Here is a 288,358-nt window from a genome sequence, read left to right on the forward strand (position 1 = left end):
ATTTGCAACAAAACATTTTGAAAAAGGACATTTTTTTGTACATTTAATAATTATATAGCAAGTAGCCGATGAATATACCCTTAGGGGCAGATTTTAAAAGCCCTGCGCGCGTAAATCCAGCCAGATTTACACGTGCAGGGGACTTGCGCGCCAGCGCGCCTATGTTGCATAGGCCACCGGCACGCACAAGTTCCGGGGCTTTGCTTGGGGGACGTATCGGGGGCGGCACGGCAGTCGCGGGCATTCCGGGGGTGGAGCCGAGGCCTCCGAACCAGCACCAGGGCCGGGGAATGGCGTGCCTGCAGTCCGCCGGCGTAACTTTCTTAACAAAGGTGGCGGGGATTTAGTTAGGGCTGGGGAAGGTGGTGGGGGGGGGGGGTCCGGAAAAAAAGTTCCCTCCGAGGCCGCTCCGATTTCGGAGCGGCCTCGGAGGGAATGGAGGCAGGCTCCTCGGCTCGGCGCATGCAGGTTGCACAATTGAGCACCCCCCTGCGTGCGCTGACCCTGGATTTTATAACATGTGCGCGCATGTTATAAAATTGGGTGTAGATTTGTTCGCGCCGGGTTGAGCGAACAAATCTACGCCCACGCATAACTTTAAAAATCTACCCCTTAGAATTTACTACATTAAGGAATAACAATGTATTTCTAATGTGGTATAGGTTACCATTTTACATCTTATTTTCTTAATTTCCATGTATTAATTAATATCAGAGTCAATCTAATACCATGAGTAAGGGTTACAAAAAGTGTTTAAAAAAAGATAACTAACAATATTGTTCCATAACTTGAACTCAAATGTAAGGCCCCATTGATTGAACAAAAGTAAAAAATGAAAAAGTAAATAATCACAGTGGAAAACCTCAGGCAGCAGAGGACAAATACAAATATAAACCTTTCATGGCTCAAAGAGCAATTGCCTACAGAATACATCAAGTGCTTTTCGTAGTGAACCGATACTAAACTAGTACTTACAAATGCTGGAAGTACTAAGTATTCTAGAAACAGGAAAGTCTACTTTTACTTCACTAAACTATTTCACAAAAGCTACAAGTTGATCAACATGAAAAGTCTTTAATTTTTTATTCTTGTATCTGCATGGGTACTTGAGCAATAATTCTACCACTGACTACATCAGCTACTGTCTAAGATTAAAAAACTGTCTTCGGTTGAATGAGAAACATCCAGATATAATCTCACTCTTAGGCCCAGAAATGTAACATTCTTTTTCAGAAATTTTAAAATCCAGTTTCGATGAGGCTCCAATGAAAATTTAATCAACATGGTTCCTATTTCCAGCAATGTTTCTAGTTCTTGGGTCAAATTTAAAGGCACTTCTAGTGACCTACATTGATTAAGTAAATTAGAGGGTAAACAATGCACATTTGACAAAGAAACTCTTTAGGAATCTAAAGAATCTCTTCAAGAAATAATGATAGATTTCCATCTCAAAGATATAAGACATCTTAGAGAACTTCATAACTTTTACATTCTTAAATCAGAGCTGGTTTTCCATATTCTTCATTCTTTTCTTAAAGAATCTTTATCCTAATAAGGGAGTCACTCAGTCTTTATATTCTTCAGTTGTTTAGAAGAATTATCCACCTTCTTCACAGCTTCACTGAGAGCTGTGTCTTGCGTTGCAGCCTTCCCCTCTACTTCTATAAACCTCTATTTAGAGGCATCAAGGCCTGCTCCGAGTAATTGCTGTTCAGACTAGATCCAGCATTATAACAGGAGAATACAAAGAGCAGATGACAATGAAAATCTACTTTTCTCCCAGAGGAGTACTCACTCACCTCTTCTGTTCCATGTAGTATCAGCCCCAGCATGCACAAGTGATAAACATAAGAAATTGCCATACTGGGTCAGACCAAGGGCCCATCAAGCCCAACATCCTGTTTCCAACAATGGCCAATCCAGGCTACAAGTACCTGGTAAGTACCCAAACACTAAGTACATCCCTTGCTTCTGCTGCCAGTAATAGCAGAGCTATTCCCTAAGTCAACTTGATTAATAGCAGTTAATAGACTTCTCCTCCAAGAAAGTATCCAAACCATTTTTAAACCCAGCTTCACTAACTGACATCTAAGGAGTGCAAGAGGCGATACTCCTCCCTATTCCTGACCTTATCCAGGATTGACAAGGAGATTGGCTGATTCAAATGAAAACCCAAGACTACCTTGGGCAAGACGGATGGACCAGTACACAGCTGTAATGCGCCTGGAGTCACCCGAAGGGCCTGCAGCTCAGAAATTCAATGCGCAGAACATATAGCTACCATATTAAAGATTTGTCTGCGAGCCAGATGCAGCCATCAAAAGAGCCACATCTGGCTCACGACCCATAGGTTCCCGACCCCTGCTCTAGGGCATCCCATTCCAGATCAATCAATTCCTGAGTGGCATCCATCACAGTGAATTTGGAATTTCAAATGTCTCCTTCCAAAAAGCTCAAAACAATCCCCAAAGGGAGATGCACATCCACAATCTGCTGGAGATGGAGAATACTGCAGGCTGGGGTCCCTGCAGTGCTATGTATACTGTGACATCAGCTTGCTCTGTCTCCATCTGCTGACAGGAGAGTAAAAACCCACTGGCCCCGAGTCCATCTGTCTACATGCTATGAAAATAGGTATTTTCCTCTTACAGGACAGACCCCTTCACTTTCTCCAAGGGAGAGCTAAAAGGGAAATCCTTTTTCCTTTGGAGCAGTAGCAGAATCCTTTCCTTCTTCCCTTCTCACTCAGGATAGCTCTCGCTTCATCCTCCCTTGTCAGAGTCAATGGAGGGGCTTACATGAATAACTATTTCTCAGCTGTATGATTTTGAATAGGTATGTGGAACATGCCAACACAACTAAAGTTCCTCTCAGGGAGGAGTAGAAGCTGTGCATTCATTTTACCCAATAATTTTCAGGTGTTTTCATTTCTGTATGTGTGTATTTAAAAAAAAATAAGGCCTCACGGAGATCCTTTGACCCCCCTCTCCCACCCCAACAAAAACCCTGAGAACTGCCAGCCCCTCCTACCTTCCACCCAATACATCTGGGCCCAAAATAGGTCCAAAGCACCAGGAAGGGAGATTCTGGCTGCCAACCCAAACTTCATTTTTTTTTTTTTTTTTTAAATCTATCAGCACATCTGGCTTTATTCTTTGAATACAGCCACATAAGCTTAAAGTTATCCGGGAACAAGTTCTTGGATAACCTTACCCTACTCCACTGGGCCTCTGGAGTGTATACAGGAGGTAGGCAAATAATTTGTTTACCTAATTCCAAATATTAGGGTTAGCCGAATAAGTTACCTGACTTACGGATCCCTGTCCTGGAAAGAACATCCCTGCGTTATTTGGCTAAAGTTTACCCAGATAATGACTTCAAGGCCAAGACCGATCCAGGTAAAATTTAGCCAGATAACTGGCCCCAATATTTATCCCGCCATTTTTATCTGGATAAACGCATAAGATCCAGGATAAATCCCTTTGAATATCAGCCTCACTGTGTCTAAGAACCAGACTAGTATATGCAAATAAATCATGCCTATTCATTAAGAATATCTTGAAAAGCACACTGTGTTAGGGGAGCACCTAAGGATCAGGTTCAGAACAGCTGCGCCACTAATAGGTACTCCACTCTTCTGCCCATCCCAACCGACCACATATTAAATCAGAAAACCAGTATTTGGAAAGTTCATTTATTGGTGTAGTGCTTGGGGATTTTTCACGTTAGATAAAGTGCCAGATTCCAGAATAATATTTCCCAGTATTTCCTCCTTCCATGCAGCCTTCGGAAGCTAGAGGGCTGCTGCATCTTTCCCCTGGTACCAGCCTACATGTATTCTTATCTCCCAGAGATAACCCTCCTTTTTCTGATTATACACTAATCTCTCTTCACAAGCGTTGCTAGGAAATGATCTGTGCAGGCAAGCAGGTCCTCCTCACTGCCACTCTCATCCAAACAGCAACCAGACAAATTTTAGTTAGGAGAAAAAAATACCCAATGAGACCAATATTCAAAAAAAATATAGAAAGGATAATGCATCCAGCTAAATTTATCCAGATAAGTTACTCTGGATATTCAGCAGGATAAATCATCCTGCTGAATATCCTTGAATAAAGTTATCTGGCTACCTTTAGCCAGATGACTTTAATCCTCCCGGATCTCTTTTGAATAGCGACAGTTAGGTTTAAATTATCTGGCCTTGTGCAACCAGCTTACACTCAGAAACGCTGAAAGCACCAGCTGAATCAGTGTGGGCGTACCGCGATCCTGGCAAAAGACAAAGCTTGCCAAAGGTACTAGGAAGCTGGGAGGGTTAGGGTGAGGGAAGCAGAGGAGTGGGGCTCAGTCTTGGATAATTATGTGAAACCAGGGAGCAGGCAGGGGGAAGGGCCAGCCCCACCATTATTTTCTAAATGCTTCCAGAGGGCTTAGAGGAAGTGGGGGAGGCTATGCCTGGCAGAGCCCATGGCTCACAGTTTTGGGGGAAAGGGGGGCCGGCAGTCAATCAGGCTGTTAGACTTGATAATTTTTTAAATTTTGGAACTTTGTATCACCACTTAACAGACTATATTATTTTGAATATAGCTGGTTAAATCTAAAGTTGTCTGAGAACATTCTCCCAGATAGCTTGAAATCTGTTTATTGGATTGACTAGGATAAGTTGATCGGCTTACTTGTTCCTGTTTCACAATACCCATTACTTATTTGGCTATTTTTTAGCCGGATGACGACTTATCTGGCTAAAAGTTAGCTGGATATGTACTGGCAATTTTTACAACTTAATTTGTGAATTATCTGGCTAAATGCTTTTGCATATTGGCCTCCATGTGTTTCTCAAAAGTCTAAGTGGACCCCTAGCTGCCAGAGGCTGAATGGAAGGAGAAAATACTGGGTGATGTTATTCCTGTTTACGATTTAAGTATTTTAAGGTGTTTCATAATACTATAAGAGCCACCATACTGTGTCAGACCAAGGGCTTATCAAGCCTAGTATCCCCTTTCCAAAAGTGGCCGATTCAGGTCACAAGTACCTTTAAGGATCCCAAATAGTAGAGAGTTTTCATGTTGCCAATGCAGAGGGATAAGCAACTTGTTCCCCAGGGCTACTTGGTTAATAACAGTTTACGGACACTTCAACATAGAGCACTTCTTTAGGTGCAGTGCTGAGAGCGCCCACTCTACAGTCCTGTCCATTTAATACTTTCAGTAATCGGCTGTTGGCCTATTAATTTTCCTGGGGTTGTCCTGGCAACCTTCAGTGGCTTGAAATCCATGGGTTACTGCAAATTAGCAGATGTACTGAATGGCCAGCACTACCAGCCTGGCAGGGGCTGGTCAAGATTCCCTCATAATGTTCTAACCACTGGACTCAAATTATGCTGGATTGGGTGCTGGTTCTGCACTTGGCTTGGGGTTGCATGTCCACAAGTTGACGATGGAGCTTGTTTCATTTGGAGGACAGCAGTAGCTGATCCGAAGTCTTTACCTTCAGAATACTTAGGAACCATCATTTTCAGTTTTTAATTTTATTTTTCCCAGGAATTTATTACAAGAACAAATATATTTACCCAGAAATAAGTGGAGTCCTTTTTCCCCCCCCAGGGGACGACTGAGGGGGGATATGATAGAGGTGTTTAAAATCATGAGAGGTCTAGAACGGGTAGATGTGAATCGGTTATTTACTCTTTCGGATAGTAGAAAGACCAGGGGGCATTCCATGAAGTTAGCATGGGGCACATTTAAAACTAATCGGAGAAAGTTCTTTTTTACTCAACGCACAATTAAACTCTGGAATTTGTTGCCAGAGAATGTGGTTCGTGCAGTTAGTATAGCTGTGTTTAAAAAAGGATTGGATAAGTTCTTGGAGGAGAAGTCCATTACCTGCTATTAAGTTCACTTAGAGAATAGCCATTGCCATTAGCAATGGTTATATGGAATAGACTTAGTTTTTGGGTACTTGCCAGGTTCTTATGGCCTGGATTGGCCACTGTTGGAAACAGGATGCTGGGCTTGATGGACCCTTGGTCTGACCCAGTATGGCATTTTCTTATGTTCTTATTACTTTCATTTTTGTTGTAATAAACACTGATAAATTACCAAGAAAAATAAAATAAACTGAAAATGACGGTCCCTAAGTTTATACTGCAGAAGCACTGCAACAGCTGGTGACCAAGTCCAGAACTTCTTCCACTCATCTGTAATATCCCACCACGCCCAAAGTAAAAAAATAACTAACAGAAAGGTAGTCAAGAGAATATTACACTTTATATATTTTATACAAATTGAGCAGTGCTAGTATACAGGATGCATTATAAATGAACCCAGATGCAGGCTAAGCTATCCCAAACCCAGTGAGGTGGGCCTGGCAAAAGCAGCCATCTGAGGCTCCTAGAAGTCGAGAACAGTCTTTTGTGGTAACTGGGGAGTGAAAAAAACCCAAAAACCTTTCCTCAACTTGGCGAGGATGGGCAGGGTGCCATTTCCTTAGGTAACATGCACAGTGGATAGAAGTGTGCTGGGAATTTACTGCTTCAGAAAGCAGGATAGAAATGGTAGAGAAATACAATTGGAAGGAGAACAGTTTTTGCACAAGCTAGCATCCTAAGTTAATGTCAGTTTGTGAAATGCTTCTAGAATCGGAAAGCAAGGCCAATGGCCTGGTGCCATAAAGAGCCAGGCCATTGGAGCTGGAGATAGTACTGATGCAAGTTAAACACTGGAGAGGAAGGAAGGGAGGGATGGAGTGCACGTGTGCTTGGAGGAGGAAGTTAGGAAAGCAGTACTCCTCAGAAATGCAGCCAGGCTTTGCGCCCCCCTCAGAACTGGAGCTGGATCAGGAAGCGGATGCGGCACTGACTTTCCTTGTACACCAGGTATTCGCTTTGGCTGAAATTTGAACCCTTGTATTTGGGCATCGAAGTGGGTTTCCCCTGGGATATTACCACGGTCTTCCCATCCAAGACCATGTCCTTATCCTTCTTGGGATCTGTGGGGAATATTAGTAAAGACAAACAGATTGGATTTACTAAATACAATTCAAATACATGCACTCACACTCAGGTTAGTACAAAGCTTTTTTACCCCTGTAAATTGGACGTTTGCATACTGCTCTCCCTCAGTGTACAGTATTTCAAGCAGCCCAGAGTTGTATTCACATTTACAGAAGGCATTATTCCTGGGGGCATGTTTAGGATGGGGGGAGGAAAGGTACACGCCGAGATGGCATTTTCAAGTTTTCATGTGTACTTTTCTCAGCAAAAAATATATCTGCAGAAAAAGCAAGTGCAAGTGACCGCACGTACTTTGTATGCCCAGCAAATTTCAAAATGAAAGTGCACATGTACTTTTGATTTGAAAATTGGTGCGAAGCCTACAATTTAAAAAATATGCATGGCTTTTGTCCCAGTTAGGACTGCTTGAAAATCCCCCCCCCAGCCTCTTAATGTTACTGCTCTGAGACATCCTCTCTCCGACACAGCCCTAACTCCCATCCGGAAACAGACCCAGCCTTTCCCGGGCCCCAGATTGGGTGCCTATGGCCAAGTGGGAAAGTGTACTCTCACCCTGCACACAACAGATTTAAAACATGATAAATACCTGCAACTGAGAAATTACAGGCCTGCATGGTGGTGGTGGTGTACGAGGAATTGTGGAGGAACAGGAGCCATAGGCCACACTACACAAGCATCCTCCACACGGAGGTGGGTAGACTGGGCATATTCAAGGGAACAGACAACTGTTCTCTTAACCCCACCCTAACTTAAAGAGATACCTTTGTAATATCTATAGCATTATTATTTCATGTATATTATGTATCAGAAATACATTAAATTTATATTAATATGGAATTCAGATGCACCAACCAACTATGAATGCTTTAAACTTTGATCGATCTATAAAACGTGTACCATAGCAGAAATACACAATTATATCTTCAGTCACCCCAATAACAAAAAAAGTCTCCACTTTTTGTTATTGATATTTATTTCAAATATGTATAGGCTGCCTATAGCTGCAAATATGTATAGGCTGCTCTAGGTGGCTTACAGGGTTAACATACATATTAAAAACCCAAAGTGATAAATCATCTGCAAGAAAACACAGCACATAGACCCAGTTTCCTTTCTAAGACTCAGTAATTCCAGCTTACTCATTAAATGACCACTGAAATAGAAATGTTTTTAGTAACTTCTTAAAAGTCTTAGTGCAATCTGTGAGACATAAAGCCACAGGTAAGGTGTTCCACAAAACAAGGCCAGCCACTGAGAACATCATCTCATGATTCAGCCAGGTATCTTGGAAATCACACAAAACCTTATCCTATCCAGACTCCCCAGCCTCAAACAGCAACAATCCAATCTATGAAAGGGCAGCACTACAGACACCAATAGACCTTCAATTGGGAAAACAGAATAAGTTACACTGTAACAGTTCCCATACAGAAAAAACACCACTAGCAGAACACAGACCTTAAAGACAGAATAAGGCGCCACAAATTACATATAGAAATATACAGGTATAAACTGAACTGGAAACCCCAAGAAGCCTAACTCTGCATGTAGTGCGCACTGGAGAAAGAGGAACATATGCATTTCGTCCTGTACTGTGCAAAATACAAAGATATTAGAGATGCGCCTTCCCAAAGCTGATATAGTTTAGTCACTAAACACATAAAATGAGCCAAATATTTGCAACGGGCTTAGCTGGATAAGTCAGACTTATCTGGCTATGGTCAGCGGTTGCCACTTAGCCAGATAAGTCACTTATCAGGCTAAGTATTTAGATAGATAACTCAGATGCGGGGAATGGGCAGTTCGGGAAGGAGTTAAGTTAGTCAGATAACTTATCCGGCTAACACTGATCAGCCCATACACCTGCCCTAAATTTAGCCAGATAAACTTACCCGGCTAACTTTAGGATATCTGGGTATATTCAGTGGAGTGGCTGCACTGCTGAATATACAACACTAATTAGCCAGATAAGTTTATTCAGCTAACTAGAAGAACAGCACAACAGTTGAATATGGAATCCAATGTTTCTATTTTTGCTGCCTGGGTATTGGAGAAATTACTTACCTGATAATTTAATTTTCCTTAGTGTACATAGATGGACTCAAGGACCAATGGGTTATGCTCCCTTACCAGCAGATGGAGTCAGAGCCAGATTTCAAAGCTGACGTCACCCTAGATACACCCTTGCAGTGACCTCAGCCCTTCAGTATTCTCTTCAAAAGCCACTGTGGACATACTATAGAAAAAACTTGATTTAAAATGGATAACCGGAACTGTACTCAAACACTGAACTCCAATAAGAATATAGATGCCCCGATCTAAGGACTGGATGACAGTTTAGCCGTAATCTCTTGGAATTGATATCCACTCTGCAGGTGAATCCTTGGCACTGTTCTTGGGCAGCCGTGGGAAGGATGCTGAGTCCATCTGGCTACACTAAGGAAAACAAAATTATCAGGTAAGTACTTTCTCCATTTCCTAGCGTGTAGCCAGATGGACTCAGGACCAATGGGATGTATTAAAAGCTACTCCTGATTGGGGTAGGAGGCTGCCCGCAGTCCGGTTAATACTGCCCTTGCAAAGGCTGAATCCTCTCAAACCTGTACATGCAGGCGATAGAACCTGGAGAAGGTGTGCAAAGAGAACCACGTTACTGCTTGGCAGATAGACAAGAGAGAGCAATCTAGCTTCCGCCCATGAGACCGCCTGAGCCCTAGTGGAATGAGCTTTAACCTGAGAAGGTAATGGTTTTCCTGTCTCCACAGAGGCTCTGGTGACCACTTCCTTAATCCAGCAAGCTATGGTGGACTGCGAAGCTGGTTCCCTCCACTTCCTTCCACCGTGAAGGACAAACAGGCGGTCCCGTCTTTGGGACTGGTTCTGAAACTTTCAGATACCACACCAAAAGTCTACTGACATTCAAATGATGGTGCAGGCAATATTTTTCTATATGTCCTTGTGCTTATCTAGAGAAGGCAACAAAATGGACATTCAAATGAAACTCCGAGACTACCTTAGGCAAGAAGGATAGAATGGTACAAAGCCGTAACACTCCTGGAGTTATCTGGAGGAACGGTTCCCAACATGACAATGCCTGTAGTTCAGAGATGCAATATGCCGAGCATATAGCCATGACAAATACCGTTTTCAAGGTGAATAAAAGCAAGGAAAGACTGTGCAGTGGCCAAAAGGAGGGCCCTGCCAAAAATTCTAATACTAGATTAAGATTCTACAAGGGAACTGGCCACTGTAGGGGTGGCTGGAGGTGCTTCACCCCTTTCAGAAAAATGGGCCACATCCATATGAGCAGACAGGCGGGTTCTGTTCATCTTGCCCCTGAAACAGGAGAGCCGCTACCTGCATCTTCAAGGAGTTAAGGGTCAAACTTTTATTCAAGCTGTCCTGCAAAAATTCCAGAATTAGTGGAATTTTGACTGCCCACAAGTGGGATGACCACGTTTCTTGCACCAGCCCTCAAATACTCTCCAGACCCGCACGTATGCTAGGGATGTAGAGAACTTTTTCACGTGCATACGATGGCAATTACAGCTGCAGAATATCTTTGCTTCAATCAGGCAAGCCCTCTCAAGGGCCAGACCATAAGAGAGATTCAAGTCGGATCCTCGTGAAGGACTTGTCCCTCCTGTAGGAGTTCTGCATGTCCACATACCAGACACCTGGGCCAATCTGGAGCTACTAGTAGGACTAATCTCCCATGGTGCTCGATTCTGCGAATGATCCTGCCCCGTAAGGGCCAAGGAGGAAAGCATATAGCAACTCTTCTTCCGGCCAGGTCTGACTGAGAATATTGATCCCCAGGGACCACTGATCTCTTCTGCGACTGAAGAAATATCGGGGAACCTATGCATTGTGAGATACGACCAGCAGGTTGATGGATGGTAGACCCCAGCAATCTATCATCAGCTGAAAGGCTTTGGCCAACAATGCCCACTCTCCTGGATCCAGACTCTCCCTGCTTAGAAAGTCTACTCTGACATTGTCTTTTCCTGTGATGTGGGAGGCAGAGATCATCTGTAGATGCATTTCCACCCATTCCATAAGGAGATCTATCTCCTGTAACACTTGCTGGCTCTTGGTTCCACCCTAGCAGTTGATGAAGGCTACCGTCATTGCGTTGTCAGACATTACAGGGACCGCGTGCCCTGGAGTCTGTGGCTGAATTGTAGACACGCCAATCTAACTGCCCGGGATTCCAGGCGGTTGATGTTCCAGAGGGCTTCTTCCTCAGTCCAACGTCCCTGGGCTGTCAGTTCCTGACAGTGAGCTCCCCAGGCCCGGAGGCTCGTGTCTGTTGTGAGGACCAGCCAGTTCGGAGAGGACAGGGGTACACCCCTGCTCAGATAAGCTTCCTATAGCCACCACTGGAGCCGAGAGCATACTCCCATCAGTAAGTGGATGCGAATCAAATAGTTTTGAGACTGCGGGTTCCAATGTGACGTGAGCACTGAGGTGGAAGAATACATGCCCTCACCCACGGCACTACCTCCAGAATTGCCACTATCAAAACTGAGAACTTGGAGATAGTGCCACACTGTCGGGCATATCATGCGCATCAACTGACTCACTTGGAACATCAACTTCCTTATCTGCGTGGTCAGAAGGAAGACCTTGCCCTACTTGATGTTGAACCGGACTCCCAGACATTCCAAGGACTGGGAGGGCTTGAGACTGCTTCTGTCCAGGTTTACGACCCAACCAAGTTCCTGAAACAAGGTGGTCACTCGGAGACTCTTCTCCCACAGACTTGGCCCAGATCAACCAGTTGTCCAAGTACAGGTATACCAGGATTCCCTCTTTTCTCAATGCTGCCACTACGACTACCATAATCTTGGAAAATGTTCTGGGGGCGGTGGCTAGGCTGAAGGGTAGTGCCTGTAACTGATAATGGCAACCCAGTACCACAAAGCGTAGGAAACTGTGTTCTTGAAAGATTGGAATATGTAGGTAGGCCTCGGATAGGTCATTATCATGGAGCAAAGGGTTTCCATGCAGAAATGATTCACTCAGATGTTGCTTGATGTTCTTGATGTCCAGGATGGGGCAAAAGGAACCTTCCCTTCTTGGGTATGATGAAATAGATGGAATAACGCCCCATATTTTCCTGGGGCACAGGTACTGGGATTATAGCCCTCATCTTGAGGAGCCTTAAAAGAGGAATCTCCACTGCCTGCTTCTTGTGCTGGAGTGACAAGGAGACATCATGAATATGTCCCGAGGAGTGCTGTGAAATTCCAGCGCATATCCTTCTCGTATGACCTCCAGTACTCATTTGTCCGAAGTGATTTCAACCCACCTCTGGTAAAGAGGGACAGTCGACCCCCTATCTCCTCATTCCGAGGGTGGGTCAGCAAAATTTCATTCGGGGTTTGGAACGAACCTGAACCCGAGCCTGCCCCTCTCTTGGGCTGTCGACTACGAAAGAACTGAGATCTCCCAAAGGGGCGAAACCTCTGAAATGTCAAGTTTCTGTAGGGGTGAAAGCACTGGGAGCCCCTGGATCAACCCCTCATAGGCAAGGGGCGTTGTAACTGCTTTCTCTTATCTTCTGGTAGCCGGGGGAACCAGAGATTCGCCCATTTACTGGCCAGCTTTTCCAATTCGCTTCCGAAAAGAAGTGATCCTTTAAAGGGCATCTTTGTAAGATTTGCCTTGGAGGTTTCATCTGCTGACATATTCCGCAGTCATAACTGTCTTCTGGCTGCCACCACTGAGGCCTCTCCTCTGGCCGAAGAAAGAACTAGATCTGAGCCCACATCAGCTAAAAAGGCGGCAGTGGGTTCCATAACCGCTTTGGAATTAACCCCGAGTCATCCACCTTTCATCTCATTTCTCTGCATCTCTATTCACTCAAAGCTAGATTCCCCCCTTCCTCTCTCGCTTCAATTCTCCATGCCCCTTCAATTCACTTCCCAATTCTATCCTCATTGTCCCATCTCAGCCCTCTATCACTGATCTCGAGCTTTCTGACTCCCTTATCCTTACCACCTACTTTCTGGCTGTCTACTTCCTGCCATCCAAAAGCTAACTCTCTCTTGCCAAACATCTGCTCTCATTTTCCCCAACTATGGAGCAAATTTTAAAAAGCCTGCACGTGCAAAAACCAGTGGATACTTGATGGCCAGGCTGTGTGTGCACCGCACGCATTTTACAAACAGCCCTGTCACACGCATATCCCCTGATATGCATCAAAGTGCTGGGCTTTGTGAAAGGGGTGGGCCGGGGCTGACTGGGACAGAGGCCATTAGGCCCTATTCCAGGGAAGCGTGTGCTGGCAGCTGGCTGGCGTGTGTAACTTACTTCTGCTCGTCAGAGCAGGTAAGTTTAAAAACAAACAAAAAAAGCTAGGTAGGTAAGGGTTAGGTGTTAGGGGTCAGGGAGTAGAAGGGAAAAGGTAGAAGGATAGTTAGAGGGATAAAAAAAGTTCCCTCCCAGTCCACTTCTTAATTGGAGAGGACTGGGAGGCAACTGGGAAAAAGTGGATTGCGTCGCCGCATATATTATTAAAAAAAAAAAAAAAATCCCCCCCCTCCTAGTGCACGCTGATACAAAACCGGCACGCATTTCCATGCTGACATAGGATTTTATAACATGCTCATGTTATAAATCATTATAACGAAAAAAACCCACGTGGTAGCATGTATGAACTAATATCAAATAAATCTAGACTTGCTACATAAAGAGACTCGTTGAATAAATAAGTGACCTTCACACGTAGCCACTATAAATTATATGGCTATTGTGAAGATAAACCCAAAAAACTTGCGGGTTTTTTAATCATTAGGTCGCTTATTGTTTATGAGTGATTCTTGTAAGAGCTTTCGTCATAAAAATTGCACTTATCCGTAAATGTCCACTATTCTTCTGAATATCAAGCCAACATCGCAACGTTTCGGAGCTCTGTGGCTCCTTCTTCAGGGTGAGTCTCTTTATGTAGCATGTTATAAATCGGCATGTCCATGTGCGCATGCCAGGAACCGCACGTGGGTTTAAAAATCTACCCGAATGCCCCTTTAAAAAAACTCAATTTCCATTTCTTTATCTCTCCCTCCTTGCTATTTCCATACATTATTTTGTCTTACACCTTTCCTCACTCCTACTCTAGGGACATCTCTACCTCTCTTATTCTCATTCTTCCTCCCAGTCTGCAATCTCCCTATTTTCATCTCTCACCTAATCAGCAGCTATCTCCCATTTTCATCCCCTTTCCCACTCTATAACCCCTTCCCCAGGCCTCCCATGCCACATCTTCTCACTCCTTTCCCAGCTTCCTGTTTCTTTCTCACTCTTTCACTCCCTCCCTAGTCCCCATTTTCACCCTCTGTACTCAAACCCACCACAGCCCTCATTCTTTCTTCTGCATCTTATCCTCTCACTTGCTCAAACTCCTTGCCTGTTATATCCCCTCTCTACTTGCTCTAGTCCCTTTCATCTGTCTCTTACCCCCTATCCAGCTTCCCATTCCACCTCTTTCAGCCCCTCAGCCCATTTCCACTCTCTCTAACCCCTCACCAGGTCCTTTCACATGTTCTTAGCCCCCATCACTCACAGTTCTCACAACCTACCGCTACTACCACTTAGCTGCATATCATATCCCCTACTCACACTACCTGCTCCTCACTCATAATCCCAGTTCAAAGTCTCACAATCTTCAGAGTCAAACTCCAGTTCCACCAACCTCAGATCACTCCAATCCCCAATTCCCCAACTAATACCAACTTCCCAATTGCTGCTCTCCCTACACACCCAATCCAATCTTCTAGTCTCCACAAATAAGAAAATTATTCCTTACCTGCTCATTTTCGTTCCTGTATCACGGATCAGTCCAGACCGTGGGTTATGCCTCCCTTCCAGCAGATGGAGACAGAGAAAACCTTGTAGGGCACCCTCTATGTCCCTTCAGTATTAAGAATATCAAAGCAGAAAAGAGTACCAACTGGTAAATGGATCAAGCAAAACCAAACTTCATATGTAACTTTATACATGCTATCTTAGGAAACAAATTTTCTTGAGGAAAAACTTGCAAATGGAAAACCCGAGCATTCAAGAATCTTTGAATTTTCTTAGTAGTGTCTTCGAGCTGGCTATCTGTGTCGAAAAAGAAATTACTGCTCAAGACAAAACCATAAGAACCAGCGGGTGGGCATCTGGACTGATCCGTGGTACTACAGGAACGAAAATTAGCAGGTAAGGAATAATTCTCTTTTCCCTGTACGTACCCGGATCAATCCAGACCGTGGGATGTACCAAAGCTTCCTTAGATAGGGTGGGCCCAGATAGCCCTGCTCGAATGACCTAGTTGCCAAACAAGCCTAACACTGGTGGTTGTAAATTTAAACGATAGTGACGCGCAAAAGCGTGCAACGATTTCCAATTAGCCGCTCTACATATTTCCTGAGGAGAGACCGCTTGGCTTTCTGCCCAGGAAGTCGCTTTTGAATGGAGTGAATGCGCTTTAATACCCTCCGAAGGACGCTTACCAGTGCTGACATATACTGCAGAGATTGCTTCTTTCAACCAACGAGCTATAGTGGTCTTAGAGGCCTTGTTTCCTCTCTTGGGTCCGCTCCAGAAGACAAACAGATGATCTGACAAATGGAAATCATTGGTGACTTCCAGGTAGCAAATGAGAACGCGCTTAACATCGAGCCACCAAAGCTCTCTGGAGTCCTCTTCCTGAAATGCTGGTAGCTCTACAGACTGATTTAGATGGAAGGCTGACACCACCTTCAGGAGAAAAGATGGCACTGTGGTCAGAGAGACTCCTGAATCTGTGAAACAAAGGTAGGGTTCCCTACAAGACAAGGCTTGAAGTTCCGAGATTCTGCGGGCCGAACAAATAGACACCAGGAAGACGGTCTTTAGAGTTAAATTCTTGAGGGTAGCTCTCTTCAGCGGCTCAAAAGGTGGCTTGCACAGAACACGAAGAACCAAGTTGAGACTCCACGAGGGACACAGGGCACGGACTGGCTGTCTCAAGTGTTTTACTCCCTTTAAGAACCAGATGACGTCGGGATGTGATGCCAGAGGAGTTCCTTCCAGACAACCTACGAGGTAACAGAGGGCCGCCACCTGAACCCAAAGAGAATTGTACTCCAAGCCCTTACCTAGACCTTTGTGCAGGAATGAGAGGATCAGAACCACTGAAGCGTGACGAGGAGTAACCCCTATTTCTTCACACCAAGATTCAAAGACTTTCCACACCCGAACGTAAGAGATGGAGGTGGAAGTTTTCCTGGCTCTTAGGAGGGTAGAGATGACTTCTTCCAGGTAACCTCTTCTCCTCAGTCACCGCCTCTCAAAAGCCAGGCTGCAAGACAGAAGCGATCTGCCTGGTCTAAAAATACTGGATCCTGGCGAAGGAGATGTGGAAGGTGGCCCAGATGAAGCGGACTGTCCACTGCGAGGTTGACTAGATCCACAAACCATGGCCTTCGTAGCCACTCCGGCGCCACTAGAATCACTGCTCCGTGGTGGACCTTTCCCACTAGAGGCCATGGTGGAAATACAAAGCAGAATGTTGTGAGGCCAGGGAAGAACCAGAGTATCCACCCCATCCGCTCCGTGTTCTCTTCTGCGACTGAAGAAGTGTGGAGCTTTCGCATTCCTTTGAGTGGCCATCAAGTCGAGATGGGGAGCCCCCCCACCAGCGGACCAGGAGTGCTACTGCTTCCTTGGATAGTTCCCACTCTCCAGGATCTATGCACTGCCGGATTAAGAAATCCGCTTGTACATTGTCCACTCCTGCGATGTGGGATGCTGCCAGGCGGATTAGATGTTGTTCCGCCCATATCATTAGCTTGTCAGTTTCCAGAGAGATGTGCAGACTCTTCGCCCCCCCTTGCCACCATGGTCGTGTTTTCAGACAGTATCCTTACCACCTTGTCCCGCACTAGGGGGTAAAAACGTTTCAGCGCAAGACGAACTGCCCTGGTTTCCAGGCAATTGATTCTCCATTTCGCTTGTTCCGTAGTCCATTGCTCCTGAGCTGAGTTTGACACACAGCCCCCCAGCCGGAGAGACTGGCATCCGTGGTCACGATCACCCACTGCGGCATTTCCAAGTCTACTCCTTGTAGCAAGTGATCCAGACCGAGCCACCAGTCCAGGCTGTCCTTGGCAAGTTCCGAAAGCGGTAAGGGAGCTTGAAACTCCAGCGACTGGTTTCCATCGGGAAAGTAACGCTCTCTGCAAAGGTCGCATATGCATAAAAGCCCAGGGTACTAAGTCTATAGTTGATGCCATCGAGCCCAGGACTTGGAGATAATCCCACAGCGTGGGATTTGCAAGACAACGGAAATGTTGTACCTGGAAAAGGAGGCAGAGCTTGGTCCTGATGCAGGAACACCTTGCCCACTCTGGTATCGAAACGTGCTCCCAAGAAATCCAGCGTCTGTGAGGGAGCAAGGCTACTCTTGGCAAAATTGACCACCCATACAAGAGAGCTTAGGAGGTTCAACACCTTTTCGACCGACTGCCTGCAAAGATCCCGGGACTTCGCCTGAATGAGCCAGTCGTCCAGGTAGGGATGGACCAGGACTCCCTCCTTCCGCAGGACCACCGCCACCACTACCATTACCTTAGTGAAGGTGTGGGGAGCAGTCACCAGATTGAAAGGCAGGGCCTGAAACTGAAAACGCTGGCCCAAAATCTTGAACCGGAGAAATCGCTGATGATCCATGTGGATGGGGATGTGGAGATAAGCCTCTGTGAGATCTAAGGACGCCAGGAATTCCCCGTCGTGCACCGCAGCATTTCCATTCTGAAGTGTGGGACTCTGAGGGCTCTGTTGACTGTTTTGAGGTCCAAGATCGGACAGAATGCATTTTCCTTTTTGGGAACCATGAAGTAAACTGAATAGTGGCCTAATCCTTCGGTGGTACCGGGAGGATGGCTCCAAGGTCGAGAAGCCTGCTGAGGGTCTGACACATGATTTGCTGCTTCTTCAACGGACTGCAGGGAGAGAAGAGGAACCTGTCTCTTAGGGGCTGAGCAAATTCTAAAGCATAACCGTGCTGTAGAATATCCAGAACCCAACGAGATCTGATGCAATTTTGACCCACTCCTACCCTGGGAAGCGAGGAGTGGGCCAGCGACTCTACATTGTGTTGATTTTGAAGCGGAGCTTTGTGGCAAGCCATCCCGAGAGGGTCTATGGCCACGAAAGGAATGGGACCAGGATTGAGATCTTTATGACGGAGGCCTTTGGGAGACAGGTCTCAACTGATGAAAACGACGCTGGCCCTGGAAACGGTTCCTAGAAGAGCTGAACATCCTGAAGTTCCTTGGACGGTCTTCTGGAAGCTTTTGCACCTTGTTCTCCTCCAGGGATTTGATGATCTGCTCCAAATTCTCACCAAACAATAATTTGCCCTTAAAGGGGAGAGATCTCAGCTGCGTCTTGGAAGAAGAGTCTGCTGACCAGTTAGAGCCAGAGGAGGCGTCTAGCAGAAACCGTTGACACCATAGACCTAGTCAGAACTCGCAGGAGATCATAGAGCGCATCTGCCCCATAAGCTATCACTGCCTCCAGGTGTTCTGCTTGTTGAGCTTCCCCCGGTGGTAGCTCTTGGGCACTGAGCAACTGTTGCACCCAACTCAGACCTGCTTTCTGCATGAGGGAGCTATATACCGCAGCTCTGACTCCCAAGGCTGACACTTCAAAGATTCTCTTGAGATGTACTTCCAGCTTGCGGTCCTGTAGGTCCTGCAGGGCTGCTCCTCCCGTCACAGGAATAGTAGTCCTCTTTGTGATCGCCGTCACAGACGCATCCACCTTGGGTACCTTGAGGAGCTCCAGGTACTCCTCCGGAAGAGGATAGAGCTTATCCATAGCTCTTCCTACCCGCAGGCTAGCCTCCGGAGAATCCCATTCTCTGGACAACAACTGTAGTAGCATTGGGTGAAAAGGAAAAGTTTTTGCTGGGGGGCGTAGCCCCGCTAGGCCGGGATCTCCCTTAGTGGCCCCTGTACTTGCGCCTGGTGGGTCCTGAGGTGCATCAATATCCAATTCCGCTAGGACATGGGGAATAAGGGGGGGGGGGGGGGGTCTAGCTCATCTCTCTGAAAAAGACGCAAGACCCTGGGATCATCCCCTTCCACTTGCATGTAAGAAGCAGCATCATCCTGGTCCAGACCAGGATCAATAGGAGAAGGGTCAGGCAAAACAGGATTGTGGACTACCCGAACCTGAGATGACCCCTGAGAAACCCCTGAAACGTTTTGGGAGACATCCAATCTGCTCACCTTAGGGGGAGGGGGGCTGAAAGTTGAACCAACCTGCTGATCAATGCTGGCTAGGTAAGCTTTATGCAGTAAAAGAACGAAATCCGTTGAAAAAGCAGGTGGGGGATTAGGCCCAGGAGGAGGATCAGCTGAATTGTGCCCTGGGTCTGCCCCCAAGGTTGGAGGGTCCACTGGAATTCAAATGGGTGGGGGGAGGGGGGAGGGAGAAATTAGCGTCCGGGCTGCCATTTGGCTGCATTGCAGCAGCCGCACCGGAAATCAAAATGGCTGCCTTTCCCACGCTCGGCGGGAATGGGGCCGACCCCCCCAAATGGAAGCCGTGCCTGCCAGCGCAAGCTGGGCCGATCTGCTGCCCTCGAGGAGCCCTCCCCACTGGGGAGGCACCTTGTGCAAATGCCTTCGCGGGACAGCCGTGTCCCGGGCTCCTTGCAGGCTGAACATTGCGATGAACGCGGCTTGGGGGAAGGTGAGAGGCTGAGAAGCCGGCTGAAAAACACTCCCGGAACCTGGCAGGAGCAGGTAAAAGCTGTGCTAACCTCCGCTCCAAAAAAAAAAAAAAAAAAGAGACAACCGAACAGATTATTGCATTGCATTTATTTATTTTTTCAACAAACACGCTGAGGAATGTCGCCTCCCAGCTAGGGCTGCCCCAAGGAATGAAGCCTCTCAAGGCAGCCAGTCGTATTGCAGGGGGAGAGGTTGACCACCAACTTGCACCCCTGCGAGACAGGCAAAACTACTTAACAGCAAATGTACCTGGACTTACCTGAGATTTAAAGACCTTTAATCTTAATGCCAGGTCAAAATGAAAGTTTTAAAGTAGCCAAATGAGAAAGTATCAAAAAACTTTCCTTTTTTTTTTTTTTTTTTTAAACTTGATCCATTCAAGAGACTAAATTAGTTTGGTAGGAAGAAGGAAAATTGTTTTCCTAACTTTCCTATCCTAAATTTAAAATTTAAATGGGAACCGCAGGTTCTGCAACCTTCATCTGCTGGAGACAGAGAAATACTGAAGGGATGCAGAGGGCGCACCAGGTTAATAGAAGGCACCTTATAACTTTTTCTCTGTCTCCATCTGCTGGAAGGGAGACATAACCCACGGTCTGGACTGATCCGGGTACGTACAGGGAACCCCCTCTCACCCAATCTGTCTCCACTCTCCCCATCAATGCCCCAAGTACTATTTTCCTCATTAAATCCCCTCGTCCTTATTTGCTGCACATCCCCCTCCCAATTCCCAGTCACTTCTCTGCCCCTACTGCCCCAGGAGTTCTTCTGCCTTCCAACCCAAAGTCTATGCTCTCCCCCTCTATACCAATCTGCCCAAGCTGGACATGCAAAGCTGTTATCTTTCTCTTCCTCCAGCATGATTCACAGTCTAAGATGCAGGTGAAATCATAAAGTGTATTTTTAAATTTATAGGGAGCATCACATGGTTCAAATGATATCTTAGACTCTGAACCACGAGGGAAAGGTTCCAGCTCTAGTCTTCTTTTGTTTGGCTTGTGGTGGGCCATGGGGAGGAGAGCGCGCCAGCAGCTGACTCACATTTTTGGCTCCGATGACAGCTGTACTTTGTTTCATCCCACATGAGCTGGATCAGCTAGGCAGTTGCTCAGCGTTTTATTTATGGCCCCATGGGCTGCATCAGAGTTAGGGTTGGGGCAGCACTCAGATGATGCCCACAGATTCTCCTCTCTCCTGCCCTACCTTTCCCTCATGCTGACAATTTCTGGGCCCATGAGATGGCACAGCTTCATGGCCACCCTTAGGGCAACAGCACCCATGATCATAGGCTGGCTACAGCTCTATCCCCAGTCGAGTCCCCCACTTATATTCACACATTCTGATTCTGATCTGGGCCCCCCCAAGTTAGAGGAGCCAAACAAAAGTGTTGGGGTGGTACAGAGGCAGCCTGGCAGGGACCCACATCTGGTAAGGAGAGAGTTGGTGACAGCTGGGCCTTGCCAGACTGAGGGCCCCTGTCGGTCACAGCAGGACCTTGCCAGGCTCAGGGTCCCTGTCGGTCACAGCAGGACCTTGCCAGGCTCAGGGTCCCTGTCGGTCACAGCAGGACCTTGCCAGGCTCAGGGCCCCTGTCGGTCACAGCAGGACCTTGCCAGGCTCATGGTCCCTGTTGGTTGTGGCACGGCTGCAGATTGTTTTCTTCTAGCCTCTAATACAGAGAGATCGCATACCTGAAGCAGAGGAACTACTGTGCCAAACTGTACAAATGGCAGCTGGATCTCCCTCAATCTCCTAGTCTCTCTCCTTCCTCTCCGTTTTCTCACCTTGCAATTGATATGCCCTGGTTTATTTGTTAAAATATAAAAAGTAAATAGAAACCCATAGAGGTCCATATTCAGTAAACCAAGGAGCGGACAAATTATCCAGCTAAGAAGTTAAGCCAGATAACTTGCCACAGATATTTTAGCAGGACAAATCCCCCATTAATACAAGAGGCTGGAGTTATTCAGATGTATCCAGCCTAAAGTTATCCAGGTAAGTTTACCCCAGTAACTTAGAATTTAACTGGCTAAATTACCCAGCGAAGTTTAAGTCCCACCCAGAACGTACCTGCAAAATGTCTGGCTAAAACAGCTGGTCAAAAGGGGGGAAATATTCAATCTTCATGTGTGTCCGGCTAAGTCCCAAATCCTTTTGAATGTGTTTCTCATAATATAAATATAATAAATCAATCAATCCACTATACTGAATACTCTTATACTGCCTATATTATATCTAGAGAAAGGGCAGTAGGGGGTGGCGAATGGAGATGCATCCGTATGTGTAAGCAGCTCACCTGGCTCTGTGAGTCCACGTGCGACCACACTGTCATACCCTGCTGGTGCTGCAAGCAGGGAACAGTCATCCACGGTGATGTGATGCTCCTTACCCAGGGCCACCTCATTCAGGAACATGATCCCAATTTGCTTGGAGGTGCGACAGACTGAAAACAAGAGAGCAGGAGACCGAAAAGGAGAGGAATAAAGGGGGAGAAGGGGAGATTAAGAGAGGATGGAGGAGGAAAGGAGAGAGAGAGAGAGAAGGGGAAGATGCAAACGTACAAGGGAAGGAGAAGATAGGAATTAGAAGGAAGGGGAAAAATGTGGCATATACACAAGAAGCAAGAGAGAAATATTAACCTTCTGAGTAGTATCTGACTTCATGAGTGCATACTAGGTAATCAGGCTCGTCCCAGCTCTTAGAGTTTCTTTAAGACCAGACTAGAAAATAAATCCTCCCATTCAGGTACAAGTGATGACACCATGCCCTCTGAGTGACCACCTCTGTGGGAGAAACTTCATACTCCATGTGCAACCAGTTCAGGACACTTCTGCTGAGATTGCCCTCCATTCTCCCAACCCTGTGCACGCTCAGCTTGTGGTACTTCTGCCAAGACTGCAACCTTCATCTTATGCACATTCTGCTTTGGATGTTGCTGATGAGACTGCACTTCTTCCCAACCCCTGATCCCAAACATGATGAAATTACTTCTTACCTGATAACTTCCTTTCCTCTAGGATAGGCAGGCCAGTCTATGCAAGTGGGTTATGCTCTCCAACCAAAGCATATGAAGTCACTCTCATATAGCCCTGCACATCCTAAAGGAAAGGAAATTATCAGTAAGAAGTAAATTTCACCCTCCGCTTCATACAGGCAGGCCAGTCCACACAAGTAGGATGTACCAAAGCTACTCCCCAGAATGGTGGGAGGTTGCCTGTGTTCCCATCAGAACCATCCTGGCAAAGGACACTCCTCCCCTCGATGAGACATCTTATTGATGATGCTGGGCAAAGGTATGCAAAGACGACTATGTTGCTGCTCGACAGATATCTACTGGAGAGACCAACCTCAATTCTGCCCAAGACACAGCCTGTGCTCAGGTAGAATGAGCCTTACCTGCTTCAGTAAAGGCTTCCCCGCGTACACATAGGCCATGGGCACCACATCCTTAATCCAACGAGCCAGTGTAATGTGAGAAGCCGCTTCACCTTTAAAGCCGTCATGAAGGAGGGAAAGCCGATCCGATTTGTGAAAATCGTTAACCTTAAGATACCGCAATAGATGCCACACATCCAAAAGGACGCAGAACCTGAAATTCCTGCATATCCAAATTCTTATCTAAATATGGAAAGGAAACAGATTGATTCAAGTGAAAATCTGAAACCACCTTTGGCAAGGAAGGAAGGCACGGTTCTAATCTGCACCCTATCCAGGGTAATGACCAAGAAGGGCTCCCTACATGACACAGCCTGCAGTTCTGAAATCTACCACATCAAATAAATTGTGAGCAGAGACACTGTTTTCATGATCAGTAATCATAAGGAAAAGCAGCAAAGTGGGTAAAAGGTGGGACCAGTCAAAAAAAGACGGTACCAGAAGACGAAACAATGCTAAAAAACTTAAACCCAGCCCCACATAAAATTGATACAATTCCTACCATTGACATAAAAAAAATTGCTGACACCACGTCCCATACAATCGCCAAAATAATCAATCTATCCCTTAATGAAGGATCAATCCCAGACATACTTAAAGGTGCAATAATCAAACCTGTATTAAAGAAAAAAAACAGTGATCCAAATGTACTAAGTAACCTCAGACCAGTCTCAAACTTATCCCTACTTGCTAAATTGATAGAAAAAACAGTTCAAAAACAATTAACCGAACATTTTGACAATAATAGCATACTGTACCCCTCGCAACATGGCTTTAGAAAGCACTATAGTACCGAAACATTACTAACCTCCCTAACTGATAATGTTCTATGAGGATTTGATAATGGAAAACACTACATCATGATACTATTAGATCTTTCGGCAGCATTTGATACAGTAAACCATAACATACTGCTAAAACGATTAGAAGAAATAGGTCTACAGAACAAAACACTGAAATGGTTCAGATCATACCTAAACAATAGATTTTTCCAAGTACAGATTAAAAACAAATTATCAGACAGAATTGAGCTAAAAACAGGAGTTCCACAAGGATCCACACTTTCGGCTACACTATTTAACATCTATATGCTGCCTCTATGCCACCTCCTAGCTGGAATAGGCATCATACACTACATATACGCTGACGACATTCAACTAATATTACCCGTAGAAGAAACAATTGAGAAGACATTAAACCTAGCAATGATGTACCTAGATATAAATTAAGCAATTACTAAACCAAATGGAACTGGTAATTAACATTGAAAAAACTGAATTTATTCACCTAGAACGAAAAAAAATCTGAAACAATTCAAAACCCCATCAAACTTAAAAACAATCAAGAAATAGACTCACCGAGAAAGCTCGCAATCTAGGAGTAATTATAGACACTGAACTCAGCCTTAAGCAACACATATCTCAAAAAGTGAGGGAAGGCTACGCTAAACTTATGATCCTTAGGAGGCTTAAACTCCTACTAACCCAAGCACACTTCCGGACAGTTCTACAGGCACTTATATTCTCTAGCACCGACTACTGCAACACACTATTTCTGGGACTACCGTATGTAACAATAAGGCCTCTACAAATCTTACAAAACTCTGCTGCCAGAATACTTACTGGAAAAAACAAGAGAGACCATATCACCCAAACACTTGCCGAACTGCACTGGCTGCCAATAGAACAAAGAGTGCAATATAAAACACTATGCACAATTCACAAACTGATAAATGAAGAAAAAGCAGACTAGTTAAACACAGCATTACGCCTACACATTCCACAGAGAAATCTCAGATCAGCTAATAAAGCTCTACTAACCATCCCATCAATCAAGACAGCAAAATTGACCCAAGTCAGAGAACGAGCACTATCACTAGCCGGGCCTGCACTATGGAATTCACTGCCACTGGAAACAAGATTACAGAGAGACCTAAAACTCTTTAAAAAAAAGTTTGAAAACATGGCTTTTCAAGAAAGCATTTAACATTGAGAGTGGAAATTCTGAAATCTAATTGAACAAGCTAAGTCACCATATACCACACCTATAAGTATACATTATCATGTAATAGCTTAAGAGATCTGTAGTAAGTAAATAGAGCAACAGTTGTATGGTTTTCATGAACCAGTAAAAGGACAAGATCCAGACCACACAACACACACCTTATATTATGAATACTTGTTACCGATAAACATCCTGGCACATTGTTAGTAAGAATTTTACCAAATATATATTTACGTGCCTCATTGTAAACCGTTGTGACGGTGCAATACTAAACGACGGTATAGAAAAGGTTTTAAAATAAATAAAATAAAAATAAATAAATCCCAAAGGGGCACCAGAATACGTAATGGTGGCTGAATATGCTTCACGCCCCTCAAAAATTGAAACACATCTGGATGAGAAGAAAGGTCTCCTCTGCACACGGCCCCGATAATGCCAATGCTGCCCCTTGCACTTTTAGCGTATTCAGGGTCAATCCCTTAACCAGACCTTCCTGTACAAATTTCAAAATTAATGGATGCTTTTGAGATAAGACAGGACTGCTCTTGGCACCAATTTTCAAAAATCCACCAAAGTAGGCCAAAGTAGTAGAAAATGTACACACTTGCAACGAAGTGCTTACTATAACCAACAAATAACCTTGTTTCAAGAGATGAGTCCTCTCAAGGACCAAACCGTAAGACAAAACCGAGCTGGGTTTTCGTGAAGGATCAGCTTCTTCTGAAGTAGATCCCTACACATTGGCAGCCTCTACAGTTTGCCCTCCAGAAGACACTGAAGATTGGCATACTATAGCCTTCTTGCCCAATCCGGGAGCACCATCAGCACCAAGCCTGGATGCCATGCTGCCTTCTGCAGCAACCTGCCTATCATGGGCCATGGAAGGAACACAGAGCAACAAATCCCGTGGCCGTGACTAAACTAGTACATCAATCCGGAGTGCCTGAGTGTCCTTCCCACAACTGTAAAAACGATCACCTTTGTATTCATGCAGTTCGCCATCAGATCCAGGCAGGGCCAGCCCCAACGATCAGCCATAAGCCGAAATGCCTCATGCACCAGCTCTCATTCTCCTGGGTCCAATGTGTGTCAGCTGAGATAGTCTGCCCAAACATTTTCAACCTCTGCAATATGGGAGGCCACCAGTGCCCAAAGATGCTGCTCTGCCCAAGACAGCAGCACATCCATTTCCAGAGAGACGTGTTGACTTTGCATCCTTCCTTGATGATTATATAGGCTACCACCATGGCATTGTCAGACAGACATCTTTCGTACTGCTTTCCCAGTCAGCCAGTCTACAAACCAAGAATTCCAGTCAAATTGTCCAAACCTCCAGTGTCCCTGAGCCACTAACGACTGGCAGTGAGCTCCCCAGCCTTAAAGGATCGCATCTGTCATGACCCACTATCCAATCGGGAACTTCCAAATCCACCCCTTTGCTGAGATGAACCTCTGCATCCACCAGAGCAACTTCTGTTTCACCTCTGGCAGCAAAGACAGCCGTACACCAGACTTCTCGAACTGAGGACTCCACCTACCAAACAAGGCCATCTGAAGCAAGCACATATGCACCTTCGCTCATGGGACTACTTCCAGCATCACTACTGAGCCCAACATCTGTATGTATGTCCACACCAGACAGTGCATTGCCTACACAGCCTGGACTTGCTCCCAGATATGCTGTTCTGGAATAAATACTTTACCCTGAGCTGTACTTAGATACTCCAGAACCTGGGAGGGTTGCAGCCTGCTCTTGGCTAAATTTACCACCCATCCCAGCTCCTGCAACAGCTGGACTATTCTATGAGACACAGCATGGCTCTCTGCTTTTGACTTGGCCCTGATTGGTCAGTTGTCTGGATATGGGTGAACTAAGATGCTTTCCTTGTGAAGAGCTGTGGTCATCACCACCATCACCTTGGAAAAGGTCTGGGTGCTGTGGCCAATCCAAATGGTGATACATGGAACTGATAATGGCGTCCTAGTATTGCAAAGCACAAAAAGTGCTGATGCTCTTTTCAGATTGGGATACGAAAGTAGGCCTCTGTCAGATTGAGCGAAGTGAGAAATTCTCCCTTCTGAGCCAACATAATTACAGACTGCAAGGTCTCCATCCTGAAATGGGTCAGATCACAATGGAATGAAATGACCCCTTCTTTTTGGGAACCACAAAGTAAATGCAATAACGGCTTGTACCTTTCTGTTCCTTTAGAACTAGAACCACAATGCAATCAGTTCCTGCAAGGTGGAATATATGGCAGCTCTCTTTGAGGGAGTTACATGGGGAAACCATAAAAGTGTTGATAAGTAGTCTGATTAAGCTCCAACATGCTTTTGTCTCTCACTACTTCCCCAACACCTATTGGTCGAAAGTGAGATGGTGCCCATCTTCGATAAAATTGAGACAGAGAGCCACCTAGCTCCAGCACCAAAGGATGAACCCCCAAAACGTCATTGTGAAGAAAGAGACACCCCGGAACCAGAGCTTCCATCCTTATCAGGCTTCTTTGACCGAAAGAACTGGGTCCTTCTGAAATAGAGATTTCTGGCTTCCAGAACCTCTGGATGGTCAAAACCAGCATGAGTCACAAAACCACCTCCTTGAATAGGAGAAGCAGGGAGCCCACTTTTTATCCTCTGGCAACAGAGGAAACTTGGAATCTCCCCACCGAGTCGCCATCTTTTGTAACTCTGCCCAAAACAATAGGCAACCCTTGAAGGATAACTTAGTCAGATTTGACTTAGAAATGGTATCAGCCAACTAATTTCGCAGCCAAAGTAGGCATCTAGCTGCTATCACTAAATCAACTCTCCGAGCCACTGTATGTGCCAAATTATAACCAGCATCCACCAGGAACACAGCCCTTGGCTCCAAGTAAGAGCCACCATCTCCCAACACTTCTTCAGTCAAACTGGCTTGTGCTACCATACAACAGCAAGCTTAAATCTGCAAATTCATGGCCACTGCCACATAGGCCTGCTTCAGAGTAGCCTCAGTCTTCCAATCTTGGGCGTCCTTCAGGACTGCTCAACTTTCCACTAGTATGGTGGTCCGTTTTGTCACTCAGCACACCAATGCATCCACCTTTGGAAACACAACTGGTCCTACACCTTAGGGTTCAGGGGATAAATACCCGCCAATGATCATCCCCCTTTAAAATCTGCCTCTGTGCATGGCACTCCCAGTCTATCAGTTCTTGTACTGCTTCATGGAGAGGGAAAAAAAACCCAAAAACCCTTCTCATCGTCTCCCCCCCCCCCCCCAGCTCTCTCTCTCTGTCCCTTCTGCTGCTTAGTACAATTGGGTGGAGAAGAAGCCAGGGCCGCTCATTTGCCTCTGCGTGAAGAGGGCGACTTAGGATGAAATCACCCATGGGCACCTGAGCGTGAATCGTGCTGCCACTTACAAAAAGACTGTAAGCCCTTAAAAACAACTCAAGACAGGGATGATAGGTCCAGCCCTGTAGCAGGGAGACTGGCAAAACCACCTTCGAAGCCCCCCTCCCCTCTGTGGATAGAGGAGAAATAGGCTGTAGTGGAGGAGGGACGAGTTCCTCTCCCACCAAGGAAGGAGCAGCTAAATTCCCCCCCCCCCCCCCCCCCGTGACTGTCTCCCTCGGCTTTTGCTCTTGCATTTGGGACACCCCTCCCCCCCGCAGGGGTAAACTCCCCCAGAGGCACTTTTCCTTATGTCTCCAAACACCTCTGGCACAAGCTGATGTACTCTTTAGGACTAATTGCCCTCATGTGAAAAGCAGCACTTATTGGGAGCCAATTTCCCCGCTGGCTGCCTGATGCAATGTTGAGAGCTGTACTGCATAGTCTGCCTGCACGTGGTTAGCCTGCATTCCTATAATAGTGCCTGAATGCCTGCTACGCTGCTCTTCAGTGCTTTCTCCTTCAATTGCTGCCAAATAAATGCTCGTTGTCCAGGCCAGCAACTGCCCCTGTTGTCGGGAACTGCCTGGCTCCAAATGCGAGAGAGAAAGAAAAAAAGCTGAGCCCAAGCATTCCTTACCCCTATCCAAGTGCAGCCATCAAAAGGTGAGGGAGAGGGCCACTAGCCTTCACCTCCCAATGTTCCCCCAGTTTAATTTTCTCTTTTTTTTTTTTTTTTTTCAGAACTGGGCTTCCTCTGGCCACTCAATTGAGGGAAGGAGACCTTGCTATCACCTCAGGAGCACCTTCTCCAAACCTGCCCAATGCCTAGCAGGCCCCTATTCACATGGGAATGCATGCCCACCATCTGCTGGAGATGGAGAATACTGGCAGGCTTATGTCTGTGCAGGGCTATATGCGGGTGATGTTAGCGAGTCAGTGTTCTCTGCTGGTTGGAGTGCATAACCCTCTTGTGTGGACTGGCTTGTCAGTATGAAGAGGAAGCTAAAGTTCTGGATGTTTCTGCTGAGATTTCCCTCCTTGTGAACGCTCAGTTTGGGGTGCTTCTCTTGAGACTGTCCTCTCCATGGGATGCTCAGCTCTAAGTGCTTCTGCAGAAACTACTAACCAAGATACCCTTAGTACTGGTGCTTTTACTGACAGAGAGCTAATGTCCAAAGGGCCATTAAGTACAGCACAGATGAAGCACTTCTATCGCCCTCTATGGCCAAGACAGCAGGATGCAGCTTGCTCAGTTGCACTCAAAGCCTTGAATCTGGATGGTCACAGTGAAACCAGTGATCCTGCTCAGTCTGGACAGGCACAGGACAGCAGAGACTGCCTTGTTGTCCAAGTTCAGAAAAAACAAGACTGGAATTCTAAACTTGGAAGGACCAACCATGAAGGCTTTCCCTGCAATAAGGACCTGAGCACCTCGCAGATATTCTCCATGAAGCCTCTTTCTCTTCTTCCTCACAGCATTTCTTTTCCCTCACCCTCCCTGCTAGCTCCCACAATCTCCTGCTCTGGCTGCTATCCCTTTCCTTGCCATTAAGGAGGAGCTCAAGGTGAAAATAAAAAGTTTTTCTTTGTTAGCACGTTTTATTGTGATCCTATATATTATGTATGTTTTCTGTTCCCTGCTTTGCAATAAGTGGGCTCTAAATTTTTTTTTTTTTATATATAAAAATGAGACTGCTTACCATATCCTGCTGATTTGCTATTCTCAGATGCAAAATAAATCCCCCTGCCCACACGGCCACCAGAGTGTGGCATAATACGCAGCCCGCTCTTCAGGATGGCGGCCACCACAGCGACATTGGTCCCATGCCACAGCAGGCGCCGGTTAGCCAGGTCCTCGTGAGCTTTGAAGCGTTTGTCCTGGAGAAGGAAAGCAGTGAGTGGGGTCAGAGAGAGGGCAAATGGGATCAGACAGGACAGGAGTGGGATTATTATGGTGGTGGGGGGGGGGAGGAGAGGAAAATTGGTTCTTACCTGCTAATTTTCATTCCTGTAGTACCACGGATCAATCCAGACTGTAGGTTGAACCTCCTGTCCAGCAGATGGAGACAGACCAAAAACTGTAAGGGTATTCCATATCAGGACAGAGCTTACCCTACACCCCTTCAGTATAAACACTTTCAAAGCAGATATAACTTCCCAAGGATCAAGCAACAAGAAAAAACTGACAAATTGAACAAGTGAATGATTGAAAGAATTCCGTATGAACAAACGCTCTTGCATAAAATTGTATTTTCATCTGTACGATGCTTCCGGTGCCTTAAGTAATAATAGGAAACTCAGGTAATTGAAAACCCTGTAAAGAAAAAAAGAACCTTCGAGCTGATGTAATAGATCTAGCATGGGAGGGTATCTGGACTGATCCGTGGTACTACAGGAATGAAAAATTAGCAGGTAAGAACCAAATTTTCCTTTCCCTGTACGTGTCTGGATCAGTCCAGACATGGGATGTACCAAAGCTTCCCTAAACAGGGTGGGACCGAGACAGTCCCGCTCGAAGAACCTGCCGCCCAAAGGAGCCAAAAACTGGAGCCTGCACATCAAGGCGGTAACGACGAGCAAAAGTATGCAGGGACCTCCAAGTAGCTGCCCTACATATTTCCTGCGGAGAAACCAATTGACTCTCTGCCCAAGAAGTGGCCTGAGAACGTAAGGAATGAGCCTTTAAGCTTTCCGGAACCGATCGACCCTTACAGATGTAAGCCGACGCAATGGCCTCCTTTAGCCAATGTGCAATAGTGGCCTTTGAAGCCTTATTACCTTTATTTGGCCCACTCCACAGAACAAACAAGTGATCAGAGACCCGGAACTCGTTTGTAACCTGGAGGAAACACAGCAAAAACTGTTTCACATCTAGGCGCCGCAGATCATCCCCAGACGTGTTTGCTACATCTGTAGAAGAAAAAGCCGGAAGTTCCACTGACTGATTGATGTGAAAGGAAGACACGACCTTTGGCAAGAAAGAGGGTACCGTCTTGAGGGATACCCCTGAATCAGAAAAACGCAGAAAAGGTTCCCTGCACGACAACGCTTGGAGCTCTGAGACCCTCCTGACAGAATAAATGGACACCAAGAAGACTGTTTTGAGAGTCAAATCCTTAAGCGTAGCCCGTCGTAGAGGTTCAAAAGGAGCTTCGCAGAGAACAAGGAGAACCCAGTTAAGACTCCATGAGGGACAAGTAACCCGGACCGTAGGATTCAAGTGCTTGGCTCCCTTGAGGAAACGGACGACATCTGGATGAGCCGCCACTGTGTAACCATCAATGTTACGTAAGAGAACCGAGAGTGGAGACCTGCACTCACAAGGAACTGAAAGACAAACCCTTGGAGAGACTGTTCTGGAGAAAAGAGAGGACCTGGGAAACCGAAGCCTTACGAGCAGATACTCCTGAGGCGACACACACTTTCGAAAACCTTCCATACTCTGACATAAGCAAGAGAGGTAGCTGGCTTCCTGGTCCGCAACAGAGTGGATATAACTTCTTCCTTATATCCTTTCTTTCTCAATCTCCGCCGTTCAAAAGCCAGGCTGCTAGACAGAAGCGATCCACCTGATCGAAAAATACGGGACCCTGCTGAAGAAGATGGGGAAGATGACAGAGGTGAAGAGGACCGTCCGTGGCGAGATTCACGAGGTCCGCAAACCACGGTCTGCGGGGCCATTCTGGAGTCACTAGAATGAAGGGACCGCGATGAAGCTCGATTCTTTGGAGCACTTTGCCCACTAACAGCCAAGGAGGGAACACATACAGTAGAACGTCGTGGGGCCAGGGGAGGACCAGGGTATCCACCCCTTCCACGCAGTGTTTCCGTCTGCGGCTGAAGAACCGGTGAGCTTTTGCATTGCTCATGGTGGCCATCAAATCCAAGTGTGGGGGACCCCACCTGCGGACAATCAAATTCATCGCTGTGTCTGACAACTCTCACTATCCAGGGTCTAACCGCTGGCGACTGAGGAAAACTGCCTGAACATTCTCCTTCCCCGTAATATGGGATGCAGCTAATCGCTCTAGGTAATGATCCGCCCAGGCGAAGAGCTTGCTGGCTTCCAGAGCCACCAGGCGACTTCTGGTACCTCCCTGTCGATTGATGTAGGCTACCGTGGTGGAGTTGTCCGATAGAACCCGCACCACCATGTGAAGGAGTAAAGGAAGGAAGGCCTTGAGGGCCAGGCGTACCGCTCGAGCTTCCAATTGATTGATGTGCCAGCGAGATTGGACCGGGGACCAATACCCCCGAGTAGACTGGGTCTGGCACACCGCTCCCCAGCTGGAGAGGCTGTCATCTGTTGTTACAACAATCCACTGCGGCGTCTGAAGGGACACACCCTTCTGAAGATGGGCAGGCGAGAGCTACCACTGCAGTTTGACAATGATAGACTGAGAGCGGGAGGGGCGTCCGAAACTGTTCTGGTAGCAGCTTCCAAAAGGATAGCAAGGCTTTCTGTAACTGATACATATGCGCAAACGCCCAAGGAACCAGATCGCTAGTGGAAGCCATGGAACCCAGAACCTGAAGATAGTCCCAGGCCGTTGGCAGAGCAAGGGAGAGAAAGATGCGCACTTGGTCCCTGAGTTTGAGCGATTGTGCCTCTGGAAGAAACACCTTGCCGACTCGAATGTCGAAGCGCGCCCCCAGAAATTCTAATGTCTGGGGATGGCTGAAGTTTGCTCTTGGGAAATTTGATGACCCACCCCAGAGAGGTCAGACAAGACAGGACCTTGCTGACCGCCAGCTTGCAGAGAGACTCTGATTTGGCTCGAATGAGCCAATCGTCCAGATAAAGGTGGACTAGCACTCCGTCTCGACGCAAAGAAGCCGCCACTACCTCCATTACCTTTGTGAACGTCGCGGCGCCATGGCGAGACCAAAAGGAAGCGCTCAAAACTGAAAATGTTGGCCAAGGATCTCGAACCGGAGATACCGCTGATCATCGCAGAGAATTGGGATGTGTAAGTAGGCCTCAGTCAGATCGAGTGACGTCAGGAATTCTCCAGAGCGAACCGCCGCCATCACCGCCCTCAAGGTATCCAAACGAAAATGGGGAACAATGAGAGCCCAGTTTACTCGTTTGAGATCCAAAATTGGATGGAAGGAGCCCTCCTTTTTGGGGATGACAAAGTAGATGGAATATTGGCCAGACCCTTGTTCCTCCACTGGGACTGGGACTATGGCACCCAGTTCCATCAGCCTGCTTAGGGTCTGGTTGACCGCAGGTCTCTTGACTTCTGCAGGGGGAAATTAGGTGACGATCCGGTAGGTCTCGAGCAAATTCTAACACGTAGCCTTTTTCTATCATCTCTAGAACCCACTGATCAGTCGTCATCTTGGCCCATTCCTTGAGAAATAGGGACAGCCGTCCACCTAAGTTTAGAACGGAGGAATGGGCCAGCCTTGTTTCATTAGGAGGAGGACTTTGTGGCTGAGTGTTGCTGGCTACTATCCCTGAAGGGTTGATGTCCTCAAAAGGAATGAGACCAGGATTGGGATCTGGAAGCACTGCCTCTCGGGAAGGAACCCCATGCTCTGGTGTTAAAGCAACGTTGCCCCCTGAATCGAGTGTAGGAGGGTAAGAAGGGCTTAGACTGTTTTGGGTGGTCCTCCGGCAGCTTATGAACCTTATTTTCCCCCCAGAGATTTAATAAGCTGCTCTAGGTCCTCACCAAAAAGCAACTAACCCTTGAAAGGGAGAGTTCCCAACTGCGCTTTAGAAGAGGTGTCTGCAGACCAATTTCTCAGCCAGAGGAGGTGCCTGGCTGAGACAGTGAAGACCATGGCTTTGGCTTGCACTCGTAGAAGATCATAAAGGGCATCTGCCCCATACGCAATCGCTTCTTCTAGTCGATCTGCTTGCTCTGCCTCTGCAGACGGGAGGTCTTGGGTGCTGAGTAATTGCTGAACCCACCTAAGGCTTGCCTGCTGCATGAGACTGCTGCAGATTGTCGCCCGAACTCCCAAGGACAAAACCTCAAAGATGCGTTTGAGGTAAAATTCCAACTTGCGGTCCTGACATCCTTTAGAGCCGTAGCTCCCACCACCAGGATTGTAGTGTGCTTGGTAACCGCCGAAACAGAGGAATCCACCTTGGTCATCTTAAGCATATTCAAACAGTCCTCAGGGAGAGGATAGAGTTTGTCCATAGCCCTACCCACTCAGAGTACCGCCTCTGGGAACTCCCATTTCCGAAGAAGCATCAGCTTGTGCATAGGGCGAAATGGGAAAGTACATGAAAGAGCCCTAAATCCTGCCAGGACTGGGTCCATGTTGGCAGGCATTGCGGCCGTAACTGTATCCGCAGGGGGCACCTCAATTCCCAGTTCCTGCAATACGAAGGGAGTGAGCAGTTCCAGTTCCTCCTTTTGAAATAAACTGAGAACCCGTGGATCATCCCCCTCAAGGAGGGTTTAGGAAGCAGAGGATCGGCATCCAGATCCAGAGTCTGGGCAGACAGCGGCGGGACCCCTGGGACCACCCTGACCCTAACATAGCCCTGTCCCTCCAGTGCCTTTGGAGGTTGGGGAGGAGAAATTCACGGGATTTTAGGGGGGGGGGGGGTGTCCAGGGATGAATCCTCCTCCTCCTGTAGGCTAGCTAGATAGAGTTTGTAGTGCTTATGCACAAATCCTGTGGAGAAACAAAACGTAGACTTCCCGGGGGGGGGGGGGGGGAAAAAAAGTCAGGCACCCCCTCTGGGGAATGAGGGGAACTCAAATCCGGTGGGGAAACTAAAGAATCGGGCTCACCTTCTTCCTGTAGCTCCGATTCTGCATTAGAGTCTACTTCCAAAATGGCTGCCGTTCCCACGGTTTTTCGGGCCGGGAACGGCCTGACCACACGGCGTGTAACTCACCCCCGGGTCGCCGTAGTCAAAGGTACCGAGGAGGGACCCTCCCCACCTGGTAGGCACCCGGAACAGAAGCCACCACGGGAGAGCCGCGTTGCAGGCTCTCCACAGGCCTTACAGGCGCTGGGACGCAGCATCAGCGCTAGAGAAAAAAAAAATGCTGAAGAAGAAAAACAAACAGCTGAGCTGTGCAGGGCTGAAGCCCTTGGGTCAGCAGAGGCAGTGACTGAACTCTGCACGCTGCCGGAGCTGTCCACAGTACTTAAGAGGCACTAAATTCAAGTAGAATAAAAACCGGCCATGCCTTTACTTTTTTTTCTCAGCTCAGCAAATACAGGGGAAAATCGCTCCCTCACAGGCCAAAAGGCACATTTCAACAGTGGACAGCTAGCCAAGGGGAGAGTGATTGGACCACCAGTATCACCCCAACATGGTTATCGGGAACGAGGAGCCTAGGCTGAAAAAAGTGGAGGGCAAGCCCCCCCTAGGCTCCCAGCAGAGCGGAGAGACAGAACTGTCTCTCAGAAAGAAAGGAGAAATCTTTCAAAGTTCTTTTTTTTTTTTTTTATTGAATATAACCAAGAATTAAATACTTGCTTGATCCAGACCAGAAAAAGAGAAGATACCCACAGGGAAAAACTAAGGGAAGAAGAAGAAGGGGAACCGTAGGTTCAGCTGCCTGCATCTGCTGGAGACAGACGAATACTGAAGGGCTGTAGGGTAGGCTCTGTCCTGATATGGGATACTCTTACAGTTTTGGTCTGTCGCCATCTGCTGGACAGGAGGCTCAACCTACAGTCTGGACTGATTTGGGTACTTACAGGGAAAGTGAGATCTAGGAAGGGGTAGGGGTTGAGTGTGGATCGGAGAAAAGAATGGGATCAGATCAAAGGAGTGGAAAGTGGAATTAGGGAGAGGTGTGTGAGAGTTCAGACTCGGGACGGGGGGGGGGGGGATGAATGAGGGGTGTGAGGAATGAGTGGGATCAGAGGAAGAGCAACAAATTCAGTCAGGGAGAGGCATGGGATTAGAAAGGGGTATAGATTCAGGATGATGGTAAGTGGGATCAGAGAGTAGAATGGAAGCAATGCTCAGGAATGGGGGTGGGAGGGTAGCTGAATCTAGAGGCAGTTGTGAATGGGATTCAGAAGTGGAGTTTGGGTTCAGGGAGATGAGTGGAATCAGAGGGGCAGGATAAGCATGTTAAGAGATATGGACCCTAATCTCAGTTCACGTGAAATCCTGTAGGGAATCAGAAAGCACTGCATCACCTGAAGAGTCATGTCTTTGCAGGTGTTTTCCTTAACCCAATCCCTGGCTCCACAGCAATGGCTGAGCCCTTTGGCTTATCTATACATAGCTGCTCTAGGACTACAGTTTATTTCATCTCAGTTTTCTAGTTACAGTCACTCTCACATGTTCCTTCTGCACAGAGAAAGTGGAATATGAAGCTCGGGTTGTGATACGAGCTTCAGAATGAAACAGACAGCTATAGTTCATGGTCTGACTCTAGTTACAGCATTTCCAGTCACTGGCCTCCCAGCGCAGGATCCTGCTAGAAACCTGGAGCTTATGGGCTAATTCCCCTACCTTGCACTCACCATGTGACCTGGAGTAAGCAGTAATCACCATACTGTGAGAATTATCCTACACCATATTGCTGTGTACACTAATGCAACAAAAAAAAAAAAAAGGATTATTTAATATAGGAGATTGATTGCAGGCTTTATCACCCAGTAACAAGATGTTGCCATTTGGGGGAGGGGGGGGGGGGCATTTCCTTTTCCCTCAGGAATATGCTGATTATAGAAGGCCATGTCAAAAGAGTCAGACTCATCCATTCCAAGCCTGGAGATAGTCCTGTCTTTCTTAGGGATATCAGAACTACATCTTCAGATATGCACTGGGATAAAACCAGAACAGGATTAGTCTGTGTCTCAATTGTATGGGCACCCTACGCAGGAAATGGAGACCTAAAGTCTGAGAGGCCTTGGTGAGGCATTTCATCAAGGGGGTGGAGATTAGAAACTGCTCTCTGAAGACATCTCCCCACTGCCAGCTCATATCCACAGTATTATTTGGGTTAAATATCACCAGCACCACAACCAGCTGCCAGAGAAGTATACTGCGTGGCCAGGAGGACAGCACACTGCCTGCAATGAAGGACATTACCAGAGATCTCAGAAGCCAGTCCTACTCACATACTTGGTGCTGCCACCTTACCTCATGCTCTCGGTTCACCTTCCAGATATGTAAGATTTCCAATTTCTTGTAGGATGGGCCCGTCATTTCTACATAGGTATCAATGAGCTAATGAGGAAGAAGAAGTGAGAATAACAAACAAATGGACCATTAGAGGGTTGCTGATGAAAAAGATGTATGAATCAAACATGTGACAAAGGTCTCCATGCTTCCATCACAGATAAAAAGAACATAGAGGGTACAAGTTTATTTATCTGGGAAAAAATGGGTCACAGTGCAGTGGTTTGGGGTTCAGAATGGTCCTCAGTTGTTAAGGGGATCATGGGTCATGATGCAGGGTTTGGGGCGCAAATCATTCTTTAGGTGAGAAAGCTCTACATCACACTTTAGTAAGGAGTTCCTGCAGCAGTCTTTGCCTCCATCCCATACCTTGTATTCATCAGACTCTGGGTCCAGCAAGGAGAGCTCACACTTCAGAATCTCATAGTCTTTATCCAGAGGGTGAGGCACTTCCTCAAGCACTTCCTTTTTCTCCTCCTTCACCTTCTCTGCCTGCAGATTCTGAGCCAGCTCAATATCTGCCAGCACCTACCAAGAAAGACACCATCGTTAGGCTGGAGAGAATGCAGGTATGACGCAAGAACAACCAAGCCCCAAGAACCTGTGAAGGGCTCCTTGGATATACAATGGCCACTATTCAGACATAGCCACTGAATATACCTGGATAAGATAACCAGCTGAATTCAGACCTGCTCAATAGCAGGTCTAAAGTTAGACAGAAACCTTAGCTGGATGAGTTTGAATATCATAACTTACCTGGTTAAGTTAGCCAGGTAAGTAGCTCCTCTCAGTTACGCCCCCAGAATGCTCCTTTATCTCGCTATCATCTAGCCAGATAAGAGGCTGAATATACCGAAACTTGCCATTTAGACGGGTAACTTAAGTTATCCGTCTAAATGGCAGATGTACATTGCTTGTGATGCAAAGGGCCCCCGACAAATATCGTGTACTGTACTTGGACATGGGGAGGGCAATAATTGAGACCATTTCCATGGGTAAAACAGTAGTGTCCCTGAGAGCAAGATTAGGTCAGGAGAGGCAGCAACACATGTAGTTTTGGATTTTCAATGGTTTTATTTTTGCCCAGAAAAACTACCTGCCGATAAAGATGTGAATCTCTGCAGGCATTTTTTCCTCAGAGCAATAATCAAAATAAAAATGGTTATTTATCATTTTCACTAGTATTGGACTGGGGGGGGGGGGGGGGGGGGGTCACTCGATGAAACTAATAGGTAGAATTTTTACAACATCAGAGAAAGTATGTTTTTACTTAATGAACAATTAAACTGTGGAATATGTTGCTAGAGGACATCTATTTAAAAATTTATAGACTGCTTATACTTCCCCAAGCAGTTTACATAAAAACATACATAAAAGCATAAAATACATAAGGTCATAGAACAATTACATAAAACCAATACATAAAAATGTGACCTTAGACTCTGCCATGTAATATACTCAATCATTCAAGACCTTAATGCACCTAGCTGACCTCCAGGAGACTAGGAAATAAAAATATAAAATATAGAACCTGCCTCTTTCTAGTTAAAAGCTTGTTTAAAAAAAAGAAGAAGAAAAGCTTTACTAATTTCCTTGACATTTTGTGGCAACAGATTCCATAACTCTGGGCCTTGCACACAGAAAAGACGCTTGTGTTTCATCCAATCTGAAAATGTGAAAAGAGGGACAATCAAGAAGACTGTGTGGCTGATCTCAAATATCTAAATGGTCGGATGTATTTAAGTGCAGCATTAAAACAAGGTGGGGCAAGCCTATTTAATCCCTTAAAAACAATCCCAGAACCATGAATTTGGAATGCCAACAAACTGGCAACCAATGAAGTTTTGTCAAAACTAGGGTTATATGCTGTCAAACTGAAGTACCAGACACAATGTGAGCTGCGGAGTTGTCTGCGGAAGACCAAGGTACAGTAAGTTACATTAATTTAGTGACAAGAGAATGCACAACAGTCTTTAGATAGGTTTCACTGAGAAAAGGGCATAATCTGCATTACAAGTGAAGTTTATGACTACTTTATTGATAAGAGGTTTCATGGACAATCTGGAGTCCATGATGACCCCTAGACTGCAGGCCTGGGAAATGAAAGGTATGGAGGCCCCATCAACTAATAATGAATTGGGAATTTCTTGAGAGGGATATCTGGCGAGACACAGTATCTTAGTTTTACTCATGTTAGACAAAAGTTTGTTTGCGCTTAACCATGCCTGTAGAGTTCTTAGGCATGAAGAAATCTTACCTAGCAATTCCTTAACCGAATCCTTAATGGTAATGAAAAAATGGATGTCGTCAGCATGGTGAAAGCTGTTAGCATAGTTGGGTTTAAAAAAGGTCTGGAGAAGTTCTTGGAGGAAAAATCCATAAACCACTACTAGCCATGTATTAATTTATTTTATAAGCATTTGATATGCCACCTTTTTCCAAATAAATGTCTTACAGCAGAGTACAGACAAGATTAATTACAGCTAAAGTTGCATCACAATTTATAGTCATCACAGGAGTAATTGAGCACAAAAGGTACGTAATCAGAATAAGAGTAAAGAAATGAGGTAGAATGTCATTATGAAAGTCATTGTAAGGAAGGGAATCTGTGCAAGGTGAAATGTATACGTACCTGATCATTTCCATTCTTCGAGCCCAGCCAGATCAGTCCAGACATATGGGTTATGCCCACTAACCAGCAGATGAAGACAGAGAATAAACAACAAGCTTGCTGTCGTCACCTTTTATAGGTTCCCTTGCTGACCTCAGCTTGACAGTATTTTGTAACAAGATAAACTCAACCAACCCACTCTACCAGGGGGCTTGCCTGATGCTGAGAAATCCCTGTTGTCCTTTAGGAAACATCTGAAAGTTTACCTTTTTATACAAGCATCTACTGATCATATTGGATTGATACACTGCTATTTCAGGGCTCTTAATCTGTTTTTAGGCCTTTTTTGGAGCATAGTGTTACTCAGGTGCGTGTTTGTGTAGTTTTAGATCTCACTCTGTCCAGCTATTCCTGTTCAGGCTTTTAATGGTGCCATTGTTTTTTTGGTGATGTCATTCTTATTTAAAGATACAGCCTTTTCACTGGAACAATCTATACATGACTTTATTCATTTTAACAGCCTCTGCTGTTATCTGAATTTCAGTGTGCTCCTGTAAAAGCTAATTCAAATGAAGACACTAATTTCATTAGGTATGTGTTACGCCCGTCGGCTGCGGGAGCCGCGACAGACACACTTACTTCACCGCTCACAGCTGTTTCACCCCGCTACGGATCGCCGGGCCCGTCCGCAGCGTGCCACACCGCTTCCCCTGCCTGCTCGGGCCAGTAGGCTTTGCCTCACGGCAGGAATGCCGCCAACTTCAGGCTCTGCCCCCTAGCGTGCACCACACGGGGATATTTAGAGGGGATGGAAAACCTCAGGAATCTCTGGTGGTCGGCCTGGATCCAGATGTGCAAGTACGCTTCGGTCAGATCCAATGACACTCCCTTGTGCACTGAAGCAATTACAGACCGTAGGGTCTCCATTCGGAACCGAGGAATTCGTAAACACCTGTTGACCCTCTTTAAATAGAGGGTGGGCTGGAACGTGCCCTTTTTCTTGGGCACCACGAAGTAAATGGTACAAAGGCTTCGAGCTCGAGAAGGCGCTGTAATGTGTCCTGCACCACCCGACACTTCTCTTCGTACGAGCACAGGGAAACAAGGAAGCGGTCTTGAAGGCGCCAAGCAAAATCTAAAGTGTAGTCATGTTTTATGACATTGAGGACCTCACTGTGGCTGACTGGCAGAGAGAGTTGCCCCCCTGATCGCATCCTAGCCGTCTTCCTGGCTTTGAATGCCTTATGAAGCAGCAGGACAAATTCTGAGAATGCGGAGGAGGAGTCTGAAGCCTCTCCTGGGGCTTTCCTCTGCCAAAATAGCTACCTCTTCAGTTGGCCCACCTTGGCGGCAACCTGCTGCAAGGATAAAAGTGGAGGGGAGATCTCATCAGCCTGTGCTGATCGCACTGCAGTGGCAGAGGCTGACAAAATGGCGCCCATTCCTGCACTGAACGGGAACAGATCAGAAGAAGCGTGCCGCGTCCGACTCAGCCTTCCACGCTCTGGCGCTTCTTTAAAATGTCACCCCCAGTGGTTCCCAGTGCCTCCCCCTACCTCCCCCCCCCCCCCCGGGGAGGCAAAGAGACCATCTTGGGAAATGCGCACACACAGCATTTAGCAAACCCCAGTGGGACCAGCTGAGGAGAAAATCCGCCTGTGACTGGCCGCGGTCACTCCAGGGGAAGGGGAGAATGGAGAATCAGGCCCGGGCAGAAAAGGAAAAAAACAAAAAAACCCAAACAAACAAGCGTCTGACTCCCCCCCCAACCTGAACAAATTACCACATCGGGTCCTGTTCCCGGCAGGGTGAGTGAACCAGGCTCCCAGGTATCACCCCAAGCGCTGTCAGCAGGGAGGGTAGAAGGGTCCTTGACCCCAGCCTCGAGTACCAGGGGGGATGGTCCCATCAGGACCTGCCAACCCTCAGGAGGCTCAGAAAACCTCTTCTGTCCTTGAGAGAGCTATTTACTTTCTAAGCTTAAAAAAAAAAAAAAAATTAAGTTAACGATCTAGACACTGTAGGTATTTTGCACCTCCATCATCTCTGCTGGAGACAGAGAAATAATGACGGACTATAGGTGGAACCTCAGGGTATACGGCAGAGTCTATCAAAACTTCTCTGTCTCCAACTGCTGGAGGGGAGGCAAAACCCCAGGAGTCTGGACTGATCCAGGTATGTATAAGGAAAGCTGAGTTACTGGCAGAATTTTGGGTGCCATTTTGAAAATAATGATAAAGGGAGTGGAATCAGGTACAACAAGTGACTTTTTTCAACTTGGGGGATTGGCTGCTACAGCCCCACAACATCTTATGTAGTTGTAATTTGACAGGGGGGGAGGGACTCTGGACACTTCAGCATGTACAGCTTCTTGTTTTTTTATTTTAACTTAGTGGGGAGGGGGGACTTGGGGTGCTACAGCTCTGTGACTTTTTTTTTTTTTCCCCCATCTTGGCGAGATGGTGGGGGGCTTGGTCCACTGTTGGCTTTTTGTTTTTTTGTTCCTTAATTTAACCAGTTACATATGGAACATAGCCAGTTATGTCTAAAGTTAGCAGGTAAATGTACCCGACTAACTTTAGACCTGCTCTGGACTACAGACTTACCGGGATAACACTGAATATCAGCAGTACTCGGCTAACTTTACACCCTGCCCCCAAAACACCCCCCAACACAGCCTCTAGTTTTATCTGGGTAATGATTTACCCAGCTAAATGCATCCGATCGGCAGAGGGGAATACTACCCCAGGTTTGTCCAGGCTAATCCCAAATTTAACCAGAAACGTTTTAGACCCCCAATGTTCCCAACCCCCCCCCCCACACACACACACACACACCTAACCACACCCAAGGGAAAGGAAAATTGGTTCTTACCTGCTAATTTTCGTTTCTGTAGTACCACGGATCAGTCCAGACTCCTGGGTTTTGCCTCCCCTCCAGCAGATGGAGACAGAGAAGTTTTGATAGACTCTGCCGTATACCCTGAGGTGCCACCTACAGTCCGTCAGTATTAATCAGTATCAAAGCAGAATGGTTCAAGACCAAATTAACTATATACAAATAACACATTTCCTGAACTGGCTCACTAATCCCAAGTGGGAACAGAACCCGTTGAACACTGATCAAAACTGATCTGCAGACCCAAATTAAACAAATGCTGAACAAGAAGACTCTCCGTTACCTGAATGCATAAAGCAGGTGAGACTCTGGACTGATCCGTGGTACTACAGGAACGAAAATTAGCAGGTAAGAACCAAACTTTTCCTTTCCCTGTATGTACCTGGATCAATCCAGACACCTGGGATGTACCAGAGCTTTCTTATCTGGGTTGGGAGCCAGAGAGGCCCGCTCGAAGTACACATTCTCCAAACCCCCCAGAACCCGGAACCTGGACATCCAGCCTGTAATGCCTCACGAAGGTGTGTAAAGACTTCAAAGTAGCTGCCCTGCAAATCTCCTGCGGCGATACTTGTTGGTACTCCGCCCAGGATGCTGCCTGCGAACGGGTGGAATGGGCACGAATCCCAAAATGGGTAGAGGTCTGCTCCGCAGTAAATATACTGAACTTATAGCCTCTTTCAGCCAGCGGGCTATCGTAGACTTAAGATGCCACATTACCTCGTTTTGGACCACTCCACAGCACAAAAAGATGGTCAGACATAAGAAAGCTGTTTCTAACTTCCAGATAACACAGCAAAGCCCTGCGAACGTCTAGATTCCTTAAGTCCCTAGAAAGGGGGTTCAGACCAGTCTACTTCTGGAAAGGATGGGAGCTCCACCGATTGATTCAAATGAAAGGAGGACACAACCTTTGGAAGAAAGGAAGGAACCGTTCGTAAGGAGACTCCAGAATCAGAAATTCTCAAGAAGGGTTCTCTGCAGGATAACAGCTGAAGCTCTGACACCCTATGAGCAGATATGATAGCTACCAGAAAAATCACTTTTAAACATTAGATCTTTCAGTGTCGCCCTTTTCAGAGGCTCAAAGGGCACAGCACACAGAGCTGTGAGAACCAAGTTTAGGCTCCAGGAAGGACAAGGGTGTCTGACCGGGGGACGTGAGTGCTTTGCACCTCGAAGAAAAACGAGCCACATCTGGATGTGCAGCTAACGCCAACCCCTGCAATCTACTGCGTAAACAGAGAGCTGCTACCTGCACTCTTAGGGAGCTACATGACAAACCCTTGGATAGTCCGGCCTGTAGAAAATACAAAATATCTGAAATTGACACCCGGGTAGGAACTGTCGTAGTCGTCCATGCACCAAGATTGGAAAAAAAAAAACCAAACTCTCCACACCTGGACATAAGCCAGGCAAGTGGACGTTTTACGGGATCTCAAAAGTGTAGCCACAACTGTGTCAGAATAACCTTTTTGTTCTTCAAAACGCCGCCTCTAAAAAGCCATGCCGCTAGACAAAAGCGATCCGCCTGTTCTAAACAGTCGGGTCCTTGGTGCAGAAGGTCCGTGAGATCCTGAAACCACAGGGGCCCTGCCACCGTAAGATTGACTAGATCCGCAAACCATGGACGTCTCGGCCACTCTGGAGCTACGAGGATCACTTCTGCCGGATGGAGCTCTATTCGCCTTAACACTTTGCCGATCAGAGGCCAAGATGGGAAGACGTATGTTTTTCGGCCAGGGCATCCACTCCTTCCGCTCCTGTCTCCCGATTCTTGAATGTTGCCATCAGGTCCATGCTGGGTGTGCCCCACGTATCGCATATGAGCTGAAAAGCCTTGTCGACCAACTCCCACTCCCCAGGATTGAGACAGTGACTACTGAGAAAGTCTGCGTGAACATTGTTGACGCCGGCTATGTGAAACACCGCAATGCTGACCAGATGCTGCTCCGCCCAGCTGATCAACTGTTGAGCTTCTACCGCCACTAACTGGCTTTTGGTCCCTCCTTGGCAATTGATATAAGCCACCGTGGTCGCATTGACGGACAGAACCCTGAAAGACTTCCCCTGGTCTCCACAGACAATTGATCGATCACTGAGATTCTTCCTGGGACCATTGTCCCTGCACGGATTTCTCCAGACAAACTGCTCCCCAGCCGGAGAGGCTGGTATCTGTAATAACCACTGTCCACTCGGGCACTACCAAGGGAACTCTGCAGCTCAAGTTGTCCGAGAGGAGCCACCAATCGAGACTGGACCTTGCAGAATCCGTAAGAGGAAGGGGCAGATGAAATTGCTCAGAGACTGTGATCCACCGGGAAAGCAATGCTGATTGCAAAGGACACATATGAGCAAAGGCCCATGGAACTAACTCTAGAGTGGAAGTCGTCAATCCTAGGAACTGCAAGTAATCTCATACTCTTGGAGGATGCTTGGACAATAAGTTTTGAATCTGTCCCTGCAGCTTGACAATGCGGTTTGTGGTAAGGAACACTCTCCCCTGTTGTGTGTCGAACAGGGCTCCCAGGAATTCCAAGGACTGGGAGGGTACCAGATGACTCTTGGCAAGGCTGACCACCTAGCCCAGGGATCTCTATAGCTGAAGCACTCTGTGGACCACTGAATGGCAAAGCAACTCCGATTTTGCTCGAATCAGCCAGTCGTCCAGGTATGGATGCACTAAGAATCCTTCCCTCCGGAGTTGCGCTGCTACCACAACTCTTATTTTGGTAAAGGTCCTGGGCGCGATGGCAAGCCCGAAAGGCAGAGCTCGAAACTGATAAGGATGTCCCAGGATGGAAAACCTTAGAACTTCTGGTGGACAGCCCAGACGCCAATGTGTAACTACACCTCCGTCAGATCCAGCGATGCTAGAAACTCTCCCTTTTGCACTGAGGCAATGTCAGACCTCAGAGTCTCCATGTGGAAGCGGGGCACCCGAAGGCATTTGTTGACCCATTTTAAAATTGAGAATGGGCCGGAAGGCACCCTCTTTCTTGGATACCACGAAGTAAATGGAATAGTGGCCTCTTCTCCATTCTGTAGGAGGAACTGGCGTAATGGCGCCAAGCTCGAGAAGGCGCTGCAATATGACTCTCATCACTCTCAGTTTCTCCTCGTAAGCGCATGGGGAGACCAGAAAGCGGTCCCGAAGGAGACGTCTAAAATCTAAAGCATAATCTTCTCATCACGGTGAGGAACCAGGAGTCAGACTGTCAATCTGGCCCATCCTCTAAAATAGAGACAGTCTGCCCCCTACGACTGGCACAGAGGAATGGACCGGCGTCACTTCATTGTGGAGACTTAACCCCAGGTGCAGACTGGGGGTTACCAGTTCTGCCAAAGAGTCGGCCTCGAAAGGACTGGAACCATGACTGCTGTCTGCTTGAATTTTGCCTAAAGGAGGAACTGGTAGACCGGGGCGTTCGAAATCTTCGATGCCCACGGAAGCGAGACCAAGAAGAAAAAAATAAAAATAAAAAAAAAGAGCTCCTCGACTTGGTTCTATCCTCTGGTAATCGATGAACTGTATTCTCACCCAGGGATTGAATCATGTCTTTCAGGTCCTTTCCAAAAAGCAACTTGCCCTTGAAAGGCAGAGAGCCCAGCTGAGCTTTGGAAGAAACATCTGCAGACCAGTTTCTTAACCACAGAAGTCTGCACACCGAATCAGCCGATACCATGGACCTGGCCGAAGTCTGCAACGGGTCATAAAGAGCATCCGCACTATAAGCGACTGCAGATTCCAGGCGCCCTGCCTGGAGAGCTTCCCCCTCTGAAAGAGGCGTTGGCCTGTAGTTGTTTCACCCAGGGAAGGCCAGCTCTCAAAGAAAAACTGCTGCACATGGCAGCCTGCACTCCTAGTTTCTGAGACTTCAAATATTTTCTTGAGTTGAAGCTCCAACTTTCGATCCTGTAGGTTCTTGAGGGCTGTCGCTCCGATGACCAGGATAGTGGTCTTTTTGGTGACTGCTGACACCGCCGCATCCACCTTGGGAACGCTAAGAAGGTCTAAAGCTTCCTCCAGCAGAGGATATAGCTTATCAATTGCTTTACTAACCTTCAACCCTAGGTCAGGGGTGTCCCATTCTCTGAACAGCAAGTCAGTGACCGAGAGATGAAAAGGAAAGGAAGTGGTCGGACCACGCAGGCCCAACACCACCAGATCAATAGCCCCTATCCGTGATTCCTCTGGTGGCACTTCGATGCCTAACTCTCCCAAAATCGCGGGGATAAGCGGACCCAGCTCATCCTTTCTATAAAGGCGGACCACCTTCGGGTCGTCCCCCTCAACAATATGGGAGCTGCGGACTGAATCCTGCTGCTGATCTGCATCCCTGTCCACCCCCTAGCGGAGGCTTGGATGGCAGGGTCTGGTCATCTGGGTCAGAAACCTCAGGAGGAAGAATCTGTGTCCGTATGGGGCACCACAGTTTTGAGGACCCTGCGCTCTCCCCAGGTTTGGACAGCTTTCGCGAATTTGAAATTGGCACCACAAAAGAAGTTTTCTCTCTAGCCTGCTTTTTCAATGACTTTCTGGCCTTAAAGGCCTTATGAAGCTGTAAAATAAACTCAGAGGAGAAGGAGTATGAAGAGGAGGAGTCTGAAGCCCCCTCGGGGCTCTCCTCTGTCGCACCCAAGCCATGCCCTGTTGGTTCTCCCCCCCCGGGGCCATTTGCTGCGGGAATAAAGAAGGCGGGAGAATCCCCTCCCCCTCTGATAGTGCCTAAAATGGCTTCCGTTCCCGCAGGAGAAGGGGCTGCAGTCTATCAAACCCCATAGGAGCTTTGCGGGCGCTCCCCACATCGCCCCCGGCCGCTGCGGAGGTTCCTTTCCCCCGGGGAGACAGGAGGAGCAGAGGACGTCGCGCGTCGCCAAGACGCCTGCTTGGCAAGCCGCTCTCTGTGGCATCACTGAGGGAAATATAAGGTAACAAACCCTCTGAGCCCGGCAAAAACAGCAGCGAAAGGCAGTCAGTGGTAGCGAGAGAAGGGAGAGCCCGATTAAACAAAAATAGAGAGACTTTTTTTTTTTTTTTTTTAAACTTGCCCAGCAGTCCTCTATGGGTCCTGGTCCTCCTGGGGTGAGTGAGCTGGGCTCCCTGGTATCACACTCAGAGCTGCTCCGACTAGGCAATAGGGTCCTCGATCCCTAGCCTCAGCTGCCTCAAGCACCAGAGGGAATGGTCCCCTTAGGACCTGGCAACCCCCCTGGAAGACTGAAGGGAATCCTCTTCACCTAGTTGAGAATTTTTTTTTTTTTTAAACACCAAACTAAGAACAGACCTCCACCATCTACTGGAGACAGAGAAATACTGACGGACTGTAGGTGGCACCTCAGGGTAGAGGGCAGTCGGTCAAAACTTCTCTGTCTCCATCTGCTGGGACATGGAACCTGTCCATAAATTTACCCAGGTATGTACCTCTGAAACTGCCTTCTCCGTGTCTTGACTAGATTGTAAGTGGTCTTTTACGGCCTATCTGGACAGTGCTGCCTAGCATTGGCAGCGCTATAGAAATGACCAGCAGTAGCAGTTAAGAGGCAACCACACTCCACAATCTATCACTACTTCTAATATTTATCATTTCTATAGCTCTACCAGATATATACACAAATAAGAGCAGATTCCTTCTCCAGAAAGCTTGCAATCTGGTTAAGTACAAATAAGAGACTTCAGGAAATTTAGCGATTATAGAAAATATGGTTAAAGTCAGGAAGGCTATGATCAGGGAGAGCCGGCTTTAAGATTTAAAAGAAGTTTCACCTGTCCTGCCACCCGAGGGACTCTCTTACCAGCAGCATGTCCTTCTTGTTCTGGATGACTTCACTGGTGTCGATGATGGGTGGCCGCATGCGCCCAAAGTTGTGAGGGATGATGGTATAGAAGCGGGACGACAGCTCCTCTAGCTGGGACCTGGAGTGTGACTTCTGCATGGTGGATTCAATCTCCTCCAGAGCTTCAAAGCCTTTGGCAATCTGCTGCTTACTCAGCTTGCCGAGGGGCATCTTCTTCACATCTGAGGATACCAATAAGAGACAGGGAAACCCTTCCTGTCAAATGACCAGACGAGCAGATATAGCCTTAGACAGCAGTGACTGGTTATGGTTGCTAGTTCATCAGAAAGATGAAATGGCTTAGTTGAGCGCTACCTGCATTAGGTTGCTATTAAGGAGAAAGCCCAAGATAGCAGGTCACCACTGACTTTGTGAGACTCGAATCAGTCATTTTATCTCCTTGTGCCTCAGTTCTATCCCCAGCTTTGCTAAGGACACTGTGTGCGACCCCAACAAGTAAATTTATTTCCTTGTTTCTCAAAATTCAGTTGGAAACCAGGAATTTGCCTTCATTTGGTTCACCTGGTCAGCAAATTTTGAAATAAAAGAAAAATATTCCTTACCTGCTAATTTTCATTCCTGTAGTACCATGGATCAGGCCAGATGGTGGGTTTTGTCCCCTGTCCAGCAGTTGGAGTCAGAACAAAAACTTCTGGGGGAGGTCCTATATAACCTCACCTCCCTTGCCTCAATTCTCAGTAACTAGACTAACAAAGCCAAGAAGAGAAGAGACGGAGGGATCAAGTAACTAAACGCATTCAAGGTAACGTTAGACAAACCCCGCAACTGCAGTAGAACCCCAACGGAAACTTGCGAACGGAACTGTAGGAGAAAAGAGTCCCTGGATCAGCAGAGAGCACAGAGATGAATCTGAATTGACATTCGAGCAGAGGTGTCTCACAGCAAAACCCCCAAATATAGGGAGGGCGTCTGGACTGATCCATGGTACTACAGGAACGAAAAATTAGCAGGTAAGGAATAATATTCATTTCCCTGTACGTATCAGGATCAGTCCAGACGGTGGGATGTACCAAAGCTTCCCTACTATGGGTGAGCCATAGACAGCCCTGCTCGAATGACTCTGTCCCTGAAGGAACCGAAAGTTGGTGCCCGGACGTCCAGGCGATAGTGTCTCGCAAAGGTATGGAGCGACTTCCAAGTGGCCGCCCTGCAAATCTCCTGCGAGGACACCGAATTGCTCTTGCTGCCCTCCTGTCCTAACTAATTAATTAATTTTTTTTTTACTTGATCCCCCCCAATAAGAGAACAGAGAAAGAGCCTAGAAATCCTAAGCTACTGTGCCGGGGACTGGACAGTCCCCTGCTCACATCTGCTGGAGTCAGAAAGATACTGAGAATTGAGGCAAGGGAGGTGAGGTTATATGGGACCTCCCCCAGAAGTTTTTGTTCTGACTCCATCTGCTGGTCGGGGGACATAACCCACCGTCTGGACTGATCCTGGTACGTACAGGGAAAAGGAAATTAGTAAGGCTGGCCCGGTGACACAGGTGGTAAGTGCTGTGCAATGCAATGCAGAAAGTCCCCAGTGTGGGTCTTCTGCTCCCTGGATTGACAAAGGTTGGAGATGCTGTGGAGGGAGAAAGGAGTCGTGGGCATTCAGAGTAAACACTGAGTACCTGAATTCAGAGCTCGTGATTACAGGGCTCGAGAACAGTGTTTCCCAACCAGTGTGCCGACAGGCCCAATGCTCAGATCTAGGCCAGAACTCTGATCTCAACACCTCACAACAATAAGTCATCAGTGGTAGCTATTAAACATGTACGAGCCCCTTTCTGAGAACACATACTATGTACGTCTCTTTTTTCTAGCTACAGCATAAGCCCAGGAGTGTGGTAATTAATAGGGATGTGAATTCATGTGCCTATTTGTTTCGCTGCTAAGCATGTAACAAATGAACAAATAAGACACACAAAACACATGGTACATGCTTATTCTATGGGCACCCACATAAGCGTGTACCATTCATATTGTACGTCCATTCATTTGTTAGATACACGCTTAGTGGAGAAATGAATGAAACGGATATGCACACGAATGCATCCTTAATAATTAATGGGTGGCATGCAAGGAACGGATAGCTGGGCCCCAATTTGTGCAGTATACAGTATCCCCTCATGTCGCCCCTCCTGAGCCTTCTCCTTTGAATCCTTCTAGGCTCTATTTCCAGGATGAATGAGATGAAGAGAGTGTGCACAGAGCACTGGATGTGATTCACTCAGTATTGGGAGTAGGAGCAGTGGCTCGGGCAGTGAAGTTAACTAACTAGGCCAGCTACCTGCAACTACACCAACTTCTCCCTTCTCCTGCACTTTATGGAGGGAGTTGGTCCATCATGATGGGCTCATGTATGTCTTCACCCCCTCTCTCCTTTTGTTTTAAAATCTGGAAGAGAGACTGGTGGGGTTTTCAGCTCTTCCTTTGAGCATACGAGTCCTTTTCCTGTCTGCCCTGCCTGCCCCGTGGAGGCTGGTGTGCCACACAACATTTTTATTAACATAGGTGGGCCTTAGGCTTGACAAGGTTGGAAAACACTGTTCCAGAATAAGCCTTGGAGCATGGCCTCCAGTCCAGGCCCATCACTGCAATGAATGGACTAAACACAAAGCAGGAGGGGCTACACAATAGAGGGAAAGAAATCTGTGGGTAGTGCAAATGAAGGCTCAAGGTGCCAGATCCCAGCCCTGGTTCTGCATGAACTGGAAGTACAAAAAAAAAAAAAAAAAGGAGGAGGAGGAGGAAAACCCCCCCCCCCGAGGCAAAACAAAAATCCCCAAAAAGAAGAAATTAGTGGAAAAAAAGCAGGAATGAGTGGTCATAGCCAGGGGCCACTACAGAAGCATAGCATTGAGCATGACAGAGGGAGGTTATTGTCCATCAACTCTGCTACAAGTTCAAACTAAGCTACAACAGTGAAACAGGAGGACACAATCCCTCCCATAAAGTGCCTTCAGCACATAGGGGAAGGAGGGAGCACGGCAGCACTCTGCCTACCTAGGAATTTCACAGATCCTGCAAGAGGAGGGTATGAAGTGCACCCGCAGGATGGGCACGGCAGAGTGTGGTCCTAGCCTCAGTCATCTACATGAGGGGAGGAGTCTGCACGACACCTGGAGAAGGGGACTTCGGCATGTGTATCCAGCCTCCATAACCTTCATGAGATGAGGGGTCTGCACTGTACTGGCAGGAGAGAGACGTCAGCGTGTGTGCCTGGCCTTTATAACCTACAGAACCAATATTTACCTATTGTATAACTGTGTGTGGGGATAGCCGACTGCATGGTACATGTATGTAGGGGTCTGTGACCTATGTGTGGAGTGGAACGAGTAAACATTAATTGGTTGTTTACTCTTTCAAAGAGTACAAAGACTCAGGGGTACACAGTGAAGTTACTAGGTGATACATTTAAAACTAACAAGAGTTTTATATGTATCACCTAGTAACTAACTAACAAGAGTTTAAAAAAAACCAAAAAAAACCTAACAAGAGAAAATATTTTTTTCACTCAATGCATGATTAAGGTCTGCAATTCATTTCCAGAGGATATGGTAAAAAAGGTTTGAACAAGTTCCTAGAGGAAAAATCCTTAAACCATTAAGATGGACTTGGGGAAATCCACTTCTTATCCCTAGGATAAGCAGATTGGAATCTATCTATCCCTTGGGATCCTGCCAGGTACTTGTGACTGCATTGTTAGAAACAGGATACTGAACTTGGACCTTTGGTCTGATCCAGTATGGCAAATCTTAAGTTCTTATGTTGAAGTGTCAAAAAGTGGAATATAACAAATTGTATTTATTTATTTAGATTAGGTCTGTGCATGCTGAAGTAGTTACCTGTCCATGATTATGTAGGACTTTGTGTTTGCCTGTCTTGAGTGCGGGGTTGCATGCCTACCTCAGCTCATGGTCTGCCTGTACTTATGTGCCTTCCCTGGTTCCTCATAGATTACCTATATTCATAGTCTGCATGGCCTCCTTGAACATGTCATTGCTAAAGATAAGTGAAACCAGATCCTGTGTGGGTTTGTTCAAGAGACATGGCAGCACCTTCTTTTTCACAGACTGCTGAACCCCATCAACGGTGTCTACCTGGAAAAGGTACAGATGCAAAAGGTTAGGAGAGGTGCCAGTCCACTCACCTCTGTCTCTCACCTCTCCATTCCTGTCACTTTCCCTGAAAACTTTCAGCCCCTTTTCCATTTTTCCTGTCATCTCTGGAATGGAGGAGTAGCCTAGTGGTTAGAGCAGCAGAATACTTTGAAGTACCAAAAAGTAGAATATAAAAAAAATCCAAAATAGAAATAAAATCTCTGTCCCCTCTCATCTTGCCCATCACATTTTTGTTCTCCTTCGCCATACCCTCTCATCCCTCACCTTTCATTTTCTAATTGCCCCTCTCGTCGACAGGATCATCTTTCTTACTTTCCCTATCATCTCTTTGTCCACTTCTCGCCACTCACTTTCACCATGACTTCTTCCCCTTTCCTCACCTTCACCATGACCTCTCCTCCTTCCTCCTGGTCGTCCTGCTGCACCTCTATCATTGTGTACTTTCCTGGGTGTGCCACAAATGCATCTCGATTCTGCCAGTCATTCCTAGTCTTGTCTTTGAACTTCTTCTCAAAATCCTTTTTTGCTGCATCCAGGCTGGGTAAAGGGCTCAGCTTTGATTGGCCAACTTCTCCCTGCTCAGCAAACAATAAGCAAAGAAAACAATATGTATATTCTCACCTAGCTGCCAATAACTTGGTCTTGCTCTCTCTCTCTCTTTCACTGGATTAAAATTTATTATGTTGATGACACCATCAGCATACTCAGCACAATACAAGATCATTCTCATAGGTATAAGGTCCCTTCCCCAAAGAGCTTACAGCCCAAGCTTGATCAGAGGGTGGCTGGGCAACTTAAGATCACACAGTGAGTGGTTGAGAAGAGCTTCTAGTGACTTCTAAATAAAGAAATAACCCAAAATGGGATGAAATCAGTAGGGCATGTAGACACCAGTGCTCAGATTTACAACAAATTTAGCTCCTGCAGATGCACAGGGATAAACCAGAGATTATGGGGGTCAATAATGAAAAATGGTTTGTCGAGCTACACACAGACTTAGCTGGATAAATTGCTGGATTTAAAATTCTTGCCAGTCTGAGCACAACTGATTTGCAAGTTGTCATCTGGCTATGTCAGGGATGTTCCAGGGCAGAGCACTATCTGGCTAAGTCAGCAGGATAAGGCTGATTTTCAGTTTTATCCAACTAACAGCTCGATCCAGTAAAGTCCGTGGGAGAGCGGACTAACGCCCGCTCTCCCGGCGCGCGCACCGGCCCCTCGCCGGTGCGCGCGATCCAGTATTTAAATTAGGCGACGCGGTGCAAACGAGGAAAAAGAGGCGCTAGGGACACTAGCGCGTCCCTAGCGCCTCCTTTTGGCCTGGAGCGGCGGCTGTCAGCGGGTTTGACAGCCGACGCTCAATTTTGCCGGCGTCGGTTCTCGAGCCCGCTGACAGCCACGGGCTCGGAAACCGGACGCCGGCAAAATTGAGCGTCCGGTTTTCGGCCCGACAGCCGCGGGCCGAATTCAAAATTTTTTTTTTTTTTTTTTTTACTTTTTTTTTACTTTTGGGGACCTCCAACTTAATATCGCTATGATATTAAGTCGGAGGGTGCACAGAAAAGCAGTTTTTACTGCTTTTCTGTGCACTTCCCTGGCGCCGGAAGAAATTAGCGCCGACCTTTGGGCGGCGCTAATTTCTTAGAGTAAAATGTGCGGCTTGGCTGCACATTTTACTTACTGGATCGCTCAGGAATACCTAATAGGGCCATCAACATGCATTTGCATGTTGAGGGCGCTATTAGGTGCCGCGGGTGGGCCGCGTGTTTTCCTCCCCTTACTGAATAAGGGGTAAGGGAAAACACGCGTCCAGAGCAGGGTGACAGTGCGCTCCGACGGAGCACACTTTACTGGATCGACCTGTAACTTAGCTGGATAATTTTTGAAGTAACAGGGTGCAGTCCTACAGTTAGTTAGATAAAAACTTGTCCAGTTAACTTCTATATAGCTGTATATATTCAGTGGCATGCCTGCATCACTGATCATGCCAAAGTTAGCCCAATAAAAGTTTATCCAGCTAACTTTGCTGGCTGCTCAATGGCTGAAAACGGACCTCTATAATTAATTTCTATTTAGCCCTTGGGTGCCCAGAGTCAGAGCCTGCAGAGTCAAAAGGATTCATTTCATTTCAGAGGGACGAACTAAGTCAGACACAGGCCATAGCATTTTCGTCAACACAGCAGCAGATAGGAAGGGAACTACAGCAAGATGCTCCAAAGGGACAACTTTTAAAAAAAAAATTTCAAAATAATCTTTATAGAAAATAGAAATAATGGTACAATTGTGTTCCTGTTCATACCACAGATCAGTCCAGACTTGTGGGTTGTTTTTGTTTTTTTTTATCCCTGCCAGCAGATAGAAACAGAAGAAAAAAAGCTTTATTGACATTGTGCTACTTAAGATAGAGAAATACTGAGGGACTGCAGGTGGCACACTATCTCCAGCAGATGGTAAAAAGGTGCAAAACCTGCTGTTTGGCGATTTGGAAAAAAAAACAAACAAATCCCAAACAAAAACAACAACAAAAGTAGTGAAAATTGCTCCCAGGAGTGTTAGGTGCTTAGCAGGACCATCCCCTGGTAGAAGAGAGTAGAGCAAGCAGGGGGTTGGTGACCCCAATTTCCTTCTGCTCAGGAACTATGGGGAGAGTGTAAAAGCCAGTGGTCTGGCTCCCACTCCATATCTGTCTGCAACCAGGAAGAAAAAAAGTTTTCACTTTTTTTTTCCTCCTTTCTGATTTTTCTCAGGGCTGTCTCTTTTAAAAAAAGAGAGAGAGAGAAAATAAAAGGGACTACACACAGGAAGAACAGGTTTGTTAGGCTCAAGAGAGCCATCAGGGAGAAAAATAGAGTGAGTGGCTACTTTAGTGGGTGAGACAGGGGATCAGCTGATTTCACTACGGGGCTGTTCATACATGCAGGGGTAAGTGTTGACCCTGTTTGGGAGCATATGCTGTTTAACTCAGTAATAGCGGGAAATGCTGCTGGGCTAGTGGGGACAAATGATTGCATTTGGACACGTTGGGGCTTTGTAACAAATGTGTGCATGGTTGTGATGGCAGCTCTGGGTTGGTTGGCAAGGCTCCAGAGGGCAGGGCGACAGCTCAAATGGTAGAGACAGGCAGGGCTGCTCCTTCCAGCAGTGCAGTAATGGCAGCCATCTTGGACTCTGTTCCCATGGTGCAGGAGAGATTGGGGGGGGGGGGGGGGGGGGGGGGAGGAGAAACGCCGGGTTCTCCTCCTCCATCATCTCCTGCCGTGCCAGACTCCCAGAGTGTCTAGGAGGAATCGGAAGGGGCTGAGGAGTCTTCAGAGAGCGATTCTGATACTGCAGAGGATTTTTCATCAGAATTTGTCCTTTGAAAGCATAAAGCATCCCTGCTCGCAGAGCCTCCCACACCACAGCAAGTCCAGGAAAGTTGTCCCCTAAGGGGGCTTTAAGAGCCAGTTGTGTACTCTTACATGGAAGCAGAGTACCGCGGGCACATTGGAGGGCTCTGAAGATGTGGGGGTCCCTTGTTGGAGCCTCTGGGGAACGATGCTGAAGTCACTGATCCTCCAGAAGTTCCACCCCAGAGTGGTCAGGTTCTTCCAGAAGTAGGAATTGTTTCCCCTAATTCCCCAAGTTTTGAAAGAGAAAGGAATTAAAGGAGACACATGAAGGACTCTGAGGTCCAGCAAAGGCCTTTCCCTTCCATTGGATTAAGAAGAAGCTGGTTATCAGGGAGTGGGATACTCCTGAGGCTGGTAGAGCGATGGCTAAGCTTTACCTGCTGCTGGACACATTGGAGCTCCTGAAGCTGCCGAAGGTGGATGCTTCGATCTCAGCTGTGACCAAAAAGACCATCATTCCAGTGGCGGGGGTCAGCTGCTTTGAAAGATGCTCAGGACCAGAAGTTGGAGATCCAGCTCAAGAGGATGTTCAAAGTGTCAGCATTAGATATTCGAGCTGCTGCTGCATGCACTAATTTTGTGGCATGAGCCTGTTTGAGCTGGGTTCAACCACTTCAGGTGAAGAGAGCAGGCTCCATGGTTTCCACTAAGCAGGCAGGTGGGACTGGAGGCAGGGGTAGCCTATGTGACGCATGCATTGTATGACTTGCTGCACACATCAGCCAGATATATGGTGTTGGCTGTTTCGGCTAGATGGCTCCTGTGGTTGCGTAATTGGTCAGCAGATGACTGGTCCAAGTCGCAGCTGGGCAGTCTTATGTTAAAAGGCAAGCTTCTGTTTGGTGAAGACCTGGGGCAGTTAATGAAGCACTTGGGGAAATCAAAGGGGCATAAATTACCTGAAGACAAGTCTAAAGGGAACAGGAAGAGCTTCTAGGGCAGTTCAGCGAGGGGAGGAGATATTGCCCGGGCAGGCATTCCTCCTCCCAGAGGCAACAGTCTGGGAAGTCACAATCCTTTCAGGGAGGGCATAAGTCCGCCCAGGAAACCTCTGGTCAGGGGGCTGGAGGAGGTAAAGCTGCATAATGAGATGTGGCAGGTCTACTCTTCCCCAGAGGTCACTGGGGGGTGGTTGGACCAAGATAACAATGGACTAGTGGGTGCTGACTATCATCAGAGAGGGCTATGCCTCAGAATTTGCTCACCCAAGTCTCTGAAGCCTACATGATTTCCCCTTGCATTTCCAGTGGAAAGCAAGAGGCGGTCCACGCCACACTAGATCAGCTATGAAGTCTGGAGGAGACAGTCCCCCTACTGTCAGACAACGGGGCAAAGGGAGGTATTTGATCTATTTCACAGTACCAAAGAAGGAGGGGGTCCTATCTGCCCATTCTGGATCTAAAGAAAGTAAATGTTGCCTTGAAAGTTCCATGCACTCAATCACTGCACCAGTCTGAAAAGCGGAGTTCCTGGCTTCTCTTGATCTCACAGAAGCATATCTGCAAATTCCTATCCAGGTGGATCAGAAATTCCTTCATTTTGCAGTGCTGGGAGAGCATTTTCAGTTACACACACATCCGTTTGGCTAGTGACAGCACCTTGGATGTTTACCAAGGTGGTGGCGGTTGTAGCCATAGGGCTTTGAAGGAAAGGCATCTTGGTGCATCCTTATCTAGAAATTGGCTCATTCAAGCAAAGTCAAAGGATTTTTGGCACTGCTCAGTTCAGCAGGTCATACAGAGGGTGAAAGCACTGGGCTGGGTAATGAATCTGGCAAAGAGCAAATTGTTTCCGACCCGGTTGTGGAGAACTTGAGAGCCCACTTTGATACTGCTCTAGGCAAGGTGATCCTTTCAGAGGAGAGGATTGGGAAGCTGCAGAGGTTGTTGTGGCTTCCTGCACCCAGAGGCCCTGGGCTTTATGGCATCTACTCTCGATCTTGTTCCCTGGGTGTTTGCTCACATGCCTCTTCAGAAGGTGCTTCTGTCCCACTGGAATCTTCAGTCAGAGGAATTTCAGACCCCACTACCACTGTATGGGGAATCCAAGTCCTGGTGGCTCTCTCAGGCCAATTTTGAGCTTGATGTGAAGTTGGAGGTTCTGGATTGGGATAGTGACCATTGATGCCAGCCTCAAAAGGCTGGGGGGGGGGGGTTCATTTGTCAGGGGCTCACGGCCAAATGCATATAAAAAGTGCACACAACGGTGGTCAGCGGAGGAGACTTGGTGGTCTATCAATCATTTGGAAACGAGAGTGGGTCACAAGGCTTTGCTTTCTTTACTCCTGTGAGCGGGTGATAGAGAGCCAAGAGTTCTGACAATGCAATGATGGTAGCTTATATCAACTGCCAAGGGGGAACCAAGAGCCTCATGGTGTCTTGAAAGATACAGAACTTTTCCACTGGATGGTGCAACACCTTGTGGGACTGGTGTCACCTCACATTGCCAGGGTGGACAATGTTCAAGCAGACTGTCTCAGCTGGCAAGCACTGGACCCTGGAGAATGGGAGCTGGCAGAAGAGGCAATGGCTCTCATTTGCTTCAAGTGGGGCATTCCTCAGCTAGACATGATGGCATCGAAGCAGAACGCCAAAGCATGCCACTTTTCAGACACAGGTGGGAAGGTCAAGAGCAGAGGGACTTGACGCTCTTGTTCTCCCTTGGCCATCCGGGATTCTGTTGTATGTCTGCCCTTTATGGCCTCTAATAGCAAGGGTGCTAAGGTGTATCAAGACTTAGCCAGGGAGGGTGATTTTCGCGAATCTGAAATGGCCACATTGGCAAGGGGTCACAGACTCTGGCATCTTCCCAAGTTGCTTCATCAAGGACCAATCTTCTTAGATCAGGTGGCTCGCTTTTGAAAGGAATCTGTTGCAATTGAAATATTATTCAGAGGAGGTTATTACCTACTTACTGCAGGCAAGGAAACTTTACACTTCTTTGGTTTATATCAGGTTGTGGAAAGTGTTTTGAGACATGGTGCCTTTGCTTCGGTGTCTCACATTCTCCCATTTTTGTAGAGAGCGAGAGGACAAGGGCACTGAAGGATGACAGGAAGATGATGGAGAGAGAGAGGAAGGTAGGGGGAGAAGGGGAACGAGAAATGCGAAAGAGACATGGGGAAGAGAATTAATGGTGATGAAGGAAAGAGAAAAACAGATCAAATTATGGGTGGGGCACTTAAGGGCAGTGGGAGGAGAAAGGAAACCATACCTTCACATTTTTATTCCACTTTGACCTTGCCAGAGTGGGATTTCTATCTTGCTTTCCTCTGTATTGCATTATAAGAACACCAGTCAAGTAATCACAGCTGGGAACATGCTGAAGCCTTTCCAGCACCTGCACCTGCTGCTTAACATCTCTGCATGGAGCTGAAGCAAACGAGAGAGCAGACTCAGTGCCCACGCTCTCTAGACGAACCTATTCTACAGGCACAGAATCCCATATGCAATGCAATCTGCTCCTTGCCTATTCTGGATCTTCTGTAACTGATTGGTGAATTTGGTTTGGAAGCATCACTAGAGAGCAGATGGCAGTATGAAGTGTATCTTTTCCCAGCTCAAGTCTTCTACTACTCTCTCCTCTAGGCAGTCTCTCTCTCTGCTCAGAAACGGATTTCTAAAAGGCAACAAAACAAACTTTGATATTCCCAGGCCTTACGGTACCAATGCTGGGGTCTCAAGTGCTGGAGTAAGTGCTAATCCCCAGTCTCTACCCTGCTCGTCATCTCCAATCCTCCCTTTGATCTTACCCTGCATTTTGCAAAAACAGTGAGTTAAAATACTTACTTTTACTGTGGCACAAAAAGCTAGTGTTCAATGAATACCATTTGCCTCTGGCTACCAGAATGACGTTTTTCACACTACTGGTGAGCTCCTCAAGGCTTGTAATTGCCTTAGTGATAGAAGTTATGTGGAAAGTGCTTTGTAATACCAATACCTCTCTTCCACTGACTAAAAACTGCATTCCTTGTAAGGGACATGCCAGTTCCTGAACAGCTGGTATGTGGCACCCCACGATGGTGCACAAGATAAGCATCACATAGGGCCGGTTCTCAGTTCTGCCAATACACTAGAGAGCGCAGACATGCAGATTCAGATAACTTTATTGACAGGACAATTTTGCACGTGTTTCTAAAGTAACACATAAAGGGGGTAATTTTCAAAACCATTTACATGCATAAAACCTCGTTTTACCAGTGTATATGGCTGCACTAAAATGGCCCAGGGCCAAATACATGTAAAAGTGCACACATAACCCAAATACTGTATGTGCATCCGTTTAAGCAAACTAAGCAGATGTCTTCCAGGGCAGCAGAGTCAGCACTTCTTTGCATACTTTTTGATTTTAAAAAGTAAGTAATGAATTTTCAAAAGCATATTATGTATGTAAAACACTGTTTTACTAGTGTATATAGGCCTTTTGAAAATTACCCAGGGGCCATATGCATAAAAGTACCCACAGAAGCAATTACCACATACTTGAAAGAGATGTTCTAGGGGTGGGACCATTTGTGTACTTTCTAAAATCCCAAAGTATGTGCGCAAATGTACGAGTAAGCATTTACACTGGCTCTCGCATTGCGCAAGGGTTTGCACGGACCTGCTGATTGTCAAAAGTGGACTTCAAAAGTGCGCTATGAAAAGGATGGCTGAAGTCTGTGTGTACTTTCTACAGCCCTAAGTTAGAAAACTGGGCTTTATGTACGGAAGTGTACACGTGTGCGCTACACTGACCAAAGAGGAGGTGTAACTTCACGCGAGCAAAAGGAAACTTGGCTCTTATATGCTAATTTTTGTTCCTGGAATACCACAGATCAATCCGGACAAGTGGGTTTTGCATCCCTACCAGCAGATGGAGGCAGAGAATAAAAACTTTTCAGGCACTGCTACACAACCGAGAGTTCCACCTGCAGTCCCTCAATATTGACCTTACAAAAGCCAAAATAGAGAAGAACCCTCCAAAAGCAAATGAATTCTCCCCTCCGGGGTGAACTGTGGTGAACAGTGAATAACGGGGTTGGAGCCCTCACATCCAACAATGGAACTTGAAATCATTCAGCCTTAAAAGTTCAACACCTACATACAATTCTGCATTAACAATAAAAACAACAACAACCACCACCTACGGCATCAGGAGTGGTCTTTAGAAAGCAAGGGGCAGACTGTGGTATTCCAGGAATGAAAATTAGCAGGTAAGAACCAATTTTCCTTTCCTGTTCATATCCCAGATCAGTCCAGACAAGTGGGATGTACCCAAGCTTCTCTACACTGGGTGGGCACCTGAAAGACCCGCTCACAGTCCCCTTTCCCCAAATATCACCTCCTCCGGCGCCCAACCAACCAAGTGGCAATGTCTGGAGAAAGCATGAAGCAAAGACCACGTCGCAGCCCTATCAACTTCCTATTAACTGCCACTCCGCCCAGAAAGCTTCTTTGACTCAGAATATGCACTCCTATCTTTGCTTCACTGAATGAGACAAAACAATTATCCAAATGATGAAACCTGTGAGCGACCTTAAGGCACTGCAACAGAGTCAAACAAACATCCAATAAGATAAGTTCCCTCACATGCGGCACTGCCAATAAGTAGGAAATGCAGGAAACTCCACTGTCCATTTGAAATGGAATGAGGAAAAACAACATCCATTAAAAACGAAGGCCCCATACGCAACTAACCCTCCCATAGCCCGAAATCCACAGGAAAGGATCTCTTATAGGACCAAGATTGAAGCTCTGAAATCTGCATGGCCAAACAAAACACCACCAAGGTGAAGCCCTCCAACGACGTTCACCACGAAGGTTCAAGAGGAGGTTACCTAGAACTTGCAGAATCCAATTTAAAGCTGCTTGCCGGACACTTTCTACATACCAACACAGAAAAGCTCGATTCCCCTATTGCTTGTCTCAGACATTCTAAGACAGCCACTTGCCAAACCCTGCAGCTGAGGAATGTCCACCTTCCTCCAAGCACAAGGATTCAAACACTCTCCATACTCAGACCTACACCAGGAAAGTGAATGGCCCCTAGCTTAAAGCAGTGTAGCAATAACTGGCTCTGAGTATTCTTTCAACTGTAAGAGTTTCTCCTTAAGGAGCCATGCCACGAGACCAAAGCGATCTACCGGATCCGAGAAGATGGGCCCTTGATGAAGAAGCCCTTGCCAATGACCGAAGCTGATGGATCCGTCCACTGCCCAAAGCACGAGATTCGCGAACCACAGGCAGTGTGGCCAATCCGGTGCAACGAGAAACACTCCTACCAATCTCCTCTGTCCGAAACGAGCGAGCCCCTCTAGGGTCATCCCTTTCTGCTACCAGGGTTTTCTCTGGATCCTACCGAGGTCATGTCCACATCTGGAACACCATTCCTCAGCTGGTCTCCAGACCGCTTCCCAGGGTACTCCCCAGGAACCCAGAAGAGCATCAGAATCCAAGAAGGTCCCTCAACATCACCAGCAGGGCCCAGCCCCCAGCCCCCCCAAGGCCTTTCCTGTGGGCTCCACCCTACGCACTTTCGTTGGGTGCTTAGCCTTGTGTATCTGTGGCCACTTTCCTCCTGCTCCCCACCTGGCCAACACCACCTTATGCAGGAGCAGGGCAAAATTCGCAGAGAAGGCTTCAGACTCACTGGTGACAACCAGCTACCATCTCCTCAGCAGGCTTCCCCCTACACTAACCTGAGCTTCAGAAATACACTGAACCAACGGTACCATGGAGGCGGGGAATCTCTGGCTTCCCACGAATCATTCTGTCTCTTACTTCATGGAGACAACATGGCCGCCACCGACACCGTGCGCCTGGCTTTTCCTATATCCTGTGCTTACTTTATTGTGCTTTTAAGTACCTGACAGACATTATGAGCGCAGCACATGTGCAGAGCCAATGCACTGCGAGTACCGACGTCCTATGGCAGGCAATACGAAACGTACAAAGATGTGCGCAAGATGGCACTGCTGCAGCCTATCATGCGGTGTGCCGACCAAGCTTAAAGTGAGGTCTAGCTCACCCAAGGGGGCCGCTCGTAAGCCCACTTCCTTATGCCCTAACAGGATCAGGAACAATGCTGGTATGGCATGCCAAGCAAGGAGACCGAAGGAAGTCTTACCAAAATCCCTCTTCTCTAAAGATAAATCATCTTCCTTTAAAAAAAAAACAAACAAAAAAAACACAACAACAACAAAAAAAACCCAAAAAAAACCAACTTACCTGGGCTCAGCATTTACTGGCTGAGTATAGAGAGAGTCTCTGGCTGCGAGGGGGAAAGAGCTTTGGCTGTCACTGCTGCGCTTGGCTTCCTGCACCTGCTGCCTTTCAGCTGCTTGAGCAGCAAAGTCCATGCAGGGAACCGTCTACCGGACCAAGGCACACTTCTGAGGGATCTCGGAAGTCACCTCAGGAATTCTCAACTGGGGGAGGGACCTTAAGGAGCGGAGCTCAATCTTTTCTCCAATTTAAAGGTAGACCTTCTTCTTCCAAAAGGTACAGCGATCCCCATAGGGTACACATGTCTACCTCTGCTGAAGATGGAGAAATACTGAAAGGCTGAGGGCACTGCAGGGGTGTTATCTAGGGTGACAGTTTTGAAACCTGACTCCATTTCCATCAGCTGGCAGGGGAGTACAACCCATTGATCCTGAGTCCATCTGTCTACACGCTAGGAAAATTTCTATTTCATGGTCATTTATTCTATATTTGGTGAGGGTCTGTCTGCATTTTGCATGTGTGACAGAAGTGAGGTACCCTGAGCATAGAGGAACTTTAAGCTGATATATGTATACCTCTGTAACAGCAACTGAGAACGTCAAAGAAAAGACCTGGAACAAAGCATCAACTAATGGAGATTCTACTTTAACTCAGCACAGAGGTTAAAAACAGATCTGCAAGCCTGGATTCCCTCGCCTCCCCCGAACTATTCACTCAGATCAATATTCAAAAGGAGGCTCTGCCTGGGTAAAAACGTTATTCGAGTAATTCTAACCAGATAAATAACTAACTATCCTAAAGCTACCCCCGTTATTTTATCTGGATAAATTCAGCAGCACCTTTAGCCAGATAAGTGCCACTGAATATCAGGATAAAGTTACATGGATAACTTTCCCACTCAGCATTTCTTTTCTTTTTTTTATTTAAATGGGACATCTGTGTGACCTTGAGCAAGTCACGTAACCTCTTCGAGCTCAAACTTAGATTTACCATGTCCTTACAATCTACCATGCACACTGCAACATCGTAGTCAGGACGCGTGTGTATATATGTATATAAATAAATAAATACACCTCAAATATACAGTATGGATGTGTCAGGCAGAAAGGCATTACAACCCAGTCAACTGAGATGCAGGTCACACTGCAACTTGCTGGAATTAAGGAGAGAGAAAGGGAAATGTAGGAGACTGGGGATAGCATATTCACTAATTCACCGGGTGCTTCCCCTCTCCCAACAATTCAAGCAGTATAAACCATTTCCTGAAATCCCTGCAGAAACATTATGTGACAAAAGATGGGAGAAGACATGGGGTGGGGTTCAGTCATAGCTTGCCAGTTTAGTTTGAGGGGACAAGGAGTGAGACCAATTCAGAACTAGCACCTGAAGTATTTTGAGTAGGCATTGCCCCCATTGCTCTCTCAAACTATGCCTACGTTGGGGTTTTAAACACCCGTCGGTGCATTCCTAGCAATTCCAGCAGCAACAGGTGGGGATGACTATGCTCACCACATGGCCCCAGTGGTTCTAGCAGTAATCCTGTCCCAGACAATGGGCTTGTGAATGGGGATTATTACACTCACCACACGGCCCCAGCGGTTCCAGCAGAAATACTTTCCCTGATTATTGATGAGCTGAATGATGTAGAACTTGTTGTTGTTGTGGCCGATGTTGGTCTGATTCAGCATACAGTCATAGTCCTCATGGATCTAAAATAGAACATGCAGAAACATTACAAGGACAACTCTGAAACTGGGTACAGAAGTGGAAAGTCTGCGGTTACATTTTATGCACAGGCTCTCCAATTGTCTTAGAGAAAAAAAATATTTGTTTCACCTGCGGAAAGGCCTCTGAAAATTGCTGTCTTTTCAAAACCGTGTAAACTGCTGCAAAGTCAAAAGATATTTTCCCCATCTATTCTGCACCATTTCTCAAAGGGAAAAAGCAATTGTATTTTCCCTTTGGGGGGGGGAAAAAAAAAAAAAAAAAAATCGCTTAAGACAGGTGTAGCCAACTCCAGTCCTTTAGAGCCACAAACAGGCCAGATTTTTAGGATATCCATTATGAATATTCAGGAGATAGATTTGCATATAATAGATTCCCCCCCACCCCCCCAATGCCCTCTGGTCATCACAGGCCACATGGCGCTTCCCGTACCATGCCACCACAGCCAGCTTGAGCCTAAAACGCTGCATGGGAATTGAAGCAACAAATGTGCCTGAATCATTTTCTCACCCTCCGTGCAGTTAAAATTTTTTCATGGGTTCCCGCACCAAGGGAAACTTACTGCACAAGCTCCTTCATTGTCCAGTGGCTCCAAGCTGCTCCCAGCACTGTTGCAGACTTTTTTTTTTTTTTTGAAGATTAAAGTGACCACGCACCCAAAGCAGTGAAAGACAAAATAAATTAGAAAATACTTCCCTTTAGCTGATCTTGCTCTGGAGCCTACACAGAGGGAAGGAAGAGCCAGGATATTAGGGAGCCAACGCCACTGGCTCTCAAATCCTTCTACATATACGGGCAAAAGGGCCACCGACTCCCTGCTTGCCCCACTCTACCGGGGGATGGTCCTCCACAAAACCTAGCACCCCTGGGAAAAATGTTCTTCTCTCATCTTTGTATTGGAGAAATTACTTACTTGATAATTTCGTTTTTCTTAGTGTAGACAGATGGACTCAGGACCAATGGGTATAGTGTACGCCTGATAGCACTTGGAGACAGAGTCAGATTTCAATCTGATGTCAGTACTAGATATACCCATGCAGGAAGCTCTGCTCTTCAGTATTCTCCTCGAAAAGCAATTGTGTGTGTGTTTGGATAACTTGATTAACTTTGAACCAGTTGATATGCTCTTCAGCTGGAGACCGCCAGTGCATTCAACTGAGAAATGCCGACACCCGGCAACTATGGGTGTCTTAACTAGGGGTAAAGTCTGGCTTACCCATGTTTGTCTTGCTCTCAGGGATTGTCACCCGAGGTTTCCGTGGGCGGGATGCTAAGTCCATCTATCTACACTAAGGAAAACAAAATTATTAGGTAAGTAATTTCTCCATTTCCTAGCGTGTAGCATATGGACTCAGGACCAATGGGATGTACAACAGCTACTTCTGACCCAGGTGGGAGGCTGCCCGTGGCCCACTTAGCACTGCCCTTGTGAATGTTGAGTCCTCCCGGGCCTGAACATCCAGGCGGTAGAACCTTGAGAAGGTGTGAATGGAGGACCACGTCGCCGCCCGACAGATCTCAGCGGGTGACAGCATTTTGGTTTCTGCCCAGGATACTGCCTGGGCCCTTGCAGAATGGGCCTTGACTTGTAGAGGTGGAGGTTTCCCTGCCTCCACGTAGGCCGTCTTGATTACTTCTTTGATCCAGCGGGCTATGGTTGCCTGCGAGGCCACTTCCCCTTGTTTCTTCCCGCTGTGAAGGACAAATAGGTGGTCCGTCTTTCATATGGATTCCGATCTTTCCAGTTATCGGACTAGGAGTCTGCCGACGTTAAGATGGCGAGAGTCTTCAGAGTCCTTATGCTCGTCTGGAGATAGCAGAGAGATGGTTTGGTTTAGGTGGAAATGCGAAACCACCTTTGGAAGGAAGGAGGGGACAGTGCGTAGCTGTATGGATCCCGGTGTGAATCTGAGGAACGGTTCCCGACAGGATAGTGCTTGAAGTTCGGAGATGCGATGGGCTGAACATATTGCCACTAGGAATGCAGTCTTCAAGGTCAGGAGACGTAGGGACAGACCGCTGGTAGGCCTGAAGGAAGCTCCCGCTAGGAAGTCTAGTACTAGATTGAGGTTCCATAGGGGTACTGGCCACTTTAGTGGTGGTCGGATTTGTTTGACCCCTCTCAGGAAGCGGGAGACATCTGGATGGGAAGATAGACTGATGCCGTCCATTTTGGCTCTGAAGCAGGCCAGTGCTGCCACCTGAACCTTGGAGTTGAGAGACAATCCCTCAAAGCCGTCCTGCAGAAATTCCAGGATCTTGGGGATTTTGACTATCCATGGAAGGATGTCGCAGTCTTCACACCAGGCTTCGAATATTCTCCATATTCGTATGTAGGTTAGAGACGTGGAAAACTTGTGTGCTCGGAGCAAGGTGTCAATCACTCCCCCAGAGTATCCACTCTTCTTCAGGCGAGTCCTCTCAATGGCCAGACCGTAAGAGAGAATCGAGTTGGGTCTTCGTGGAGGATCGGTCCTTGCTGAAGCAGGTTCCTGTGTGGAGGTAGACACAGGGGGGTTCCCCACCAGAAATCTTCACATGTCTGCGTACCATGGCCTTCTTGGCTAGTCTGGGGCCACTAGAAGTACTAGCCCTTTGTTATGTTATTTATATTTATTTATTTATTATTTTTTTATATACCGACATTCATCTCAATTGAGATATCACACCGGTTTACATTCAGGTACTGTAAGTATTTCTCTATCCCCAGAGGGCTTACAATCTAAGTTTTTGTACCTGAGGCAATGTAGGGTAAAGTGACTTGCCCAAGGTCACAAGGAGTGACAGTGGGACTTGAACCTTGGTCTCCTGGTTCATGGTCCACTGCTCTATCTTGTTCTATCTTGTGTATGATTCTATCTTGTGGATGATCTTGTGGATATCTTGTGGATATCTTGTTCTATCTTGTGGATGATTCTGCCCAGTAGTGGCCATGGGGGAAAGGCGTACAGCAGGTCCAGACGAGGGCATCGATCCCCTGGGGTTGTGGTTCTCATCTGCGGCTGAAGAAGCTGGGAACTTGGGTGTTGGACCGGGTTGCCAGAAGATCCATGGCTGGTGTTCCCCAGCGGTTTACTATCAACTGAAAACCTGTGGTCAACAGCATCCATTCCCCTGAGTCTAGACTTTCCCTGCTGAGGTAATCCGCAGTGACCTTGTCTTTTCCCGCGATGTGGGCGGCTGAGATCCCTTGCAGGTTTGCTTCCGCCCACGCCATTAGGGGATCTATTTCCAGGGACACCTGTTGGCTTCTGCTTCCTCTCTGGCGGTTGATGTAGGCAATTGTTGTGGTGTTGTCTGACATGACTGACAGATTAGCCCCAGAGTCTGTGACTGAATCGTAAGCAGGCTAGTCTGACTGCCCAGGCTTCCAGTTGGTTGAGGTTCCATCCCAACTCTTCCTTGTCCCATTGCCCCTGGGCTGTCAGTTCCTGGCAGTGGGCTCCCCACCCTCATAGGCTCGCATCCGTGGTGAGCAAGTCCCAGGTCCGTGGGGATAGCCTTACTCTCTTGCTCAGATGGTCTTCTTGTAGCCACCATTGGAGCTGGGTCCGTGCCTCTGCCGGTAGCTGAAGGCGAATGGCGTAGTCCTGGGACATCGGGTTCCAGCGTGACAGTAGGGAACGTTGAAGTGGTCAACTTCTAGGGTTGATGTCATGGAGGTAGTTCCATACCTTGGGCCGAGCGCAGTTCAACAGTTTTCGCAACTAGTCCATCAATTTCCTTCTCCTTGTAAGGGGAAGAACGACCTTGTCTTGTTTAGTGTCGAACCGGACTCCCAGGTATTCTAGTGATTGGGAGGGCTGCAGGCAACTCTTGGTTGTGTTGACGACCCACCCGAGAGTCTGCAGGAGATTCTTGACTCTGGTGGTAACCTGGTGACTTTCCTCTGGCAATTTTGCCCTGATCAGCCAATCGTCCATATACAGGTATACGAGGATTCCTTCTTTCCTCAGTGTTACCGCCACTACAATCATGATTTTGGTGAATGTCCAAGGGGCCGTGGCCAGTCTGAAGAGCAATGCCCGGAACTGGTAATGATGGTCCAGGATCACAAAGCGTAGAAAGCGCTGGTGGTCGTGATGGACCAGGATGTGGAGATAGGCTTCTGATAGATCCAGAGAGGTCAGAAATTCTCCCAGCTGTACTGCCCTTATGACCGAGCGTAGGGTTTCCATGCAGAAGTATGGTACCCTCAGGTAGCGGTTGATGGATTTGAGGTCCAGGATGGGCCGGAACGTTCTCTTTTTCTTAGGGATGATAAAATAGATGGAATAGTGTCCAGTATTTTGTTGGTGCGTGGGTACTGGTGTTATAGCCTTTAGGGCTAGTAATTTTGTCAGTGTGGTTTCCACTGCCGTCCTCTTGGACAGGAAGTGGCAAGAGGGATTTCACAAATTTGTCTGGAGGTATGCTGTAGAAATCCAGGTAGTATCCCTCTCAAAATGATGGTTAGGACCCACTTGTCCGACATTATCTCGACCCATCTTTGGTAGAATAGGGCAAGCCTGTCCCTATGGCTTCTTCCTGTGAATGGGTCTGTTGATTCTCATTGTGGGGTGCGGCTGGGGCCTGGACCTGAGCTGGCTCCCCTCTTGCTGTATCTGTTTCGAAAGGACTGGCCCCCCTGCCTGCGGGGCGAGGTGCTTGGTATGTGTTTTTGTATGGTCTAAAACGCTGCGATCCTCTGCCCTTGGGTGTTCGGGGAGAGGGGCGTTGGCTTCTTTTGTTCCTGTCCTCCGGTAGCAGAGGTACTGGGGATTTGCTCCATTTGTCAGCTAACTTCTCCAGTTCACAGCCGAACAGGAGGGCATTGTCGTGAGTTTCGTCTTGGAAGTCGCGTCGGCTGACCAACATCGGAGCCAGAGTTGCTTTCTGGCTGCCACTATGAATGAGACGCCCTTGGCTGAGGTGCACACCAGGTCGGAGGTTGCATCTGTGAGGAAAGATATCACCAGTTCTGTTTCGACAGATGTGGTTGCGTCCCTGGAAAGTGACAAGCAGGCACGTGTCACCACGGCACAGCAGGCAGCAATCTGCAGGGACATAGCTATGACATCAAATTACTGTTTAAGGATGGATTCCTGACTTAGGTATCCTTGAGTCCATCTCCTCCTTCCACTGGGATGGTAGTGTGCTTTGCGACAGCGCAGACCATAGTGTCCACCAGGAGTTTTTTAGCTGGAGGGTTCCAGGGGATATAGGGCTTCTAGGGCCCATCCTCCTTTGAAACTGGCCTCCGGCGTATTCCATTCCAGGTCAATCAGTTGTACAGCCTGTAGCATTGGAAAATGGCATGAGGCCTGACGGAGCCCGAACAAAACATGGTTCGTCTTTGGCTCCACTGCGGTGCTTGTGCCTGGGATGGCCAGCGTCTTCAGGCTCAGAGACACGAGATCTGATAACTTGTCTTTGGAGAAGAAGCGCATCATGGTTCGGTATGGTTCCGTTCCTGAAGGGATTTCTCCTTCCTCCAGGGAGTCTGGCTCTTCCTCTGAGGTGTCCGTGTCCCCTAAGGGGAGGCTTTTGTCTGGAGGGGGCACATCTCTGGGAGGCCAAGAGGGGCCTGGAAGGTTTTGGTCTTCTGGTGGAGGCTGTGGCTGTGTCACCGGTGGCACCGATGGTGCCTGGACAAAGGTTTGCAGCCCTATGAAGAATTCTACGCAGGAAAAAGTTCCTGGGTCTAACCCAGCGGTGTTCCCAGAGGGGCCCGACTGAGGAGGGGCCAAGCCGGGGAGAGAGAGGTCTGGGGTACTATCATTGGTGGAGCCGGATTCCTCTACTGGCCGGAGGGGGCCTTGTCCTGGTTCCCCCTGGGCCTCTTCACACTGCAGGCACAGGGCAGAAGCCACTTCGTGTTGCGCTGCTCTTAGGTGGCAGGCCGGACAGAGGGCTTGTCCCTTGGCTTTCTTGGCCGGTGGTGCCATGATTTGAGCGCGTGGAGTCGTTCAAAACTCATCTGTGCGCCTATATGCGCGCACCGGGAGGCTTAGATATGCGTGCAGGCAGATATGTGCGCCTAGCGAGATGCGCATGCTGCTAAGCACACAAGTAGTTTTTGTGCCCGGCTCGCCGCTGTGCGCACAGCTCAGTTGTGCGGACAATAAAGCGATCAAGAGGAGGAAATGGCACCGGTGACCACACGGGCAAGATGGCGGCCTCCCCAGAGGGTCTCCACGTGGGAGGACCCTAGTACCGAATCGGGGTCTAGCCCGGACGGGGCTGTTCAACCCAATGGGATAGATACCGGAGGACGATCTGAGCGACTATCCGAGCCTCAGAGACCAGAGACTTTAAAAAAAGGTTTTCTACCTTACCTTGTCTCGGCACTTCCCGGTCTCATGCCGGACAGTCTCTGACTGCGGGGGGAGAGGGAAATACCTTCATTGCACCCGCTGCCTCTCAGCCACTCCCGTTCCTGGGGGCTAAGTCCACGCCAGGAACCGGCTACCGGACCAAGGCTTACCTCTGAGGGATCTCGGAAATCACCTTAGGAATTTTCGACTGGGGGAGGGACCCTTAGGTATCACCGCAGGACAGCGAGGCTCGTCTTGTAGAGGTAAGATTTTGGAATTTTCTTTTCTTCTTTGTTTTGGATTTTCTAACGCTATGCAAGCGTGTGTAGAGTCCCAAACTGCTAAGGAGATGGAGAAAATACTGAAGAGCAAAGCTTCCTGCACAGGTTTATGTAGTGCGGACGTCAGATTGAAATCTGACTCCGTCTCCAACTGCTATCAGGAGTACACTATACTCATTGGTCCTGAGTCCATCTGCTACACGCTAGGAAATGTATTTTTTAAACTCCAGACTGAAGTTTTACACCCCCACCATTTGCTGGGGATAGAGAAATACAGAGGGTCTGCAGGTGGCACTCTATCAGGCCAATTTAGTAAAGTGCGCGGGAGAGCTGGCGCTCCGAGACGAGCGCCCGCTCTCCCAACGCGCTCCCAGGCCCCTCTCCTGGGCACACGATTTTGTATTTAAATTAGGGCCCGCGCTAATAAGGAGGCACTAGGGACACTAGCACGTCCCTAGCACCTACGTATTGGCGTAAGTGGCGCCCGTCAGCGGGTTTGACAGCAGATGCTTAATTTTACCGGCGTCTTGTCGAACCTGCTGACAGCCACAGGTTTGGAACACGGATGCCAGCAAACATATGAGCGCCCGTTTTCCAACCCGCGGGCAGATTTATTTTTTATTTTGGGGGCCTTCAACTTAATATCACTATGATATTAAGTCTGAGGGTGTACAGAAAAGCAGTTTTTTTCTGCATACTTGCCCGGTGCTGGCCGAAATTAACTCCTGCCACTGTTCCTTTGTCCCTTGCAGACATCTCATTCGCCTCCCCAGCCTGAACCTCCAGTGGTCCCTCCAATTTGAGTGCCTCAAGAGACTATGGCAGTTCCTAAATCTGAACACACCGTTGTCCCCGAAGCACCGATTTCCTCCTTTCGCTCCGAACACGCTCACCCTTGCCAGAACCACCACCGTGCAAGGATTATGCTCTTGGCTCAAAAAGGACTGAGACAGACATAACAGCCTTTTGGGCCACCAGTTGAGCTTGGAGGCTGCAGAAATCTTGGTGCAATTGTGAGTTGCCCTTTTGACTGGACCATTCTGTCACCTGGGGATGTATATATACAACAGGGGTATGCCAGTCATAAGGAATGTTCAGGTTCTCTATTAGACACTCTCTTGATTTCTTCTTCTGCCTTTTATCTTTTCTGGCTAAATAGCTCCCTCTTAGGTGGTTGCGAGTGTACATAATAAAAGTTGGTTAATATCTGCTGGCTCCACCTAATGTTCTAAGGCACATGTTTTGGAGCACATTGAAATGAGGTTAGGTGGGGACTGAAGTGTAAGTGTTTTTCAGTTTTACTCATAGATCACATCAGTAGCATAGATTGAGAATGCCCTGTGTACGTCCTCTGTCCTTATTCCAGATTTTACTGACCTCAGGACACAATTTTGCATGTCTGAAAAGGGATAATGAAGCTTTTGTGTTTCATAATGAGCCTGGGGGATGACTAAAATCCCTTTCAAAGAGGAAGTATTTAACTTCTGCAAGAAGCCGGTGGCTTCTCTGCAGCCTTCTCCAAACATAGGATATTACTCCTGGGGGAAGTCTGCACACAAAAACTTTAAATTCTGCAAACTTTATATTGGTCAAAATAATATAATTTAAATGACAGTCTTTAAGTAATTACATTTTAAATTAATACAGAAAAAAATTACTTAAAGATGCAGAATTTTAAATAGTTTGAGCAGAATTTCCCTAGAAATTCACTGTAAGTGTCCCTTCCACTCGCTCTCCCTACTCCCCTGGCCACTTTGCCCCCTCAGGCCCCAACTCCTTCACCTACCAGTATCTCCCCCCTCCACCTCTAAGCTCAACCCCTTCCACTCTGTTGCCAGTCCCATAGTTTGACCCCGTTCTCAGTACTGTCCCTCCCTCTCTCTAATACACATACACACACCCTCATACAGACTCTCTTGCGCACACACACACATCCTCTCTCACGGGGGGGGGGGGGCCCTTCCATCTTCGCCACGAGTGGAGCGCGTCCCTCAGCACAAGCGGGCTTTCATCTTCGTGCGCTCTGTTCGCGGCATGCCGGGGTCTCCTCTTCTATTTTCTGCGCAGAATTTGGCAATTCTGCGCAAATTCTGTGCTCCGCAGTAGTGCAGAATTCCCCCAGGACAAGGATATGTATATTTATATTTAATTTCCTGGTGCAGCAAGTACGTCTTTGGCTGGAAATTTTTCTGAGTCCCAGGTAGGGGTGGATTGAGCATTACACAAGGGCATAGATGTTCTGACTATCTCTCTGCCACCCATAAATTTATCTGCAGTTGGAGGTGAATGTTGCTAGAGACTGGATTGCCAGTGGCAGTTTCTAGAGTGGAGTTGTAAGCCTGGAGAGAGTCTGGCACCTGTCCTGCAAGGGGGAATCATCCCCTGCACTCTGCCGATGCCTTGGGGAGGAGGGGAGTCAAGAGGATGAGGGAAAACAGACAGACAGTGGGGAAATATTAAACTTGCCTAGCTGGTGTACAATAGGGAAGGGGTGCTCTGGGGGGTTTGCCTTTTTCTGTCAGTATTTATTCTAGTATTTGGGGTAAGGAGCTGACCTCGTGTTTCTCTGGGAGTTGACTGTGTATTGCGTGTGTGGTTAAATTCAGCTGCTGCCTCCATGGGAACGCTGTGCTGCTGGGGTGATGTTTAGATGGATGTTATGGAGATGCCCTGAGCTCCCGCTCCTGACACCTGTTATTATTGCAGTGCTATTTTGTGAATCTGTACACAGTGATGTTCTGTTTGTCTGCCTTTAAAAACTGCCTGTCTGGCTGTTCTAGCTCTCAGTGTTGTGCTGTAGGGAATGAAGACCATCCCCAGGCCTTTCTGTATCACATTTGCAGGGAGTACTACATGTAAATATTTCTATTCCTGTATGGCAGTCATCTAATTTGTGGGACATCATAACTTCTGCAGTCTAAGGATCTTTTGTAGAAGAGAAAAAAGGAAAATTAGTTCTTACCTGATAATTTTCGTTCCTGTAGTATCAAGGATCAGTCCAGACTGCTGGGTTATGCCTCCCTTCCAGCAGATGGAGTCAGAGAGAAACTGAAAAGGCCCCTCCCATATACCCTGGTGCACCACCTGTGATCCCTCAGTATAATCAATATCAAAGCAGAATGATAAAAACTTATGGTAACAACCCGTGACTAGATCAAGTCAAACCTCAACTTTTGGAAAACGAGAAAACCAGGTGAAAGACGCCATCGTACATAAGTATAATCCAAATACTCTCGAAAACTGGAATAAAAAAGAAATAGAAATACCAGAATACGTGCGGGACTCATACTGCTATAGGCGGGCATCTGGACTGATCCTTGGTACTACAGGAACGAAAATTATCAGGTAAGAACTAATTTTCCTTTCCCTGTACGTACCAGGATCCGTCCAAACTGCTGGGACGTACCCAACCTGCCCTAAATGGGGTGGGACCTAGAGAGTCCCGCTCGAAGCACACCGCTGCCAAACGCATCCACCGCCGGATCTCGAACATCCAATCGGTAGTGTCTGGCAAACGTGTATAAAGATTTCCAAGTAGCCGCCCGGCAAATTTCTTGAGGTGAGACAAGACTGCTCTCCGCCCAAGAAGCCGCTTGAGATCGAAGAGAGTGTGCCTTAAGTCCCTCCGGAACAGCACGTCCCTGACAAATGTAAGTGGAAGCAATCACATCCTTTAACCATCGGGCTATAGTAGTCTGCGAAGCCTTAGTCCCCTTCTTAGGCCCGCTCCACAAAACAAAAAGATGGTCGGATAACTGAAAAGGATTGGTAATTTCCAAGTACTGTAATAGCATCCTTCAAACATCCAACCGCCGAAGCTCCTTGTCTCGAGGAGTGTTAGTGTCGCTCACGGAGAAGGCTGGTAATTCAACCGTCTGATTGACATGAAAAGCCAAAACTACTTTCAGCAAGAAGGAAGGAATGGTGCGAAGCGAGACTCCCGAATCAGAAATACGGAGAAAAGGTTCCCTACAGGACAACGCTTGAAGTTCTGAAATTCGTCTAGCTGAACAAATAGCCACAAGGAAAACCGTTTTAAGAGTAAAATCCTTAAGTGTAGCTCTCCGTAGCAGCTCAAAAGGAGAAGTACAGAGACCACGAAGAACCAAATTCAGACTCCAAGAGGGACAGATAGCTTGTACCGGCGGGCACAAATGTTTGACTCCCTTCAAAAATCTGGCTACGTCAGGATGCATGGCAATGGAACTACCATCAATCTTGCCGCGATAACAGCCTAAAGCTGCTATCTGCACTCGGAGGGAATTATAGGATAACCCTTTCTTCAGGCCCTCCTGCAAGAAAGTCAAAATATGAGCCACCGTAGCCTGCCGTGGAGACATGCCCAACCCACGGCACCAAGAATCAAACGCTTTCCATACTCGCACGTAGATAACCTAAGTGGAGGGTTTCCGAGCGTGAAGAAGAGTAGTAATGACCGACTCTGAATATCCCTTTTTTCTCAATTGCCAGTGGCTGAGAGGGCGAGGGGCAGCGAGGAAAACAGCATCCGCACCATAAGCAATTACCGCTTCCAGATGATCCGCCTGCGCCGATTCCTCTTCCGAGAGACCTGCATTAGCCTGAAGTACCTGGGCCCAGCGTAGTCCTGCCCGCAGGGCAAAGTTACTACAAATAGCTGCACGGACCCCCAGAGCCGAAACTTAAAAACCTTCTTGAGCTGCATCTCCAGCTTTCTATCCTGGATATCCCTGAGCGCCGTGGCCCCTGTGACCAGGATCGTTGATCTCTTAGTCACTGCTGACACCGCTGCGTCCACTCTAGGAAGGCGGAGGAGCTCCAGCGTGTCCTCTGGCAGCGGGTATATTTTGTCTATGGCCTTACTCACTTTCAGGCCCAATTCCGGGGTATCCCACTCTCTGAATAGGATATCAGATGCCGAGAAATGGAATGGAAAAGCCACTGCTGGACCCGAAAGGCCCAACAGCACCGGGTCCATATTGGCCCCCTGCCGGGTCTCCACCGGCAGAGCCTCGACCCCCAGCTCCTGGAGAATGGCCGGAATAAGCGGTGCCAATTCCTCTCTTTGAAACAACCGGACCACCTTTGGATCATCTCCATCGCCTGCCGGCGTTCCCTTGCCGGTACCCTGTTGGCCAGGGCCCGCGGCATCCGGCTCGTCCGCCCCCCCCAGGGGCTCTGCCGGCGGGTCCCCTTCCTCCGAGTCCGTGGACTCACTGTCAGCGTCCTGCGGGACCGCCCCTCACCGGGTGTTTCCCCCTCGGTGGGTCAGAGGCCCTCCTGGGCCTATCCGCAGCCTTCCTCTTCCAGGAGTCCGGCCGGTCCGCCGAGCCCCCCCGACGCTTTCTCCTTTCTCCTGGAATGCTTGCACTTCAGGACTTTGCGCAAAATCCGCTGAAAAAGACGCCTCTGACCCCGATGACATCTCGTCCACGCTATCCTCTGCCGGGGATGCGGCCCCCCCCCCCCCCCCCCCGGGCAGCTGCTACTGTGGGGAAAGTATAAGAGGCAGGCCGCCATTACCAGCATCCCTCCGCGTGGCCTCTTGCACTGCCCCCAAAATGGCCACCGTTCCCGCGCTAAGCTTGAACGGATCCGAACTGCCTTCCCCTCGCTGGACTGCCCGCGGCGGCGATCGCGCCGGCCGAGATCGGTCCCCCCCCCCCCCGCCCCGACCGACCCAGGACGGCCCCTCGCCGCCCGGAACACAGGAGGAGCAGACACCATCGCGCGCACCGAGCCGCACGCGCAGCAAGAAGAGCCCCTCGGCATCCCCTAACGTGCCCCGCACGGAGGAACTTACAAAAATTTAAAATTTCGATCGAAAGCCCCGACCCGCGGTGGGGACGTGCCAGAAACGGAGAGCCGGCAAGGTCAGAATAAACAAAGTCTTTTTTTTTTTTCTTTTTACTTGCGCTGTCCCTGGTCCTGAGGTTCTGCTCCAGCGGGAGTGAGTGAACCGGGCTCCCCGGTGTCACCCCCGAAGCTGCTGCCTGAGACAGGCCGGGCCCTCGACCCTCAGCAGCAGCCTCAACCAGGGGGGGGGATGGTCCCCTCAGAACCTTCCAACCCCCCTGGGAGGCTCCAGGACGAGGGAGACTGCTGCACCTTCCGTGGCTTCTTCTTAAATTTTTTTTTTCTCTACTTAAGACTTCCTAACCAGACCAAACAAACCAAAAACCCCTGACTAACAAACAGTCAGGGATCCCAGAGGCTGTGAGTGACCCTGCCCCATGTGCTGGAGACAGAGTAAGACTGAGGGGCTGTGAGTGGCACCTTACTATATGTAGGGAAGCCCGACAAGTTTTGCTCTGTCTCCATCTGCTGGTGCGGAGTCACAACCCAGGTGTCTGGACTGATCCGGGTACGTACAGGGAAGGGCCAATTCTGCAGATAAACAGCTACTTTCCTCACAGAAGCACCTTTCAAAATGCCCCTCCCCATGTGGGAGTTTAAACTCTCAGTATTGATACTTTTGGATACCTATTATGCTATTATTTTTGTTGCCTTACATAGGTATGTTTTGGGTTTGTCTGCAGTCACACTCTTACTATAATAAGAGGTTTACATCCCACCCCCCCCCAATCTGCCAAAGCATGGCCATGCTTATTACTAGCATTGTAAAGATTTATTTGGATCAGTTGATGCACAGGCAGATAAAAAGGGGAGACGTTGCTTAGCTCAGGAATTTTGAAGCTAATTTTCAAAGAGAAAAATATAAGCTAATGTAAAGTATGTGCACTGCTCATTCTGCCAGTGGCTGAGAGGACGAGGGGCAGTGAGGAAAACAGCACGGGTAGTTTTGAAAACGATATGTATGTATGCTGTTTCCCTCCCCTATGCCCAGGGGAATGCCTTCTCACACTGGATAAAAGTAAGTATGCCGTGGAAGACTACGCATACCTGTAACAGAGCAGAGGGCAAGTCACCCAGGAAAATGGCTTTGAAAAATTGTCCTCAAAGTGACTTACCCAAGGTCACCCAGAGCGGCAATAGTGGAGGAGAAACAAAGACTGAAACTTTTGTAAGCCGATCTCTGCGTGCAAACACAACAACTCAAGAATCGACATAACCGGTCTGTCTGCCTGTGACCCTGGGGCGATTGCCAATACAAATGAAGATACTTAGGGGTATCAGTGTCTTCACCTTTGGGGGGGTGAGTCCTATTATATTAGGAAACAGGCACAGAAAATGACTCGCCTCAGCAACACAACTGGCCAGATAAAGCACACCCATGCTCTCAGCTACTGCTGCTGCCTGCTCCATCCTGCTCCTCACTGTCACTGCTGCCACCTGCTCCCTCCTCTCATCCAATACTTCCACCTTCACCCACCAGTGCTGCTCCCTGCTTCCACCTACCCCTGCTCTTTGCTCCCTCTCATTCATCACTGCTGCCTGTTCCTACCCAGCACTGCCTCCTGCTTCTTTCTACCCACCACTAATTATCTGCTCCCACCCACCCACCCAAAAGAGTAATCGTGCAAGAAATAAATATATATTAAAACATAAAATGGATCTAAGGAATAAGCCCACAAGAAGATAGAGAAGAGCTTCTGAAGAATCTGATGATAAGTGCTGCTGTCCACACAATGAATCCAAGTGACACTGGAGGTACTGGCAGCAGGGTCAGATTATGAAAAGGGTGTTTAGTCTCGGGCCTAAACGCAGATCTGTTTAAGGAAAATATCTGGTATCAGTTTCCCTGGGGTGTTTGCATGTAGGGATGGAAGAGAAGCAGAAATAATGTAAAGTGCCACTCTAACCCTCCCTGCTACTAGTTTTCCTTTGATTTCTGGATGAAAATTGATGCTTAAGTGACTCTCTGAACTAAAATTAAGTAAAGACCTCACTCCTTGCTCTCTCTCAGCCTCCCCTCCATCCTGGGCCAATAACTCCTCAGGTGCAGTCTGAAGAAGATTCAGCTTCACGGATCGTTGTTATCACTACACAACGAAAGCACATGCTTGTAACTCCTTCTCCTAACTGCTTCCCACCTGGCTCTCTCACCTCCACACCGCTGCAGTTACTTAGTTTGCAGTTGGCGTCGACTTTGGCCTTCACTTTCTGCTTGGGAGCAGCCTTCAGTGCCTCCAAGGTGGATCGGAAGTTGTCTTCCTCTGGCTCCTCCTTCACTTTCTTGGTTTTGCTGGGGGCAGTTTTCTTGGTTGCGGCCTTGCGCTTGGGAGCCATCTTCCTGGGTTGGGCAGAGGAGACCTGCGACAGGAGAGCAAAAGGCCAAATCACAGGCAGTGTCACGTACTCGTTAGTCGATGCTTGAATGGTACAGAAAACAAAAATCAAGCTTGCGCCTCACTCTGGCAGGAGTTACCTTTAACTTGACTGGAACCAGAGTATCCATTCCCGGCACAATGCCATAGACCCCAGCTGATCTCTGGTTTCCTCCCTCACAATTAAAGGATCCTCTATGTTTATTCAAAGCTTCTAAAAACTAAGCTGCTTTCCAATAGACACAGAACACTAGGAGATGGAATAAATCATTTTAAAACTCAGCTGTGGAGGAGACTACTGGTTAGATTTTCAGTTTTACTCGCCAGATAAAACAATAGTCCCATGTCCTATGCTTAAGGAGCTAAGTCTTACCTCATAGGGCTTTTGGTGCAGACCCTTCTCTGAACTGCCTCTGCTCTGTCTATATCCTTTTAGAGGTGCGGCCACCAGAAGTACACACAAGTGTGGTCTCGCCAGCATCTCACATGGAGGCATAATTATCTCCTTTTACCTACCTCCAGATGTGGTCATCACCTTGTTGCCCCGTTTTGCTACCTTCAAATAACTGGATTCATTCACCCCAAGGTCCCTCGCCTGGATTCTTCATGAAAAGAGTGGTGGATGCATGGAGTGGCCTCCCAGCGGAAATGCCGGAAACACAAAACTTAAGGAGACAAAATTTTCAAAATGATTCCCCCATAGGGAGCTTCAAAAGTTTGCCTCTAAAGAAATGAAAGCCAAGGATAAGCACGGAGGATCCTTCGTGGCAAGGACATGGGGAGGCTGAAGATCAGCAGGGCTGCGTGGCATTGCACCAGGAAGGAGTTGGGGCAGGCAGGATAGCCTGAAGCTCTTTGCTTGCTGTCATATTTGTTTATGAACATTTGATCTTCCGCCTTTGCCCGAGTTAGTTTCAAGGCGGATTACAATCAAAATTACATTCCAAATTGCAATGAAATAAAAAAAAAAAAGACACTAAACATGAGGTTAGAGCCAGGTATACAGGTATGTCTAAAGACAAGAGGTAGATCACAAGACGTCAGCTAGGCTGAAACAGAACATACAGTAAATAGCGAGTCCAGTAGGTGAAAATGGAGAGCAAGATTATAAAGATAGGTACAACAGTGCAGATACATATGTACTGTATATATTCTAAGAGAGTGATAGAAATCTGTAACTTCCCAAACCTTTCCTATTATTTCTTCATAAGTACATATTCCAATGTGCCATACTCAGATTTTCTACTTATTCTCTAACAGCTTCAAAAGTGATTTTTTTTTGTTGCTAGAATACATATTTTTTTACATTTTCCTGTATATAGAGTGAAATTTGTTCCCTACCAGATAATGTGCTCTCTTTGAATTCTGCCAGACCAGTCCAGACACATGGGTTACGTTCCTCCTACCAGCAGATGAAGGCAGAGGATTCTTTTTTTTTTGTAATTGATTCTTTCCTCTATATTTATTTATTTAATTCTTTTATATACCGACCTTCATGACAGGTGTCATATCAAATCGGTTTACATGGAACAATGGGAAAAAAACATTGTTATCAATCATTTAACAGTAAAATAATCAGAGGAGGTAAAAAAGTTACATATAACAAGGAGATCGAACTTGGGAATAGAAGAAAGAGAAAGACAGAGGGATAACCATTGTGATAAAAAGGGTATCACTATGTAAGTTGTCCTGTAGGCTTGAGATGTGGAGTTCCGAAAGTGAATAGATTAAGGGAAAGCTTGGCTAAATAGCCAGGTTTTAAGTTTTTTTCGAAATGTTTGTAGGCAGGGTTCCTGTCTGAGGTCCGGAGGTAAATTGTTCCAAATAGAGGGACCTGCTATCGAGAATGCTCTTTCTTTGGTTGCGGTGAGGCGTGAAGTTTTGTTAGGAGGTACATGGAGAGATCCTTTGTATGATTCTCTGATGGGTTCCAAAGGGGAAGCCTTCGGTGGGCTTTTGCCAAGCCCCTGACTGTACTTTCCTGGACTCTCTTGAGACAAGGACCTAGAAGTGGCTGTGCAGACTCCACTGCCCCCCCCCATCCACAAGTAACTGTTGCAGTTGGGAAGAGCACCAGAGATCAGCCCCAGAGAAGGGCAAAAATTCCCCAGCCTTAAAATCTTGGGGTTTTATTTCTATTGTAGGAAACAAACTTTCCTACAATAGATTTTCCTTTATTGGGCACTGCCAGGCACAGGCCCATACTCTCGGCCCTTCCAAACCAGAACATAAACTGCAGACCACATCCTGCGTACATACAGTGCTCTGGACACAGCAAGGTACACCACGGTAATAACACTGTACTACCAACAAGCTTTTTAAAGTGGATTTGTTCAAGAGAATTAAAAAAAAAAAAAAAAAAAGCACAGCTACATACCTCCTTTTTCTATTTCACATCCAAGCACAAAGGCAGTCAGATTTCACATCCAATCGGCTGAGAGCCAGTAGATGTATTACACAGAGAGACCGCCCTGCCCAAAGAAAACCTGTTCTGTGTTGAATACCACACCAACGCTCCTTTCTATACAGGATTTCAGGTCCCTAGGCTTAATATTAAAAAAAAAAGTCGAGCCACGCCCTTCTTTACATCTCCCAGAGTCCGAGCGACCTCAGAGCAAGGGATGCGAGCCAGCAGAGCACTAAAGAAAAGGAGCGCAACAGTTTCATTCAACAATCAAATACTGGCTACAGCCCTCAGAAAGAAAAGCTAGGAATAAATGCCAGCAGAGAAAAAGAGCACAGCTGGAAAACCCCCAGGAGCCAGCTACTGAGCCATGGAGAGGTGCCCTGGCAGCTGTGGGAGGTTCTCAGAGACTCCTAACTCCCCACAGAAAGGAATGAAATAAATGGAAAGAATAGAGAAGGGCGTGGAAAATGACCATCAGTAAAAATCCTGCACCTGGGGGTGAAAAAAATCCAAACAGCATATCATTTAGGACAAGAACTGCATGCATTTTTTTTTTTTAATGTAAAAACTGCTTAGATCTTTCGTATAGGTGGCATATCAAGTACAAATAAATAAAAATAGGTATAATCGCCCCAGATTACCTAAAATTTCAAGTACAAGGATCACTAAATGAAGTGCAGGGAGGAAGGCTCAAATAAGATTACAAGGAAATCCTTCTTTACCGAGAGGGTGGTAGATGACTTACCAGCAGAGCTGGTGGAAACCAGCACTGGGACAGAATTCAAGTCTGCTTGGATCTTACAAAAAAAGGGTAGGAATAAGGTTGGGAGGTTCCGGTATAACACACAATCCATCCTTCACCCGAGAGCAGAGGGAAAAGGGGAGGGGATAAGGAGAAAAGAAGGATAAAGGAAGCACGATGTTGTGATACTGCAGGGCGGGGGGGGGTGTAGATGGACTGGAACCAGCAGGCTGCAACTCCGCAGAAACCGACTGGGGTTGATGTTAGCAGGCTGGCGGTGGCCAAATACAGACCAGCAAAGTAATAAGAAAAACAAGGAGGCAGATCAAGGAAGAACGAACTACTGACATCACAGGCCGCACAGGAGCCAGATTGATACCAACAGGCTAAAACTCCCCAGAAACCAAGTGGGTTAATATTTTATTTGCTTACTTTTAATTTGATGGCCTGTCAGTGAGCTGCCTGGAGTGACGTACAAACTAGAAAATCCACAGCCTACAAATATCATAAAATCAATACCTAGCAATAACAAATCAAAACAAAAACACACTTATCACGTCATAAAAACAAGGCCACAGGACCTAGGCGGGCAGATGTTTGGGCAGCATTCTCACTGGTTTAGAGTATTAGAAAGCCTAAAGCTAAAACACGGGAGTGGAGGGCTGGCTGTTGGATTAAGCAGGGGAATTTTATAAGCTCATCTACACAGGATGGGAGAGAACCAGAGAGAAAGAAAACAAAGTGGATTTAGGTAAGGAACATATCCTACTACAAGCGTCAAGCTTCTATGACTCGCATCTGAGACATATCCTTGCAGCATGGATCAGATTAACTGGGTAGGCTGGAAGGGCCAACTGGTCACCATCCACTATCACCTACTATGGTATGATGTGTCACAAGAGACAATAGCACAAATACCGGCTACATGGCATCAAGCACTGATCTACTATTATAGATGTTAAGAGTGCCATTCTTACTGTCTCTGGAAAATGTTCAGTGCCATCCAACCTTGCTCTCTGCTTCCAGAGTGAATGCTACAGTATGGGTGGCTCTTTTGAGCTGATGATGGTTTGGGAAGAATTCTGGAGTTAGATTGCATGTTCCACCCTTAGAGGATCCCACTAATTTTACAGTTTAATATTTCGGAAACACACAGCATGGTCTCTATTTACTGTTCCCACAACTGAGGTGGAAATGCATTTCAGGTATGAAATGTATTTCTGCCTCATCGCACACTTCACCTCCAATGGTATATACTTCAAGTTGATCAGAGCGAAAGTTAAATGAATCCTGTACCATGCATGCAACCACCAACAGCACACCTTGCTTTGACACCAAGCCTGCATGGAAACTTCCAAAGAGAAAGAAACAAACATGTATTCTGTCACGCCATGATAGCCCCATTCCAGTACGATTTTCTCTTTTCCTGTTCTCCACAGCTTTCACAAGAAAGAGAGGGGGAAAGGAGGTTCAGAGTGGATTGTTATGATTAGATGAGTGCACAGTATACGTTCTGAGATGGGGGTATGCATCACTAGAGTACTCCGGCTCTATGAATATCCCGCTGACACAGAGCAGGTTGCTTTCATTGTTTGGGTTCATGGAAGTTTATTCCTGCTCTTCTGGACTTCCAATGCAGTCAGAACCAAGCTGGCAATCTGACACCTCAAGCCTTTATTCACAGCTACATGGGGATTTTTTTTTTCCTCCTTGTTTTATATCTCCTTCCAAGTCACTGCAGCAAAAGTCCTCAGCAGAGGGCCATATACTAGAGCTCTTGCCAGAACCCTGCAATCATGGATCCTAAATCCGACCACTAGTTGTCACTTTTACATGATGACCGAGGTTCCCTTTTCCCCCCAAAGGCTGGGAATGCTGCCAACCGGACAGGGGAGCAGAAAACGCAGCCTGGGAAACCAAACTCAGGTGCTCAGATTGTGCCACTGAACCACAGGGCCATCTGCATCAGGGGGGGAGGGGGGCTGATCCTTATCACCAGCCTGTGCTCCCTGTGTATCTGTATAGAAAGCAGCTCTACTTATGCATGCACACAACACACACTCTTGCCTCTGTGCAAGAGACTAGAAATAGCAGAGCAAGTGCAATCCCCAGAATAACTTTATGTGCGAAGGTGTGTACAATGCTCCCATTCCCAAGAGGTCTCTAAGGCTTGTACAGTAAGCTGCAGGACTGCTCCACCTCGTGTCTGCACTTCCGTGTTGAATGTTAACTGAGTAATCTGTTTAAACAGCATTGTACAGCCGGCATTGCAGAGCTCGCAGTACAACTTGCAGAGCCAGTAAGTCATTTTTATTAAATTGATAAGCTGCAACTTAGCCAGCTGTGTTATAGGCTGTTAAATTTAAGCAGATTTTCAGCACTACCCAGCAAATTCTCCCTCCCCAGCCAGACCTCCAAAGACCCCCCACATTCTGAACAGGTACAGCTGCCTACTGAAACGAGATGGCTATGTTTTAACTGCTCAGTGGCAGTAAATTTTCAAAATCTTGACTCCAGCTGTCTAACTTGGTAAATCGGCAGCTAGGTCATTTTGAAAATCCAAATGACTAAGGCAGGGCATCTGGGGAAGATTTCATGAGGCCTGGAGACAGTCGCCTAGGGGCCCCAGCTTACCTCTGGACTGCCTCTACTCTGTCTATAATCCTTTCAAAAAGGTTCAGCGCCCAGAATCACACACAATCCTCAGGTGACCTCTACGGAGGCATTATCACCCCCTCTTTTGTACTAGCCATGCCTCTCCCAGTGCAGCCGAGCAATCCTTTGGCTCTGGCCATCACTGTCACACTGTTTTGCTACCTTGAGATCATCCAGTTTCCCTTTTCTTGAATCCTGACAGGCATGAGGGTTACACTCGCTCACCAGCAGGTGAGAAGGCAGACAGCTCACTTCTTATCTGACCTCAAACACCTCTATGTATGTAGCAGGGAAGAATGTCATTTTGGCTCTTGCCCAAGCTTATGATTACATTAGAAATGTGTTGGGGTTTTTTTTTTGTTTTTTTTTAGCACCCTCCCCTGCATAAAAGAAATACTAACTGAAATACTCATCCAACTACAACAAACAGGTCCCCCTCTTCTTACTTCTCTGGAGTCTTCATTCTCTCCACCCTATTTGAAATCCGGGAAGGGGGGGGGGGGGGGGAGAAGGGAGGCAATTTTCTTATCACCCAGAATATAAAAAAATATGGTTTTCAGATTTGCTGGATTCAGGCAGAAGCCACACCTCTCCTCTCCCCAACCCGCAGCTCTTACCTAGATATCGCTAGTAAGGGGCTTGGAGTAGGATTGCCAAATGGCTCCAGATTTTCATGACAGGTTGAGCCAGTCCTCATTTTACCCCATTGCATGCTGGGGCTTATTTTGATTTCCCTATTGCATTATCTAAGAAAAGCAAGACTATAAGTGCCTGCATTCAGAGGAGTAAAACCAGAACTGGATCAACCTGCCTGGAAATCTGAAGCCAGTTGGCAACCCTAGCCAGGAGCGCCCTCTAGGGTTCTGGGCCGGGCGCTGCAACTTTCAAAATGGCGCTGGCCAGCCACTGTTAAATCCACTGCCCCATCACGGGATGGGGAAAATGTATTACAGCGGCTGGCCGGTGCCATTTTGAAAATGGTGGTGTCAGGCCTAGAGCCCTAGGGAGCGCTCCAGGCCCCATGGGACTATAAGGAGCAGTGGACAGGGAGAGGAATAGGGCAGATGGTTCTCAAGACATACATTAAAAAAAAAAAAATCCCTGAACATGGGTGATGCATTGTCTGGGCCCTTTAAGAAGATCGTGGCCCCAGGATGTGGGGTCACCATCGTGTGCTGCACAGCAGTGGTACTGCACCATAGTATTTTTCCTGGCGATATATTACCAAGAAAAAGACCGTAGGATTTACAAAAGCTACAGCACAAATCACTGCAGGTTTGTGAATCTCATAGTATTTTCCGCTCCAAGAAAAATACTTTAGATTAATAATCAGACCCCTAAATTTGTACTTGAGGCAATAAAGGGTGAAGGGATTTACCCAAATTCACAAGGAGTGTCAGAGAAACAGGATTTGAACCTTGGCTTCCCTGGTTCTCAGCTGCTACTCTAACCACTAAGCTACTCCTCCACTTATCAAGCTAACACCTTTCACAAGCATTGATTTAGTTATTAAAAATAAAGACAAACAAAAAATACCAAAATCAGAGAAAACATGTGACCTTCTTGAAAGGAAATTTTCAGGCCTAAACAAATCGGGAAAGGATAATTAATCTGTGTATAAACAAACAATGATGCAACATAACTAAGCAAATATTTATTGGTTGTAAATAAAGCCTTAAGTTCTTCATACTTGCCTTTCATTTCTTTGGGGGCATCACAGTCCTTCCAGGCCATACCTACTCTGGTTTTCAGGGTAATCAAATATGTAAATACTGCATGAATATTAATTGTAGAAATCCTGAAAATCAGCTGTCTATGGCCCTCAAGTACTCTTATGTATTGCTGTAAGGCTGGAGAGAAGGCATCTCAATCCACACAGGCTGCCTAATAATAATCAGAGCTGTCCAATGACCCTAATTCTATTCCACCATAAGATTTGCATCCAATCCTTAATATTATTATTTTTTTTTTAACTCTCATGCCAGTGCATTCTGGTTTTTGGCAGTCTAGATTTGCTATACAAACTTTACAATGAGGACCAGAACAGATTATGAGAGCTAGAGGGAGACAACCAGGGCTGCTCCAGAAGCTCATGATGACCTGGGGTTGAGGCAGCAACAACTTATTCAACATAAAGGTTGAGAAGATAAGCCCTGATTGAGAAGAAATAGCTGCAAAGCCTTCTGCACCATTCAATACATGACTTCAAGCAAATAACATATCTTCTCTTATAGAAAGAAACAGGCCGATGCAATACAGACACGCTAAAAACATGTCCAAACTAGACAAACTTTTTTTTAATGCGAGGGCAGTCACCTCTCCTGGGCCCTTGATGCCATAAGAAAACAAGATGCCATGATAAAAAGGATGCACTAGGGATAAATTGTGCGTCCCTAGCATCTGGCGCCCAAGAGAAGTGGCTGTGCGCAGGTTAGGAAAACAGATGCGTCCGTTTTTCTAACCTGACCACTGGCAAGACTTTTTTTGTTTTAGGTTACTCTTTTTTTTGGTTCCTCCTACTTAATATCGCCACAATATTAAGTCAGAGGAAATACAGAAAAGTGGTATTTTCTGTTTTTCTATTAACTTTTGGGGTTCCTCAAGACTTAATGCCAGCTCTGGAGCTGGCATTCATTTTTGACAGTAAGAACGTGCACATCAGGCACACATTTGTTTTTTACGGAAGGGGGTAATAGCATTATCAACATGGCATTTACATGTGATGAGTGCTATTAGCTATGCACGTCCAACCCCAGTTAACCTGTGCACTAGCTCGAGTGCACGGTATTACATCGGCCTGCTAGAGTGTAAGCTCTTTGGGACAGGACATTGTTGCTATCTTGTAGAACTTCAGGTACACTTTACAAATATTTCATGAAGAGGAGGAGAAGTGCAAGGGTTCCCTGGATAGTCCCTTGACACCAGGATTGCATGTGTCGCTGAACACCCAGCAGTTAAAGAAAAGGAGCTAAATGCAACATCACTTTCTGAAGACATAACGCTATAGTGAAACCAGGCCTTGCCCCATTACTCCTGGGGGAATTCTGCACACAAAAATGTAAAAACCTGCAAAATTCTGCAATCTTTATATTGGTCAAAATAACACAATATACATGACAGTTTTTAAGTAATTAATTTAAAATTAATACAGAAAAGAAAATTACTTGATACAGAGTTTAAATATTTTGAGCAGAATTTCCCTAGAAGTACACTGCAAGCGTCGCTTCCACCCTCTCACTTTTCCCCTCTCAGGCCCCAACTCCTCCAACGCCTCTCCCTCCCCCGTCCACTTTTTCTCCACTCCCAATTCTCCCCCCGGCTCACTCTGTCCCTCTCTCACACACAACCCTTTACACAGACTCCCTCGCAAACACACAATCTCTTTTTCTCACACACACACATCAGCTCCCAACCTCTCACATATATACATAGGCCTTCACAATCTCCTTAAGTTACATAGGCTCCCTCTCTCTCTGGCACACACATCCAGACACCCCCACATATGCCCTCTCAGACAGGCTCTCTCTCAAACACCCCACCTCATCTTCATGGCGAGCTGGATGGGCTCCGCCCGCGGCCTTCACCATTTTCGCCGCAAGCAGGATGGGCTCCGCTCGCAGCCGCCGGGACCTACTCAACATTCTGCGCAGGCGGGGGCGAATTCTACGCTTAGCAGTAGCACATAATCACCCATGAGTAAATATCAGAGGCTGGGTAAGCAATAGGCCCAGAAAGTCCTGCAGTACGTAATGTACATTTAGGAAGGCAGAAGCCCTTACACTCACCTGTCTGAGGCAAACTCCGTCCTACGATCAATCAGAAACTGACACTGCTCACCTCGGAGGAGGCGGGTATTAGACGAGATCAGGGCAAGTCTGTACAAGCTCAAAGGCCATTGCTCCACCTCCTCTCATTTTCCAGTCTCCACCTCTTAACTAAATGTGCTTACAGCAGCCTCCCTGCTTCTGTTTCTCCTCCTCTCCATTCGCCTCTATTATTACAGTACCGCAGTCTGAAAAACCGGGAGGGTCACATGTCATACGCCAGGAAGTGCTCAGACCGTTAACACATTTAGGTTTTATTATTTCTGTAACGCACTTTCTGCTTTAAGTGGTTTCTTCTCTTGCTATTTCTCGCTCCCCGCCCCCTTTCCCAGCAGAACTCCTCTGCTGAAAATCCCGGAATCCAGACCGGCCGGGGATCCCTCGATGATTGAATTGGAAACAGCTGGTCCAGGGCATGCAGGAAGTTGTTTATATAGAGATACGTGTATTTTTTTTTTTTCTTACCTGCATTCTTATAAATACGTCTCCACAAATAAAAAATCCATTTGGGAAGAAAACGAGAATTAAATCTTTCCCTGAGAAGATTTTAAATCTCCAACTTACATCTTACTATCCTGGCGGGCTGTGTCACGCGGACACATACAGCTTACCCTTGCCACCTGGCACAGAAAGCGAGAAATCCCGTATGATCCTTCCTTTACAACTATGGAGAATTTTCCCCTCTGTTTATAGCCTCTCCCCACTCAACCTTGCTATCACACCACCCTTGTCACTGCTGTGCAATACTTGAGATTCCCTTCCCCTCAGGAGTTGTAAATGCTGCCTCGGGCCCGGCCAACACGGGGAGCAGAGCTTTTTCTCTGGTTTTTTTTTTTTTTTTTTTCACAGCCCTGGAACTGCATGAAAACAACTCCGCGTGGAACGTCCAAGCTGTGCACCTCTTCCCGGGAGGATCACTTTTGGCGCTACAGCCGATCTTACGTGGGAGGAGCCATGCATGGATGCCAGGCCTGTGGAGCTCCTGGTTTCTTAGCAACGGGAGAATTTGGGAGGCACGGCCGAAGAGTCTGTCCAATTGCAATGAAGGAGGAGATTGGAGGCTGGGCATTGCTATTGCTGCTCAAATAAAAAAGAAAAAAAAAGTTGCCAGGGAGGGTGAGGGACCAGGCAGCTGCCCAATAGAAGAGTATACTAGGGCATGGCCGAAAAGCACAGCCTCCAATAGGAGGATCAGGGTGGAAACGGAAGAGTCCCTTTGCTGAGAGTTCTCCACCTGAGCGCAGCCAAGAACTGGTGTAGACTTCAGGTCGGCTTATGTCTTCTTTTTTTCTAAACAAAAAGCCACGGCGAGATGGGCTTGTGGAGGCGAATGGGGCCGGCAAGAGGCGACGGAAGGTGAGACAAAAATGACTTGCGGAGATCATAAAAAAATGGACGGACGGCATTCTGCGCACCTCATGCCCGGGGCTACCGGGCGTGCATATCGCGGGGGAGCGGCGGTGGAAGGCGACTAGCGACTGAAGAGAGGACGAGTCTTGCAAGGCCGCCGGTGGACTGGACCCTATCCCACCGGCAGCCAAAGAAAGAAGTCGACCCCAACGGGCGATAGCCCGTCCTGTTTCCCCACGTGTGTCGGCCATATACTATTCAAAACACGTGTGATTTAGCACGTGTTCTATGCCGATCTAGTAATGCAAGAGATCGGCATAGAAGTGCAAGAACTGTGAATTTTGTCTATCGTAGGACCCGCACACGAGACGGAGAAGCAGAATGGATTCCCCTTTTGTTTCCCGATGGGAAGCCTGCCTGGTTTGTTTTTGTGTGTGTGAGTGAATGGGCGCTTACCCGAGGGATATGCCTAACTCGAAGGGGAGCCTGCCTTGGGGGGGTGCTGGTGCTGTGCGAAGGGGAGCCTGCCGGGGGGGGGGGTGGTGCTGTGCGAAGGGGAGCCTGCCTTTGGGTTGCTGTTGTGTGCAGCCTGCTTGTCTAGGAGGGTGGGGAGTTGGCGATGTGTGTGTGTGACGTTTTTGCTGCTCCATTATTGTACGACATGCTCAGGGTGACTGAAAATGAAAAGTTTTTATATAAGGATAGAAAAGTCCCTACTCTCCATATTATTTTTAATTGTATGTCTGTGTGGGCCATTTTGAAATATTTTATTGCAGTTTGTAAAACTTTTTAAAATTTGGTACGAGTTTTTCATTATTGGATGATGATCTGTTCATCAGCTTGTTGGAAATATTTTTTTTATTTGTGTGATTTATATTCCTTGCTTTTATTGTTTGAATGAGTTATGAGGACTGGTGGTGATCGTATGCTATGCAATGGGAAAACAGTCTGGTTTGTGGCGGTTTCCAGTTTGGTTTCTGTCTACATGTTTCTATTTGTACTTTAAGGTCTCTTTTGTTCTGTATTTGCTGAGAGTCTGTCTACATGTGTTACTGAGGTGGGGTATTCTGCTAGTGTGTAACTTCTATGTAGGAATTTACCACCCTCCCCCATTTAAAATACAAATATACCACAAATATGTTAAAGTAACTGGTAAATAATGCCGGATAAAAACCGGCTATGGTAGTGCCGGCTCAGTAATTAAACAGCACTCGCTTTCAGATGCAAAGATGTGTTATTGATCGTCACTGCAGGTACTACTAGTAGCATATGCTGGAATCTTGCATTGTGTGCTAGACATGCTGAATGTGTTTAGCATTTCGAAAGTTTCTGTGTAGAAAATCAGCAGCTTGAGATTAGGGGTCAGCTGATTGGTGGTGTTGCTTCTTTTCAGCCAAATGAGAGAGAAGGAAAACCACAGAAGAAAGCCGTGTCCCAGCTGAATGAGGAGATCTCAAGTGATTCTGATACAGAGCGGTAAGACATTTCAGGAAAAAATATGGGCAGTCTTTGGAATAAGATTGCTTAAGTGATGTTTCTTGTAGAGGGAGTCTTGTGCTATGTAACCAGTCTGCTGTCATGATAATTCTGGTAACTCTTGTGATGTGGGGGGTTTCATATTCCTCCTGTGAGGTGATGCGTATTAACGTATGCCGGACCTGCGGTTGTCAGGGTATATCTTTGTGTGTAGTAATATAGAGTAGTATCTTAAACTCCCTGGCCAATAATACAGGTTGCAGAATGTGACTGTACTAGAAATACTACAGAATACTTGCTATTGTGTGAGATCATCAGGCGATAATCACATGGTAGTGATACTGACACTTTCTGTGCTTCAAGTCCGGTAGGACAGAAGAGGACGCAGAGGCATATTGAGGATGAGGAGATTGAAGAAACTGCACAGGAGAAGAAGCTGAGGTTGGCAAAGAGTTACCTGGCACAGCTGCAGCAGCAGGGTGAGAGCAGCAGACATTTCCCTGCCCATCCCCTATACCTCCTTTTTTATTTATTTAAACAACTTAATGATGGTATATAAAAATATTTACCATCATAACGGTTTACAATAGGGCACATAAAACAAAGAGAATATAGAACATACTTTACATAGAGAGTGCCATTATTATTCGGTAACAAAAAACACATTAAGTATAATATGGTTTATGACGTTGACTTTACATTAATGAAATTCTCATGGGAGATTATATGTTTTTCTGGTGCTCACTGTAGAGAGGAGGTGGGTTCTGTTATTACAGATCCAGGGTTGCTCCTGGGACTCGATTCCAAAGCCTGCGCTGCCACCTGCAGTGGGACCTTAAGTAAATTGCTTTGTACGTAGTTAAATCATTGGTTAGGTTGAGAAGAAGTTCAGAAGTCCATGGAATCCAACTTTCTCATTGCCTAACAGCTTTCTCCATGTGGCAGATCCAGAGGATGGCACAGAGTGCACAACTGTAGCTAGTTCTGCAGCAAAGAAAGTGTTCCTGAACTATCCCCTATCTCTCCTCGTTATCCAAATATTGCAGTAAAGTCAGAATCTCTGGATTTGCACATGTCCCTAGTATGTAGCTCTATCCTCTTGCTCGCCGATATTTCTTCCTCTAAAGCAGTGATTCTCGGCAGGTGTGTCGCGTGCTGCCGGTCTCTTGCTGCTCTTCCCTCCCTTCACCGAGCGAGAGGCAGGCTATCTTCCATTGCTGCCATTGCCACCCGGGCTATCGGCACATTCAAGCCCGGATGGGAACGGCAGCAGTGTTAGTGGAAGCTGGCAACTGCGGCTGGGTCTTTTCTTCTTCCCGCACCTGCCCCCCTGGCCCGGAACAGGAAGTGATGTGCAGTGGGGTGAGCGGGAAGAAGAAAGAGCCATGCTGCATGAAAAAGTAGCGGCGGCAGCATTGGCCACGGAGCAGTAGCTATCTTCCACTGAAGCAGCCAGAAATGCACAGGAGACAGCAGGATTAGCCTCCCGTGGCCGATGGGATTCTTTTTCTTGGCCTGCAGGGGCTAGAGGAGGAGGCTGCTGCAGCTACCATTTGTGCTTGGGGGGGGGGGGGGAGGCTTGAACAAGTTAATGTAAATTGGTTATTTACTCTCTCAGATAACAGAAGGACCATGGCGCATTCCATGAAGTTAGCAAGTAGTTCATTTAAAACAAATTGTTTGGTTTTTTTTTTCACTCAGCACTTGGTTAAGCTCTGGAATTCGTTGCCAGAGGATGTGGGCACAGCAGTTTAACTGGGTTTAAAAAAGATTTGGATAAGTTCCTAGAAGAAAAATCCATACAGCTGTTATCAGGGAAATAAATCACATTCCCTGTATGTACCCGGATCAGTCCAGACTCCTGGGGTTTGGCCCCCCCCTAGCAGATGGAGACAGAAGTTTACAAACAAAAACTCCGCCTATATCTAGGCTGGTGCCACCTACAGTCCGGCAGTATTCTTCTGTCTCCTAGCAGGTGGAGAGGGTGCCAAACCCACAGTCTGTGCTGAGGCCTAGATTTAGGTGGTAGTTAGTGTGTAAAAAAAAAAAAAAAAAAAAAAAGGAAGAGAAAAGCAGTTTGAGAGTAGGGATCCAGGTGCCGCAGGAGGAGTCCAGGCTCGGAGTAACGGATCCGGTTGTTTTGGGTCTCCAGGGGCCTCCTTCAGCCTTCCCTTTGCATTTTTCTGCCTCGGATTTGCTGTTTAAGGAATGGGACACTCCGGATTTGGGGCTGAAGGTGGCGAAGGCGATGGATAAACTCTATCCCTTACCGGAGGATGCCCTGGACATGCTGCGCATGCCGAAGATAGACTCTGCAGTAGCGGCAGTCACAAAGAAAACCGCCATTCCGGTCACCGGAGGTACTGGTCTTAAGGATTTGCAACACAGGAAGCTGGAGGTGCAGCTGGAAAAGATCTTCGAAGTCTCCGCATTGGGAATTCGTGCGGCGATTTGTAGTAATTTTTCCCTTCGGGCAGGTCTCCGCTGGGCACAGCAGCTCTTGGCCAATGAGTCTTTGTCGCCGGAAGAAGCACGCCAAGCGAGTCGCTTGGAGGCAGTGATTGCTTATAGTGTGGATGCCTTCTATGATCTTCTTCGCACTTCGGCCAGGACGATGGTTTCGGCAGTGGCCGTGCGGAGGCTGTTGTGGTTACGACATTGGTCGGCAGACGTGACTTCTAAAGCACGGCTAGGTTCCTTGACCTTCAAGGGGAAACTGTTGTTTGGTAAAGAATTGGAAGATTTGATTGAATCCCGTGGTCTCGGTGGGCTGGCCCTTCCAGGTCGTGTTTTCACGGTAGTCGCCGGCCTCGAGGCTCCCGGGGATCCGGTTCTTCTTTTCGTCACAGTGCACAGCGTCAACAATCTTATTCGCAGTCCTTTCGCGGGCGCCGTTTCGGTCGTTCGGGCGCCGGTCAGCCTGTGCAGGGGGGCAAACCTGCACAATGATGGGCAGCCGGTCCATTCCTCCGTTCCCAGAATTGGGGGGCGTCTCGGCCGTTTTTTACGAGGAATGGACCAGGATCACGTCGGACTAGTGGGTCCTAGATGTGATAAGACATGGTTACGAGTTAGATTTTTTACACTGGCCGTTTCCGTTTTTTCTGGTATCCCCTTGCGGGTTCTCAGCGGGTTCAAAACCAATCTCAATCTGAGTAGTTAATGTAGTAAGGGCAGACTCAGTACTATGACCATTATGAAATCCAGATTGCATGGGGGGTTCATGTTCAAGTTGAACATGTTGAAGTTCAGTCCAAGAAATAAGAGTTGGCCATGAACCTTCTCTATGGTCTTAGAGTAGGGAGATTAGAAATGGGCTTAAAATTTGCCAAGTTCTGGGTGAAGGTTGTGTTTCTTAGGTACTGGCTGGCCTGTGACAGCCTTAAGTCTATTGGGCAAAGTTGCTGATTCAAGACTATAACAGATATCTGTAAAAAATGGAAAAAGGCCTATATCTTGTGTGGGGTTGGATTTTTTTTTTTTCACAAACCTAAAAAGATTCAGATATTGTAGTGAAGATGACATACTGATCTGGCAAAGCAAAAGCTGTTAACCCAAAAAAGAAATTTTTATTAAAGGTAGAAAGCTTAATGATAGCAAATATAGTAATATTGGGTAAGGTTGGTGAATCCAAAAATGATGTAACAGGCAGTCAAAAAGTGCTGCGGCAGTCAAAAAAGCAAACAGAATGTTGGGAATTATTAGAGAATGGTGAATAAAACGGAAAATGTCATAATGCCTCTGTATAGCCCCATGATGAGACCGTACCATGAATACTGTGTACAATTCTGGTCGCCGCATCTCAAAAAAGATATAATTGCGATGGAGAAAGTACAGAGAAGGGCGACCAAAATGATAAAGGGAATGGAACGGCTCCCCTATGAGGAAAGACTAAAGAGGTCAGGACTTTTCAGCTTGGAGAAGAGACAGCTGAGGGGGGATATGATAGAGATGTTTAAAATTATGAGAGGTCTAGAACGGGTAGATGTGAATTGGTTATTTACTCTTTCGGATAATAGACTAGGGGGCACTCCATGAAGTTAGCATGTGGCACATTTAAAACTAATCGGAGAAAGTTCATTTTTACTCAACGCACAATTATACTCTGGAATTTGTTGCCAGAGGATGTGGTTAGTGCAGTTAGTATAGCTGTGTTTAAAAAAGGATTGGATAAGTTCTTGGAGAAGTTCATTACCTACTATTAATTAAGTTGACTTAGAAAATAGCCACTGCTTTTACTAGCAACAGTAACATGGAATAGACTTAGTTTTTGGGTACTTGCCAGGTTCTTATGGCCTGGATTGGCCACTGTTGGAAACAGGATGCTGGGCTTGATGGACCCTTGGTCTGACCCAGTATGGCATGTTCTTATGGCAGTGAATTCTGCTTGAATCAGGGCAGTTTTATTCTGGAAGGCCTGGGCAAAATCCTCAGCAGTGTGCTGAAGCCCATTAGAGCAATTATCCATCTTAAATCTTTAAAAATGAGAAGCTAGCTTTTAGAAAAGCCTGGGTCTATTTTCCAGCATCCTAGGGTTCTCTTAAATAGTCTTTTTTTCATGCTTGATTTCAGACAGTATATTATGCTCTATTTAAAATGGGATCCAACTTTGTCTGGCTTATTATTTTGCCCAAGATGTCTAATCTGCCTCTTCAAGGCTCTGAGGCCAGAATGGAGCCATAAGGTATTACTAGAAGGCCTCAGGACCTACAGATGCAGAGAAACTACAGGATCAAAAGCATTGCAAAGACTAAATAGTTCCATAGGATGCTTTTCATAAAGTGGTAGAGCAAAAATATTTTCAGCTAGGGTAAGAAACTGCCCAAGTGTTTTGTCAGGATCTGTGTCCTTGTTACAAACTGAAAAAACTATAAGCAAGTAATCGGCAAAGAATAAGGAAAGTACTGAATAGAATCATTTTAAAAGCATCACTTTCTCAGACAAAAAAATGATAAAAGGTGTGATCATTCTTGTGTAGGGCTATGTAGCCACCGTCTGCAACAGGTCACACATGGCTGCCAAAAATTGCAATTCAGTTGGACCCTGGGGCTTGTCGGCATGCAGTTGAAATTGCCTACAAGGAGCAAGTGAATGCTTCTAATTGAGCATTTGTTAACTAAAGTAATTGCTTCAGTTATGCATCATGAATAGGAGGAGGTTGATAGATCAACAGTAGGTTAAAGTTGACCCTTATGAAATTAAAGGTAAAGAAACAAAAATTCAAATGTTGATTTGGAAGAAACCTTAAATTCTTTGAGCATAATTGAAGAATGAGAAATGATCACAACACCTCCTCCCCCTTTCCTTACAAGCCTGACCTTCTGCAAAAGGTATTACCTGGAGGGGAGGCCTGCTACAAACCTAGCATATTCCTGGTTTGAGCCAAGCCTCAGTAATGCAAAAAATATTAAGGTGAGTGTTTTAATAAATGCAATACCGTGCTATTGCTACTGTAAAGCAATGCACAGCCCCTCCATGTTGCTGCTCACTGTGCACCCTGCTTCTTCAGTACAATGTTAGTGCTACTGTAAGGCAGTGCACATCCCCTCTGTGCTGCTGTACACTGTGCCACCCTGCTTTTTCATTTTTTCATTTTTTTCTTCCGCTTTTAGCCCCTTCTTGAAATCCCTGCCTTACCCCTCTTTCGCTCTTCCACTTCCCTTTTACCCTTTATTCCTTCCTTGATAGCACTTTCTTTTCACTGCACCCAATAACATGAGGATGCTTCAGTCTGCAGTGTGACATCTCCTTCTCAGGGGTCCAGCAGCAGGGAGCTACACTGAACTGGTATAGTGGTGGCAGCTTCCTCTTCTATTCACAAGCTATTAAGGTTGCTTTCATTAGGCAGTGGGATTTTCAAGGACAGATGTATTTGGGTACTGTGGGTCGACATTTTTGCTTGATTGGTGCCACTGAACTCTGTGTGTGTGCTCTTCCTTCACAGAAGAGGAGAAGGCGGAAGAAGAAACGTTTCAGCAGGATCTAGTTGCAGGTCGATTGGAGGAAGAAGTGGTAAGTGTGATGCTTGGGTCATGTAATTGCATGGGGCTGTGCAGAATGCCAACACAGAAGTGAGGCTGGTCTGACTCAGTATGGAATTTCTTATGACCAAAGGTTAATCAAGCGCAGCATCCTATCTAACAGGGGTCAATTCATGACACAGGCACTCAGCATGATCTCAAAGAATAGATCCAATACTTTTTACTCATAACCAAGAATAAGCAATGGCTTTCTCGAGTCTTCATGGTTAATAAAGAAAAATTTGGTTCTTGCTTGCTAATTTTCGTTCCTGGAATACCACAGATCAGTCTAGACAAGTGGGTTTTGCATCCCTACCAGCAGATGGAAGTAGAGAACAGAAACTTTTCTGACACTGCTACATAAGCTAGAGTACCACCGGCAGGCTCTGAGATTGACCTGTACCCAAGCCAAAATGTAGACAAATCCAAATGCTAACCCAACTCCTCCCTCTACATGAGCAGGGGAATACGAATACAGCCCTTCAACAAGAGCCCTTATGTCCACAGCAAGAACTTAAACCCCCTGAAACTTAACAATGATGTCAAGATTTTTCAGTCTTCTCTATGATACACATACCCATAGCAGAGATATTGGTCTTTCAATAGGGTGGTGCTCTGGACTGATCTGGTGTATTCCAGGAACACAAATTAGCAAGTAAGAACCAATTTTCCTTTCCTGTTCATACCCCAGATCAGTCCAGACAAGTGGGATGTACCCAAGCTCCCCTTAGCCGGGTGGGAACCTGAAAGACCAATTAGCAACATATGCTCCCCAAACAGCCTCTCATCGGGCACCCGAACATCTATTCCGTAATACCTGGGGAAAGTGTGAAACAACAACAGTTGTTTTAAACACATCTCCTGTGGCGAAACCAACTGATACTCCCCTACCCAAAAAACTGCCGGAACTCTAGCTCATTCAAGAAGAGCCCTTCCCTTTGAAATATAACCCGAAAACTATGATCTCTTTCAGCCACCGCGCAACTGTAACTTTCAAAATCTTGCATCTCTTCTTTGTTCCACTGAACAGCACAAAAAGGTGATCAGACTTTTGAAATCCATTGGAAAACTTCAAACAGTGAACACCAATGGCCATCCAACAAATGCAAGTCTTGGGGTACACTGTATCCAGATGCTAGAACGTGGAACGTTCCAGCAGATGACTCAGAATGATGAAAAACAACCTTCAACAAAAATGATGGAACTGTCTACCAGGAAACCCCATTCTCTGAAATTTGAAGAAAGGGGTCCCTACATGACAAAACCTGAAGTTCTGAAATTCACCTGGCTGAACAGGCAGACACTAGAAAGTGCCACGTTCAGAGAGAGGTCCTCCATAACTGCTCAAAAGGTAAACTACAAAGAGCCTTAAGCACCAAATTGGAGGTCCAAGAGGTGCACACCCTCCTAAAAGGAGGGCATAAATGCTTAACGCCCATCAGAAAACCACATCCGGATGGACCTCCAAAAAAACTCCATCCACCTTACCCTGACAAAAACAGTCTAAAACTGCCACCTGAATATGAAGAGTTATACCTGTCTGCAGAATGTCCTCAAAACTGAGCCTGACACCCTGTGTCGGGTAAAGTCCTTCTTCACACCCCAACATAAGCCAAGGCAGTGAATGGCTGTTTGGCCTGAAGTAAGGCAGTAATAACTACTTTTGAGTACCACTTCACTCGCAACAATCTCCTATCAAAGGCCAGGCCACGAGACAAAAGCGATCTGAAAAGATTGGACCCTGTCGGAGCAGCCATTGAAGATGACCTATTTTCTGATGACAGTCGGCTGCAAGATTTACCCAGACTGCAAACTAGAGTCGATTCAGCCATTCTGGTGCCATTAGAACATAACTGAACTCAAACACCGGCCACAGAAGAACCAGCACGTTCTTGCCTTCTGAGCTGCCCTCTCGAGTGCTTGTCTTGACATTCATTTTGCTGCCATGAGATCCCTTTGAGGAATGCCCTACCTGGCCTCAATTAGCTCCATTGCTTCTGGCAATAATTCCCATTGTCCCAAATCCAACTGCTGCCGGCTGAAGTAGTCTGCTTGCATCTTATCCACCTCGATTACATGGGATGCTGCCAGTAGCACCAAATGCATTACTGCTCAAGCAAACATCTGATGCCGCGTTATCTGATAAAATTCGAACTGCATGATTGAAAGACCATAAATCTTGAATGGATGACCACTGAGCAGTCAAGCTGGAGTTGGAGGTGTGGCAGTGGAGTTTACCTTGATAAGGCTTCTATGGTTAAGGGCTATAATTCCAGTACCCGCACCCCAGGAAAATATGGAGCATTATTCCATCTGTTTCATTGTACCAAAGAAGGAGGGTTCCTTTCAACCCCATCTTGGTCCTCAAGAGTGTCAACCGACACGAGTAATTCATTTCCGCATGGAAACTCTGTGGCTCATGATAATAGCCATACAACCGGGAGAGTTCTTAACCTCCCTGGACCTTTCTGATGCCTATCTTCGTATTCCAATCGAGCAAGAACATAAGCATTTCCTCCGCTTTGCGGTACTTGGCCGCCATTATCAGTTCTGGGCACTGCCCTTCGGCCTTGCCACCACCCCCAGAACAATTTCCAAGATTATGGTGGTCGTAGTAGCAGTACTGGGAAAAAAGAGGGAAATCTGGTTCCCCCGTAATTGAACGACTGGTTGATCCGGGTGAAGTCAGTCAGTGGAAGAGAGTCTCTGGGTGACCAGCAGGGTGACATTCCTGCTTCAGGAGTTTGGTTGGGTCGTAAACATGGACAAAAGCAGTCTCAATCCCTCCCAATTCTTGTAATATCTGAGCGTCCAGTTCGACACCAAGCAGGGCAAGGTCTTCCTCCCGCCCTGGCGGATAAGAAAGTTGATATCTCAAGTGCGTTGGTTGATGAACGCGATATGCCCCAAGTTGTGTAGCTATCTTCAGGTCTTCGATTTAATGGCATCAACCCTGGAGGTAGTACCATCAGCAAGGGCACACATGTGACCACTTTAACGCTGCCTGCTGTCTCAAGACTATTCGATTTGCCTCCACCTACCGATGGAAGCATGTTCTCTGCTCTAGTGGTGGCTGCAGGAAGCTCACCTGGGCAAAGGTGTAACCCTGTCCCACCTTACTGGCTGGTCCTCATGACAGATGCGAGCCTCCGGGACTGGGGAACTCACTATCAGGAACTAACAGCCCAGGGACATTGGACCAAGGAAGAGGCGCTCTGGAACATAAACCGCCTGGAAGCCTGAGCAGTCACATTGGCGTGTCTACAGTTCAGTCACATACTCCAGGGTCTGCCTAATGTCGGACAACGCAATAACTGTAGCCTACATCAACCGCCAGGGGGGAACCAAGAGCCAGCAAGTGTCACAGTAGATATATTTCTGCCCATTCCATAAGGAGATCTATCTATGGATGATCTTGGCTTCCCCATCACAGAAAAAGACAACGTCGGAGCAGACTTTTCTAAGCAGGGAGAATCTGGATACAGGAGAATGGGCATTGTCAGCTAAAGACTTTCAGCTGGTGATAGATTGCTGGGGGTCTCCTGTCCATCGACCTGCTGGCCGCATCTCACGATTTTTCAGTTACAGCAGAGATCGGTGGTCCCTGGGGATCAATACCCTTGTTCAGACCTGGCCAGAAGAGGACTTACTGTTCGCCTTCCCTCCATGGCCCCCGCTGGGCAAGGTCATTCGCAGGATCAAGCACAAGGGATTAGTCCTACTAGTAGCTCCAGATTGGCCCAGACATCCATGGCATGCAGACATGCGGAGACTCCTGGTGGAGAAACTCCTCCTCCCCCCCCCCCCATGTCTTCCACCTCACAGGGACCTGCTTCAGCAAGGACCGGTCCTTCACGAGGATCCGACTCTATTCTGTCTTATGGTTTGGCCCTTGAGGGGGCTCGCCTGGTGAAGCGTAGATATTTGGCGGCAGTAATTACCACCTTGCTCTGTGTACAGAAGTTCTCTACGTCATTAGCATATGTGCGGGTCTTGCGAGTATTTGAGGCCTGGTGCGAGGAACACTGTGTTGCCCCTCAGACTGTCAATCTCACTGGTTCTGGAATTTTTACAGGACTGCTTGAATAAAGGGTTGACCCTTAACTCCTTGAAGGTCCAGGTAGCAGTTCTCTCCTGTTTTCAGGGGCAAGGTGAACAGAACCCGCCTATTGGTGCATCCAGTCATGGCCCATTTTCTGAAAGGGGTAAAGGACCTTCAGCCACCCCTACAGTGGCCAGTTCCCTTGTGGAATCTTAATCTAGAATTGGAGTTCTTGGCAGGGCTGTCCTTTCGGCCGCTGCACAGTCTTTCCTTGTGCTTGTTAACCCTGAAAATGGTGTTCCAGGTGGCGATATGCTCGGCTTGTCTCATCTCTGAATTACAAGCATTGTCGTATCAGGAACCATACCTCTAGATGTCCCCAGGAGCATTACTTCATACCATTCCATCCTTCTTGCCCAAGGTAATCTCGGAGTTTTATTTGAATTAGTCCATCTTGTTGCCATGCCTAGATAGGCACAACGATATGGGAGAATATAGACTCTTCCACCATTTAAATGTCAGTAAGCTTTTGGTGCGGTATCTGAGAGCTCCCTGTCCAGACCATGGGTTATGTCCCTCTTCCAGCAGATGGAGTCAGAGCAAAAACTGAGAGGGCAGTCCCTCATGACTGGTGCGCCCTCTGTAAACCTTCAGTATTTCTCTGACTCCAGCAGATTTGGGTTGCACCTTCGGCTCTCCCATTTTCTTTCTGTGAGAATAGTCTTTGATTTATTTCTCCTGTTTTCTTGTTAACACTTTTTTTATTTGGATGGATCTTATTTAAAAAAAAAAAGAAAGACCAAGGCTTTTCATTGTAGCTTTGCTCTACTTTCTATGGGTTGTCCTGCTGCAGGCTTGCAGGCAGAGCTTTTATTCAGTGGCAGACCTGTCATCCTTTTTATTTATTGCTGTATCGTTTTGGGGTAAGTTTTTATTTTTTTTTTTTTTGTTAACTTTCCTTTTACAGGGCTGTCATTTGCTGCCTTTAGGGGTGAAGTTGGTGGTCCAAACTCTCCCCCCTCGATATCTACCCGCGGCCCGGAGATGTCGTTTCCTCAGGGCAGCCCCTAAGCTTCAGGGATGCGACATCCCTCTGGCTTGAAAAAAAAAAACAAACAAAATGGAATGGGTCGTTAAAGTTAGTCAGGCAGCGCAGGACTTTGATTTCGTTCCTGCTATTGAAGGTTTTCGGAGGTCTGGGTTCCAGGCCCTTCTTTACTTGCCTCCATGCCGCGGCTGACGCGATGCAATGCCTGTGGGGAGCCCAGATCGCGGCTCCCCGGGAAGGCCTGTGTGCTTGGTGTCTCCCTGGTGGGGAGGGCGCCTCGAGCCGTAGAGGGTGGTCTGTTTCGCGCACAAATGCGTGCCAGGCTCTGAGGAAGTTGGCCCCGTTCCTGTCCAACGCAGGAACGGTGGCCATCTTGGATCCACTACCTGCTGTTCCAGCGCTGCCTCCTGGGGATTCAGACACCTCATTCTACTCCTGTTCTCTTTCCGGCGCACCTCCCCAACGCAGAGCCACTCTCAGAGGACCCCCCCCCCCCCCCCCCAAGACCCTTTTTCCACAGAATTTATTCTGCTGATGCATGGGGCTGATTTGGCAAGGCTCAGCCAGCACCAGGATGCGGTTTTGGCTCCCCCTCCTAAAGTGGTCAGTCTAGGGCAGGGGTCGGGAACCCATGGCTCGCGAGCCAGATATGGCTCTTTTGAGGGCTGCATCTGGCTCGCAGACAAGTGTCGCCATACTTCGCGGTTCCCCGCTGACCCAGCTGCTCCCCGGTCCTCCGCCGCCCGGGCTTAAAATGCTGTCAGCCCGGGCGGAACGCGGCAGGACAGCTGGAGTCAGCGGCACCGGCGTGCTCTCTTCTCCTCCCCCCCGCGGCCCGGAAGAGGAAGTGGAGAGCATCGGGTGCCTGCGCGGGAAGAAGAGACCACACTAGCGTGGTCTCTTCTTCCGCGCAGGCACCCGATGCTCACCACTTCCTCTTCCGGGCCGCGGGGGGGAGGAGAAGAGAGCACGCCGACTGGAGTCATCCGGGTGCCTGCGCGGGAGTCATCGGGTGTCAGCCGGGTGCCAGCGCTGGAGTCATCGGGTGCCTGCGCGGGTCTTCCCGCGCAGGCACCCGATGCTCTCCACTTCCTCTTCCGGGCCGCGGGAAGAAGAGAGCAGCGCGGCTCGGAGGAAAATGAAAATCTTCAACCGCGGCCGATGGGACTCCGCCTTCGCCTCCGCGAGGGCTGAAAATGAAGGAGGTTAGCGTTGGGAGGTGGCTGCTGCTGCCGCGAGTTCCCGGGGGGGGGGGGGAGAGAGAGAGTGAATGAATGAGTGAGCAAGCATGTGTGTTTGAGATCCTGTGTGTGTGAGTGAGAGATTGCATGTATGTGAATGATTGAGAGCCTGTATATGTGAAAGAGAGTATGTCTGTGATTGAGATCCTGCCTGTGAGAGAGAGAGCATGAATGTAAGTTTACCATTGGGAACCTGTATGTGTAAGTTTGTAATTGAAAACCTGTTTGTTTGAAAGAGTATGTGTGTATGATTGAGATCCTTTGTGTGTGAGAGAGATCATGTGTATGTATGATTAAGAGCCTGTGTGTATAAGTAAGAGAGAGATCATGTGTGTCTGTGTCTGATTGACAGCTGGTTTAGGTGATGGAGCATGTGAGTATGTGATTGAGAGCCTGTGTGTAAATGAGAGAAAGAGAGGACATGTTTGTAAGCATGTGAATGAGAGTCTGTGTGTGAGAGAAAAAGACAGCATGTATTTATGTGATTGAAAGCCTGTGTGTGTGTAAGCGTGAAAAGATAGACAGCATGTGTGTAAATGTGTAATTAAGAGCCTATATAAGTGAGAGAGAAAAAACATTTGTATATGTGAGTGACTGAGAGCATGTGTGTATAGGTGTGTCATTGAGAGCCAGTGTGAGAGAGAGCGCTGGTATGTGACTGAGAGAGGAGAAAGTTCCAAGCAAACCACCCCACCTCCTGCTAATTCAGAACAATCTCAGGACACCTGGATATCAAACGTTCCCAGGTATGCAGAGCAAAAAAATTTTTGTATCCTTATTATTTTTCATTACTGGATCTTTGTGTCTGCTATTTTGAAATATTTTGTTGGTATCTGGAAATGTTTTATATGAGTTTTTAATTATTGGATATTCCACTCATCAGCTGTTTCGAAATATGTTCTTTTTGTTAGTACAGTTTTACTGCTGATGATTTTATATTTCTTGATTTGTTTTATAAGGATGTGTGATGTTTCTTTTTTCCTTTGTTACACTGCATACAGAGACTCTGGCTTGTTGCAGTTTCCAATTCAGTTTTTGTCTGCATGCTTCTTGTTATGTGTTTTGGTCTCTTTATTCTATGTTAGGTGAGGGACAGCACGTGATTCAGGTGAGGTTTTCTGCTGGCGTGTAGTTTCTGTGTAGGACTCTATAGCAGCCTGACTTGGTCCGTTTTCCTAATAGGAGATGTATTGGTGTCTTAAGGCCTGGTGTAATATTTTCAGAGACTTATTGTACTTTAAAAGTGTGATCTTACATAAAATGCACACATTTACTTGTATTTAGTTTTAAACATATTGTATGGCTCTCATGGAATTACATTTTAAAATATGTGGCGTTTATGGCTCTCTCAGCCAAAAAGGTTCCTGACCCCTGGTCTAGGGGAACTCCCGGACATGGCAGGGGAGGCCTCTGGGATCGGTACTGTCACGGCCCGGTACAGTACCAATATTTCTGGCCCTGCCGTTCCAGTGGCCCCTTTGGGATCCTCTAGGATTCAGCCGGTTGCCCATCCAATGGACCCTGCAGTGGACCCTGATCTAGATGACCCGATACCCTTGGCGCAAGTCGAAACGGATGTTCCTCTGGTTCTACGCCTTTTCCAGAGCAATAAATGGTTCCACTTATCTCACATGTCCTGGCCGGATTAGTTATTGAGGCCCCCCCCAGGAGGCTCCTGCCACCAGCACTGCACCGAAGAGAGGGGATCCCGCCCTACCAGGGCTCAAGCCACCTTCGAAGACTTTCCTTTTCATCCTTTGCTCCGCCAATTGCTATCCAGGGGGTGGGAGACTCCGGAGGTGCCTCTGCGGGTTGACAGAGTGATGGACAGACTGTATTCACTCCCCGCGGAGTCCCTGGGACTACTTAAGGTACCGAAGGTGGATGCGTCTGTATCCGCAGTCACGGCTAGGGCACCTATTCCTGTGACTGAAGGAGCAGCCCTCAGGGATTTGCAGGTCCGCAAACTTGAGGTGTATTTGAAGAGTGTTTGAGGCGTCCACCTTTGGAGTTCGAGCTGCTGTTTGTAGTTCCCTGATGCATCGTGCATGACTCTGGTGGGTCCAACAACTACTCAGGACTCAGGACCTGCCTCCAGTGGAGGCGCAACAGGCGGAAAGGCTAGAAGCCGTCATAGCGTATGGTGCAGACGCGCTGTATGATCTTCTCCGGGTGCTGGCCAGATCTATTGTTTCCGTAGTCTCAGCTCGGCGCCTCCTCTGGCTCAGGACCTGATCCGCGGATTCCTCCTCCTAGTCTTAACTCTGCTTCCTTCTCTTCAAGGGTAAGTTGTTGTTTGGAGAGGAGATAGAGCAACTTATTAAGTCGCTCGGGGAGCATAAGGTACTTAAGTTACCAGAAGATCATCCTCGGAGATCCAGAGCGTACAGCTCCGCACGGAACCGTTTCAGAGGACAACGGCGCTTCTGCCAGGTGCAGCCAGTTCCCACAGGCCTCCCTCGTCTAGATCGCAGTCCTGGTCTCATTCCTTTCAGGGATGAAGGTCAGATCGAGACACCCTCACCCAAGGGACTGCCACTACCTCTTCACAATGAATCATTGCCGGCTCACTCTTCGATTTCCCGGATAGGAGGATGCCTGTCGCTCTTCTACGAGGAGCGGGTCACAATCACCTCAGACCAGGGTGTCCTGGATATTCTACAGTGCGGTTATGCTTTAGAATTTGCTTGACCTCTGACAAGTTTTGTCTCTTCTCCGTGCGGACTAAGGATACAGGGTGCAGTACGTCAGATGGTAGAACAGGGCGAACCAATTTCACGGGCTTACCGTAGCTCGCTGGATCAAGGAAGTAGTCACGGGAGCCTATGGTGAGGTAGGACAGCCAGTACCCTTTCAGGTTAAAACTCATTCCACTAGGGATCAGGCAGTCTCCTGGGCGGAAGCTAGACTGCTGTCTGCCGAGCGGTGACGTGGTCCTCCTTACACCATCTTCTCCAAGTTCTATCGCCTGGACGTACGGGCCCGAGACATGCAGGGGTGGTGCAAACCGCACCATGGCAGACTCCCACCCCGATCGGGAGTGGATTTTGTACATCCCATTCGTTCATCTGGCTACATGCTATGAAATGGAGAAATTACTTACCTGATAATTTCTTCCCATACTCACGGCACTGAGTTTTAACTACAACAGTAAAAATTTCAAAAAAAAAGTAAGGTTGGCAAGTCAAAAAGACTTATGTTTATATATAACCCATAGTATCTTCAAAATGGAAGTGATTCCAAAACATACATGGGTATTTGAAAGGTCTGGCTATATACATTTTTTTTTTTAATATTCTTCCGGCATGTCTTAAGGTAATTAATAGGCATGGTATAGCGCTAAGAGTTCACAGATCCTTATATTGGATTAATCGAAAAAATGTTATCTATGTTGGAGCCTTCCTCCCATCTGCACAACTTAGTTTTTAAAGGTCGGCCTTATACAGAGATCGGAAACTGCTTCGGAGATTTTGTTTTCACTGCACTTGGCAGCTCATTCTGCCCTGGATAACCCTAAGTAGGGCGCCCTTCACACAGCACCGGTGTTTTCGCCTTATACGGATACGATCATTGGTTTATGTATTGGAAACCCTCTGGCATTACTATTTTCTGGGCTTCTGGCCCTCCTAACGCAGCCTATGTGGCGAAACATGGTCTGTGTCAGGGGACCAAAACCACCTTCCAATCATTCATGAATAAAAGGTGGAAATGCTTCATTTAATGTTTTCCTTGCTTTGTTTTTTTCAATTAATTCAATATAAGGATCCGTGAAATCTTAGTGCTATAACATCTCTATTTGTGGTTTCCACCGATAATTTAATTTATACTGCTCATCATCTCCACTTTCTATTTGCTGTTAAGATATTTAATGCAATTTATAACGATACTGAAGAAATCTAAGAATACAAGGGTGAATGTTCTTGGTGATTTAATATAAAATAGTATATACATGAATGTGACTAGTATATGCTAATTTGCCACATGTAACCCCTTTGAAAATGTACTCAAATGTATTTAATGCAAGAAAAGGAAGTAGATGGATTTTTTTTTGGGGAGGGGGCAGAGGGTGAGCCCCTGTCTGGTTGCATTCTTTCGGCTATCTGTGTTCTGAGGGATGGGGGTTAATGGAGAAACAAGGCTCCCTACTCTAATTTTCTGTTCTTAAGAACATAACATAATTTCCATCCTGGGTCAGACCAAGGGTCCATCAAGCCCAGTATCCTGTTTCCAACAGTGGCCAATCCAAGTTACAAGTATCTGGAAAGTACCCAAACATTAAATAAAATCTCAAGCTATTATTGCTTATTAATTAATAGCAGTTTATGGATTTTCCTCTAGGAACTTATCCACACCTTTTTTTTTTTTTTTAACCAGTTACACTAATGCTTTAATCATTTCCTCTGGCAATGAATTCCAGAGCTTAACTATGCACCGAGTGAAAGAATTTTTCTCTCAACAGCTTGAACAGAGAGGAAAACTCCAACGACTTGTTGCCAAAGACGTGAGTATCTGCTATGGAACTAAGGCAAGATGGTACTGGTACATTAATGGTATTTATTACTTGAATTTTTGACCAATTACTATAGATTCTATGGCAACAGTATAAGGTTTCTCTGTCACATGGGATCCTTTACATCTCAAGGAGCAGAGTAACCATAAAGGTGGCAGTGGAAGCAACAGTGGCCAGAGATGGAAGAAATGGGAGACTCTCTTGTTTTTTTAATCTAAATGCTGTTACTGCAGATGAGTGATCCTAAATGTTGTATTCACAGTGTAGAACTTGGACACATAGAAACATATAGAAATGACGGCTGAAGAAGACCAAATGGCCTATCCGGTCTGCCCAGCAAGTTTTGCACCTTTTTTTTTTCCTCCTCTCTCATACTTATCTGTTACTCTTGGCCCTTAGTAACCTTTTGGTTCTGTATCCCTTCCACCCCCGCCATAATGCAGAGAGCAGTGTTGGAACTGCATCTAAGTGAAATATCTAGCTTAATTAGTTATGGGTAGGAACCGCCGCAATAAGCAAGCTACACCCATGCTTGTTTATCCAGTCTATGTAATTCAGTCCTTGTTGGTTGAGGCGAGCTGCCTTCCACTGATCCATAGATATCTAGATTTGGACCTTCTCTTCCTGGCTGTTTGAGCTTTACTCAAATTCCTTACAGAAATAAATCAGAGTACTGCTAACTTCTGCACTTCTGGTCTTTCTGCCACCTGTAGTGTAGCCAACAGATCACTGTGGATAGAATACCTGAGACCCGGTTTTGACATTTTGGCAACTGAATTTTTGCGTGTTTAGTTGCAGCCTCCAGATGCCACAGAGATCCGGATGCTGAAAGGTCACAAAGGGCCCATCACCTGCCTAGTTATTTCCCCTGATGACCAACATATCTTTTCAGCATCCAAAGACTGCTCCATCATCAAATGTAAGTGTCATGTACTTGGTGTTACGTCTCGCCGAAGGAGGGATCTAGCTCAGCTCTGACTAACAGGATCACCCATCACCACAGCAAGGTGTTGGGGATGCCATCTTATCTAGATAACCTATCCGTATCGCATCTCCTAGTATCCAAGAAGCTGCTGGAGTTACTGTACAGTATAACCTGAACACAACTTACCTTCTTGTGTCCTAGCATACTGTCAAGAGGTATTGTTTACCATCTATTCACATCACATCTTCCAGCATGGGATCAGGGGTACCTTATGCTGAAGTTGTCTATCATAACCCAAAATTCCAGTATGGTGTTAAGAATGTGTGTGCTTTTGAAGTTGCTGTCTTCCTTAACCTAGCCACATCACATCTCCCAGCTCCCCGGCATGATGGTAGGAGTACTGACCTCCCAGAATCCATCTCCTAGTTGGTTAGGTTGATAGATCAGAGTTCATGAAGTTTAACTTTTACCTGATTTTCTAACAGCTCTCGTTACATGGTTAACCTGCTGAAAGAGGGCAAATAGGCATAATTTAAACTCTGACATGTCTTTTGGCTTAGACAGGATCCCTGGATTGGTTGTTGCTTGTGATTTTAGGTTAGGAGGAATAGACTGCTTAAGACCTGTCTTTCCTGGAAGTGTGTTTTCCCCATGCACTCTGTAGATCAGTAATTGTCAAGTTTTAGTTAATTCCATCTGATGGGAGAATTGGACATAATGTGCTATAGGTCCTTTCTGTGGTCACTTTGGCACAGTCTGAAGGATGAGTGCATTATTTATTTTTTATTTATTTTTATTTAAAATCTTTTCTATACCGTCGCTAAGTTTATATACCATCGCAACGGTTTACATGTAGGCACATATTTAATGTAAGTAAAAGTGTACTATAGTACATTCTAACAGGTGCCGTCAAAGGTTCGGTTACAATATATCATTAGACAAAATAATTTTTAGAGAAGTGGGTCATGACCGAGTGTACTGAAAGTACTTTACGGGTAAATTTATTATACATAGTGTTATCAATATGCTAGTTGTGATGTGGGGTTCATAGACTACTCTACTGTATTGTCATAAGTACTGTGTGTTGGTGTTTATCTGCTTATTCCTAAATAATTTCTATTCTCCCGTCTCCTTGTAAAATGCCTGTTTAAAAAGCCATGTTTTTAAACTTTTCTTAAATGCCTTGAGATCACTTTGTAATCTGATCTCTGGAGGCATTGTGTTCCAAATTGTGGGTCCTGCTAATAAGGCCCTTTCCCTCACTTGGGTTAGTCTTGCTGTTTTAACTGAAGGGATGGTTAGGAGTGCTTTATTTGCTGATCGAAGATTTCTGTGTGGGACGTGTACCCGTAATGCTGTGTTTAGCCAGTCTGATTTCTCATCATGAATTAGTTTATGGATGGTACATAGGGTTTTGTATTATACAGAATCTGCCTTGCAGGGGACGTGTGCTCTGGAAAGAAGGTTCATGTGATCCCAAGAGGGCGGAAGGGGATAGCAGATCAGCATGGTCATATGGCACATATCTTAGCCATGGCCATCTCATCCGATGGGAAGTACCTGGTAAGGAGAATTAGCGTGTTCTACATGTGTGTATTGTCTGTGGTGTTGGAGCCTACATTTCTGTATTTATCGGTATTTCTATTTTAGTGCTAATGTTTTATTTTAGTTGTCCGTATTTTAGTAACATTCTGCCTTGTTTTATTTTTTTATTTATTGCTTGTTTTATGAATATTTATTTTTGTACATTACCTAGGTATTGGCAAATACCTAGGTAATATACAAATTCAAATAAACATACATATTTCCCTATAGGTACCCAGATCAGTCCAGACTCCTGGATTTTGCATCCCTGCCAACAGATGGAGACAGAGTTTTATTGACACTGCTACATAACCCTGAGTGCCACCTGCAGTCCCTCAGTATTTCTCTGTCTCCAGCAGATGGTACAAAACCTGCAGTTCTGCAGTCAAGAAAAAAAATAGATGATAGAAGAGAGAGCCTTCCTCCCAGGGTGTTAGGCCCTAGTGGGACCATTCCCCTTGGTTGAGGTGGATGAACTGGGGGTTGGTAACTCTTTAGTATGCTCAGTCCTTAGTTCTGTGGATTGTAAATCTGATGGTCCAGATCCCTCCCCTTCATGAGAACGCTGATGCAGCGAGAGGCAGTGTGAAGAGTTTGGCTTCTCTCCCCGTCTGTGTAGGAATGGCAGTCATCTGTTCCTGAGTCCTCTCAGCCCATATCTAGCTCCTCAAGGCCTTTCTCCACAGACTTTGTTCTTTTATTGTATGTAGCCTATTTAACAAAGTAGCTTGCTGAAGAGTCGCATTTGGGTGCCTGGGTCTGGCCTTCGGAGGGTCTGGTTCCAGGGCGTGGGCTGGGGCCTCCAAAAGAAATGACTTTCTCCCGTCCAGCATGTATTGGGAGACTAGGTTGATGAGTCGGAGAATTCAGGTGCTGCCCTAGATGTGACACGGGTGCCACCGGCGATTGATCTGGATGCAGGTGGCATGGATCAGGTAGGGGATCCAGAGGAGATTCCGGTTACCAAAGGAGATGACCCCAGAGTGGTCAGTCTTTTTCGTATGGAGGAACTGTGGTATTTGATTCCTCAGGTTTTGCAGGAGCTTGGACTCAAGTTTCCTCAGGAGGACTCTGATTTGGAAGGAGCTGATCCAGTCCTGGAGGGGCTGAGAGGTCTAGCAAAAGCCTTCCCATACCACAAATCCATGAAAATGTTGGTGGATTGAGAGCGGGAAATTCCCAAGTCCGGCTTGAGAGTTGGGAGGGCTATGGTGAAGCTTTATTCTTTTGCCCAAGCAGACGCTGGAGCTCCTGTTGCTTCCTAAAGCCAATGCTTTGGTGTCTGCAGTCACTAAGAAGACTACTATTCCAGTTGTGGGACCCGCTGCTTTAAGGGATGTTCAAGATCGGAAACTTGAGGCTCTCCTCAAAAGGATTTTTGAGGTGTCCGCCCTGAGATTATGAGCGGGCATTTGTACTAGTTTTATGCAGCAGGCTTGTCTGTGCTGGGTACTCCAGCTATAAGAGGCTCTAGTGGCATACGGAGTGTCTGCTCTGTGTGAACTGGTCAGAACATCTTCCAGGATCATATTTGCGGCATTAGCCAGGAGATTATGGCTGCATAACTGGTCGGTGAATGTGTGGTCCAAGTCTCAGTTGTGGACTCTGCCTTTTAAAGGGAAGCTTTTGTTTGGTGAGGACCTAGAGCAGCTAATGAAGCACCTGGGGGAAACCAAGGTGCACGGGTTGCCAGAGGATAAGCCTAAGGGCAGAAGATTCTTTCAGGCTTGGTCTTATTTTGGGGATAATAGGAGGTCTTGCCCAGCAAAAGGTGCTTCAGGGCCTTAGAAGCAATTCTCTGCCAGGGGCCAGTCCTAGGGTCAGTTCTTTCGAGGAGGTCGAAACACCTTTCTGGGACACCACAGGGGAAACACAGCTGGGGCTGTCCTCGCAATGAGGCGAGGTTGGTCCACTCCTTCGTTCCAGCCATAGGAGATCGCTTGGTGCTGTTTTACGGGAAGTAGACAAAAAATTACCACAGACCAGTGGGTTCTGGTATAGTAAGAGACAGCTATGCTTTAGAATTTGCTTGTCCCGTTCCTAGTTTTCCCCATGTAGTTCCCTCGCCTAGCAGCTAGCGGTTCGGAAAGCGCTAGATTGGTTTCAGAGACTAGGTGCTGTAATCCCAGTTCCCTGTACGTACCTGGATCAGTCCAGACAGTGGGTTATGTCCCCAATCCAGCAGATGGAGTCAGCACAAGCTTTGAGGGGGCGTATCCATATATACTACTACCCCCTCTGCAGGAGTTCAGTATCTTCTGACTCCAGCAGATGCGAGTAGGGGAATCAGGCTTCCCCTCCTTTTCCTTCACTTTCTTGCTTGATTATGGCTTGTTGTTGTCTTTTTCTGTGGATCAAGTTTGTATCAAGTTTGTATTAAGTTTAAAAAAAAAAAAAAAAAAAAAGGCAGAGTTCTTTCAACTCCTGGGGAGTGGCTTATCTTCCTTGTCTCTTCTCTGCGGCCTTGCTGTTTATTTCTCGTTGCAGCCAGGGGTAAGTTTGTTTTTCCTTTGTAGTTTTTTCCGTTACAGCTCAGCCCCCGGTGCCCGCGAAAGCCGGTGGAGCCGGCCTCTTCGCTCTTTACTCCCTCACCCGCGGCCATTTTACAGCTCCTCATGGGCTGCTGAGCCATTTAGGGAAAGATGTCTGGGGCGGGTCGTGTGGCCAGGAAGGCCCCCCCGCGGCACCCTCCTCTATTTTCAGACAGCGGGCAGTGCGGGCCGACCGGGCCCCCCCGCAGCTGCGCCTTTGTGCGCGTGGCCCCCCGTGGCTTTTTCTTTTCTCCTGCAGCGATCCCGATGCCGCGGCCGTCCCGCTGTGCGGCCTGCGGAGACCCGGGGTCCCGGATTTCCCGGGAGGGCATCTGTGCACGATGCCTTCCCGGGGGGGGAAGGTACCTCACAGTCCCTGACTGATTTCTCTTTTTTGCCCGGGCGGTGCGGGCCGGCCACTCCGCCATTTTTGGCGGGAACGGCGGCCATTTTACATTCTGAGCGCCCTGAGGCGCAGGCCACGAGGGGGAACGGATCCCTGGAGGCCACGAGGGAGAACGGATCCCTGGAGGACTCTACCAGCGGGGGTGTTCCCCCGATTTTGGTGCAGGAACCAAGCACCCAGAGCCAGGGAGCAGGAACCACGCCGCCCCCGAAGCGCACCCGAGCAGGCCGGGGTTCTCTCCGGAGTTTATCCTGCTCAGGCATATCGCTTATCTGCAGGGGCTGGAAGCACCTGTGGGCCCCCCCCCCCCCCCCCTAAGATCCCTCGGATGTCGCCCTCGACGCCGGCCCCCCCCGACCCTCCGGGAGTGGGGGCCTCCCGCCTTCCTACCCGGGTCCGATCCACGCCCGCGGCAGTGGGGGCGGTGCCAGACCCAGCGGGACATGGACTTGACCTCCCGGACGGGGGACAAGGGGACGACACACAGGAGGGGGATGATCCGCGTACCCTACGCCTCTTCCAGAGGGAAGAGCTGGACGACCTCATCCCGCAGATCATCCAAGAATTAGATTTGGATCCGCCACCAGACCCGCCTGCCCCAGTAGCTCCCGCTGTCATCACTTCTTCAAGGAAGGGAGATCCTGTCCTGGCGGCACTCCGGCCGAGGGCTCTGGCTTTTCCCATTCATGACTCGTTTTTACAACTTCTCACCAGGGAATGGGACACCCCGGAGGCCTCCCTGAAGAGCAGCCGGGCTATGGAAAAGCTGTACCCGCTCCCCGAAGATTTTCTGGACCTCATCAAGGTCCCAAAGGTGGACTCCGCAGTGTCGGCGGTCACGAAGAGGACGACTATCCCAGTGACGGGAGGTGCGGCGTTGCGGGACACACAGGATCGTAAGTTGGAAGTTTTCCTTAAGCGGGTTTTCGAGGTCTCCGCTCTGGGTATGCGGGCGGTGATGTGCAGTTCGCTTGCCCAGCGGGCTAGTCTCCTTTGGGTGCAACAACTCCTCACGTCTCAGAACCTGCCGTCCGATGTGGCTGCCCAGGCAGATCGGCTAGAAGCCGCAGTGGCGTATGGGGCGGACGCCTCGTACGACCTTTTTCGGGTCCTCACAAGATCCATGGTTTCGGTAGTGGCAGCACGACGACTACTGTGGCTACGCAATTGGGCGTCTGATACGTCCTCTAAGTCCAGTCTGGGCTCTCTTCCCTTCAGGGGCAAGTTCCTCTTCGGGGAGGATTTGGACCAGATCATCAAGTCCCTGGGGGAGAACGCTGTTCATCGGCTGCCGGAGGATAGGTTTCGACCATCCAGAGCGTTTTCTTCTTCTCGGACCAGAGCGCAACGGCGCTACAGGGGCTACAGACAGACGGGCTCCCGGCCATCCGCCCCCAGGTCTCAGCCCTGGTTGCGCGCCTTCCGCGGGCATCGGCCCGCACGCACTACTCCCGGAACCGGGAACCCCTATACCAAGTCTTCACAATGATGCCAGTCTCGCCCACTCCCCTGTCCCCAGGATTGGGGACCGACTAACGTATTTCTAAGCGGAGTGGGCACGGATCACCTCGGACCAGTGGGTCCTGGATACCATAAAACACGGCTACGCATTGGAATTTGTCCGCCCCCCGCAGGGAAGGTTCATCTTTTCCCCCTGTGGCTCGGACCTCAAGAGAGGAGCGGTGCAGCTGACTCTGGACAGACTCCGGGAGATAGGCGCTACTGCGCCCGTGCCCTTCGGAGAGGTGGGCTCGGGCCACTATTCCATCTATTTCGTCGTACCAAAGAAGGACGGTTCCTTCCGGCCTATCCTAGTCCTCAAGGAAGTCAACAAATCCCTTCGAGTCGTTCGGTTTCGCATGGAAACGCTCCGGTCAGTGATTGCGGCGGTGCATCGGGGGGAGTTCCTCGCCTCCCTGGACTTAACGGAGGCCTACCTGCACATTCCCATCCGCCCGGACCACCACAGTTTCCTTCGTTTCAAAATTCTGGACCAGCATTTTCAGTTCACGGCTCTCGCGTTTGGATTGGCGCCGGCGCTGCACACCTTCACCAAGATCATGGTAGTTGTGGCGGCAGCTCTCCGGAAGGAGGGCATCCTGGTTCATCCTTATCTGGACGATTGGCTCCTCCGGGCGAAGTCATTCGATCATGGACGCTCAGCGGTGACTCGAGTAGTACGGTTTCTACATTCCCTGGGATGGGTAGTGAACTTCTCCAAGAGCTCCCTCATGCCCTCGCAACGCTTGGGTTTTTTTTTGGGGGCAACTTTCGACACCCTACTGGGCAAAGTTTTTCTGCGCCAGGACAATCTCAATCCTTGCGGGATCACACACGACGGTTCTCTGCGTTACCAGAGCCCACCTCCTGGGACTACCTGCAACTCCTGGGAGTGATGGAGTCCACCATCGACCTTGTACCTTGGGCTTTCGCGCACCTCAGGACCTTACAGTGGGCGCTCTTCTCCCGTTGGAAACCAGTATTGCAGGACTATCAGATGATTCTCCCGCTCCCACAGAATGCCAGGGACAGTCTGGGCTGGTGGTTGGATCCGCCGAACCTGGCCCGTGGCATGTCCCTTGATCTGCCAAATTGGGTGGTGGTGACCACCTATGCCAGTCTAGCAGGCTGGGGTGCAGTCTGCGATCGAAGCGCCACGCAGGGGACGTGGTCCACGGTGGAGGCGAAGTGGTCAATCAACCGTCTGGAAACCAGAGCGGTCCGGCTAGCTCTGCGACATTTCCTCCCGCTTCTTCGGAACCGAGAAGTCAGAATCCTATCGGACAACGCTACCACCGTGGTCTACATCAACCGACAAGGAGGCACGCGCAGCCCGCAGGTCGCGCTTGAGGCGGCGCTGCTGATGCAGTGGGCGGAGCGTCATCTCGTCCGGCTAGCGGCCTCGCACGTCGCCGGTGTGGACAACGTCCAGGCGGACTTCCTCAGTCGTCAACTGCTGGACCCGGAGAGTGGTCTCTCTCCGACAAAGCAATGCAACTTCTCGTCCATCGGTGGGGGGCCCCCCACTTGGATCTGATGGCGTCCGCTCTCAACGCCAAGGCTCCACGCTTCTTCAGTCGCCGGAGAGAGCGCGGAGGGAGTGGATGCCCTGGTCCTCCCGTGGCCGCCATATCTTTCTTTTCCACCATGGCCCCTGGTGGGCAGGATGCTCCGCAGAATAGAAAGCCATCAGGGGACCGTGGTTTTCGTCACCCCAGAATGGCCCAGGCGACCCTGGTTTGCGGACCTGCTACAGCTGGTGATCGACAGGCCAATCAGGCTGGGGCACCTCCCCCAGCTCCTACATCAGGGCCCGGTATTTTTCGAGCAGGCAGAATTCTTCTGTCTTGCAGCCTGGCTTTTGAGAGGCGCCGCCTCCGGCGTCGGGGCTACCTGGCCTCCAGGTGCGTGGATACTACCGCCTCGGTAGTATCCACGCTATTGTGGGCACGAAAAACATCGGCCTATGTTCGAGTCTGGAAGGTGTTCGAGCTGTGGTGTACCAGCCAGGCCACGAGACCCGCTAAGGCTTCTGTACCTCAGATCCTTCAGTTTCTACAGGCGGGGGTGGAAAAAGGGCTCACCTATAATTCACTACGGGTTCAGGTGGCCGCCCTTGGTTCGCTGTTGAGCGATGGGGGCTCTCTTCTACAGTATCCTGACATTGCTCGTTTTCTCAAGGGTGTCAAGCATATGTGTCCTCCGTTACGGGACCCTTGTCCCTCCTGGAGTCTTAACCTTGTGCTTTGCTCCCTGTCGGGACCACCGTTTGAGCCGCTGCGCAACGATAAAGGATCTCACTCTCAAGACTGTATTTCTTGTGACCATCTGTTCCGCTCGACGCATCTCGGAGATGCAGGCTCTGTTGTGTAGAGAGCCCTGTCTCCGTTTCTCCGACTCTGGAGTTTCGCTTCGCACCGTTCCCTCCTTCCTTCCGAAGGTGGTTTCTGCATTCCATGTGAACCAGACGGTGGAGTTGCTGTCCTTCTCTTCCTCAGAGCCGAAGTCTCTCCGTCTCTTGAATGTCAAGCGCACTCTGCGCCTCTATCTGGAGGCTACAAATGAGTTCCGAACCTCTGACCATCTCTTTGTACTCTGGGCCGGTCCTAAGAAGGGGTCTCAGGCCTCGAAGACTACCATTGCCAGATGGCTGAAGGCCGGCATTGCTGCTTCTTACATTGGGGCGGGTCGGACTCCCCCACCCGGAATCGTAGCGCATTCTACACGTTCTCAGGCGGCTTCCTGGGCGGAGGTTCGCTCGGTATCCTCGCAGGAAATTTGTAGGGCAGCCACCTGGAAATCGTTACACACGTTCTCGAGGCACTATCGTCTGCACCTCGCCTCTTCGGTCTCTGGACACTTTGGCGAGCAGGTTCTCCGAGCAGGCCTCGCAGGACCCCACCCGATTTAGGGAAGCTTGGGTACATCCCACTGTCTGGACTGATCCAGGTACGTACAGGGAAAAGAAAATTATTATTTACCTGCTAATTTTCGTTCCTGTAGTACCATGGATCAGTCCAGACGCCCACCGCGTTTGGGTTCTTGATCCTGCTCAGCTCTGCGCTGCTTCTTGCTCGGAGTGTTCTGTGTCTTCACAGTTGTTTCTTTTCGCTGTTTTTCACAGCTCCCTACAAGTTGGTAGGATGTTTGCAGTTACTTGTTGCGGTTACAATTGTTTTCATTATCTGTTTCCACAAACTTGATCCTTCGGGGGTTTCTACTCGGGCTTTGATATACTCGATACTGAACTCCTGCAGAGGGGGTAGTAGTATATATGGATACGCCCCCTCAAAGCTTGTGCTGACTCCATCTGCTGGATTGGGGACATAACCCACTGTCTGGACTGATCCATGGTACTACAGGAACGAAAATTAGCAGGTAAATAATAATTTTCTTTTCCCCGCGAAGACTGAAGCACAGGAAGATGTTCCATTTACTTCGTCGTGCCAAAGAAGGAAGACACTTTTTGCCCAATATTGGACTTAGAGTGAATGCGGTTCTGAAAGTTCTGCCTTTCCGAATGGAGACCCCGATATCAGTCATAGCAGTGGTGTGCAAAGACTAATTCCTGGCTTCTCTAGATTTGACAGAAGCATATCTGTACATAGCCATCTGGCCAGAACATCAGCGGCTTCTACGGTTCTGGGTCGACATTTTCAGTTTCAATCTCTCCCATTCAGTCTGGCAATGACACCATGCATTTTCACCAAGGTTGTGGTGGTGGTGGCGGCGGCAGATTTACGTCGGGGAGGAGTTCTGGTACACCCCTGTCTAGACGACTGGCTCATCAGGGCAAAGTCAGAGGCCCTCTGTGGCTAGAGGCTCTTGGCTGGGTGGTGAACCTGACAAAGAGCCACGTGGTTCCCTCGCATTCCCTGAAGTATTTGGGTGCGCACTTCGATACAGAGTGACAGACAGTTTCTGCATTCTCCCATGAGAAACAGGGGTAGATTTGTCTGTTGTTGGGACTGGTGGTGCCCAAAGTCTGGGACTATTTGCAAGTCCTAGGCTGTCTGGCTTCGACCTTGGAGTTGGTGCCGTGAGCATTTGCCTATATGTGGCCTCTGCAAAGGGCTTTTCTCTCCTGTTGGAATCTATCGGAAGAGTTTCATTTTCCCCTACCACTTGAGGGAGTCAATAGGAAAAGTCTCGTCTTGGTGGCTTCTTCATTTCAACCTGGACCATGGTGTGGCACTGGTGGTTCCAAATTGAGTGATTCTTACCACTGACACTGATGCCAGGCTGTCTGGCTGGGGGGGTGGTTTGTCAGACGGTCAACACAGGACTGGTGGTCCAAGAAGGAGGCTTTTTGGTCTATCAGTTGGTTTAGAGACCAGAGCAGTGTGTCTTGCTTTACTTGCTTTTCTGCCATTTAGTGAAAGGTCAGTTAGTGAGAGTCCTGTCAGACAATGCAACAACTGTAGCCTATATCAACCGGCAGGGAAGAACCAAGAGTCTAGCAGTAGCCCAGGAGGTTCAGAAGTTAATTCTCTGGGTGGAGCAGCACTTAGAGAGGATAGCAGCGTCACACATTGCAAGGGTCGACAACATGCAAGCAGATTTTGAGTCACAGGGTATTGGACCTGGGAGAGTGGGAGCTGTCAGATGGCAATGCAGCTCATCCATGAGAAGTGGGGTTGTCCATGTGGCTCTAATGGTGACTCATCAGAATGCCAAATGAAAATCTAAAATGCCTTGATGGAGAGAGCACGGAGCCGAGGGTGTTGATGCTCTGGTTGTCCCTTGGCCTCGGGATGTTCTACTTTTGTTATTCCTCCATGGCTTCTAGTAGGCAAGGTGTTGCGACAGAGAGAAATATCCGGCAATGTAATTTTGGTGGGACAGAGTGGTCACGTCTGCCTTGGTTCGCGAATCTTATCAACTTGTCCATGGATGGACTGCTGTGCTTTGGCCATTTAGCGCATCTTCTTCATCAGTGCCCAGTATTTTCAGATCAGGCGGCACACGTTTTTGTCTAGCAGCCTGGCTTGTAAGAGGTGGCACTTGAGACACATGAGGTATGCCGAAGCAGTTATTACTACTCTGTTACAGGCTAGGTGAAAGTCCACATCTCTATCATGTGCAGGTCTGGAAGGTTTTTGAAACCTGGTGTGTTGCTAAATGAGTACAAGCTGGTAAAGCTATGGTGGCTCATATTTTGACCTTTCTTCAGAAGGGTTTGGCCTCTTAACTCTCTCAGGGTCCAGTGGCTGCTCTAGGTTGTCTCCGTGGTAATTAGAGGGGTTTCCTCTGTCCACTCATGGAGATGTAATACGTTTTTCTCCCGGGGGGGGGGGGGGAGAAGAATTTACATCCTCCGGTAAGGAGAGTTTGTCCTGGAACCTTAATCTTGTGTTCAGAGGTTTGTGTGAGGCTCCATTTGAGCCACTAAGGAGAGCAACTCTTAAGGATTTGACCCTTAATGTTGTTTTCCTAGTGGCCATATGTTCAACTAGAAGAATTTCAGAGCTACAGGCTTTGTTTTGCCTAAGGTGGTCTTGGTGTTTCATGTGACTCAAACAGTGGAGCTTTCAGCCTTTCCTGAGCTGGAGTCCTCCCTACCCTCATGAAGGGAGCTTAGGCTCTTGGAGGTGCGGAGAGACTTGTTGAGGTATCTGAAGGAGACTAATGACTCTAGAGTGGATTGAAAAGAGGTTGTCAACCATCTAAGGCCACTTTTGCGCGTTAGCTTAAGGAGGCCGTTGGTTCAATGTATATAGCTAAAGGATGACCTATTCCTGATGGTTTGAGAGCCCGTTTGACATGATCTCAGGCAGCCTCTTGGGCAGAGGCTCAGCAGGTTTCTCAATCAAGACATCTTTAAGGTTTGGTGTACAGATCAGCACTGAGGGACTGCAGGTGGCACTCAGGGTTATGTAGCAGTGTTCGTAAAACTTTCTTGGTCTCCGTTTGCTGGCATGGATGCAAAACTAAGCAGTCTGGAGTGATTTGTAGTACTAAAGGATAAAAAATTAGCAGGTAATAACCAGTTTTCCAGTACATTTATGTACATTTGTATCTTTTACTTTCTTATGAATGATCTTAATAGTATTCTTTTTATTTATTTTTTAACCAGGCAACGGGTGATAAAAACAAGCTGATCCTCATTTGGGCAGCTGAGACCTGCAGCCACTTGTACAAGTTCCCAGGCCATCGAGACGCTGTGTCGGTAAGTGCCTGAGCCTTATCTTCCCTTCCATCGTGACTGTTTGTTTGTTTCTATCCGTAAGCTAGTTCTCTTCATCTGGCATTAAAAACCTACCTCTGAGCAGCTCTTCCTTTTTCACAATCACCCCAATCTTATCCGCACTTCATAAGTTATTTTTCAGCTGCTGGGTGCTGCCCAGTAATGATGTATTTATTTATAATTTCTACTGAAACGTAGCATTCTTCATTTAGAGGCCATGTTATGTAAAGATTTAGCTTTTCTCAAAGTTGTGAAATCTTGGAGGTCAATATTCAGTGGTATGCTTAATGGAAAATTTATCCTTAAACAATTACATGTGTAACTTGTCCCACATATTCAGCAGGACTTAAACAAATCCCCCACTGAATGTGCCTGTGATGTTTGACTATGACAGTAGTGAATACACGCACACAGCGGAGAAAGTTAAGCTCCGCCCCTTTTTGTGCAGGCAAATGTCATGCGCACATAATGTATGCATTCATTGGGGGAATATATTCAAATCAGCTACATGCACAAAGGCTTTGAATATTGATCTCTTGGTGGTTTGAGGACTTTTGGCAAATAAAGATTAGGATCTGTTGTATTAAGACTTAGTGACTTATCAGTTCTTGAGAATAATTTTTATAACTGCCCACGTATAGAAAATAGCAAAATTCAGCCTGAATTTTCAAAGTGGACTGATGCATGTAAGTCTGCTCTAAAAATTAGCAGGTTTAGGTGGAGCCCTGCACTGCAAGTGCGCATACCTTTTACATCTGCTTGGCAATAGGTTTAAATGTGTACTGTCTGTGTGAATACTAATCAAAAGTACACATGTGAATGGTTTCCCTGCCAGAACATCCCTTTCAAGTGAGCGTGAAAGTACACGTGAAATTGCTTCCCTGCACAGTTTTTTTCTGTGTGCAACCCCTGAGTCAGTTTTCAAAAAGCCCATTCCCTGTACATACCCAGATCAGTCGACTCCTGGGTTTTGCCTCCCCTCCAGCAGGTGGAGACAGAGAAAGTTTTTAACTGACTCCGTCCTAGACCAGTTACTGATCTTTTGTTTAAGGAGTGGGACACTCCGGACCTTGGTTTAAAGGTAAGTTGGACTATGGACAAGTTATACCTGCTTCCACCTAGAGTCTGTCAGTATTTCTCTGTCTCCAGCAGATGATGGAGGTGCAAAACCTTTAGTCTGGGTTTAGTGTTAGGTTTTTAGTTTTGTTGGTATTCATTTCTTAGGGAATCTTAAAAAAATAAAAAATAGGGCACAAGGATTTCGTAAAAAAGAAATCTCTTTAAGCCTCCCAAGGGGTTGTTAGGTCCTGGTGGGACCATCCCACCTGGTAGCAGAGGGTTGGGAGCCCTGTAACTGCCCGTGGCTAAGGGTGATACCAGGGAGCCCAATTCACTCACCCTCTGAAGATCTACACACAGGACAAAAACAATGCTGAGGTGATTTATTCTGAGGCGGTCTAGCAGTCTCTTTCGGCCCTCCTTCCTTCCGACGCCATTTTTGCCGTCCTTTTCAGTTCCTACGAGCTCCAGGGGGTTTGTCTTTGTTGCGTAGGTTCTTTTTTCGAGCCCCGCTCCTAATTTAGCTCGGGGATTGTGCCGGAGTTTGTACTGGGTGCTTGTAGGGAGGGGAAGCCGATTCCGGCAAAATCGCATCGCAGCAGTTCTAGAGCACGCAGGGACCCTGGGAGGGTAAAATTTCTGCGGCAGTCTCAGGGCCCTTCTCAGCGCAGATACTGAAGCCTTACTGTGAACGTTCAGGGAGCAGGAGAAGGCTGCCCTGGGGGAGGGAAGCTCTTCGCCGTGTCCTGCTGCCCCTGGAGGGGGGGGCGGGGGCTGACATGCAGGCAGCGCAGATCTATTCCTCAGAGGAGGAACAGGGGAAGGACTCGGATGAGTCTTCTTCCTCGTTCTCCTCCGATTTTGTTTTGTTGCTGCTTAAAGCCTTCAAAGCACGAAAAGCAGCAAAGAGCCAGGGCATTAAGGTACCCTATGAGGTCCCACTGTCGCTGGGGGCTGGGACAGGAGCTTCATCACGCCACAAGCGTACCAAGTCACACAGTGGCATAGAAGCCCCCAAGGCCAAACGCCCTCTCCAGTCCTTTTCCTGTCATGTGGACAGTTCAGATACGGATGGGGTGGATGAAGGGGAGTCTCCTCCGCAAGCCCCTGGTGAGGAACCAGATGCAGATCAGGATCACCAGTTCCAGCTGACCAAGCCAGTAAACGCGCCTTTAGTGGAGGGTGATGATCTGTTCAGAAGGGATGAGCTAGGTCCACTTATCCCGGCCATTCTGGAGGAGCTGGGCATTGAGGTTCCTCCCGGAGGACTCGTGGTTTGGGGCTATGAATCCGGTGATGGTGGACCTCGGGGGTCCAGCTCAATCTTTTCCATTTCATATGTCAGTTACGGATCTTTTGTTTAAGGAGTGGGACATTCCGGACCTTGGTTTAAAGATAAGTTGGGCTATGGACAAGTTATACCCGCTTCCAGAGGAAGCACTGGACCTCCTTAAGGTCCCTAAGGTGGACACCGCGGTCTCAGCAGTGACCAAGAAAACCACCATCCCGGTAACAGGAGCCACTGCCCTGAAGGATTTGTAGGATCGCAAATTGGAGTTGCAGCTTAAAAAGATTTTTGAGGTTTCGTCCCTAGGAGTCTGGGCAGCTATGTGCAGCAGTTTCGTGCTGCGAGCCAGTCTCCACTGGGTTCAGGATTTGCAAGCCGCAGCATCCCTTTCTGCAAGTGAGGCGGTGCAAGCAGGGCGCCTGGAGGCGGTGGTAGCTTGCAGTGCTGATGCGCTTTATGATGTGTTGCAGGACTATGGTCTCTGCCGTGTCAGCCCGCAGGCTCTTCTGGATTAGACACAGGGCTGCGGATGTTTCCTCTAAGACTCAACTGAGTTCCTTACCCTTCAAAGGTAAGCTGCTTTTGGGCATCAGTTGGAGGACATGATAAAATCTCTGGGGGAAAATAAAGTCCATAGGTTGCCGGAGAATAGGCCCAGGACAAGAGGATCCTTTCCTCAACGGACGATTTTGGGGAAATCGCCGGCTTTGCTCTTCACGTTCTGCCGGTTCGTCCTTTCTACAGAGTCCCGGCCGCCAATCTTCTTGGAATCAGTCCTTTTGAGGGTGCCGGCCTGCCAGAGATGGAGTCCCACAATCTCATGAGGGTCCCTTAGTAGATGGGAGATCAGTGTGGATTCTCTCTGACAACGTGACGACTGTGGCTTACATCAATCGTCAGGGCGGAACTCTGAGTCGTCCGGTGGCGATGGAGGCTCAACTTTTAATCAGCTGGGTGGAACAGCACCTGTACAGGATAACAGCCTCTCACATTGCCAAACTGGACAATGTGCAGGCCGATTTTATCAGCCGCCACCAGTTTGATCCGGGAGAGTGGGAACTCTGAGGCTTTCAGTCTCCTGTGCAACCGATGGTCCAGGCCCCCGCGATGGACCTGATGGCGACGTATCGCAATGCCAAAGTTCCTTGATTTTTCAGTCATCGAAGAGAGCCAGGAGTGGAAGGTGTAGATGCTCTGGTGCATCCCTGGCCAAAGGACATTTTGTTGTACGTCTTTCCGCCGTGGCCATTGGTCGGCAAGGTTCTACGCCACATCAAGGCTCATTCAGGCAAGGTGATACTCATCGTGCCAGAGTGGCCGAGGCACCCATGTTTTGTGGACCTTCTCAATCGGGTGGTAGACGGCCCGCTGAGATTTAATCCGTCCCAGAGTCTGCTGCGACAAGGTCCCATTTTTTATTTCACTGAGGTAGATCACTTTTGTCTAGCGGCATGGCTTTTGAAAGGCAGAGATTGAGAAGGTGGTGCGGGTGACCTTGAAAGATCTGACATTGAAGGTCGTTTTCCTCGTGGCTATCGTATCGGCGCGGTGTGTTTCGGAGCTACAGGCCTTATCTTCCTTCCCCCCCCCCCCCCCCCCCCCCATTAGCAAACCTCCCTCCCCATGTGCTAGTCTCGCTCTAATAGTGCATACTGCTACTGTTCCTAGTTATGTTATGTTATATTATCCAAGTTGTTCACTCCCTTGTTCATTGTAAGACATATGTTGTCATTGTTTTCTACTTGTTATAATGTAAACCGGAGTGATAAGTAATTCTGTTACCTGAACTTCGGTATAAAAAAAGTTATAAATAAATAAATCTTGTCGGGAGCCCTTTTTAAGGATTTCTAATGAAGGAGTTTCTTTACGAACGGCTCCCTCCTTTCTCCCAAAAGTAGTGAGTCCTTCATTTGAATGAGACAGTGGAGCTCCCGTCCTTGGCGGGCCTAGATTTTTCTACTTCCGAGTCTAGGGAGTTAAGACATTTGGATGTCGGACACGTGCTAATACATTATTTGGAGGTCTTGAATGGTTTCCGTCTTTCGGATCATCTGTTTGTCCTATGGAGTGGTCCCAGGAAGGGTGAGAAAGCTTCAAGGGCCACCATTGCACGCTAGCTGAAGGAAGGTATTGCTTTGGCTTACCTAGTTCAGGACCGTCAGATTCCAGTCTGTCTCCAGGCTCATTCTACTAGATCGCAGGCGACTTCATGGCGGAATGTCAGCAGATGTTGCCGCAGGATATTTGTCGAGCAGCTACGTGGAAGTCTCTGCACACGTTTGCTAGGCATTACTGTCTAGATGTCCAGGCCCCAGAGCCTGGTTCCTTCGGTGCCAGTGTTCTCCGAGCGAGAGCGGGATCTCTCAGATTCCTGGGAATCTGGACTGATCTGTGTACGTACAAGGAAAGGTCCTTACCTGCTAATTTTCGTTCCTATAGTACCACGGATCAATCCAGAGTTCCACCCATGGGGAAATGGGTGGAACTCTGGTTGATCATATTCTGCAGATTTATTCAATGCATTTTGATGATATTTATGGTACAAAACGCAGCAGCCCGTTTACTGACAAACACCAGGAAAAAAGACCACATCTCTCCTATCCTAAAAGATCTTCATTGGTTACCAATACACTTCAGAATCATCTACAAATCTATCTCTGTGTTATACAAAATCATCCATCAACTCACCACACTTGACCTGCAAATCCCTCTCCAGATATACAATTCTTCAAGACCTACCAGAGATGCTTACAAAAGATCTCTCCAAGTACCTCCCGCCAAAACAACCAGACTTGTCACCTTAAGAGATCGAGCCCTTTCTACAGCTGGTCCACCGTTATGGAACTCCATCCCACCCGATCTCAGACAGGAGCCCTGCCTCCCCACCTTTAGAAAAAGACTCAAGACTTGGCTGTTCAAGCAAGCCTTCCCTGACTCAAACTAATGCCTTCACCTTCTACATATTTAAAACAAGCAGCTCATCTCAGTCTCCTTGTACATAGTTTTTAGCCATTACTAATCTCTTTCCTTTATCTCCATCTTTTCCCAGTTCATCATTCCTTGTTATTTGTAACTGCTTTTTCCTGCACGATAGTTCTAGTTGATGTACTTATTCACTCCTGTTCATATGTAAACCAGCATGATGTGATTTTTATCTTGAATGCCGGTATAAAAAAACCTTAAATATATACCGACATTTGATCTCAATTGAGATATCACACCGGTTTACATTCAGGTACTGTAGGTATTTCTCTATCCCCAGAGTACTTACAATCTAAGTTTTTGTACCTGAGGCAATGGAGGGTAAAGTGACTTGCCCAAGGTCACAAGGAGTGACAGCAGGACTCGAACCCTGGTCTCCTGGTTCATAGTTCACTGCTCTAACCACTAGGCTATTCCTCATCCCTCAATGCACCACCTTCAAAGGGTAAGAGAATGGGCATGTTTTCGTTCATGCTACCAGTTTTCATTCCCTCTGCTCTACGAGGGAGGGTAATTTTGGTTGTACTAGTTTACTTTTCTTTGCTTGGGTACAGTGTAATACTGACAGACTCTAGGTGGCACCTCAGGGGTATAGGACGGAGTCCGTTTAAAACTTCTCTGTCTCTATCTGCTGGAGGGGGGGCCAAACTCAGGAGTCTGGACTGATCCGTGGTACTACAGGAACAAAAATTAGCAGGTAAGGACCAATTTTCCTTTCACGTGCCTAAAACAGTGTTTTAGGTATGTGAATGCCTTTGCAAGACAGTTGCCATATTTCTATAGAATTTAATAGTTTTGTAAAGCTGGATGTAACTTTTCGCTATTGTGTTTAGTTCGTTTTGGTTTTGTACCTGTCCTAATTGTTATAAATTGTAGTGTTTTATTTTATGCTCACTTTTATTGTGCATCTTATGTGGTGATTTTTTTTGTTACTTGTTACGAGCGATATTTTTGTGCTGGCGGGCTAAAAGTCTTTAGTAAATAATTTAGGTCAGTGCAGTGTGCTGCCATGTGAGAGACTCTGATTTGCTGATTTGAAACCTGGGCTGACGATTCAGACTAGCCGAAATTGGGATGCTGCAGAGGCAGCAATCACAGCCCCCAGGAGAGTCCCAGGCATTGTACACCAGTGACAGCAGAGTTCAAGTTGTGCCCCTTCTGGCCTTCAGAGGGATGTGTAGTGAGTGGCCCTTAGCTGAGTATTGGTGCTGAAAGAACTGACTAGGTAAAGAGTGAGGAAAACCCATAGCTGTGAATGAAGGCCCCTGGTATTGATTTGGAAATCCAGAGGAGGAGGAAGTGCCCAACCTAAATATTCATACATCATATACAATACATTACAAAAATAAAATGTATTTTTCTGAAAGCTCTCACACTCTCTGACTGAAATCTCTGCAATGGCCAGATATTGGTCATTGCCATAGCCAGTGTCTGCTTTCTGTTTCCCTCTGATGCTGAGATATGAGAAGTTGTGCAATCCTGGAAAGCTGGGCCTGGCCATTGCTGTGACTGATAACGTCCACAGGACCAAGCAGGCTATTGCCACTTGCCATTCTGAAAATGGCTTTTTGAACTGTGATAAATGTGAATTTCATTTTGAAAATAAAACTAGAGCACCAAATCTCAGACATTTAAAAGCCATGATCAGATGGCAGCACACACTTAAATAGTGATGGCATTAGTATGAAGATGATTGGAGACTAACAGATGTCGTCAGAGCAGCATTTGGTTCAGTTATGGTAGTGACTGTGGGAGAGACAGCATTTCATCAGTCACCCTCTTTTCCCTTTATTCCTACACAGGCTCTCTCGTTTCGGAAAGGCACTTACCAGCTGTACAGCGCCTCCCATGACCGCTCCCTCAAAGTCTGGAATGTGGCGGAGAACGCCTATGTAGAAACTCTGTAAGGACCAGCACTGCTTAGGGATTTGAGCTGATATTGGGGGAAGGGGGCACTGTTGTGGTGAGATGTTTCTTCCCCTAGCACTGCCCATGAGCGTTTGACAACATTATTGAGTTTCCAGTGTTGAGTGGATGGGATGGGGCCTGATGGTGTGTGTCCATCCCAGAGGATACAGCTGTGCTCATAAGTTTACATACCCCTGGTGCAATTTGTAAAATATGTGGCATTTCAAGAAAAACTAAGTGATCGGACAAAACACATCTGTTAGTTTAATCCGAAACGCATTAAAAATACGCATCACAGAATAGCACAATGATTAAACAAACCAGAGGTGTACCATGCCCAGCTGAGAACAAATGATGTCCCTCTCATCCACCAGCGGTAATGTTGTTGAGAAACATTGGGCTCGAAGATGGATAATGTCCAGAAGGCCTAATTTCTTCCTGTTGCAACGTCACAGATGCTAGGGGATTTCTGCCTATGCTCTATAGCTTTTAGCATTTCGATACCATGTTTATCACCAGTGCTTCCACTAGGAGACTATTGAATGTATTCACCACTCTTCCTGTGAAGAAATGCTTCTTTACTGCTAAGTCTCCAATCTTACATCCGAACCCCCTTGTTCTGGAACTTTTATTCTATCTGAAAGTGCTTGCTCTGAATGTCTGTTACCTCCCCCCTTGCTTCTCTCCTACAAGATATAAACATTGAGACCTTTCGTCTCAAAGGGCTCATGATAGGTCTTTTCTAGACTGCTGCAGCTCTGTCGGGAGCTATTTGTTAGGTAGAGGTGAATGTGAATGACTCTTGTGGTGGAATCTTGATGGTTGGATATTTGTACCCTCTCCTGGATTGCAGGTTTGGGCACCAGGACGTGGTGACTGGACTGGACAGCCTGAGCCGAGAGCGCTGTGTCACAGCCGGTGGGAGGGATGGCACTGTGCGAGTCTGGAAGATTGCTGAGGAGTCGCAGCTGGTGTTTCACGGGCATGAGTGAGTCTCCTGATTGAGCAGTGCAGAGACCGCAGAGCAACCACATAGCATGCGGTCTTGGCATTGTAGACATGGTAATAATTAGCATGCTCCCTCTGTTACTGTGCGGCTGCTTTTTGAAAGTCCCCAGGTGGGAGCCATGTTCAGGGCAGTGACACAAATGACCTTTTTACTGCAGTAGCCTTCTAGCCCTGGAGAAAATGGGCTGCTACTTCTTTTTTTTTTTTTTTTTTTATTGCACTACCAGCAGAATTATCCAAAGAGCTGTGAGCTTTGGAACCCCTAAAAAGAGAGAGCCCCAGGTTCATATGCAGCATCTTTACATATTTCCTTCTGGCTCGCTGCATCCAGTTGTTCCATATTGGCTCTGATGTCGTAAATGACATCACACAGTTTGAACCAATTGGATGAAAGTATGTGGTATAGTTTGGGTCATTACAAAGAGCAAGGTTGTTCCCTTGGCATCAGGGGACAGCCACATAAACTCAGCGGGTTCATGCAGCACATGCATTTGAAAACCAGACTCTTACAGGTCATAAGATAATTTACTAAGTGTCAGATGTGCTGCATGTTTTGTGTCTCCACGCAGCTTTTGAAGTGACTTTGTTCTGTTTCTCAGATGCTCTGCATTCCCTGAGAGATTTTTGCTGTGTTAAAGCTGTTCACCTCTGGTCCGGGTGGCCAGAATTTTGGCCATATTGAAATATTCCCTTCAAGGGCATATAACAGTAAAATGTGGCCTGGTACAGCTTGCCAAGTGATAAAGGTTATGTTTGTCATAATAATGGGGCTAGTTCTGGGTATGCTGGGCTCTGTCCATATTGGAACCAATAATCCGTAAACCTGCGAGCAGACAAGTTATCCAGATACAGCTAGCTGGATAACTAAATCAGGGATATTCAGTGGGGCGTTTATCCAACTGAATATCTGGGACAAGTTATCTGGTTAACTTTAAACCTAACTGGCTAGATTTTCAGATTTTGACACTGTCTGGCTAGGTCTAAAATTTATCCGGCCTTATGTGGCTAGATAGTCTATCACTTAACTGGATATTTTCAACAGATACCTGGTTAAATGGTGTTCCCTACAAAAAAGCCTCAACTGCAGGCCACCTGGCCACATCTCCCTCTCCTCACTCCCAAAACTTTTAAAAAGACCTCTGGCTGAGTCCCCTCCAAAGGGAAATGAGTGTCTATTTTTATGTACCCCCTCCCTCCTTCCCTGGAAAATAATAAAATAAAAACAGTCTCCTTGCCACTGCCGCCTCCTCCTCCCCACCTAGTATCTCTATTGCAGGCCCAGGATTGCAGTGCGATGTGATCCCGGGTGTGTTCAGCATAGCTCTAGTCAGCCGTGCTGGAAGAATAAGCCATCGGCCTAACTGCCCAGGCTGCCACTCCCTGGATGGGCTGGGAATGCTGCAGAGGCTGCATCGTCAGCCCCTGGGGAAAGGAGTCGGCCAATGCTCAGTGGTAGCACCGGGTGGTCAGACTTGGGGTCCATGTCCACTGGGTTCTGGAGGGAGCCGCAATCTGTGGCCCTTTTGGCAAAGGACTGGTTGGGTTGGGAGAGAATACCTGGGGTAGTTGTGAATGAAAGCTCATGGCCCAATAAGTCACTTCCAACTTGAGCTATAAGCTGAAAGGAGCAGAAGGAAACTGCCAAGGGAAGAACAACAAAACTTTAATGCAGAACTACTGTACAATAAAACCTCTAAATGCCCTATGAGGCTGAATTTTGAAAACTGCATCTGTTTTGTAAAACACATTTTAATGCACTTCTGCTTGAGTGAAAACTTTGGTTTTTAGCATTAGTACAGGCACAGAATTTCATGTAGCATGCAAAGGGTCCCATTACTGCAGTCTCCTACAAAAGGAAGGATTTTAAAAGTGCTGCTTTCATAATCCTAGCCTCTTACGATAAGCAATGTATAGGGTTTGTGTCCAGTAGTGTACTTAGGGCCCTGTGCTAACTGAAAGGCTTGTGTACTGCAGTATCTTCTTTGTTAGTCCTTTTGCTGCCCCCCCCCCCCCCCCCCCCCCCCCCTAGCCCTGGACCTTTACTGAGGTAATGAGTACGAGACCCTTATCATAGCTGAGCTTAGGAAATCTGTTTGAATGCTGGTATTCCTTCATCAGAGGCATCCTAGAAGCAGGAGAGACAGAAGAACACCCCAAAGATTGAAAACCACTGGCACTAAGACCTGGTAGCAGAAAGCATTTCCTGTACATACTTCGATCATTCCAGACCAGTGGGTTATGCATCCCTACCAGCAGATGGAGTCAGAGACTAAACTTTGGACACTGCTACATAAGAAAATGCCACCTGCAGGCCCTCAGTATCCCTCTGACTCCAGCAGATGGTAGAGATGCTAACCTGCAGTCTAGGATTTAGATTAAAAAAAAAAAAATTAGTTGAGCTAGTGTAGTGTGTTGCTCCTTGAGGTGTTAGGCACCGTGGCGGGCCATCCCTCAAGTGGAGCCGGGCGTGCGGGTTACCTCTGACTGCGTTTTGCCCGTGTACCTGATATCCAGAGCTTCTGGTGCCCTCGGCCTCCGAAGCAGTTCCCCCATTCCTCTGGCCCTGCTCTTCAGCGCAGTTTGGTAAAGTTGAATGTCTTAAAAAACCAAAAAAAAACTTCTTTTAAATGGAATGGGAACCCCAACTAGGGTATAATCACCCTTTAGAGCTACACTTAACCCAGACATCCCATGGTCTGCTGCGTTTTGAAACCTGATGTGGCGTTGCCTGGTAGATGTTCTCTTCCTGAAGCTTTCCGATAACATTTCAATGGTAGTTCTATAATAAATAAACCAGTTTTCAACTCCAGTTTAATCTGAGCCAGGTCTCCAGCTGAGGGCCGGAGAATAACACCCTGAAAAGTGATAGCCCAGCCCCTGCCTGCAGTAAAGCCTCTATCCCTCAAGAGGGAGCTGTTGCATTGCATATGCCAGGCTCCCCTTGCTTCAAGTCACTTTGGTTTTCAGATATGTTTCTAGAGGACACGCTGACTTCTTTTGACCGTGGCTTTTAGGTTATTGTTGTGATGCTCCGTTGAAGGAGATCTGTTTCCATGAGTGCTTGAGCTCAAATACAATGAGTCATTTTGGTATAGACATTGTGTGCAGGAAAGAGATGGGAATGCTTTTTGTATTTCTGAGAGAGCTTTTACGAGTCCTTGGTGTTCCCTTTTCCTGTTCTTTCCAGTGGCTCCATTGACTGTGTCCAGCTGATAAACGAGGAGCACATGGTGTCTGGCGCGGATGATGGGTATGTTTTGGGAAAGATTGGAGCAGGGTAGTGAAACAGGCTGCAGTTCTGCCATACAATACAGGTGCCAGGCTGCCCTTCAGGCTGTGTACTTTTCACCAGTTCCACAGAGATGGCCCATGTTTTCCTTTTTGAAAATAAGCAGCTGTGAAATCTACACATTTGTAAGTGTCTGCATACTTCACGCTTTTCTCTTTGTGCAGATGGCCGAGTGGGGGCCAGATAGCATGTGTACTTTTGGAAATTCGATGGACACGCACTATTTCTCTCCCAACCTAAACATTTAATGCAGCTAAAAGGATGTATGCTATGGCAACCACACAATTTTAGCTCCATGTAGTAGGAGGAGCAGTTTTCAATATCCAAAGAAATGCTTTTGAACATTTTTCTCATATATATACTTTAGATATCTGGTATATTATACCAGATATCTAAAGTTTAGTATATATACTTTATAAAACAAATTGGCATACTGCCCATAGGGCAGCCTGACACCAGCATTTTGTGGTATTTGAGTATAAGATATATTACAGTTTAATCTTACAGGAGACTCCTCCACTAATATTAAGTGCCTAATGGAAGGGTTGTGAGATCGGATAGCTTTGGTATATTGGGGCACAGGAACCTTTAGAAATCTTTAACCTAACTTGTCAACCTGAGCCCGGGACACCATATGTCCCGTTGCTGGCTTGGTGGGCCACAGTTTCTTCTCAGCAGGTTGTGCTGTTTCTGTGACATCCATGTGTGGGGTCCATACATATTCTTAGAAACAGAAGTAAGAGGCTGACAAAGGAGGTTGATGTTCAGTATCTACGGAGAGATTTGCCTGTGGTGCTTATGATCTGATTTCTGGGTTGGCTGTACTTGTACCTGGTGTTATACAGCAGAAGCTGTATAGTTCTGTTGGCGTGTGCAGGCCTTGTAGCAAAAATACCCCAACTTACCTGTTTATTTTGGGTCACAGATCCGTGGCACTTTGGAGCGTATCCAAGAAGAAGCCGTTGGCAACAGTGAAACAAGCACATGGTATCCATGGTGCTCTGGGCCTGCAGCAGCCCTGTTGGATTTCCTCGGTGTCAGCCATGCTCAACAGTGATGTTGTAGCTACAGGTACCTTCAGCTCTCGTGCTATCATGTTCCTCCCCTCTGTCCTGTGCCTGAAACAAGCCTGGATTCCCTCATTCGCTGAATGTGTTCTTTGTGTATGTGAAGAACAAGGATCCTCTCGCGCTTTATTCCACATACTCATCCGTATCTGCTGGGGGCGGCGTGAGCTAGGTTCTAAGAGGTTGATGTTGAAAAGTTAAATGGACAAACTTTGAGATTTTAACTTCCTACCCTACAAATGGCAAAATTTTACCTGGGTAACTTTCACTAGGATATAGTCTAGCCAGATAAAGGGACAGGGCAGGGGGCTTTCTGGGGACATGTCCTAACTTTATCTGGGTAATATCGATATTCAGCCAATCGGGGAAAATCACAGTTCTAAAGTTACCTGGCTAAGTTTAAGCAGGTATATGCAGTGGCAGGCTTACCCAGGAAAGTTCCACTAAATAACCTGGGTGAAATTACCCAGGTGATTTCCTGCTCTCTGCAACACCCAGCATGGACTTCTAAATGTCAACAGGTCCATAGGGAGAGGAGACCAGGATTGCTTTGTAAACCCCTTTTGAGAATCCACAATCTCGCATCCTGCAGGGCGTTAAGCCACACATCCCCCACCTGTAGCAAATAGGCAGGGATTAAAGGCCTCTGGGTATCTCATGTTTCTCTCGCTGTGTTAACTCTTCTTGCATTCTCAGGCTCCCATGATTCCAGCATCCGGCTGTGGCACTGTGGGGAGGGATTCCGCAGCCTGAAAGCACTCTTTGATGTTCCTTTGGTAAGTTGGAGCTCTGGACTGCTATCTCAAAAACAAAAATGTCTTGGGTACCAATAGAAGGTGCCTTTAGCAGGCTGGATATACATGAATAAAACAGGCGAGAGTAAATATCTTCATTTCCCTGTACATACCCAGATCAGTCCAGATATTTGTCAGGTTTCAAAGCTGACATCACCTTAGATACACCCCTGCAGTGACCTCAGCTCTTCAGTATCTCTCCATCTCCTAGCAGATGTGGTTGTGCTTTCCCTATCTGGATTGCCGTACTCTTTAGAAGAAAAAAAATGTTACCTTTTAAATTGGAGAAAGATTGAGCCCCGCTCTCCTGCGGTGATACCTAAAGGTCCCTCCCCCAGTTGAGAATTCCTGAAGCGATTTCAGAGATCCCTCGGAGGTATGCCTTGGTCCGGTAGCCGGTTTCCAGCATGGACTTTGCTGCTGCAGCGGGTGCAGGAAGCTGAGTACTGCAGTGACTGCCAAAGCCCTCTCCCCCCGCAGCCAGAGACCGTCTCCGTACTCAGCCGGTAAACGCTGAGCCCAGGTAAGTAACGAGAGAAGAGAATTCCTTCCGATTCAGAGATGTTGGAGGGACTTCGGTAAGTCCTCCTTCAGTCTGGTGAGCTGTACAGACGATGTTCCAGATCCTGTTGGGGTAAGGGGAAGTGGGCTTCTGAGCAGGTTGAGCGGCTCCACTTCAGGCTCTGTGGGCACACCGCATGGTAGGTTGCGGTGGTGCCATCTTACATGCAGTTTTGTGCATCTCCATTGCCCACCATAGAGCGTTATGTGCGGTGCGTGGCAGCTGTACACACGTACGTGCATTCCATTCATACATCTGTACGCGCATTCCATAGGTGCAGAATTTAGCTAACGGGCACATGAGGCACCTTGCTGCGAATCGCGGAGGTGATCAAAATTTGCGTGTGCACGATTTCAAGTGCTAGCCGGCTGAGCACGCAGTTACCGTTCCTAATGTCTCTGGCAGCAAAGAAACATAAGTGCCATTCCCTTTGTGCTGCCTGCCATATTAGGGTTACTCAGTCTGACATTGATACTGTGAGAAGACCCAGGGAGAGTTGGCCTCCCAGAACTTTGCTAAGCCCGACTTCTCCCATTCAGAGGATGGATCAGCCACGATCATAACTGGTAGCACCCCGGATCTGAGTAATCCCAGGGCTGGGTCTGCCATGGGAGAAGGAAATTCATTAGCTCCTACCCCAGTCCCTCCTGGGCTAGGCATCAGTACAGGACCTGTACGCACTCTGGCTGAGTGCACAATTATCACTCTTAATGGCTCCAGCAGCAAAGAAGCATAAGCGACACTCTTTGTGCTGCCTGCCATATTAGGGCTATGCAGTCTGACCTTGATTCTTACCTATGTCAGCACTGTGAGGAGGCCCAGGGAGAGCTAGACTCCCAGAACTTTGCTAAGCCCGACTTTTCCCATTCAGATGATGGATCAGCCACGATCATAACTGGTAGCACCCCGGATCTGAGTAATCCCAGGGCTGGGTCCACCATGGGAGAGGGAAATTCAGCTGCACCTACCCCAGTTCCTCCTGGGCTAGGCATGGACCTGGTGGCCTTTTCTTGGGTGGAATTTTTTCAAGGCCTTCAAGCCTTTGTATAGGCGCAGTCTGTTTTTCCTGCCTCCGTTGAGGCTGGATCCCAGCTGGGAAGGCCTTCCTCTCCCAGCTCTATTGACAGGCCTCAAGATATGCCTCGTCTCACCATGAGTATCCTTGACAGGGACCCAGACACCACAGACCAAGAAGGGGATCCAGATTCCTTGGAGAATGGGGAAATCCCTCCCTCTGTGCCATATCGGGCAATGTTACGGTTTTTCCATAGAGATGAATTGCCGCCCCTGGTTTCCCAGACTCTGAAGACTCTGGGAGTTCCTGACGTGGACGCCATGACAGAACTAAAGAAGAATCCCATCCTGGTGTCTCTACGGAAAGCCTCTTGCTATTTTCTAATGCTGGAAGCCATCCAAGAGTTAATTGACCTGGAATGGGATGCCCCTGAAGCAAGTTTTAAAGGTGGTTGAGCATTAGAAGCTCTATACCCACTGGATCCATCTGCAAGAGAACACAGTTTCCCTAAAGTGGATTCACTTGTCTGCGTTGTTTCAAAGTGAACAACTATCCCAGTGGAGTAAGGAGCAGCCTTAAAGGATGCACATGATAGGTGGATGGAGTCCATCCTTAAGCAAGCCTTTGACGAGACAGCAATTGCTTCCTGTTGTACCCTGGTGGCTCACTCATGCCGGTTCCTCTCTAGAGAGGTGGATGACTCAGGGGCGTATTCCAGAAAAGCTATGGAGCCCGACGCTACCGCTTTAGCTGATGCAGGCTCTGACCTAGTCAGTACCTCGGCCAGAAGATTGGCGACAGTGATAGCGGCCAGAAGACAGCTCTGTCTGGGGAAATTGGTCAGACACGACCTCTAAGGCAAACCTCACAAAGATGCCCTTTAAGGGATCACTCCTCTTCAGAAGCATATTGAAAAAGCTGGCCAGTAAGTGGGGTGAATCTCCAGTGCCCCGACTACCGGAAGATGAGAGAAAGCAGTTACAGCATCCCTCACTTATGAAGGGCTGATCCAGGCGCTCCCAACACTTTTGGCTCTACAGAAACTCGACATTTCAGAGGTCTCTGTCCTCAGGGAGGTCTCACTCCTTTCAGAGTCGACAGCCCAAGAGAGGGGCAGGTTCAGGTTTGGCCCGAATATCCCCAATGAAATTTGCCAACCCATCCATGGAACCAGGAGATAGGGGGTCGACTATCCCTCTTCTACCAGTGGTGGGTTGAGATCACGTTGGACAAATGGGTACTGGATGTCATACAAGTAGGATACGCACTGGAGTTTCGCAGCACTCCTCGGGACATGTTCATGATGTCTCCTTGCCACTCCCAGGACAAGAAGCAGGCAGTGGAGTCTACTTTGATAAGGCTCCTCAAATTGAGGGCTATAATGCTAGTACCTGCGCCCCAGAAAAATACAGGGCGTTATTCTGTCTATTTCATCATACCCAAGAAGGAAGGGTTCCTTTCGTCCCATCCTAGACCGCAAGAGTGTCATCCGACACCTACGAGCAATTCATTTCTGCATGGAACCTCTGCTCTCGGTGATAATGGTCGTACAACCGGGAGAGTTCTTAACCTCCCTGGACCTTCCGAAGCCTACCTTCATCAGTGTTTCCTCTGCTTTGCGGTACTGGGCTGCCATTATCAGTTCCGGGCGCTGCCCTTCAGCCTGGTCACCGCCCCCAGAACATTTTCTAAGATTATGGTGGTCGTAGCGGCGGCACTGAAGAGAGAAAGAATCCTGGTGCACCCGTACTTGGACGACTGTTGATCCAGGTGAAGTCATTTGAAGAGAGTCTGGGTGACCAGTAGGGTGACATTCCTGCTTCAGGAGCTTGGGTCGTAAACATGGACAAAAGCAGTCTCAGGACCTCCCAGTCCTTGGAATATCTGGGAGTCTGGTTCAATACCAAGCAGGGCAAGGTCTTCCTCACGGATTATGGAAGTTGATATCCAAAGTGCGTCGGTTGACAAACGTGATAGCGCCACACCTTGGGGCATATCTTCAGGTCCTCTGTTTGGCCACCCTGGAGGTAGTACCGTGGGCAAGGGCACACATGCAACCACTTTAACGCTTCCTGCTGTCACGTTGGAACCCGCTCTCTCAAAACTATTTTATTCGCCTCCACCTACCGATGGAAGTATGTTCTCTGCTCCAGTGGTGGCTACGGGAAGCTCACCTGGGCAATGGTGTAGGCCTGTCCTCACTGAACTGGCTGGTCCTCATGACAGACGTGACCCTCTGGGGTTAGGGAGCTCGCTGTCAGGAACTAATGGCCCATGGGCATTGGACCAAGGAAGAGGCGCTCTGGAACATAAACCACCTGGAAGCCCAGGCAGTCAGACTGATGTGTCTATAGTTCAGCCATATACCCCAGGGTCAAGCGGTCCATATAATGTCAGACAACGCAATACCGGTAGCCCACATCAATCGCCAGGGGGGGACCAAGAGCCAGCAAGTGTCACTGGAGGTGTAACTTCGCCATTCTATAAGGAGATCTATCTACAAATGATCTCTGCCTCCCACATCGCAGGAAAAGACTACGTCAGAGCAGACTTTTTCTAAGCAGAGAGAGTCTGGATCCACAAGAATGGGCGTTGTCAACCAAAGCCTTTCAGCTGGTGGTAGAAAGCTGGGGCCTCCCATCAATCGACCTGCTGGCCGCATCTCACAATGCAAAGGTTCCCCGATTTTCTTCAGTCTCAGAGATCAGTTGGGGACTGACACCCTAGTTCAGACCTGGCCTGAAGGACTTTCTATACACCTTCCCTCCATGGCCCCTACTGAGCAGGATTGAGCACCACAAGGGATTAGTCCTACTAGTAGCTCCGGATTGGCCTAGGTGTCCGTGGATGCAGGCATGCGGAGAATCCTGGTAGAGACCTGCCTGTACCTCCCACCACACAGGGACCTGCTCCAGCAAGGTCTGGTCCTTCATGAGGATCCGTCTCCATTCTGTTTTACAGTTTGGCCCTTGAAACGGCTGACCTAATGAAGTGTGGATATTCGGTGGCAGTAATTACCACCTTGCTCCGTGCAAGGAAGTTCTCTACGTCCTTAGCTTATGTGCAGGTCTGGAGAGTATTTGAGGCCTGGTGTGAGCAATTCGGTGTTGCCCCTCAAATGGTCAAAATCCCACTGGTTCTGGAATTTTTACAGGACAGCTTGAATAAAGGGTTGTTCCTTAACTCCTTGAAGGGACCAGGTAGCAGCTCTGTCCTGTTTCAGGGGCAATGTGAACGGAACCCATCGTCGGCGGAACCGGATATGATCCATTTTCTGAAAGGATTAAAACACCTCTGGCCACCTCTACAGAAGCTGGTTCCCTTGTGGAATCTTAATCTAGTTTTTGGCAGGACCCTCCTTTCGGCCACAGTGCAGTTTTTCCTTGCACTTATTAACCTTGAAAACTGTGTTCCTGGTCCCGATATGCTCAGGTTTGTCTAGTCTCTGAACTACAGGCATTGTTTCAGGAACCGTTCCTCCAGATCACTCCAGGAGCATTGCAACTTTGTACCATTCCATTCTTCTTGCCCAAGGTAGTCTTTAGAATTTCATTTGAATCAGTCCATTTCATTGCCATCCCTAGATAGCCGCAAGGACATGGAAGAATACCACCTTCTCTGCCATTTCAACATCAGTAGGCATTTGGTGTGGTATCTGGAAGTTTCAGAACCGGTGCGCAAGATGATCAGCTTGTTTGTTCTTCACAATGGAAGAAGACAGAGCGAACAAGCTTCGTGGGCTACCATAGCTCGCTCGATCAAGGAGGTGGTCACGGGAGCCTATGTAGAGGCAGGAAAGCCATTACCCTTTCAGGTTAAAGCTCATTCCACTAGGGCTCAGGCAGTCTCCTGGGCAGAAACTAGACTGTTGTCTCGCGGCGACGTGGTCCTCCTTACACACCTTCTCTGGGTTCTATCGCCTGGACGTTCGGGCCAAAGCGAACACAGCCTTTGTAGGGGCGGTGCTAACCGGACCGCTGGCAGCCTCCTGCCCCGTTCAGGAGTAGCTTTTGTACATCCCATTGGTCCTGAGTCCTTCTGGCTACACGCTAGGAAATGGAGAAATTACTTACCTGATTATATTGTTTTCCTTCGTGTAGACCAGGAGTGGCAAACTCCAGTCCTCAAGGGCCACAAACAGGCCAGGTTTTCAGGACATCCACAATGAATATACATGAGAGAGTTTTGCATACATTGGAGGCAGAGCATGCAGATCTGTCTCATGTATATTCATTATGGATGTCCTGAAAACCTGGCCTGTTTGTGGCCCTCAAGGACCGGAGTTTGCCACCTGTGGCAAACTCCTGTGGTGTAGACAGACACTCAGCATCCCGCCCATGGCTGCCCAAGAACAGTGCCAAGGAAATGTCCATGAAATGAATATCAAAAACCATAAGAACATAAGAAATTGCCATACTGAGTCAGACCAAGGGTCCATCAAGCCCAGCATCCTGTTTCCAACAGAGGCCAAACCAGGCCACAAGAACCTGGCAAGTACCCAAACACCAAGAAGATCCCATGTTACTGATGCCAGTAATAGCAGAGGCCATTCCCTAAGTCAACTTGATTAATAGCAGTTAATGGACTTCTCCTCCAAGAACTTATCCAAACCTTTTTTTTCATTATTTAAACTTTATTGGAGACAGCTAATTTACAAACAAATATGTCAACAGTCAACATAATAATTGAGGTACTTCTCTACAAATAACTAAATACCCACTGTTGGGCTCTTCTTTTGAACAGATGCTACATGTAACCAACATGGCGTATCTAGCCACAATGTATATTTTATTAGGGAATGGTATCTAATTCAGTGTACAACAAACATCCTTGTAATTATAAAGTCCAATGTTTCATAATAAACTTCGTTTCATAATAAACCTCGCAATACTAAGTTGTCTCTTGTTTTATTATTAACCCCCCTTATCCCTCTCCACCCCCCCCTCCCAATTTGCTTTAAAATAAGAGAGAAAGGTACTATTACACACATTCAATATTGTGGTGAATATGTCGCCTAACCTAGGGGATAATCCAAGTAGTATGTTACAATTGAGCTGACCTCCATTTTAAATATGGGGACCAAATTTTTTTAAACGGGTCTACCCGTTTGTGTTTAAATGCGGTTATCTTGTTTAAACGATAAAGTTAGTCTGTTCTCATCTGCACAGATGCAAGTGAGGGGAGCACACGGTCTCTCCAGACCCGGGCCAATTCACGCCTGGCGGCAGCAATAATTAATTTGGCTAATTTTTGCTGAGAAGGGTTTAGCTGATCAACTGGATTAGTTAATAAGGCAGATCTGGGAGTTAAAGCGATTTTCTGTTGGAAAATTATCCCCAACCATTCCAATATAAGGAGCCAATACTTTATCAGTATACATGACCACCATAGGTGAAAGAAGGTACCCCTTTCGCCAAAGCCCTTCCAGCATAACTCTGGACTGTTAGGAGCTTATATGGCATGTAGTACCATCGGTATAATAATTTTATATCCATTTTCGATTATGGCGGTTGAGGTTAAATTTTTGCCTATGGATTAGAAGATTGCATCCCAGAAATGGTCCCCTTGCTCCCCTCCCAGATCTGCCTCCCAAGCTTGGCTATGTGCGGGATTCCTAATATTACCCTGATTGAACAAGTTATAGATTTTGGACATCGGTTTTTGTAATTTATCTGCCATCTTGCAATAATTTTCAAACAGTGAGACTTTTTTTGTAAGTTCCTGTTTTATTATAGCAGTTTGCGGGAAATGCCACAGTTGCATATAACTGAGAGAGATATTCTGAGGAGGGTAAATTAAATTTCAATTGAAGCTGGTTAAAGTCTGATTCGCTGAGGTTCCCAAACCTGGTCATATTTATAGATGGCTTTCTTTATCCAGTTGGCAAATGTTTGGTGTCCTCCATGAAAGTCTGTATGATGGAAAAGACAGGAATTAACCGAAAGTGATTTGGAGCCAATAATCATAGATTTCCATTTTTCCCATGTTAAGTGTCTGTTGTAACGGTGGCGGGAGAACCTGTGTAAGTGGGCAAGTCTTTTTAGGTTGCCATGGTAGTCTGTATTGGCATATGGCCAATAATTGCTTGTTCCAATAGAACCGATCCCTGCAAACCTTGGGCTCTATGCCAATCAATGATTGCTTTTAATTGTGTTGCTGCGTGATACCAAAGAAGATTCGGTACAGCCAGGCCCCCTTGCGCTTTTGATTGAAACAATATTTTCTGAGCCTACTCTAGGGTGTTTCCCTTTCCAAATGAATTCATTATTCTGCGCTGCCACTAGAGGAATATCACGAGGTATAGTTTGGAAAAGGTAACTGAAAAGTTTGTGTTAATAACGAAGGATAATTTAATTGAAAAATATCCTTTTTAAGCTCCAATGTAAATCCCTAAATATTTGATTTTTTTTCCTCTGGCCCACCGAAATGGGAAGCTCTGTTTAAGCTTTCTTTCCACTTCAGCTGTCAGTGTAATATTCAGGATCTCCGTTTTATCCCAGTTCATGGAAAATCCTTATACAGAGCTAAAATACGCTATAACCTTTACTAGCTCCGGTACAGAAGTCATGGGGTCTGATATCGTAAGGAGAACTTCATCTGCAAACATTGATAATTTTGATGTGTATTCTCCTACGTGAATACCCGAAAATTAAAGAGTTTTGCCGTATCCTTTGGGCTAAGGGTTCAATAAAAAGAGCGAACAACAGTGGAGAAAGTGGACAACCCTGTCATGTCTCACACCCCACAGGAAAGGATTCAGAATATCCCCCATTTACTTTGATGCATGCCCTAGGTGAGTCATAAAGCCTGAAAAGCCATTCTAGAAAGAGGGGGCCAAATCCCATTTTCCGAAGCACTTGAAACAAATAGGGCCAGTGCACCAGATCAAATGTCTTTTCGGCATCTACGGCCATCAATAGGAAGGGAATTTGCTTTTGTTTCGCCCACCATATGGAGTCAAGAATTTTATGGACATTGTCAGAGGCCATTCGTCCTGTGATAAACCCTTCTTGATCCGTGTGAATGATTTGGGCTATTAAACTATTAAGTCGATTGGTTAGAATTTAAGCAAATAGTTTCAGGTCTGATAAGGGAGATAGGGTGGTATGAGCCACAAATTGTCAGATCCCTTCCCGGTTTATCTATAACAGAGATTCCTGTCAGATTCGAATTCTGTCCCAGAATACCCCCACATCGCAACTTATTTATTTTTATTTTATTTAATATTTTTCTATACCGAACTTCATAACAAGCTTCATATCAGGCCGGTTTACATCAAACTTAGGGGTTAACTGAACATAACCATATAACAGGAAGGCCGAAGCACAGATACAAATAACAGGGAGAGAGAACTTGGGGGCTAGAGTAGCCCGGAAATAAAGGACAGAAACAACTGGAGAATGAGAACGTATGAATATACAGTGGCTGGGTCGGTCATTTAGTCTATTGGGCTAAATGATAGAACTGTTACAATGTTAGGCTTAAGGGAAGGCTTGGATGAAAAGCCAAGTCTTGAGTTTTTTTCTGAAGGTAATCAGGCAGGGTTCCAGTCTTAGATCAGTTGGCAGGTTGTTCCAGATGGTGGGGGCAGCTGTGGAGAATTATTAAACATTATGGTCAGAGACGATGTTAGTTCATGGTGAAAGCTCTGGTAGAAGCGCGTTGTGAAGCAGTCTAGTCCTGGTGATTTATTTGGTTTTAATTGTTTAATAATTTTCTCCACCTCCTGCAGGATTGTCTTTTTCCAGGAGAAGACTTTGAGCTTCAGTCAAGACTGGGAGGTCAATATCTTCTAAAAACTGGTCTATAGTGTCTAGTTTAATATCCTGACTAGTTTTATATAGTTCTGAGTAGAAATGGAGGAAACTATGCTTTATCTCATTACTTAGTGAGAAAGGTTCCTGATTCATCTTTGATTTTGGATATTATGTTTTGGGGGCGTTTACCTGTTCCATATTAAATGCTATTTTAGCCAAATCTAGCTCTAATTATCTGGATCTGCAAATTTTTAGTTTATTGTGGTTTATTTGTGTGGGATCTTTCTTATGGCTCTGTTCATGTTGTGCTAATTGTTTCAGTAAATCTACCCTTTCTTGGAGTGATTGCTTTTTAGCGTAAGATGCCCTTGCAATGAGCTTTCCACGCATCACAGCCTTCGGGCAATCCCAGATTACAATTGGGGATTTATCTGGGGTAGTATTGGTTTCCAAATATTCCAATATATCATCTCTACATTTGTCTACAAAGGGTTCATCATCTAGTAGGTTATCATTCAGTCTCCAGAAGCGATGGCCTACATCATATTTCAGAAAAGAGAGTTCTAGCCAAACTGAGGCATGGTCCGACCAGGTTATTGGCTCCTATAGATACCCTTTGTAACCGGCTTGCTATTTCTCTATCAATCAATAGTAGATCTATCCTCGAATAAGTGTTAAGTGGTTTCGAATAGAAGGTATAATTTTTCGATAGGGGATAGAAAATTTCCAGACATCCAGCACATTGTTATGGGATATAAATCTCTTAAATTGGGCTCTGTCTTTCCTGGAGACCATACCACAGCCTGAGGAATTATCTAACAGGATTCACAGTAATATTACAATTGCCTGCTATAAGTAAGTGGCCCTCTGCTTGCCGCAAGAGAAGGTCCCCCATTATGGTGAAAAAAGCCCCTTGGTGTATATTGGGTGCATATAGATTGAGCAGTGTTTACTTTTCCCCTGCCACTGTGATTACAACCAAAATATATCTCCCCTCTGGTTCTCGGCAACAAGATAGTTCAAATGCAAAATCTTTTTGAAAAAGAATCCCCACCCTTGCATACTTATTCCCTTTTGAGCTCGCGGACCACATTTGAGAAGGGTAATGGTCTGAGCGCATTAAGTTTTCATATCTCCTTTTTAAATGTTTCCTGCAACATCACTATGGCCACATTCAATCTATAAGAGATCAACATATAGCAACTTTCACTTTCTGGGAGTATTTAATCCTTTTACATTTAATGTCAATATTTTAAAGGAAGCCATGAGCAGCTACCCAGAATACTGTGCTGACAACATTATTCTAATGTTAGCTATTATATTACGTAAATCCCCTGGCGGATTTCCCTTGAGCTTACAGGTCACCCTCGTATCTTCGAGAATCACTTGCTGGCACCTTTCATTCAATTTAGCAAAATAGCCATGTCCCTTAAACCCCCTCCCCCCCACCCCCTTTTCTTCTCAGGGAACCTTGCACATGCTGAGGTCCCGTTATGGTCATCTGAAAGGATATGTTCATCAAAGGATCCCAGGCTCTGCTCCAGCCGAGCCGTTAATCAGCATAGATATATGTGAGTCAGCGTTGGAAGTTTCCCACACTGCTACATGGACGATGTCTAATTTCAGATGAAATTGGTATTTCTAAATATCACCATGTTATAAATGGCGCGCAGTCCTGTAGACAAGATAGTGGCAATGAGCATGTCCAAATACTCAGATTTTGTCCTTGTCTGATCTCTGGTTTTCTGAATTTCTACGAAGTCTTCTGCTCCGCTTCCCTACCCTTTGCCAACGGGGCACGTCTTCTTTTGACAGAGATGCGCTAGACGGATTGCTCAGATTGTCTTCCACGCTGAATCCAGCCGCTTTCAAAATTTCAGAGGCCTCTTTCAATGGCTGTGCGCGATGAGATTCCCCCTTAATCGTGAACCAAATCCCAAAGGGATGCAGCCAGCAATAACGAGCATTCTGTGCCCGGAGTATTGATGTTTATGGCCTCATTTCCATTCGCTTCTTTAAGGTAATAAGCGATATGTCCACAAAAGATTTGAACCACATTCTCTTCCCATTGCACTGCTTGGCCTTTCCTCACTAAGTTGAAGATGCGTTCTTTCACTGCATACTCATGGAAACAGGCAATATCTTGCGGTTTTATTAGCTGGTTTAGGCCCTAGAGCTCTGTGCCCTTTCAATTTTAATATGTACACCGGGTGGAGAGCGGTTTCCTCCTCTCTGGTGTCTCGGCTTAGAATGTCTTTACAGATCTGCGTCACCACCCTCGTGCAGTCTGTATTCCGTTGACTCAGGGATACCCCGGAATCGTAGATTAACTCTCCAGTTTCTATTTTCCATGTCCTCTATCTTCTGTTGAAGCTGAGTAATTTCCACCATCATGTTTTTGTTCTCAATTTGTACATTGTTCAGCCTCTCAGCCTGTGCTTCTGTCATGGTCTCATATTCAAAGAGACATCTGCCCATTTTGCGTACTTCCTCCTTAATTTCTCCCACCAAGTCCATGATTTCATTCTTATAATTTTTAATATCTAGTCGCAGATCCCGGAACCAAGTTCGAAATTCACCCCGAGTGGGGGATTTCTGTATCGGTAGCTGGCATGATTTCATCCATGGTCTCGTCTGATTCAACTGTATGATCCTCCGCCATCTTGTCCTGGTCAGGCCTCTCTCTGTGTTTTGATATGAAAACTTGTGAAAATCAACTGATTTTTCCGCACCGACATCTGCAATGATTCCACTTTCGAATAACGTGAGTCACGTTCGAAATCACTGAAGGATGCTTGAGATATCTGCTCGTATATTTCGGCTGTGCAAGGAGCCCAGGATTTAAGCGAACGTGAGCACCAGTGACATCATTTCCTCCTCATTATCCAAACCTTTTTTAAACCCAGCTACACTAACTTCACTAACCACATCCTCTAGCAACAAATTCCAGAGCTTAATTGTGTGTTGAATGAAAAATAATTTTCTCTGATTAGTCTTAAATGTGCCAACTTCATGGAATACCCCCTAGTTCTTCTATTATCAGAAAGTGTAAATAACAGATTCATCTACTCGTTCAAGGCCTCTCATGATTTTAAACACCCCCTCGGCAATCTCTTCTCCACGCTGAACAGCCCTAACCTCTTCAGCCTTTCCTCATAGGGGAGCTGTTCCATCCTCTTTATCATTTTGGTCGCCCTTCTCTGTACATTTTCCATTGCAACTATATCTTTTTTGAGATGCGGTGAACTGAATTGTACACAGTATTCAAGGTGTGGTCTCACCATGGAGCGATACAGGTAAACAGTCGCTCAATCCCTAGATCAGAGCATCTGTAATCTTGCTGGGATTCAGTGTTTGGTTGAGTACAGTTACGGTTATGTTTTTAATCAAGTTTTTTAATAGTATGTCCATTGTGGCTTTTAAAGAGAATCCTGAAGGGCTGAGGTCACTGTAGGAGTGTATCTGAGGTGATGTCAACTTTGAAACCTGACTTTGTCTCCATCTGCTAGCAGGGAAGCATAACCTGTTGGTCCTGAGTCAGTCTGTCTACACTAAGGAAAACAAAATTATCAGGTAAGTAACTTCTCCATTTCCCCTTAATCTTAGAAGCTATGAACAAAACCAGGGGCATCCTCTGTTAAAAATTATCTGCGTGATCCTTGTAGAACTTATTTGTGCAATGTAAAGAAATCCTTGGTTGTGTTATTTTCTAGTGTAAATAGCCATACAGAAATGGGTTTGATTAAACCCACAGCCCAGGTTATTATGAAGTTGGGAGGTTCAACAGACAAATAGTGACTTCCTGCACTGTGTGTGCGCGCGCAGATGGAGGCAGAGCCTGTGGGTTGGGGTTGGTCTCGAGCCACTTTTCTCACTGCTAACTGAAGCCCTGTATACTGTTAGATTGTTCCATGTGTAACTCCTAGGCTGCTTCCCTCTCATTCTCTCCCTCAGATCGGCTTTGTCAATAGTCTGAAGTTCAGTAGTACGGGAGATTTCCTTGTGGCTGGAGTGGGACAGGAGCACAGGTAATGTACTCTGTATAGGTATATGTAGAATTGCAGATCATAAAATACAATCTATCTGAGTTGTACTTAGAGGGAAGGAACCATCTTGATTATGGAGGGGAGGATGTGCCTTATTGCTATGGGAGGCTAGGTGATATAGCTCAGACAGTAACCTGGAAGGGGTAATCTTTCTCTTTAGTCAGTGGTTGTGTGCCAGGCCTTGGAAGTAATCAAATGGTCTCTAATCTCTTTAGAATTAACTCAAATATTCTTAGAGCGGACACCAAATTCCAAAGTCAGTTATTTCAGAGCAAACCAAGTCCAACTAAAGCCTTCCCTGTCCTCTCCAGGTCTTTAGGAACATGCCAAATGTGCGCAACATGAGGTTAATGGCCTGCGGTTATGGGTTTGAGGGATTGGCAATTAACTCATCTCAGACTGCTATTCCACCCCCATGTCTGCTGTCTTTCTCTCTTGCAGGCTGGGGCGTTGGTGGTGCATAAAAGAGGCCAAGAATGCAGTGTACATCGTCCCTCTGAAGAGGACGCCAGCCAAACAAGGATCTGAGTAGAGCCCTCTACAAGAACCAGAGCATTTATTGAATAACGTTTCACAGACATGTAACAAAGTATTAAATAGTGTGTTTTTCAAATATTCTATTCAGTTGTCTTTTCCCCTCCCCCTCTCCTGTGTGACATAGTGGGGGAGAAGGACCCTGGTGATGGTGGTACAGAGACCAACTCCACATTTAAGCATAGGGCATTCAGGGATGCAGGCTTGGAGACCTGGATCTCTGGGTATGGTATCTCTCTTAAAGAATAATTTTGAGTCTATCCAAAAATGGGTATGTTCCCCCCGCCCAGTGTCCATCTTGGCATGAGCATCTTCCTGACCAGATGGTATTTCTAAAAATAAGCCTGCCGGTACACCAGCCAGAGTAACATGCTCCTCAAATGGTGACAAATCCAAATTGTACCCACCAGCTGTACTGACAGCTTACCAGTCTCCTCTCAGTGCAGCAGGGGTTTGCTGCTGGGTAGGAATTGGTTGCGGCAGCAGCTTAAACATTTTCAAAGCAGATGTTACACAGATTTTACTCATTTTGTGTTAAATGGCCTACATGATGGGTTTCAGGGGTCATTTTGTGGCTGTAATGTTCCACAGAACATTTTTAGAGTGCAGTGTTTTGTTTTTTTTTGTTTCATGTTGAGATAAATTTTAGAAATTTCATGCTGCTTGCATTGAATATTTCAGATGTATTTAGATACATGTAGCCTAAGAACCTAATTAATTTGTACCGAGCAGTTTGTAGCCCTCAGAGTGGAGCTGGGATCCTCTTTCTTATTTCAGTTGGTCAGTCTGCCCTCTTCCAAACAAAGGGGTCGAACAGTTGGGCCCTCATATCACTCCAGAAGAACCAGAAAAAATGATTCCATTAAAAAAAAAAAAATCACTTTTATTTACATGGATCACAAACTCATCCACACAAAGAGCTACTCTTAAAAACAGCTTATTGTTCATATATGTTCATACACATATCACATAGAAAATTCGGTCATCAGTGTCGTCTGTCACATGGAATCATATTGTTCCCTGGGACATTTCTTCAGTTCTTCAGAGGGCACCTCTGATTTAAATATTTAAAAAAAAACCCCAACAACCAATGGCTTCCCTATCATGGTCCTTCTAGTTGTGTATGCCATAGACAGAGGGGGCAGGAAGCAATGTCCTAGCAACAGCAGTAATCTCTTCGAGCCAACATAGTGTTGGGGGGGGGGGGGGAATTAAGAGCATAAACACAGAAAAAGCAGACCTGAGGATGGTCCGGATTCTAAGGAGCACCCCCTAGGAGAAGTCAGCTTAGAAGGAGCAGATTCAGGCATCTCATGCTTACTGGATCAGACCATCCCATTTATTTATTTTGAAGGGGGCACCAGTTTCCTCCATTGCCTTTTAAGCTTCTAATTCAGAGCCATGAGCCTTCACAGCAAGTACTTAATGACTACCTTCACCCCCTGCTTCTATAACACCGTCTAACCTGGTGAGACCAGTCATTGCACTGAAGAGCTAGGGCTCTTTCTGCAATCCTGCAATCATGGGCCTTGAATTCTGCTACTAGATGCCTCCGTTGTGTGATAACTGACTCCCTCCGTGCCCCTCCTTTCCCTACCCAGGAGCTGTGCATGCTGCCTCTACAGCATCCCCAGCTTCACTCAGTCTGGAGAACCAAATACCTGACTTGGAAATCAAACCCAGGTCCTCCACATGGCAGTGCACAGCTTAGTTTAGTGAGTACTGAGGCAGAGCTCTCCCTCTAGAACTTGAGTCCCAAGTATGGGTAAAATCCATTGCCAGGCATGACAGTGTTGTCATCTTTACTGTACCCATTTTGGAGATACAGGGAGAACTTGCAGTACTTTCACTTTGGCACCTCTCAAATAATTTGGCTTTTTTTTTATTTAAAGAAAATTTGTTGACTTGCACATTTATACAATTGACCTATATACTCAGAAATTTCTAACACTGAAGTAGTTTAACTCTTGTGTGTTGGCCCCCACAGGCTATCTAAGTAATATCTCTTGAAATTAGTTTGTAGCCAGGGTTACAAACAAGGAAGTGCCACACTCTGAATTCAGAGGTTCTTTTCTGGCTTTAGACACCAACTGATTCTGAACCTGGGAATAATTTCTAAATACATATAAATTGTGAACAATTTGTTTAGCTACCTTGCATAAGATTGCTCAGAAAGCATGGTTCTTATTCATATCCGGATCGGTCCGGACTCCTGTGTTTTGCATCCCTGCCAGCGGATGGAGACAGAGAAAAAGTTTTGTTTCCTAACGTGTAGGCAGATGGACTCTGAAGCAATGGGTTATATGCTTCCCTGCTAGCAGATGGAGTCTGAGTCAGGTGTCAAAGCTGATGTCACCTTAGATATACCCCTGCAGTGACCTCAGCCCTTCCGTATCTCTCTGTCTTCTAGCAGATGTGGATGTGCTTTCCCTATTGGGATTGCAGTACTCTTTAGAAGAGGACATTTTACTAAATTGGAGAAAGATTGAGCCCTGCTCTCCTGCAGTGATACCTAAAGGTCTCTCCCCCAGTTGAGACTTCCTGAGGCGATTTCAGAGATCCCTCAGAGGTGTGCCTTGGTTTGGTAGCCGGTTCCCGGCATGGACTTTGCTGCTGAAGCAGCTGAAAGGCAGCGGGTTTAAGAAGCCGAGCATGGTGGTGACGGCCAAAGCCCTCTTTCCCCCCCCCCCCCCCCCCCCTGCGCAGCTCGAGACTGTCTACGCAGCCGGTAAGCACTGAGCCCAGGTAAGTAAAGCAAAGAGGATTCCCGATTTAGAGATGTGGACTGGCTTCAGTAAGTCCTTCCTCCTATCTCCATCACTGCTCTCTACATTAATGGTGGGGGAGGAAGGGAAATAGAACCAAGAGCTAAAAGAAACAGATAAGTATGAGAGAAAAAATGTGTGAAGCTTGCTGGGCAGACTGGATGGGCCGTTTGGTCTTCTTCTGCCGTCATTTCTATGTTTCTATATCTCCTTGCTCGGCACACCGTACCAATGATCCCAATCCCGTTTGGGACAAGGAAGGGGGCTTCCAAGCGGGTTGTGGCCCCCTGATGTGCTAGACCTCGCTTCAGGCTCAGTGGGCACTCCACATGGCAGGCCGCAGCAGCGCCATCTTGTTTGCGGTTTTGTGCGTCTCCATTGCCCTTCATAAAGCGTCGGTACGCGCAGTGTGTGCCGGCTCTGCGCAGGTGCTGTGCATGTAACGTTGCGCATACACACGCTTAGGCTTACGAGCATCAGTACAGGACCTGTGCGCACTCTATTTCAAGAGGAGGCCCAGGGAGAGTTGGATTCCCAGAACTTGGCTAAACCCGGCTCCTCCCATTCAGAGGATGGATCAACCACGATCTTAACCGGTAGTACCCCGGATCTGAATAATCCCAGGGCTGGGTCTACCACGGGAGAGGTAAATTCAACTGCACCTACCCCAGTTCCTCCTGGGCAAGGCATGAACCTGGTGGCCTTTTCTTGGGTGGAATTTTTTTTCAAGGCCTTCAAGCCTTCATACAGGCACAGTCTGTTTCTCTTGCCTCTGTCCTGACCAAGCCCTAGCCAGGAAGGCCTCACTCTCCCAGCCCTATCAGCAGACCTCAAGACTTGCCTCATCTCACCAAGGGCATCCCTGACAGGGACCCAGACCCCACGGACGACGAAGGGGATGCAGATTCATTGAAGGATGGGGAAATCCCTCCAGGCTTAGAGCCATATTGGAACATGTTAAAGTTTTTCATAAAGATGAATTGCCAGCCCTGGTTTCCTAGACCCTGAAGACTGGGAGTTCCTGGCTTGGACCCTATAACAGAAACAAAGAAGAATCCCATCCTGTGTCTCTATGGAAAGGCTCTTGCTGTTTTCCGATGCTGGAAGCCATCCAGGAGTTGCTTGACCTGTAATGGGATGCCCCGGAAGCAAGTTTTAAAGGTGGTCTTGCACCGGAAGTTCTGTAACCATTTTATCCGGCATCCAGAGAAGGCCTGCGTTTCTCCAAAGTGAATGCCCTGTTCTGCGCCATTTTGAAGCGAACAACTATCCCAGTGGAAGGAGGAACGGCCTTAAAGGTTGCACATGATAGACGGTTGGAGTTCATCTTTAAACAAGCCTTTGATGCGATAGCAATAACATTAGAGATTGCTTCCTGTTGTATTCTGGTGGCTCATGCCTGCTTCTCTCTAGAGAGGCAGATAACTCAGGGGCGCATTCCAGAGAGGCTATGGAGCCTGCCACTGCCTTTTTAGTGGACGCAGGCTCTGACCTAGTCCATTCCTCGACCAGAAGAGTAGCCTCTGTGGTGGCAGCCAGAAGACAGCCATGGCTACAAAATTGGTCAGCAGTTGCGACCTTTAAGGTAAATCTCACAAAGATGCCCTTTAAGGGAACCCTCCTATTTGGAAGCGAATTAGAAAAGCTGGCCAGTAAGTGGGGTGAATCTCCAGTGCCTAGTCTACCGGAAGATAAGAGAGAGGTTGCAGCGCCCCTCGCCTATGAGGGGTCCGGCCAGGGGCTCCCAGCGCTTTTGTCCCTACAGGAACTTGACATTTCAGACATATCAGTCCTTCGAGTTCAGGTTCAGCCCGAACTTCCCAATTTAAGTTTTGCCGACCCATCCATGGGACGAGGAGATAGGGAGTCGACTATCCTTCTACCAGCGGTGGGTCAAGATCACATCTGACAAATGGGTACTGGATATCATATGAGAAGGATACGCTCTGGAGTTTTGCAGCACTCCTCGGGGCATATTCATGATGTCTCCGTGCCACTCCCAGCACAAGAAGCTGGTAGTAGAATCTACTTGATAAGGCTCCTCAATTTGAGTGCTATAATTCCAGTACCTATGCCCCAAGAAAATACGGGGCATTATTCCATCTATTTCATCGTACCCAAGAAGGAGGATTCCTTTCGTCCCATCCTGAACCACAAGAGTGTCAACAGTCATCTACGAGTAATTCATTTCCGCATGGAAAGTCTGCACTCCGTCATAATAGTCATACAGCCGGGAGAGTTCTTAACCTCTCGGAGGCCTACCTTCATTTTCCAATCTAACAAAACCACCAGCATTTCCTTCGCTGCCATTATCAGTTCCAGGTACTACCCTTTGGCCTGGCCACTGCCCCCAGAACATTTTTCCAAAATGATGGTTTTGCGGCGGCCGCACTGAGGAAAGAAGGGATATTGGTGCACCATACTTGGACAACTGGTTGATCCGGGCGAAGTTGTTAGAGAGTCTCCAGGTGACCAGCAGGGTGACATCTCTGCTGCAGGAGCTTGGTTAGGTCGTGAACATGGACAAAAGCAGGCTTAAGCCCCTCCCGGTCCTTAGAGAATTGAAGTCTGGTTCAACACCAAGCAGGACAAGGTCTTCCTCCAACCCTTGTGGATAAGGAAGCTGATGTGCCAAGTTTGCACCCCAGAGTGTGGAGCTATCTTCAGGTCCTCGGTCTGATGGTGTCAACCCTAGAGGTAATACCATGGGCGAGGGCAAACATGCATCCACTCAAACGCTTCCTGCTGTCACATTGTAACCTGCTGTCTCAAGACTTTTCGATTCACCTCCACCTACCGATGGAAGTATGTTCTCTGCTCCAGTGGTGGCTACAGGAAGCTCACCTGAGCAAGGGTGTTAGCTTGTTCCCACCGAACTGGCTATTCCTCAAGACAGATGCGAGCCTCCACTGTGGGGAGCTCACTGTCAGATGCATTGGACCAAGGAAGAGGCACACTGGAACATAAACCACCTGGAAGCCTGCACAGTCGGATTAGCATGTCTACAGTTCAGCCACAGGCTCTAGGATCAGGCAGTCCACGTGATGTCGGACAACGCAACAACAGTAGTCTACATCAACCGTCAGGGAGGAACCAAGAGCCAGCAAGTGTCTCTAGAGAGAGATCTCTTCATGGAATGGGCGGAGTTGAATCTACAGATGATCTCTGCCTCCCACATCGCAGATAAAGACAACGTCTGAGCAGACTTTCTAAACAGAGCCTGGATCCATGAGAATGGGCATTGTCTGCCAGAGCCTTTAGCTGCTGGTAGATCGCTGGGGCCTCACGTTCATTGACCTGCTGGCCACCTCTCACAGTGTGAAGGTCTCCCGATTCTTCAGTTGCAGAAGAGATCAACAATCCCTGGGGATTGATGCCCTTGTTCTGACCTGGCCAGAGGAGGACTTACTGTATGCCTTCACTCCGTGGCCCCTACTGGGCAAGGTCATTCGCAAGATCAAGCACCACAGAGGATTAGTCCTTCTAGTGACTCCAGATTGGCCCAGATGCCTGTGGTAGGAAGACATGTGGAGGCTTCTGGTTGAGATCCCCACCGCACAAGGACCTGCTAAACAAGGTCTGGTCCTTCACGAGAAAGCAACACTGTTTTGTCTTTTATGGTCTGGTCCTTGAGAGGACTTGCCTGATGAAGCATGGACATTCGGTGGCAGTAATTACCATCTTGTTCCGCGCCTGGAAGTTCTCAATATCCTTGGTATATGTGCGGAGCTGGAGAATATTTGAGGCCTGGTGCGAGGAACTCTGGGTTGCCCCTCAGATGGCCAAAATTGGCCTTTTGGTTCTGGAATTTTTACAGGACTGCCTGACTAAAGGGTTGTCCCTTAGCCCCCACCTGGACCTTCAAGGAGTTATCTCCTGTTTCAGAGGTGAGGTGAATGGAACCTGCCTATCAGTACATCTGAACATGGTCCGTTATCTAAAAGGGGTAAAACATCTCCGGTCACCCTTACAGTGGCTGATTCCCTTGTGGAATCTTAATCTAGTATTGGACTTTTTAGCAGGACCTTCCTTTCGGTCGCTGCACAGTCTATCCTTGCACCTGGTAACGCTGAAAATAGTGTTCCTGGTGGTGATATGCTCAAGTCATCCCATGTCATGTTGGGAACATTCCTCTGGATGGCTCCAGGAGCATTACAACTTTGCACCATCCCATCCTTCTTGCCCATAATAGTCTTGGAGTTTTACTTGAATCAGTACCTTTCATTACTGTCCCTAGATAGGCACAAGGGCACAGAAGAGTGCTGCCGCCTCCACCATTTAAACAGCAGTTGGGTTTTAGTGCGGTATCTGGAACACTTAGAAGTGGTGCGGAAGACCGACCGCTTGTTCTTCACGGAGGAAAGAGGCAAGGCAAACCAGCCTCGCGGGGTACCATCGTTCGCTGGATCAAGAAGGTGGCCATAGGGGCTGATGTAGAGGCAGGAAAGCCATTACCATTTCAGGTTAAAGCTCATTCCACTAGGGCTCAGGCAGTATCCTGGGGGGAAGCTAAGCTATGTTCTTCTGTTGACTTTTGCCGAGCGGTAACGTGGTCTTCCTTGCACACCTTCTCCAGGTTCTATTGCCTGGATGTTCATGTCCGAGAGGATGCAGCATTTGCAAGGGTGGTGCTAACTGGCCCGCGGACAACATCCCGCCCCGATCAGGAGTAGCTTTTGGTCCTGAGTCCATCTGGCTACACGCTAGGAAATAAAGAAATTATTTACCTGATAATTTCGTTTTCCTTAGTGTAGACAGATGGACTCTGCATCCCCACCCATGGCAGCCCAAGAACGGTATCAAGGAATCTCCCATGAGGTGAATATCTATTCCAAGAGGTTATGGGTAAACCGTTGCCCAAACCTTAGATCAGGGCATCTATAATCTTGCTGGGATTCAGCGCTTATGTTTGGTTGAGTACAGTTATGGTTCTCAATTTTTAATCAAGTCTTTCAATAGTATGTCCACAAAGGCTTTTGAAGAGAATACTGAAGGGCTGCGGCCACTGTAGGGATACAGCTAAGGTGACGTCGGCTTTGAAACCTGACTCAGTCTCCCTCTGCTTGCAGGGGAGCATATAACCCATTGGTCTTTAGTCCATCTGTCTACACTAAGGAAAAAAACTATCAGGTAAGTAATTTCTCCATTGATACTGCCCTATAACCTAGTGTGTCACCTGCAGTCTCTCAGTATTTCTCGGTCTCCAGCAGATAGCAGAGGTGTAAAACCTGCAGTCTGGCTAGATTGAAGCCTTTGAAATGCAACCATGCTGACCTCCTATTTTCAGCCACCTAAATTTTACAAGATGGCAGGGTTAGGATAGGGGTAGAAAGTTAAGCAGCTAGTGCATCTTTTCAGAGAGCATACTAACTTGTTGGGCCAAACCTAGGCACTTTACAAGCCAGTCTGTATCTGGCTATTTAACTTTCTGTCATAAAAAAAAAAAATGTCCAGCATCCTAAGCCCCTTCTGCCATTTAAATAAAAAGATACCAGTGCACCCCCATCTCCTCATCCACTTCATGGTTTGTGTGTAAAAAAAAAAGAAAAACAGTCTGGGAGCCAACCCCCCACCTTAAATGTGCTCTTAAAAAGAAAGAAAAGTGTTAAGCACTCAGTCCTTGCTTTCCTGATTCCACTCCACCAGCCATTAAGCACCTGATGCAAACAGTGTGGGTTCTCTTCCTCCTTCCTACCCGCTACTTAAGAAAAAGATGTGTGACATGGATCCCCATCTCACTGATACTAGAAATAAAATTGCTTTGTGACGGTTTCCCCTCCCGAGGAGTGCTGTTTCCCAAACAACCCAAATTCCTCCGTGGCCCTTCTTCCCCAAACACCACAGATCCCTATCAAGGCTTTGTGAAGTTGAATGAGCTGAGGACAGGGTCTTACCTCCTTCCCCCTCTGCTGAATCCTAAGTGCTGGTTGCACTGAGAGCCTACCAGCACTTAGTATTCAAGCATTCATTGCAATGCCAGTGAAGGGATCCAGCTCCCATTCAGAACTCAGGAAGACTTTTTAGAATTTGGGGGACAAAAGTTGGGAATGTGGGAGGAGGCACTTAGGAATTTGGGTTGTTTTGGCAATATCAGACCATTGGGAGGAGGGACCATGGCAGGACAAGCTGGTGTTTAGTATTTAGTTTTATTCAGCAGCTGCAAACAGTGGAAGACGCAGCACCCCACTAGGTTATAAATAAAAGAGTTGCTAGTCATAAGAGCATAAATGCCATCCTTGATCTATTAGCATCTGATTTCAGACAATGACCAATCCAGGTCACAAGAACGCCGTAGATTGGTTTCTTGTTACTTACTCCAGTAGCAATAGACTGAAAAAAAAAAAGCTACCTGGCTAATACTGTTTTATGGACTTTCCCTCCAAGAACTTGTGCAAACAGCTTTTAAATCCCACTATGCTGGTTGCCTTTATCATGTCCTCTGGAAATAGTGCACTATATCAAATTCTGGAATCTTAAGTTTAAAAAAAATAAATTTGTCCTATCTCCTCTGAGCTTTCTCTTTTCCAAGCTGAAGAGCCCTAGCCAGCGTAGCCTCTCGTAATGGGGAAACATATTCCATCCCTTTTATCATTTTTGTTGCCCTCCTCTGCACCTTTTTCTATTTCCACTATGTCTTTTTTTTTTTTTTTTTTTTAAGATGGTGACTAGATCTCTAGACTACAAATGGGATACGCAACGTACTGACAGCAGAAATATGGATGCCATCTGCAACCCGAGTATATGTGATTGTAGATGGTGGTTCACTCAGTCACTGATTGATGTACATATATCTCAGTTGCTGCATGGACAATGATAGTAGATGCCGTCTGCGTTCCAAAAAAAAAAAATTTATGCCAAAGTCTGCCTAGTACTGATGCTGAAATACCAAGGAAATGACCAGAAGAGGCCTTCTCTGTGATATTTTAGTGTGACTCAGTACCAGTCTACCTTTGTGATTCATGGATTGCATTTCTGCTGATTCACTCCTACACTTTATTTTTGGACCAGCTTCCAGACTGAATAAGGTTCGGATTATGTTTAAGACAGTGCACCCAGGTCTCAATTGTAGTCTGGTTTCTTTAAATCAACTGCAAGACTACAAATACCAAAATGCTTAACAGGTGAAACTTGCAACTTTACATTAGTCATCAACTGATGGCTTGTAGTTACTTGTGGAACCATCTGGTTACCTTACCTCTTGGATCTTGCAGGGATGCTGACGTTCACTTCTGAGGACAAGTACAAGGTCAGTCTATTGCTTAGAGTGGTGGCTGTTTTATACAAATGTGTTTAATGAATGTTCACTGTGAATAACCTGAAAACTATTTCATACTCCCTAAGGCCTTTCAGATTAACAATGTGCTACAAATTCTTGTGCAGTAAACTTGGGAGCAGGCTGCCCCTGATCGTGTTGCAAATTTAGATACATTAGTTGAATTCTGGGATGTTACCAATCCACAACAGGACATGCCTCTGATCCCATGACCACCTAGTTTCTATGTGGACAGTTCTCAAAGCCATTTAGGGTAAATTGGACCTCTGAAATTTTTCCTCTCTCATTGCAACTAACAGTACATTCAGTGTTCATGCTGTGTGCACTTTCAACCACGTGAGGAGGCATTCCTGGATGCTTATTGAGATTAGGGAGGAAAATGCCATGCATGGATTACATTTTCAAATCTATGCATGATCTTTTCCATGAAAAGAAATATTCCTGCACAAAAAAAGCAGTTACAAGTGGCAAGATTCATGTGAGAATATGTGCAAAGCTTGCAGGTAAAGTGCCATGGACCCCAAGTCCAATGCGCAGGCAGTGTGAAAGTTGTCCCCAATGAGTCTTTTAAGAACATAAGAAAATGCCATACTGGGTCAGACCAAGGGTCCATCAAGCCCAGCATCCTGTTTCCAACAGTGGCCAATCCAGGCCATAAGAGCCTGGCAAGTACCCAAAAACTAAGTCTATTCCATGTTACCATTGCTAATGGCAGTGGCTATTCTCTAAGTGAACTTAATAGCAGGTAATGGACTTCTCCTCCAAGAACTTATCCAATCCTTTTTTAAACACAGCTATACTAACTGCACTAACCACATTCTCTGGCAACAAATTCCAGAGTTTAATTGTGCGTTGAGTAAAAAAGAACTTTCTCCGATTAGTTTTAAATGTGCCCCATGCTAAATTCATGGAGTGCCCCCTAGTCTTTCTACTATCCGAAAGAGTAAATAACCGATTCACATCTACCCGTTCTAGACATCTCATGATTTTAAACACCTCTATCATATCCCCCCTCAGTCGTCTCTTCTCCAAGCTGAAAAGTCCTAACCTCTTTAGTCTTTCCTCATAGGGGAGTTGTTCCATTCCCCTTATCATTTTGGTAGCCCTTCTCTGTACCTTCTCCATCGCAATTATATCTTTTTTGAGATGCGGCAACCAAAATTGTACACAGTATTCAAGGTGCGGTCTCACCATGGAGCGATACAGAGGCATTATGACATTTTCCGTTTTATTCATCATTCCTTTTCTAATAATTCCCAACATTCTGTTTGCTTTTTTGACTGCCGCAGCACACTGCACCGACGATTTCAATGTGTTATCCACTATGACACCTAGATCTTTCTTGGGTTGTAGCACCTAATATGGAACCCAACATTGTGTAATTATAGCATGGGTTATTTTTCCCTATATGCATCACCTTGCACTTATCCACATTAAATTTCATCTGCCATTTGGATGCCCAATTTTCCAGTCTCACATGTCATCTGGTGTGAGGAAGAGGCATGCAGGACGGTGATGCCATTGAGGCTATATTATGATGTGGGAATCGGTGGAATGCCTTAGCTAGCCTTCTTAGAAGTGATATTTCATATAGAACTGATTTTGCTGTTTTCAACCCCTTTTTGATATGTATCTACTGATGAGTTCACTTGATTCCTTGTGGTTGGGGGGGATTCATTGTAATGCTAATTCACACACAGACTTTCCAATAGCCTGCAATTTTATACTACAGTGGGAGAGCTACGTGTATACTTTTCCATCCATATGTCACTCTGTAGACAGACACATGGAATATGATGACATATGATCCTAGGTCATATGACCCACCCCTGGGTCTGGAGTTGGGGAGGGTCATGTCATTTATTACAGCTCAGGACCAGGATTTATGTCAGTGTGCCATCACTGAAAAACATGAGCCCAGTACCCCTTCATATAGCAGGAGCCTAGGGTGGCTCAATCTCATCCAGGGCAGGCTGAACTAGTTCTGGATTTGAATGCTCCTTCAGAGCTGTCAGCCGATTAGGAGAAACTCCCTCAGTTTGGCTTTGGTACCATTTGCCATTTTTCAGCTCTGCCATCTTTGACAGGGTAGATGTAAAAGGGAATGGAAATGCAGGACCTGGCTAAAATAAACTTCATTCTCCAGGGAACTCAACTGGGGGAGCTGCTTTTTTATCTTATCTTAAACCTCAGTGAGAGACTAGAAGAGTGTTCACGGCCATCTCCCTACTACCTCAGTCTTCTCCCTTAGAACATAAGAACATGCCATACTGGGTCAAACCAAGGGTCCATTAAGCCCAGCATCCTGTTTCCAACAGTGGCCAATCCAGGCCATAAGAACCTGGCAATTACCCAAACACTAAGTCTATTCCATGTTACTGATGCAATTAATAGCAGTGGCTATTTTCTAAGTCAACTTAATTAATAGCAGGTAATGGACTTCTCCTCCAAGAACTTATCCAATCCTTTTTTTAAACACAGCTATACTAACTGCACTAACCACATCCCCTGGCAACAAATTCCAGAGTTTAATTGTGCATTGAGTGAAAAAGAACATTCTCCAATTAGTTTTAAATGTGCTACATGCTAACTTCATAGAATGCCCCCCTAGTCCTTCTATTATCCAAAAGAGACAATAACCGATTCACATTTATCATGTACTCTTCTGAAGAGGGAAACCGCTATTCCCGACAAACCCTTATCTGCCCAGGATTTGGTTTAGGATCATACCTCTAACACTGCCTGTGAAAGTTCTGCAGTGTCACAGAATTTTGCCAATCAGGGATCTCTGGATTTGAACCTGTGCCCTTCTAACTTCAAACCAAGTAAGTACCACTAAGCTAAGGGTACAGCTTTCTTAGCTGAAATAGAAATAAAAGTGTTTGGATATGAATAGCCTGGCTACAGTAGATAAATTCTACTGCCTTGTCACATAATAGCTTTTTATTTTCCACGTGGTGAGGTGCGAGAGAGTGAATGTGAACCCTAAGGGGCTCTCACTTTTGTCTCCAAGCATCCTGTAAACACAGCACAGCCTCTTCCAGGAAACAGTGACAGGTACATAAGAACATTCATATGGGTCATACAAAGTGTTCATTAAGCCCAAGTTGCAAGTATCTGGCAGGATCCTAAATAGTAGATAGATCCCATGCCTCATAACACCCAAGGATAAGCAGTGGCTTTTCCTAAGTCTACCGTGTTCATAACATAGAAACATGATTGCAGAAAAAGACTATATGGCCCATCCATTCTGTCCAATTAATTTAATTTAGCATTAGATTTATCCTGTGCTTTTTTGAATTCATATACTGTTTTATCGCCACCACGTCCACTTGGAGGCAGGTCCACACATACATCACCCTCTCTGTAAAGAAATGTTTCCCAAAATTACTCCTGAGCCTACCCCCTTTCAACCTAATCTCATGACCCCTCATTCTAGAGCCTCATTTCCATTGAAAGGCTCACCTCCTGTGCATGGAAACCTTTGAGATATTTGAATGTCTCTATCATATCTCCCTTATCTCACCATATCTCTAGGGTATACATGTTTAGATCTTTAAGTCTATCCCCATATGCTTTAGAATGAAGACCACTGATCATTTTAGTAGCCACTAGTCACCCTGTCAATTGACTTTCATCCTGTTTATATCTTTTTGAAGGTGCAGTCTCCAGAATTGTACACGGTATTCCAAGTGAGGTCTCACCGGAGACCTATACAGGGGCAATATCCTTTTAGGGACTTTTCCTCCTGGAACTTGTTCAAATCTTTTTTTAAACCCAGCTACACTAACTACCTTTACCACATCCTCCTGCAACGAATTCCAGAGCTTAATTTTACACTTACTGACAACAATGATTTCCAATATATTTTAAATGTGCTACTTAGTAATTTAGTATCAACTAGTTTCTGATCACCCTTATGTGTACCTTTTCTAATTGCATTCAGTACTTTGTGATTGCACCATGGAGCAATACAGATGTATTATGATATTCTCCATTTTATTTTCAATTCCTATCCTAATAATTTCTAACATGGATTGCTTTTTTTGACCATTGCTGCACATTGAACCAAGGTTTCAATGTATTGTCTAGGATGCCTAGATTGTTTTCCTGGGCGGTGATTCCTAGAACCTAACAGTACTATTGGGATTATTTTTTCCTATGTGCATTGCTTTGCACTTGTCCATATTGCATTTCATCTGCCATTTGGTTGCATGGTCTCCCGGTCTCGCAAGGTTCTCCTTCAATTTCTCACAATCTGCTTGTGATTTAACAACTTTGAATAATTTTGTGGTATTTACAGTTTTAATCCTCTCATTGCTCGTTTCCTTTTCCAGATGATTTATAAATATATTAAAAAGCAATGGTCCCTACAGGTCCCTGAAGCACACTACTATTTATCTTGCGTCATTGAGAAAAATGACCATTTAGTCCTATTGTAACCAATTTGCAAAACATAAAGGACACTGCCTCCTATCCCATGACTTTTTAATTTTCTAAGGAGCAGCACAGGAGGAACTTTATCAAACCATCTGGAAAGGGGAATGATGAGTGATGTGATCAGGTTTGCGGATGACACACAATTATGCAGAGTAGTTAAATCTCAAGTGGATTGTGACAATTTGCAGGAGGACCTTGTAAGACTGGAAGATCGGGCTTCCAAATGCCAGATGAAATTTTACGTGGACAAGTGACTTGGATTGGCCACTGTTGGAAACTGGGTACTGGGCTTGATGGATCCTTGGCCTGACCCAGTATGGCATTTCTTATGTTCTTATCCACTGGCTCACCATTATCTACATGTTTATTAATCCCTTCAAAAACATATGCTCATTAATTTTTCTTTAGAATAGTTTCTATGGCTTTTTTTTTTTTTCCCTTTCTGGTGCTGACATCTGACTTTATGGTCTGTAGTTTCCTGGATCACCCCTGGAACCCTTTTTAAAAATTGGTATTACATTGGCTACCTTCCAGTTTTCGCATACAATAGATGGTTTTAATGATAGCTTAAAAATGAAATTGCAGACCTGTTTCAGAACTCTGGGATGTATACCATCTGATCCCGGTAGGAGGTTTGAATAAGGTGGTATACCTGTCAAACCATAATGGAGGTGTCCTAAGGCAAGTTCAAGGAGGCCAGACACCTCCGATGAAACAATGCTTGCTTGAACTTGATTTTTAGTTAAAATGCAGACTTTGAAAGCAGAGTTTCATGATGCTTCTGAATTTTAGGGACAGGCCTGGTGCTATCAGATGTGCGCACTGTGCAGTTGTACAGGGAGGCACGCCTGGGGGCCAGCAAAGGAAGGGGCTAAATAAAAATGAGGCTGGGGAGGCAGCCAGTGGACCCCCATCCTACCAGCGCCCAAAGAAAGAAGAGGACTCTATAGGGAGGGAGCCCATTTTCCAGCTTTTCTGCTGTGCCGGTACACTGTATTCAAATCACGTGCAACTAGTATCTGCTCTATGCTGATCTCGCATTGCATGAGATCACCATAGAGGAAGTGCTATTCTTGCGAGTTTTGAATAGCACAGGGCTGGCTCAAGAGGAGGAGCAGAAGAACAGGCTTCCCCTTCTGCTCCTGATGGGGAGCCTGCCTGCATGCCTTGGGTGTGTGTGAGACAGAGAGAATGGGAGTCTGCCTGGGATGTGTGTGAAGAAAGTTTGTGCCACCCCAGTAATCCCTGACAAGCTAAGGTTGCTTAGAAATCCAAAGTTTTGAGGAATGGAGAATGGGGGATTTTTTCCATCCTTATTAGTTTTAATTATTTGGTATCTGATGTCTGCCATTTTGAAATCATACTGTTTCAAAAATGTTTAAAATTTTGTATGAAATCTTAATTATTGGATATTCTGTTCATCAGCTTGTTGGAAATATTATTCTTAGTATTGTTTTACTAATGTGTTTTTGGGGTTTTTTTTAATATATTTCTTGTTTGATCAATTATGTTTCTGCTTTTTCCACTGCTGCATTGCATACAGAGTCTGGCTTGTTGCAGTTTACAGTTTGGTTTCTGTCTTCCCATTTCTGTTTATGCTTTATAGTCTCTCTTTGGTGAGGCTCAGTGTGTTCTGCATGTGTAACTGAGGTGGGGTATTCTGCTAGCGTTTAGTTTCTATGCAGGGATTTATAGCAGCCTGGTTTGTTCTGTTTTCCCCATAGGAGGTGTATTGATGGTGTACTGTAGGGCCTGGTGTAATATCTGCAGTATTGCCTTTTCATAGATAGGCTTGTTCCTGATTTAGTGTTGGCAGTTAGTATTGTTTTCGTATGGGAATTTTAATATATCATTTTTGTCATTCAGTTTACTCAAGACTCTCTGAGGGCCAAATCTACGCCCAACATGCGTTACAATGGGCCTAATACCATATGGGTTCCCAGTGCTATTTTTTTGCAGGGTTTTCTGGGTAAGCACCACAGCAGTGCCTGCACTTCTCTACAGTAAAATGGTGCCAGCTCTAGGGCCAGCCAGCCCCAGTTTTACATACCGCTTGCTGGAGCAGAAGCACCTTGGGATGACTCCTGCCCATTTTGCATTTTGGATCTGCAGAAGGAAAAGCTCAGGAGGTGTGTCAATTTTGACAGTTTAGATTGCTGGAGGGAGCATGGCTTTGCTTTTTTTTTTTTTTTTTTTTTTTGTAGGGAAGGGACCTGCAGCAGACTAGTGTGAGACTTACAGTTTCTACTGTGTTTTGGTTAGTCAGAAAAGCCAAAAAAACACAGAGCAAAGAGATTTTTTGCATCAAAAGTGCTTGACCTGGCCCTGTTTAGGGGTTTTTAAGCAGGGGTGTCAGAAAAGTTCCACAGGCTTAAAGCCTTGGCCACCACGAGCTAGTTAAAGCAGCACCACTTTTTGATCTTTCAGTGTCTATTTCTTCTGATCCGTGTGAAGCTGAATTCACTGAGCATTGGATTCTTCATCATCTGATTATGGAATGTGAGCTGGGTTTAGACCAGCACGAGATGGTGATCTCAGATCTACTGTATAAATTCACCGAATTTATTTATTTAAAAGACTGATATGCCGCATAATCCTATGTTCTAGGTGTAAATAGTCATAAAATCAAAATAAAAGGATATTAAAACAGAGATAAAACAAAATCACAAGATCAATAAAAAGTACTTCAAGATAAATAAGGACTGAAGATAATTCAGGAACCTAATATTTGCACTATGCTATTATGCAAGTCTTGCCTTAGAAGAAGACTTGTTTCCTAAAAATTGATCCACATGTTTGTTTCCTTTAAAGTCAAAGGGATCTGGTTCCATAGTGTTGGACCTGTTACAGCAAATATTTTATCAAGCATCTCTGAGAATCTAATAACCTTATGGCTTGGTATGTCTAATAGATATTGGTATTATCAGATCTAAGGCTCCTGGATGGTCGATATATATTTTAACAGTGTGCTAATGCTTAATGGAGTGTAGTCATTCATGACATTATGTAGCATACAAACTATTTTAAATTGGATACATTGCTGAACTGGGAGCCAGTGTAAGCCGCATAATATTGGACTTATATGTTAGGATCTGCTAGTGTTTGTTAGTATTCTGGTGGCAGAATTTTCATCATCTGCAAGGATTTCAGCACATAGCGAGGTAAGCCAAGGTAGATTTGAATACTTTTTATTACTAAAGTTTGGAGTATAGTGTGGAAGTCAGATGGTTGTAAATATGGTTTGAGTCTACTTAACACTCTTAGGGGGTTATCTTTCAAAGCGTTATCGTGTGTGTTAGGGCCATATCGCATGTGAAAAGGACCTTTTCGCATGCGATTATAATGCAGATTAGCTGGAGGGGAGGAGTCGGGGAGGGAGAGGAGTTGGCCCCGGCACCGCTGCCGGCAATAATGTGAGGAGCATTCTTGCTGGCAGTAGCATGGCGAATAGCACCACTCGGCTGCATTGCGGCCAGCGAAATCGCACCGCCGCTGTGCGAACAGCTGCGGCCTTTCACAGGGCGCCCCCCCCCCCCCCCCCCCAACCTCCTTTTTCGTGAGATTCATCATGCTGTGAAGAATGATGAATCCATCCCTTAGTTTCCAATGAGATTTTGGGATTTCTTCTTTTATATGAGTACTGAATGAGAGGGATCTGTCAAAGGATGCTCCAAGGCTTTTTGCATAATGGAGTATTGGGATGTTCTGTGAGATAAAAGTAGAAGGAAATATAAGACTTTTTTTTATTCTTACTCAAGTATACTATTTTCATTTTTGAGATATGTTTAAAACCAGACAGTTATGAGAGAGCCAGCTATTGATTGTAGTGAGGTAGATAGTGAGCAACTAACTAGGATTCCATTATTAAGGATGGAGAAAGAGCCCAGTTCCAAATCTCCATGTCTGGTTTGTGCAGGAAATATAATGTACAGAGATGTGCCACCATAGCATTGCTCAGGGGACTTTCTCCTTCTGATTGAAACTCAGCTCATGATCATTGCTAGGCTGGTGGTGGCTTCTGGTATGCTAGGATCTGGTCTTTTCAGAATTGGGTTGTTTTGGAAATGCAGTCCAAACATTACTTGATTCTTTCAGTTTTAGCCTATTACAATATATTGTATGTTGGTCTACCAAAAACTCTATATAGGCTACTGTTATTGCTGAATACTGTGGCACGTGTGATCTGAGGAAAACTAGAAGGGAAAGAGCAATTCCTATGTTACATCTTTTTTGCACTGGATGTCAGTTGTGGTGTGAGCAACATTTAGACTATTTACTACAACTTTCTGAGGGGCACTGGCCCCAGTTATCTTAGGGAAAAGTTGGGTTGGTATAGTCTGTAAAATTTTTCTCAGGGCTGCGTGCTGTCCTCCTCTGCAAGTCAGAAAATGTGGCTTGAGCATTATGATGGTAGAGCATTTTTCAGTAGTGGCTCCTAAAATTTGGAATAGATTGCTATACAATATAAGATCTGAATTTAAAGTTTTGCAAACAAGACCTGGCTATTTCCTGCGGACTTGGAATGATTAGCTATGGTTCTGTTTGTTTTTGTCCGTTCTGATTGATGGTTGGTAGATCTCCTGAATCAATGCCTTTTTAAGTATTTGTTTTATTTTCTTTTATATTTTACATTGTATTTTTGTTTTACTCTTATCCATCTTTTATTAAATCCCTTTTAGAGTATTAGCTAATTTAGATGGTCTAGAAATTAAATATTTAACCTTAAATGGTCGTTGCAGTTGTGCTCATAAGTTTTCTATACCCCTGGCATAATTTGTAAGATGTATAACATTCTAAGAAAACATGAGTGACCAAAACACGTTAGTTTAATTTGAAACACACTAAAAGTATTTTATGCATCACAGAATAGCACAATTATTAAACAAACCATAGCAATAAAGGAAATAATAAAATGGTCCTGTTCAAAAGTTTACATACCTTTGAATGTTTGGGCTGATTAATATACACTCAAATTGACACACACAGGTTGAGATGGCAATGAAGGGTAAGTATTCACACCTGTACCTTGTTTGATTGTAATTAGTGTTGATGTATAAATGCCATTGAGTTTCTTAGCTCTTGAGAAACCCTTGTGCATTTCATCCAGGGCTGCACTGACTTTGATTACTGAATCTTGGGGAAAGCAAAATAACTGTCAAAGGGTTCTGTAAGTAAAAGTACTCTAGATATATTCCACACATGATGGAAGGCAAAACAAATACCAGCATGGTTAAATGGTGAGGTGAGAGGCTATTTTAGCTTAAAAAAAAAAATCCTTCAAAAATTGGAAGAAGGATCCATCTGAAGAAAACAGGAAAAAGTATAAGCATTGTCATGTGAAGTGTAAAACATTGATAAGACAGGCTAAGAGAATTTGAAATGAAGTTGGCCCTAGAGGCAAAAACTCATAATAAAAACTTTTTTCAAATATATCTAAAGCAAGAAACCTGTGAGGGAGTCGGTTGGACCATTAGATGACCGAGGGGTTAAAGGGGGATCCTAGGGAAGATAAGGCCATTGCAGAAAGACTAAATGAATTCTTCGCTTCTGTGTTTACTAATGAGGATGGTGGGGAGATACTGGTTCCAGAGATGGTTTTCAAAGGTGATGAGTCAGATGATCTAAACCAAATCACTGTGAACCTGGAAGATGTAGTAGGGCAGCTTGACAAACTAAAGAGTAGCAAATCACCTGGACTGATGGTATACATGGCAGGGTTCTGAAGGAACTCAAAAATGAAATTTCAAATTTATTAGTTAAAATTTGTAACCTATCATTAAAATCACCCATTGCACCTGAAGACTGGAGAGTGGCCAACGTAACCTCAATATTTAAAAAGGGCTCCAGGGGCAATCAAGGAAACTATAGACCAGTGAACCTGACTTCAGTTCCAAGAAAAATAGTGGAAACTATATTCTAAAGATCAAAATCACAGCATATAGAAAGGCATGGTTTAATGGAAAATAGTCAGCATGGCTTTACCCAAGGGAAGTCATGCCTCACAAACCTTCATTTTTTTGAAACAGTTAATAAACATATGGATAAAGGTGAACCAGTAGATGTAGTGTATTTGGATTTTCAGAAGGCATTTGACAAAGTCCCTTATGAGAGACTTCATGGGATAAGAGGTGATGTCCTTTTGTGGATTGCAAACTGGTTAAAAGACAGGAAATGGAGTAGGATTAATTGGTCAATTTTCTCAGTGGAATAAGATAAACAGTGGAGTCCTTCAGGAATCTATACTTGGACTGGTGCTTTTCAATATATTTATAAATGATCTTATGTTTTTAAAGGAATATGATGAATGAGGTAATCAAATTTGCAGATGATACAACATTATTCAGAGTAGTTAAATCACAAATAGATTGTGATAAATTACAGGAGAACCTTGGAAGACTGGGCATCCAAATGGCAGCTGAAATTGAATGTGGACAAGTGCAAGGTGATGCATATGGGGAAAAATAACCTATTCTGTAGTTACATGATTTTAGGTTCTATATTAGGAGCTATCACCCAGGAAAAAGATCTAGGCATCATCATGGATAATACATTGAAATTGTTGGTTCAGTGTGCTGCAGCAGTCAACAAAGCACTGTTAGGAATTATTAGGAAGGGAATAGTAAATAAAATGGAAAATGTCATAATGTCTCTGTATCACTCCATGCCAAGTCTGTACCTTGAGTACTGTGTACAGTTCTAGTTGCCACATCTCTAAAAAGATATAGTTGCACTGGAGAAGGTACAGAGAAGGGCGACCAAAATGATAAAGGGGATGGAACTGCTCCCCTATGAGGGAAGGCTAAAGAGGTTGGGACTGTTCAGCTTGGAGAAGAGAATCATGAGAGGTGTAGAATGGGTAAATGTGAACCTGTTATTTTACTCTTTTGGATAATAGAAGGACAAGGGGGCACTCCATGAATTTAGCAAGTAACACATTTAAACTATTTGGAAAAATCTTTTTCACTCAATCCACAATTAAGCTCTGGAAGTTTTTGCCAAAGGGTGTGGTTTATGTACTTAGTGTAGCTGGGTTTAAAAAAGGTTTTGGTAAGTTATTGAAGGAGAAGTCCATTAACTTCTATTAATCAGTTTGACTTGGGGAATAGCCACTGCTATTACTGGCATTAGTAGCATTGGGTCTACTTAGTGTTGGGTTCTTGCCAGGTACTTATAGCCTGGATTGGCTACTGTTGGAAACCAGAAATTGCCATACTGGGTCAGACCAAGGGTCCATCAAGCCCAGGATCCTATGTTCTTATTTCTAACTTTTATAAATCCTTTTATAAAGGAAATACGATCACATATCCCCAACTCTTCTCACATTGCATTGGCTCCTTGTACAGTCAAGAATATTATACAGAGTACTTTCAATAATTTTCAACGACATTTATCTGAGCTACTCTGATGGGAATAACATTTAAACTGCATGTCCCAGCTTGAACGCTCAGTACTCCTTGACCTCTCTGCAGCTTTGACACAGTTAATCATCAAATTCTTCTAGAACAACTATCTGAAATTGGTTTAGCTGAGACTACATTACAATGGTTTTCATCTTATTTCTCCAACAGGACTTATCAAGTTTCATTTAATAACATCTCTAAAAAAAAATTACCCTCAATACTGGAGTTCCTCAAGGTTCAGCGTTATCTGCGACTTTATTTAACATATACCTCTTACCAATTTGCCAGCTATTAAATGATCTGCAAATCACCCACTACCTTTATGCTGATGACACAACTTTTAATTCCCATAAGAAACTCCATTGATGATACTTATAAAGACACGTCTTTATTACTTGAATCAATCAAACTCCTCCTTACAAAATTAAAACTCATAATCAACATTGATAAAACTGAAATACTTACAATGGGTTTTTTGTTCATTATATTACCACCACCATTATTCACAACTAACAATCAAATTAAGCCAATATCCCCTGTCAATCATGCCAGAAACCTTGGAGTAGTAATTGACAATAACCTATCTTATAATAACCACATAACCTTCTTTGATTTTGGTGGTAATCACAAACCCTAATTTTACAGCGGATAAAACCTTTTCTAAATTTAGTAGATTTCAGAACAGTTTTACCACTAATTATCTTTTCAACCATTGACTACTGTAATTCCCTTATGATTGGACTTCCATATATCAACATCAAGCCTTTACAGATTCTTCAAAACGCTGCAGCAAGAATTTTAACTGGAAAAAAAAAGAATGATCACATTACCCCTATATTATCTTCACTACACTGGCTCCCTATTAAATCACAAATTGATTATAAGATTTTAATAATTATACAAAAATTAATTCGATCACCACAAACAAACAAGCTTAAAAATCACGATACAGAACAACAACAGGAATCTTCGATCAAATAATACCTCTCGTCTAATAATTCCACCCATCAAAGATGCTCATCTTTCAACAACAAGAAATAGAGCTTTCTCCATAGCATGTCCTAAAAAATGGAACTCCTTACCACCTTATTTAAGAACTCAAACGAATATCAAAACTTTCAAAAAAGATCTAAAGACTTTTCTTTTTCATAAAGTCTACGTTAATGATTATTTATTTCAACAATCTAATTTTAACCAGGACTACCAACCATACTCATGCAAAAGAAATAATGAAATATCATCTGGCAACGACCATCATAATAGCAATATGAACTTATAATTAACACTAGAAGACCATCCTGAATATGTTTAAATACCAACACTGTTACCACTATCCTTTTCCCTTCTTTTCCTTATGCTCCCTTTTTCACCAACCTCTCCCTGATCCCTTCTTCTTTTCCACTATTAATTTATGCATCAATGTTTTTAATGGTTTATTCTCCGTTTGATTTTTGTAAACCGTTATGATGGCTGAACCGAATGACGGTATATAAAACTGAACAAATAAATAAATCCCAAGACAAAGGCCTTCTAGAATTCCTGATCATAAGAAACACTAATGCGAACAAGAGACAGAGCGATATCAATTGATGGCCCAAAGCTATGGAACTCCATTCCCGAGGTCCTTCGAACAATATCAGACAGTAAGAAATTCAAGAAAGTGTTGAAAATCTGGCAATTCAGAAATGCCTACTCTCTGTCTGAAACCACCAACTCTCTCTAACTCAAATAACCTAAATCAGTCCTGAACTATACCCCCACACTCTTTATCCCCCTAAAATCTGGTCCTGTTCTTTTTGTGTCTGTCATTGAAGTGTACCCTTGTTTCTGAATGTTTACCTTGTTTACTACTTGAATGATTGCCTACTCAGTATCCCATCATTTTCCTATGAGTGTCAAACCTATTTATCATTTATTTGAGTGTCCTGTAAACTGTTATGGACTAGTGACTCACATGGAATAACCATATATAAAACACTTAAAATAAATCAGGAAAAGTATATAAAAGATTTCCAAAGATTTGAAAATGCCAATCTGTACTGTTCAAACTCTGAGCAAGAAATGGAAAACTATGGGTTTGGTTAATACCAAGAAAGAGTTCAGAGATAACTGCCAGGAAAATTTTGTTGGGCTACAAAGAAAAACCCACAAGCCACTTCTACTAAACTACAGGCTTCTCTGTGAAACAAAGTGGTGTGGGTGTCTCAGCATGCACAATAAGGAGATGCTTGAACAAAAATGGGCTGCATGCTAGAGCTGCCAGAAAAAAAGCCATTGCTGTACTAATGCCATAAAAGAGCCTGCGTACCAAACAGCACCTAGAGAAGCCTCAAAACTTCTGGAACAAAATAATTCAGAGTGATGAGACCAAAATTCAACTTTACGGTCACAACTGTAAATGCTATATTTTGAGAGTAATCAACACCATCCTTACTGTGAAGCATGGAGGTGGATCTCTGCTGTTTTGTTTTTTGGGTTTTTTTTTTTGGGGGGGGGGGTGATGAATGCAGCATCTTAAAAAATATTGGAGGAGAATTTGCATTCATCAACCAGGAAGCTGCATATGGAGCACACTTGGACTTTACAAAATGACATTGATCTGAAACATAAAGCAAGTGTACCCTTCAGTAGCTACAGTAGAAGAAAATGAAGGTTTTGGAGTGGCCATCAGTCTCCTGAGCTCAACATCACTGAGCCACTTTGGGGAGAACTCAAACATGCAGTTCATGCTAGACAACCAAAGAATCGATAGGATCTGGAGGCTTTTTCCCAAGAGGAATGGGCAGCTATATCACATGAGAAAATAAAGGGCCTCATTCACAACTCTCACAAGACTGCAAGCTGTTTTTGATGCAGAAGGGGGCAAAACACAATATTAAGAAATAAGGGTATGCAAACTTTTGAACAGGACCATTTTATTATTTCCTTTATTGCTGAGGTTTGTTTAATGATTGTGCTATTTTGTGATGCATAATAGTTTAATTTGAAACACATTAACAATAGACGTGTTTTGTCTGATCACTCCTGTTTTCATAAAATGCTACACATTTCAAATTCTGCCAGAGGTAAGTAAACCTATGAGCACAACTGTATCTAACATAGCAATAGTCAACAAGAATGTCAAAACTCTCTTTGCAGAGAGAGAAGGAGGTGTGGAACCTTCACAAAAAAATCCTATATGCCAGTAGTGCATGTCCATGAAAAATTAGGGATTATGTCTCATTGCCACCTTCTAAATTGTTTCTGATCTATGCATCCAGCTGTTGGAAGTTTTTTTTCTCAGTACAGATGTGGACGTTTATTCTTGCTTTTCTGACAAAATCAGAGCTAGGAGGTCCTTTGTACAATGCAGCAAAGCCAAGACTATCCCCTCCTATGCCTGATGCCCTGGAACATTTTGTATCCATGTCAGACATCACTGTTGGGTTAGAGACATGCTCTAAAGTGGACCGTACCAACCTTAGGGAACGTCAGGACCTTCCTGACAAGAGCTGATTCAATCACTAGGAGTGGTGGTGTCAAGTCATAATTGAGTGCTGATATTTCTCATGATTTCAATTGGCTCATATAGTTCCTAGTAACAATACAACTTTTTGTGAAAACCCAGTATTTGTCTAGAAGATCTTGTTAACCTTAGAAGTAAAATTATAAAATGTATATTACAGGTTATTTTAGCCTACTCTTATTAGTAGATACTAATCGCAGGCCCTGCTCTCTGTAACATCAGAGACCATAGCACAGGTTATCCTCCAACACTTGGCCACATGACTCACATGTTTCATTACTTGTATCACTTACCTCCATTCGGTCTTCTACCACTACTGTGAAACTTTTCTGAAAGTGAGTTCAACTGTAATCACATCTGGAAAATTCAAGCCCAAGGTTTGCTCATTTTGTTAATGAATGAAATTGACTCTCTCACTCCTGCTCCCAAAGACCCTAGTAATTAAGGATCACATGTACAGAAGCATGGTTGCCATTTTAACAAAGATTTTCAGGTCTGAGGAGTGAAAGTGGGAGTGATAATTTTGTAATCTCTGCAGCCAGCGCCCTCCGCGGTCGTGCTTTGCGCATTTGAGGAGGGAACTTGTGCTGCCTTCTACTCACAGAACCCTCAACCCGTTTGGGTTTGGTTTTTTTGCCTGTGTCAAAGAAGAGAAACAGGACCTGGGGAATCCGAGGTTCACTGGATATTATCCATTCACAACCCCCCACCCCCACCCAACCATCGCATAACTCTTACTACTTCGGTCATGAGTATAATATGGAAAAATTAGGCCTGTATCTTCCTTGGACTGGAAGGTCTCTGCTAACAGCTTTGAGGCCAAAGCAAGTTAATGCAGTCCTATGTCATTTCCTCTACCTCTGCCGGTTTTTGCTTCCAGCAGTCTTCAACCATGCAAGAAGCACAGCTAAGTCATTCAGAGGTGGCCCTTTGCCATCAAATTCACATCCTCCTTTGTTTTTATCGAGGATGGAAACGGGAAAGGATTCTTGTGCTTGTGATAAACCTCTTTTCCTCAGAAGAACGTTGGGAGTGGAGTGGAAAATATCACCAGAAAACAGAGGTGAAAGAGCCCATGTTGGAGGGCATGGGAGGGCAGATGTACACGTCTGTGCTGAGAATCTCGGAGTGTGTGCAACAGAAGCTGGAGATTTACTTCATAAGGACGAGGTCGTGGAGTCCACCACCTCCCGGCCATTGCACACTGTGGGCACATACTGAGAAGTGGAACCTGTGAGGGAATAAAGGAAGACAGAAGGACAGAGCTACAACAATGTCAAATGTTCATCTGTTTTGGTTTTTTTTGTATTTCTTGACCCCAGTCTCTTATCTATCACATATGACATGTCAGTTATGTTCCTAATTTTCGCACTTTCTTTTATAGCCAGTGGCATGTGGTCGGGTTCTTCCAAGGGATTCAGTGAAGCCACAGCCCTTCTTGCCTTTTTTGTTTTATCTTGAGGTTGCATCATCAGCCTGCACAGGCCAAGAAAACAATGTGACTTAGCCTGCGCAAGCCTGTTACATTTTGGCGGCTTGTGGGACGCTGCTGCACTCTCCTCGATGCCGCCAGCAGCCTCCTTCGTGGCACACACCCCTGACCACCCTGTGTGTGTGGCAGGATGCTGCCGGAACTGCCCCCTCCAGCTCCAGCCTTGGCATGGACTTGCCCGATTCTTCTATATTTAAAGGGCCTGTGGCAGGAAAACACTGAGGCGCCCAGAGATGACGACATCCTCAGCCCTAGAAAACGGCCCAGCAGACGTCCGTACCTTGCCTCAGCAACAGATCCTCCTACCTAGTGTTGTGCATGCATGTTTGCTTTTTGTCCTTCCAGCCTGCCCTGTCTTGTCTAACCTTGCCTCATCTTTCCAGCCTGTTCTGCATTATCCTTGTCTTCTCTTCGGATTGGCTACTGGAACTGATCCTTTGCCTGGGCACTGACTACTCTGGATTGCCACTTGCCACTGACCCCTTGCCTGGACATTGACCTTGTTTGCTTGCTGCCTGCTTCTGACCCTAGACTACCACCTACCCTGTTCTCTGAGAGACTCTCGTTTAAGTCCTTCTGGCCCCCCAGGACCCGAGGGCTCAATCTGCCGTGAAAAGGGCTGGTAAAGGTGAAGCTCTAGACCAGTCTACTGCCAGAGATCCTCCATCAGATGTCTGTGAGGGCCTAGAGAGGTCGCCTACAGGCTGCGTCAACCTCATCACAGCAGCAAGGGTCCACTTCACTTATAAAGCCCATCAGAGGTGAAGACTGACATCAGTCCACACAAGTGAAGAAGATAGTGTGGCTCAGGCTGTGCAAGCCCACTGGAGGCGCCAAAGCAGAGACTGTGGAATTGGTCTGTGCAGGACAAGAGGATGGTAAAATTTGGCCTGTGCAGAACAAATGAAAGCACCAAAGTGAAGACTAGCGTCATCGGCCCACGCAGACTGAGAGAACAGTGTGACTCAGCCTGCGTGGGACAAATGGAAGTGAAGGCTATGGCGCAGCTCGTGGGGGAAGTTAGGCACTGTAAGCCCAACAAGTGATGTCACAGTGATCATAGGCATGGAGAGGCATGAAAAGCAAAAAAGGAGGAGAGCCTAGTGGGGACCACTAGTGGCTGAAGAAAAGTGGAGAGACACCCTGTATCTGTGTGTGTGTGTGAGAGAGAGAGGGAGCATATAATATGTGTGCAAGAGTAAGAACATGTGAGTGGGCGCATGTAGCAGTGCATATGTGACTGGAAGTTAGTATGTAAGTGGAAGCATGTAAGAGAGTGTATGAATGAGTGCATGTGTGTGATCATATGTGAGAACATGAATATTCATGTGTACTAGTGTTTTGTATTTTGAGAGAGAAGAAAGTGTGTGCCCCTACTAATCCACAACAATCTCAGGTTGATTGGAAATCAAAGGTTCCTATTTACAGAGAGTGGAGAATTTTTTTTATCCTTGTTTTAATTATTTGGTGATGTTTGTGTCTGCTGTTCTGAAATATTATATTGGTGTTTGGGAAATTATTAAAAATGTTCTAATCATCAGCTAGTTTGAAATTTATTTTTTATTAGTATAGTTTTAATATTTATAATAAATATAAAAATCACTCATAACTAAATTTCTTGATTTTATTGTTTGATGTTTCTGGTTTTCCATTGTTGTACTGCATAGCATCTGGCTTTTTGTGGTTTCATTTGTTTTTGTCCGCATGTTTCTATTTATGTTATGATTTCTTTATTCTCTGTCTGAGGATCTTCCTGTGCTCTGCATGTGTGACTGAGGTGAGGTATTTTGCTAGAATGTAGTTTGTTTAGGGATTTAAAGCTGCCTGGCTTTTTCTGTTTTTCTGATTAGGTTTATTGCTGTTTTAGGATCCAGCATAATATTTGTATTGTTGCCTTCTCATAGCTTGTTACTGTTTGAGTGCTGTTTTGATATGGGAGGTTTATTCTATTGTAATTTAATTTTAATGTAACTTGTGGCTTTTGGAGGGCCAAGCCCACAATCAACATGCATTATAATATCATATGGGTTCTAAGTGTCATCATTTGCAGGTTTTTCTGGTTGGCACCACAGTACTGCATATAAATATAACATGTTGTAAGTGAGATTTTTACTGGAGAAGATTGTACTCTATCCTTTTTCATGTAAAATGTGTTAATAAAAAGGACCTAGGATGGAGCAGAGGGGCTGGGGAAGGGCAGTGAAAGACCGATTGATGGAGCTGCAGTTGAGGGGAGAACCTAGGATGGTGTTGGAGACTGGAGGACAAGACCTAGGATTTTTCATGGGAGATTAAAGAATTGTGGTGTTCCTTTTATTTGCAAAGCAGTGCAATAAGCAAATCTTTCCAAACTTATACCACAGACACTACCATGAAAAAATCTCACTCTTTGACGTTTAGTCTCACTTGTTTGGACAGTAAATCTCACTCTTTGGGATGGGGGAGAGGGAAAGGTAGTTGGTTGACAGGACGGGAAGGAGGGAGAGGGAAAGTTAGATGATTAGGCAATGGGGTGGAAGTCCCCTTCTTTGAATGTCTCCACACGCCACTGGTTGTAGCCCTTCTACAATTGTCACTAATCATTGAAGAGGACTAGGGCTAGCAGCCATCCCTGTGGCATGTTGGTCACTTTCCCTTCATCAGCGTGGACCCTATTCACCACCACGCTTTTTTGTTGCTTAACCAACTTGTCGTTCGGAGGTCCATATTCAGAGGCATTTAGCCGGATAACCCATAAGCTACACTTTAGCCAGATATCTCATTAGCTGACTAAAATTTAGCTGGATAACTTAGGGGCATTCTGGGAGCGTTTCTGGGAGATAACTTATCCAACTAACTCTAGTAATGCCATAGAGCTGTCCTAAAATTAGCCATCTACATTCAATTGTATGGCTGCATTACTGAATATCTCTCCAAAGTTAGCCAGATAAGTATACCGGCTAACTTTGCAATCTGGCCAGTTACTGAAGATGGACTATCCAGTTTATAATTTTCTTTGCAACTCCCCCCCCCCCTGGCAAGTTTGCTCATCAGTCTTCCTTGTGGAATGGTGTAAAAGGCCTTACTGTAGTCCAGCCAGCTGACATCTATTATACCTACACCCTGGTCCCTGATTTACGTTTCTACTCATTTCATCCAATCACATTTGCCAAGATCCTGCCTTTGTGCAATCTTATTGCCTTTCATTCTATAACCCACTTCCTATATCTACAACATATTGCACTATTATGTGCTTAAGTAGCGTTTCCCTTACTTTGCCCACCCTGACTGCAGACTAACAGCTTTCTAGTTTTCTGCTTTCGCTTTGTTCCCACCCTGTTGCAAGAGAGCTGGGAGGAGTATAATTGGTACCTTCTTAAGCTGATTCAGTATTTTGGGATCTAGCCAGTCAGGACTCATTGGCTGCTTGCAGTAGTGCTCTCAGCAAATGGTAATGTGTTCATCCCACAGAATCTTAAAGCCTTGCCTTTCTGCCTATCACTCTCTCTCGCTGTAGTGTGAAAGCCAAGTAACAACAGGTGTCAAAGATCTTGAATTTCCTCTGAACCTTCTTCTCAATAACCCTGTCCCTTTTTAATTTGGACTCTCTTAGTCTTCCTCTTTTCACTTTCAGGTCAAAAAGCATTTGTCCCTTCTTTTACAGAGGGAAAAATGTACTTCTCTGCTTGAGCCTTTCCCACTCTAAGCACTTTTCCTGACCCCCTAATGCAACTGTGATGTGATTTCAGTGCTGCTCAGGCATTATTCCAGTCATTTGGCATATTGTAGGTACTCCCCAGTGCTGAAGTTAAAAACATAATGAGAAAAAAAAAATCTCAAACCTGCTATAAGAGGTTTGGTAGACTTGGGGCAATGTCTGTGTGTGTATAAATCTCTGTCTATACTGTAGGTAGGAGGAGAGCCCCCTCGCTTATTATACTATTCTCATTCCCCCACCCACACTTATGGTATCCCTTTCCTCTAATAACTCATTGTAGAAGACTTCCCTTACCCTACCCATCTCCTCCCTTAAATCACCATAGAAAAGGACATTCACCATGCCCCTCTCCCTCAACTACCACAGACAATTTTTCATCTTGCCCCTCTCCTCCAGTAACACACTATAGAAGGAGCCTCTTATCATGCTTATCCATTTTACTCATTGTTATACTCAACCAATCGATTCATGTATCAGCAGAGGAACCCTCCATTCTCCATAGCTCCTGTCTTGTTCATAAGCAAAGTAACATCGTCCTCAGGTAGTTTTTCCTGCCAGGCTCCCCACTACCCCTGGGATCCCCTTGTGCTCCTTTCTCTCACTCACCATGGGAGCAGGCAGAGCCTGCTGCAGTGACACTGAAGCGATTTGTCGCGACGCGGTGGCTGGCAACATTCTTCTGTGGCTGGAAGAGGATGACATGCAGCTTTGGAGTGAAGAGGCAGCCAAGGACTACTGAGCCACTCAGACTTATGGAGATGCACATTGTGGTTGTCTGAACCTGTGAGAAGAGAAGGAGCTTAGATGAAACTTTCAAAGTTCTTGGGGGGGGAAAAAAAAAAAAAAAAAGCAAGCAACAGCGTGGCCAAGTTACGAGTTTGTGGAGAGAGGCGTTAGCCTAGCTCTGGCTTTGGGACAGCCCTCTCTACATATGTACGTTTTAGTTCCTATAGTGCTAGTTTTATATGGAAGAAAGACTACATCTACCACAATGGATTGAGATGTGTAAGGTCAAAAACTAGGACTAGCCAAAAGTTTCCTCCATAAATGCTACTTTTTCAGCACTGAAGCAATTCTGCTAATGTCTTGTTTGTAGGCTTTCATCATCTCTGCTCCCCTCAAAAATACTGGGTTTGTTTCACAAAGTAATTTAAGAAGGCGATAGAGCAGGGCTTCCCAAAGCTGTCCTGATGCCCCCAGACCCAGTCAGGTTTTCTAGATATCCACCATGAATAGTCATGAGAGAAATCTGCATATCGTGGAGACTCAGTATCTACAAATTATGCCATGCATCTTCTTTGTGGCTATCCTGAAAACCCAACTGGCTGTGGTGTCCCCAGGACAAGTTCAGGAAGCCCGGTGCTAAAGTAACTTTACTATATCAGTTAACCGTACATGAGGTACATCTACTATGTTGCTCCCACAGTTAAAGTGAATCTGAATTAGGGCTGCCAACTGAGGCCTTAGGGGGAAAAAAAAAAAACCAGCCAAGCCTTGGACCTAGGCTTCTCTCTTCTTCCTTGACCTCCGTGAACCTGGGCCCCTTCTTCTTCACTGCTACCACCCCTGAACCTGGGTTCTTTCTGCACAACATGCCCCTCCCCCCTTCCCCAGCTGGAGCTGGGTTCCTTCTTCCTATATGGTCTGACCTCAGTTCTGCTCCAGCAGTTGGGAAAGAGCAGTGTCAGCACATGAGTGAGCAGAGGGACTTTGAGCCCAGCACATTTGTGCTTACAGTCTCCACCGTGGCTCTGCCTCACACTCTTACACATGTTTCCATTGCAAGCAGAAGCATGAATGGGAGAAGAGGGCAAGCCCGCTGTGGGGCCTATGAGTGCACACACGTGCTAGACTGACAGGCCCCATGCTTGAACGTACTGGTGCCACTCTTTCGGCATTGACAGAGCAGTGTCTGAGGTCTGGTCACAAGAGGGAGAAGGACTTGTGCTAGGGTAAGTTGACTGGGGGGGAAAGAAAGTAGTGGTGTTGGGGATCTTGGTGCAAAGTGTCTTCTCCTGGGGAAGCCAATGGTGAATGCATTGCCAGCATTTACAGTGCTGGTTTTAAAGTCCTGCCGGCTGCCAGCCTCCATTAAAAGGAAAAGGCCAATTGGCAACTCTAAACAGGTGCCGCTTTTAGTCTATATAAGTCCCTGTTATGAATTGGGCCCTTATCTAGTAGCCATGATAAGCACATTGCCTTTAAACCAAAAGATTTCTACATTAGAGGATTTTCCATTGGTTGCATCTTCTTCATTATAAACTGAACATTTTGCTTCTAGCACCTGCTACAGGAGCCAGAAAGGCATTTCATATGTCCACCACCCTTCCTGTGAAAAAAAATATTTCCTATTCTTGAGTCTACCCTTTTCGGTCTTCATGTCATGAGCCCTAATTCTACAACTTCCTTTTCATTGAAACAAAGTTTACATCTTGTGCATTATCAATATCTTGCAGGTAGATGACTATCTACATGGCCATATATTTCTTTGACCATATAGAGTAGGACTTGGAGTCAGAGGCGATGGAGCAGGACTTCATGGATTTGGGGTTGCTGTAGTTGGCTCTTTCTGATTATGAGCACTATCTCCGTTGACAGAAACTTTACTGCCTTGAGAGACCAGTGCCAACACTCAACTCAGGAAATTACATTTTCCCCATTTGTGGTGAAGTTTTTAAAGCAACCTGTGGTTGGTTTTGTTGTAACCATGGTTGGGGAGGATATGTTGTTGTACACATCTCTGAATGGTAATTATTCTTTCTTTCAGGTCATAGCTGCTGCCTTGGGTGACCCCCAAACACATTTCTTGTGGGGGAATCTACTGGAGTCTGTTATATGTCCTGCAGCATAGAACTCTTATATTGATCTGGGTGACTTTTTTTGAAGGTTCCTGGAGGTCACCCCTGGAAGAACAAAATAGGCTCTGGCTGGTTCTAAACTGATGATGGTTGGAGTGAGCTCTAGTCTCTTGCCCCAGCATAAACAGACTCCAGTAGATCCCCCACAAGAAATGAGTTTGGGGTCATCCATGGCAGTGGCTATAACCTGAAAGGGAGAATAGTTACCATTCACCTCTCTCCATCACTCTAACTCCTGTAGCACAACCTCTTAAATTCTTTTCATCTTTCATCTGATTCACATCCCTCCATTTTTAGTTTTACTCTGCCCTTGATTATCTCCTCTGTGTCTTTCATCTCCCTATCCCTTTTCAGCCTTCTTACCCTCTCTGTCTTCTTCCCTTTTTTTTTTTTCAAACCTTTCTAGACTTTTCTTTCAATGTCCTTCTCTTTCTCAGCCTTCCTCTGAGGTGTTCAGAAGATGGAATAAGTGCTAGGTCCTTCAGGTGTGAGAGGCCTGAAACAGTTGGTACCTTTCACACTGGCCTAAAGATGGCTCTGAAAGAATGATAGGAGGGGGAAAAGTTGATGGCTATTACTTGGGGTAGATGTAGGAAGATGCAGAGTGAGGAAGGACAGGAAGGGGAAAGACTGATGGTTAGTAGGAATGTGCATATTAAATATTTTTATTTTGGTTAGTTTGTTTAATTCCCGGGGGGATGGGAGCTAGATGTCTATATGGGCATAGAACAATATAGTGCCAGTGACCCTGAGTCCAATGCCATTTTCTTGATGTCAAATTTGGCACCAGTCTCTGGGTCAGCTAGCACTATTTTAAAAGGGAAGCCCATGGAGAAAGAATGACTGACCATCACTCTTGCCTCATTAGAGGATGAGGATCTCCACAGAAGGGGTAAGTGGGGGCCAGGGTGTTTCTGGCCCTGGCATCAGCTTCCGGAGGCAGAGGCAGCTGGCTGAGCTTAGCTGAGCCCTGCAGGGAGGCCTGGCCCTGGCCCCTTTTTTTGCCTTGGGTTATTGGTGGGGTGAGGGGTAAGTAGAGGGACCTGAGGAAGCAGTGGGAGGGTCTAGGGTGACCTCGGTTTTTAATATATATATATTTTTATTTATTTTGGAATAAATCAACAATAAAACCATTCATGCAAAAATGAATGCACATACCTAATGATTATTACTCTGGGTAAATTGAGAATGTAAGGGGAGGTAGGATTGGAGGGGGAAGGTTGATGGTTATTAGTCTGGGTAGAGGGGGAGGTAGGATTGGAGGGGGAAGGTTGATGGTTATTACTCTGGGTAGATGAGTTGAGGTAGGGTTGATGGTTATTACTCTGGGTAGATGGGTGAGGTAGGATAGGAGGGGGGAAGGTTGATGGTTGTTCTGTGTATAGAGGACATGGGAAGGAGTTATATAGGAAGAGCAGGCTGATGAGCATTGTAATCCTAGGTGAAACCTACAAAACATTGGTAGACAAATGTATATCTTTACTGTACTAATTTTTCTGAAATACAGGATTTCCATGTATTCTTTTACTGAAATCTTTAATGGAATCAAAACTCCAGGGCCTTGGTGCCTCGGGTGAAAAAGCTGTGCACCACCATGTGTAAGATCCCTGAGGCAGATCTTCTCCCTAGGTTGGCTAAGCTGGACATGCTGTCGAGGTAGTATTCCCGTCCCCTGCGGGGTGGGGAAGGGAGTCCTGGTCATTGCTTGAGGGTGACCAGATCCTGGGCTAATGATTGCAGGGTTATGGAAGAAGCCCTGGGGCACAGACTCCAGCCTGGGACCATCACTGCAATGACCGACTAGCTGGGGGGGGGGGGGGGGGCAATATAAAATAGAGGAAAAATCCACTGATAAAATGAAGGCTCGTGTTGCCAGATCCCAGCCCTGGTTCCCACTGAGCTGCATGTACAAAGGAACAGGAGGAAAACTGCTGGGTTAAAAAAGAATCAGAACTTTAGTGGAGGATCCAGACTAGTCTGCTTCTTGCTCCCCACCCCTTCTCTCCCTCCTATGTCTATTCTTCTTTCTCTCCCTTCCAGTCCTTCAAACACACACCCACCCCACCCCTGGGGTTGATCCCTTTTCTCTCTCTCTCTCTCTTACGCACACACACCCCCCTACACTGACCCCTCTCTCATTCTGCAAACTGATCCTCTCTATTTCTCCCTACTTTCATCCCTTAGTCTCTCTATTGATCTCTAACACCCTCCCCAATGCCTCTGCTTATTGCCTGTGCAGCTCTCGGGGTCCCACATGAGCCCCATGGCACAACGGCTTTGCCCGGACCCAGTGTTTTGACCCTCATCACTGCTAGCACAGTACTAAGCTCTCCACTATCGTTCCTTGCTGCCTGCCTCTTCTGGTGCTGAGGCTCCTGCTGCAGCCTGCCTCCCCAGTGAGATGGGCCTACTGTAGCATCACTTGCTTTCCCTGCCTCCAATGTGTCAACACTGCAGCCTGACTCTAGCTGTGAGCCCTATGGCCCAATTCTGCATGCATATTCAAAACAGACAAAAATTGCTTATTTGTTATAATAATATTCGGAGGTCGGTATTCACTAGGTCTGTCCAGCTAAGTTTGGGACCTGGTCAGACAAACCTAAGGTTTTGAATTTTCCATGCCTCGCAAAGAATAAGCTTTAGTCAGAAAAAAGGTAAGGTGGAGGCATTCTAGAGCCAAGGTTTAACTTTAGCCACTTAAAGTTATCTGCTGAATTTCAACATTATCTGAATAAGTGTGGTCATGTCAGAGCGCTGTCCTTCTAGGTAACTCTTGTCCTTAGCTGGGTATATTCAGTAGAACATGTATCCAGTCATGTTCCAATGAATATCTGAATAAAGTTGCCTAGGTAACTTTGCCTAGATATCTTTCCCACTCACTGTTTTGACGATATAGATCCCTCAAGTTTCATCTAACTGGGAAATGTGAGAGACTGCAGTACCAGCAAAGGCCACAAAGTGTCAGTATCTTCTATTAGCAGCAGTGGTCACAAGGTGTCAGTGTTTCTGGGACAGACACCAACTGAGCATACTGTATTATTATAATAAAATATTCAGCCTCACTTGTAGATGTTGGCTCCAAGCAGCCAAGTGTGTTCTAGCTGAGCCTGTTTCACCTGCATATGCTGCGGCAACTTTGCACCCTTGGTGTGTATTTGTGCAAATAGTATATGCAGACTATTACTCTGGGTATATGGAGAATATGGGGAAAGGGTTGATGGTTATTAAGGATTTAGAGGACATGGTGTGAAGAATGATGGTGAGGAAAGTTTAATGGCTATTAGTGTGTGTCTAGACAGAGGATGTGGGAGTGGGACTGATAAAAGGGGGCAGAGTGATGTTATAACTATGTAAACAATAAATAAAGAGAGAGGACACAGGGTAAGGACTAATATTCAGGGATAGGTTGGTGTTGGGTCAGATTTGGTAACCATAGAGCAAGCTAGTTTGTTCAGCTACACCTCTCTTCAGCAAGCTGCAGTACCCACTGGTTTTATTCCTTGAAAAAAAAATAGTGTTGTAGACACGTTTCCAAAGTTCAAAAGCAAGAAGTGGGAGAGAAGAGATTTGTTACGTGGTATGGGTGTAAATTAGGACTAAGAAAAAATAAAGACCCAACTACTTGGTATGTTCTATAAACCACCCAATTTAACAGATAAGAATGGACTGAAATTACCTGTTCAGACAAAAGATGGCATGCTGCGTCAAACTCAGGTAATTATCTGGAAACTGAGAGGGATGAGGAAACGAGGAACTCAGCCAAGACGACAAGGTTTCTGGCTATGCTGGAGGTTGTAGCTGATCTCAGTGTGCATTTCTTGAATGACCAAATTACTGCTCAGAAAGTGGCATTTATGAATGATCCCTCTTCCCAGTGCTGTTGCTGGGCAATATGGTACCCTAGGCAAGAGTTTCTTTCAGAGCAACCCCTCCCTCCAAATCCCTCTGTGCACTGTGTGCAGGGAAGGCTGGAGTTCCACAATGCTGCTGCCTGCTCTGTACAGGATGGTTTGCTTTTTGTTATATTTTTTTCAAGCTTTTGTTATGCTTTATTTTATCTCTTTATTGTAGATGATTTGTGTTATGATTTTCGTAAGTCTGATAGTCAGTGCTTAGAGCAAAGGACGGCCAATTTAATAATCAATTAAATGATAGAACCCCAATCTGAGCCCTGCACCTTGAGTTCTGTAAATATTTTGTACCTATGGAAACTCCCCCAACAATGGGTGCAGAGCAGAACAAGGGTGTTTCTCCTTTAAAATCACCAGACAGATTTTTAATTGTGTTTTAGGTTTGATTCTTCACTGTTTTGTGATAGGTTTTTATATTGCGATGATATTACTATTGCATATTGTGTGTAATGAATATGTACACTGCCTCTGTTCTATAGGCGGGATATCAAAAAAAAATATATACAAAAAAATAGGTTAAAAGTTTGCTGGTGCCTTGTTCTTAGTAACAGCAGCACAAATCCCTCTACATTGTCAAATAATACAGAACCATGCAAAACAAATAAATAAAATAAAACCCCCACATACACCCAGTACTTATATAGCAAATCTGCCATATCCTGACACAATGACTGCTAAATTCAAACCTCAACAACCCTTCCTCCAAAAAGGCAGCATTGCAAATATTACAACAGGCTTCAGAACACCAATACACCTCCTCCTGGAAAAACAAAATAAGCCAGATTGCTTTAGATTCCTGCATAGAAATTACACTTTAGCAGAATACCTCTTTTGTGTTATATACACAGAATGCAAACGGACCTTCACCAAATACAGAATAAGTGATCACAAGTTAGAAATTAGAAAATGTCAACAAAAACTGAACTGTAAACCCCAAGAAGCCAGACTCTATATGCAGTGCAACACCGGAGAAATAGAACCAGAAATGCATTTCTTCCTTTAATGAGCAAAATACAAAGATGCATGTTGCCAAAGCTAACACATTCCAATTACTAAACTGAAAAAAAATGTGTTGGTCAATATTCAAAAGGGTTTGTCCGGGTGACTTCTGAGTTACCCTTACAAAGCCTAAGTTTTACATTTCCTACCCCTCTCAGCTGCAAAATTTTAGACAGGAAATGTATTTCCCAGCTAAAATTTAGCTGGATAGAAAGAGGCAGGGTGAGGTGTGTTCTGGAGGCGTGGAGTAAACTATTACTCTTCATTTCTGTAGCACTACTTGACGTTCACAATGTTGTATAAATATACATAAGAAATAGACCCTGCTCAGTGGAGCTTAAAATCTAATTAAGTCAAACATACAGGACAAAACAGAATTTGGGAATTTAATTTATTAAGAAAATGGTTAAAATCAATATGGCTGTGAACAGGAGAATCCAGGGTTAAGGTTTAAAAATCGCCTCATAAAGTTGGTTTTTTAGACTGGATTTAAATAAGGCCAGAGAGAGAGAGAGACTAATCCAAGCATACAGTGCAGCAAGGTGGAAAGTACAGAGCCTGGAGCTGGCAATTGAGGAGAAAGATGCCGATAAGGGTGACCTGTCCAATGAACAGATTTCAGCAGCAGTGTGTAGGGAGAGGTAGTGTGAGATGCAGAATGAATGTGCTTGTAGGTGAGAGAAGCTTGAACTATATGTGAGAATGGCTAGGGAGCCAATGAAGTAACTTGAATAAAGGGGTTATATGGGAGTAGCGAAACTGGTGGAAAATAAATCAAGTAGCTGAATTTTGAACGTAGTGGAGAGAGATGGTTCAGTGAGAACCTATGAGGAACAGGTTGCAGTAGTCTAAGCGGGAGGTGATGAGAATGTGGATAAGGGTTGGTAGTGTGTTCAGAAAGAAAGGGATGGATTTTTGGTGGTGATAAAGAGAAAGAAATGACACATTTAGCAGTGTTTTAGATGAGTTTAGAGAAGGAAAGAGAGGAGTTGAAGATAACCTTCGGGGTCATCTTCAAGGGCTAAAGGGGGGAGATAAGTTCTGTCTTGGCCATGTTGAGTTTAAGGTAGTAGTGGGTTTATTCAGGAAGCAAAAGCAGAGAAGCAGGCTGAGATTTAGAACTGCATTCCTATTTAAATTTCTGGTGTAGAGGTTAGATCTCAGCATCATCAGCATACAGATAGTGCTCTGATCTCTTCCCATGGCTTTCAGTACTGAAGGAACAAGTATATGGAAAGAAGACAAAAGACCCAAGACAGAGCCCTGAGACACACCAAATAATAGTGGGATAGCGATGGAGGAGGATCCACCAGAGGATACAATAAAAGTGCGGTGGAAGAGATAAGAAGAGAACCAAGACCTGATGGAGCCCCGAAATCCAAGTGAGGTTAGAGTTATCAAGGAGTAGGTGGTGATTTAAAAGTGTCAAAAGCAGTGGATAGGTCAAGAAGGTTAAGGACTTTAGCAAGGGCCGTTTCTTTCTGTGGAATGTAGAGGGTGAAAACCAGATTGGAATGGATCAAGAATGGCTTAGGATGAAAGAAACTCAAGACAGTGTTGAGTGAACAGCACATTCAAGTAGTTGGATATAAAAGGAAGGAGGGAGAAGGGATGGAAGTTAGCAGGGCAGGTAGCGAGACCAGTAAAGATTTTTTGAGGCTTCGTATGATTACAGCATGTTTTGAAGGCAGCAGGAACAGTTACAGTAGATTGAGGATGTGACAGATGGAAGAGGTGATTGCAGAGGAAACAAAGCTGAGGTGGTGGGTGGGAATGGGTAGAGAAGAGAAGATGGACAATTTCCTCCACTGTGATTTCAGAAAATGAGAGGGTGGCAGGGGCCAGCAGAAGGGCAGAGAGAAAAAGGAAGGGAGGCAGGGAAGGGGAGTTGACCTGGTTGAAAATTCAAGACTAATTTTGGAATCTTGTCAAATAAATAGGCAAGTGCAATAGCAGACTGGAAGGAAGTGAATATGAATTTGAAATGTATGATGTCAGCAAGAGTTTGGCATTTTAGCCAGAGATGTTCTGCAGAGCAGGAATGTAGAACACAAATTCTGGGGTTAAGCCCAGACTGGGGATTGGTGCACTTTTAAAGGATGGATAAAGGAAGGGGCAAAAAACGTTTAAAGCAGAAAAGAGTATAAAATAATGTTTGGAAAGAAAATTTGATCATGTGACCCATTTATTACAAGAGTTACACTGGTTATTGATGATTTACCAAATTCAATTTAAGATACTTTGTTTAACATTTAAAGTTTTTTTGCTTAGAGGTTCACCAGCTTATTTTAGTAGCGTTATCATTCCATATCAACCTGATTATGCATTACACTCCTCTCAACAGGAGCTTTTAAATGTGCCCTTGCCCAAGGAAACTGGCCTTGAAAGAACGTGTGAAGTGAGTTATTCATCTTTAACACCTTCTTGTTGGAATTCCTTACCATTAACTTTGTGGCTTGAGAAGAATTGTTTGAAATCTAGAAAATACATGAAGGGTTGGTTGTTATCTAAAGTTTTCTATTAATCCTGTTTTCTATTATTTGATTGAATTTAATTTTGACTATAATATGTTAGTTTATATTTATTTATTTATTTAAAATCTTTTCTATACAGTCGTTAAGTTATATACGATCACAACGTTTTACATATAGGCACATATAGTAATGTTGAGAATTGTATTGGGAAATACATTTTATAAAAAGTGCCACCAAGGTTCTGGTTACATAATTTCACAATAAAGACTATTTGATGAATGTACTAAATCTTGTCCTTTTATACATGTCTCAGTTTTATTTGCATGTATAACTCTTTTTAACTGTAAATTTCAATGATTTATTATTCTTATCCTACATTTTAGGCTATTTACATGTCTTAGATTTTGTTTTTATACTTGTATATTTTTAGGGTACATTTTCTCTGCATGTTTGTTAATTAGTTTATGCTTATCTGTATTTATTCACTTGCTTTTGTACATTAGTGAATTTTATTTAAACTTGTTTTATTAATGTTAATTTTATATTTTTTGTTTTAATTGTAAATTGCCTTGCTTTTCTTATTGAAAGGTGATCAAGAAAATTCAATAAACTAAACTATAGTGGTAGAAGAAGAGTATAGTGTTTTTAGGGCTATTAGCAGATAAACGAACCTGAGTAAGTCTGGTCAAGTAAATCATTGCCTTAAAATTACCTGAGTAGCTTTCCTGCTCCCCAGCTTGCTCAATATCAACTTCTTACTATCTGATGTAAGGTCTATGTCGTATTTAAATATTAATACTGTTATAATTCTTTGTTTTATGAATTGTGATCCACTGAGAGCTTGGTTCCTTGGATTGGTGGAATATACATTTCTGTTAAATAAATAAATACAGTTTTTTCCTGTCTTTATTATCTGGACATTTTATTGCTCTAATTACATTGGTCCCAGTCTCTCTTCCATGTTTCTCGTCTTTGTCTTCTCCTAATTCCTTTTCAGGATCTCCTTTATATTTTCCATTTATTTTCTCTTCACTTCCTCTCTTACATATGTCTCTGGTGTTGATCTTTTCCCTTTCATCTCTTTTTTTCTATTCATAGCTACATTTCACACTTCATTCTCCTCATTTTCATCCTCTCTCTCTCTCTCTCTCTTTTCAACTTCACCTATCTACCAACCTTCCATATCCCACTCCCAGCCCACCCATTCCCCCATCTCTCTCACTTTCCTCAGCCTATTTTACCCTCTCTTTCACTTACTCTCCAGTTCCCCATTTTCCCTCTCTGCTCACCTCTTCCCCAGTCTTCATCTACTTTTCTCTGCCTCTCATCCCCTCACCAGCCTTGTTCCTCCCCTGCCTCTAACACCTTTCTTCTGTCTCTTATCCCCTACCCAGTGTCCTATGGCTCCTCTTTCACTGCCTCTCTAATCCCATTTTCACCTTCTCACCACCTTCATAGACTCTTTCCTATTTTTTACACCATCTTTCAACCCCCTCCCCACCCTTCAGCTCTCATCTCTTACCCCATCTCACACATCCCACTCATATCCTTGACCCAAATCCCAAGCCCCTCCCCCAGTTCCCCCAGTCTCCATTCTCCCACTCAGTCTCGAAGTCCCTACTCTGCCTCCAATCTGTTTCCGTTCTCCATCCCTTCCCACTCCTTCTCAAGTCTCATTTCATCCTTCCAAGAGACTCTGTTCTTCTCTACCATCTCAGAGTCCATGTTCTCTCTTCTTCCACACCCAGTCTCAGGGTCTCTGCTCTCTCCCCAGTGCCTCAGTCACAGTGTTCCTGCCCTCTGTTCCCTCCAGTCTCTGAGTCCCCGTTTTCTTCCCCTAATCTCTGAATGCTGTTCTTTCTGCACCAGTCAGAATCTTTGCTCTCTTCCCCAGCCCCTAGTCCTCTCACATTCTCTCCCCTTCATGCCCTCGCCCAGGGCTTCTGAGCCTGCTGCTCTTCTTGCTGCAAAACCAGCGCCTCTGCTTTTTCTTCTGTGGCCCATGCAGTTCACTGATCAGCTGCTTGACCCATGGGGTAGATGGGCGTGGTCCCTCTTTCTTGATGTCCTCCAGCTTGGCACCTGGGGCAGCCACTTGGCTTGCCTGTCCTTGGAGATAGCCCTGCCTCTTCTTTCTTCCCCCCCCCCCACCCCATCTCCTTGTGCTCTGTTCATATTTTCCTACTACTCAGTAAATTGGCCACACAGATGCTCCAAAAATTATTTTGAAAGTATAAACTGAGATCTTCAAACCAGGAATCTGTCAGTCATGAACTATGATTTGTGAATCACAGGGTGAGAACACAAAAGCTCAAATAAATGGTGGCTCACTAGTCAGGAGATGCAAGGACCACAAGCTATAGACCCCAAAATTTGGTTAGATTATCACTAGTATAATGGGAATCGGTTCCTTTAGCATAGGATTGCTAATACTATGGTGGGTATCTTTAACTGCAGATGGGCTGTTCTGGCTTCCAATATACAACATTATGAAACAAGAATAAGGTACATAGAGCCCAATTTGTCAAGGCTACCTACATTGTCTTCTCTATAAACAATGTGTCCTGTCACATATTATGACAATGGAAAACTGATCCAAACAACAATTTTCTAATTGCATTAACCATTCTGTAGTAGAAATCTAGTGGTCAATGTTGACCATGGAAAACTGATAGTGTATGAATATGTCACATGACAACTAAACAGCAGAGGCACTGTGGCAGGAAATCTGGTGAACAGTAATGACCATGGAAAACCTGGTGAACAGTAATGACCATGGAAAACTGATTTGTGGCAGCAGCTTGCTAAATGACCACTATTCTTCAGAGGGGTTTCTGCTGCTTGGTTTATAGCACCCACACCCTTCCTGAATGCATAATTTGCTTACACGATAGTCACTGGAGGTGACAGAGAATATTGGCAAGAAAGCCAGCCATATGATGCATGTGGTGTACATGGTGAAACCGATGAACTTGGCCTCATTGAAATTCTCGGGGCACTTCCTGGTCTTGAAGGCATAGACTGTACATAGCACGATCAGCAGGACATTGTAGGTGAGTGAGATCAACATGTTAGAGTCCCTGTTGTTACATTTGAGAGTAACCACATAGCGCTTCTCTGGTGCAGTCTCTTTGCCTGTGCCGGGTTTCTCCACTACCAGCCAAATAATTACTATGATCAGCTGGCAGGAAATGAGAGCCAAGCAGATGACCACCTGCGAGGTAGGGCTGATGAAGCGTGGCCGCTGCACCCCTTCTTTCACCCCACTGAAGATTCGAGCAATCCTGTTGGTTTTGGTCAAGAGTGCTGAGTAGCAAACAGCAAATGAAGTCCCCAGTCCCAAGCGGCGCAGTGTGCAGACCTCAGTAGAAGGTTTTGCGATAAAGATGAAGGTCATGCTATAGCACATCAAAACACCAGTGAGCAGGATATAGGACAGCTCCCGACCCGAAGCCTTCACAATAGGAGTATTATTATTCTTAAGGAAGACCCCAAAGACAAAGAGAGTAGAGATGAAGCCCAGGCAAGATATGGTGACTGGGCCAATTGCCCAGACATCTTTCCAATGGATGTATTCCTGTGGTAGCTCATAACAACCATTGAGAGTCTCGTTGGGCCAGTATCCTAAACCACAGTCCTTGCAGGTAAATTCATCCTGGAGGTACTCATAAGGTTGGCATGGGATGCAGATCCAACAGCATACGTCTCGTGGTTGCACATTTTTCATTTCATTCTTCTTGCAGGGGTCACTGCACTGGGAGTCGGGCACCGAGGTCTTCGCCCAGGGAATGAGGGTAGTGTTCAGGGTAAGCCCTTCTGCCCAGTATCCCACCTTCTCATACTTATAGCGGCCATTCACCTTCTGAAAGTTGAAGATGTTGTAGCGTCCAATTCCATCACCATAGCGATCAAATCGCACCATATTTTTGGTATCCACTGGCCTGAAAGGAGCTGTGGGAAGAAGCATACAGAGAATCAATATATTAAAACTTTATTGATTGCTTGGGCTGTTAGAACGAGGAACATTTTCTAAATTATTTTCTTAGGGATATAAATTGGAGACATTCAGAGTGGTGGGAAATGTAAAACCTGCAATTTGTCTGGCTAAGTCCTGAATTTAGATAAATAATCTAAACACTACCCCTTTTATTGTCAGTATTATGGTCTAGTTATTTATGTTTTGTTTGCTCTTGAAAATATAAATAAGGTACATAGAAAAAAAGTTACATTTTTGCTGCTTTTTCTGAGTTTGGGTGTCTTCTTTTATAATGCCACAAATGAACCCAGCTGGGGTTTGCATAGGCAGTTGCCATGTCTGAATACATGAGTAGAGGGCCATTTTTCATAGGGATGACAATCTTCCCTACAATACGTCTCAGATGATGCTCTCTGTGCTCTAGATCACCTTCCTCCTTTAATGCAGCAGCAGTAGTAGTGATTACAGCAGGCCAGGACATGCCAAGCCGCCAACCTAGAACCTTTTGTCACTGACCTGGTACCTTTATTATTATTATTATTATTTATTTTTTTTTTAAGAAAATGACCATAAATATCTAAAATAACTCAGCAGGCAGTTAAACCACATGATTGTGCACTGCAGTGCAGGAGACTCAATTTGGAGCCTCTTGAATGAGGGGGATACAGGGGGCAAAGCAAATCACAGAGCTGATGCACTCAAAATTCTCTAGGGAGGCAGGGATGTAGATTTCAGCTAATGCAGCTATCTCTACTATCCCATTAGTACAGGTGAAGATTATTCTCCAAGAAGACTTCCCCTCCAGTCCTCGGCAAATGAGAGGTCCTGTGCTAGCATACAATCTGGGGAGAAGGTAGGGGAGTATATAAAAAAAAAGAGGGAAAAACAGGAATAAACTGTAAATAAATTAGCAAACCAGCTATTAGAACACGCAGCATTAGTTAAATTCTCCTTTCTTTTCTTTCTGATTTTCATTCCATTTTTGACAAGGCATCAATGGCTGAATTTTGTAAAGCCCCTTCTAATTAGCCTAGCCAGTTCCCCATTAGCAACTGAAGTAAATGAGGGCTGCACTGAGTGCCACCAACAGCATGAGATAAAATCAGCTTTCACATATCTAATGTAGCAAAACTGAAGAAAACTGCCAAAGCACATTTGCAGGGAAGGAGATTTTAAAATCAGACTTTTATGCCAAACAAATGTAAAAAAACCAAACAAAAAAAACAACAATCCACAAAGAAAGAAAGCACCTTTGGAAATGAAAAGAAAGGAGTCCAACAAGTCAACAGAAATGGGAACAGAGCCAAAAATAAATGATTAAACAGCTTTCTGAAGTCACAATCTCAGACTCACCATCAAACTTGGCATTGAGAATGAAATCCTTATAGAATTTTTTCCCATTCACGGGCTTCATGGTTTCGCACAGCTTGGTGGTGTTGGGGCACAGTGCCTGGTGCATGTTGTGGATTGCCTGTGCCATGGCGTAGACCGCATTCACCACAAACATGATCTTGGACTCCTGCTCAAATTTGACGGCCTTCAGCGAATTCTGCCCGCAGTCCTGTGTGTGGAAGTTACACCGGAACTTGTGCTCCCAGAATTCCCGGAACCAGGGGTTCCGGCTGTTGTTGTACGGGTTCAGGTCCTTGAAGTAGACGCTGAAGGGTTGTATGGGGTAAGCAGCCAGTTCAATGGTGATGGCGCCCTCGGCCACCTGCTCGCTGCCGGACACCACGCTTTCCAAAGCTCCCCAGCCGTCACTGGCCACCCACGTGAAGGAGACGTTGATGCGATGAGCTGCCGCCAGCAGCTCCCGGGCATCTTCAATCTTGGTGAAGAGCACCACCACCTTGGCATTGGGCTTCTTCTGCATCAGGGCTCTGATGACCCCTTCAAAAGTCTTCTTATTCATGGAACGTCCAACCTTCTCGGAGGTGGCAATGCAAATGTTGCGGGCCCGGGCTTCATTTTCGAAGGCTTCGATGCCCGTCTCGCCGTAGTCTCCCTCTGAGGCCACCGTGGAGACGTAGGTCCAGTTAAAGAATCGTAGTATCTCTGCCATGGCTTTAGCCTGGTAGAAGTCGGGTGGCACAGTGCGGGCAAAGTAATCGTAGCGCGACTTGTCGCTGAGTTTGGCACTGGTGGAGGCATAACTGATTTGTGGGATCTGGAACAGGCGCAGCAAGTTGGCCACCTGAGTGTGAGAAGAAAGAGAGTACAGGAGGATGAAAAGGGAACATAGAACTTAGGGGTTACTTGTTAGATTAATGCAGGGCTCTCATCGAGGGGAAACAGAGGGGAACACACTTCCTATTTTTAATTGAAAGTAAAAAAAAAAAAAAGAAGTTCCTTTTTTTCAAAAGGATTATAAACTGGTTGAAGTTAGTCCAGAAGGTGGCTACTAAAATGATCAGTGATCTTCATTTTAAAGCAGATGGAGACAGACAAAGATCTATACATTTCCTTTCCTTTGGAAAAGGAAAAGAGGCTCCAACATGGGGGTCATAGGATGAGGATAAAAGGGGGGTAGACTCAGGAATAATCTAAGGAAATATTTCCTTACAGAGGTTAGAGGATGCATGGAACAGCCTCCCCATAGAGGTGGTGGAGACCAGGACCATATATGAATTAAAAAAAAAAAAGGCTTGGGATAAACTCAGAGGATCTCTGAGGGAATGGTAGGGATTGTATAGCTGAGTAGTTGGTGTGGATGGACAGACTAGATAGAATGTAATGGGATTTTTTCCCGCCATCATATTTCTTTGTTTCTATATTGTTAAAGAGGATTGTACATGGGGCAAACTGAGAGCCTTGATCCTATCCAGCCCACCTTAATCAGCCAAAATAAGTGGCCAGTCATAGCGTGCAGGATCAGATTTACCTTACTGGGGCTTCTAGGCATAGAAGTTGGGGATCCATGGTGAAAGGGAGATCTGCTCTGGCGGCACCCCATCCGACCTGCCCCCTTAATGCTGCTGGCCCATGAGCCCCTGTGCTTTTGGGGGGGAGAGGGGGCAGTTCTGATGGGATGCTGCTGCACTTGTGAGGGAGAAGCCTCTGCGATGGAGGAAGAAGCACCTCTTTCGTGGTGGCACCCTTAGGCATGTGCCCGCTCTGCCTAATTAGAAATCCCGGCCTGGTGATGTGGTGAAGTGGTTGCAGGCATGTACCACAAAGCAGAGCTTGGCGTTGGGATAGTGCAATCACATTTTCTCCCCACCTGCCAGCAAGAGCCTCAGAGCATGGAAATTGGCAGGTATCAAGCAGGCCAGGTGGCACACACAGACCATTTTCCCCCCCCGCTCCCCTCCTCATCCCCCTTGAGTCTTCTCCAGTCTTCCTTCCATGAACACGTGAAAATGGCTCTCTGAGAACGAGACAGCAGTGGAGCAACGGCAGCCAGAGTGATATTCATCACCCCCCTCCAACAGTATGCATGCGGATTGGGATCTTCTTTTGAGATTCCCCCTACTTTTTTTGAATGAGGTTCCAGGTTTCTAAGTACTCTTTACGAACTGGTAAAGGGATCATTCAGTCCCTGATTTGCCTCATTGGAGGCAACTGTAGGTGCCAGCCTGCAAATGCTTTAGCTAAGGGTAGACCTTCCTCCCTGAAGCTCCTAGAGCAGTGGCCAGGCATCCCCACCCCCCACCCCCTAGTTGATATAATTAGGGTACTGCATACAAAGCACGTATCAAATTGATTTAGGGATCACCTGAATTTGGTACTTGTACATTCTTAATAAAACAGGGCAAGACTCAAAGTGAGGAAACAGAGGAAAAGCTGTTCCATTTGTAAACAAACATTAAAAAACTTTTTTTTCTCTTGTTATATCTCTTCTTGAACTTGACATAGCAGGGGTGGGGCTGGCGGAGGCACTGACCCGTATGTGAACAGCCCACGTTTTCCAGTTCTTCAGGGAGTCTCTTGGGGGTTGCCTGCATCTCCTCCCACCTACAGCCCCAGGTCCTTCATATCAGCGGGGACCCACCTACTAGGGCTGCAGGTGGCAGAGCCCTGACCTCATCTTCCCTCTGTGCCGCATTGACAGCGCGCGAACAGGAAGAGATGTGCAAATCCCTGGATCCAGTGCTGTCCCATCATCTCCCATACTTCTTTCAGAGGCTGAAATGACAGAAAACAATGTCCGCTTTGGCCTGAGGGGGGCTGGGGGAGCACAGATATAGCAATGATGGGAGTGGTGGCGGCTTCAGCCCATGTGGGCTTCAGAAAGGGAGAGCAGCAGCAACAGCTTCAACCTGTGTGGGCCAGGAAGACAGTGAGGATGGCAACAGTGGTGGCAGCAGCAGCAGGTGCTGGGATCAGAGAGTAGCAGCTGCAGAAGCTTTAGCCTGTAGGATGCAGGAACTGCAGTAATAGGTGGGGAAGAGGAGAATAGAAAAAAAAAATAGTAGAGGAAGTTTAGAGAGAGGAAAGGAGCAGAGAGGAAAATGGAAGAGGACGAAAGGGAGGGAAATTAGAGAAAGAGGAAGATGTGAAGAGGCAGGCTGTGGGGAGGGGGCAAGAGAGGGTGGTGAGGCCAGGCTACATGTTTGTGGGGGGGGGGGAGGAGAGTGTCGTGCGGACAGGCCAGACTGCCACCCTCTCATCTCTTCTCTGTTTCTATGGATGAGCATGGAGGGATCTCTACGAGAGAGGACTGGACTGTGGAGCCAAGCTGGAGGTGTGGCTGGGCAGACAGGATGAGTCATGTGGGTCTGTATCTGCCATCATGTACGATGTTTTCATGTTGAAGGTACAACATCTTCTCTAAATGGGAAATAGATACTTGGTAAAAAAAAAAATTCCTTTTCATGGAGAAATTGAGAAAAAGAGGAAGATACTGAGATGAAATAAAAAGAGAATTGGAGAGAGAGCAATGGACAGTGGAGCTAGGAAGTTAAAAACTTATAGAGAGAATAGAAGAATGAATGATACAGTGAAAGGAGTCGTGAGAAAAAGAGCAAAGCAAAGCAATTGGAGAATGAAGGGAGGTACTGCTGAGTGCTGATGGAGTTTGGATGCAGTTTGCTTTTTGTTGCTTGAATGATCCAATACTCTTCTTCATGCTACATATCTTTTTTTTTTTTTTTTATTAAATGCAACTTTTTTTTGTTGTTAATTTAATCTTTTAAACATGTTTATTAAAAGTGCCAGTGGGAGGCAGACCCATTGTGGTCTAGAAAAGTCAGACCACAACTGTCTACTACCACATGGCAAGGGAGGCTGATGCTCAGAAGCTCGAACACATATATCTGGGTGTGTTACTTAGTCAGATATGATTTATCCGGCTAAGTTACAAGGGATAGTTATGATGCTGAATATCTGCGTACAAGCCGCTACTTATATCCTTATATCCAGCTAAGTTAAACCTGCTCATTGGCAGGTATAACTTAACCAGATAACTTATCCAGCTAAGTAGCACCATCCTGATCCGCCCACTGCCCGCCCACAAATTCTCTGGCTAAGAGATAGCCAGATTAGTGTTGCAAGCGCAGCCTTCAGGGGCCGATGGAGTGGGCTCGGTGCGCGTCAGTTAGCTCGTAGGAGAGCGGAGCCCTTGGGCCATAGGACGGCTCAGGTAGAGACATGAGTAGCTCCCATGGTGAGGTGTGTGTGCAGGGTGGGCAGCACAGAAGCAGAGCTGGACGGAGCTTGGAACACAGGGCTACAACGTAGGTCTCTGGCTAGGACTAGGAACTTGGAACATAGGAAAGCTTAAAGCACAAAGAGTCAGAGAGGAGCTTGGAACTTGGGGCTCTCGAGGAGTATGAAGTGGAGCATGGGGCTCTCGAGGTGTATGTCTTGGAGCTTGGGACTCTTGAGGAGTCTGGAGACTTGGAACGTGGAGACGAGGAGATGAAGACTTGGAATATAGACTTGGAACGAAGACTGGAAGACATGGAGACTTAGACGTGGACTTGGAGACGAAGACTTGGGACGTAGACTTGGGCAAGGAAGGCGAGTCCCTCAGGCGACCTACACAGCACATGGGGCTGGTCACGGACCACACTGAAGACTCAGGCGAAGATCATGGAGACAAGAAGAATAGGATGTAGACTTGGGGGACGTAGACTTGGAAGACGTGGGCTAGGACGAGGAAGGTGAGTCCCTCAGGCGCCCTACCCAGCACGTGGAGCTGGTCACGGACCACACTGAAGACTCAGACGAAGAACAAAGACACAGGCGGGGATGAACAAGACCCTCAGATGCCCTACACAGCACATGGGGCTGGTTGCGAACCACACTGTCCCCTTTGCGCCCTGCACAGCCGGATGGCTGGTCGCGGACCACGAAGAGATCGGGACAGGCTCAGGAAGTCTCATAGCGCAGGTTAGTGGAAACCCCTCGGATCCTCCGGAGTCAGAACTAGGGAACAGATAAAACCTTGGAGCTAGGAAACTCGGAGTAAAAGCAGGGATTCTCCGGAGGCACGGGTCCCACTGGACCTGGAGCATTAGGACCGGGACAACATCAAGAAGGAGACAAGGAACATCACAGGACGAGGACTCACAGACATCTTGGAACTAGGAACATCTTGGAACTAGGAACATCTTGAAGCTGACTGCAGGACTTGGAATGGAATCTTGGAACATGGAACATCTTGGAACAAACATCTGGATCTGGACTCAATGACATCCGGACTTGGAACAGCATCAGGATTTGGACTCACGGACATCTGGACTAGGAACGGACATCGGAATCTGGACTCACAGACACCCGCACTTGGGATGGACATCGGAATCTGGACTTACGGATATCTGGACTTGGAACAGATTCAGGATCTAGACTCACGGACATCTGGATTTGGAACAGGCCTCAGGATCCGGACTCAGGAACAGACATCAGGATGAAGAGAAGTCTTCAGGAGCATCCGGATAGATGCGAAGACAAAGATGGAATGAAGCAAGGCCCTCTTATAGGGCTGAGAGGGCAACTCCCTGGGAGGAGCTGCCTGGAGGACCACACCTCTCTGTTCCTTTAAGAAGGGAAGAGAGCTGCGGGCCTGCCCCCTAGGAGGAGCAGGAAACAGGAAGTCCAGAATCCTGGACAGTGGCATCCCTGCCGCTGTGCAGGGAGGAGACAGAGTGGAGGAAGCTGGACAGGCCCCGATGACATCAGCGTCTGCCGCATCAGGGAGGAGAAGGCTGGGCTGCAGGCAGGCCTTGACAAGGGAGGAGGCTTCTAAGTGAAGTGAAGACCCAGCACGGCTCCTGACATACCGGCAAAATGGCATCTGGGCTGCAGGAGCACCTGGCGTCGGCCGTCTCAGGCGAGGTCCCGGCTTCAGCTACGGCCTCCGGGCCGCGAAGAGCAGCATCTACGGCAACACAGGCCGCGGAGGTAAGGCCCTGTCTGTGTGAAGTGCAGGTAGGGGCACAACAGTACCCACCCCCCTCAATGACCCCCTCCCAGCTTCTTCTTGCTGACTCAGGGAGGAAGGCAAGTAGTGTGTTGGGAAACTCGAGGGTTCAACACACTTTCCAGGCTGGAGAGCTGAAATGAGAAAAATAGCTTGTCATTGACATATCATAGGTACATTTAAAGAGGAGACAGGACCCTGCAGGAATAGGGGGCGTCAAGGTATCAGTGGAAGTCCTTAGGAAGTGAAGTCAAAGATAGAATAGGTCAAGGTCGCAACCCTCAGTTGGATCCGATGATTTCTGTACTTGAAGATCCTCAGGAATGATGCTAGAAGACGGAACCAGGTCTGGGGTGCAGGTGCCTTCTGCTGGTTGTTAAACCCCGATCTTGGATGCTGGAAGATATTCAAAGTTCAGTTCTGGAAACTGAGGGACACTGGATCAAATAGTGATGAGAGAAGAACCTGGGCGCAGACGCCTCCTGAGGGTCGTTGGAACCCAAGGGTAATATCACTTATCTACGGAAGAGTAGGGAAGGTCTTGGATTCATGTAGACACCTTCCGTTGGCTGGGCGAACTCCAGGACTTGCACTGGCTGATAGGAACAGCTTGCAGGTACTTCCTGTTGATCAAAAGAAACTGTGGAACTGACTAAGGGAAGAATCAGATTGAAGGCGCCTCCTGCAGGTTGTAGGAGGCTCTGAAGCATGAGCCGGCTGGTAGACGATCAGATTGCAGGTGCCTCCTGCAGGTCGTTGGGACATTTGAACCTCTACTGCCGATCCAGAAGAACACAGGAACTGGAGTAACTCGAAGACATGGATATCAGACTCTTGCAGGTTGGAATCAGATACGTGGAAGAAGGCAAGCGAGCAAAAAATGTTTTGTGGAAAATGGACTATTGATAGCAAGCCAGTTCATAGAAAATCCAGGAACTAGGGACAAAAAAACAGGAACTTGGAAACATCCAGGGAATTTGAAAACATTTTTAGGCCAGACTTCAGATATCATGACAATGTCCAACACTGAGCCCAGCACACCACACCGAGCTCTGGTCTTTGCATCCTATTGCGAGCACAGCCTTCAGGGACCGATGGAGTGGGCTCAGCATGCGTCACTTAGCTTATACGAGAGCGGAGCCCTTGGGCCATAGAACGGCTCAGGTAGAGACATGAGTCTGTTATAGTTAGTGAGGTTTTGGGTGGACCCTTGGACACTGTGTTAGCTGACCACACCCACGGGGGGAAGTCCCGTGAGGGGCCACAGGTCAGGCTCAGCTCTGGACACACAAACACAGATAGTTCTTTATTTAGACAATTTGAGAAGCCACCAGAGGTGGCAGTAGTGAGTAGAACATGTAGCCCGGCTGGGCTAGTATTCCCCAGGGCGCTGGAACAGCGGTTTCTCCAGCAGCAGTGCTGTAGTGGAGAGAACTGAGAAAGTGAATACAATAGAACATTTACAGAGTCCCAAGTATGGAGAAGCCCCGAGATAGGGAGAGCTGGCCCTCGAGGGGCGAGTACCAGATCCCTGGAGGTAGAGAGACTTGCTGGCAAAGTACTCACACAGCGGTTCCACGTAAGAGATGGCACTGGCACTGGAACGGGGGCAGGCCCTTGAGGAGCGAGTAACCTCTTCAGCCTTTCCTCAAAGGGGAGCTGTTCCATCCCCTTTATGATTTTAGTTGCCCTTCTCTGTACCTTCTCCATTGCAACTATATCTTTTCTACTCTGAGGAGTAGATGATAGTAGTACTCACTGATGGTGTCTGTAGCGAATTCCTCCAAGTAGAAAAGGAGATAGATGCAGGCAGCGGGTCAGGGAACATGGGCCCTTGAGGAGCGAGTACCAGTTACCTGACAGCAACCTGAAAGAAGCAAAGAGGCCCCCAAGGAGCGGATACCCCGTTAGCAGAAAGATTCCAATAGAAGTTGGAAGGCAGAGTAGCTGGGTACGGAGAGCGAATCCCATCCGTAAGATTCCCCTTGCTAACCCAATGGCTAGCAATAAACAGTAGGCTTAAATATCCGGGCAGCGTGACGTCATCACAGGGGGACGCCCCTGAGGAACGCATCAATGAATAAATAAGAATGAGGGCTGCGCGGCGCACGCGCCCTAAGGTACCTGGAGAGCATGGCGGGAGGCAGCGCCCAAGCTGGTCCGGGGACGCCAGAGAGGATGGCAGACAGACGTCGTGGCAGCTAGGCATCCATCAAGAGCAGGAGGAGTCGCAGATAAGGAAAGGTAGGTGGAGTGAAGCCGTCGGGCAGCGACGGTCGCAACAGAGTCGCTCCCATGGTGAGGTGTGTGTGCAGGGTGGGCAGCACAGGAGCAGAACTGGACGGAGCTTGGAACACAGGGCTACAACGTAGGTCTCTGGCTAGGACTAGGAACTTGGAACATTGGAAAGTTTAAGGAAAGCTTAGAGCAGAAAGAGTCAGAGAGGAGCTTGGAACTTGGGACTCTCGAGGAGTACGACATGGAGCTTGGGACTCTCGAGGAGTACATTGTGGAGCTTGGGACTCTTGAGGAGTCTGGAGAATTGGAACGTGGAGACGAGGAGATGAAGACTTGGAATGTAGACTTGGAACATAGACTTGGAATGAAGACTGGAAGACATGGAGACTTAGACATGGACTTGGATATGAAGACATGGGACATAGACTTGTACAAGGAAGGCGAGTCCCTCAGGTGCCATACACAGCACATGGGGCTGGTCGCGGACCACACTGAAGACGCAGGCAAAGATCATGGAGACAAAAGGACTAGGATGAAGACTTGGGGGACGTAGATTTGGAAGACTTGGACTAAGACGAGGAAGGTGAGTCCCTCAGGCACCCTACACAGCACGTGGGGCTGGTCGCAGACCACACTGTCTCCTTCGCACCCTACACAGCCGGATGGCTGGTCGTGGACCACGAGGAGATCGGGACAGGCTCAGGAAGTCTCATAGCACAGGTTAGTGGAAACCCCTCGGATACTCCGGAGTCAGAACTAGGGAACAGATAAAACCTTGGAGCTAGGAAACTTGGAGTAAAAGCAGGGAATCTCCAGAGGCACGGGTCCCACCGGACCTGGAGCATTAGGACTGGGACAACATCAAGAAGGGGCAAGGAACATCACAGGACGAGGACTCACAGACATCTTGGAACTAGGAGCATCTTGGAACTAGGAACATCTTGGGACATCTTGGAACATGGGACATCCTGAAACTGATTGCAGGACTTGGAACGGATTGCAGGACTTAGAACGGAATCTTGGAACATGGAACATCTTGGAACAAACATCCGGATCTGGACTCAAGGACATCTGGATTTGGAACAGCATCAGGATCTGGACTCACGGACATCCGGACTTGGGACGGACTTCGGAATCTGGACTCACGGACATCCGGACTTGGAATGAACATCGGGATCTGGACTCACAGACACCCGGACTTGGGACGGACATCGGAATCTGGACTCTCGGACATCCGGACTTGGAACAGCATCAGGATCTAGACTCACGGACATCCGGATTTGGAACAGGCCTCAGGATCCAGACTCAGGAACAGACATCAGGATTCGGACTCAGGAACAGACATCAGGATGAAGAGACGTCTTCAGGAGCATCTGGATAGATCCAAAGACAAAGATGGAATGAAGCAAGGCCCTCTTGTAGGGCTGAGAGGGCAACTCCCTGGGAGGAGCTGCCTAGAGGACCACACCTCTCTGTCCCTTTAAGAAGGGAAGAGAGCTGCGTGCCTGCCCCCTAGTAGGAGCAGGAAACAGGAAGTCCAGAACCCTGGACAGCGGCGTCCCTGCCACTGTGCAGGGAGGAGACGGAGCGGAGGAAGCTGGGCCTCCGGGCAGGCCCCGATGACGTTGATGGCGTTCTACTGCATCGGGGAGGAGAAGGCTGGGCTGTATGCAGGCCCCGACGAGGGAGGCGGCTTCCAAGTGAAGCGAAGACCCGGCACGGCTCCTGCCATGCCAGCAAGATGGCGGCCAGGCCGCAGGAGCACCTGGCATCGGCCGACTCAGGCGAGGCCCTGGCTTCAGCTACAGTAGTAATAGCGACTAAACCCCTCATTGCTACAATATTTGGCTGAAATGTGGTCAGTCTGATTTAATAATAAGGAGGCATGGTATTAAATAGTGTATGGAAGTCAGGGAAAGCAGTTCTGCTTGGCCTTTTAATTTCTCTAGCAGCTAGAAATAAGAAGAGTAGTAGAGTGGAAAGCCGGCATAAGAAAAGGAGATGTAAGAAGGCTTGATGTGACTTTACCTAAATAAATTCCATAGTCAGCTAAAGGAGTTAACTAATGAAAGGATTGAATGCATGATGAAACGGGCTAAAAGAATATTTTCGAGAAAGGGGTCAGGGCTGAAAGACTCTTGGTGAGACAACTACAAAGTTGTAGGATTGTTAGGAATGTTAAAAAGATAAAGGCAGAAAAAAAGCTAGTCTCTTCCCCCCATGAGAAAGTGTAGGCCTTTAGAAATATTTACAACTCCCTATATACTTCACAGTGTTAATGGTTTTTGACAATAAACCATATATTCCCTCTTTTTTTTTTTTCCTTATCTAGTTTCTACCAAGATTTTTTGCATTTTAGTTCTTTACCCGGAACAATGTATGAAGCCCTAATGTCACGATCTGGGCTGCTAGACATTCCCCTCACCAGCAGAGGCTCTCATTGAGCCATGCTCTCTCCCACTCTAGCCTCTTACTTGATGGCTTTATGATGCAGCAAGGTCAGTCCTATTTAGCCCTGCTTGTCCCCCAACTCTGTGCCTCTTGGCTCCTTGCCTTGCCTCTTCATGGCTTCTGTGGCCTTCTTGTTTCATCTTGCCTTGTTCTGCTGCTTCTTTGGCCTTTTTGCCTGGTCTTGTGGCCTTTGGGCCTTCTAGTCTCACCTTTACCCTGGCTTGCAGCCTGCTTAGGCCTCCTTGTCTGTTGCTTGTTTGTCTTCTATGTAACCTTGTTTTAGATTAGTTCCTGCTTTCCTGTGTTTGTATTTTCTTTGCCCTATTCTCGTGTTCCTGTCCAATACTTGTCTTGCCTGGTCCTTGTCTTTTACTGTCCAGTGCTCCCTGTGGGCCTTTAGTTCCAGCCCTTGTTTCGCACTACTGCCTTACTTCCAGGTCCAGTCCCTGTTTCCATTTCCAAACCTGTTCCATCCCTTGTCTCCAACTCCTGCCTGACTCCAGTTCCAGTCCCTGTCTCAGTTCCAGGCCTTGCCTCCAGTTCCAGCCCTGATCCTCAGCTCTTGTCTGTCTTCCAGCCCTGCCTTCCATTCCAGTCTTGTCTCCAGTTCCTGTCCTGCCCGACCACCATCATGTACCATGCCAGGAAAATCATGCCAGCCCCTAGAACCAGTAGGCTCAACCCAAGGGGGAGGGGGCTGGCCAGGCCAGGTGGAAGACCTTGCCTGTACTGCTCCTGCTGGGAGATTACCAGAATCCAGCCTGCCTGACCTTGATACCTAATTATTGATATTAACAAAGAAGATAACTTCCAAACAACTTTGTGTGGCAACATATACGCACATATATGGCTACACATAGATCTACAATCGTATTTTATAACCCGTGCTTAGATACACACATACTGTAAAATATGCGCATGTTTACCTGAAACATATGTGCGTATGTAGACTTATACACAAGTACATGCAATGCATTGAAACAACATATATTAATGATTGAATATGCGCACTTTACCCACCTATTTTAAAAATATATTCACAAATATTTTTCATGCAAAAATAAAGTGGACTTATGTAAATCGGTGTATTTTACAATATATGCGTATGAATGAAATTACCACTTTTACCAATTAGTCCACCAGTCTGACCACTCCTTTTCCAGGTCATCATGACCCTCCTAGTTCTTCGCTCTGAAATCCACCCAGTCAATACTACACAATAAACACATTTAATGTCACCAGTTACGCCAGCTCATTAGCAAGTGTAAAAATACGTAAGTTGGAAAATTTGTGCATGAAAGTGTTTTTTAAAATAGCAACGTACTTGTGTAATTTTTAGCCACACCTTGAAACTTCCCTAACGCCCACTTTTTTCACACAAAGGTGCATATACACACATTGGTGAGCTGTTTATAAAATATAGATTACACATGAATGTTTCACATATGCATATATATTAGGGATGTGAATCGTGTCCTCGATCGTCTTAACGATCGATTTCGGCTGGGAGGGGGAGGGAATCGTATTGTTGCCGTTTGGGGGGGTAAAATATCGTGAAAAATCGTGAAAAATCGAAAAATCGAAAAATCGCAAAACCGGCACATTAAAACCCCCTAAAACCCACCCCCGACCCTTTAAATTAAATCCCCCACCCTCCCGAACCCCCCCCCAAATGACTTAAATAACCTGCGGGTCCAGCGGCGGTCCGGAACGGCAGCGGTCCGGAACGGGCTCCTGCTCCTCAATCTTGTTGTCTTCAGCCGGCGCCATTTTCCAAAATGGCGCCGAAAAATGGCGGCGGCCATAGACGAACACGATTGGACGGCAGGAGGTCCTTCCGGACCCCCGCTGGACTTTTGGCAAGTCTCGTGGGGGTCAGGAGGCCCCCCACAAGCTGGCCAAAAGTTCCTGGAGGTCCAGCGGGGGTCAGGGAGCGATTTCCCGCCGCGAATCGTTTTCGTACGGAAAATGGCGCCGGCAGGAGATCGACTGCAGGAGGTCGTTCAGCGAGGGTTCCGGCGCCTCGCTGAACAACCTCCTGCAGTCGATCTCCTGCCGGCGCCATTTTCCGTACGAAAACGATTCGCGGCGGGAAATCGCTCCCTGACCCCCGCTGGACCTCCAGGAACTTTTGGCCAGCTTGTGGGGGGCCTCCTGACCCCCACGAGACTTGCCAAAAGTCCAGCGGGGGTCCGGAAGGACCTCCTGCCGTCCAATCGTGTTCGTCTATGGCCGCCGCCATTTTTCGGCGCCATTTTGGAAAATGGCGCCGGCTGAAGACAACAAGATTGAGGAGCAGGAGCCCGTTCCGGACCGCTGCCGTTCCGGACTGCCGCTGGACCCGCAGGTTATTTAAGTCATTTGGGGGGGGTTCGGGAGGGTGGGGGATTTAATTTAAAGGGTCGGGGGTGGGTTTTAGGGGGTTTTAGTGTGCCGGCTCACGATTCTAACGATTTATAACGATAAATCGTTAGAATCTCTATTGTATTGTGTTCCATAACGGTTTAAGACGATATTAAAATTATCGGACGATAATTTTAATCGTCCTAAAACGATTCACATCCCTAATATATATGTACATTTTTTAATGCATAAACTGTTGCGGGTGTAGCAGTGGACCGTTGGGCCGGCCTGGCAGAGTGAGCTGGTAGGAGTGGCCAGCACTCTGCGGCGAGAAAGTAGGCCGGTGGGCGGAGTCAGGACACACGTAGATCCTGGAGTCTTCACCCTGGAAGACTGCAGACCCCCCAATAGGAGCTCGTGAGGTCCCCGGCCGCTGGGACTTAGGAGAACACCAGAACCAAGATGATGACTTCACCCTGGAAGCCTGAGGACCCCCGAGAGGAGCTCGTGAAGTCCCAGACTGCTGGGACTAGGAGATCAAGAGCGTAGAAGACGATGAGAGGATCCGAGGTCGAGGCAGGCAGCAGGAACGGAAACCAGGAGCAAGCCGGAGTCAAAGCCAGAAAGACCAACCAGAGGAATCAGGAACGGAGGATGCCGGAGTCGGAGAAGCTGGAACTGGAGTGGGATCACCGGGAGCAGGAGCGGGACCGGAACACCAGGAGCTGAAGCAGGAACGTCGGGAGCAGGAACAGGAATCCGAAGATCAGGAACTGGACCAGGAGCGACAGGATCACAAACGCAACTAGCACTCACAAGGAGAACCTTGTTGCAAGCCGGCGTCTGACATCATTTCAGTGGGCGGACCGCGGTCTGGCGGGAAAAGCCCTTTAAATTGGGCTTCCCTGCGCGCCTAGGGGGGGGAGGAGCCGGAATCAGAGGCTCTGCGGCGTCTCCCTCGTGGAGACACTGCCACGAGAAGGCCTAAACCGGCTTGCCAAGCTGCGCATCTCGCCGCTGAACACCCGCGGAGCCCGGACAGGCCCGAACCTCCTGCCGCTGCTGCCAGGGAGAGCCAGGTAAATTCACCCCAAAGAAGGGAAACCCAAAGAGAGGTATATGTCCTTTAAACCTATTGCATCATTGAATGTTGATAGATAGGTACATTTTCAAACAGCCCATATAGCGGTAAAGTCTGCATGTACATTGTACATGCAGACTTTATCAAGTATTTTCAAAACAAAGGCGGCTAAGTTTGCTCTGAAAATACTTGGTAATTGGCCGAGTGCATGCACAAATTCCCTCGCATGAGGTTACACCTTCTCTTCAAAGGGCATAACTTACCTGCATACTCTTTAAAACCAAGAATTGTGTGCATACATACCAACTGAACCCTAACTCTGCCCACTGGAATGCCTCTGCTCAGTTCATGTAAAAGTATGCACATTGAGCAGGGTACATGTGTACCAGATTTCATGGGTACTTTTACAAATACTCAACCTCTGGCCATTTTAGTGCAGCCATTTACACACACAAAACTAGGTTTTACATATGTAAATGACTTATTTTCTAGGCATTTAAATCTGGGTGCTGCCAGGTTTAATCAGCAGAGACTAGGTAGGTATCATTAGCGGTTAAAACTCCTATGATGAAAAAGTTTGGATGTTGAAGGTTATCAGTGCAGCAGTGAGGGCTTCTCCACTTCTGTCTTCTTGTCTCCAGCTACTGAGAGAGCTTTTCATAGGGTAGAGCAGTGGTTCTCAACCTTTTTCCCATCGTGACACACCTGACAGACCATGCTCACATGTGTGACACACTGAAACATAGAAACATAGAAATGACGGCAGAAGAAGGCCCATCCTTCTTCTGCCGTCTTGCTGGGCCCATCCAGTCTGCCCAGCAAGCTTTCACACTTGTTTTTTTTTCTCATACTTATCTGTTACTCTTGGCCCTTAGTAACCTTTTGGTTCCAATTCCCTTCCACCCCCGCCATTAATGTGGAGAGCAGTGCTGGAACTGCATCTAAGTGAAGCATCTAGCTTAATTGGTTAGGGGTAGTAACTGCCTGAATAAGCAAGCTACTCCTACGCTTATTTGTTTACCTAGACTATGTAATTCAGTCCTTGTTGGTTGTTGTCTGAATATAAATCATCTTTTCTTCATTCCCCCTGCCATTGAAGCAGAGAGCTACGCTGGATATGCATTGAAAGTGAAGTATCAGGCTTATTTGGTTTGGGGTAGTAACCACCGTAACAAGCAAGCTACTCTACGCTTTTTTGTGATTGCAAATCCTTTTTTCCACATTTCCTCTTGCCGTTGAAGCATAGAGCAATGTTGGAGTCATATTACCGTGTGTATGTTTATTGAATACGGGTATTATCTCCAGGTAGTAGCCGTCATTCCCACAAGCCACCCTCTCTTCATTCACATCCTCTAGACTTTATGGATCCACAGTGTTTATCCCACGCCCCTTTGAAGTCCTTCACAGTTTTGGTCTTCACCACTTCCTCCGGAAGGGCATTCCAGGCATCCACCATCCTCTCTGTGAAGAAATACTTCCTGACATCGGTTCTGAGTCTTCCTCCCTGGAGCTTCAAATCGTGACCCCTGGTTCTGCTCATTACAATTCACGGCAGAAAGAAAAAATAAAGGCCAAGTATTACTTTTATTGTTAAGAATGACACAAGGGAAAGAAAAGTACTCTATCTGAACAGAAATTGCATAAATAGTAAACATTCCATACCAAAACAGCACCAATTCCCAGCACTCAAACAGTAACCACCTTACCTAAGAAAAGGCCAAACTGAACATATTACACCAGGCCTTAAAACTCCAAAAGTCCTCCTATTAGGAAAATGGACCAAGACAGGCTGCTATATAGCCCTAGACAGAAACTACACACCAGCAGAATACCTCACCTCAGTCACAGACCCTCACCTCAGTCGCAGACCCTCACCTAACAAAGAATAAAAAGACCATAAAGCATAACTAGAAACATGCAGACAAAAACTGAAGTGGAAACCGCAACAAGCTAGAGAGACTGTATGTAACCAAGGATAAAAAGAAACATCACCAGTCCTCAAAAACAAATCAAGAAATATAAAATCAATAGCAGTAAAACATTAATAATAAAAAGAACAGATTATTTTGAAACAGCTGATGAACGGAATATCCAATAATTAAAAACTCAGAAAAAAAATTTCTAGATACCAATAAAATATTTCAAAATAGCAGACACAAAAACACAATAATGAAAAATAATAAGGATAAAAAAATGCTTTGCTCTGCATATCTGGGAACATTTGATATCTAGGTACCCTGAGATTGTTTTGAATTAGCAGGAGGAGGGATGGTTTGCTAGCAGTTTTCTCCTCTCTCTGTCACGCACAAGCTCTCTCTCTCTCTCTCTCTCTCTCTCTCTCTCTCAATCACACACATATACACATGCTCTCTCTCTCACTTACATAGGCTCTTAATCACACATTTACACATGCTGTCTTTTCACACATACACACACACAGGCTTTCAATCACACACTTACATACATGCTGTCTCTTTCTCTCACTTACACACAGGCTGTCAATCACTTACTCACATGCACTCTCACCTCGCTGGCTCTCAATCACACACAGACACATGCTCTCTCTCTCTTACTTATACACACAAGCTCTTAATCATACATACACATGATGTCTCTCACACACACAGGCTCTCAATCACACACACATCTCTCACACAAACAGGTTTTCAGTCACACACTTGCACATACAGGCTCTCAATTACTCACTTACATACATGCTGTCTCTCTCTCTCACACACACACACAGGATCTCAAACACATATGCTTGCTCACTCACTCTCCACCGAACTAGCAGCAGCCGCAGTCTCCTCCACTTACAGTCCTCGTGGCCTCGAGAAAGGAGTCCCATCAGCCGCGGGGGCTGATGTTGCTCCTCTTTTGCTCCACGCCGCGCTGTTCATTCTTCAGGCTGCACCTCTCTTCTTCAGGCTGATGCTGCTTGCATTAGCATGGTCTCTTCATTCCCGTGTGTGCGGCCGCTGCATTCCACGTCCTTTTCTGGGCCACAGGGGGCAGGAAGAACAGACCATGACTCTCCTGCCACATTCCGCCTGGGCTATCATCATTTTAAGCCCGGGCGGAAGATAAGTTCCTATTTCGCTGGGGCAGGGGCAGCAGCTGGGCCAGAGGGGAACCGGGAAGTGCGGCAACCAACCTCCTGCATACGCTCGGCAACACACTGGTGTGTCACAACACACTGGTTGAGAACCGCTGGGGTAGAGTGTCCCTTTCTGAATGAGGTGCTAAAGCCCTTTGGAGTGGAGCCTAAGTTTTTGTTGTTGGATCTCTGTAATTTCTAAGCCCCCAGGAGCAATGATTCATCTGAATGTTATTTCTTACTTTCAGTTAAAACATAGAACTCGGCAAGGTTGTCCATTCCCCCCATGCTAGTCGCTCTAGTTGTTGAATTTCTGGTGGCTAGTATAGGAAAGGTAGAATGATGGCAGGCCTGGAGCCAAAACTAGCACGAAATGCAGATGGCATCTTCTTATATTTTTCAGATTCTATCCGGTCTCTCTTCAAACTTTTGGAAGATTTTGGCATAATTTCAGGACATAAAAATCAACATTTTAAAATGATGTATCCTACCTATTTTGATAGAAGGGATAGTAATGAGGCAGGTGAAATTAATATGTCCGTCAAAGCGGCATGGGAACAATTTTAAAAATCTAGATATGTAGTTGTCAGCTAAACAAAAAAAACTAGTTTGTACCTCTGTGCTCTCTGCCTTTGAGGATGCCTGTACGTGGCTTAAAATTGCTGAACTGTACTACCAGCAAACCAATTTCTTGTTGACCTTAACACTTAGCCTTAGGGATAAAAAATACTGTCCTAACAGGCATAGACCTAAGTGGCATAGACCCAGCAAACTCTTTAAGAACGTCCAGAACCTATTTCTTGAACATGTCTTTTGGAGAGGTTAAGGTTAACCTAAGAAAAATGGCCAATTGCGGATTTTTATATTTGGAAAAGGTTTCCAGGGCTTTGACTGTGCTGTTGAGCAAAGTGTTATCCTTAATTAAGGCAGAATTGGTCAACTGCACAGTCTCCAACTGACCAGACAGAGCCACCAGCTTAGCCTCTTTTTCGTGCTCTGCTCCAATGCTTGAAACTCTTCCCTTCAACTATGTTGATTTTTTTGATCACGCTGGTTCTCTGTAGGTGCGGCGGCAGTGCCGGAGTGAACATTCCTCCTCTAGGACAGTGGCGGGGTCTGAAGATGGAGACTCAAAGAAACCTCCAGGCCAGGAAGGGCCAACCATGGCGGTCAACTTTTCAAAATGATGGAGGGTGATAATCTCAACACAAACTACTCTTCCCCAGACACAGTGAGGGAGTTTGCTTAATATTGGGGGTACTCAAGCACCCACTGAACTCACAGAGCTGACACCTACAGAACCAGCTCTCCAGCGGCTGTGCTGACAAAGTCTCCAGCTACCAAGGTCATCACTAATGTGTCCATCAGGCCCAAACAGAGATTGCAGGCTCCTCAGGGTACGTTTTGATTTAACCCTAACACTTCCTCATATCAAAAAAGGAGTAAAATAGATAAAAATGTAAAAGGCATAGGACACAGAAGCTCTCCTAGCAGCATCTCACCAGTTTGGTGCCTTATTTTTTCCATTGTGTCATCAATGGGTAGAATTAATTGGATATCATCAGCGTATATATAATGTGTGATGCCCAGACCAGCCAGTAGGTGACATAATGGTAAGAGATATATGTTGAAGAGTGTGGCCAATAAGGCTGAACTCTGTGGTACTCCTGTTTGAAGGTTTATCTTTTCTGACATTACGTCTCTGATTTGCACTTGGAAATATCTGTTGCTTAGATATGATCTAAACCATTTGATAGTTTTGTTACTTAATCCTATTTCATCTCTTCTGTTTAAAAGTATGTCATGATTTACGGTATCAAAGGCTGCTAAGAGGTCTAGCATCACAAGGATGTAATGTTTACCACTATCAAAACCTCTCATGATGTTATCTGTTAGCGCAAGCAGTAGTGTCTCTGTGCTATAGTGTTTTCGAAAGCCATGTTGTGATGGATACAGGATATTATTGCTATCTAAGTGTTCTGCAAGTTGCTTTTGTATGGTTTTTTCAATTAATTTTGCGATTAGGGGAAGGTTTGATACTGGTCTGTAATTGCTTAGGTTAAGTGGATCACTGTTTTTTTTGTTTAAAATCGGTTTTACTATTGCCCCTTTTAGTGTCTCTGGCATAGTTCCTTCCTCTAAGGATAGATTCACGATCTTTGCTAATGTCGGGGATACTGTGTTTGCAACTTTTTTTATGTCGCTGGTCGGTATTGTGTCATTTGCATGTGGGGCGGGATTTAGTTTTTTTAGCATTGATTTGATTTCTAGTTCTGATGTCTCATTGAATGTCATCCATGGTATAACATCTCTTTTATTCAATTTAATTTCTTGCTTCGATGTAATTGGGATTTTAGTTTTTAGGTTCTTGATTTTGTCATTGAAAAACTTGGCTATTTCATTACATCTATTTGCTGGTAGGTTTTGTGGAGAGCCGGATTTGTCAGTGGTTAGGTTTTTTACTATGGTAAATAAGGTTCTAGGGTTGTTTGCGTATTTCTCTATTTTAGTGCTGTAGTACCGTCTCTTTGTATTTAGAATTGCTTTTTTATAGTAGGCTAGTTGCTTTCTGTATTTAGTTAGGTTTTCGGTTGTTTTCACTTTTCTCCATTCTTTTTCTTTTTTCCTTAGATTTCTTTTGACTTCCTTTATTTTTTCATTATGCCAGGAGTTTGTTTGTTTGGGTTCAATGATGTTTATACATTTTATTGGGTTTGTCTCATCAGCTATATTTTTTTGTTATTTGCATCCATGCTGTGGTAGCAGTGTGGCAGTCGGTGTAGTCTAAATTAGTTAGACTTTTTTCTAAGCTGTCTCTCAGGTTTTCTAAGTTATATGGTGGTCGATATTTAAATTTGATGGGTTCTTTTTTTTTTCCTCTGTTGATTGGTGTTCAATGTATTTAATGGCGGATTGTATGAGGAAGTGATCTGACCAAGGGATTTGTGTGTATTCTGATTTGATGTGTTCCAGGTGATTGTGGTTGATGAATGATATATCGAGAGAGTGTCCTGCTCTGTGAGTGGCCTTGTCAGTGGTTAGAGTGAATCCTAGTGCCGTCATAATATCCACTAGTGTTTGGCAGGTGTTGGATAAGGGCTTTGTGTCCATGTGAAGATTGAAATCGCCTAGTACAATGGTGGGTTTTGAGGTGTTTAAGCGTTTTGTTAGGAATTCAATTAGTGGGGAGATATTTAATTCTAGTAGGCTAGGTGGGCAGTATATCAAGCATATTTGTAAGTTTATAGTTTAAAAAAGGGCGATTTCATGGTTCTTTGGGGGTGTTGTTGGTATTAGTTTACATTTGAATTTTTTTTCAATTATTAGCATTAGACCTCCCCCTCTTTTATTTATTCTGGGGATTGAGAAAACGTCATAGTTCTTGTGTGCTATTTGATTCTTTAGGACTATGTCTGAGTGTTTTAACCATGATTCGGTGATTGCTAAAAAATTTGGTTTTATGTCATATAGTAAGTCTGTAATAATTGGGAATTTTTTAGTGATGGATTGAGCGTTAACTAAAAGGAAGGTTAGCATTAGTAAATTATTTGATAGGGGATTGGTTGAGGTGTTTTTCCTTTTTACTTGTATGAGGTTACTAGGTATTGTCTGTTTTTTTATGTTTGTTGTGTTTCTGTTACTATGAATCTTTGTGTAGTTCTTTCCATATTTACCTTTGTTCAGGCAGGTTGTGATTATGTGTCCTCCCGGTTCCTGTTTGTCATTGACTCTATTCATGTTGTCTAGTCTGCATTTATTTCTGGTCTTTTGTCCAGTGGTTTCTCAGTGGTGTACGAAGGGGTGTACAAAGGGGAGTACAAAGGGGCATACAAAGGGGTGTACAAAGGGGCATGCCCTTTGGCCCTTTAAACTCTCCCCCTTGGTGCGCTTTTCTGGCTAAACTCTCGCTTAAGTCACAAGTAAAACAAAAGTTGTAAGGCTTGCTTTTTATAAGTTATGTATGCTTAGACCATTATGTGCTTTTTTGCCAACAGATGACTTTAGAAGTGTAGTGCAGGCAACTGTGCTATGCCATCTGGATTATAGTAAGTCATTATATTTGGGTATGGCAAATTATTTGCTCCACATGTTGCAATTAGTTCAGAATGTAGCTGTTCGTATAGTGCTTGACTTGCATTGGGCTACTAGTATATCCCCACATGTGAAGTTACTTGCATTGGCTTCCGATTACTTTGTGTGTTTAAGCTTTTGACTTGGTACATAAAGCAATATATTTTGAGAATTTCTGTTTATAAGAAAAGTTAGTTGTCAGGGGCGGATTGGCATATTGGGGCTTTGGGCATGCCCTGGTGGGCCGGGCCAGCCAGCCAAGCATGTGGTTTGTGTTGGTCGCAGTGGCCCCATGCATGCAGGGCTCATGCGACCGACCCCTGGAACCCCCGCCGCTTTTGTCCCATAGCGGGAGTCTTCTTCGATGCTCTCCTTCACTGACTTTTTCCACGGTGGTGGCAGCAGCGGCTCCCCGGTGCTCCTCCCGCTGCTGTCTCGGACCTTCTCCCACACCTTCAGCTGCTGCCTCCCCTCTCACTGGATCATGTTCTGTCTTTCCCTGTGAGAGGCAGGTGGGCAGACAGCCTCCTGCTGCCTCTCCTTCAGCTCCATGCCATCTGTTTCTCTGCTGCGGGCCCCCCTCTTCCTCAGGCCACAGCAAAAACCAAAACAAAACAGCCTTCCCTCCTGCCTCAGCAACAGGCCAGGACCCTGTTATCCAGGGACTTTGCATCCTCCTAATCACCAATGTGAATAGAAACTTTTTTTTTTTTTTTACGTTAACAGGCAGCTGCTGCACCTTCTGCATGGGTGGGGGAGTGGGAGGAAGAGGGAGTGCGTGAATGATCCAGAGTCTGAGAGTGTGTGTGTGACCACTGACTATATGTGACAGAGTGTGTAACTCAGCATATGTGTGTGTCAGGGTGTGAGAATGAGTGTGTCAGTGAACATGTGAAAGTGTGTCAGTCAGTAAGCATGTGTGACTAAGCTTTTGTGTGTCAGTCAGCACGTGTGCATGACTGGGTGTTTGTGTATATGAATCAGCAAGTGTGTGAGTGTGTGTGACAGTGTGATAATGTTGTATGTGAGTAAACATGAGAGTGTGAGAGGGATGAAGGGAGAAAGAGAGAGAGGACAGGGACTGAGGAAGGGAAGGAGAGAGGATTGGAAATGGAGGGGAGAGAGGCTAGAAAGAAGGGGAAAGAATATCTTGAATAGGGGGTTGGGTGAGAGAGAAAGGAATGAGGATGGAGTCTGGTTACTGGGTAGTGGAAGAGGGAGAAAGGACCCATGGTGAAGGGGAAGGAGAGGATCCTGAATTTATTTTTTTTTTGGAGGGGGGGGGGGGGGAGGAAATCCAGGAAGGTAATATAGGAGAAAGGAAATGAGGAGTGGAGGAGAGCACAGGATAAAGTTGAGGAAGAGGCAATGGGAAAAGAGAGCAGACAGAAAGACGAGGAAGAGAAGAGGGGAGCAGAAGAAAGCAGAAAGACAGAGGAAAGATAAAGATCGAGACAGTATTAAAGTTATCTATTCTGCAAGAAAGGGAGAAGGGAGAGACCCTTGTCCTCTTTGACCTTCTCACTTGTTTAGTTGCCTTCTTCTTTGGGCTGCCTGGTCCTGAAGCAGACCACCACCTCCTTCCTACCCCTTGGCCAAAGATAGACTTACCCTTTCTTTCAGTAGCCATGCCCATAGCACTGCATGGTCGGAGTGCTACAGATGGCAACAAGATTAACAAGGAGCCTACAGCTGACAATGGTGGAACAAACAGTGGCACAGCTGAGGACCTCATTGTCTTCCTGCTATAGTATTCTTCTCCTGTATGAGGGTGTTGTTATTATGCAATAGTGAATTCCTTTTTGGAGCACTCAGGTGCTTGTGGGGTGAGTCCTGCAGAGGCTTCTTGAAAGGAAGAACTTGTGTGTTTAAAGGGATTTGGGGAGCAGATGGTGCCTACTTGTTTTTGAAGGTCATCAAAGACAGAGTGATCCAGGCCTGATATTGCCTCACTGCATATACAGTATGGGCTTATAGTTGTACTTTGTCTTAGAACAGCCAGGTTTACAAGTCCCTAGATGCAAAACCAGATTGGCCCAGTCTGTCACTGCTGACCAGAAGCAATCTGGAGGCCCTAATTACAGACAGAGGAAGTAGTGCTGGAATAACCTTTACTCTGCAAATTTTTGCATCATTGATTCTAGATAAAGCATTGCACAGGCCTTTCTATTTTCTTTGTTTCTTCTCATTTTATTGTAGAACTAAATGTCATTTTGTGTTACACCTTTCATTTTTAAAGCAATGCTATACTCACTCTTTTGTGTATTAACTCCTTGGACATACCCCTTAAAAATCTCACTCTTTAGCCATCAGTCTCACTCTGTGGAATGGATCATCCTTGGCATTTCTGGGAAGAGCTGTGAGAGGCAGGCAAACATAGATCTACCTCCTTAAATTTCCCAAGAACCCAAACTCAAGAGAGAATTATACAAATATGTGTTAACAGTCAATGCTGTATAGCAAACTCGCATAGTCTTCTCTTCCTTTCACATAAGGAGAGGACAGAACAGGTGCTGTTGTGGAAAATAAAATGAACTCCATTCCAGTCAGGCTCAACTTTAGATAGGACTCCATGGGCTAGATATATCAGAACAGGGCTTCTTAACCTTATCCTGGTAACCCCACCACCATTTGGGTTTTCAGGATATCCACAATGAACATGCATGAGATATATTTTCAAATGCTGAGTCTTCAATGCATTCAAATTTATCTCATGTGTATGTAATAGGGATGTGAATCGTTTTTTGACGATTTAAAATATCGTCCGATATATTTTAAATCGTCAAAAATCGTTAGAGCCGCGATACAATAACAATTCCCCTGATTTATCGTCAAAAAATCGTAAATCGGGGGAATGGGGAGGGGAAGGGGGAGGGCGGGAAAACCAGCACACTAAAACAACCCTAAAACCCACCCCGACCCTTTAAAATAAATCCCCCACCCTCCCGAACCCCCCCCAAATGCCTTAAATTACCTGGGGTCCAGAGGAAGGGTCCCGGTGTGATCTTTTACTCTCGGACCTCCGTGCGTTGTAGAAATGGTGCCGGCGCCGGCGCCATTTTGTTTTTTTGTCCCTCGACATCAGGAGCGTAGGAGATCGCTCCTGGACCCCCGCTGGACCCCCAGGGACTTTTGGCCAGCTTGGGGGGGCCTCCTGACCCCCACAAGACTTGCCAAAAGTCCAGCAGGGGTCCGGGAACGACCTCCTGCAGTCGAATCGTGTTGCCATACGGCAAGCGCCATTTCTACAACGCACGGAGGTCCGAGAGTAAAAGATCACACCGGGACCCTTCCTCTGGACCCCAGGTAATTTAAGGCATTTTGGGGGGGTTCGGGAGGGTGGGGGATTTATTTTAAAGGGTCGGGGTGGGTTTTAGGGTTGTTTTAGTTTGCTGGTTTTCCCGCCCTCCCCCTTCCCCTCCCCCCCACTGGACCCCAGGTAATTTAAGGCATTTGGGGGGGGGTTCGGGAGGGTGGGGGATTTATTTTAAAGGGTCGGGGTGGGTTTTAGGGATGTTTTAGTGTGCCGGTTTTCGATTTACATGATTTACACGATATTTAAAAAACCCAAACTGCGACGATCCGATTCCCTCCCCCTCCCAGCCGAAATCGATCGTTAAGATGATCGATCACACGATTCACATCTCTAGTATGTAATGGAGCCTGCAGCTCTGTTCGCTTACAAACCAACAGACCCAGTCATGGCTAAAAATCATCCATCTTCATAGCCTGAGATCTGGCCAGAAGACGCAGCAAACTTTTAACAAAATACAGTATGATGTGACCCCTCTGCCCTGCATGTGTAGACCAGTATGAGAAGTGAAACACCATAAAAAATACAAATGATTAATGTTCCTCTCAACACATAGAATGCAGCAGCAGGTTTTTTTTTCCCTTTTGGGGAGAACAGTAGTTCTCCGAGCCATCTGTTCTAGTGAAGTCAGACCCATGTTCATGGGAATATGCAGCACCTGCAATGCTGGGCCCCTGCAAACCCACCTTGCAGTGTGCTGAACAGGAATTATTCCCACACTTTAAACAATTATAATTGGAACTGGTGATTACAGAATTCAGCATGGACAAGGAAACAGAAACACAATTAGTATGATACTGGAAATATAAACCAGTATAATGCATCTGAAATGGCATAAGAGAGGTAAAACATGAGAAGAGGTATGGATTTCAACTCTTTAGGTTAACTAAGAATTCTTTCCAAATAAAAATGAGTTTGGAATATCCAACAGGTACCAACTGATAACTTACAAGCTTGTGTGGATAGGCATGAAGCCTTGCTTTCTGTTTACACAGACCTAAGAACATAAGAAATGCCATGCTGGGTCAGACCAAAGGGCCATCAAACCCAGCATCCTGTCTCTGACAGTGGCCAGTCCAGATCACAAGTACCCAGTGGGATCCCAAGGAATAGGAACAATCCTTCTAGTGCATACCAGGGATAAGCAGTGTCTTTCCCAAGTCTACATGGCTAATAAATGATTTATGGACTTTTCCTCCAGGATCTTGCCAAGATCCTTTTTAAGCTCAGTTTCACTAACTGCTTTCACTACATCCCTCGGCAACAAATTGCACAGTTTAAAAAAAGTACTTTCTCTGATTTATTTTAGAAGTGCTACCTATTAGCTTAGCTGAGTGCCCCCTAGTCCTAGTACTATTTGAAAGGGTAAATATTTACTAAATAACCTTTCCGTGTCTACCCATTCTAGCCCAGTTGTGATTTTATAGATCTTTATCACATCTCTTCTCCAGGATGAAGAGTCCTAACTTATTTAGTCTTTCCTAATAAGGAGGAAGCCATTCCATCCCCTTTATCATTTTGGTCACCCTTCTCTGTACTTTTTCTAGTTCTATTAATATCTTTTTGGAGATGGGTCAACCAGAACTGCATATAATAATGAAGGTATGGTTGCACCATGGATGGAAACAGAGGCATTATGATATCTTCCATGTCATGTTCCATTCCTTTCCTTATAATACATAACAATCTATTTGCTCTTTTGATTGCCACTGCACACTGAGCCAAGGATTTCAAAGTATTACCCACAGTGACTCCAAGATCCTTTTCCTGGGTAGGAATGCCTAATATGGCATTGTGTAATTTTAATTTGGATTATTCTTTGCATGGCAACCAATGTAGCTTTTTTAGAACAGGCATAACATGATCTCGAGATTAACAGGCCACAATTGTTGTGTCGGAGGTGGACCCTTGGGCCGAGGTGGGGTTGACGTGAGTTCCCCACTGTCGGCAGGTGGAGTGGGCTGAAGTAGAGGCCGCTGGAGCTTCACCTATATCAGCCCTTGTTCCCCGCGGGTTGAGCCTTTGGGTGCTGGGGCCTCGAGGTTGGTTAACAAGAGAGGTTGGTTCAGTCCAGAGACAGCAGATGATAGGTGACGTAGTCCTATCCTGGACTGGGTACAGTACTGGAACTCAGGCGCCAATGGAACAAAGATTGGCTAGGGGCGCTTGAGCAAAGGTAGGCTGAAGCCTAATAAGTCCACGTCCAGGGAGTAGGCTAGAAGAGGCATCAATGACAGGCTTGGATCAGGGCCAGTGGCAAAGCGGAGGTCGTGGCAAGCAATGCTGAGTTCTGATCACAGAGAAGTCAATAGCGTTGTCAATCAAGGCAATGGTCTGATCACAGAGAAGTCAATAGCGTAGTCAATCAAAGCAATGGTCTGGTCACGGAGAAGTCAATAGCTTAGTCAATCAAGGCAATGGGCTGATCATGGAGACGTCAATAGCGTAGTCAATCAGGCGATGGTCTGATCACGGAGAAGTCAATAGCGTAATCAGGCGTAGCAGAGGTCTGGGTCTGGAGATAGGCAGTAGCCTAGTCAGGTGTAGCGGAGGTCTGGGTCTGGAGATAGGCAATAGCGTAGTCAGGCATAGCAGAGTCGATATCCGTAGAGTCAGTCCAAAACATAGACAGGGCAGGAACGAAGAAGACAGGAACCAGGAACAACAAAGGTCAGGAACGAAGAGCAGAGAGGATTCTCTAGCAGCAAAGAGTACTCGAGTAGCGAGGAGACCTGTTGCAAAGGCAATGCTATGGAGCGAAGTCTGAGCTTAAATACACTGGAGAGTTTGACGTTATCATCTGGGGCTGCGGCCAGGTTCCCACCGTGGGCCCTTCACAAGGATCAGCAATGTGCGCGCGCACGCCTAGGGAGAGGCGCGGTGCGGGTAGTGGTGTCTCTCCACAGGCCAGGTGGAAAGGCCCAACGAGCAATGGCATCTTGACCTGCAACACTGGGGACCATGGCAGAGCTGGAGGCACCGGGGGCAGCCCGAGACCTTAGAGGGAACATTGGTAGCAGTATGACACAAACTTTCTCACATAAAAACACACTATCACACTATCACACTTGCATATTCACTCTCATACTCTTTCTCACGTATACATTCTCATTCTCACAGACACACACACATTGACTCTCATTCCTTTCATTCACTCCCTAGACTCTCACGCACATGCACACTCACTCAGTTCTCCTCCTCTTCCACACACACACATTCATATCAGTAACTGCAAACCCTTCACTGCCAAACACTTTGAGAAGTAACAGAACCTTGCCATACCATGTCAGCACTCAAACAGCAGTAACCTTATCTATGTGATGTTAGCAAAGTAAATATTAAACTATGCCCTAGAAAACTAATACACCACCTACTGGGGTTAATAGAACAAAGCTGCAAAGCCCTACAGAAAAACTACATGCCAGCAGAAATACTGCAACTCAGTTACACATGCAGAACACAGACAGACCCTTACGTAATACAGAATAAGGGACTACAAATTAGAAAAATACGCAGGCAAAAATAAAATAGAAAGCCCAAAAAACCAGACCCAGAATACTGATGAAAGAACAAAATACAAATATGTAATGCATATTCCCAAAAATAACATGCCAGTCACTAAAAATTCAAAATATATATATTTTTAATCTTTATTGTCTGTTCTTATTTTTCTAATCAGTTGATCTTCGGATTTTTTTTTCCACGTTCCCTTTCTAGGATATTTACCCAATTCCTTTTACAGGACCATGTGTGTATGAGAAAGACAGTATGTATGTGTATTTGTGTGTGAGACAGCATGTGAGATTAAGAGCCTGTGTGTATGTGTGAGTGAGACAGCATGAGGGACAGTGTTGGTGTGTATGTATGAAAGAGAGACAGCATGTGAAAGTGAGAGCCATGTCTGTGGGTGAGAGACATTATGTAAGAGTGGGAGCCAGTGTTTGGGTGTGAGAGAGAATCTGTGAGAGTGGGAGCCTGTGTGTGAGAAAGCATGTGAGAGTGAGAAGGTACATGTGTGTGTGTGTGTGTGTGTGTGTGTGTGTGTGAGAGAGAGAGAGAGAGAGAGGGGTGGGAGGCAGCATGTGAGAATGAGAGCTTGAGTGTGTGTTTGAGGGAGGAAGGGAAGAAGATAGGTGGAGACAGAAGAAACAGAAAGGAAAAAAAAAAGAGACCCTGTAAAAGGAACCGGGAAAAGACCAATGGAAAAAAAAAGCCTGGGACCAAAAATAAGATTAGCCAATAAAAGATTAAAAAAAAAAAAATTATTTTGAATTTTTAGTGATTGGCATATGTTATCTATGGGAACGTGCACTACATATTTGTATTTTGTTCTTTTTTCAGTACTCCACTGTTCAGAGTCTGGTTTCTCAGGCTTTCTATTTTATTTTTGTCTACATGATTCTGTTTTTAATTTGTAGTCCCTTATTCTGTATTAGGTAATGGTCTGTCTGTGTTCTGGATGTGTAACTGAGGTGCAGCATTTCTGCTGGCATGTAGTTTTTCTGTAGGGCTTTGCAGCAGTCTGGCTTGTTCTGTTAACCCCAGTAGGTGGTATATCAATTTTGTAGGGCATGGTATAATATTTGTATTGCTACAGTAGCATAGATAAGGCTGCTGCTATTTGAGTCCTGAGATAGTGCTGAAATGGTATGGCAAGGTTCTAGGAGTCTTTTTTTATTGCAGGGTAGGGGTGTGCAGAGGGTATGGCTTCGTCCGATTCGGTATTCGTATTCGTTGGTGGGCAAATACGTTGCATTTGTTCAATGGTGCCCCCGATACGTTGATACATGCATTCGTTTTCCGGTTCCCATTAAAGTCAATGGGGGAAGTATTTGCAGCCTATTTTGGGCTGCAGAATTGGGGTTTTATTATCAATTTTGATGAAACTTCTGGGGAGCAATCATCAGAACAAAAGAGCTCCAAGGTACTTAGACTATGGCAAAGTGGCACCAAAGTGGCATGAATAGCCTAAGGTACTTTAAAGGAGCAAAGGGGTACCAGGAGTGGCAAGAAGCATGCTTTAATAGAGGTGCAAAGCAGCAGTGAGAGTGTCAAAAACACACCACAGCTTCAAAAGAGAGCACCGATAACAGATGCATGAACCCTCGAAGGCAAAGCGGCAAGACAAGTGGCATCAACATCCTACAGCACAATGAAGGGGGAACATAGCAAGCAGAAAGACTAGCACCAACACACTGAGCAACTATGATAGTGGCCAGAACACCTTAAGGAGTTGAGTGAGTCATCTGGTGTATGGCAGCAAGGCACAGAGGCAGAGGGTAGATACAGGCTGGCTACACCCAGGGAGAGTTCCCTTTCCTTTGTGCAGGAAAGGGCTCCCTAGAATGGGTTCGCCCCTAGAGTGGGGTGTTTCCATTGGCATCTAATGAGTTCTCGCTGGTCTTTTAAAATCTGGTGGAGTTAGCAGATATAGAAACGAGAATTTTCAAGGCTGAGGCAGAGGAGGTTACCATGTAAACAGTGGTTCAACATGGGTCAGAGGGTAGTTACAGGCTGGCTACACCCGGGGAGAGTTTCCTTTCCTTTGCGCAGGAAAGGGCTCCCTAGAATGGGTTCGCCCCTAGAGTGGGGTGTTTCCATTGGCGTCTAGTGAGCTCTCGCTGGTCTTTTAAAATCTGGTGGATGTAGCAGATATACAAACGAGAATTTTCAAGGCCGAGTTGGAGGAGGGTGCATGTGAACAGTGGTTCAACATGGGTCAGAGGGTAGATACAAGCTTGCTACACCCGGGGAGAGTTCCCTTTCCTTTGAGCAGGAAAGGGCTTTCTTGGAATGGGTTGGTCCCTAGAGTGGAGCACAAGCCTTCAAAGCGTGGCGACCTGGAGCAGGGTCTCACTGTGAGCATGGTGTCACTGTGTTTGCCACAGTCTAAGTACCTTGGAGATCTTTTCTCATTCTGAACATGGGTCAACAGGTGCTAAGAGATAGGCTGCAACACCGGGGAGAGTTCCCTTTCCTTTGAGCAGGAAAGGGCTCCCTGGAATGGGTTGGCCCCTAGAGTGTATAATGGTACAAATTATTAGGATTTAAGCATTTGCAACACATCATGACTTCATAAGCAAGACGGATGAAGTTCTCTTTTCTGCCCTGATACTAAAGAAAACTGTTTGTTTTATTTAAGGATCCATGCTGTGAAGGATTACTAGTTTGAATTGCCAGAAACTGAGGTTTCCCTTTGCAATGAGGGTTCAGCCGTTAGGACTGGACATAAGGCCTGTCCAGACAGGCACATCAATCGAGGTCAAACCCTTGTCGGGACATAAGGCCTGGATGGACAGGCACAGCAATCGAGGTCAAACCCTTGTAGGGACATAAGGCCTGGATGGACAGGCACAGCAATCGAGTTCAAACCCACCTAGGGACATAAGGTCTAGATGGACAGGCACAGCAGTCGAGGACAGAGGTCAATCCCACCTAGGGACATAAAGCTGGATGGACAGGCACAGCAATCGAGGTCAAACCCACCTAGGGACATAAGGCCTGGACGGACAAGCACAGCAATTGAGGACAGAGGTCAAGCCCACCTAGGGACATTAGGCCTGGATGGACAGACACAGCAGTCGAGGACAGAGGTTAATTCCACCTAGGGACATAAGGTTGGATGGACAGGCACAGCAATCGATGTCAAACCCACCTAGGGACATAAGGCCTGGATGGACAGGCACAGAGTTAGAGGTCAGGCCCTTGTAGGGACGTACGGCCTGGACAGTGGATGGACAGGCACAGCGTTTCAGGTCTGCTACATGTGCTGCAGTACTTTCATTATCTGGAGCATAGGAGGCAGTTGGAGCTGCTGCAAGGCTTTCAATTGCTTTTATTCATCTTGCCATTCACAGGGAAAATTTGGAAACCCAAGCAAAGGCAGGTTTACTTTCAAAAACACTAGCATTTCCATCAACTCTGGTGCCAGCCTTGAGTGGTGAGGGCTCATGATATCCCCTGTCATTGAAAAGACACGTTCACCGGGCACACTGGTAGGTGGACATGACAGATATCGCTGAGCCACTTTGGCTAGGTGTGTCCAGACAGTGGACTTGTGTGCCCAATATGCCAGCGGATCTGTCTGCATGTTCTATGTCAGCTCTGAGAGATACTGTGTCACTGACAGCTGTGCTGGTGTCTCCTTTGCTTGGGTGGACTGAGAGTCACTCATGCCAGCTGCTTTCTCTCTCGCCCATAGCACAACAGATGAATCTTTATGGGCAACATGCCTTTGGCATTCTGAAGTGGAGGAAGAGGAGGAGGTACTAGCTGTCACTGACAGAGTGCTGCTCCTGCTTGGGCTACCCCAACTCTCTGAAGTACCCGCTGTTTCCACCTCTGCTTCACGCCTAATATGTCTCTGCCTATGGCGCTCCTGTTCACAGACTTTTGGTAACAGCAGGTCCTTCACCAATAAGAGACAATCGTACTGTAGGGCGAGTTTCCCTTTCACACGGGGATCACAGACTGTGGCGAGCATGTATGTGTTCTGTTCTGTTAAAGGCCTTAATCTCTCTTCCACCTGCTGCTGCAAAATGTCCAGACAATGCAGCACTTCAACTGTCATTCCTTCTTCCTGTTTAAAGGCCTCCAAATTTTCATCCAGGAAATTAACTATAGGGATGATGTCAGCCAAGGTGGCACTTCTGGAACTCAGCTCCTCTGTGACATCCTTGAAGGGCTGCAGGAGTTTTACCAGCTGACTCATGACTAACCAATCATGATGCCCTAGGGGATTCTGCACACCTATGTCTATTGTACCAGAAAGTTCATGAAATGGTGTCTGCAGCTCCACTAACCTCTCAAGCATCATAAAGGTGGAATACCACTGGGTGGCAATGTCTTGAATGAGACGCTTGTGAGGCATCTCAAAATCAGTCTGCTTTTGTCAGAGAATCTGCCCTGCCTTCATACTTCTGTGGAAGTGTGCTGCTATGTTCCTGCACTTCTGTATTAACCTATGCAGGTATTCATTCTCTTGGTCATTGGAATCCAACCCCAGAGCTGATTTCACTACCAGGTGCAGAGTGTGTGCAAAACATCGGATGTTCTTAAAGTGCCCATCATTTATTGCCTTAACCATGTTTGCACCATTGTCTGTGACAAAGAACCCTGCATGAGGATTCCTGTCTCGCTGATGTAGTTGCCAGCCCTCCAGCATCTGTCTGATGCATGCTAGAATATTGGCTGCGGTATGGGCCTGGTCCATCAGGTGGGTGTGCAGTAAAGCCCACCTCCACCCTGATACTTGTTCAGTAATAGAGCTGCTACCTCCCCCTGCCTCAGCCAGGTCCCACCAGTGTGCTGTCAGGGAGAGGTAAGAGTGTGCAGCATTCATGGTGGTCCAGATATTGCAGGTGAAATGCACACTCCCCTGTGCCTTAGCTAGCAGCGCTTGGATGCGACTGCGACACTGCTTGTACAGGCTGGGAATGACTTTTCTGCTAAATGTGGTTCTGGAGGGGACTTTGTAATTTGGAACTACGACCTTCAGAAAACGCTTGGAAACCCATATTCTCCACTAACTGCAAGGGCTGGTCATCAAGGGCAATCATTTCCCCAATGCACCTGGTTACAACTTTTGAGGCTGCCTGCCTCCTACCCCGGGATAGCGTTACTGCACTCCACCTCATTTCCTCCATGGTGGGTTGTCGCTTCTGCCACATGTCAGGGGGTTGCTGGCCTGCCACCTGACTGCTAGAAGGTGATGAGGGCATGGGCTGACTCTGCTGCTTTTGAACCACATTACGCTGCTTGGAAGGGATCCCATGACTGGTACTGCCACCATCCCCAGATGGCAGTACTGTTGTTGGGTGTTGCCTCTTCATATGATGCGTCATGCCAAAATTAGATAGATGTCCCATTTGCTTGCCTCTGCTAATAGCCCTGCCACAGTAATTATACCGAGCAAAATGCAGGTCCTCCGTCACTTTAAAGTGGCTCCAGATCGCAGATGTCTTTTGTGATCCTCCCTTCTCTATAGCCTTGGGGGTGGATTCTGGCACTGAAGCTGAAGTAGTGGGGGCACCCTAAGAAGCAATGCCAGGGTCCTCAGTCACCCTCTGTGCCTGCGCTGACTGCTCTTCCTCTTCCTCATCAGTTTCATCTCTCCCCTGCTGCACTGAAGTGGAGGCTAAGACAGGACTAACTGATCTTCCTAAAACTTCGTCAGGCTCAGCTATTACTTCTTCCATTTCTGATGAGAATCCCACTCAAGATGATTGTTCATCTGAATCAGAAGCAAACAGTGCCTGCGCTACATTGTCAATGCTAAGTCGAGACTTCTGTCCCACTGCTGCTTTTGGGTGTCGACATTTTGTCTGGCATGACTCAGCCTCCCCTTCCCTCACCTCCAAAATTACAGGGTCAGAAACAGGTGGTGGCGATGCATCATGTTTAGATTTCATTTTTTTCCGTATGGAACAACCTGCCCCTCCAAAGAGTTTAGATTGCAACAGGTCCCTTTTTAACTTTAATGGAGGACTGGCATTAGTGCCTTTTGAAGTGTCTCCTCTGCCAGTCCCAATCACTCGACCACATCTAGCTTTCTCTTACATTATGGATTTAATGTCACTGCCTAGTGCCTTCTGGCTGCCCACTGGCACAGTACCTTGATATGTACTAATGTAATGTGTGTGGTGTGCACACTCAGAGCTTGCTTGTAAGCACAAAAGAGGCAGACTGGGGATTTCACTGCAAGACTGTCCCAATAATAAACTTCAGTCTGCTAAACTACTCAGTGCCCACTGTCACAGTGCCTTGATATGCACTACTGTAATGTGTGTGGTGTGCACACACAGAGCTTGCTTGTAAGCACAAAAGAAGCAGACTGGGGATTTCACTGCACAGACTGTCCCAATAATAAACTTAAGTCTGCTAAACTGCCAGCCCACTGGCACTGATGTCCAGTACACAGAGAGACTGAGTGAGTCCAATTAAACAAATTCAGTTTAAAAAAGCTGGAATTGTTGGCACAGCAGGAAACTCGATGAAATATATTTTCCAATGGAAGTTCTAGCAAACTAGCTAAAAATTGAATATATCTCTCCCACCCACAACACCCAAATGGTGCTTGCTTGCAGCCTAGCCCAAAGGGTGAATTAAACAAAATGGCGCTGCTAGCAGCTTCTCTCCCTGGCACAGAGAGACAGTCTCAGATCACCTAAATAAACTGCTTAAAAAACAAACAGGGCTAGCTGGCACAGGCACTGCAGCCAAATAAAGAATAAATAACTTTTTCTCTTAAGTAACTAGCCTAGCTAGCAATTCAATACAGATTTCAGAACTCAGACTAGCTCTGAGTGCAGCCACCTTCCGCAGAGACCACCTCCCCACACCACCCCTGCAAAGAAAGTGCGTGGCATGCCACGTGCTTAAGTATATATAGTGCTGGGTCATCAGGAAAAGCGTCACTGAGCACTGAATGACAACGCGATTGGCTGCATTCAGTACATTTCAACAAATCTTATTGCTGATACGTTGCATTCTGGTATCCTTGCCAACCTGTCTGACCCACTCTGACAGGGCTGTGAGGTCACTGATGACTCACAGGAAAGGGCTGGTTTTTGGCTCTGGATACACCCAAATGGCGTTCTCCAATTGCAAATGGCAGTGATGAAAAGCGCGCGACGTCAAACATATGGAACGAATGATATGTTATATTCATGGGGAGTCGCGATACATTTCGCTTCCCCACGAATACAACAAATAGGGACATATACGTTGCGGATTGCCAATACGTCGAAAACGAATGCACACCCCTATTGCAGGGGTTTGTGTTACTTCTCAAAGTGTTTGGCAGTGAAAGCTTTATAGTTACTGTGATGAGTGTATGTGTGGAAGAGGAGAATTCAGTGAGTGTACATGTGCGTGAGAGTCTGGGGAGTGAATGAAAGGAAATAAGAGTGAGTATGTGTGTGTTTTTGTGAGAATGAGCATATATCTGTGAGAAAGAGAAAGAAAGTGAATAAGCAGGTGAGTATGTATATGTGAGAAAATGTGTGTTGTGCTGCTATCAATGTTCCCTCTAAGGACTGGGCTGCTGTGAGCATAAAATTGATAGGCTTTTTGCGTCAAAGAAAATAGTGCTCACGTGGTAATCAAACCAAAAATTTTTACTCACAAGCAAACATTTTTTGCACACAGCAACCCAATCCTTAGAAGGAAAATTGGTGCCAACCAGAAAGCCCTGCAAAAAGACACTTGGAGCCTATATGGCATTATAGGCTGGGTGTGGGCTTTGCCCTCAGAAAGTAATGAGTAAATTGAGTTTCAAGTACAATAGAGTAAACTTCCCATATAAAAGCAGTACTAATTGCTAGCACTCAAACAGTAATAACCCTACCTATGAAAAGTCAACACTGCAAATATTACACCAGGCCCTAAAATACCAATACATCTCCTATTAGGAAAAGAGAACAAACCAGGCTCCTATAGATCTCTACACAGATGCTAGCAGAATACTTCACCTCGATTACACCTGCAAAACACAGACACACCCTCACCAAATACATAAGGAGACCATAAAGTATAAATAGAAATGTGCAGACAAAATCTGAAATGAAAACCAAAAAAACACTCTATGGGGTAGATTTTCAAAGGGGTACGCGTGTACAATATGCGCATACCCCCCAAAAACCTACCCCAAACCCCCCCTGCGCGCGCCGAGCCTATTTTGTATAGGCTTGGTGGCGCGCGCAAGCCCCGGGACGCGCGTAAGTCCCGAGGCTTGCATGGAGGGGCGTGTCGGGGGCGTGCCGCAAGTGACGCGGTGTTTCAGGGGCGGGCCCGGGGGTGTGGTCAAGGCCTCCGGACCAGCCCCCGGGTCGGGTGATGGCGCGCCAGCAGCCCGCTGGTGCGCGCAGATTTACGCCTGCTTTCTGCAGGCGTAAATCTACCAACAAAGGTAGGGGGGTTTAGATAGGGCCGGGGGGGTTGGTTAGGTAGGGGAAGGGAAGGGAAGGTGCGGGGGGTGGAAAGAAAGTTCCCTCCGAGGCCGCTCCGATTTCGAAGCGGCCTCAGAGGGAACAGGCAGCGCGTGCTGGGCTCAGCGCGCGCAGGTTGCACAAATGTGCACCCCCTTGCGTGCGCCGACCCCAGATTTTATAAGATACGCGCGGCTATGCGCGTATCTTATAAAATCCAGTGTACTTTTGTTCGCGCCTGGTGCACGAACAAAAGTATGCACGCGCGGAAATTTATAAAATCTACCCTTATATGCAGTACAACAATGGAAAATAGAAATGTTAATATTTCTCATAAAACATCAAAAAATATAAATCAATAATAGTAAAATCATGCTATAAATAGAATATTTCAAAACAGCTGACAAATAGAATATCATCCAATAATTAAAACTCATATAAAAATTTGCCAAATGCCAATAAAATATTTCAAAACATCAGACACATCAAATAACACCAAATAATGAAAACTAATATGGATAAAAAAAACTTTCCCCACCCTCCATCCTGGGAACTTTTAATTTCCAGATGCCCTGAGATTGTTGTGGATTAGCAGGAGTGTGTGTGTGTGTGTGTGTGTGTGTGTGTGTTGGGGGGGGGGGGCATTGTTGTAAACAAACTTTCTCTTCTCTCTCATATAGACATATGCTCAATCATACAACCTCTCCCTCTGACACACACACGCACACAATGTCAATTCCACATACAGCCAGCCTCTATCTCCCTCTCTCTCACACACACACAGAGCCTCTTTCTCTCACATACACACACAAACGCACATACACACACACTTGCTCAATCACACACACACACAAATATAACCTCTCTATTTCACACACACACACACACACACACAGCCTCTCTCTCACAGACACACACAGCCTCTCAAAATAGCTACATCTCACACACACACACACACACACACACACAAACTCAGTCATACACGCACAGCCTCTCTAACACACACACAGCCTCAATCACACACATAGCCTCTATTACAGTGACACAGACTGAAACACACACACACACACACACATAAATATAGCCTTGCTCACTCATTCACTTCCCCCCACCCACCGTAGCACAAATAATAGTAGCAGCAGCTTTCTTCTTCAGTCCCAACCAGGGACAGGATTCTTCTTTCTTCTCTCACAACGGTACTCCTTCACCTAAAAACCTGCTCCAGCTCCTGATGGGGTGGGGGTTGGCCCCCCTGCTCTAGCTCCTGCTAGCTGCAGGGCCCCAGTTGAATGACCCGCAGTGCTGTTGCACTCCAGCCGACCGCCATGGTGCTGCTCCAGTCAACAACAGCCTGAGCATCACAATCCAGTGGCACACCAGAGCTACTGCAACCTACCATTGCCATAAGCCCGTCGCTCCTGCTGGCTGAGGCAATCTTCCTGCCCCTGAGGGTCCACTGAACACTACTTCTTCTTCCAGGCCATGAGGGTAGGAAAGACAAGATGCTGTTACTGCCCCGCTCCCAGCACCACAGCATGCTAGGCAGCTGCCTAGTTCGGCTAGTGCTGCTGTTAGCCCTGCCTCTGCTCGCAGCTGGTAAACTTACCGCATACAAGCTAAGTCCATTTAGGTTTGCCTGCACATCAGGTGGACTATTTTGTAACAGGCCATGCCCATGGGTAAAACATTGTTTTATCTGTGGAAATGCTTTAGAAAATGACCCTCATTGTGATTAGGCGAGCAATAGATTATCAAATAAATAAATCTGTTCTTGGCAGGGCATGCAGTTGATTCTGATGTAGAGAAGCCAGTCAAGTCCCCATGTGTATCTCATGGAGCTTCTCCTGTCTTTCCCATGGCGGAGACAAGCTAGCTCAGATCTCAGACCTTGAAGCTCATGGTCAATTGTAATATTCATGTTATACAGACATGAATGGTCAATTGCTTGATAATATCCCTCCTAGGATCTCTGCCCAGAGACAGCAGAACTGATGTTTGTACTTGATTATGATTGATGCTCCTATTGTCCAGCCCATAAGCATGAAAGGCCAGGTCATCCCAGCCCCAAGAACCTGGGATTCGCGGTCATCAGAGGCTTCGAGGTGACCAACTCTAATACTCAAGAGTCACAAATAGACATGGTTTTCCAGCTACAGAAAACAGGAACATTAAAGGGTTAATTTCAATAAGGTGCCTAATTGGCACTCTCTGTACACCCACTTTTTAGCCTTCATAATCTCAACCAATTTTCATACTGTACACTGTGTTTGAATGTCTGCTTGCTATGCAGATAAAAGTATTAAACAATGGCGCAAACTACATGCATTAACAGCATGCCTTCTACGTTTGTACACACTTGAAGCTTAGATGCACACAGGTAGTTTACAACAGGCCTCCAAAAATGCACCCCAAAATGCCTCTTTTTAATATGGCCAAAAGTACAGATGTTGCAAAAGTCCTCATGGACTTTCAGACAGCTAAAATCTGCATACATATTCAGCCAATTTACCCATGGAACCCGCTATATTATGCACGTAGATCTCAAGTATGCCTTTGAAAATGTACCCCAACTATACTCTTATTTTAACTATAGTCATTGCATCCAAACATGTTTCATGAATATGTAATCCATCAAAAAATAGTGGAGGAGTAGCCCAGTGGTTAGGGCAGCAGACTACAAACCAGGGAATCCAGCATTCAAATCCCTCTGCTGCTCCTTGTGACCCTGGGCAAGGCGTTTTATCCTCCATTGCCTCAGATATAAAAGTAGGTTGTAAGCCCTCTGGGGATAGGGAAATACCTGCTGTACCTGAACGCAATCTGCTTTGGAGTGCTGAAAAGTGGAATATAAAAATCTAAAATAAATAAATATTCGGACGCTGCAGAAGCCTTGCAAACTTTGAATTTACTTTCAATTCACTTGCTGGGGTGAAGGGAGCCTGGAACCTTTGGGTGAGGCACCCTGGCCCCCTCGATGCCGACGGAAACCCCGCCCACAAAGTGACGTCATCGGGGTGGGACCCGCAGCCCATAAAACCGGCTGTGCAGGAGAGGTTCCTGACGCTGCAGAAGCCTTGCAAACTTTGAATTTACCTTCAATTCACTTGCTGGGGTGAAGGGAGCCTGGCCTGGAACCTTTGGGTGAGGCACCCTGGCCCCCTCGATGCCGACGGAAACCCCGCCCACAAAGTGACGTCATCGGGGTGGGACCCGCAGCCCATAAAACCGGCTGTGTACGGCGCTTGTCGACGTCGGCGCTGGTCCTAAGCCGCGCTGTCCCAAGGGGTGCGCGCCTTAGTGCGGCTTTGTGAAGGATTTGGGAAGGATTGAAAGACTTCTTCAGCTCAAATATTAACCGAGAGATCTGAGAGTAGTTGTGGAACGTCGGTAAACGTGAGTACCGTGTACCCAGCACATTAAATGCCGCATTCAGCTAGAAAGCGGAGGGCTAAAGAAAAAGAGGCCTCTGCTGACTGTGTTTCCACTATGCTGGGTCCAACGGATGCTCATGTATACCAGGGAGCACTGTTATCGGGTGAATGTTCGTTGAGAGAAGGTAAGGAGGAAGTTTTACCTAGCCTCTCTCTTGAACTTTGTACCACTCTATCCCCGATAGAGCGTACTCCCCCAGGTAATCCAGCAGAGTTGAGACCTCAAATTCAAGTACCTGAACCGGGAAAGGCCAGTGAAGGCCTGGAAATACCGGAACATGGTCTTGTTCCATCCTTGGATTTGAATAGCTCCTCTAAAATGTCATCGGAGCCTGTGGTCTATGTCAGCAACCCTAATGAAAGGGAGAACTTGGAGGCAAAGATTATCCTTCCACAAATAAAGAGGATTGAATTGAAAAAGCCTGCATCCATATCTCTTGAATCAATATGGGAGGCTATTCAGTCTCTAAATGAAAATATTTATACTCAGATGTCCCCAGTATATAGTAACATGGAGAAAATAGATACGCGACTTTTAGAAGATGAAAAAGAAACACAAACTGGAAAAACAAATACCGCTAAATTAAAGATCGAAATAGATAGTAGTAAAGCACAACAAAGTGCATTAATTAAAGATAATATTATTCTGACAAACAAATTGGAAAATATTGAAAATACCCTGAGGGGAAAAAATTTGAGTTTCATCAACTTCCCAAAGAGCCAATTAATTTCACCAAAAGAAATGTGGAAAAAATATATGTTAGAAATTTTGAAATTGCCAGAACAAGTTTTACCGATAACTACTAGGATATATTATATCCCAAGTAGTAGTACTCGTAAGGAAGGAGAAAACAGAATGGTAAATGATGTCCCTGAACAACTTAATTTAACTCAATTCCTAGAGACGTCTCAAAATGATCAAACTTTGCCTGCTACTATGGTAGTTTCTTACCTAATGGAAGCGGATAAGGAATTGACTTTGAGAATGTTTTTTAGACATAGAACGGAATTGTTTATGGGATATAAGGTTAATATATTCCCAGATTTGGCCAAGAGCACTCAAAAAAGGAGGAAACAATTTCTCATTTTAAGACCTAGAGTGTTAGAGATTGGTGCAATGTTTCTTCTGAAATATCCTTGTAAATGCCTAGTTAAATATCAAAGTTTATCCTATGTTTTCTTCCATCCGAACCAGCTTACAACTTTTCTTGTGGGTAAGAGGGTAATGCCTGAGAGTTCATCCCCCAAGGATTAGGGGAAACTGTCTAGATAAAAACGCTCATTAATGATATAGTTCACTGTGCTTTAGTTCCACTATTTCTTTAAAAGTTTAATAATTTAATACAATTCCTGAGGTAGTATCTCAGATCTCGGATTGTTGACTTTGATTAATGTTACAAAAGATATATTTTATGTATTGAAATATTTCATATACAACTTGAATTGTACATGTTTTCTAACAAGAAGTGTTTTCTTGATTGTAATGTTTAAAATTTCATTAAAACATATATTTTAAATAAATAAATAAATAAATAAATAAATAAATATTCATTATGGATACTCTGAAAAACGTATCTCAAGGACAACTTGGTAAACTCCCTTGCATTAAATACCAGATTTGCCTTCCAAGTGTGCAGGATGCTTACTCTGCCTCCTGAGTATTAGGGTGCAGCATGCTCCCCTGCATTAGATATTAGCTTTACCTGCTGAGTATTAGAATATTGGTGTACAGTATACTTTCCTCTATTAAGTACCAACTCTGCCTCCTGAATATCATAGTATTAATCTACAGCATCTCCCCAGGTATCTGGTCTGAGGAGTGAGACGTGGCCAGTAGGGATATGCATTCATTTGAAACAAAACAGGAAATTATAACCACATTTCCTGTTTCGTTTCAATTCATTTCTAAAACAAAACAAAAAAAAACCTAGCTAAATTTTAATTTGTTTTCTTTCATCTCATATTTTTTAAAAACATTCCCAGCCTCTCTCCATAATCCCTCTCCCAACTCCTCTTACTCAATTGAAGAATTTTTGCAGGGCAGGAGCGATCCCCAGGTCCCCCTGCCCCACCAGGGCTGCAGTTACAAATGGCGCAGACACCATGGTTCATTTCTTCTGTACAGGATGGTACTGACTTGAGTCCGGGCCTGGCCGGTGCCATTTGGTGCAGAATAATGTTGTGAACCTGCTCGCTAGGAGCGCGGGCAGGCTCCCTACCTTCGCGGCCAGTCGGGCCGCTGACTCTGTTTTCTTCACGGCAAGCGTGCCGCCGTCGCCGGGCTCCTCTCCGGCTGCCGCTGGTCCTGCATGGCAGGGTTGGGCCGCCGAGAGCTCTCCCATGCAGCTGGGACCGCTGCTGCCGCTCCTGTCCTCCCCGACGCGGCTGGAGCCGCTCCGGCGGCTGTTCTCGCGTTCCCGGGGTCCTCAGCCGGCAGGGAGGCCATCTTTGCCTTGCCTGCTCCTGCCGGGGCTTGCTGCAGCTCATGGGGTCTTCAGCCGGCAGGAAAGCCGTCTTTGCCTTGCCTGCTCCTGCCGGGGCTTGCTGCAGCTCATGGGGTCCTCAGCCGGCAGGGAGGCCGTCTTTGCCTTGCCTGCTCCTGCCGGGGCTTGCTGCAGCTCATGGGGTCCTCAGCTGGCAGGGAGGCCGTCTTTGCCTTGCCTGCTCCTGCCGGGGCTTGCTGCAGCTCATGGGGTCTTCAGCCGGCAGGGAAGCCGTCTTTGCCTTGCCTGCTCCTGCTGGGGCTTGCTGCAGCTTATGGGGTCTTCAGCCGGCAGGGAAGCCGTCCCTGCCTGTGCCTGCAGCCTTCCTGCTTCAGTCTTCACGGCATGGAGCCACTCCAGCAGCCTGCCTTTCGTTCATCTTCATGGCAGGGCTGCCCCACTACCTGCCATGCTTCCTCGGGCCTTCCACGTGGCTGAGGATGCCACCAGCTTCCTGCTCTCTCCTCCAGCTTCCTTAGGCATGAGCGCACGCCTCTCTCCTGCTTTTCAAGGGCCAGCCAGGGGTGGCCCCCTGCAAGCTCCTCCCCGGGCGTTGGCCCCTTCAGCCCTACAAAAGGGCTCAGCGTCCATTCCAGTGTTGCTTTTGCAAGGAGTTGACCCTCCAGGGATCCTGCTGTCCTTCGCTCCAGGAGTCGTCCCTGTTCCAGCACTTCTTCAAGGTCCTGTGTTTCCTGTTCTTCGTTGGAGCTCCTCGTCTTGTCCTGATGTCCAGGTTCCAGTCCAGATGTCCGCCTGATGTTCATGATCCAGTTCTAAGGTCTGTCTCCTGATCTTGTAATCCGTGTTCCTGTCCAGATGTTTGTTCTCTTGATCCTGATGTCCGTGATCCTGTCCAGTTGTCCTGAACCCCTGGTTCCTCGTGCCACGTCGTGGTCCGCGACCAGACCCACGGGCGGGCTGTGTAGGGCGCTTCGTGGTGCAATGCCTTCCTCACTTTTGCAGCACAAGCCTCTGGGAGACTTCCGCTTGTATCCTTGTCCCTGGTCTACGGAGTCCCTTGTGCTTGCTCTGTCCGTGCCAAAGACTCTGCCAGAATCTGTGCCGTCCCAGTGTGGTCCGTGACCAGCCACTGGCAGCTGTGTAGGGCGCGCCATGGTGCAGGCCTCTACAGCTTCTGAGACATGTTCCTTTTCATTGCTCCACATCTCGTCTAGAGGCACTTCGAGTCCAGCGTGGTCCGTGACCAGTCCCGCGGGTGGACTGTGTAGGGCGCGCTGCATCGCAGTCTCAACCCGGTACTTTGCTTGACTCTCCTGAATGTCTTTTACCTTGCTTGACTCTCCTGATTACCTTGAATCTTGCTTGAGTCTTCTGTGCATCCAAGTACCTTGTTCCTGAGTCTTCATCTGTGCATCCAAGTACCTCGTTCCTGAGTCTTCATCTGTGCATCCAAGTACCTCGTTCCTGAGTCTTGTCTGAATCTCCATGTTCCGGTCTTCGCTGCCCTGGCCTCCATCCGACCTGCCGCTTGCGTTGCTGGTCTCCTGAAGTGTGCAGGTCCAGAGGAGGGTCAGTATCTCCAGTCATCTGTCTTCAGTCCAGCCTCGCTCCTGTCCAGCCCATGCTCGGGCATGCCTCACCTGCCACGGCACCTCTTCAGAGTTCCTCTGGGGTCGAGCCGTGGTCCAAGAACACACATCCCCTGGTAAGTGGACCCGCTCTCCTAGCGCTTCACAACAAATAAATTAACAATGACATCAGCCCCAGTCTGCCAGTGCCATTTGTATTCGCAGCACAGGAAGGGCAGGAGCGATGAGGGATTGCTCCAGGCCCAGAAATATTCAATACGATAAGGAAAGCTGGGGAGAGGGCCCAGCAATGGATTTTATTTTCATTTTCTGACAAGGCTGACATTTTTTTCTGTTTTGCTTTTCATTTTGTTCTTCTTTTCATTTTCTAAATGGTTTGTTTAATTTTTTTTGTTTTAAATAAACAAAAACAAATTAAGTAAACAACAAATTAAATATATAAAAAGCAAATAAATAAAAATAATGTCTGTGCACACCCTTATTGGATTTTTCCCATCCCCTTCACTGCACTCCAATGTAATTTTCTGATTCATTGCATTGTAATTTCCCTCATGTTGTATCCTGGTCTTTTCTTCCCTCCCATTATACTCTGTTCCTCTGCTACCCTGCCTGCCTTATTCTTAGTAATATGTTCCAGACCTGGATGGAGACATCGCTGTATGACCCTCCGATGACCCCTGTGATAGCCATGGGAACCTCATCATGGATAGCATAGGACCCATCAGGGCAGATATGTTCTGAGCCATCCACCCTGGTAAGTGAGGCACGGACAAAGTCCAGGGACTGCTCCAGAGCATAGGTGTCCTTGGAGCAGGTGTCCAGGATGTGTGCCCCCAGTTTGATTCCTGGCAGGATACGCTGGTCCTTATTGATCTCATCCAGTGCAAAGAGCATAGCCTCCAACCGCTGGATCCCCCGGTGCTCGTTGATCCTCCCGCATTCCTCGCTGGGACTGCCTTTCTCATGGACGGGGAATAGCCCCCCAATAACAAGGTCCCCCTCAATACTGATCTCCTTCTTGGGTACTATGTTATAGCCGGGGTTCTGGTTGGCTAGACTTGATATCACACGCAGCAGCAATCCCCATAGGCAAGCAGATAGTGCCATGGCACCAGTGCAAGAAACTGCCAACTGCAGAGGATTGGCAACCTCTGAACTTCAACCATCCACTACTGAATCCTGAACTCTGTGGTGATGGAAAGATGGCTGGAGGATCACTTGTTAAGAATCCCTTGCCTGGACTCTCTACAGTCATTTATTGATTTTTCAGTTTATCCATGGTGCAGTGCTGAAGGTCAAAGGTCAATGAGGCATCATCTAGAGACAGAGCGGCTCAAGAGGTCATCACAATTCTTCTCACACCAAAAATCTAGAAATGGAGAAACAAGTGATAAAATGATTTCAAATATCCAACAATTTGTTACTTCCCTACAAGAAACTAATGTCACCTATAAAAGGGACCAATCCAGGAAAGGTTGCCAATTGGCTCCATGTAATAAGGAACAAACTATTCCAGTCCTGGTTTTACCCTCTAGTACACATGAAATTGTAGTCCTGCTTTTTTCCTAAAGATATCTGTTCCAAATGCATACATGCATTGGATTACAGCCAGGAATAAATGAGCTTGTTTGTTATAATATGGAACCAGGTGGCAACCCTAATCCCAAATCAAAGCAAAGTATTTAAAGAATAGTGCATCAGTGCTTTTTCAGTGTCATCACTGAGTGCACTGCATGTTCCTTTGGTAAATCAGCACCTTTTCAATATTATTTATGCAATGTGCGTGCCTCTGGTAGATCAGCACCATGTCAGTCTTATTGGTACAGTACGCACTCAGCTGATGTAAAAGCAAGTTCTAGGTTATGGAGGAAAAAAATGATTGATCTGGTCACTGTGCTCATTATAGATGCATCAAAGTGGAAAGTTCCAGAGTTTCAGAGAAAGATGTGGTCACCTTAATCCATTCCCATGCTGATATGGGATTATTTCTGACTATTGATGAATTCAGGTCTACACACAGACAGAATGTACATAGGCATATAGAAAACGGATTGTGAGCCTGGCCAACTCAGAAACAGTTAACTTAATTTACACATATGCAGGCACACAGAAATACTTGCATCATTACTTTTCTGCTTGCATAGCTCCAACTATTTGCTAATGTTTACAGCAGAAGGGAGGTGTCTCTCACATATGCAGATGCTGTTAATTTGAACTGTCCCCAACTACCATGCCCAAGTATACAGATACACATCAAAGCGACATTAGGGTCTGATGTTCTTAACTGTGGCACCAGGACTGATAAGAAAACAGACGGGCTGATACAGTACAGTGCGCTCTGACGGAGCGCACTGTTAACCCTCAATTGGACGCTCGTTTTCGACACACTAGCGTTACCCCTTATTCGAAAACGCACATCCAACCCCCCCAAACCTAATAGCACCCGCAACATGCAAATGCATGTTGATGGCCCTATTAGGTATTCCCGCGCAGCCAAACCACACATTTTACTTTCAGAAATTAGCGCCTACCCAAAGGTAGGCGCTAATTTCTTCGGGCACTGGGAAAGTGCACAGAAAAGCAGTAAAAACTGCTTTCTGTGCACCCTCTGACAATATCATGGCGATATTAAGTCTGAGGTCCCGAAAGTTACCAAAAGTTAAAAAAAAAAATTTGAAGTCAGCCCGCGGCTCACAGGTCGAAAACCGGACGCTCAATTTTGCCGGTGTCCGGTTTCCGAACCCGTGGCTGTCAGCGGGCTCGAAAACCAACGCCGGCAAAATTGAGCGTCGGCTGTCAAACCCGCTGACAGCCGCTGCTCCGGTCCAAAAAGAGGCGCTAGGGACGCACTAGTGTCCCTAGCACCTCTTTTTACCACCGGGCCTAATTGGCATACTGAATCACACGCACAGGAGAGTGGCCTGTGCGCGCGCCGGGAGAGCAGGCATTCGCCCGCTCTCCCACGGACTTTACTGTATCGGCCCGAGAGAGAGGAAGACCTCCTCCTGCCTCAAGCAGTTTTCTCAATCCCACCTTATGCATCTGCCAGTGTAAGATTTCTCCTGATAGATTTCTCACAAGCTGTTCCACGAACTGTATAAAGGTGAGCAAAGCTGTAAGAGAATCAATCAACGCAGACCTCAGACCATAGCAGGACCTTCGGATCTCTTGGGTCCTTGTTTTTCAACAGTGACTATGTAAGTTCTGTATCTTTATATGTATGTGTATATATATGAATATTTTTTTTAGGTATTCTCTGTAGTAGTTGCTATAATCTGCATTCAACCATTTAGTATTATTTGTAGCAATTCCCTTTGTCTAATTATTCCTATAAGCCAATAATAAATCCATTATTATTCTTACCTGGCACCGAGGTGTTTTGTGTATGAGAGAGAGTATTATTAAGGTAAACCTTGTCAGTTACTAATGCAGCCCTATCAGTCATAAGTATCCTAGTCTCTCTCAGTCTGGACCCTGAACAGCTGTCCTCCCATCCCTCACAACTGCTCCATTCCCATTGCTCCCCCCCCCCCCCCCCGGCATACTTTGCAAATTCTAGTGACCCCTGTCTGGGCAAAATGGCGGCATGCGTCTACATCCCTTATTATAAGTGCTCCGATCTCTTCCAAGTTACACCATAGGAATAATTTCCCCATTGCACAAAGTGAAAAACAGCACAGTGATATACAAAAACACAGAAAGCTCCTCTCTTCCACCCTCTCCACAAAAGCGCAAAATCTTCTAACAGCCCATTTTGGCAGGGGTTCATGGGTCAGGACAGGGATTAACTGCACCAGTCTTTAGTCAAATTTATGGATGAGTACACAGAGGTGGGCACATAATTGGGGGGGGGTCTCCTATCTCAGTGGCCCATCTTATCTCATCTGTGGAGTGGGTGCCTGGAGATCACCATCAGGCCATCCTCCATCAGATCCTGAGTCCTTACGAAAAGAATGGAGAAAACTACTTTGCCGCCTTGTTTTTTTCTTTAATGTACATAAATTGTCACATGTTAAATCAATGTGGCACCCCTCTGGGTTAGTCACTAGATGTCCCCTTAGTCAGCTAGAAGTGCAGCACCTCCTCCAGAAGCTGCCCGAGTGGCTGGATCTGTCTTATAAGTGGGAATTGAGACAAGAGTAAGTGTGGCATTTGAGTTCAGCTTTTAAGGAGTGAGAAGCTCTAGTAGATATTTTTGGAGGTTGTTTCCTTTCTGAGCCTTTCTTGCCACTCTGGAGCTACCTCCAGCTAAAGCAAGAGACTTTCTTTATGATTTTTGCTATATTTTCAAGAGATGATCACCACTGAGGTGGAAGCCTGGTCATTTTGGTGATGGCAGTTCCCCTGATCCGGGTGCAAGGATACTGAAGGCCAGACAGAACCCTGTCTAGGAGAGAAACAGACCTGCAGGACAGTGATTCAAGGAGGAGTTTTGGCTGTTGCTTGGAGCTGGGCTGGAAAGTGCAGTTCTGAACTTTATCTTCTGACCCCTCCTTCTGAGAGGTCCATTAACTACAAGGAAGAAGGTGAAGAAATCTGAAGATCCTCAACCGATCTTCATCCCCAAGAGACACAGGCACAGGCTGGGTAAAAGGATGAAACAACTGTGGGACTCAGGCAGAATTATTCTATGTTCTACAGGGACCCCAGCACAGAGTAGGCTTCTCAGAGCAGGAGTGGTAAGCTTGTCATAAGGAATCGGAGTCAAAGACACTTAACAGGAGAAAGGCAGCCAGCTGTAATTTCATGTATTCAGAATTGTGCGTTGATCTTATTTTTGGAAGAATCAGTAAACTCTTATTTATACAGCCCAGTTCCGTGTCCAGTGCATTTGCCCCTGCAGCACTACAGCGTCCCAGGTTACAGAGGGAATTACAAGCAAGGTTCTCAGAGAGAGCCCCTCACTGCCTGGACCATAAGCAACAGCTCCCCCCCCCCCAAAGAATGGACCCACCCCTTGGGGATAAAGCAGGGCTGTGAAGAAAATCAGTGTAGACAGCCCCAGGGCTATAAATTACTTTGTGTACCCTTGAAGAAATGTGCTACTTCCAAGAAAAGGAAAAAAAAATCTTCTTGGAAATTGAAGGGACAATCATATTTAGTACCAAAAAGGGCTTTCCAGTTCAATTCCCAGCTCAGGCCTTCTGTACCTCAGATGGACTGGGGCTGGGGATGCTGCAAAGGTAGGGGGAGGGAGTCATGGACGTTGTTAAGGGTGACGCCTGGTGGTTGAATTTAAATCCCATGATATAGGGATCCAAAAAGCGCCCTGGTTACATGGCTCCCAACCTCAGTTGTGTTGCTGCAATGTCCAGACCAGGAATATTGGAAGTGACAGTCTATTAAAATAGGGGGGAAATCCCTGGGTGGTTGGAAATGAATGCTCATGGTGCCAGAATCCCAGTCCTGGTTCTGACTGAGCTGGAAGAAAAAGGAGAAAGGAGGAACAACTAGGCCAAAAAATAAAGGAAAAATTCCAGTGATAACATAACAACAAAGATTAGACAAAGTACAACTGTTGTATCATGAACAAATTAACGACTTTACCCAGAGAGAGTTCATCAAAGCCTTTCCCTAAAGGAGTCATGAATTCCAGGAGCGACTGATTATGTTTGTCTCTCAAAAAAAAACCCATCATGTTCTTTGATAGGAAATAATACATTTGTAGGAAAATTTAAGAAACTGGGCCACTATTTTGGCCACTTTAACTCGTAAATCAAAAAAAGTCTCCCTTTCTTGCCACATCAGGAAACTTGTGGATCATTACATTGAGACACAAGTCCCAGTCCCTGTTTGGCTCTAATATTCAATTCACAATCAAGACGGAGTTCCCAGCCATGTCTTCATCCGTTCATTCCAGCAGCACCAAAACATTTAAAATCTAAAATAGCAAAGGACAAGTGGGAGTGTCACACCCTTCCTTGACCCATTTATTTGATGGAGGTTGGAAGCATTGCTTCAGAAGGAAACTCCAGAACTTCTGTCATGTACTTCTTGAGCCATGTCCAAAGATGAGATAGACAGCACTTTGGGAACATTCATGAACTGAGAGTTCCTCCTCTTGATTGTATTTTTTAAATGTTCAGTTTTAGCATGCAGGGTCCCAGTATCCTTAGAAACATAGAAACATGATGGCAGAAAAAGATTGTATGGCCCATCCAATCTACCCATCCGTCCAATTAATTTAGCATTATAATTCTCATCACTTCCCCTGTATTTATCCCATGCTTTCTTGAATTCAGATACTGTTTTTGTGTCCACCACTTCCATTAGGAAGCTGTTCCAAACATCTTCTCTGTAAAGAAATATTTCCTAAGATTACTCTTCATTTTATTCCCTTCAACTTCTTCTCATGACCCGCTTGTTCTAGAACCTCCTTTCCATTGAAAAAGGTCATCTGTTATGCATGGAAACCTTTGAGATATTTAAATGTATCTATCATATCTACCTTATCTCGCCTTTCCTCTAGAGTATTCATGTTTAGATCTTTAAGTCTATCCCCATATGCTTTAGAACGAAGACCACTGATCATTTTAGTAGCCACCCTCTGGACTGACTCCAAAGTGTTTATATCCTTTTGAAGGTGCGGTCTCCAAAACTGTACACTGTATTCCAAGTGAGATCTCATCAGAACCTATACAGATGCAATATCATCTCCCTTTTTCTGCTGACCATTCCTCTCCCTATGCAGCCAAGCATCTTTTTGGCTTTTACTGTCACTTTATCCACTTGTTTGGCCACTTTAAGATCATCAGCTACAATTATCCCCCAATCCCACTCTTCCTTCATTCTTAGTAGAATTTCACCTCCAATACTGATAAAGGGGATGGAACAGCTCCCCTATGAGGAAGGGCTGAAGAGGTTGGGGCTGTTCAGCTTGGAGAAGAGACGGCTGAGGGGGGATATGATGGAGGTCTTTGGGATCATGAGAGGTCTTGAATGAGTAGATGTGACTCGGTTGTTTGCACTTTCGAGTAGAGGAGGGACTAGGGGGCATTCCATGGGGTTAGCAAGTGACACATTTGAGACTAATCGGAGAAAGTTCTTTTTCACTCAATGCACAATAAAGCTCTGGAATTTGTTGCCAGAGGAGGTGGTTAGTGCAGTTGGTGTAGCTGGGTTCAAAAAGGGTTTGGATAAGTTCTTGGAGGAGAAGTCCATTAATGGCTATTAACCAATTATACTTAGGGAATAGCCACTGCTATTAATTGCATCAGTAGCATGGGTTCTTCTTAGTGTTTGGGTAATTGCCAGGTTCTTGTGGCCTGGTTTGGCCTCTGTTGGAAACAGGATGCTGGGCTTGATGGACCCTTGGTCTGACCCAGCATGGCAATTTCTTATGTTCTTATGATTTTGTATCCTAAATACATTACTCTGCATTTTTTACCATTAAATCTTAGCTGCCAGACCTTAGACCAGTTCTCGAGTTTCACTAGATCCCTTCTCATGTTTTACACTCCTTCCTGACTGTCCACCCTATTAAAGATTTTGGTATCATCAACAAAAAGACAAATCTTTCCTGATAAGTCTTCCATTATGTCACTCACAAAAATGTTGAAAAAACTGATCCAAAGACCGATCCATATCGCTAGTAACAACCCCCTCCTCAGAGAAAACTCCATTTACTACTATCGCTTGATGCCTCCCACTCAACCACTTTCTAACCCAGTCAGTCATTCTAGGATCCATACCAAGGGCGTGCAATTTATTTATAAGCCTTGTGTGTGGAACCATGTCAAAGACCTTACTGAAATCCAAGTACACTACATCTAGCACTCTCCCTTGATCCAACTCTCTGGTCACCCAATCAAAGATTTACCTCTACTAAAACCATGCTGCCTCGGATCATGAATCCATTGGATTCCAAAAATTGCACTATCCTCTGTTTTAGCAGCGATTCAATTAGTTTGCTCACCCCAGAATTCAGAAAAACCGGCCTGTATTTCCCAGCCTCCTCCTTACTTCCACTTTTATGAATAGGACCCACATCCGCCCTTTTCCAGTCCTCCGGAACTACTCCAGACTCTAAAGAAGCATTGAAAAGGTCAGCCAGTGGAGCTGTCAGGACATCTCTACATGGTGGTGATAAATAATATACTGAGATAGACTAATCTTCAAGCATTTTTAGTATGGAACAGGAGGTAGGGCCTTTCCCTCACATCAAATGGCAAACCTATTCCATCTGAAACCATATGATTTCCTTGTGGAATCCTTTCTAAAGGCCACAATAATCCAAGCCCCATCCTCAGAAAGAAGAAAATTTAATGCTGCTCTCTCAACTAGGGACCTGATGTTGGGATGATGCAGTGTTCCCTGGTTCTGAGTGATGAAAATTGGGGGTTTCCCCTACCTAATTGGTTCCCTGATGGATAATTCTCAGAAGCGGCCCAAAAGTAAAAAAAAAGTTTACTAAATCTGCCTCAACAAATAGAAGGGGCTATTAGAACTATGGTTCCCCATTCTCTTCTGAGTTTTAGCAAGGGTTTTGCTATTAGAGGAATTAGAGGATAACTATACAGAAGATCCTTTCTTCAATCTAGGGAAAAAGTTAGTTTACCTTGAGTTCTACAACAAGAAGGTTTTCTGGCACTGATACGGGATTCCAGCTATGCTTTCCTGGATGCCATTAAAACCCCATCCCAAGTTTTGGTTGGGATACTGCTTGTGGATTTTGGGCCCTCTGTTGTCTGAGACAAGACCAAGGTCCTGCTGTTGACAGGGATAAAGGAACAGAGGATAAGACCTTGAGGAGACCCTTCTTCCTCAAGTATTTTCTTGAATACCTCTTTGATGAGGAGGGTGGCTCTGGAGTGGCAGTAGAGAGGTTCTGAAGCATAGCACAGTGGTCTTTAATTTGAGCCAGTGCTTCCTCAAACTTATTTATAAATAGATTCTTTCCATTGTAGGGTGTTACCGCAAGTCTTTCCTGAACATCTTATCTGGGGTCTGAAGCTCACAGCCACGTGAGTCTGCAAGCGCCAATATCTAAAAACATCACATGTGTTTTCCACACTCCATTTCTTTTTTCACCAGTGACTGCAGAGCATCGCACACCTCCTGAGGGAGATGCTCTGACATACCCTTCACCTCTTTCATATGTTTCACATACACTGCCCCATGAAGAGCTGGTAGGAAGCTATGTGGGCACTGAGAATAGTTTCCTGGTAAGCTTTTCTCCCAATAAGATCAAAGGTATGGGTCTGTGTGGAGACCTGTTGACTCCTCCTGACCAGTGTAGTCCTCAAATCCATAGGTGTACCACCAGGAGTACTCAGTCTTGGAGCCAGAATCATAGGTGGAACCATACTGCTGCTGCTAACATTTAAAAAGGAGATAGAGCAGCTTTTATACTAACTCATGGGAGAAAGCTGACAGCTGCTCAAGAGCGCATAGTTCTCAGAGAGGTATCTTCTAAGGATACTGGCATAACAGGGAAGTTAGAATATCCCAATACAGAGCTTGCAGTAAAAACTGAAGTAGCCCAGGTGGAATAAAACAGAGCCTACAAATATGAAGGATTCCAAATTACCTGTATCAACTGCTAATAAGCAGGTTGTGAAAAAAATAAAAATAAAAAACATACTCTAAAGCAAATGCCAGAAGATTGAAAATTATGATTAGAGAGTTAGAATGTATGGCACATAATGAAATTATAGGCATAATAGAGACTTGGTGGAAGGAGGAAAACCAGAGGGACATGAATGGGGTGGAACAGGTAAACAGTGAACATCTATTTATCCTTCCAAGTAAAACTAAGACTAGGATACAGTCCATGAAATTAACAGGTAGCAGGTTTAAAACAAATCAGAGAAAGTACATTTTCACTCAGTGCATAATCAAGCCGTGGAATTTGTTACCAGAGGATGTGATCAAGGCATCTAGCCTAGCTGGGTTTCACAGGAGTTTAGACAAGGGAAAAAAGTCCATAAACAGCTATTAGTCAGGTGGGTTCAGTAAACCCACTGCTTATCCCTGGAAGTGAGCAACAAGAAATGGATCTGTTCTTTGGGATCTGTTGGGTAAGTGGTGACTCAGATTAGCTACTGGACAGATTGCTAGTCTCAATGGACCTTTGGTCCGACTCAGCATGGCACATCTTATATTCTTATAAAAATACTCAAGGGTTGGCCTCCTGACACCTTGGACCTTGCTAGCATAGTTGCTGGAGGACTAGTTTGAGAACTCTTCCTCCTGACAGCAGGTACTGAGAAGATTGCAGCTCATCTGAGTACTTCTCCAAGATGCCTGGGCTGTGGAGATTTAAGGATGTTGCAACCCACACACTCTTTCAACCAGTGGGCCACAAGGTATGTGCTGTGAGGTGTACGCCATAGGATAACATCAACTCGACTTATAAATAAGACATTCCAGCCACCTTAAATCAGCACCATTTCTTCTTTTGTTTTCTTCCACAGCAAACTATTCTAAACATCAAGTCCACCATTACCCTTCTCCCCCCCCCCCCAAGCCATTCTCTCTTCTGCCTTGTCCACTGTTCTCGAGCTTCAGTTTTCGTCCTCTCATCCAGCAATCACCACTCTCATAACTGTAACACCTCCGCTTCTCTTTTCTGTCCTCTTTTCCTCCTCCTCCTACTGAGCTGGAGATATCAGTCCCAATCATAGCCTTTCAGGTCAACTCTCACCCCATCTGCACATACCACTCCATTACCCCTTCAGTATTATTCCTACCTCCCCTCCCTTCTTCCTTTCTCATGTTCCCATTGGAATGCCCATTCTGTTTACAACACGCTTGCTGGCATCCATGACCTCTTTATTTCTCTTTCCCTCCCATCTTCTCACTCTGACTAAAACCCAGTTTTCCTCATGGAGGCTTTCTTTTCTCTCATGCTCCTCACTCATGAGGGTTCCTGTTTTCTCCCTCCTGCAGATTTCAACCCCTTTCTTTCCCCTTAATCTCACTCCTTGTCCTTTTTGTGGTCTACTCCATCTGCCTCTTCACCCGGCCCTCTCTCTGGGTAGCTGTCATCTATCGACCCTCTAATAAGTCTCCCTCCCTCCTCACCAACTTCCACTCTTGGCTTATTTTCTTCCTTGAACCATCTTCCCTTATTCTTGGAGACTTTACCTTGCAATCTGCTGACCCCTCTCTGAGTGTTATGCCTTTCAGCTTCTTGCCTTTATTTCCTTATTTGATTTTCAGCTTTGCTCTGCCACTGCCTTGAGCTGGTCCTTTCCTCCCTCAGGCTTCTCCACCTTTGTCCTTCACCTCGCTGACCATTATCTGACAACTTTGACCCTTTGCACCATTGTACAAAGCGAGCTGGCAGGACGGGAGCAACCTGCCCTATTTCAACTTATTTGACTTCACTGATGGAGTAAGATCATGCATCCGGGGAGGGTGGGATGATAGGGGAAACGCTGGGGGGTGGGGACAGGAGGGGAGTGAGGTTAACTTTTGTGTTTTGGCAGCGCTGGGAGGAGTTTAGCAGTGCGTGAGGAGGGAAACCCAGCTCCTTTGTATGTTCGTGTTTATTTTGTTTCAATTAAACGAAAAATAAAATGAAATAAACAGCAAACAACATGAAAGGCGAATTTAAAAAACAAAGGAAATGAAACAATATTTTCTTCCCGTGCACATCCCTAGTAAGGACTACAAGTATCACGATTTACTGGGACATAAGCTGCAAATGTAAAAACCAGGAGCGGGCAAAGTCTTGATCTGGAAACTGCTTTATTTGGAGAGTTGGGAAACTCAGCTTTGGTTCAGCATGCCCAGTGCAGGAGTGGCAGAAAACACAATTTAGCAAAAAAAAAACACACCCTGCACTCCCTCCCTCCCTCCCTCCCCCACCCCAGAATAAAATGAATAACTTAATGAAATCCAAGTTGTAGAAATGAGACAGACTCAACCCTTTAGCCGTGGAAGCCCGCAGGGTAAATAGAGCATTGCCTAACTGTCACTGAGAATTGATGCGAGTTTCTAATTGCTTCCTCTTGTGGGCATTAAAGCACATGCCATATGATAAAGAACTCGTTAGTGTTTAAAGATTGTCTGGCTAGAAGCCAGCGAGTTGGCTGTAATTAGTGAGTGCTAGCCGATCAGATGCCCAAACTGGAAAGCGAGGGGGGCGAGAGGTTAGAGCAAGAGAAAAAAACCAAACATGGATTTTTACTGTTTTATTTTGGGTGGAATTATGAGAGCAATAAATTGTGATTAATTAAACTAAAGGGAGACAGATGGGGAAGAGAGGGAGGGATAGAAAAATCACAGAGAGAAAAAGTGAGCGGCATGGGAAGAGAAAGTGAGAGCTGAGAATAAAAGAGAAAGTGAAAAGAAGGGAAAGCCTGAGAGAGAGAGAAAAAAGGAGAGATTTTGTAAAGAGAGAGGAGCAAAAGAAAGAGAAGACAAACAGGGAGAAGAAGAAACAGATACAAGGGAAAGTGAGAGAGGAAAAGGGAGAGAGCCTGGGGTTTAAGCTGGAGCTAAGAAATAGAAGAATCGGTACTGGGGTTGCCACCTGACTCAGGTTAGCTCTGGCAGTCTGATCCAGCTCAGGTGGAACTCTACACACATACAAAGGCATACGTACAGACACACACCCACCCACATTCATGTTCACTTATACCTGCAAATACTAAGGTGAGCACCTAACTCCATGTCATAAGTCAGAGGTGGCCAACCCCGGTCCCTGCGAGGCACAAACAGGCCTGTTTCTAAGGATCTCCTTAACGAGTCTGCACAGAGGCATTGCTAGGTACCTACAAGATCCGGTGCACAAGCCCATAAGCCGTCCCCCAAGATTTTGATAATTAATGAACCCAGCCATGATCAATAGCTTCCCCACCCCCAAGAACAAACCCTGTAAAACAAGCAGTTGGACATGATTCTTTTTTTAAATGTTACATTTAAATGGTCTCTATTCTCTTCTATGTTCCCATGCAGCTGTCATCAGGGAATCATCCTATGACCTGTGACAAGGAAACCACCTAAAAGAGCTGGGCATGCATGTCAGTGGACTTTCTATGCTATAAAGAAACTCCTGGCCAGTTTCAACCATCTAATAAAGTTACCACAAAAATGATTCAATAGCATTAATCAATAAAGATCATCTCTATGGGAGTGAAGTCTGGGCTCTGTACAGGATAGGACAGAATCCCAATATAAACCCTGAACCTCAAGTTCTACAAATCCCTGCATTCACAGAAACTCCCCCAACAAAGGGTGCAGAGCAGAAATAGGACACTTCCCTTTACCATTCACCACAGAAAAATAATATTCAACGTATGGTGTCTCCTCACTATCAGGCCCATACAGTAAACTAAAATATTTAAATTAGGGCCGGCGGTAAAAAAAGAGGCACTAGGGACACTAGCGAGTCCCTAGTGCCTCTTTTTGGACAGGAGCGGCAGCTGTCAGCGGGTTTGACAGCCGACGCTCAATTTTGCCGGTGTCGGTTCTCGAGCCCACTGACAGCCACGGGTTCGGAAACCGGACGCCGGCAAAATTGAGCATCCAGTTTTCAAACCGCGGGCCCATTTCAAATTTTTTTTTTAACTTTTGGGACTTCCGAATTAATATCACCATGATATTAAGTCGGAGGGTGCACAGAAAAGCGCTATTAGGTTCAGGGGGGGGGGGCGGTTGGACGCGCGTTTTCGACACACTATTACCCCTTACTGAATAAGGGGTAAAGCTAGCGAGTCCAAAATGCGCATCCAATCGCGGGTTGACAGTGCGCTCCACCGGAGCGCACTGTTAACTGTAAAGGATAAAGGTGTATCGCTCCACCAGAGCGCACTGTACTGTATCGGCCTGTAAAACAGCAACACATTAGTACACCTCAGTAACACTGTGTAATAATTAAAAATCCTGGCCTTTGATGATGATGTCAGGCTGTGGCGGTAATTAGGAGTATTGGCAGCTAAGAGCAGAGCTCTACTTTATTGGTAACTGGTGCTGGCAGTCAAGAAAGGCTCAAGGCAATCTGCTGCCAGAGGCAAGGAATGGGATGACATGGCTCCATCCCCTCACCTCTGCTAAAGTCTCCAATAGACAGGCTCTCACCAACTCACTATTCAAAACTAATATTTGAATTCTGGTGACTCCTCAGTAACAGTCACACACAGTCACCTTCTACTGCCAGAAAATTTGTGAAGTAGTACAAAACCTTTCAAAAAAGACACTCAGGACATATACAGAAAACCTGCCAAACCACAGCATACTAACTCGCAGGACTCAAACAGCAGCAACTATACCTGGGAAGAGGCAGCATTGCACATATTACTATAGGTGCCAGAACACCAATACACCTTATATTGGAAAAACAGCAAGCAAGATACTAGATGCCAGCAGAATCCCTTACCTCATTCACATATACAGAGCACAAACTGACCCTTACCTAATACAAAATAAAGAGCAACAAATTAAAAACAAAGGGCCCCATTTTCAAACGGCAGATAAGTAGTACTTATCCGGCTTTCTAGCGGTTGCTGAATATACGGGTAAACTCAGCTGCCACTAGATAGCTGGATAAGTCACATATCTGGCTAACTTTTAGCTGGAGAAAATGTGGGTGGGCAATGGGTGGATCAGGGCTGTGCTACTTAGCCAGATAACTTATCTGGCTAAGTAACGATATTGCCGAGAAAAATCATGGAAACTGTGATAAAGAATAAAATCACAGAGCATGTAGATAGACATGATTTAATGGGACACAGCCAGCATGGATTTACCCAAGGGAAGTCTTGCCTCATCAATCTGCTACATATTTTGGAAGGGGTTAATAAACATGTGGATAAAGGTGAATCGGTAGATGTGGTGTATTTGGATTTTCAGAATGTGTTCAATAAAGTCCTTCATGAGAGGCTTCTAAGAAAACTAAAAAGTCATGGGATAGGAGGCGATGTCTTTTTGTGGATTGCAAGCTGGTTAAAAGACAGGAAACAGAGTAGGATTAAATGGTCAATTTTCACAGTAGAAAAAGGTAAATAATAGAATGCCTCAGGGATCTATACTTAGACCTGTGCTTTTTAATATATTGAAAAATGATCTGGAAAGGGGTACAATGAGTGAGGTGATCACATTTGCGGATGACACAAAATTATTCGGAGTAGTTAATTCTCAAGTGGATTGTGATAAATTGCAGGAGGACCTTGTGAGACTGGAAGATTGGGCTTCCAAATGGCAGACGAAATTTAATGTGGACAAGTGCAAGGTGATGCATAGAGGGAAAAACAACCCTTGCTGTAGTTACTCAATGTTAGGTTCTATCTTAGGAGTTACCACCCAGTAAAGAGATTTAGGCGTCACAGGGAATAATACATTGAAATCATCTCAGTGTGCTGTGGCAGTCAAAAAAGCAAACAGAATGTTAGGAATTATTAGAAAGGGAATGGTGAATAAAACAGAAAACGTCATAATGCCTCTGTAATCGCTCCATGGTGAGACCGCACCTTGAATACTGTGTGCAATTCTGGTCACCGCATCTCAAAAAAGATATAGTTGTACTGGAGAAAATGCAGAGAAGGGCAACCAAAATGATAAGAGGCACGGCAGCTGGGGTAAGAACTGGGGTGGGCTGGGGGGACATGGGAGGACTTGCATCAAGCCCAAGGTCTTTTATTTTAAACTTTGGCAGTCAGAGGCTGGGGCCTGGACATGACAGCTTTCTTTTTCATTTGTTGTTTGTTTCATTTTAAAGAAACAGAATAGAGAATGAAACGAAGAAAAATAATGAAGAAAAAAAAAAGAAATGAAGAACAAAAGAGTGCAGTTGGCAGATAAGGAACCCATAAGCCGCCCAGTCTGCCTATTTCTTAGGGACATGCTTTGCTTTGTGCTGTATGTCTGATACCTGTGGACTATGATTGCCTTGGTTCGGTTAATTTTGACACAAGCAGTATGCAGAGTATTTGGGTTTTTCCTGTACACTAAGAACCTGCACTCAGAGGGTTAAACTCGGCGTAGCCCACCTTGCAAAGTCCACCATAAAGCAGGGGTTCCCAAACTTTCAGCTTCAGAAAGCTTCATGGACCCCGATAAACTTCTCTTTCCTTTCTGCATGCCACAACAAAAGAAATCATGATCTGCACGCCAGAATCATTCTGAATGTGTGAAGCTTTGATCTAAACTGAAAATATGCAGGGAGGGCAATTTCCAAGGCTATTTAAAAAAAAAACTGCCCTCATAATTGAAAGTTAAGGCCATTCCACCTTCCAATCCAGCTGCAATGGGGAAAAGGAAGCCAAAAAAACTCCAGGTTGGCCACGTGGCATGACCTGGCAGAAAATCATCACTGGTATCTGCAGACCTGCAATCTAATTTTCACAGGGAAGCTGCCCACGGTGTTTCCTTTTGATAACTTGGGCCGGTGGGGAAAGCCAGTACTTTTGATCCTCCGTACATTTCCTCTGTTTTTGGAGCGGGTGCAAAATACATGCATGAAAATATGCACAAGGCTTTCACAATTAAATCCCTGCGTGCATTTCCCCTCCCCCAACCTAGCTCTGCTCCTTACTCCTCTGCAGGTAAACGTCGGCTGCAGTTCACGTAAAAAGTTTTGAAACTTTAGCCTCCTTGAAAATTGATCCCTTTTTAACCTGCTCTTATTTTATCCTTTATTATTTTCTTTTAAGATTTCTACAAGCACGCACAGAAAATGATATAACTAAATAATTTAGATTTTAGAAAAAAACAAAACAATAGCCTGCTTTACAATGAGAAGAAGGCTTATGAGATCTCCATGTCTGTCTGCGTGTCCCCCTACATAATGTTTAATGTCATATTATCCACACCTGGCTGTTGGCTTGTCCTCCCTTCTCCTCGATCCCTGGCAGTCACTTTCCCTTCTTCCTTCCTGGACCAGGGTGGTTCTCCATCCCTCCCTCTCTATCTCTGTCCAGCATGATTCCTGGGGGGTTCTCTCCTCCTCTCCCCTGATAGGCTGCCATCCGCTCTCACTCCCCACAACCAGGTCAATCATGGGCTCCTTCATTCCTGTCTTATTCCTTCTCTCTTCTGCCTTTCCTCTCATACTCTCAGCCCGGTCCCATTTCCCTCCTTTCTTCCTCTGAGGCATTCTGTTCAAGGTTCTGGTGCAGCTCTCCTCTCCTCTCCTCTCCCTCTGTCAGGCCCATGGCTGAGCACACGGCAGGAGTGGGAAATGTTTCTCCCCCGCCGTAATTACCCAGCTTTCCTCTGCTTCCTTCAGAGTGCAGCAGAGGATGCAAAGGGTTCTGACCTCCGCAATCTGCCCCTCTCTTCCCCCACATCCTCACGAAGGGCATCAGTGGGGCTTAGGATTCTCAAGGACTGCAATCGGTCCTTCTCTTCCACACCTCCGCTAAACATTTGGCAGTGCAGTTTGAGGCTTCTAATGGCTGCCAACAGCTCCACTTCGTCCCGCCTCCTCGTCCTGGTCTGCAGCAATGTGGAGTGAGGTTTTTGGGGGCCTTAATAGGTTCCATTCTCATGCTCCTGGTCTCTGGCAGCAGCTCAACTAATCACAGGTGGCAACTGAATTGAGTGTTAGCCTGTGAGCTGCAGTTATCTTTTTAATTGATTTTTGATTTTGTTTTATGAACGAGATATGTGGACTCTAATTGATTTGCCTGCTTGGTTTTCAGAATGTATTTTGACCACTGAGGAAGAAAGCTAGTGGCTGTCGAAACATCAACCGTGTCGGGCGTTGTAGATGTATACTGTTGAAAAGATATTAGGCACCATTTTAAGATAAGTATAGTATTCAATAAAGTAATTATTTGATGGGGGTTATGTATAAGAACATATTAATGAAAAACAATACATAGAATACAATGAGGTTTGGTAAATGTCGTGACATTTCTGTGATGGTGTCTAATCACTCCTTGAGATCCATCCTGGGCGAGAAGCACTAGATTTATTATACTAAACTCAGCGCACATTTTTCTGATACCATTCCTCTCAGTAAAAATATAAACATGAACTTAGTTTGCAATTTTTGATTTGCACCTCGATTGTGTGTTTTTTTTAATATTGATTGTTGGGGTGTTTTGCTTTTTGTCTGATTTTTTTCGTTAGATTAAAAAGTGCCATGTGCCAGCTCTGCCCGTAATGTCATGGGAATCTTACACAACTGTTCCGCTTCCAGTCACCTTCTCACAGCAGTGAAAAGAGGACGGAAAGAATAAGGGGATGGTAGCTAAGGAAAGCAGTCAGTAATCCAATCTGACAGGGCAGGTTGGTAACTTCCTCCCAGGGGGGAAGTTAAATTTGTCAGGCTTATAAGTGTGGCCTGGTGGCAGCACGCGCTGGCTAGAAGGAAGCTCTGATCAAAATATCACTGAATTTATAATACTAAGGACATTTAAAATAATACTAATAACTTATGACACCATTTAAGTAGGAGAGCTACAAAAACGTTTTGTGTTTCATGGATCTCAATGAATGGATCTCAATCGGTTATTTACTCTTTCGGATAGTAGAAAGACTAGGGGGGCACTCCATGAAGTTAGCTTGGGGCACATTTAAAACTAATCGGAGAAAGTTCTTTTTTACTCAACGCACAATTAAACTCTGGAATTTGTTGCCAGAGGATGTGGTTAGAGCAGTTAGTATAGCTGTGTTTAAAAAAGGATTGGATAAGTTCTTGGAGGAGAAGCCCATTACCTGCTATTAAGTTCACTTAGGGGCGGATTTTAAGAGCCCTGCTCGCGTAAATCCGGGCGGATTTACGCGAGCAGGGCCCTGCGCGCCGGTGCGCCTATGTTGAATAGGCCTACTGGCGCGCGCAGAGCCCCGGGACTCGCGTAAGTCCTGGGGTTTTCCGAGGGGGGCGTGTCGGGGCGTGTCGGGGGCGGGGCAGAGCGGCGTGCCGTTTTCGGGGCGGGACGTGCCATTTTGGGGGCGGGCCCGGGGGCGTGGCCGCGCCCTCCGGAACCACCCCCGGGTTGCGTCTAGGCGCGCCAGCGGCCCGCTGGCGCGCGGGAGATTTACTTCTCCCTCTGGGAGGCGTAAATCCCCCAACAAAGGTAGGGGGGGTTTAGACAGGGCTGGGGGGGGTGGGTTAGGTAGAGGAAGGGAGGGGAAGGTGAAGGGAGGGCGTTAGCGAATTCCCTCCGAGGCCGCTCCGATTTCGGAGCGGCCTCGGAGGGAATGGAGGCAGGCTGCGCGGCTCGGCGCACGCCGGCTACACGAAATCGGTAGCCTTGCGCGCGCCGATCCAGGATTTTAGCGGATACGCGCGGCTACGCGCGTATCTACTAAAATCCCGCATACTTTTGTTGGCGCCTGGAGCGCCAACAAAAGTACGCCAACACGCCGTTTTTGAAAATCTACCCCTTAGAGAATAGCCACTGCCATTAGCAATGGTTACATGGAATAGACTTAGTTTTGGGTACTTGCCAGGTTCTTATGGCCTGGATTGGCCACTGTTGGAAACAGCAATGCTGGGCTTGATGGACCCTTGGTCTGACCCAGTATGGCATTTTCTTATGTTCTTATGTTCATGACGCATATTATCAAAGGCAGAACTGCCAACCAATGCCAGGTGCTGTAGGGTCATTCTGAACGCACCTTTGTCTTCCAGGCATACTAAGATATGTACCCCTGAATTGCCAGAACTAGGAAAACTCCCAGCCAGCTTAGAGACTGGGCATAAATAGAACAGGCCTCGGTTATACTGCTCCTGAGCACTTTGAGTTGAGGCCTGTGTTTTAATGATTTTCTCCCATTGTGGGATTTCTGTATGATCCACTGATCAATCTGGCCCATTGGATTTTGGTATTGACAGAAAGATTTTAGGAAATCTCAGTGCCCCCCCCCCCCCCCCCCCCCACACACACACATACACAATCCCCAGGCCCGGGTTTAGGCATAGGCAACTGCCTGGGGTGCCAAATTTTGAAGGTGCTAAATATTCAGGCCACAGGAGAGCCTGTTTCTGCTTGCTTTAGGGCCGTGGGCTGGCAGAGCTTCAAAGAGCACCATCATGGCACTCTAGCTATGGGCGCCAAAATTTTAAATCTGGCCTTGTCTGTCCCACAAAATTCATGACTTTGTGCAGCTGTATCCAGGATTTATTTAGTAGCGTTCAACTCCTGAGTCAGCTTTGTTCCAGTTTGCAAGCTGGGTCAAAAATAGGAAATCAAGACTAAGCAGGGTTAAGTGGGATTTAATCAATCAGTGCCACATCAGGACTAAGAACATAAGAACAGTCATATTAGGTCAGACTGAAGGTCCATCAAGACCAGTCCATTGTTTCCAACAGTGGCCAATCCAGGTCACAAGCGACTTGGAAAAATTAGGTCACATTGTCCCTCCCCTACATCTTCACCTCCCTCCCCCTCCAACTCAGATTCATCTTGAAATAATCTAATTATTCATCTTTCCCTACTCAAGGTAGCAAGTTGAGGATGAAAGGTCCCACCCCCACCCCAGTCCCCAACTTTATCTCACTGGTTAAGACTGTGTGCATTAGCAGAGAGATGGGTGCTAATGAGCTAAAGATCTTCTGACCAATCGGATAGTTTGTCTCATAAGACCTCTGAATTTAAGTTACAGGATGCAAGTCCCTGGTTCAAGGAGAACATCACAGTCTCAATTCAAGAAAGCAGAATCCCAGTCTAATATTTTCTGAGACTTACAACAATAAGAGCAGCTCCCACGCGGATGGGTATTGAGAGCTTTTTCCCTTTCCGTGTGCGAGACCAGAACACCCACACTATCTCAGGATTCCATATATCTCTACGTCTGTTGGGCCATTTTATGCAGCCTGATCAGTAGATCGCACTGTATGCCCAAGATGGGAGAAAAACATTTAAGCATAAGGATTACAAGCTCCTGGCACAGGAGACGGGCGGCTCTTTCACAAAATAGGAGAATTATAAGTTCCTGTCATGGGAGACAGGGGCTTTCTCATGGAGCTGGATAATGGCTTCACAGGACAAAAGGCCCAGTGGGTTGATCTCTTCATGTTTCAGTTCTCTGTCAGTTTCTTGTTTGATCAATTCTCTGGCTTCACCTCTCACACAAACATGCCCTAGTAGTGAACATCACTGGAAAACTTGCTGTGTGATAAACTCTTTCTGCAATTTCACAGCAAAGAAGCCTCATCTAAATACTCCAAAAATGGAAATTTAATTTAGATGGAACTGAAAACCTTCCAAATCTTCTGAAATATACCAAAACAATGATAACCTGCAATCCAGTAGTTCCTGAAACTAACCCACACCATGCAACCTCCCACCCCCATACACCACCATTTAGCACACCCTATAGTTACCCTGCATAATGAGATATACTAAACCCAGACACTACCATCCTGAAAGTCTGGTAATTTACCCACACTGTGAGTCTTTCCAACCCTAAACACCATCATCCTGCACTCCCTGTAACTAACCCATACAATTCGACCTCCTAGCCACCCTCATAACATCATCTAACACTTCCTGTGACTTACCCCACAATGAGAATTTCCAACGTCACACACCACCATGTAGCCCTCCCTGTAATACAATGAGATCTACTAACTCCAAACCCTGATATCCAGCATTCTCTGTGATTCAACCACACAAAGAGACTACCCATGCCCACACACCGCCATCTAATATTCCCTGTGACATGTTGAGACCTAACTCCAACACCTTGGCATCCAGCACTCCCTGTGACTTACCGCACAATGACATCTCCTATCGCAAACACCACAGTCAGAAGGTTCTTCTTTTACCTCTCAAGGTCTTGAAGTAATGTTGTTTTTATTAATGCTATGGTCTTTTCCTCGGTGTTGCTTTTAGTTTAATGTAATATTTTTATGAACATCCACGTGAGGGTACATCTGTATGTCCTTGTGCGGGTGAGGATAAGGGAATGAGAATAAGAGAGAGCTATAAATTATGTTACATACAAACTGCAGAGTCAGGAGGGGAGGGGAAACAAGGAGAGGGGACAGAAAATGAAAAGATCAGAGAGAGAGAGAGGGAACCGACAGGAAAGCAGCAAGGAGGAGAGAGGCCAGCGAGAGAACAAAAAGTGAGAGAGAAGAAGAGAGAGAGGCAAGGGTGAGAGAGAGAGAGAGAGACAGAAAGATGAGAAACAGACAAAGTGAAAGATGGGACAGCAGGAGTGAAAGAGCAGGGCCACAATGATTTTCTGCTGCGCTACTGACCAAAACCTTTATAAACTTCAGTAAATTCACTTTCCGCTAGGGGTATACAAGGGATATTTCTTTCATTTTGATTTCATTTTGTTGGTGTGGGTTTTCGTTCTGTTTAGATATTTTTAAAATATTTGTTATGTTTCATGTTAAAAAAAAACCAAAGCAGTAGCAGCCAGTCCTGTTGTCCCCAAACCCCCACCACAAAAATTGCAATCCTAAAAAATAAAACAAAATCCCACCAGGCCTTTTCCCCCAGTTCCCCAGCCACTTGCCGCCCCCCCCCCCCCCCCCCCCCCCCCCCCCGTTACCACGGAATTCAAGAAGAGGTGCGACATTAGAAAATCCAGTCCTATGAGAGGGGCCTTATTGGATTCACTATCTGAAGATTTTTCCAAAATAGCAATCAAATCCAAACTGTAACTGAAAAGTCCAACATCTTACAAATCCTCTCTCTGCTATCTCATACGTTTACCAGAAGGTAAAAAATTTTAGGCTTGTTGAGTGGAAGGATAGCTTCACTAGAAACCTGAAGTAATTCTGTGAAGTACTTCTTAAGTGCAACTAATGGAGTTTCTAAGGGTCCCTCAGGGAAATTCAAAAATCTTAACTTTAAATTTCTGGCATTTTATTTTCAAGCAATTCAAATTTGCTATGTATTACCAGCTTATCTTGACAGCTTGATGGTTCCCTGTGGATGTTACGATTTAATCTGCGTTTCGTTGTATCCTGACTATGATGCCTCCCTACCAGCAGAGGCCCCACTCAGAACTGTTCTCACCATCTCGTCCCTGGTCTCATGACTCAGCCTCTATTGCAGCCTTCCCTCCACTAGGGAACTTCAACAAGCATATACTCCAGGCTGGCCAACTTCCTTCTTCCTGTCTGCACTACATCCAGACTCTAGCCCTACATAATCCTGCCTTGCCAAACCCCAAATGCTTCTGCATTGAGTCTCCCTTGGCTTCCCTGCCCTAGGCACTATTGCCTTGAGGCATAACTCTCCTTGTTTTGCCTTGTGGCCTCCTGGCCTTCTCACTCCTTGTCTTGTCTTATGGCAATCTGGCCTTCTCGATCTTTGTTTTGCCTTGTGGCTATCTGGTCTTCTCGCTCCTAGCATTGTCTTGCAGCCTAAGGGCCTTCTGTCTTTGCCTAGGTTTATGGCATATCTAGGCCTTACCCTGACCTTTGGCTTATCCGGGTCTTAAGTTGCTCTGTGGCTTATCTGGGCCTCTCCTTATCTTGTTCCTCAGGGACTTCCTGCCTAACGCTGCCCTTGGACTTTCATGTTCTATGTTGTCCAGGCCTCGCCCTGTCCTATCTTAGTCCAAGACTCAGTTCCAGTCTTACCTGCATGCTGTTCCTGTCTAAGCTGCATTTCCAATCTTACCTGCACACTGTTCCAGTCTAAGCCTCAGTTCCAGTCTTCCCTGCATGCTGTTTCTGCCAAGCCCTTGCTCCAGCCTCACCAGCCTGTCCAAGCCTGTCCAGCCTGTCCAAGCCTCACCAGCCTCACCAGCCTCACCAGCCTGTCCAAGCCTCACCAGCCTGTCCAAGCCTCAGTTCCAGTCTTCCCTGCATGCTGTTTCTGCCAAGCCCTTGCTCCAGCCTCACCAGCCTGTCCAAGCCTCACCAGCCTGTCCAGCCTCACCAGCCTCACCAGCCTGTCCAAGCCTCACCAGCCTGTCCAAGCCTCAGTTCCAGTCTTCCCTGCATGCTGTTTCTGCCAAGCCCTTGCTCCAGCCTCACCAGCCTGTCCAAGCCTCACCAGCCTGTCCAAGCCTGTCCAGCCTGTCCAGCCTGTCCAGCCTCACCAGCCTGTCCAAGCCTGTCCAGCCTGTCCAAGCCTCACCAGCCTCACCAGCCTCACCAGCCTGTCCAAGCCTCACCAGCCTGTCCAAGCCTTGCATCAGCTTTGTCATGCCATCCTGCCATCGGTCATTTCTTGTATTTGGTGAAACGGTATATAAATGTTTTAAATAAATAATAAATAAATCCTGCACCACTCCGAGGGTGGTATTCCTTACGCCCCACCTGAACTGGAGTCACAACAAGACTGTTCCAGGCCCTCAGCTTTATCAGAGAGAAAGATCCAATAGTGGATTCCTGTGTCTTGGCATGGCTCTCCATTTTAAAAGACAAAGTTCCAATGTCTGCCAAACATTTAGAGATGAAATAGTCTAGAGTGGAATTCAGCAATATAACAGCTGACTTCACCAACTCAGAATCCACAACATAATCTCTTAGGCCAGGGATAAATAAAAGAGATCGACTGAGTTGAAAGTGCTAAGTCCCCCTGAGTCTATCTAAAGTAATTGTTCACTCCAAAATTCCACAGTAGTATACTGTTTTGCATCTTCAGGGAATGCCATGTTATTGCTCGACTCTGTACAAGAGCAAAAAGGCTTCCTCTCCCTGAGCATCTAGCCTATATGCTGCACTTTGGGAGTTTCAGCCAAGCTCTCCTTGATTGTCACAATCGTCCCCACAACAGGAGGCATGATCTAAATGTCAGTCCTGGGAAAACCTCTTGTTCCAGGAGAAGGGTTCTCCTCCCCAACCAGCCAGTAGAAAATTCTGATGCTAAAGAAGGAAGATGAGTCAAAAATGAGTTCATCATTTGCTGTGTGCTAGAGACAAATACTAGAGGCGGGGTGGGAAGAAAGATAGTTCCTCACCTTCCTCTTCCCCATATCCATCCACTTCCTCTTCCCAAATCCATCCACATAAATAATTCCTCTTGGCTCAGCGAACCGCTCCGAGCCACACAATCCACCCGCCCCACAAGAGCAAATCTCAAAGGCACCCTACAAGTCCCACCCCTCAAGAAGGCCCTTCTCACAGCAACAACGGACCGTGCTCTCTCAGTTGCTGGCCCAACTCACTGGAATGCCCTACCCACAAACCTCCGCCTGGAGCCTCGCCATACTAAATTCAGGAAAATGCTAAAGACTTGGCTCTTCCACCAGGCATTTCCAGACTAACTCCATGTACCTCTCTCACCCTCTTCTCCTGCTTCTCTGTTATCTTTGACTCACTCCAAGTAATTTGCATTATGTAAATATGTTACCTCTCGAGTTATTGTTACTTCTCTAGTTCAATTTTCAGGCTCCCCCTAGAGCCTCCTGCCCTCGAGTTTCTACTGTTGTCCCTCTCCCACCTCTGTCCATTGTATTTTCCACCTACTGTTGAGATGTAAACAGATATGATGTGCATTCTAATGTCGGTATAGAAAAGCAGTTAAACAAACAAACAAACAAATAAATAAATAAATATCCAGAACCAATAGCAAGGCAAAAGTAAAAGAAGAAAAGGTGCTGATTCAGAGAGACCAAGCCATCAGTCAGTCTATGCTGCACTGTCTTGAATGGTGATGGTAGTTTCAAAACAGTGTGAATTGTTGAAAGCCTTGATCTCATAGGTGTCAAATTTCAAAACACTGCTAGGTGCCTTCATCAACCAGCCATAATTTGTCTGGCTAAGTTAAGCCAATTTTAAGCCATAACCTAGTTGGCTAACTTTCCTCCCATCACCTGTCCTCCCTGGTAGTGGTGGCAGATTGGTGGCATGGCGCCACAGTAAGCACACACTCCCAGTCTCCGAGACTGGTCCTCCCACCCCTCCTATGCTTTCTGGTTACAAAGGAAACCTGCACCATGGAAAAAGAGCGCCAAAGGGACAGAGAGCACACGCTGACAATGTCCCCATCTTGCTTTCCTGAGATTACTCTGACCATTATTCTGCCCTGAGAAACTGAGAGGAATATGAAGGAGAGGACAGAAGGATGGAGAGGAACCTGGGAGTGAGGTGATAGAGAAGAGTCTGAAGAGAAAGATGAGAAGAGAAATGGAGAAAAATCCAAAGGTAGGGGGAGAAGAAGAAGACCCTGGTAAGGGAAAAATGTGGAGAAGATCCTTTGGAGAAAGGAGGAGATGTAAAGGAACTTTGCAGGGGAGATGAAGAAGGTTAAGGGAGGTTGGAGATAGAGCAGTACCTGAGGGAGAAGAACGAGAAATGAAAACTTGGGATGGGAGATTGTCAGAAATGGTAGGGGTTAGAGGAAGAAGAAGAACCTGTGGAGGGAGGAGGGGGAGATGAAAGAGAAAAATGTAGGCAGTGATGGATTTAGGATTTGCCACCTATAAGCACTGTTGGTGCTGTTGCCATCCTTCCTTCCAGTGGTTCTCAATCCGGTCCTCAGGGTCTGATGAATATGCATGAGATATATTTGCAGACATTGGAGGCAATGCATGCCAATATATCTCATACATATTCATCAGCAGAGTGGCCAAGCAGACCCTGAGGACCGGATTGCGATCCACTGGTCTAAGGCACAGCCTTCTTTGCTCTGCTGCAGGCACATCTCCCTCATGCAGCCCCTCATCTCCTGCAATTCCCGCGTGTCCCTGAACGACAGGAGAAGAGGGGCTGCGTGAGGAAGTACAGTGGCTTTTCTTTGCTGTGTGCTCTGGCCGCATCCCTTTCTTCCTGTTTCCAGCACAGGAAAGGAGGGGAGGGCAGGAAATGGGGAGCAGAACAGGTTTTCTTTACTCTGTCCCTTCCATCTTCACCTTGTCCCTCCCGTAGGCCGCACTAGGAGGGGAGAGACTGGAGCAGAAAACAGAAGGCTGGAAGGAAGCAAATCTTCAGCTGGCCTGCTTCTCCCCCCGATTTTTGCTGCTGTAGGCACAGACCTATGAGCAAATCCAGGCCTTCCTGTAAGGGGCAAAAGGGAGGGGAGGGGAAAGAATATAGGGATGCTGAGACATCATACCATCTGAAGCCCCTCCCCTTTTTCAAAATCCCAGCTCTGCCCAGGTACGTCATTATTTCTATGTATGACAGTTTGATAAACAGGACAATTGTATATCCTGTTCTTGTCTGAGCAAGACATGAGACGATTTCTTAAAAATCAGGATTTCCCAATATAAAGAAGGGCCCCTGACCATCCCAGCCAGACACTTCAGTATATTTTATAATAAACGGTGGTCGTCTTTCATTCATTCATTCTTCTGGGGGGGGGGGGTCACTTGTCCACACTAAGGTCCCATTTAGGAGAATGAAACATTGATAGGATGATGCCATGTGTAGGTGTGTAAGACATAACTTAGCAGCTGAATTAGCAGGTGTAAAAGAATGTGTATAATGTTGTGCTCTGTGGCCTGTGGCAGGGGGCCGAGGACTGCTGCACATAACTCCGCCCCCGAGCCCGACCCCTTACCAGAAAATGTCGGGGGAGAACCCCGAAGATGCACATGGCAACCAGCCACATGCCAGTCACCTCTGCTGCTTCTGGGACCACTGACATTGCTCTCTCCTGTCCATACAGCAGCTACCGTGCTCAGCTAGCCTCTGATGCTGCATCAGCCCCAGGCCCTCCTAAGGTCCAACATTGCCCTATTTATTTATTTATTTATTTATTTATTTATTTATTTAGGTATTTATTTATTTATTTATTTATTTAAAAGTATTTATATACCGCTTTTAAAAATAAATTTTTGTCAAAACGGTTTACAAAGGTATAAAATAAACGAAATTAAAATAAATTAGAAGAATAAAATACATAAATTGGTATATAGCTAATTAGGTAGCTAGTCTTAACAAAAAAATCTTATTATAAAGGAGCTGTGCCATAGATCAGTTTATGGAAATAGAGAGGGGGGGGAAGGGGGGGAAAAGGAAGGTATCTATGAAGAAAATTCTCAGGACAAGGGAAGGGGGGGTAAATCTGTTTTTATTGAGATGGTTCACCGGGGGAGATATTATAAAGAAGAAGAGGGAAGGGAAGAAGGTTGAGTAGTGGAGGTTAAATGAGTTGGTGGAATATTAAATACAAGTTGAAAAAGATATGTTTTCAGGGATTTTTTGAAATGAAGTGGATTTGATAATAAGCGAAGAGGATTTGGTAAAGAATTCCAGAGGGAAGGTCCCGTTATGGAGAACACTCTCCTTCTGGTAATGTCTAATCTTGCCTGTCGAGGTGATGGAATGTCTAATACGTTTTGTGTTAGTGATCTTAAATGCCGAGTGGGTTTATAAATACGAAGCAGAGGTGGAAGAGGAATTGTGTATTAAACCATGAATGATAGTGAGTACTTTATATTTTATCCTGAATTTTATGGGTAACCAATGGAGGGATTGTAGAGTGGGGGTGATGTGATTTCGGAGAGAGATACCAGATAAGATACGAGCTGCACTGTTTTGAACTAATATTAGAGGATATATTGAGGCCAGAAAAAATTAAAGACTGAAGAATAGTTCGGAAATCATGATGAAAAAGGAGAGGGCGGAGATGTTTTATGCGTTGCAGTTTTTAGAATGATTTTTTTGTCAAGGAGGAAATGTGTTGTTTCATTGATAGATCCGTGTTTATAATGACTCCAAGATTTGTGGTGTAGTGTGTTATCGGGATAGATATGCCATTTGTTGTCTGATGTGAAGGTGGGCCAATTGAGGTATCTGAAATGGATGTTAGATGAGCGATCTCGGTCTTAGACGGATTCAATTTTAGACGATTATGGGAAAGCCAAGAGTTAATAGTGGATAGATAGAGTGAGACCATGGATAAGGTAGCAGACCAAGATATTTATAGGGAACCAGAAATTGTATATCATCTGCATACATTTTGAATTGTAGGTTAAGAGAGGATAGGATGTGACATAGAGGGAGAAGATATACGGTATGTTAAATAGTATGGGAGATAGTGATGAGCCTTGAGGGACACCGGATGGGATTGTGTAAGGGATGGAAGAATGATGATTGATGTTAACTTGTTGGGGACGATCAGTGAGAAAGGATGAAAACCAATTTAAGACTGTACCTGTAATGCCTATAGATTTGAGACCTGAGATGAGTATTTGATGATCAACCATGTCAAATGCTGCTGAAATATCTAGAAAGACTATAATATAGTCTGTGTAAGAGTCAAAAGCACGGAATAAAGTATCGAAGGAGGCTAGTAGGAGAGTTTCAGTAGAGTGTCCCTTTCTGAATCCATGTTGATTGATGTGAAGAATGTTGTTTTCAGATAGAAAGTCAGAAAGCTGACGTAAAACTGCAGTGAGGTAAGAGTGGCAATGGGTCTATAATTGTTAAGGTCAGCTGTGTCTTTTGTTTTTGTTTTCATGATTGGTAAAATGGAAGTTTTTTTCAGACTGTGGGAACTGTCCTGTTTCTAGAGATTGATTAACTAGTAGACAGAGAAAAGTGCAAGCATGTTGGCTGATAGCTTTAAAAAAGGCTCCGGAACAAGGATTGTCAGAAGAATTAGAAGGTTTTTGTCTATTAAGTATAGTTAGAATGGTGTTTTCAAGTATAGGGGTAAATTCAGACTATTGATAACTAGATTCTTTGTTAACATATGTAGGATAAGGTAGTTGTGAAAATTCTGTAGATATTTTGATTACTTTTGTTTTGAAATAGCGATTTTATTGCAGAAGATAGCATCATAATCAGTGAAGTTTTCATTGTGAGAAGTAGTTAATGACTTTACAATATTAAATAAGGTATTTGGGTTTCCATTAGCTTTGGAGATTTTATTTGCATAGTAGAGTTTTTTGGCTTGATTTATTTCCTTATTATAACGGCGTAAAGTACAGCAGTATGCATTTTTTGATTCGGTAATTCTATTGCGTCGCCATTTTCGTTCTAGTTTTCTAAGAAGTGTTTTAAAGGAGTGTAGAGATTTAGTATGCCAGAGGGCATTTGATTTCCTTTTACTATTGTTTAGCTGAAATTGTTTAAGGGGGCAATTGTATCTAAGGTAGATATGATAGCTGAGTTCCAGTTTGTTACTGAATCTTCTATATTTGATGATATAGTAATTGGTAAGTTGGGTATAACTGCTTCTACAAAGGAGTCTGAACTAATAAATTTCCTTTTATATATCGTAGATTGCTTTCTGATTATATGCTTGTTGTGATCTATATTGAGAGAAAATTGAATTTTATGATGATCAGACCAAGGTATAGGGGTAACAATTATATCTTTCAGGATGGGTGTGAGAAAAAGTGAGTTGAAGAATAAAAGATCTAATATTTGGCCCTTAGTATGAGTTGGAGTCTTTATAAGCTGTTCTCAGCCAAGACCGGACATGGAGCCCAGGAATGAATTTGTAATTGTGGAAGGACTGGAGATGTGTACATTAAAGTCACCAAGTAAAATAGTTTTACTTAGATCTACAGGAAGTGTTGCAATAGTTTCTAAGAAGTTTGAAAGCTCTAGGTTGAGACATCCAGGTGGACAATAGATAATGCCAATATTTAATATTGAGATAGTAATCAATAGGATTTCGAAGTAACCAGAAAAAGCTATTTGTTTTTTTATGGGTTCCAGGGAGGATTTAAAAATGGCTAGTAGGCCACCACCTCTGCGATTTATTCTAGGTTCTGGTATAGTAGTGTAACCTGTTGGAGTTAAATTATTTACGGTAACTATATCTGAGTTTGTTAGCCAAAATTCAGTGATTAAGAAAAAGTCTGGTTTGCTTGTGTGTATAAGATCCAATAGAATAGGGACTTTTTTTTTGCACTGATTGAGCATTACATAGAATGAAGGAGAGGGTGAACATTACTGTAGTACATAAGGTAGACATTATGGGTATCAAGGACCAGTTGAGAAAATTCTTTTTTTCAAAGGTTCAGTGCTTCTGTTTTTTAAAATTTGGATACATATTGAAATAATTCCTTGACCGGTAATCGTAGGAATTTCCATGAGAAATGGAGCAGAGAGTACTAGTCACATTTATGTGTATAAGAGGTGAAACGAAGGGCCAGTGGCAGGAAACAAGGATTGGTGCTTCCTGATAACATCACTGCCTGGGGGATATATAAGGCCACTCCTGCAGTTGTTCCTTGCCTCAGTAATAGGTCAACTTCCTGGAAGTAATGCATTGCCTTAGGGGTAGATTTTAAAAATTTGCGCGATCGCGTACTTTTGTAAAAGTACGCTGGATTTTATAAGATACGCACATAGCCGTGCGTATCTTATAAAATCCGGGGTCGGCGCGCGCAAGGGGGTGCACATTTGTGCAACCTGCGCGCGCCGAGCCCAGTGTGCGCTGCCTGTTCCCTCCGAGGCCGCTCCGAAATCGGAGCGGCCTAGGAGGGAACTTTCCTTCGCCCTCCCCCGCATCTTCCCTTCCCTTCCCCTACCTAACCCACCCCCCTCCGGCCCTATCTAAACCCCCCCCACCTTTGTCGGCAAAGTTACGCCTGCTTGGGTAGATTTTCAAAGGGGTACACGCCTACCCTCTGAAAACCTACTCCAACCCCCCCTGCGTGCTCTGAGCCTATTTTGCATAGGCTCTGTGGCGCGCGCAAGCCCCGGGACGCGCGTAAATCCCGGGGCTTGCATGGAGGGGCGTGTCGGGGGCATGCCGGCAGTGACACGGCGTTTTGGGGGCGTGTCGCGCATGAAGCACCCTTTCGGGGGCGGCGCTGCGGGCGGGGTTTCGGCCCGGGGGCGTTCCGGGGGTTTGGCCGCGGCCTCCGGACCAGCTCCCGGACCGGAACATGGAGCGCGGCAGCCGGCCGGACCGTGCAATGTTACGCCTGCTTCCAGCAGGTGTAACTTTGCCGACAAAGGTAGGGGGGGGTTTAGATAGGGCCGGGGGGGTGGGTTAGGTAGGGGAAGGGAAGGGAAGGTGCGGGGGGGTGGAAGGAAAGTTCCCTCCGAGGCCGCTCCAATTTCAGAGCGGCCTTGGAGGGAATGGAGGCAGGCTGCGCGGCTCGGCGCGCGCAGGCTACCGATTTTGGGCAGCCTTGCGCGCGCCGACCCCGGATTTTAATGGATACGCGTGACTACGCGCGTATCTATTAAAATCCCGCGTACTCTTGTTTGCGCCTGGTGCGCGAACAAAAGTACGCAATCGCGCTAATTTATAAAATCCGGCCCGCTGAAAGCAGGCATAACTTTGCGCGCGCCGGCCGGCAGCCCTGCTCCGTGTTCCGGTCCCGGGGGCTGGTCCGGAGGCTGCGGCCATGCCCCCGGAACACCCCCGGGCCGAAACCACGCCCGCGTCGCCGCCCCCGAAACGCTGCGACACGCCCCCAAAATGCCGCGTCGCTCCAGGCACCCCCGACACGCCCCCGACCCACCCCTTTTACAAAGCCCCGGGACTTACGCGCGTCCCGGGGCTCTGCGTGCGCCGGCGGCCTATGCAAAATAGGCGCGCCAGCGCGCGCAGGGCATTTAAAATCCACCCCTTACTGTGTTCCTGTTCCTGGCTTCGTTGTTCCTGATCCGTATTCCTGATTCTGTTCCTAGTTCTTGTGATGGCAGTCTGATCCATATTCTTCAGTTCCTTGCCTTTTGCATGGTAAGTCTTCAGTGTCTCCACTCCTGCTTGTGTTGCTTCTTGCCTCCCATCCGCCTCTCCATTCCTCCTGGTTCCTTGGATGGATCTTCTGGCTTTGAACACCTATTCTGGCCTGAACACCTATTCCAATTGACCTCAGCCTGCCATTGACCACTGCCAGAACACCGTCTCTGATTGACCTTCTCCTGCCACTGACCACTGCCTGGACTCTGACTCTGTTTTGACACTGCCTGCATTCTACCTGAGCTAGACCCTGGCTAGCATCTTTCCTTCCTCATTGGATATCTGCCACTACAGAGGCCCGCGCCTAAGTCCAGCAGGCCCTGGCACCTGAGGGCTCAACCTAAGGGGAAGCTCCAGTTGGGCCTCTGCTTCCGTCAACTATGCCAGCTGACAGTGGGAACCTGAAGGGCTCCCGCCTGCAGATTGTACCAACTCCCCCTCGGCACAAGGTAACATGCCCGCGACATATAAGTCAGATAATGCTTACATGTGAATTGCTTACAAAATAATAACTTGTGCACAAACTACTAAGTTCTGCCCCAGAAAATCCCTAAACCGCCCCCTTTCTAATGAAAACTCTCAGGCCAATTTTAAAAGGAGCGCGCAGGCGCCCATACACGCAGATATGGGTGTGCAAGCAGAGACATGCTGCAATTTGAAATTGTGTGCGCATTTACTCACGTAAGATTTAAAACATCCCAGTGCACGTAACTATGCTCCTAATTTAAAGTCAGTAGTCAAGCAAACCTACTGCTGTTCCTGAATCTACCTCCTTGTAGTGTCAACCCCTAGTTCTATAGCTTCCTTTCCAGTGGAAAAGGTTTATTTGTGCTTTAATATCTTTCAAGTATTTAAATGTCTGTATAATATCACCCTTCTCTTCCCTCTCCTCTAGGGTATACATTTTCATGTCTTCAAGTCTCCTCTCATATGGCTTTTTGTGCAGACCCCACACCATTTTGGTTGCCTTTCTCGGAATCGCCTATAATCTATTTCTGTTCTTTTTGAGATATGGTTTCTAGAACTGAACACAGTATTCTAAGTGGAGCCTCACCACCTTTTTCCTGCTGGTTATGCCTCTCTCTATGGAACCCAGCATCTTCCGGCTCCACCTTGTCACACTATTTTACCACCTTGAGATCATCAGGTCAGGTGCTATCACCCCAAGATCTCTGTCCTGATCAGTGCACATCTGCATCTTCTCATCATGTATAGTTCCTTTGCATTTTTGCACCCCCAAATACATAACTCTGCACATTTTTACATTAAATCTTGCCAAACCTTTAACCATTTCTTAAGTTTTCTAAGATCACTTCTCATTCTCTCTTCTCCCTTAGGCATGCCCACTCAGTTGCAGTGGAGAAGCAGTTAGTGGTTACAGTAGTCGGCTATAAACCAGAGTTCAAATCCCACTACTGCTCCCTGTGACCTTGAGTAACTCACTTTATCCTCCATTGTTTCAAGTACAAACTTAGACCTAGAGTCATCAAAAAGCTATAAATATAGTGAAAATAGTGCCCACAGTAAAAAAGATGGTGTGGTTAGGCTAAGTTCCCTGCTCCTGCATCTCATAGGTAATTTCCGCAAGCTGCGATAAATTTAGCGCACCAGCGCTAATTTTCGCATTGCTTGCTCATTAATCCACTGCTGGCATGTTACCGAGAGAGAGAGTCTCTGCAGAGACCACTGTAAGAGGGGGCACTTTTAACTTGGGGTGTGGCTTGGGGGTGGGATAGGTTTGGGGGGCAGTTTTACATACACAGTCTGAGGTATGAACAGTAAAGTTGACACCAGTGAATATTTTCTGTCATTTGAAGCGATGAAGAGGAGTTGATTTGTACACTCTCTACCTAGCTTGATGCAGTGCTCTTTCTCTCTCTCTCTCTCTCTCCCCCCTTGCCTGAACTGCATTTGTGATAAAAAACCTTTTTGGTCGCTAATGTGGGCACAATACACAGAAAAGTGGTGTAGTTATTTCCAGCGTTAATGCATTATTTTTGCACTAGCGATAAGGCCCTAACACAAAATGATAAATGACCCTGTTAGATTGTAAGCCCTCTGGGGATAGGGAAATACCTACAGTATCTGAATATAATCCACTTTGAAGTGCCAAAAAGTGGAATATAAAATCAAATAAATAAGATCTTAGCATTGTCCACAAAAAGGCAAACTTTTCCTTCTAACTCTTCTGCGATATTGCTCATAAAGATATTGAACGGAACTGACCGCAGGACCAATCCTTGAGACATAACACTAATCAGCTCTCTGTCCTCTGAGTGAAATCCATTTACCACCACTTCCTATCATTTATCACTCAATCAATTTCTAATCCACTCCACCACCTTGGATCCCACCCCACAGGCTGCTCAGTTTAATTCATGAGTTTGTTATGTGGAATAATATCAAAAACTTTGCTGGAGGCTTAAGTAAACCACATTCAGTGAACAACCTCGATCTAATTCTCTAGTCATCCAATCAAATAAATCAATCAAATTTGTTTGACACTCTTCTTATCTAGTAGATAGAAATGATTAGACAATTGAAAGTGTAGCTCACAAGTGTGGCAGAAGGTGCTACAGATATGTTAACCCCTTTCTCGGAGCTCTGACCTGCTTCATTTCTTCAATCTTCATATAATAACATTTCAACTGGAGCTACTTTTCCTTCATTTCAGACTCCGATAAGGACATATTTTATAGTCAGTATTTCGAATATAAGGAAAATTTATTGTGTGGGTAAAAAGTTCAGGTCTTCCCAGATATATCCAGAGAGACCCGAGCCAGGAGGAAGGCTTTTCTTCAATTAAAATGTAACGTTTTTAATGATGGTTTTAATGATGCACAATTGACAAACCTTTTCCGATGGAAAGAAATCAGGAGAACTAGGGGTCGCGTAATGAAACTCCAGGGAGGATGACTCAGAACCAATGTCGAGAAAGATTTCTTCACGGGGAATGTGGTGGATGCTTGGAATGCCCTTCTGGAGGAGGTGGTGAAAACTAAAACGGTGAAAGATTTCAAAGGGGCATGGGATAAACACTATGGGGCGGATTTTAAAAGCCCTGCTCACGTAAATCCGCCCGGATTTACGCGAGCAGGGCCTTGCACGCCGGCGCACCTATTTTCCATAGGCCTGCCGGCGCGCGCAGAGCCCCGGGACTCGCGTAAGTACTGGGGTTTTTCGAGGGGGGCGTGTCGGGGGCGGGGCCGATCGGCGCGGTGTTTTGGGGCAGGACGCGGCATTTCGGGGGCGGGCCCGGGGGCGTGGTTTTGGCTCGGGTTGGTCCGGGGGCGTGGCCGCACCCTCTGGAACCGCCCCCAGGTTGCGTCTCGGCGCGCGGGATTTACTTCTCCCTCCGGGACGCGTAAATCCCCCGACAAAGGTAGGGGGGGGTTTAGATAGGGCCGGGGGGTGGGTTAGATAGAGGAAGGGAGGGGAAGGTGAGGGGAGGGCGAAAGCGAGTTCCCTCCGAGGCCGCTCCGATTTTGGATTTTAGCGGATACGCGCGTAGCCGCGCGTATCCGCTAAAATCCAGGATCGGCGCGTGCAAGGCTACCAATTCCGTATAGCCGGCGTGCGCCGAGCCGCGCAGCCTACCTCCGTTCCCTCCAAGGCCGCTCCGAAATCGGAGCGGCCTCGGAGGGAACTTTCTTTTGCCCTCCCCTCACCTTCCCCTCCCTTCCCCTACCTAACCCACCCCCCCGGCCCTGTCTAAACCCCCCCTTACCTTTGTCGGGGAATTTACGCCTCCCGGAGGGAGACGTAAATCCCCGCGCGCCAGTGGGCCGCTAGCGCGCCGGGATGCGACCTGGGGGCGGGTCCGGAGGGCGCGGCCATGCCCCCGGACCGCCCCGGGCCGTAACCATGCCCCCGGACCCGCGCCCAAAACGCTACGTCCCGCCCCGAAAACGCCGTGCGGATCGGGCCCGCCCCCCGACACGCCCCCCTCGGAAAACACTGGGACTTACGCGAGTCCCGGGGCTCTGCGCGCGCCAGTAGGCCTATGTAAAATAGGCGCACCGGCGCGCAGGGCCCTGCTCGCGTAAATCCACCCGGATTTACGCGAGCAGGGCTCTTAAAATCCGCCCCTATATGTATATATATATATATAAAGATTTGTTTTACATGATCTATCCCTTGTAAAACTATTGCTGCCTGGGATCCTGCAACCCACTGGATTGTAGGTAATTCTCTCTCCTTTCCTTCAGCTGTGTTTCCATTAATTTTCCTACCACGAAGAGTAAGGCTTACTGGTCTGTAGTTTCCATCCTCCTTTCTGTTATCTCTTTTGTGAAGAGGGACCACCGATGGCTCAGTCCTGTAAAACCATTCCCATCTCCAAGCATCTATTGAACAAGTCCTTCAGTGGACCTGCTAGAACCTCTCTGAACTCCCTTAAAATCCTTGCATGATCCTCATCTGGCCCCATGGCTTTGTCCATCTTCAGTTTTGCAAGTTCTATACAAACACCCTCTTTGTGAATGGTAGTGCCTGCTCCACTTCCATCTGTACGCTTGCCAACCATCAGCGGTCTTTCTCCAAGGTCTTCTTCAGTGAAGACTGAACAGAAGTATTTGTTTAGCATTCCTGCTTTCTTGTTGACCCTCTCCACATGTTGTTCCCTGTTACCTTTCAGTGTTAGAATTCCACCCCTGGCTTTCCTCTTTTCTCTGATATCTCTGAAAAATGTCTTGCCACCTCGCTTTGTATCTTCAGGAACCTCGTCTTCCACTCATGTTTTTGTCATCCTGAAGAATATTTGACAAAGCTCAAAGAGACTTAGAAAGGCATTAGAATGACAAATGCACGAGTGGAAGAAAAGATTACTAAAGAGGCAAAGTGAGCTGACAAGCCTTTTTTCAGATATATCAGAGAGAGAAGGAAGGCCAGAGGTGGGATTCTAAGATTAAGAGGTGTTGGGGAGAAATGTGTAGAGTGGGATAATGAGAGAGCAAAAATGCTAAACAAATACTTCTGTTCAGTGTTCTGTGAAGAAGACCTTGTAGAAAGACTGCTGATGGTTAGCAAGAATACAGATAAAAATGGGATACTAATTAATTGTGTTCTTGCACCAAATGTATGCATCTGAATATTCATCACAGGTATCCTGTCAGCCAGACTGGTTTGCAACTCTCCGAGTCAAGAATGGCCTACCCTTAGAACGTTAACGTGGCAGGGTTGAAAAGATGAAGAAAAGAGCCCAAAAGCACTGAGTCCAGCCATAATAGAAATGTAAAATGTAGAGGAAATAAACTATTTTTACACAAAATAATAGAAACTAGCCAGGAATCAGCCCAGCAGAGGGAGGGGTAGAGCTTACTGATCTGACACACAGCAGCCTCGCTGCTGTGAAGCACTCAGCTAGACCTCCAACTATTCTAGACACTACCCTACCAAACATTCAGCTCATCTAGAGAAACAATCCTTCTTCAAAGCCATTGCTGTTTCATGACATGTTTTACAAGAATGCTTAAATTTCCCAGAAAGCAACTCTTCTTTCATGGCAGGTGCATTGCAGGGTTGTTCACCTTTTCTACAACAATCTCTGCTACTGTGCAAGATTTTGGCAGGACAAACAAACAACATGACAATGAAGCAGGAAGCTGATGGAAGTGTAGTCCTCTCTGACTACAAGGTTTAAAGGAGTAGCGCCTGAAACAAATGTCCCCCTTGCTCCACTGTCTGACTCTAAAGGAACTAAGGAAGTGGTAGTGAAAATATTAACCTGATCCTGCTAATGTCAAAGACATGCATCACCAGCCCTTCTATAACCTCACAAGTCTCTAGGTGGGTCACTCTGTATTTTTAAGATGGTTTGTCTCCTGTGGCGGGAGCATAAAGTGCAGAGACGTGGACAGATAGCAAATACGCTGCCATCCTCGGAAGGGATGGAAGGAGCTGCTTGTAGAGTGTGGTTTCTATAGCAACCATAGTAACACTACTGAATTCTGGATGCAAAGATGGGAAATTATAGCTTGCTCGTAGCTGCTTTGGGATTTGGATAATTTTTCTACAATAACTATAGAGCAGGCATAACAGCATGATTTAAAAAATACCGTTTTTAGTGCTGCTCCTCAATCAGCTTCCTTCCCAGAATGCACCCCTGCAGCACATTTCATTCCCGAGGCATTAGCAAGGTGCTAAAGAGTATCCTGGAAGACCCAGCGGCTTAGATTTTTCAAAACTCTTATTAAAAATGAATTTATAAGGAGGCCGACGCGTGGGGGGAAATAAGATTAGAGATTTGATCCGCTGGGAAGACTTTCTTATTAATGTGGGATTTGTGTAAGATGTGCCGGAAAAGGAGAAGGGGTTTTTTTTGTTTACTCGGGAGCTTAGAAGAAACTGTGCTCTCTGTGAGTAGTGTGTACTAGGACAGACAGTAAAGCTATTCACTCTGTTTTACATTAATTAACTGTTTTACTGTGTGTGTGTGGTGAGTTTTTGTGTTGACAGATAGCACAGACTTAGGGCATCTTCTGCCTCTAGGTCACCAGTTCAAACCTGGCTCAGGTCAGTAGTGACCCCAAGTCATTGTCATGTGGTGGTCTCAGTCCCGTCCACATCACTGCAACCACCATCACAATGTGGGCACTAACTGGCACTGCCGATGGCAGTCTCAATAGAGAGGCCAAAGACCGCACAGGTCTGGATTGCCCGCTTGCCTCTAGAGGTGGACCTTCCAGAGCAGGGTTCAGCTACAGTAACTCCGCTTGCAGCTTTCATTAGAAATGATAAATAACAGCAAATGATACATAAACACTAAGGCAGTGTGAGGGAAGCTTGACTGCTGCTGTTTGTGCCCTACCTGTCCTGTGGTGGAAGGAAGTGTGCACTGCTGCTGCCTGTGCTGTCACTCTTTTGTGGTGAGGCAGTGTGCATGTGTGTGTGAGAGAGGAAAGCTTGCACTGCTGGTGCCTGTGGTGGGACAGTGTGTGTGTGTGTGTGTGAGAGAGGAAAGCTTGCACTGCTGGTGCCTGTGGTGGGACAGTGTGTGTGTGTGTGTGTGTGTGTGTGTGTGTGTGTGAGAGAGGAAAGCTTGCACTGCTGGTGCCTGTGGTGGGACAGTGTGTGTGTGTGTGTGAGGGAGAAGCTTGCACTGCTGCTCCTAACATTGTGCCTTGATACAATGGGTCAGAATCAGTTCCGACTCAGCTTGCCCCAGAGGACTTTGCTTTTGCTTCCTAGGTTGCCGAGTAATGGTGTCTTATTGAGTGGTGTCTCTTTGAAGTGTTATGTAAGGCCTGTCAGAACAGGGCCTGGTTAGTCCGTTTGCACTGCTAGCTACTAGAAGCAGGCGCAGATTTCTCACTGTAAAATCTTGTACTCACAGGATTCTTCTTGCATGGATCCAGTGGAAGAAAAAGGTACAATGTGCCTTGCTGGAGAGGTGACCCTGGTCAGGGGGAGTCGGGTGCCTGATCACGTTCTCCTGACGCTACGCTGCCAGATTCTTATTGAGGAGCGTCACGTCACCCTGCTCCCCACCACTACTATCCTTGTTTTCCAGGATCCCCCTCCAGCATTTTACTGTTTTTAAACACTGTTCCAGGACACGGTTCCCTAGAGCTCTCCGTTTCTGCAATTCTTTGTAATTTTACCACTATGATTAGTGAAGAGATGAACAATCCTAAACCTAGCAAATTAAAAATTCAGAGGACAGTTACACCAAGTAATTACGGTTTATTATTATTTTTTGTCTAACTAAATCCTGAGTGAAGATTAGAGTTTATATATTTTGAAGATCTCCTATTACTTAACAACTATAAAGCCAGTGGTCTCTGTCTCTTCTAACCCACACGTCACTACACCACAGCAGTTTCTGTCCCTCTTAACTTATGAGGTGTGGTGTACAGTGAGGTGTGGGTGAGAAGAGACGGGGGGCGCTGGCTGCCGTGGTGTACAGTGAGGTGTGGGTGAGAAGAGACGGGGGGCGCTGGCTACCGTGGTGTACAGTGAGGTGTGGGTTAGAAGAGACGGGGGGCGCTGGCTGCCGTGGTGTACAGTGAGGTGTGGGTGAGAAGAGACGGGGGGCGCTGGCTGCCGTGGTGTACAGTGAGGTGTGGGTGAGAAGAGACGGGGGGCGCTGGCTGCCGTGGTGTACAGTGAGGTGTGGGTTAGAAGAGACGGGGGGCGCTGGCTGCCGTGGTGTACAGTGAGGTGTGGGTTAGAAGAGACGGGAGGCGCTGGCTGCCGTGGTGTACAGTGAGGTGTGGGTGAGAAGAGACGGGGGCGCTGGCTGCCGTGGTGTACAGTGAGGTGTGGGTTAGAAGAGACGGGGGGCGCTGGCTGCCGTGGTGTACAGTGAGGTGTGGGTGAGAAGAGACGGGGGGCGCTGGCTGCCGTGGTGTACAGTGAGGTGTGGGTGAGAAGAGACGGGGGGGCGCTGGCTGCCGTGGTGTACAGTGAGGTGTGGGTGAGAAGAGACGGGGGGGCGCTGGCTGCCGTGGTGTACAGTGAGGTGTGGGTTAGAAGAGACGGGAGGCGCTGGCTGCCGTGGTGTACAGTGAGGTGTGGGTTAGAAGAGACAGGGGGCGCTGGCTGCCGTGATGTACAGTGAGGTGTGGGTTAGAAGAGACGGGGGGCGCTGGCTGCCGTGGTGTACAGTGAGGTGTGGGTGAGAAGAGACGGGGGGGCGCTGGCTGCCGTGGTGTACAGTGAGGTGTGGGTGAGAAGAGACGGGGGGCGCTGGCTGCCGTGGTGTACAGTGAGGTGTGGGTGAGAAGAGACGGGGGGCGCTGGCTGCCGTGGTGTACAGTGAGGTGTGGGTTAGAAGAGACGGGGGGCGCTGGCTGCCGTGGTGTACAGTGAGGTGTGGGTGAGAAGAGACGGGGGGCGCTGGCTGCCGTGGTGTACAGTGAGGTGCGGGTTAGAAGAGACGGGGGGCGCTGGCTGCCGTGGTGTACAGTGAGGTGTGGGTGAGAAGAGACGGGGGGCGCTGGCTGCCGTGGTGTACAGTGAGGTGTGGGTGAGAAGAGACGGGGGGCGCTGGCTGCCGTGGTGTACAGTGAGGTGTGGGTTAGAAGAGACGGGGGGCGCTGGCTGCCGTGGTGTACAGTGAGGTGTGGGTGAGAAGAGACGGGGGGCGCTGGCTGCCGTGGTGAACAGTGAGGTGTGGGTGAGAAGAGACGGGGGGCGCTGGCTGCCGTGGTGTACAGTGAGGTGTGGGTGAGAAGAGACGGGGGGCGCTGGCTGCCGTGGTGTACAGTGAGGTGTGGGTGAGAAGAGACGGGGGGCGCTGGCTGCCGTGGTGTACAGTGAGGTGTGGGTGAGAAGAGACGGGGGCGCTGGCTGCCGTGGTGTACAGTGAGGTGTGGGTGAGAAGAGACAGGGGGGCGCTGGCTGCCGTGGTGTACAGTGAGGTGTGGGTGAGAAGAGACGGGGGGCGCTGGCTGCCGTGGTGTACAGTGAGGTGTGGGTGAGAAGAGACGGGGGGCGTTGGCTGCCGTGGTGTACAGTGAGGTGTGGGTTAGAAGAGACGGGGGGCGCTGGCTGCCGTGGTGTACAGTGAGGTGTGGGTTAGAAGAGACGGGGGGCGTTGGCTGCCGTGGTGTACAGTGAGGTGTGGGTGAGAAGAGACGGGGGGCGCTGGCTGCCGTGGTGTACAGTGAGGTGTGGGTGAGAAGAGACGGGGGGCGCTGGCTGCCGTGGTGTACAGTGAGGTGTGGGTTAGAAGAGACGGGGGGCGTTGGCTGCCGTGGTGTACAGTGAGGTGTGGGTGAGAAGAGACGGGGGGCGTTGGCTGCCGTGGTGTACAGTGAGGTGTGGGTGAGAAGAGACGGGGGGCGCTGGCTGCCGTGGTGTACAGTGAGGTGTGGGTGAGAAGAGACGGGGGGTGCTGGCTGCCGTGGTGTACAGTGACGTGCAGGTTAGGAGGGACAGAGGGCACTGATATTATTATAAAGTCTCATTTTGTCTCATAACATTAAAAAGAATGCCCCAGCTGTGTTCCATATGAAGATGCAGAGCCACGAATAAAGCTTCCCCCTTGTCCTAGTTGTGTTTCTTGCTCCCCTATTGTTTGCACATTGTGTCCTGGTGCTGCAGGCTCTGCACTGCGGCTGTGCTGGAGTCAGACAATAATACAGGAAAGAGAGCAAGACCAAGGCAGAAAGCAGGAGGATAGCCAAGTAATAAGCAAAAAAAAAATAGAAAAGGAAGGAAAGAAAGAAAAATATTTTTAATAAGGACAAGTTAGACATTCATTGACTGCACCAGTCTCCCCTGGAATCCTATGTCTAAGCCTTGCGCTCTTCCCTCTGCTTCATCTCTCTCTCTTTAAAAAGGCATTGAATTAATGAGTGTGGGTGTAAGAGAGCCCAGGGGCCCTGACTGTCACACAGCACAGCTGTAGCAGCTGTCGTCCCTCCTTGCCTGGGCCCAAGCACTCTGCCTCCCTGCCGCACAAGCCCTGCTGGGCCCCCATAAGGCAGGAGACTCAAACCTGGGGGGCCATCCCTACAGCATCATAGCCTGAGCCTTCCCCCACTGACCCAGCTCCTGGTTTCCTGAGATCCTGTGGGGCCCGGCCAGTTCTGGGATTGAAGACCTGAAACGGCCATCAGACCCGGGCTGTTCTGCCTGGCCCCGCCACACAAGCCACTGGAAGCAATTCCACAGAAAAAGTCTTTCCGTACTCTTAGCTGGATTTGTTATGTGTGTAACATTTTGTCCTCATTATCTCATGACAGTACTTTAAGGCAGGTGTGACTCACACAGCTACTTTTTTGGGTCTGAAAAGAAAAAAAAAATTGGAATCATTGTTAATGAGTTTTGACAAATGACATTTCATTCTTGAATGTGGAAGTTAAAAGCTAATTGTCGTGTGTGGAACCTGATATCATATTGGCAACATCTGATCATAGACCCTAGCGCGTTCTTTTAAATTGCTTCTTCCCCGTGGATATCGGAACAATTCACTTTTGCTTTATCACGGAAATAGCAGCAAGGTCAGGAAATAAGTGTATTCATCCTAGATGTGGACAGAAAATGTATCACACCTTGTTATCCAAATCCCGGGAAAGACCTGTGTGATTGTGTCAGAAACGTGTCTGGGGCTTTTCATAGCATTTCCCATTAGTAGTAGTAAGTATCCCCAGAAGTGTCAACCTGGTGACTCCTGCTATGACAAGTGTCAGCTTGGGGAGGTGCTGGAATATAAATAACCTGCAGCCGGCTTCCCTAAGTGAACCGTTTGCAGTGCTCCCCTGCCCTTTTCCCTTGTTAACAGTGCCGTGGTGCATGCAGGAATGCGTAGGTAATCTGGCAGCAGATCACTCTGTTGCTTCCCACTGGAGTTGGGGGGAACTGGAAATCCAGACAGGAGCAGATGTAATGTCTGAAAGAGAGGAAGCTAAAGAGTAAAGGAAGAAGAAGGGAGGGGGGAGAGAGAGACTGATGGGGGGGGGGGGAGAGAAGGGGAAAGGGAGAGGGAAGCAGGAACAAAGGAAGCAAGGCTGAAGGAGGGAGAAAGCTGGAAGGGAAAGGAGGAAACGAAGGAAGAGAAAGTGACAGAGGAAGAAATGGACAAAGACCAAAGGAGAGAGAAGATACCATCTTGGTGGCAATTAGGCACACTGCCATGAAGAGGACCTGAGTTTGATTCCTATGTCGGACGTCTTCTTCTGATAGCAGCTTGGGGTGCTGTGGAGGGAAACCCCTGCCACCATTCAACAGCGCCACCTAGAGGCCACGCTCAGGATTCCTGTTACCGCGTTCTGGAGGAAGCCATGGTTTCTGGCCCAAGGAGTTCTAAAACAGGAGCTTACTCCTCCCTCCCAGGTAGCTGTGAATAAAAGGCTTATGGTGCTACAGTCCAACAGAGGCTGGCTCCAATTCCGCCGAAAGCCCAAGGGGCGGGAGGACACCGCTGAGCCAAAAAAAAAAAAAGAAGGTAGGGAGGTGGAGGAAGGAGAAAGAGGGAAAGGAGAGGAGGAAAGAGAGGAAGGAGGTGGGTCATATAAAAAGACCTAACAAAAGGAGAAAAAAAAAGAGGCAAGATGAAGGGATGGGGAGGGAAATGAAGGCACAAAAAGTGACTGAGGCAGGGAGGGCTAGAGCACTATCAGGAAAGAAGGGGGAAAGAAGGAAATGGAGGAGTAGGAAGATATTGTGAGGGGTGGGAGAGAGGGGGGTGGGGTGGGAAAAAGAATATTTTCTAAGAAATGTAATCCTAGAGCAGTCAGCTTTGTGGTCCTGAAGAGACAGAGTGAGGGGTTGAAAGAGAAATCTGAATTCAACACAAACTCTCCTTCCTCGTGGTAAAGAGCCTGGAGCCTGCACCAGTCCTGGATCTGATTCATGTCAAACATTCTGGACCCCCACGCGGTCACTGCCAACTCCAACATCGCGACATTCATTCAAATACCAGAGGACAGAATCCACCGTCCTGCCCTCCCCTCCTCTGAACCCGGGGGGCACGCCCTCCCCCTTTCCCCCACATCTTATTATGAGGCTGATCATCGACAGGGGCTAGAAAGTTGTGAAGCTGGCTCCCTGTCACCAGAGCGCAGCAGCAGAGAGGCGCCCGGCTCTGGCACTGAAAGCAGGGGGGGTGGCACCAGCAATTCAGGCACTGAGCTGGCGCAGACGTGTCCACGGCAAAGGGAAAAGGAATGCCAGAGAACTGCATGAATAGATATTAAGGGAAAGAAAATTCACTTCCAAAACTTGTCCCGTGACTTCATTTGGCCTAGTCGCACCACGTGACAAAATACCTTCACTTAACACTCTAGAAGGAGTCTGTTTCCACTTCACAGATTTCCTCTTGCAGTTGCACAATTAAACACGCCTGTGGGGGAACTTTGCACAACTGAGCAATTCAGGATTTGTGCGGATTCCCCTTCAGAATTTCGCATGGGGACCGCCTGGGCCGTGCCAGCCCACAAAGGCCGAAAGCAGGAAGCAGCAGCAGCAGCCTGCATAGGCCAAGATGGAGGAGGAAGCAGTGAGGATGAAACCCAGGGACCAGGGAGAGAGAACTGGAGAAAGGGGGTCAAGTCTGTGGCATGGAAAAGAGACAGAATGGGAGTTGAGTTAGGGAGGAGGGTGAGAGAACTGGGTAAGTCAAGCTCGAGGGCACGGCTAATGCAAGCCTGTTAGGTGCCCTAGGTGAACCTTCAATCTTGCACTCTCCTCCTTATACACCTGCCTATTGGTGGTAGCTCTTGCCCCACTTAGCATCTACCTCTCACTCTCCTCTCACTCTCCGCCAAGTCCTGTATTCTCTTCCCTTTGCCCCCTGTCCACACTGCCCTGCATCCCTTCTATCTCTCTGACCAGCATCTCTCCTCTCTTCTTCTCCCCACCAGGCATCCTCCGCTTTCTCTCCTTCACTCTCTGCTCAGCACAGCAGCATCATCCCCTTTTTATGTAGTGTCCAGCATCCTCTCTCTCTCTCTCTCCTCCCATCCAGTACCTTCTTTCCACAACTCCCCCACTCACCCAGCTTCCTCCCTATCTCTACCACCCACATCTACCCAGCTTCGATTCCCTTCTTTCTTGTGGCATCAGGTCTTAAAAAGTGGGTAGGCAGAATCTGGAGATTTTTGCTGCCCCTCCCCCCCAAATTATGCCACCCTAGTGGCCACCTAGTTCACCAAATGGAAGAACCAGCTCTGCCTGGATGGGGGCAGGAGGGTGGGCAGAGAGCGAGAGAAATGTTAACGGGGTGGTCAAAATTAGAGGTGGGGAGAGAGAGAGAGAGAGAAAAGGGGTGGAGCCTAGGAGGCAGCCAAAAAGAGAAAAATACAGGTGGGGTTTGAACCTGGTAGAGAGAGAGCTGGGAGTTTGACCCTGAGATGAGTGAGAGAGAAAGCTGGAGGAGGATCGAGCTGGGGGGGGGGGGGGGGGCAGGCTGGGATGGGGGATTAAGCCTGGAGTAGAGTAGAGTGGAGCAAAGCTTGAAAGGTTGAGTCTAGGGGAGGGGAGCAAGTGAGCGAGCTGGGTGATTGATCCAGGAGGGGGAGAGTCTAGTCTGATCCTTATGATGTATTATTACAGTACTCCTCAGGGTATTCTGCACAAAAAAAAAAAAATTAAAATTTGACATTTTTCCATTTTTAAATCATTATTACCCATAGACAGGGATTATATTGCATTCTTTGGACAATAAAATATGGAATTTTGGCAGAATTTAAAAATATTGCGGTGGATATTCCAAAGGGTTCGGCTAACTTTTAAGTTAGCCAGACAAACCCTGAGATTTGAAATTCTGCCCCTCTCTCCTGCAAACGTTTTACCCTGGTAAGTCACTACTCTGCTAAAATTTAGCCAGATAAAAAGAGTTGGTGGGGGTGGATGGTGAATTCTCATGGTGCAGCTAAAATGTATTCAGCTAGTGCCTGTATTCAGCATTAGCCGGATGAATATAATAACTGGTCTAGTTTGCTTGTGGAAAATGCTGTCCCAAGCATTTTATCCAGGTAAAGGTCTCCAAGTATATTCAGCTGCAGATTAACATCCACTGAACATAGGATTGCCGGCTGGCTCCAGATTTTCCAGACAGGTTGATTCCGTTCTGATTTTACCCCACAGCTTGCATAGACTTGTAGTTCAGGTCTCCCTATTGATTTTCCTAAGAAAGGCATGAACACATGCAAGAAGTGAAGTATGAATCAAGACTGAATCAACCTCTTCTGAAAACCTGGAGTCGGTTGGCAACTTAGCTGAATATCCCAGACAATGTTACCAGATAACTTTATCCAGCAGTATTTGCGCTTGTCAGATTACTGAATGTTGACCTCATTGTGAGCAGAATTTTATAGTTTTTGGCACAGAATTTCCCCAGGAGTAAATAATGAAAGTGTGACTGGAACTTTTCACAATGCCCCTGACCAATCACACATGAAAACATTAGACCTTGCGATTAATGTGAGCGATTTCCCCTTTTTTATACACAAGTCTCAGACTGTGCTCTGTTTGCAGATAAAAACATGGGGCATTTAGCTGACATCATGGGACACTGTTTATAGGTGCAGGCCAGGGGTGGCCGACTCCGGTCCTCGAGAGCCACAAACAAGCCAGGTTTTCAGGATGTCCAGAATGAATATGCATGAGATAGATTTGCATACAATCGAGACAAGGCACATTTATCTCATGCATATGCATTCTGGACAGCCTGAAAACCTGGGCTGTTTGAGACGCTTGAGGACCGGAGTTGGCCACCCCTGGTGTAGTCACAAACAGGCCTGGATGTCAGGCAATCTGCAATCATCATTATCAGATATATCTGCATACCTTTTACACATTTTGACTACCCTGCCAAGCAGACCCAACCGAGTTTTCTATACCCCTAGTAGTTTGGTGACTTCAGCTTCCGCTTCCTCTCTGCAGCAAATGGATGGGTTAAAACTAAAGACAATTTTACATTTCCCAGTAAACTGAACCCATCTGAGTAAGAAGTTAAAGAATTGTCACGTGTCAGAAACCTCAACAAGTCTATTACACAGTGACTTATAGCAGCAGAGCGATTGTTTAAATGACTCAGAAACACATCAGCTGAATTTCTTATGACTTCCTAGACAGGGTGCTCCACACCCTGGATGGGTGAGTTGTTCTATAGATACAGTACACCAAGGTGATGCATGCTTGCATTTCTAGTGCTGCAATGCCTAATAACTGGAAAACATGCCCCTTTCCTATCGGGACCAGATTCATACAGGCTGCCCTCTCTCACCTTCTCTGTTTATTTTTGTTTTAGAGATCTTTGCACAGCCCATCATACGGCGCCCAGGAATTAGA

General features: G+C 46.3%; 3 protein-coding genes across 5 annotated transcripts; 1 reads left to right on the plus strand and 2 right to left on the minus strand.

Moving 5' to 3' along the window:
• Positions 1 to 6,247: 6,247 nt before the first annotated feature.
• Positions 6,248 to 90,422, minus strand: PARP3 (poly(ADP-ribose) polymerase family member 3). 3 transcript variants are annotated; one of them, XM_029599519.1, is made up of 11 exons: positions 90,402 to 90,422; positions 80,088 to 80,294; positions 65,383 to 65,508; positions 53,583 to 53,777; positions 53,043 to 53,181; positions 49,032 to 49,255; positions 38,096 to 38,254; positions 37,688 to 37,774; positions 30,303 to 30,480; positions 22,079 to 22,225; positions 6,248 to 6,987 (listed from the first exon to the last, which is right to left on the minus strand). In XM_029599519.1, the coding sequence occupies exons 1-11, from the start codon at positions 90,405 to 90,407 to the stop codon at positions 6,818 to 6,820; spliced, it is 1,638 nt and encodes a 545-aa protein (XP_029455379.1). In that variant the 5' UTR covers positions 90,408 to 90,422; the 3' UTR covers positions 6,248 to 6,817. The 3 variants fall into 3 exon arrangements, with proteins under 3 accessions (XP_029455379.1, XP_029455380.1, XP_029455378.1); XM_029599520.1 differs by lacking the exon at positions 90,402 to 90,422 and adding an exon at positions 89,898 to 90,330; XM_029599518.1 differs by lacking the exon at positions 90,402 to 90,422 and adding an exon at positions 89,652 to 89,768.
• Positions 90,423 to 91,036: 614 nt separating this feature from the next.
• Positions 91,037 to 150,149, plus strand: RRP9 (ribosomal RNA processing 9, U3 small nucleolar RNA binding protein). Its single transcript, XM_029599521.1, has 15 exons — positions 91,037 to 91,292; positions 92,680 to 92,762; positions 93,126 to 93,241; positions 98,707 to 98,774; positions 109,573 to 109,614; positions 110,416 to 110,542; positions 111,990 to 112,111; positions 122,646 to 122,738; positions 129,888 to 129,988; positions 130,847 to 130,981; positions 134,189 to 134,251; positions 135,216 to 135,361; positions 136,054 to 136,133; positions 149,440 to 149,513; positions 149,973 to 150,149. Exons 1-15 carry the CDS (start codon positions 91,212 to 91,214, stop codon positions 150,061 to 150,063), a joined length of 1,422 nt encoding a protein of 473 aa, XP_029455381.1. The 5' UTR covers positions 91,037 to 91,211; the 3' UTR covers positions 150,064 to 150,149.
• A 26,456-nt stretch (positions 150,150 to 176,605) lies between these two features.
• On the minus strand, positions 176,606 to 241,310 carry GRM2 (glutamate metabotropic receptor 2). The gene is made up of 5 exons (XM_029597465.1): positions 240,843 to 241,310; positions 196,209 to 197,049; positions 193,767 to 194,830; positions 181,244 to 181,418; positions 176,606 to 176,679 (listed from the first exon to the last, which is right to left on the minus strand). The coding sequence occupies exons 1-5, from the start codon at positions 241,308 to 241,310 to the stop codon at positions 176,606 to 176,608; spliced, it is 2,622 nt and encodes an 873-aa protein (XP_029453325.1).
• Between the last annotated feature and the right edge of the window lie 47,048 nt (positions 241,311 to 288,358).

Source organism: Rhinatrema bivittatum, chromosome 4 (genome assembly GCF_901001135.1).
Source record: "Rhinatrema bivittatum chromosome 4, aRhiBiv1.1, whole genome shotgun sequence".
NCBI classification, from domain to species: Eukaryota; Metazoa; Chordata; class Amphibia; order Gymnophiona; family Rhinatrematidae; genus Rhinatrema; species Rhinatrema bivittatum.

Bases quoted from the DNA above. Each gene is read 5' to 3' on its own strand.
- PARP3 (XM_029599518.1), bottom strand. From the start codon at position 89,753: ATGTTGAGTAGGTCCCGGCGGCTGCGAGCGGAGCCCATCCTGCTTGCG. The intron at 37,775-38,095 runs GTATGGGATGGA...CTTCCTCATTAG, and splicing joins CAGAGTCTGATGAATACAAG to CTCATTGATACCTATGTAGA. The intron at 22,226-30,302 runs GTAAGCAGTCTC...TCTTGTTTTCAG, and splicing joins TAGCAAATCAGCAGGATATG to TCTGTCGCACCTCCAAGCAA.
- GRM2 (XM_029597465.1), bottom strand. From the start codon at position 241,310: ATGGCACTATCTGCTTGCCTATGGGGATTGCTGCTGCGTGTGATATCA. The intron at 197,050-240,842 runs GTCTGGAACATA...TCTCACACTCAG, and splicing joins ACAGCGATGTCTCCATCCAG to GTGGCCAACTTGCTGCGCCT. The intron at 181,419-193,766 runs GTAAGCAAATTA...CTCTTCTCACAG, and splicing joins TCACCTCCAGTGACTATCGT to GTTCAGACAACCACAATGTG.
- RRP9 (XM_029599521.1), top strand. From the start codon at position 91,212: ATGTCTTCTTTTTTTCTAAACAAAAAGCCACGGCGAGATGGGCTTGTG. The intron at 92,763-93,125 runs GTAAGACATTTC...CTGTGCTTCAAG, and splicing joins AGTGATTCTGATACAGAGCG to TCCGGTAGGACAGAAGAGGA. The intron at 122,739-129,887 runs GTAAGTGCCTGA...ATTCCTACACAG, and splicing joins GCCATCGAGACGCTGTGTCG to GCTCTCTCGTTTCGGAAAGG.